At 48.0% G+C, this 288,358-nt stretch overlaps 4 protein-coding genes across 4 annotated transcripts in view; all 4 read right to left on the bottom strand.

The window, feature by feature from the left end:
* Positions 1-95,341: 95,341 nt before the first annotated feature.
* CD101 (CD101 molecule) lies at positions 95,342-112,713 on the bottom strand. Its single transcript, XM_086631122.1, has 9 exons — positions 112,656-112,713; positions 111,351-111,728; positions 110,091-110,507; positions 107,089-107,472; positions 105,926-106,309; positions 104,581-104,985; positions 99,364-99,771; positions 98,123-98,518; positions 95,342-95,538 (listed from the first exon to the last, which is right to left on the bottom strand). Exons 1-9 carry the CDS (start codon positions 112,711-112,713, stop codon positions 95,342-95,344), a joined length of 3,027 nt encoding a protein of 1,008 aa, XP_086487248.1.
* Positions 112,714-127,948: 15,235 nt separating this feature from the next.
* PTGFRN (prostaglandin F2 receptor inhibitor) lies at positions 127,949-236,664 on the bottom strand. The gene is made up of 10 exons (XM_086622607.1): positions 236,628-236,664; positions 169,889-169,912; positions 164,969-165,334; positions 163,695-164,114; positions 159,923-160,306; positions 155,083-155,508; positions 147,658-148,077; positions 136,430-136,537; positions 129,383-129,688; positions 127,949-128,115 (listed from the first exon to the last, which is right to left on the bottom strand). Exons 1-10 carry the CDS (start codon positions 236,662-236,664, stop codon positions 127,949-127,951), a joined length of 2,658 nt encoding a protein of 885 aa, XP_086478733.1.
* Positions 236,665-248,505: 11,841 nt separating this feature from the next.
* Positions 248,506-259,686, bottom strand: CD2 (CD2 molecule). Its single transcript, XM_009991345.2, has 5 exons — positions 259,626-259,686; positions 256,479-256,775; positions 253,811-254,053; positions 250,235-250,354; positions 248,506-248,744 (listed from the first exon to the last, which is right to left on the bottom strand). Exons 1-5 carry the CDS (start codon positions 259,684-259,686, stop codon positions 248,506-248,508), a joined length of 960 nt encoding a protein of 319 aa, XP_009989647.2.
* A 21,709-nt stretch (positions 259,687-281,395) lies between these two features.
* LOC104383226 (uncharacterized) overlaps positions 281,396-288,358 on the bottom strand; it is a 9,098-nt gene continuing 2,135 nt past the window's right edge. Inside the window, 4 exon segments of the mRNA XM_086631065.1 lie at positions 281,396-281,556; positions 282,827-282,946; positions 283,557-283,691; positions 287,065-287,313. Of these exon segments, the coding sequence (XP_086487191.1) occupies positions 281,396-281,556; positions 282,827-282,946; positions 283,557-283,691; positions 287,065-287,313 (665 nt within the window).

Raw genomic sequence — 288,358 nt, 5'->3', positions numbered from 1 at the left:
CAGCCCAAGCCCCTCTACATGTTGTCTGTCCAGGTCCCCCAAGCCTGCCAGGCAGAGGCACCTCTTTGGCTCCTTCCTTGACGTGTTTCACCATGAGAAACCCACAGGAAAACATCCACTTGCTTTTTGAGGGGTCTTTATCCACCATGTTAAAGCCCCAAGCATGTCAGATATGTTTCAGCAGCAGTATTGGGCAGGTTTAGCCACCAGGCGAGCCTCTGCCTGGAGGGGTGCTCTTGATGGGCTGTGGAGGACAAGGGCTGGTGGGTGCGTAGCCCTGTCCCTGGCCACAGTGAGGGACAGGGCAGGCAGTTGCCCTGGGCATGGCTGTCTAAAGAAATGGGTTGATTTGGCTACAGTGGTGGAAACGCTGGGACAGCACAGAGCCCAGAGCACGGTGGAGGCTGCGAGAACCAGGTTGTGCATCCAGCCAATAGGACAGATGGGCCACGTGGCCCAACACCTGCTACCACCCTGTATCTGCAGAAGCAGAGCGTGCAGGCAGGGATCCTCCACCTCAACACTTTGGGGATGGAGGCAGCTGGCTAGGCTCAGCACCCCTCTGCACTCGGAAAGGATGGGGTTGGGGGCAAGCAGCTCCACACTCTCCCGGAGCAGAGCAAAGCCTTTCCACCAACATCAGAAAACTTAGTAGCTGTGTGAGCCCTCCAGCCAGCCAGCCCAGAGCAATGGCTGCAGGAGCATGTTTAAGCTCTCTGATTGATTTATTTATTTGGTAAGGAGTCATTACCAGCACTAGCATCAGTGCGCATCAAAACATCCTGGGCTCCTTCTCTCGCAGCCTCCCTCACCGCCCAGCTCCGTGTGCTCCCCTTTGAGCCTCGCCAGGGTTTGTTAGAAAGAGTAAAGTCGCACCGTTGCTGCTCTCTCTGCCCGATTCATCCTCTTACCGCTTTCTGTTCCTCTAACAGGTGCTCTGTTAAGTGGCTCCTGCTGTGTTTAATGGCCTCCCCCACCCCCGCGTAACCTACTTACATATTTTCTGTGAGTCTGGTGATATTCCAGCTGTATGGTCTCTTGACAGCTGCTCCAGGAAGGATCCTGTAATTAAAATAGGGTGAAAAGGCAATTCCTCTACTTACCTGGAGGAAAAAAAAATAGGGATGAGGGGAAGGAGACCCTTAGCTCCTAACATGAGGGATAACGAGACAAGGCTGGAAGGTCTTTAATTTAATTGTTAACATGGAGTTGCACCAGAAGTCATCAGTCCCTGTGCTATCAACAGATCACTCAAGTAACATTAACGATTATGCTCATATACGGAAAAAGTATAGTCACATTTGATTTCTTCTGGCCTTCTTCCCTCTCCCTCGCTTCCCTGGAATAACTCACCGCAGTCTGGCACACCGAGCAGAGACTCCTACTTCAGTTACACCCCTCGTTGGCACCCCCAGTTCTGCAAACAGCAGAAGCAGCACACCTTAGAAACATCATCAAGCACCTTGTCCTGCCAATTTGTTACCCGTGATTTTTATAGCAGCAATATGCTGCTACTATCCTCTGCATTTGTTCTAGTGTACATCTGTGCCTGATCTTGCTGTATTTCAAATGGAAACTTCTCAAGGCAGAGAGATACCCTCCTGAGTAGCACATGTACACCGTGTCCCTGCTATTGGGAGAGTCAGGGAGGAATTTCACAAATGCACAGGTGTTTGGTTGCTGAAAAATCCAGGTCGGTGTTGTACCAACTTTGTCTCCATCCTGTGGACCAACACACATTGGTCTCCCATTGAAGGTGAACATTACATGGCCCTGTTTGACATCATGGTGGCATTGTACATTATTAGGGGCCACCTTTGTATCTGACTGTCCGTGGGATACAACACGGGGTGTGCGGGAGCTGTGGTGCAAGGCAGTGGTGGGTTTTTAATGCACACTGTAGAAGGCAGGGTATGTTCCTGCTGGGACAGGGGCATGGAGAAGGGCACAACAGCTAGGTTTCAGAAAATGCTGGGACGCTCTGCTAGAGAGGACTTGGGGCATGGCTGTGAGTTGTGAAAAGACTGGGAGAAAGATGAGACCCAATGGAAAAGGGAAAGATGGGATGATGCTGGAGAGAGCTTTCATGAAAGGGAGGCAGCCACAGAAAGGGATTGTGAGTTTAAAGCTCTCTCCAAGCTGATGCTGACAGCTGGTCCATCAACACAACATGAGGGAAACCCCTGTTCCTTATAACCTGACAACAGAGGGAGATGGTCCTAAGCCAGGGGCTGAATCAGTCACAGGCATCATTAGTACATCTGGTGCGGTCTCTGTGGGAGTGCAATAGGGTACCTCAGGTGGTGGGTGTCAGAAATTGTGCATTAATTACGGGGGGGAGGGGGCTGTAATGAGAAAAAAAGTACAGGATTTTTCTGCAGGTTATTACGAAATCACTTAAGAGAGCATGTTGCAAGTCATTCTGCTGAAGAACAGAGGATCCAAAAGAGAAACTGCTATAGGATGCAGAACTCATGCCCTGAGTAATTTGGAGAACGCTGCAACGCAAGTCTACAAGTACTCTTCAACTGACTGACTTAGAGAAGAGCTGAAAGCAGAAGCTGAAGAATCAGGAGTGCGGAGTCCCTCTTCTCAGCAAAGCCATTTGTTTTCAAAAAAGCTTGCAAGTATTCCCTTAGTAGTCTCACAAATCCTGGATGGCTGAAGCAATGCCACATTATAAAGAGAGAAGCTAAATTAGTATAAAATGAGGTTCTGGAGACCTGCACTGAAACAACATGAGGTCCCTATAAAATCCCCAGCAACACCCTTCAATGCTCTATTTTCACTCTACAACTCTCCTGAAAAAATAGGAACATAAATGATGGATTGTAAGGAAAGGAGGGGTGGCTTCTTGAAACCTCGCTCTGCCAAGAAGAGCGTTGCTAGAATAAACTTTGGTTTGGGCATCGAAGGAAAGAAATCTGGATCTGGCAGGCAGGATAGTGTTAAGGTTACAGGCAGATGTTGGTGGGGCCTTCTGCTGTTTTCTCTCTCCCTAACTTTGTTTCCAGAGATAGTAATCAGATGTTTAACTTCTATTTTGGTATAGTAAACTAACCTTGCTATTAAATCTGTCTGGTACTAAAATGTGGTCTCTCTGTAAAGCAGATTTGCAAGTCCCCTTTTTTTTTTTTTTTTTTTTTTTAAAGGCTTAGAGATGTTTTTTCAGGAAGAATCGAGTGTTTACCAAGTCTTTCCCAGCCAGAGCTAACTGTGGCATTCCCAAGAGCTGGGACACAAGTTTTACATCTTCCTGAAAGGGCTGGGCTCGGTAACGTTTGTTGCTACACGGGAGAAGGGAATTTCCTTCTGTGTATAGCTGGAGAGGCAGGAGCATGGCTTCTGATGCTGAAAATAACCTGCTTGTAAAAAGCAACTGTAAAGGATCCTCCAGGCTGGGGGAGCAGAAGGTACTGTATGTGCTGGACAGGCTGGCCCCTATATATTAGTCCAATGGGCCATGAGCCTCTCAGAAAGAAATTTGGTCATTATTTCTTCTGACAAGGATGGAGGTAGCATGAGGCCCTAGACACTGAGTTACTCATCCTGCTACAATAATTCTTCCCAAAATGCCATCATTCCTGAGGCCATTTAGCATTTCAGTGGTTGTTCTGATCTACTCTGGGCTAACACTTGCTCAATAAACTATAATAAACCTATTAGATAGGTTTGCTGAAGTGTACTGCCAGATTGGGCCGGGGAATCTTAGAGTCATTTTTCATTGCATTCGGCTACATCCAAAGTAACGGACCAACATGAATTAATGTTGATGTGATGGAGTGGTGCGGTCTGAAAATGACCTTTTCCTTTTACACTCACGCCATTTGTTTTCTGAAAGCTCTCCTTCTGTGGGGCAGAGCTGGTCTGCATGACACTGCAGAGGGGTCTTCTCCCCAGATGTGACATGCAGCTGCTGTTATCCAGGTCTAGGGAACCATGTTCTGGCAGTTTCTAAATTATAAGAGAAAGAGACTTTTTCTCCTCAGTATCTGAGGGCTTTTAGTATCTACAGTGTACCCTTTTCTTTATTAATTAATGTTATGTTTAAAACATAAGTAGGTTCTTATTTCTGCTCGCTACTTATTATAATGCCTCGTCAGCACTTCAGTGCCTTTCCCGTCAACTCCAGAGTTGGGTTCAATCCTTGATGTGTTAGCCCTGGTCAAAATTGCAGCTTGCAACACCAGCACTCATAACACAAGGGTTGGGGCAACTCATAACACAGCAAGGCAAGCCCTGGGTTTACCTGCACAAGCGCAGACAAGGAGTACCTGCCCCCATGGCTGCTGCAGGGCATCCCGTCTGAGGGCTGGGGGTACCCATCTGGCTTTCCTTGACAGGGTGCTCTGCAGCCTGTACCTCCCTGCCCACCTCGGGGTGGCCCAGGCCACGCTGTGCTCCCTGCTGAGGCTGGCATCTGCAGAAGGGGGATAAGGTGAGAGCATTTCTTTTTTTTTTTAGCGTGTTAACTAGCTGAAGTGATGCGCACAGGTAATCTTTTTCACCACCTCTGTTAGGACTAACGCAATTCGTGCACTTTTTGCTAGGAAAAAAAAAAGAGGTGGGGAAAAAAGCCCTGCCACAAGTGCTGATTCTCTGGGAAGCGGTGGGGCTCAGCGCATCCAGGCAAGCCGCTGGCCTCAGCTGGGCGGGATGTGGTCACCAGGCAGGGCTGAGGTTTGGGTCTCACCGCCACCCTTCTCCAGCGTGGCAGGGCACGTTGGGGACGTGGGATGGAGGAGGTGCCACGTGGGCACCGCCACGCCGATGCTGTCTGTGCGGCCCCTTTGGCCCTTGGTGAGGAGAGACCCCTCATCAGGGAGTGGGAGGCGCGGGCAGGTGGGAGCTCGCCTCCCTCCTTTACAGCACAGCTATATTTAGAGGCGAATTGCAAACAAAGCGGACGGTGAGCTGCTGCCGCCCATAAATTATCCAGCTGCGTGGGATGCGGAGGGGCACACGGACCTGGCCTGCAGCCTCCGTGCCGGTGCGGGCAGGAGAGGGACCCGGAGGGAGGACACGTTGCCTTCCCAATACTTGCGAGGTTCCCCCCTGCACCGCCCCCGGCCCCCATCTCACCCACGCTCCCCCTGCCCGCCCAGCCCCGACAGCGGGAGCGCATTCGGCAGATGGTTGCCATGGGTTACCTCTGCGCCGCAGATACTCCCTTCCGAAATAGCAACGCTAATTGAAAACAGGGGCTCCGTGGTGTCACGGCGAGGTTTGCTTCGGCAGGCTCGCGGTCCTCGCCACCAAGGCGCCACCGGAGCTCGCTCGCCGGTGACCTGCGACGGCACCGGCAGGGTCCGCGGGACCCAAAACCTCCTTGCAGCCCGGGTGGCCTCACGGAGTCCCTCGCGGATGATGTGCTGGGGACCGGGGTTGCTTGTCCACAGCATGACCTGGCCCAGCAGGGAGGACCGTCACAGCGCAAAGCCTGAGGGATACAGCCAGAAGGAGGAGAGGATGATGGAGAGACAGTGACCCTTGGCAGGCGACGGCCCCACTGCACAGGAGGCACAAGGCTGTGGGCAGCAGTGTCTAAATTACACAGGTTACCCAGGTGGTCAGCAGCCGAGCTGGTAGTAGATCTCTTCTGAGTGTGGTCCCATGCTCATGCTCCCTCTGCTGAAATGAGGAATTTAGTGGGGCTTTTCAAGACGCTTTCCCACACTGACAAAAAGCTGGCAGGGTGACCACAACACATGGCCTGGGGATGGCAATTAGAGAGCTGGAGTCCTGGAGGAGGTGTCTGGTGGGGCACTACTGGAATCAGTGGTAGGCCTCATCTTACTTCAACCTGTTCCTTTTTTAGGATGATTAATGTGCAATCAGTACGCTTGCAAAATTTAGATAGTGTAACCTGCTGCCACCAATTAGCAAGATATTTCCATTCTGCAGAGGACTCTAAATCCGTAGCATGGACTGTCATTACAGGTACAACGTTTGCAAGCAAGGAGAAAAGCTGGTCTCCTACTCGGTGGAGACCACTTCCCCCGTCTCCCCATCCCACTCGAGGACTTCCCAGCTCCTTTTCAGGCTCTGTTCCCGCCATGCTGTGAGAAGACTGTCCCTGCCGGGCCTGGGGCTGCTCTCAGGATGCACTCACCACTGCTTGGGAGACACAGGAACGGTGGGGGGGGGAGCACAGGAGGGTCTGCATTAAGCTATTACACTTCTGATCTGTTCAACTCCTACACTAGTAATGTTTTTACCTGAGGCTGCACCACTTACACCTGCAGATAAAACTTTGCCTCCAAGGTGGCAGATGGCCCATTTGGTGTATCACTTCTTGTGTGATCTCTTCTGAAAGTTCAGCTCTGCCTTCCTGGATGCCAACCAAACTCTTTCACCTCCCACTGCTTCAATCCTAAGCACCTCTGGGTTTGATCCGCAGTGCTGCAGGCATCTCCAAGATCTGCTCTAATGTCTTGTCAGGGTTTCTTGTCTTTTGTGTGAGCTCTGAGGGACGTTCACAAAACTCTGCTGCCAAAATCAGGGCCTAAAGGCTACCTTAGCGTCCCTTCTTGTCACATCCCTAAAAATTGAAAGTATAAGAGAGGTAACTTCAGTGTTTTCATTTTGCCAATCATTTTGGGGGAGCAAATGGCTTGCCAGGAGCTTTTGTGCCCTCCCAGCATTGCCTCTCTCATTTTGTTGCCCTGACTATGTTTTTACTCCACAGACTGCTCAGAAGATTTGCAAGAAGTTCTGCTTTAAAAACAAAAAAAAGAGCTACTCCAATTACTCCTACACAATCTTAACCAGCCCTCTTAGCTCCTGCAGGGTTTGCTTTGCCCTCTGCTTGCACAGACAAACACTGAAGGTCTACACTCTCCACAGTAGGGAAACCCATTGACAGATGGAAAGTTGTAACATGAAGGCGTTAGGTTATCAGATTCATTCTGCATAAGGCAATGACATCAGAAGTTTGACATCACCTGTGACATCTGGAAAGCATCAGAGTGTCTGCAGTGCAAAGCAAAGAAGTTTGGCAGCACTGCTGGGGGCATTACGCTGCTTGCAATGCATTAGCACAATGGGCGATGACATGCCAGACTGTGGAGGCGTTATATGATGCACTGGAAGATGACTGGTCTTTCTATATCCACATAGGCTGCTACACTGTCAGAAAAGTATTATACCGCTAGGAAAGCTCAGAGGAGGTTTGACTTAGTGAAAACTGAAAGAGTTTAAGATGTCTTTCCTGGCCAGATGTCAGCTAAGGATGCATAAGATCCTATTCTACAAGTATCCTAGGAGGTATAATGACCACAGTGGGAAAGTAATTGCATCGAGAAACTAGAAGGAGAATTGATAAATGGAGCAAGATGAACTTGAGTTAAAAAAAAAATGGATAAAGATTTTTCTAACAGCAAAATCTGTTGAGCCGTGAAAGAAGAAACTCCCCTGGTTGAGCTATGTAAGAGTAGACTAGAGGACACAGCTCACCTTGCTCTCTGGAGAAGAGCAGAGTACATACCAAGGAACAGAGCTTTTTCTTTAGTCTCAAGCCTGTATCATTGAGAAGGCAGCCTTTTATTTCCATTTCCACAGCCTCCAGAGAATCAACGCCGGATTTTCACATCTACCTAGCTCAAGTCTTGCAGGACGTGAACAAGTTTTAGGAAGAGTAGCCAAATTTTACAGCACAGCATTGCCAATTGGTCCCCAGAGCAGTCGTCTCTTGCTCTCAAAGGCATTTGCAGTGGTGCGGGGCTGAGAGCAGCAGGTCCACGGCCACCTTGGTGGCTGGCTGAGCGAGCCAGCGCATCTCATTAAGAGGGATTCATCAGCACAGTTGTTAATAATGCAGGAGCTGCTTGTCTCTGGGGAAGTTCCTCAGCAAAAACTGCGCTGCTTCTGTATTTCATACACAGCCTCTGCTGGCATGATGGGCTTCCACACCGACAAAGCATTTTGGTTATTTGTTACTCTCAAATGGCATCTCAGTGCTGAGCGGTGACAGAGCTGAGAGGTACATCCAGATCAGAGGAGAGCAAAGCCAGCTCTGTGCCAGTCTTGGACCTACTCGTGCCTCGTCACCAGCAGGGACCAGCGTGATTGCTGATGTGATGAGAGGACTCTGATCCTGAGATTGTCTTTGGGGAAGGCAAGAGCAGGAGTTTTGGCTCTCCTGGCATTACCCTCTGCTCCGGTCACTCCACTGTAGGGAGAGGGGATGAACACAGTGGCTCTGCTATCTCCATCCTCTTTTAGGATGATCTCCCTGGAGCCTTTGTGGTGGGCTTTACAGCTCATGAGAAACTGCAGCTGTGGCCAGGCTCTCATATAAAATTGCTTAGTCCTCCCACTATTGCAGCCTGTGTGAAGGATGGAGTAGATGTCACAATTCCCTATTTGAATCACTTGGAAACCTTATTTTGTCATTACCCACTTGTGTATGGTAGCACGTGGGATATGGGATAATTTCACGCAGTCATGCCCAGTGTAAGGCTAGCCTGCCCGTTGCCAGCCTGCGAGTTCTGCTGCTGGTGGGGATGGGCAGCCTCGTGATGGAAAAGGTGTCCTTTAACATTCGCCCAGAGAGGGAACCTAATAAGAAGAGACTTTAAAGTGAGCAACATAGCAAAGTAGCCTATAAAAAATAACCAAACAAAACAAAACCTGCCCTTTGGCCGCTGTAGGCTGTTCTCCAGCCAGGCGTCTTTGGGCATGCACAGAAGCAGCAATCTCATAAAGAAATAATTGCCAGGGCCTGTATGGTGGAGTTCCCCAGGAAGCGTGAACCTCCAGCCAGGGCAGCATGCCTGTTAAAAGCAAATGTTTTGATTGAGGTGAGATACCACCATCCCCTGGGAGGACCAAGCATGTCCTCTCTCATCCTGGCCTGGAAGGTGGAAACAGGTGTGCTTCCTGGCTCAGCTGTGAGGACATTACATGCTGGGGTGGGTCCAGGGGAGGACATCTCTCTTGTCTGAGGTGGGGAGATGCTCTATCCCAATTACTGTGGACACCCAGCCCAGCAGATGGCTTGCATGCAGGAGGTGTGCGTGGTCAGTTCAAGCTGCCTTGTTCAAGCTCTTGTACAAGAGTTCAAGCTCTATGCCTGCTTCAGTACCGGCACAGAGATCGCATCCCTCTGCCCTGAGCCATGACATGGAGCGATGACGGCAGATGGCTGCAGGGATCAGACTGCCATCTGGGACTTTGTCATAACTCCTGCCCTGTTCACCACAGACAGACCCCTGCTGATGGGACCGGTGTAAAAAAGGGAAAGCCATGAGCCAAAGCCAAGAAACATGTCCAGTTTCAGGGTCAGCTTAACCTTTTCATGCAGCACAAGAACATCGGGCCACTCCCCTTTCAAAGCACATTTCGTGGTTCATCCTTAGAGAGATGAGATCTTCCTTACGGACATGCAGTGCGCATGGATGGGCAGCCCAGGTGGCAAGTGATGTGATCCCCTGCCTTGGAAATGAATGCAGCACCCTCCTGGCCTTGCTTGAATGACCATCTCTCTCCCTTTTGCTGTTAGACCAGCAAAAGAAGGGGGAGCATTGCTCACAGCACTCTCTGGAAGCTCTGGGGAAAGTAACAAAATGTTTGTAAAGCCCTGCAAAAATTCAAAATGTTGTGATGATGTTAGCTGAACAAAAGCTCTTACCTCTGGGTCTGGTTAACCTCATCCTGCTGCTGAGAGGGGCAACGGCTGTGACGCACGTGGACATCTCGGTGGAGGCAGGAAGGATGTCAAAAGAACGGCTGTGGGGCCAAGCCAGCCCAGCTGCCTGGCAAGAGATTCGTATATTTCTGTAAGGAGCTAAGAGCAGTACAGATGGGAGCTATACACATGCCTTGTCTGAGGAGCTGGGAAGTTCACCCAGGACTCCAGAGCTGCTCCAGCCATGGCTGGGTGGGAGCAGTCTTGGGCTGCTCCAACATTGTTGGCCTAAGACCCCAAAGTCTCAGTGCCTGGGAGGAAGCTCACCTTAGATCCACATTTTCCTACATGGGATGGGTCTGTGCTAAAGTGTAGTCAAGACAACAGGTAGCTGCAGACAACTCCCGCTGGGAGATGATGCTTTCCAGAGGGTGGGCACTGCAGCTCATCACATCTGCCCTGCTCCAGCCACCCCTGTGCTATGGTCCCTGTCCCACCACTGCTTGTTTGGGCAGATCAGGCGAAAGAAGGTGCATCTCTGCTCTCTCATCCAGATCCCCATAACTCCTCTCTCTGGTGTCCATACACCTGTCCTGGTATCTCAGAACTTTTGTGGCTCCTCCTGCCATGCCCAGGTCACCCCTGGCAGACTGTCCTCTTTTATGGCATGGAAGAAAGGCTTCAGGAGCTTTTAACTGGGAGCTTTGAAAGAAAGGTCTGAGGGACTCCCAGGGTCCTCAGGGTCTGCTGCTTCTCTTTAGGAAGGAAGGGCTGCACTCCCCGAGGTCCATCCAAAGCCCTTTCCATCACTGCTTTCACCTCTCAGCAAGGCCCTGTGGCCATTCAGGGAGGAGGTCCCGAGATCCTCATTATACCACTGCTGTTCTATCCCAGCCCACGGTACTCTGGCTACACAATGCCAGTGCCTGCAAACTCTCTGACCTCCTCTCCACTCTACCCGTGCAGCTAAGTAAACCATATCTAAACACAGAAAACTGACTAGCTTGGTTTTGGGAAAGCACCCAAGAACTCAGATCGTTTCCATTCCCTCATCACACCCACAGAAAACTCATGAGCTCTCCAGCCCAGTACACCAGGCACTTTACATGCTGGGCTTTGAGAAATTACCGTGAATTCTCATTTTGGCTAGGTATTAGCACAACAGCACTAGCCTTTCCCCATCAGAAAAAGAGGAAATATAAGGAAACCACAAAAAAGAATGACATGAAAAAAAGCTGTCAGAATCTTCGTAAAAAAGTCCAAACATAGGGACCCGTCTGGGAAGATCTTATTTTCTAACCTCTCCCCACCAGTGCAGCAACTTGGACTCCTTGAACTTTGTATCTGTGCCTGGCAGCCCATAAGGGTAACGCCTTGTTCCCACAGGGACTTTCCATTTCAATGCTTGGAAGAGCATCCATCAAGACCCTCAATTTCTGCAGAGCCTTTGAATCTGCACACTCCCAGACACTGCCCGAGGCTTCCTGGGAAGGCTTGTGGGTCAGTGGCGGCAGAAGGACTCAGCCACTCCCATGCAGGCTCCCAAACCTCTGCTTTCCCAGGCCAGGGCGGCACAAGGAGACAATGAACAATTGTTCCTTCTCCATCGGGACTGAATAACAAAGCTGTGAAAGCCAGGACCGAATAATGTAACTGTGAAAGTGAGTTGCATCTTCCTGGGCACCTGTGGGACCACTTGTCAGGTGCCCACTGTTGCTTCAGGCTGTGGGAAGACCCATTTTCTCTACTGGTTTCTTGGAGCAGGCAGAGAAAGAGCCAGGTCCCTCCTGACATAGGTCAGAGTTGGGAGGAAGGAGGCAGAGAACAAGCCCTCATTACCAGCCCTGCTGCCAGGACTGTACGTGCCTGCTTTCAGAGGCCAGATGCTGCCAGGCAAACAAAGATCTCCTTACATTTGTTTTAAAGCTTGAAGAATCTCTTGAGATAAACATCCTAAATTAAAGATAAAAGTGCTGTGGGTTTGCTGGCAGCCTCTGTCCCCCTCCCTGGGGATAAGCTCTCGCCCGAGTCACACACACATCTTCCTGCCGCGTGCCCTGACCAAGGGTTGCACCCAAAGGTGCTCCTCTCTGGAGCACCTGGGAGGTAACAAAATCCCTCTGCCCCACTGCCTTGGCTCCCTCTGACAGCAGGTTCACCCAGAGAGGCACTCTGTCCCAGTTTCTGTTTTCAGGATCTCTTGGGAGGATGTTAAATCCCGGCTAGCCCTGGCTGTATTTAAAGTGATTGTAATTCACATGGATTGGGCTGTGGTTATAAGCTGAATTACATTCTGATTTAGCAGCAGGGATTAAGGCTCTGCATTTTAACTTATTAACCCAATCCAAGTTAAGGAGAATTTCTCTTGCCGCCCCGCTAAGCTCCTGCACAAGGAAAAGCAAGGCTACACGAGGGGAGAGCAACGGGGGTGAGGAGGGATGGGAGGGCTGTGCCCGGGCTGGGTCATAGCTGCACAGATCCTGTGGCAGGGGAAAGCAGGAGAAAGGACACACACAAAATGAGCTACAGCACTTTACTATTCCCTATGTCCAGGAAATTTCCTCTGCATTAAACCTGGCAGAAAAGGGTACAAGTGGTTAGTTTCCCAGCTAGTAACCAAGGAGGTGTCTACTGCTTGCAAGTGCTGCCCCAGCCTGGGGTGGTGATGCCCTGGCCCTAGGACCTCAGTCGTCTCCCTTCCCCTGATCTCTCACTGGAGATGCCTGCGAGAGTTAAACTCTTCTCTTTGGGCCATACTGGTGGTGGAACAGCTGGAGGAGAGGCTTGCTGCTCTGGGTGAAACCAGAGGAGCTGCGTGGGCAGCCCAGCATACGATGATGCCTGTGGTCATGCATGGCTCCCGGACGGGAAGCCCTGCACCTCCAGAGCCAGGGTTCACCCACTTGGCTTCTCTCTCTTGCCGTCAGACAGACAGTTGAAAACAGCCCAGGCGCACTCTGGAAAACTTCACTCCATTTAATATTTAATGAAAACCCAGTGTAACTGTCATGTCCTTTTCTGTTTTCTCTCACTAACATTGCTGGCTGCACAGGTATCTGATTGTAAACAGAGCTCATCTCCTTTCCACTTGGTTGCGTCTCTCCAGCTCGGGACACAGCTTGTCATATCCATATTAACCCTCAGAAGAACTCCTGGGGCAGCCCTGCCAAAGACAGCAACGACACCCTGTCCAGTGCCCTCACCACCCTGGGCACTTGAGGCCAGCCCAGCCCAGCCCAGCCCAGCCCAGCGAGACCAAGGGATGGTGCTCCTGCCATTCATCCCCCTCAACAGGACAGAGAGCAGCTGTGGGAAGGAGTCTCTGCCACGCACTGTATAACCCTCTCAGAAGAAGCAGACCTGAAAAGCATGCCTGATGGGGAAGAGCAGAAGTGAAAGCAGCACCTGAGAAGTGCTTTAAGGAACAGAGCTGCCCCCTGTGGCCTCCATCCTCTTGAACTCGGCAGCAGAACATGCCCATCACAAAGCATCTGTGCCAGAAAATGATGGCAAACCAAACCCTAAGGGGTAGGGGTGGCAACAGTCCAGGACAGGGACCCTTCCCCATGGAGGGAGCTGCCACCGACGGGAAGCCGAGGCATGGTCTCGGATCTGCCAGCTGGTAAACTTTCCCTGCTGTGGTCAAGCAGAGAAATGCTGTCTCCCAGGCCAGGCTGGCATGCCTCAAGAGCAGCAAATTTACTTAAAGAAGAAGAAAATGGCTTAACTAATCTTTGGTCACTCAACTTAACTTCTGCAGCTGACACAGCAGGAGGTACTTGCAAGCCCAATGGCTTTATTTATTTAAGTCTATTGATTTTAGCCTAGATTGGAAGAAAACAGGCGGATAAAGGGCAGGAAATTCCTCAGCTGTGAGAACCACACAGAGTACTAGAAATCAGATTTAAACTAGCAGATGAAAATACATTTGCCAGAACAAGGTAATGAATCATTCTGCCAGGAGAAGCACAGAGATCTGGCCAAAAGCCAAACCCTGCCCACTTAAAAGCAGCAATTTGGGGTATTAAGTGGTGACTGTGTTCCTATCACTGACCATCATTTAATACAGCAGCAATGCTCGATGGCTCCCAACCAGAACGCAAGGCCTGCCGCGCAGAAACAGAGCAAAACCCGTCAGACCTTCCCTTAAGACCTTATTTATAATCAATGGCCTCAGAGTCAATCAGATTCAATAAGGGAGGGCTGAGCAAGAAGAATGGAGGAGGACAAACCATACCAGAAGAAGTGTACCCACTTACACAGGCTGCTGTGCATAAGCAGCGCATGATGGCAGAGAACTGCAAAGAGCACCAAGACGTGCAGGAAGATGAGAAGGGGAGGGTTTTGGAGGGTAATATTTTGTTCATCTGTCAGCTCTGATTAACTTCTTTGTAATAGCCCAGAGGCTGGGACGCCACGAGAGGGGTCACCAGCTCTATTGCCTGTTGCCACAGGTCTTGCCTTAGCTACTGGTACAGCGAGGTGTTTTGTCCTGTGGAGATGGGCAAGGAAGGCAAGGCACCTGAAGGGAATCCTCAGATTAAATCCCAGGGGCTAGTAAGAAATTAATGCATTCAGTCTGTGAAACCAGTTCCTACCTTCTCTGCCAGTGGGGAGACCTTGAGCAGCTCAGGAGGAGAGACCAGGCTCCAGGTGCAAACCTCCCTCCTTCCATGAGAACCGCCGAGAGCCTCTGAAGATGTGGAGAAACACTGAAGGATCCATCCTGTGAACATAAAGTCACTGTTCAATGCAGAAGATGGAAGAGGCAGAGAGGTAGCAGAGGTGATGGGAGAGCAGCCCTGCCTTGAGAGAAGAATAGGAAGCATGCACTGGATTTTTCTTCTCCCAGCAAGTGCTATGCCCCTTCCAGTGCTGGAGAGGCCTGAGCACCCTTGCCAGTCACCTATGGTTTTTTCCACTCCTCCTGCAGAAAAAGCCCTTGGCATGCCAGTGAATATGGAGACAGGAGCTGGGCTGTCCCCAGTCTCTCAGACCCGCGGTGGAAAGCCTGTGCCCAGAGGCTGAGGGCCTCAAGCTCCCTGTTTGCAGGGATGGCAAGGGACTACTCGCTGCAGATGGGACGGCACCGCCGAAGCCAGGAGAGGAGCAGCATTTGTCTGAGAAGGGGAGCAGAAGGGGCAGCAATACAGGCACCAGGCAGGAATGTATTTGAAAGCAGGTAGCTCAGGTAGCAGTACAGCAGGATAGAGCACAACCTTTTTTCCCCAGCAGTACAGGGAAATGGACCTGGTTAAAGGTAAACTTTTGCACAGCGACCAGGCTATGGACTGCTGCGCATATGGTCATAGCGGTATGTGAGCAGCAAGCACGTCCGTCAGAGCTTGCACCTCCATACCCTCGGAGCAGGCAAGCAGGGAAGAGCCTCCCCACCCCGCACCATCTCCTCATGCCCTCTGCTGCGAAGGACCTTGAGGGCAGGTGACTCACAGCTGCAGAGATGGAGACTCACTGCTGTCTCGCAAGGGCAGAAGGGATTCTCCGCAGCAAGGTCGGGCAGGTTGTTATCAGCACTAACCGATATTCCCATAAACATTTGTTACTTGCTGCCTTGCGGGCGCTGTGAAGGGCAAAGTTTGTCCCTGTTGTTGAAAACAAAGATAGGAGCATCCGATCTGATTTTTGCAACCCAGAGTCCTAGTGACCCATCTAAGCCCGAGGCAAACACACAGCAGGAAGAAGCTTTGGGAAGATCAGATTGTGTCCGTGGAGCCAGAATCCAAACTGAGATATGTAAGCCCCGGATACCCGCCAAGCAGTGGACTCGGCCTCTTTTAGTTACACATTTGATAACCGGTGTGCTGAATTGTAAAGATATCTCCTTGAGCAAACTGTTGATTGGCCTCCCCTTCCACTGGAAAACCGCAGATGAAAGACACTCAGCGCAGCGCTTTGCGAGAGCCTCTGCTTAACCTGGACCCATGGGACCGAGCGTTTTCATGGAAGTACCATCTGCCCTCACACCTGAGCATCTCTGGGGGAGGAAAGTTCAGTTGTCGGAGCCAGGGGGAGCTGCCTTATCGCTTGGCAGGGGTTTGCACAAAGCCTCTTCTCAGTCTGCACAGGTTTTCAGTCTCTCGAGCTTTGTTCTGAATTCTGTATTCAGGACGAGTCCAAAACTTCAGAGCAACCACAATTGAAAGGGGCAGATTGATCTGCTCTTGCATCAGAGTTGCACTCAAGTGGTAGTTTCTTACAAGGAAAGGTGCGTTCATCCAGCACGGTGGGAACTTGGTTAAAATGCTAATCTGCAGACAGGGTTAAGATTGAACTGTATTTTAATCTGCTGTTTTTCAGATGTCACTAAATGTGATAAAAATCCCCCAAACTCTGGATCTAACCTGTCAAAACCACAGCTTCCCCACAAAGGAGTCGGTGGGAATCGTACGTGCTCAGCACTTTTGGAGAAAGACAGGCAGGCCATGTAAGTCCCTAAGCAAGCAGTAGGTCAGCCTACGTTGACACAGCCAGCTATTTTCCTTACGCAGAGGGACAGCCACATTGCAAACGGTGCCCCGGAAATGTATGGCTTCGTGGCGCAGGGAGGATCTCAGCCCTGCCAGCACCGCTTAGATCCAGGCACGGGTTGCACACCTTGACAAATCCTCAAATTAAACCGTGGGCAAATTTGGCTTTGTAACAAAACCTAATGCCGGCAGAGTTTGACTTCATTTCGAATGCTGCTGATTTCACTCTTCAAGCCCCTGACCAATTGGGAGAAATTGGCAAAGGGTTCCATTTAGCCTTGCATGCGTAACTGTGCTCAGCGAGGACATGATGAAACAACAACAAATGCAGAAAAGCGTTTTAATTAATTAAATACATCCTCTTGCATGGTTCTTCCACCTAAGAGTAGGTAAGGGTCCAGCTCTTACTTGCAGAAAGGTATTGTGGAAAGGGCCACCAGAGAAAATGAGCATCACGCCCAGTACTTGAAGCCTGGAGGAGAAAGTCTTTTCAGGCTGTTGCAGAGTGTTACACTGGGGTACCTGCTGTTCTGCATCTCGTAACCAGGTTTCTTAGAGATGCCAGATATCCAGAGCGCTCCAAAACCTCTCTGAGTCACAGGCAGAGTATCCCAAACTCCTTAGCCACTAAGAAGTCTTCCCAGATTTCTGCAAACCTGGCCTCTCTTGCTAAGTACATTAAATATTTCTGGGCATTTCTGGACTCTTGGTAGCCTCCTAAGTTCTGTTGAGAGAAAGCTCCTTCAGCTAGAGGCACAGCACACAACTGACAGCCTTCATGACGTCCAGAGGGGTAGGAGGCACCTCCGGTGTCCAACACTAACAAGCTGGCTCAAAACTGGGCAACGTCCAAGGGACACATGAAGATCCCAAGCAACACCATTCTCTTGCTAATTCACTTAACAGCTGTTGAGCTCACCAGGATCTGAGTTTGGGTAAGTTTGCCCAGCCAGCCCAGTAACGAGCACAAGAGCCTGACATACCTGATGGCACAGGAGCCTGGTGCCGCTGGCAGCAGCAGGTGGTGGGGAGACTTGAGCATTTCCAGAGAAAGAGGATAGGGAACAACTTCACCAGCCTGTGGGGAAACAGCTCGTGGGACTGAATTCAAAACTTGAGGAGGGTGGTCTGAACCTGCCTGTGCTTTAAGCATCCTGGAAGTTAGCAAAGAAGAAGGATGGGGTTTTGCTAATTGCTGAGGTGGCTGGCAGCAGAGAAGAATTCTGGCAGGGGAAAACTTATCCTCTAAGTTTGTTCTCCTGTCAAAAAAGGAAATGAGGTTAGTTGAGGCTCCTTTGTTTGTGACAAACTCCTATCTCTTACTATTTATCATCGTATGCAATTACCAGCTGACTTGAGCCAAATGAATTGTAGTTATGATGAGGCCAGTGGCAATGCAGAGAGGAGGGACAGGCCCCAGAGCAGTGCTTGTCTCCCGTCCACCTCTGCACCCCTGAAGTCCCGCAGCACAGGGTCTCTCCAGGCTCCACCATGGGACCACCATGGCATTGCTGGTCTGTTCAGAGGGAAAATGTTCACTTCAGTGCATCAATCCAAGGTTTAGTCTGGGGATGAGAGAATGTCTCCTGTAGGACTGAGTGCTCTTCAGTGTCCTTTCTGCTGCCTCAGAGCCTGGATTTGCACCTCGCGCACACCAGAGGAGCAGGAGGATTAGATGAATGACTACACATTCAACTGCCTTTGGAGACAGAGGGTACTGAGGACCATAGGCAGTACGTCCAACTTTCCGCAGGGACCGCCCAGACTTGAGTATCAGGTATGCTTCCTGACTGGTGGAGAAAAGCTGCAGAAAGGGAAAGCTTCATCCAGAGGGTGGCGAAGCTCTTTCTGAACTGAAGGACATGGAGGCATATGCTGAGGCAATAATAAGCCCGGCAAGACCAGAAAGAAGTTCCCAAGAGTTTCATGGTGGGTCTCAAATGATGGCAAATCAGAGGACAGGAATATATTTAACAACTGTCTCTGCTAGTTTTGCGGGCTGTCTCTGATGAAATAACACATTTACTTGACACACATCACACCTACCACTTGATTCCAAGGCTGACTCCAAGTCAACTTTAGGGACGACTGTTGTAAGGCATTTGACATGCAATTGTACAACATCCTGATTAAAAAATTAGCAGTATATAATGTCAATAAACCACATGTTAACTGGATTAAGCACTGGCTGACAGATCTCAAGAAGTAATTGTCAGTGGTGAATCATCTTCAGATGGGAGTGTTTCTAGCAGGGTTCTTTGGGGAGCTGCTTCAGGCCTGACACGTTCCAGCATTTTCATCACGGGGAAGCAAATGTAAATCTGAGTGCTGTTACAGTGCATAAATGACAAAGAGATTCAAAGTGATGAATAATGAGGAGCACAGGGCAACCTTGCAAAGCAATCTCTGCAGCTCAGTGAGCAAAGCCCACTTAAACAAGTGGCATTTTACTGCAGAAAGCTGTTCCTGGAATGAGGAGTGCCAGGCAGACTCCAAGGGTGCCATGTCTGGAAAGCAGAGGCTCTGGAAAGGGTTTTGGAGCTCATGACAGAGTCTGAACGAACAGCATAAAGCTGTGGCAAGAGGGTGATAAGGGACATACGCTCTGGGAATAATGATTAAGCAAGTCATGTACATCTTTGATGAATGTTAGCAAGACGAATCCCAGCTCACTGCCTCTAGTGTGGTGACAACACTCTGAAAAGATTGCTGGAAGAAGAGGCTATAGAAAGGAGCCAAGTGATCTCAGTGCTCCAGGGGGAAAAACCCCAAAGCTTTCCAGCAGACACATAAAGCACTCAAATTACTTTGTTTACGAAGAAGAAAATTGAGAGTTGACCTCAAAGGAAAAAAATAACCAGGTTGAGCCCTCAGTGTGGAGGATGATGGGGAACAAATGAGGAAAGGTGGTGCAAAAGTTGATAAGGATGAAAATTTGGATGTGGATGTTTCCAGTGAAAGGCTGATGTGCTTAGCTGGGCGAAGGGGACAGCCAGAGAAGGTCCAGACCAAAATTCAGAGGGAACGGTCAGAATAAAAGAAGCGGCTGGTAGCAGAGGTTTCTAAAGGATCTAGCAAGTAGGGGAGGAGGAAGACTTATGGTACTAGAAGACTGAAGAACAGCGCATGATGGGTATAAGACTTGTGCACACAGGCAGCACATAAGCGCTAAAGCTTTCTGTACCTCATGTGAAGGGAAGGCCTTGATGGAGGACAAAGTTAAATAAAAATCAGACACAAGGTAATTTTTACAACAGGTAAGTCATGCTCTGTACAGATGATACTGCTTGGGTGAAATATTTTCCTAGACAAAGGCAAGGCAGTAGATCTCATCTATCCAGACTTCACAGGAAACGTCTGCTAGTGGAAAATTAACAGTTAAACCAGCAAAGCTGAGGATTAGCGCGAGCACTGGAAGATGAGTAGCAACTCGTCTAGAAAGGAGCTGGTGGTGAGCAGCATTGAAAGGAGGGCAGGAGGAAACTCCTTTCTTGTTTCACGTTTTTTAAACAACCTTAGCACAGAAAAAACAGGGGTATGCTAATGCAATATTTTGGTGACAAAGGGGAGAGCATCACCCATAGGGTGGAATATTGAAATACACAGGAAGGAATAGATCACTGTGAGGAGCCTGGCAACTAAAAACAAATAAGAGACAACAGCCCAGAAGCTAAGGTCTGGCAGCCAGGAACAAATAGCTTGAATTCCTCTTACTTGCTAGAAGAATAGCAACAGAAACTGGAGAGGGAAAAAGAGACTTGGCTTCACTAGCATGCTTTTCCCCTACTAGTTTCCTACCTGGCTTACCGCTGGGCTGGATGGGACTCTGACAAGCACAGGTATAACATTGGTTTAACCTTGCTAGTCAAAGTGGGGCCATATTCCTTGCCTTCTGCATGCTGCCCAGTTCTTTCCCCAAAGACTCAATAATCTCTTTGTGGTCTATTCTCTTGAGATCATGCTTACAGCATCTGGGTTCACATCACATATTAACGTGTTGATTTTCACTGCAGCCCTGTAAAAGAGACCAGAGGGAGAGAAAGGTGAGACTAAGACACACTAAGACACACTAACACTAAATACCTACTAGTTTTGGTAGTACAAAATGCTGAGGTAACGAATTTTGTTACCTAACATTTGATATGCTCAGACTGCTCCATACTCCTCCGAAGGAGACTCCAGCATCTCGCAGTATCCAAAATGTGAGGAGCACGCAGCGGAGCTGGCCAGCTGGGCATCGCTTCACGACTGTGTGGGAAGTAGGTGTAGGGCTGACAGCAAGTCTCCACTGGGGCTAGAGATGCTTGCAGTTCTCTAGCATAGCGAGACTTTTTATGAACATATTTTTCTTTAGTCTCGCTCTGAGAAACAACTGAATCAATTTTGCTGAAGCTTCTGTTTAAAGGAAAAAGAAAAATCAGCCTGGGGCAGACATTTGGCATGGAAATATTCGGCTGCAACACTCGAGGTCTGGCAATACTACGAGTGACGGAGAGGAAGACCTCGGTCAGCAGTGTCTGTCTCCCGTGTTAATGGGGGCACCCCCAGACGAGTGGCACGGTGCCACCAGGGCTGTTTGGCCGCCATGAGCCCAGAGGCTCACTTGCCCTTTCATGCCCCTTGGCTGAGACCAGAGCTGTCAGAGCGTTGGTGTGGCCTTCTGCCCGAATAATGGCATTTCCAGCAACATGGCTGCGAAGGGGCAGAGGTCAGGCATTGATCAGGAGGTAAGAGCTACTCATTGGATTAAGGCCGTTTCTTGGAGGAATTCGCTCTGGCAATCCTGGTCCATATGAGCTATGATTATGACCCATATGATGGGTCCATAATGAACCCATCCTACAGCGAGGGGTCTCCCACCAGGAACCTCTGGGCTCCAGACACAGGCATTAGGATCTGAATTTCCAGAGTGTTCAGCATTGTTCTGGCCAGTCTTCACTTTTGTAACTCAGACTTTACAGCAGCACAAAGTGGCGCGGGAGGGCACGTGGCCCCAGCACACAAGGGTGAGGATGCTGGGCAGAGCTGGGGCAGCCCGGGGTACCGTGCTTCCATCCCCTGCCTCCTGGGCACACAGCCAGTGGAGCGGTGAGGGAGAGCAGGGAGGTTACTTGTGCGTGCCCGGGGGCAGCCATTTGCTCAGCAGGCTGTGCTGCTGGGGGCAGGAATGGCAGAGCCCTTTTGGAGTGGTTTCTGAGGCAGGATGCTGCTTTTGTTTTGTTTGTTTTTTCATGAGACCCATGTGGCTGTGATTCACAGCCATGCCTGGTCTCCCTTTTGGGAGGAACGTGGTCAAAGCTCGGAGATCGAGAGCTTCACTCAGTCACTGCCGTGTGTGTGTGAGCCCTTCTTCTGCCCAGCAGAGGTGGGAAAGCCAGGATGGCAGTACATGCGCAGAAACCCACTTGGATTTCTACCTCCTGAGCCAAAGCCTCCAACCATGTGGCTGCAACCTAACTGGTTTCTTTACGCTCACTGCATCCAGCCAGGGCAGGATGTCAAGAGGGTCAAGTGCGAGAATAGAAGGAGCCAGCCCTGATGCTTCTTTTCTGCCCATATTGGAAGTGGGGCCAAGACCTTTCCCTCTAAATCTAGCCTGCAGAAGTGTGATGAATTTCCCTCTTTCACCTCAATTTTTAAAAAAATCCCTTCAAACCAACAAACAACCCCAAACCAACTGCAATGTTTTGTTTTGGAAGGAATCAAAATAATTTGCCAGCTAAAGCTGCATTTTTCTGTGAAGAAATACATTCCTCTTCCCTCCATCCCACCAGAGACCTGCTAAGATCTGCCCAGGACTTCTGCTGTGGGGTGATTTGCAGACGTGCTTCCCTGAGGAAAAGGAAACGAAATTCATGGGCTCCAACCACAGAGCTTTTTGCTCTTATGAGCAGTGCATGCCTCAGGTCTCCAGGTTTTGAAAAGCTTAAGGCAAAATCTCAAAAATCCTATAAGAACGAGGCTGTCTAGAGTAGGTGAGTAGAAGAGGGAGGTTGGAGCCCTTAGGGAGCGAGAGAGGAAGAGGGAGAGAGTGTCCAGCTCTCCTCCCAGACAGAGGCAAGTAGAGCAAAAAAATAAAAGCTGTGGGGAGGTGGTCAGGACCTGACATCAGCCCATGTCCTCTCCTTTAACTTCAGTTTTACAAGAAGTAAGGCACACCAGCAAAGCAAGGCTGCCCTGCTCCTTCCTACCGCAGCATCAGCAGCAGGACTTGCCAGCTGTACCCAGGTCCTTGGCTTTCTCCTTGGAGGAACACAGGAGGGGACAAGGCCAGCACGAGAGCTGAGCACGGGCAGGAGCAGCTGTTTAACAAACTGCGCTGTGATATTGTGACATGCAGGAGCTGTCTGCCTCCGAGCCCCGGGCTCGCTGTTGGATGCCCTAGGGAGGAAGGGTGGCAGCTCTTGGCCAGTTGCCCTGAGGCATAGGACAGGTTGCACAGTTGCCAAGTCATGACAGGGCGACAATTAAAAATAGTAATAAAGTTGGCAGCAGTATCATGCACTCCTCAGAGCGGACAGCATCACTCAGCTTATGGGGCAGCTGCCCCAATCCGCCCGGGATGCATCCATCTGAGCAGAGAGACTGGTAATGTCCCCTTCTTCGACCACTGCAAAGGGCTGCATCAAATACCCATGCAAGTCTCACGGCCAGCAGAGCTGCCAATTCCAGGACCTTTCCTACAAGCCAAAATCCACCTGTGTGCCTGACCCAGAAAACTGTTGTTCCCTCTCTTCCTTTGCACTGCTGTGCAGCTGCAGGCGGGTTTCTGTGCCAGACCTGCCTCCTGCTCCTTCTGAACCTTGCGTGGTGGAGCAAGAGATCAGGGCCGGAAAACCTTTGCTCGAACCAACCATTTGTGCTGTACCTCTGTTTCTCCATGCAGGGGTAATATTTACATCCCTGTGTGAAACATCCGGACCCTGTAGAAGAAGTAGTGCTGCTCAGGACTGAGATGTTAGAAACAAAATAAATAGGTAAGGAGAACAGTAAACTAGCCTAGAGAACTGTTGACATTCCCAAGTGCTCATTCAGACAAAGAAACACCTCCCTGCCAACTGTTAGCACAGACCTTCTTGCAGGTGAGGGACGTGCCAACCGGTTGGGTGGCTGCCCACCGAAACTGAGGCGGACGCTCCAGCTGAGGGCCTTGAGGGACCACCGGCACGTGCCCACTGCAAAGTCTGGCTGTCTGTTTTGGGGAGATACACACACCTTCCCTTGCAGGGGGGTGACCCCTGCTGCAGGCAAGTCTGCGTGCTCAGACATGCACTGCCTGCTCCTCAGCTGTGGAGGATCGCCCTTGGCTCCTCGTTGCCTCCATGGGCTGGCTTCTCCCAGCATGGATGCTGTCGCTATCTGTTTCCCTGCTGAGACCTACAGAAGCCGTGTGGCTCTGGCATGACAACTCTTCGACCTGCTTCCCCACAGAGCTGAGCTGGCAATGAGGTGTAGGGAGCACCATGACGCCAGGGGCCAAGGCTGGTGAGATGGCTTGCTGCTGTGGGAACAGTGGCTTTATTAACGAGGGAGCTGAGCTGCCCCACTCAAGCCTGCCTACGTCGCAAGGACGCCCCTCACACTCCTTCTGGCAGGGACAGCCAACAAGTGCATCCCCCTGCCGCCTCCTCCTCCTCCTCTCTGAGCTATCATCCGTCTGACAGCTGGGGCCAGCACCCCCCCAATCCATTACTCATTTTCGCAGCAAACCCAACAGGACCAGCATGGTGACTAGAGAGCCTGAGTTTTCCAGTCCACACCGGGTTTCTATTCATTCAGCCATGCTCCTTCACGTGGGGATGGAGGTCTCACGTCCAGCCCTTTTTGAACGACTCATCTCTCATCAGGTGCTTGGTGGTGTGAGGACACAGGTCATACTTTCCCCGAGTGAGACCTGTGCTGGCAGCCAGCCAGCAGCTACCAGTTGCCCCCCCAGCAGGGGGGCAGCTCCCCATGGATTTCACCAGGCAAGAGCTGCTGCATAAAGTGGAAACATGGGGACTCACTCTCTCTGGAGTGAGTCAGCCATGCTGGCGCTTTGGCGTGCAGGGCTGCGCTTCCCTGCTCAGTGCTGGGCCATCCCTGTGCCCTCCGGATCAGGGAGCAGCAGGTTCCCACGGCTCTTACCCCTGCACGACTCCAACTCCCCGCTTCAGTGCTAGGACCCTCCACGCTCCGCCCTGACAAGGGAAACGCAGCTCTTGGCAGGCCCTCGTTATTCCAGCTAAGGCTCATCAACCATCCTTCTGTCACTAAATGCCTTATTATGTGCAATTAATGGACTGACTGAGAGCAGCTACAAAGTCGTTCTCCCCGTGAACCGAGGGAGGCAGCTGGGTTACTTCTAGTGACTTGCTAATGCTGCCAGCTTCATTACTAAATGCAGCTGTGTGAGGGGAGAAAGGGAGGGAAGGCAGGCAGGGAAGATGAAGCCAATGAGTTCACTCAAACCCAGCGGTCATGCCTTTCAAACACCCTCAGGCAGCAGCGCAGTGTCCTGCTGTCCCCAGGGCCAGCACATCCCTTTGAGGGACGCTCGCACACTGGTCACCATCCACAGTTACAAGCCATCGGTGGCTCGAACCCTGCCCCATGCAGATAGGTCTTTACTGCCGTCTTTAACTTTTTTTTTATTATTAATAATACAACAAGAGGAAAGAGAGATAAGAGCAAACTGACAGCGTAGGCTGAAACAGCTAATTTGACTGTAGCCAAACTGCACTCAGATGTGCAAAGCAAGAGAATAATTTCCTGTCTCTGATCTCTCAAAGATCATCCTCTTAGAAGTCACGATTACATTTGGAAACAGTCTGACGGTACTGGAAGTTGGTGGCCCTTGACAATTAACCTATATGTGCGCACCGTTCCTGACTTCTTGCTGCAGTACAGGTGTGCGTTTTGAACCACTGATGGATTCCCCACACACACGACTGAAAACAAAAACTAGGTAGCGGAGAGTTCCCAAGTCAGTCCCAAACAAAAGGACACTGGTCTCACTGGAGTATGGCACCGAATTAATCTGCCTTTAGTAACGGCCTGTTACCAAAAATAAGAGAGTTACAGCTGGCATTTATGCAATCAATTCTTCTGCTGTGCTAAGGCAGTTCCTAAGAATTTAGTGACAGGGAATTTGTTGTAGGTTATTTAAAAAAAAATTTTTAAAAAAATGAAGCGTTTCATGTATTTTAGGTCTCTCTGCTTTACTTTCTCTATGTAGAAAGCCAGGTGCCCTTCTACCAAAGGATATCTGATTTTTTTTTTTTTTTTTTTTGAGAATAGGAAGTACAAAAAACCCTCAGACTTGTAGATACACAAATTTTGGGCCAAATTCATCTCTCAGTGAAATGGACCTAAGGCCTTTGAAGTAAAGGGTGAGGCAGTTGCTTAGATTAATACTAATGACCCAAGCCAGAACTCATGGACAAACCCTTGCAGGGTTTCCAGCTCTTGAGCAAATGTAGCCTCAGCAGCTACATTTTGGAATATATCTGCCTGTGAGGTAGTTTTACAATCCCAGCCCTCTTCTCCCTCCTGCTTACCTCCCACCACCCCTACACTTCACCTTTCCTCAGCAGAGAGGACTTTTCACGGCACCACCTAAAAGAGCCGCAAAGGGGCTTTCTGCACGTGTAACCCAAAGGAAAACATGAGGCGCTATTTTCCACTTCAGCCAAGACATCTTTTTAATACCATGCAAGCTGGGAGCATCTTCAAGGCTTTGTTGTTTCTTAAGCAGAGAGGGAAGCACTAAAGGTTGAATTTGAAATCCAACCACATTTCTTTGAACTGGTAAGATTTACCAGTATGCACATGGCTCCCAATACAGAAGCACACTTAGGGAGGGGAAAAAAAAAAAGAAAAAAAAGGAAATGGAAAACACATCTATTCCCCCTCGGTTTCTGTCACCATTTGATTCCACTGCACTGCCGTCTTACCAGGGAAATTACTGGGGGAAAGGGAGTTAGACAGCATTTCCCTGACAGCAGCTTGTCAACCTCTTCTTTGAGCGTCAGGAAAAAGAGCTGCATCTCGCGTCTTTAAAGTGCCATTCTGCCATGCCAGAAGGGAAAGACACACACCCGGCTTGGCTTCTCTGGGGCCACGTGCCCATCCCTTCTTCTCCCTCACCAGAGCTGCATGGCAAACCCCCAGCCCGTGTCCCCCCAGCCGCTCAGGTGCCCGGCGCCAGGGCTGTCTGGATTCTCCTCGCTCCAGCCCCAACCAGAAGCTTACCACTAGCTGTGCCCAGGCGTTCTGCACCTCTCCCAGGGCTGGAGAAGCAGCATGTTGGGTGCTGTTATCACTTACAATGCAGCATATGTGCTTTTGCCTTCCCTACTGGCTTGATCCTGGCTGGCACAGAGAGAAAACCAGAGTGAGATCCTCTGACCTCCCACCTCTGTCTGATGACACATCACACAACATGTAAGGGGAGAATAACAAATGTTTCTGATGAGAAAAATAGCACGAGGTTTTCTGGCTGCAAGAAGAGGCACGTGATCCCTGACAGCCCCCTGGGACAACACAGTGCCCCCCTTTTTATGGTGGGTCTTAAAGAGGAGGCCCCATCTATCTCATCCGGAGTGCACAGCACTGACTCAAGCTTGAGATGCTCTGAGCTGATGGCTCCAGAGAGCCTGAGTATTTCAAATCCAGAGCTGACAATGTACAAAACCCCCATTGACTCCATCCCACGTTATCTGAATAGGGTCGCAGTCGCTCCAGCAGCCACTGATATTATCAGAGCACAACAAAATCCTCTGCTGCTGAGCTGCTGCCTCACTCGTGCATTGAACCCAAAGAGCAAGACCTCCCAGATAGTTTCATTTCAGAAGGAAATATCTTCTGGACTGTAAATAACCTTATTTTTCAAGCCCCTGCTTTCTAAAGATGAAACACCCCGAGCCAAGAGCGGGCATTTCTGGAAGCGCGGGTTTAGCAATCGGGAGAGGAACGGATGCAGTTCACAGCTGCGATCAGGTTATCTCCTGCAATGTTTCCCTGGCAACCAAAAAGCTCAAGGTCTGGGTGACAGTTGCAAAGTGTAATAGTTTTTGAAAGCCAAAATATACATATTTTGTCAGTTAGTGCTATGCTTCCCTTGAGATAGGCCGAAGGATCAAAAAAGAAACTCCACCGAGAGCTGATTAGGCTCCACGTAAATAGGGCAGACAAGTAACTTATCAACATACTCCAGCACCTGGGGGTTAGCGCTACGTTTCCATGCTGCTTGCGTGTCCAGACAGCCACCATTTATTGAGGACCTCGAGATATCATTTAAAAAGTGTAATTAAGGGAAATTACATACACCTGGGACACCTTCAGGAACTACCATATAAACATCAGGCTAGAAAGCCAGAAAGAGTGCAGGATGCGATGAGGGAAAAGACTTGCCTGCAGTGATGGAGCGAGTGAGCAGCAGTTCCTTGATGAGGGCTGAAGGTCTTTTCATCTCCACCCATCCTATAGCCAGCCCAACCAGCTCCTGCCATACTTCAACCAGAAAAGTTCAATCTCCACCCTAAGTGCTCCTGTAGGACTATACCAGAAGCAAATTCACTCTAGGCACCCGGGCATATATACATACCCTTTACATTGCCCTTTGCCTTATCTTGTGACTAGCTACAGCTGTCGTGGGAGGGCACCCAAAGAGGGTACAGGGCCAATCAACTCGCATTCCCATCTCTTTCCAATTCTTGCTGTAAGGGGTATGCTAAGTTGCAGGCATGAAATAGCATTTTTTTTCTTCCTACTCCTAGCCTTTCTACTGGGAACATTTGTCAGGTAGCAGCTCCGAGTGGTTTCTAGATCCTTTTGCCCTTGGAGCAATCATGCATTGAGCCCTCAGCATCAAGGCTTGGTCAGCCTTTTTTCACAGGATTGTTTCTCTTTGTTTTTATGCTCCATATTCCACTGGAGCCACTGTCCTTTGAAAATTATTTTGCAGTATGAAGTTTCCCATCTATTTCTGAACAGTGGCAGGTGTGTGAAGAATCACCCTCCAGGTGATGCTACCCACAGCTTAATAACAGGGTTACGTGTTTCTTCTCGGATGAGGTACTGAGGTGTGAGTTGTAGCTTTCAAGACAAGAAGGGTTTGTGAAAACAAACTTCTAGTGGTGGTTACATCAAGGGCGAGAAACTCAAAGCTCTCCTGTGGCGTGGGCAGAAGTTGGCTGCTGCAACCTAAACATCTGAGCATGTGTTTCTTTCTCTTCCCTCCCCGTCCTTCTTGCTCAGTACCTTTTTGTTCAGGAGGATCTGTGAAGAGGAGCTCCCAAATGCCTAACGACCTGATCAGGTGCTATGCTGCTCCGCAAACATTTGCCTCTGGGAGGATAAACAAACATACGCCTGGCTCCATACGAGCCATATCTTCAAGCTGCTGTCTGCGGTCAGGCCACGCGAAGGCTCGGGTTGGGTGATGCCGAGGATGCGCCGCTAAAGGACACGGCCTTCACCCCGCTCCTCGGGGACTGCCCTTGTCCCCACCAACGCGTTGAGGTCAATCTGCAGAATTACAGGCATAATGCCAGGGCTGCGTCACTCTCGGTGCCTGTGATAGACAAAAGAAAAGCCGGAGGGTGCTGGCTTCTCCCTTGGGCACCTGGCTCAGGTGCCAGCTGTGCAGTCCGGATAGGGCAAGAGGTGCCTGCAGAGAAGCGCCCTGCCCAGGGGCACGTGAGCTGCTACACGGTCCCTTTAAGACAGTTTTGCTGCTGTGGAAATATTTATAGGAGCCTCATCACCATGGTATCTGAGCACTACTGACTAATGGGGCGTATGAAACGCGCCTGGTTGTATTTGTTATTAATTTCTTTAAGGGTGGATTTTTTGACGTTTTGTTTTTGTTCTCTGCCTCAATTTGAATGTAGTGCTTGTGTGCACAGCACCTCTCAGAGCGGTGTCCCTTGAAGGCACCGTGGAAGAGGCAAGCGTTGGGAGCGAGGATAATTAAAGGAATCCTGTCAGCGAGTTCCATCCCTGAGGTTTAGAGGTGTTTTAAAAAAGGAAAGAGGAGGGGAGGCAGGGATGTTATTAAAGCCATCAGGAATTAAAATGCTTTCATCATTTAAAAATACGAATTCAGTGAAATGGGTAAGTCACAATTTCTCTGCGCTCCTGGGATGAAAGGAGGAAAGCGACACTGAAGGCGGTGACTGCTTGGACCGAAAAGAGCGAAGGAAGGGGAATCGGCAGTGCTACCAGCCGGGATGACGGATGCTTTCAAAGTGTATGACTTGCACACGCTAAGATTTTTTTTCATTTTAGCTAAAGAAAAAATAAAAATTATATTGGCAGTGGTCCTAGAATAACAAACCCTGATGAAAAAACAGAGCCAAAACTATGACTTTTCTTTGAATAGACAATTTTGCTGGTGCAACTGCGTAAAGCCGAATACTTCCGTTAGCCCCTTGGCCAGATCTGGCCAGCTGGCAGCTCCCTTTTGCCAAGGAAGCCTTTTGTGAAGATAAAAACAGCACATTGCAAAAGGGAAGTGGTGTAGAGCAAATCCTTGCTGCAAGATCACAGTCACAGGGAGGTATTTTATGGTTTTAGCCTTTCCACAAAGGGATTGTTGGAAGAGGCTCTCGATAGGCATCCGTGCTCTGTGCTGTTTTGTGTGACGGCCCTCAAGGGCTGTTCTGCTAAGCAGCTGGGCCAAAGCATCCCAGCTATGTCCACAATTCTGGCCTTTCCAGCTCTTCCCAAACACATCCACATTGCCCCTTCCAGCATTTACCATGTCCTCGACTCACCTACACTGCATGCATTTCTGCATGTAGCATGACTGTCACTAGAGAAAAAAACGTTCCTATCAAGAAGCAACGGAGTCAAAATTCCAGGGGATTTCCCCATGATTTTGACATATTCTGTCTGCACTAGTATGTAGTAGGCAACAGAGGGACAAACGTCTGCTACCCTAAGCTTGCTTGAAAGCTCTGACTTTGGAGGCTCCAGACCTTGAGCACAAACCCCACACTGTTCCTGGTGCACGTTGCAGGGATGAGGCACCCTCTTCTTGGGGCACCTGCCCTTTTCCTGGCCCAGACTCAGCAGATTTCACAAGTCTCTGCGGTCAGCAGGAGAGGTCCACCAGCACAACCCACGTTTTGCATCCAAGCAAGCCTCACTCTCTTTTGGGCTTGTCTCTCCAGGTGAGAAAACAAGGGGGCCAAGCACCCTGTGGTTTGGATGGGGAATAGCGTCTGTGAGCATGCTAGTCCGCAGCAGCGGGCAGCTCGTTCCTTCTTCTCTATCCTTGAGCGACCTAAAACTCAGCCCTGGTTGTTTATTCCTTTGCCTGTGCGCATAAGCTTGGCTCTGACTTCCCTTTACTTTCCAGGTGTTATCAGAGTCACAAATCTGTCAGATCCTGGGGGAATGGGAAGTTGTTCCACCTTACTGCAGCTGTGGGTCAGATGGTCAGACTGACAGGTTAGACCTGCAGATTCGCTTCTGCTTAGAGCCATCTTCCAAGCTTTCCATAATGGAGTCTTTAACGCTGTGCCTGGAAGGTGCAGAAAGGTCAGTCCAGATCCTTAGAGAGCCTGACAGGTTTCCCTTGCTGGGCCCTGTGAATGTCCATGTAGCCCCTTAGCTTTTAACAGCAGAAATCGGATCCTGAAATAGACCGGATAAACGCGGTCAGTCACTTTGCAGCCTTTTTAAGCCACAGGACTCCTCGCACAAATCCTTTCGGTGAGATCAAGTTGCCAACAGAGTCAAAAACTGCTTTGCAAAAGGTGAAGATAGGGTCCAGCTCAAGGACTGAAAATGAGCTGGCCATGCTGCAGTGGTGCGCGTTCAGCACTGGCACTTTGGGAAGAAGCCAGCACCAACACGGAGGTGGCTTCGCCCTGTGACAATCATGTCCGGGGCTCCTCTTTCTGTAATCACCTCCTGCTTACAAACGCAGACCTGAGGCGTGCCCTCAGCAATTCATTGCCCACTTGGAGGTCCTGCTAGCCAGCATGACCCCATGGCTAGTCCCAGGGCAGCTGAGTGGCCGGGACACGACAGACCGCTCACTGAAGCAGCGACGGCTGAGGACTGGCGAGAGCGTTTGAGGCGCGATGCCGGTAGGTGAACCTGGATTACTCCGTCTTCTCCTGGCCCTTTGGCGCGCCCATCGCAGTGAGCTGCTGCCTGCTGTCAGGGCAGCCGGAGATCCACCACTGGCCCTGCGCCCAGCCCGGTCAGGGCAGCCACCGAACACCTTCTTCCAGTCCAGCATTGTCTCAACAGCCAACAGGCATAGCTCCAGGGTGGAAAGGAGCCTAGTGACACTCTTGGTCCGAGCAAAGGCGCTGGGCGATTTCCGTGCTCCTCAACCCAGGGATTATCTCCTGCTTTTTCACCCCAGGAGGAGTTGTCGTTATCACTCCATGTTCTGATCCTCCACCAGCTCCTTCTTGCACATTTCCCTCGCTCTTATCTTTATAATCCTCGGCTGCTGGTCTTCAACAGCTACAGTTTGAGACTGGGAGTCTTGCAAGCTCCACATTGTTTTAACTCTTCCTTCCCAACAGAAGGCCCACGTTCAGCAGGTACCCAAACTCCATTGGACAGCAGGCACCCTAGCCGATCCTCTGTTAGCCTCCCCCAGCACCTCAGGATGGCTACAAGAAAGCATCATCTTTTCCACTCCGCCTCTTCTTTCCATCTACTTTCACGTTCAGACCAATGGACTCCCTTTCCCTCACCTTCCCCGCTGTCCCACCTCCTCGACCACCATAGCCCCCTGCCCTGCTCCAGCCCAGCTTGTGCCCCCCTCCTCACAGCCATTCCCTCCATGGGGAGAAGGGCCAATGCCAAGGCACGTCTGGAGCAGCATGGGGGTCCCGCCAGACGCACCATTCCCAAAGAGAGGGGCTTCCGCGCTTTCTCCCAGGTCCCCACCGAGCCCTGGTGTCCCCATCCCCCCAGGCCCGGGCGCCAGGGAGGCAGGCAGAGGTGGCGGCACAGGGGTCTGAGGTCTCTCTCTTGATCTAATCAAATCTATGTTTTGTTTTCTGTAACGGAATCCTTTAAGGAGCTCATAACCCAGAACAGGCTACAGTCCTTCAGCAGATAGGTTATTCCACTTGTGGGAGAGGGGGAAAAAAAATAAAATGCCATTTTGCAGTAACTATTCTAATTCATCAGGACACTGGTAAAACATTTTCTGATTTGTTTAGTTGTTTCCCAAGCATCTTGAAGTGGTGGTGTTCCAAGATCACTTTCTGTTCTGAAAGAGAGAGACATCCAAAGAATGCAAACAAAATGTTATTTTAAACCTCAGATATCCACATTTCTTCAGTCCAAATTTTTAATTTAGTCACCAAACCAGGAAAAAAAAAAAAAAAAACAGCAGATTTTCACACAGCCTTATTGTGTGAAAGGTAAGGTACTAACAGGAGCAAGACAATTCTGTGCAACTCACATCCTCACCTTACTGCAATTCTTTCTAAAAGTACCCAGGACAGATTAAACATACAAACGCTCGCAGCAACTCAGACTGGGAATGTGATTAGTAACTGATTTATGTCTTCTGGTAGCAGGGCAAAGGCAACTTAAGAAGCAAATAAAAGCAGATTCTGTTTGCTAGCTTTGTTATCTGCTCTAATGCAAACACACTAGCAAGATGTAAGAGCAGGGAATTTTAACAATCTGGTATGCATTAAAATAATAATTTTCTTACCATTTATTACACATAATTTCACAGTCTTCTTAGTCCTGCCCTATGAAGAGAGTACACTGCAGACCCCACTGCTCCTTCATATTGGGGATGACGTTTTGTTTGGCTCTGCTTCCCATCCTCCTCTCTTGTTTGGAGAGAGAGAAGTCCTGCCATGGAAGCTTGTGTCTCCAAATCACTTTCATTGCCCAGGTGGGAACTTCTTCGCCTACTCCTCCCGAGGTCTGAGGTAACATTTAGCCTACGGTGCCCATGAGAAAAAGGAGAACGTACCACAGTGAGTACATGCTAACTCAACAACATTTTGTATTGTTGAACATATGAAAACATTTTCAGCATCCTTTTTTAACCTCTTCCTAAAGCACCTAGTATACTGCATAGATTTCGCCTGCACAATGTACCCACCCGAGTAGGAGAGAATCAGTTACAGCGGGACAATGCTGTAACTGATGTGATGCTGCATGGATGTGATTTGAATTCTTTTGCTGCCAGTCATCACAGGAAAAACAACGGGAATAGCATTTGCGTATCAACACCAGGGATTTTGCAGCATAATGCATAATTCAGTCGGTTAGGTGTGTGATACTTCTCTCCTGACACTGCTAATTCTCGCCAGCAAGACTCGCCCTATGATTTGCTTTTAGCTGCTGCTTCCATCAAACAGTCCATGAGGATGCAAAGGACATATTAAAGAGCTTACAGTTAAATCAGATCCCACAGAAACAGGCATGCCATGCAATTCTCTCCCACTCTCAAAGACATATTTCATAACAGGGAATGGTATTTGTTAGGAATTTTACATTTACCTCTCCTCGTTAGGTTCCTTTGAACCTGCTCAGCTTTTTTTGGGGAGTGGGGTTTCAAATTCCAGCACCCTGGCAGAAGTACGTGCTAGGCCAATTCAGTGGTCCACCTTTCAAAAGCATTTGGTTTCTTAACAGGGAAGTGTGTTTGTTCAGATGCCCTGAGAGCCCACCCTTGTGTGAACCCACCTGGAAGGAGAGTTTATCTGTCTCCTCCGTTGCGTTTGCCTAGCTTCAGAGATAAGCTGTCAAAAGCGGTTTCTTTGCTGGGGCAGGAGGGAGAGGAGGAAAGGAAGGGGTGGAGGGAAATGGTATCGTTTGTCAAAATGTTAGGCCAACTGATGCATTTTGAAGCACTTGGAAATGCAGGCAGGCTATGGAAAGGCATCATTTGACAGAACTCTATGATTTCAAATTGAACAAGGCACAACCATGAAACAAGGAACTTCCACAAAAAATCAAAAAAATACCCCAAACCAAAAAAAACCACCCACTTGTGATTCGGCAAGTGCATGATCCTTCTCAACAGGGTGATGTTCCTTCTCATCATTGCACCAGCAACGTCACTGGTGCCCAGAACACCCAAGAAACCCAAGAGATTTTTGCCTGGCAAGCCTCAGGGACTGAGCTCCGTCAAAAACCCCAAATACAAAGATGACATGTAAAGGATCCCCTATTACTTTTGTAATGGAGTGCCACCAGGAAAACGTGCCTCTGCTCCCCAGCAGCCAAGGCTCAGGGACATTAGGGTACATTACCCTTGTATCATGCCAGCAACCTCTGCTTGCAGGTGATGTGGGGAGTCTATGCAACATGCTCAAGGCCACACAGGGCACCTGAGGGCAGCTGCCCACGGCCACAGTCCTTCAGTTATCACTAGCTTCTCATGCTTTGCCTTCACCCTGGGTGGACCAGGGCTGCTACAGCATGCTTCATGGAAGGCCAAGTGCCTGTCCCCAGGACCTGTGAAGGACAAGTTGTCCTCTCCCCACTGCCCCTGGTCCTGCCTACAGCACCAGCCCCTTGCTTGCCCCATGCAGCTCAGCTCTGCCCCTCTGATTTAGGGGAGCTGGCACGTGCTCTGGTGGCTTCAGTGGCCACGTAACATACCGTGGCTGACACGAGCAATAAGGGACCGGCCTGAAAGCTAGTGCATTATAAATGATTTATTGGTCTAATAAAGAGCCTCAAATTATCTGCTGCCTCCTTCCTTTCCCTCCTTGCCCCAAGGACCAATACAGCTACTGTACAAACATTTTCTACCTCACATTATGTAATGTCATAGAGAAGAAAAACAAGTATACAGCCCCCCAGAGAGCCACTCGGCCGGCAGCCCCCCCCATCCCCACCAGCGGGCTGGTAGGCAGCAGCCTCCGATGCCGCAGCACCGGCACCACTGCCACGCAGCTGGGGCACAAACAGATCGCGCCATGCTTGGTCACGGGAATGGTTTTGCTGCTCTTCTCTTCCCATCCGTAGCACCTCCTGCCTCCAGCATCCCAGAGAAAATATGAGTGACCTGCCCTCTCCCTGCAGCCTCGCAATTCCCTTCAGGCTGCCAGCAGCCACGGGTACTCTCTCCCGCCCAGCCATGCAGCCCCTGACTCTCACCCCATGCAGGGGTGAGGTCAAGGGTTTGTAGCCCCAGAATCAACAAGAGCCGGCTGTGCTGGAGGGGAAGCCAGGCTGCTAACTGGAAGACCTCATTTATTTGAGGAATGGAGGAATTTGCCCCTGACATAGGACGCCTGGTAGCTCACCCAGCCTCCTACTCACCATCCTCATCTCTAATCCGTACACTATCATTATCCTTTTTGCGGCGGTTGATAAAAATCATTGGTTGATAAAAGTCTTGGAGCTCATTATCTACTATTCCAGAGGTAGCTTTTGGTTCAGCTCCTTCAGGGACCTTTCCTTCTCTCCATTTAACCTAACCTCCTGCCCTTCATTCCAGGCAGAACCCTTTCTATAGGCTATACAAGCCATGCTACACATGAGAGAGCGCAGGGTCTCTTGGTTGCCCCGGGGAGGAAGCCTGCCCAGTGGTTCAAGCCCACAAGTCCTGCCTCTCTTTCCAGCTCACCTGAACAAGTTGCAACTTCTCACCATATGCAGAGCGGGAGCAATGAATTAACCTACTTTAGATGGCTTGCAGGCCTTAACAAGTAACCGTTGCCAAAGGGCTCGTGGAGCCTCGGAAAGCAGCACTGTAAAACAGCAGCATATTATCACCCTCATCATCATCTGTTATTATCCTGAAGATCCTGAGGTCAGATGAGGTGAACTGAAGACAACAAAACAGTCTTAAATATTCAACATAAAATTATTTGAAGTGTGGCAAAGGGAAAGAAAGGGGAAAAAAAAACGATGAAGAAAATCTACAGCTGAGTTGTCCTTCCAGGCATTTTAGCTTCAGCATGTGATAGGAGCCCCACAACTGCCAGGCTGCTCCCTCCTCTCTGCATTCAGCAGGCAGCTCAGGAGCTCTCTAGAGCAAGGTGAGCATCCCAGGGACCCCAACAACTCCTAGGACCTTCACCAGGGCTGATGGCTTCCCAGGCACAAGCCTGTACTGGAGCCCATGAGGTCTTCTCAAGACGAACTGGGCCAGCAGGACCCAAAAATGCTGTTCACCAAAGAGGAAAAAAAAGGATTGGGATGCAATACAGAGATCTGGGAACTGAGGGACACCTCTCTGGAGCCTGAGTTTCTTGGCCAAGGTAAATAAGAGAACAAAAATTCTGGGAACGATGTTATAAAAGGTGTATTTTGAGTACTTACATTCCTCGCAAGGCTGACCTATTTATAAGTGAAGAGACTTTAGCCCCTGGGGAAAATTAAATAGTACTGTTAGGAAACAGGGACCATAGGGAAAGAAGCAACCCAAGGTCTATGCTGCACGTACTCCGTGGGTACCCAGACAGTCTATGGGCAACCACACGCAACCATCCCGACAGGCAGCCACATTCAACCATCCCGACGGCCGATAGTCTTCTCCTACCTTTATCCTAAAGGCACACAGCTACGCCTCAGCCTGTGCTAGAGCCGAGCACCGTAAGTGGGGCTGCCCTTAGGGAGGAAACACAGTCAAAAGGGAGACTTAAAAGCCTTTGCCCTGTTGCCTCTAATAGACTCACCCCTTCCTGTCTGGTTACCACACTTGATGCAGGGGTGTGCGCGGCAGGGACCTTGTTTACAGACGTCTGGGTCACAGATCTCTATAAATGGTTTGTTTGTGCCCTCATATGTTCTCTCCCTTTGAAGGGGAAGATGGCCGAGATACATCTTATCAATCAAACTATGGTATTGTTTTCTGATGGTACAGACAGGCAAGGTCCCATGACTGAAATCCCCAGCCCCAGAGCAAGAGAGGACCACAAAAGAGGTCACGCCCAAGCAGCTGGGGGTGAGTCAGAGCAGCAACCCCCCCCCCTCCCCTTCCCGAGCACGCCCTTCTCACCAGTAATGGCTGTCAGATGAGTCTGAGCAGGAGCATCCCAGCCCACACCTCTCCCTGCTTTCCGGCCACCCAGCCTTGACCTGCCACCACGCCACCCCAGCGCCTTGGCCCTGCCACCGGTCACTCAAGCCCACATGCACTATACCTCCATTGCCAGTGATCTAAATGAGCTGAAACCTCATTCTGATTTCAGACTCAAAGGGTCCCGTTCAATTGTGCACAGTGAAATACCACAGAAGCCCGCTTCCCCTTGCTGGAAGGCCTTGATATGATGGCTTTAGGTGGTGGTGGAAGGAGATGCAGTTTGATTTTCTAGTTCTCTCCTACCCACTCCCCAAAGCACTTGATTTCTTTCCAGAGTGGAAAGACACATCCACACAGTTTCCAAAACCCTCTCCCTTGGGTATCTGCGATAAGAGGGAGTCCACACCTCCTCTGCTCCTACGTCTCATCTCTTTCACCAGAGAGATGCCAAATCCTACCTCCATCAGCTCATGTCATATTTTCAGACACGCTCACTGTGTTTCTGCCTTGTTGTCCCTCACACTGGAGAGGGCTTCCCATAAACATCTGAAAAACTGTCTCCTCCTTCTCCTCTAAATCCCTACTATAGCACACCTGAGGATTGCAAAATACTTCACAAGCCCCAGGCTGCTGCTGCGTCAAGGCTACCACACATCATGCTGACCAGTACAGTTCCCTTGCCTTCCTATGCTGCTTCCTCCTCTGCCTGGAGTCCTCTCTTACCTCTCATTTACCATGTAGGCACTCTGTGGCAGGAAACATCGTCTCAGATTCTGATTTTATAGTACCTTGCAGAAATACTCCAGTTTCATGTTCTGAAATACAAACGGGCTCAAAGGCACTAGACAAACTCACAGAGGCTGGACCTATATGTAGCTATCCAAGTAGAGAGTCTAGACACGTCCATCTGCTCAGGAACCCTTTGAACTGGTTATTGCCCAAAGAAGAGAAGGTTTACCTGAGGCCGCATCAGCCTGCTTTCACCCTCTGCACATGCTCCTTCCCTAAGTGTTTCCTATTAGTCCCTGACAGCGCACCACAGCTAGCACAGGACAGTGGTTCTGTGGGTCCCAGTATGCCCATTTGCATGTTCTTTTAAGTAGGCCAGTAACAAACTGCAAGCAAGAAGGAGAAGCCTGAGTATTAATAATTGCCTACACCTGTCTGCTCCCTTCTGCAGCCTTCTGCTGCTCTACACTGAATAGGTGGAAGAAGGCTGAACTTGCCCAAAGCTGTAACAGTAGATTTCAGCAGCCAAAGGGCAAAGTTTTAGGATGCTAATTTCTCTCAATCTATCCCTTTCTCTCAAGGAGAGATGCTCCTATGGGAGGCACTCAGACTCCAGAGAATAATTTATTACTTTATACTTGACAGCCAAGTCAGAGCAACTGCTAAAAGCAACAGAGATAAGTAGAATATAAAAATGCTACCAAATAAAAACGCTTACCTTCATATACTCATCAGCTCAGCATAAAGGACTGGATCTGAAGCACACAAGATCAGGATCTGGGACTCCAGGGAAGAAAAGGCAGCACGGCAGGATGTTTCCATTGGGAGTCATGAACTACTGGAAAATGCCTAGGAGGTGTCTCTCCACATGGGATGCTAGCATCGCCTCCAGCCTCAACCAGATGCTGCACTAAGCTTCCTTCTGCAAATGCAACCAGCCCATAAGAGAGCCCACCATGTGATAGCCATACTTGACCAAGGCCCAGGGACAGCCCGGGTGGGTGCTGTGGGTCACAGCACCCACGGGTCCCATGTCAGTCTGCCTGCTAATTCAGACCTTCACATCAGCATCAGGGAAGCCCCCTCTGCTCTCCCACACGCCCCCAGCCACCGCTGCCAGCCCTCGCTGCGTAGCAGCAGCCCTCTTCACACCCCTCGCAAAGAGCTGGCTGTTGAAAAAAGGGGAGTAGAAGATCTTAATCTGAAGTCGATCTAGATGACATCAGCATGCGCTGCCTCTCTTTGAACAGGCACTTCGTCGCAGGCGCCTTAATTACACCATGTGCCTACGTGCAGGTACCAGGAGGCATGTTGTTCCCCATGCTCCCCCCAGACTCCCCTCTGCCATGGTGGCACGGGGGCATCCATCCATGCCTGGTACCCCGCACTGGCCTGAGTTACGATGCCGTAGCCACAGAGGAGCCCTGGGAGGGAGGCAGCGCAGCAAGCCCTGCACCCAGAGACACGCCAGCCTTGGCGGCCACCTGTCCACTGCCACATCTTCTGTCCCCCCGGAGGCAGCTGCACGGGCTATCGGTCGCCTTCCTGACAGCCTCAGTGTGAATGCTCACGGTCCTTTGCATAACCCGGGTGATAGGAAACTTGCTACGGCTGGTTTGGGATTGCTAAGGAGCCAGCATGAGTGCTGGTGGTGTTTTATTATTACTGTTATTTATCACTATTTGCATTACAACAGTGCCCTGGGGCCTCTGGTAGGATTAGGATGCAGTTGTCCTGGGTGCGGGAGATATTTAGCCCGAGACTCACAGCTAGGAACAAAGTATGTGCTTAAACTCCCTAGGAAAAGCACTGCTGGGAATGCAAAAGTCTGGAGCCCAGTGGGTTTTAGTCTTTCCTGCCACCTTAACGTTCCCACTTCTGAACATGGCACCTTCTGAGATCCACCAGCCTCAGGGAAGGCTTAGAGGCCAAGCAGGAGTGTTTTTATTTCTGATGGACAGAGAATCCTGGCCATTCCCTCACCATCCCCAGGATTAAAAGGCAGTCCAGAAACCAAGGAGACACATCATAAACTTTGCCAGGACCTAAACTCAAAGAAGAGCTGCGCTCGTGTTTGGGTTGGCAGCACCTCTCTGCCCTGACACTGCAGCAGGAAGGTGGTGGGCACGACTGGTGGGGAACAGCTTTTCTCTTGCAGGTCAGCCCATGGGCTCCTGGCCAAACTGCTCAGCTCTCAGCATGGCTGCGGGGAAGGAGAACAGCGTGGAGAGAATGTGATCTGCCTCGGCTGCTGCTCATCCCGAGCCTCCGCGTACATCATACGGACAGAACCAAAGACAGAAGAGCTCAGCAGTTGTTCTCATTTCCACAAAACAAACACCCCAAAGACCCAGGAGCTCCTAAGGCATAATGTGGCAGATACCTAATGGCACACAGCAGTGCCAGGCAACAGCTTAAGAAACGCAGTAATGATTGCCCTGTTACATTATGACCGCTTTTTGCTATTTATTCAGCCCCATTAGCATTTGTCAGAGCAAATGGAAACCAGTCACTGTCCCAAGGAATTCAGTGTCTTTCAGTTGTCAGGCCATAAAAATTCAAGGTGTGGGGATAAGAGCTGAAATCACAGCTGAGGGGGTGAGGAGATGTGGTGTAACATGAATGTCGTTACACACATTAAATCTGACTAGAACATCAGGCTGAACACTGTGCTTCAGACATTGACAAGAGCATCTCTGGTGACCACGTCTCATTTGGGTCATCGTTTCTCCGGCTGTACAACATCACAGCCTTCGTTTAGTCAGCAGCACCGCCACTCCTCACAGTGGACAGGATCTCAGCTGGGTACAGAGCAGAAGCCCCTGTGGGAGAGGGCAGCAACAAGCAATTCAATGTCTGCCTCCCACCCAAACACTGACCATGGCCAACCCTTGTGAGCTATTAAAAAATCCGCTGAAATTAAACCTATGGGAGAGAAAGGCCTAAACCTGGCAAAGACTTTGCAGACTGGTTCCAGGTCTCTGTCAGACCAACACTTGCAATGTGAACGTCCTACAGCTGCCCCCGAGCACAGAGGGAAACGATCAGGGTCTAGCTAGCGGGGTTGGGTGCCTTGCTTCCCTCTGCGCCAAAGCTGCCCTATGCACTCTGTCCCCTGGCTCTCAGGGCAGGTAACTTCTTCCATGATCAGCCGCCATGGGAAGTGCTCAGACTCTTTGCTTTTTGCTCTTCCACCTGTAGGTCTCCTCCCTGCCTTTAGGACCAGCAAGTGAACACAGCCCTCCCTGCACAACAGACACTCCACTCAGATACCCCATGCTGCACTCCCAGTCGCATGGTACCAAGTCTGACGTGACTGTATGTCCCTGGATGACAGATCATTTAAAATGCTCAGTGCTGAAGGGTAGTCAAGTAGAAAGCTTACCCACTAGGCTCACTCCGCAGCAAATTTATTAGCAATGGGACCTCCTAGATAACACAGGTGGAAGAGGGCAGCTTGCTGGTATATGGGGAGAGACAGGCTTCCACTGCTCGATCAGCTGGCAAACCTCAGCGGGGACCATGCCTCCAGCATTCAACAAGCCTGGCTCAGCATGGAGTAAGTGAATCTCGCTGTATTTAAAGAGGTGGTCTCAAGGGTTCACTTTTAATCTCATCTCTGTTTGCAATTCCCCCTTCTGAGCCTATGAGCAACATTTCCTTCCCCTTCAAGTGCTACTCTGCTCTCTTCAATTTTCTCTTCATCCCTCCCTGCCCTCTCCTTCCCTCCACTATCCCCATCCCCATGTTTCTTTAATGGAGCTTGAAATTATAACACGATGATTCAGCTTCCTTTCATGTCTGCCAAGAGTCAGTGGCATAAGCCTGGAAATAGGGCTTGCTGGTTTTCTCAGCCTGGTCTGCAGCAACCTCTTTGCTCATGCTTTGAGGCTGGAGACCTGTTTCCTATCACAGGTGGCAAGGAGAGGAACTTCCCCAGGAGCCCCTGAGGCTGGCCATGGACCACCACACAGTCATGGGACACAACGCACCAGGTCCAGAGCGTGTTATTCGTCTCTGGGCATACATGTATGGATTTGCTGGGGGTGTTTGAGCTGAAGGGCCTGGGAGGTGCCAGGGGATGTGCCAGCTGGAGTTCCAGTGCGCGCTCCCCTTCCCAAAGCCCCATGCACTGGCTGTGTCAGGGTTGGGACTCACTCAAAGCTGATGCCTAGACCCATCTCCTCAAAAGCTCTCAGGGTTCCCCCTCTCACGGATTGACTTGTAGCTCAAAGATTTACCTCCTGAAAGCATAGCCTCTGTAGGTTACATACAGGTTACAGCCTACATTTTCTTCTTCGTAGTACCACAGCAGAGCTGCAAAGTCATAAGGAAATTTCCTTCTTGTACCCCTGATGCCTGTGGCTGCCCCCTGACGCCTCTTACTCTTTGCCCTGCCCTGGTCCTCATTCTTTTGGCTGTCACACCAACAGACACGCATCCCCGTGTTTCATCTTCTCGCTTCTACTCCCTGCTGCACGAACCTCACGCTCTTACATCCAGCTTGTCTCAATCCACAGTTAATCCCTTTCCCACTCTCACTAGCACGGCATGCTCTGTGTAAGAAATATCTGCCAAACATGCTCTCTGTCACCAGCCCAGTCTTGCTCTACTCTTTCTTTCTTTCCTTCCAAGCAATGTTCCTTCTCCTGAATGGAGAATTTCTTATGCCACCAACTCTTTGCTCCCTTTCATTCACCAGCCTCCAGGTGTTCTAGCTTTGGAGTCACAATGTTGACACTCTCCTGGAAAAAAGAGTGTGCGGTCCAGCTCCTACCAGTAATTCCTGCTTGTCCTCATCCTTTCTAGGTGAACATGTCGTCTTGGCTTCATTTTGTCACCTTCTTTCCCACCTGCTTCTCTGCTCAGCCCTTTCTCTTGCCTTTCCACTCCGTGCCTGTACTTTCTTACTGCACATTTGTTCATAACCCATGCTCTAAAAATTCCAGAATCCCAGAATGGTCCACAACATCTCCTTCCTTTGAGGTCACCTCACTTACCAGACCATTTTCTTTATTGCATCTTCTTCATCCGCAGCCTGTTGGCTTTTCTCAGCCCCTTCCACTGCAGCATCCGCATTCTCTCTCCCCCTGCTGCAGGCCATACAGGGGTCTCGGGAAACAAACACGCTGCGTCCTGCCCTACTTCTTCCCGAAGCGTGGTGGCATTGCACTGGCCTCTGCCTGTGCTCTCCTTCTGGACGCTCTTGTGGCTCGCTGAGTGGCAGCACTACATTCAAGTGTGCTCCCCTGTGGTCCAACACCTCCGTCTCGCCCGGGGATGAATGTCAATGATTAGCAATAATGACTTCTGCCAAATTCCCCTTTACTTTCGATGGCAGTGATGTCTGCCAGCAGGCAGTTAGCCTTTTCCTCCATGCAGTGAGCAGGAACAAAGAGGCATTATACAGATATGTGCGTGCATGAGGTGACTATTACCTTGAGGACTTCCAGAGTCAAACAGCATGAATTTTTATGGCTCGAGCCTGAAAGCAGGGCTGCCTGCTAGAGAACGGGCACACGTCCCCTGTGGGTCAGCTGCAGGCAGGGAACCGGCACCTGCTGAGCTGTGAGTTATGAGCGCACGTGCAGCAATAGGGACGTATGGAGTGAATGTATACGTGCTAAGCAGGAAATGTCATTCAGCAGGCCGTCAGCATGGCTGGGAGCAAGTGAGGAGTAACGAGCGTGTCTGTGGGTACCGTACCGCTACCCACAGCAGAGACCACCGTGGCGTGCGAATGTGAGCGTGTGCATGTGCTTAGAGCAGCCTGGACGTGTCTTCTGGCCTTTCAGGTTAATTGATTTAGGAAGTAGTTAGACTTTTCCTCCATTACTGAGGCAACCATTCCTCCTGAGAGCTTACCCAGGGACACTTTCCAGTAACTGTTCAGATAACAATAAATGATGCATGAGCTAAAGATACTACGTCAATAAGGAGAGGTTGTATAATAAACAGGAATTACATGAAGGGAAAATAAAATCCCTAATTCAATTCATAAAAGAGAAATCCTCTGAATAAAAGCTGGACCCTTTTGAAGAACTGGCCATTTTTAAGAAGCATCAGTAATCCATCTCATCTATCATTTCTTAAAAATCCTATATAACAGTAGCTCAGCCAAGGCAAGACTTTGCTACTGGCAACGTATAGGAATGTGAGCAGTACCCTCCGAATAGACTCAGAGCCCCGTAGCATCCTGTAACACCTCCTGCGTGCCAGAAGCCATTGAAGCCCTCTCAGACAGGTGGACCTGCCAGCAAAGGCAGAGAGCAAGGGCTAGTTGTGCCGCCATGGAGGGAGAAGCCATAACCATGGGACAACCAGCATATCCCAAGCTGGGCTCTCTGATCACCAGACTACTCTTGGTCCCCTGTATGTGCCCTGAAGAGGTGAGTTTGCTATGTGCACCCAGGATTTTCAGGCCTATAGCAGCTGTATCAGAAGACCAGGTTGTAGCTGAAAACAGCCCCAAACAGACACACAATTACAGAACACGCTCCCAGGAGATACCAAAGCCATGGCATGGAAATTCCAGCAGAAATGTCTTTAGACATGGCCCACGTGCCTCTCTGGTCTCCCTATACTACACAATACAGAGAGCAAGGACCACGGCAGTACCCAGAAATCCAAAGATGGGCTTGATGGTTATGCTATGCTAGAAACAGAAGAGTTGAACTATCAAAAACCATCTTTTGTTCCTCCCTTCAGTCTCATGCAAAACCCTTCTTTTATAGGGGGACACAAAAGAAGGCAAGAGGGGAAAAACATATGCATTTACTAGTTCCTCCGGAGCTGTAACCTGAAGGCCCATCCATTATAAACCTCATTTCAGATTATTTTATTGCAGGTAGAGTTAATGGAAGTGTCAAATGGCTACTGGACACTAAGGTCCTGTTTGCATGAGTTAGGTGCTCTGCTTTGGCATAATTTCTTTGCTGCAATGCACAAGTTGCTCCACATAAAAGTGTCAACACTTCCATAGAAGTGTTCAAGGCCAGGTTGGATGAGGCTTTGAGCAACCTGATCTAGGGGAAGGTGTCCCTGCCCATGGCAGGTGGCGTTGGAACTAGATGATCTTTAACGTCCCTTCCAACCCAAACCATTGTATGATTCTGTGATTCAGCAGTCTTGGTGTAATCCAGATGTGGAGTTACAGTGAGGGAAAGGGAGTCCCCATCCCTCAGAAAGCCTGCAGAGCCAGAGATTGAAGAGTGTCTTCTGCCTCCAGGAGATGCTTCTTTCTCATGCAAGTTCAGCCACTATCACTTCTTATTCCGCTTCCTTGCAGCTGCTAAGAAGACTGTCCTGCTCAGGCAGACCAGAGGACATCTGCCAGAGCAATGTCAAGAAGGAACTAATTATGGTGACAACAAATCTCAACACCATATGGTGGTCAGAATTGCTCAGGAAGGCAAAACACCTCTGTTTTATCACCTTCCTTTCACCCCAAGAGATGCTTCATTGCTGGATAGTTCACGACAGGGTGACAATAAGTTTAGAGCCTGTCCTTGCACACAGCCCTTCCTCTTCACCCCTTAACATGAGGCTGCTGCTTTCTGGCCCACTGGGTGCTAATATTTCTCAACACCCTGCTCAAGAGGAGAGACAGATCATAGGTAGGCCAGTGGCTCATTCCGTCTTTCGGTCCCTGCCCAGGAGCAGTTTGCCTTGTCATGGCATTTGTTGCCTTCCTTTTCCTCTCCTCTGCTGTTGTGTCAACACTCTTTCCTGCTGTCCTCTCCCAGAAGGAGGTGGGGGAGTCTGGATGGCCTGAACCTCATCTCCTCCTCAGCAAGCCTGTAAGAAATCTCTGCTGTGGCCAGGGACACTCTCTCAGGTCCATGGTAACTGAATAGCCACTGATAATACGGCTGCTCTTTACCCAAGCAATCTGTCTGAGAGAGTGGGAAGGAAATTTCTAGCTGCGCTAGCTGTGTGGTGCCATTGCCTCCTTAAAATCATGCTAAAATGTGGAAAAGCAGGAAGGTTATCCTCCTACTATGTCACCTTCTGCTACGTGTTAAAAGGCACATATTTGTTTCACTAACCTGCTTTTCTGTGCTCTATCTAGCCCAAGATCCCCCTTCTAATGTGTTCCTCCCTGGTTTCACATAACCTGTGGCTCAGGGGCTTTCTGAGCAATAAGGCATGTTTTTCCTGTGTTTAATAGCCCTAGGAAGTTTTTTCCATGAGTTTGTCCAAATGCTTTTTTAACCATGTAAACATAAATCCACAACATACTGTGGCAGGGAGTTCCCCAGATAACGGCACTTTGTATTAGGAATTGCTCCCTGTTATTTTGAACATTCAGCACAGAACCATAGAATAATTTGGGCTGGAAGGGATCTTCAAGATTATCTAGTTCCAAACCCCCTGTCATGGGCAGGAACACCTTCCACTACATCAGGTTGCTCAGAGCCTCATCCAGCCTGGCCTTGAACACCTCCAGAGATGGGGTAGCCACAACTTCTCTGGGCAACCTGTTCCAGTGTTTCACCACCTGCATTGTAAAAGATTTCTTCCTTAGATCTAATCTAAATCTACCCTTTTCCAGTTTAAATCCATTGTCCCTTGTCCTATCACTACACACCATTGTGAAAAGTCCCTCTCCAGCTTTCCTGTAGGCCCCCTTTAGGTACTGGAAGGCTGCTGTAAGGTCTCTCCCGAGCCTTCTCTTCTCCAGGCTGAATAACCCCAACTCTCTCAGCCTGTCTTCAGAGGAGGGATGCTCCAGCCCTCAGATCATCTTCGTGGCCCTCCTCTGGACTCACTCCAACAGCTTTTTGTCCTTATATTGGGAGTCCCAGAGCTGAACACAGTATCCCAGGTGGGGTCTCACGAGAGCAGAGCAGAGGGGCAGAATCACCTCTCTCAACCTGCTGGCCACACTTCTTTTGATGCAGCCCAGGATACAGTTGGCTTTCTGGGCTGCAAGTGCGCATTTCCGGCTCATGTTGAGCTTCTCATCAACCAACGCCCCTAAATCCTTCTCCTCAGGGCTGCTCTCAATCTATTCTCCGCCGAGCTTGTACTTGTGCTTGGGATTGCAGCAAGTGCAGTGTCAAATGCTTCACACAAGTCCAGGTAGATTATGTAGGTTTCTCTTCCCTTGTCCACCAACACTGTAACCCCATTGTAGGAGACTAACAAATTTGTAAGGCACGATTTGCTCTTAGTGAAGCCATCTTGGCTGTCACCAATCACCTCCTTTTTCCCCATGCTCCTTAGCATAGTTGCCAGGAGGATCTGCTCCATGATCTTGCCAGACACAGAGGTGAGACTGCCTGGCGTGTAGTTCCCTGGGTCTTCCTTTTTTCCCTTTTTAAAGATGAGGGCTATTTTTCCCCTTTTCCAGTCATTGGGAACTTCACTAGACTGCCATGACTTCTCAAATATCATGGATAATAGTTTAACAACTTCATCCATCAGTTCCCTCAGGAGTCACGAATGCATCTCATCAGATCCTATGGACTTGTGCACCTTCGAGTTCCTTAGATGGTCTCAAACCTGATCTTCTGCTAAAGTGGGAGTCTCTTCATTCTCCCAGTCTTTGCCTTTGCCATCTGTGACTCGGGCAGTGCGGCTAGAGCACTTGACAGTGAAGACTGAGGCAAAAAAGTCATTGAGTATCTTAGCCTTCTCCATATCCCAGGTAAGCAGGTCTTCTGTTTCCTTCCAGAGATGGCCCACATTTTCCCTAGTCCTCCTTTTATCACTGATATACCTCTAGAAGCTTTTCTTGTTGCTCTTGATGTCCCTGGCCAAATTTAATTCTATCAGGGTTTTAGCTTTCCTAACCTGATTTCTGGTTGCTTGGGCAATTTCTCTGTATTCCTCCCAGGCTACCTGTGCTTGCTTCCATCCTCTGTAGCCTTCCATTTTGTGTTGGAGTTGGTCCAGGAGCTCCTTGCTCATCCATGCAGGCCTCCTGGTGTTTTTGCTTGCCTTCCTCTTTGTTGGGATGCACCACTCTTGAGCTTGGAGGAGGTGATCCTTGAATATTAACCAGCTTTCTTGAGTCCCTCTTTCCTCCAGAGCTTTCTCTCATGGTACTCTACCAAGCAGATGCCTGAAGAGACTGAAGTCTGCTCTCCTGAAGGCCAGGGTAGTGAGCTTGCTGTGCACTCTCCTCACTGCCCTAAGGGTCTTGAACTCAACCATTTCATGGTCACTACAGCCAAGGCTGCCCTTGAGTTTCACATTGTCTACCAGCCCCTCCTTGTTGAAGAGAACAAGGTCCAGCATAGCACCTCTTCTTGTTGGTTGCTCTATCACTTGGAGAAGGAAGTTATTATCAATGCATTCCAAGAACCTCCTGGATTGCTTATGCCCTGCTGTGTTGTCCCTCCAACAGATATCGGGGTGGCTGAAGTCCATCATGAGGACCAGGGCTCGTGAACATGAGGCTGCTCCTATCTACCTACAGAGGGCCTCATCCGTTCAGTCTTCCTGAAGTATGCTAGTCTCAGCTATTACCTCTTTATTCTTGTAGGACAACAGCAAGGGAATGGATGTTCCCTGCTTGCCCTCTCTGCTGCTTCTGATTTTATAGACCGCTTTCAAAAACTGTTCAGCAAATTCTCAGCTGAAGTATTCAGCCCTTTTCAGACAGGCTGCATTGATTTATGCCAGCTGGGGTCCTGGCCCTCTATCCTTACCGAAAACGCAGGATGACCTCTAAAGACTAGGTAAGCTTTGTGAAAACACCTCGCGTAGTGAAGGTCAGTGTGTGTCTCAGGCATTTTCTGTTCCTGCAACACATACACAGCAACAGTTTCCAGCTCAAAAATTTCTTCTCAAGACAAAAAATGGCAAGTCAAAGTAGGCATGAATCCACTGACCAACAACTTGTCACAAAGAAATTTGTTCCATGGCGTTCAAGGGATGTTTCGAATGAGACAATCAGAGTAGCTCAGGCTTAATACAGCTTTACATCATTAACAGTTAATGTTGAGCCAGAACAGTGGAGTAAGCCGTACTTATTGCTGGTCAGATAGTCTGCAATGGCCAAGGAAAAAATAATCATTAAAGGCAAGAGGAGATTAAAGTGAGGTGACAAATGTCTGAGTGCTTGTTTTTCTAAAAATTGTAGATTTACTTGGCAGTGCTCACAGCCCGTTTATTCACTAATACTCACAAGAGGAAGGATAATCCTGTTCCTTCACCAACTTGTTTGTAGCAAATCATCTCCTTTCCTTAACCTCTGCTCAGGTGACTGTGGGCACATGAAGCATTGAGCACACGTCAGGAAGGGACTGGCCTTCTGCTTCACAGGTGGCACCAGGAGTCCAGGACATGGAGGTTCATTTGCCACCAGGGGCATGACTCCCCGGCCTTCTGCAAACCAAAGGAAAGACAGAAGGAACCACAGCAAAAACATAAGAAAACCAAGGAGGAAGCAGTGCTGTCTCTCCCTCCCAGGGCCCCAAGCTTGTTGGACACGCTGTCACAAGCCCTTTGCCACGGAGACCCTCACCAGGACACCGCAGAGGACGGTGTCCCCATGAGTTTCTCCTTAAGTGTTGCTCCTAACACAAACCTACGTATAGATGATGTCATTTGGCCCCGAGGCATCATGATAGGAATACAAGATGCTGCCTTATCAATGCTGCAGCTTGCTTTTTTTCTCCAGGGTGAAACCACAAGGTTAGATTCTGCCTTTGTCGTGCCCCAACAGCTCAGCAGAGAAAATCAAGCTCCTGAGGTTACCAGCTTGTGTGAGATAAACCAAGGGCTGCTTTCCCTGCTACTGGCTTCTCTGCCATGCGGGTACCTATACTGCTGGAGAACATGTTACCCTGGGTACCAGGCTGGAGTTAATTTGCAGTGCCGGCAATAGATGGAGGGTCCTTAACCCATAGGTGAAACCTAACATGTGTTTTGATTAAAGCAGTCTCTGAGCATGGCAGGTTTTTGTGCTAACGATGACAGCCACATACTTGAACAACAGCCACCCCCTCTTCTTCCAACAGTCCTTATTTAGAAAAAAAAAAGGAAACCCAATGAGCTCAAAGCCTGCTGATAGTTAGCGCCTGTGCTCCTCACCCACCTCCACAAACCACCACCGTGTCTGCCCTCCATGGTGACCGGCTATACTGTGCCTGGCCACCTGTGGTCATACAGCACTTTTTTGTGCCAAAAGAAAGACTCGGAAGGGGAAACAGCCCTTCTGCTGCATTCGCCAGCACAGCTTAGCTAGCGAGCTGCACAAACCTGGGTCTGAGAAACAGCGACGGCACCCTGCCGCGTGGCCAGCAGCAGGGCGTGCAGCCAGAGCAGCCAGAGAGCAGCGGGGTTTTACCCCTCCCAGCTGATGAACCCAGGGGGGTACTGAAACCAGTCAAGCTGCTTACATCAGAGAGCAGAAACAAAAATCCTACCTGTGAGCGTGGCTGGGAAGGGAAATGAGACATGGGCTGCCTCCGCCTGCCTCTGTTTGCCAAGAGGGATCTGTGTTCCCAAGTCCCCTGCGCAGGGCTGAGATCCTTGCTTACAAAGTATGGCGGCTCACAACAACGTTTCCTGATGCTGCCCAGTGTTTCCAAAGGTGGTCTCTGGTTTAAGGCAATTCATCTACAAGGGATGTATTTATTTTTCAAGAGCTACCAAGCAGTTCTCTGTCCTGTCCTGGGAACTAAAAAAACTCCAATCTTTACTGCACTTCAAAGTGGCCTTACAAAGACAGAGCCCGCTTTTGGAAATGTGGGTTGCAATGCCAGAAAAGACTGAGGGTCTTGACAGGGACGCAAGGAGACACACACTCTCCTGGGCAGGTGGATATTCAGGCTGGATTGGCACCATCCGATGGGCTCTAGAAATAGAAAGTTTTGCTTAGTCCCTGCAGTCAAAACATCTGCTTCACAGCTCTTGGCCCTGGGACCTTGACCCTGAATTCAAGTGCAGCTCTCAAAGGCAACATAGACCTAAGTTCCTCTAAAAGTAGGAGACAGAAGTAGCATTTCTGCATGTACAGGGCATACACTACAATAATTTTTATTTCAAAAGCACAAACCTTTCAAAATATCCTACAAGATGGCCAATGGCATTGTATGTGTCCATGCTTCGGCGACAGTTTTTTGCTCTCCTGCTTTACCCATTAGGCGATCCCAAGATGCAACGCACCATTGGGCTACAAAGTTCACACACAGGTGATCTCTTTTATGTGAAAGGAGTCATACTGAGGCCCCTTTACCTCCTTCACCAACATAAGTGGTGAAACCAAAGCACTGCTGTTACCTCTTCAGCTTTTATCCCTCACTAAGAAGCTAAATAGACACTAGTTCTGGTGTTAGAGTGCCCTTTTTTGGTTTAGCTTATGCAGCTTGTGAAGGGATTTTTGCTAAACTGAAGAAACCCAAACTCTCAGTTGCTGGCACCCTGGGATGTAAGAGCTGAGGGTGGGAGGTGGGTTGCAGCAAGGTAAAACCCCATCAGCGTAGCTACACCTTGGTATCTGGTAAAACTACCGCGTATAGACAAGGCCTCGGTTTCAGCATGGGCTTATCCTCTCCTGTTGCATGGTCTCCCATGCCACACTTAGCCTCTAGTCTGACATTAACAGAACTGTCCCCAGACTTACCTCTTCTAACCTATCCGCCCCTCTCTGTTCCCCTATGCCTCGCGCACAGACAGGGTCCTCTGATCTGGTCTTTGTTGCTGTGGCAGACTTCTTCATGTCCACTGCCGCTCATCATTTTCACGTCCACTGTTTCACTGAGTGTCCAGCCCTCCTCAAACTCCAACCACCCAAAAACACTTTTCTCACATGAGTCTATTCTTCCTTTCCTTCCCTTTCCAGGGACTTGAACCTACCGGGGACACAGGTGGAGTGAGTGATGTCATACACACTGAAATACTGGGAAGCCCACAGTGCCCTTGAAGGGCTGGAGGACCAGGAACTCCCAGGCTCCAGCCCCCACTCATCTCTGTCTTTTTGTACCTTTGGGTTGAATGCTTGGATCCCCCATCAGATGCCAAAGCAGTGATTGAAAGCTGCTCGGTGTTATTGCTGTTATTGTTTCACATTGCCTTCCTTGATGGCGCATTAGATCTCGTGCGGGACAAATGCCTCAGTGCCTGCCGGAGCTCGCTTTCCCTCCCCTCAGCCCCCTGCCAGCACTGGCTTTCAGGGTGCCAGCTGTCACTCGCTCCGTGTCCTTCCCGCCGAGACGCAGGCGTATCAGCGCAGCAACAAAGGCGCACGGGCAGGAAGACAAAGGCATTTGGAGAGCTGGAGCGGCACCAAGGGAGCAAGGAATAGCAAGCAAGGAGAGCTCTTCAAAGAGGAACATCAAAGCATCAGAGATGGAGAGAGAGCTGGGAATGACAGATCTGGTATAAAGAGCCATCTATCTCCCAGCTCTTACTATGTAAATTACTCCTGCTCACTGGCTGCCGCGTTAATTGCTAATATTTTTTTGAAGCATCTCCTCTGTGCCAAGGAACCAGGCCTTCTGTCCCCCTCCTGCAATGGCATCGATGGCAGGGATGTCTCCTACTGTGTGGGAGCTGTGCTGGCCACAGCGTGCCAGGGCAGTGAGCGATTCCTCGGGATGGGGCAGCTGCACCAATAAGAGTGAGGGACCAGCAACCTGCTCTTTGGTTGGCCTTTTCTCCATCTGCCCTCCCTGGCTTCCAAGTTTCTCCACAGGCTTCTCACTGTGCTGTTACCCTCAGTCCTCCCATCCCGTCTGCCCACATTATTACACTCTCTCCTTCCTGTCCTCCATCCCACTCCTCCTTTCACTTGCCCTTCCTCATCCTTCTCTTCTGGGCGCTCCCTCACACCCTGGCCCCTTTCCACATGCCTGGCTGAGTACAAGCCTGCCAGGAAGGTGCCTTCTTCTACAGCCTGAACAGCACAGTGAGGGGAAAGAGATGCTGGCCAAGGCTGGAGTCAGCAACGCTAAAAGGGAGAGGCTGAGGAAACCCTCGGTGCTTTCTCTTGTCAGGTTTACAGCACTTGAATCTCCCAGTTGAAAAGGAGGTAGAATATAGCACCCAGCCCAGGACCAAGGAGGCGGGCACTATCTTTTGTAGTGTCTCCATCAGCCCGTTTGCCAAAGCCAGAGCTTCTTTCTTTCAGGAGAGAGCTAAGAATTTCACCAATGTCACTGCTTTGAAGTGCACCAAGCCAAAGCTGTTCACCAGAGACTTCCCCTTCCCCTCTTGAGAAGACTTGACTCCAAGGCCAACCACACACACCCTCAGTGAGTCCCTCCTTTCCCTCCACCCACCAACTTCCCTTCTTTCAGCTCTGGTGCCTTTACTGAAAACTGGATACCTTCCCCCTTCCTCAAAAGGGCATGTCCCTATGGGTCCTTTGCCCCTTCCACATCTCAAGCCTCCCAGGCTCAGCATGAGCTCTTCTCCCCATCCCTTCTCCTCCAGTTGTCCGTCACTGACTATTTCCCAACCTGGGGAGTGCTAAGCACAACTACAAGTTAGAAGAGAAAAGCAAATGAATATCTGGGGAGGGTGGGAGGCACAGGGTTACTGCAGGAGGACACAAGGCTACTTGTATCCGGGAGTCTTCCCCACCCTTGATAAAAAAAATCAGGGCTAATGGCTCACCCTAATCCCCACAAAAAGTAGTGAGTTTGGATGCACTGACCTCCCAAGGGTTAAGACGTAATACATTTTCTTCCCTAGTTTTGTCTTGCTTGGTGGAGGGAACAAGGTCCCAAAATTCACCTTACGGGCTGAATACGAGCATGAGAAATTGCAGCCCAAAGGGTCAATTTTCCAGAAATATCTAAGTACTCATGAACGGGGGCTCAAAATGAAAGTGTCTCTCGAGCCATCTCTTTCCTTCACCGCTGTGGTGTGATAATAAGGTGCTTTTTATGTAAGTGACCTATTTTCCAGGGAAGCCAGTTCTCCGAGTGGGGAATTGGAAAATGACTAGTGCAGCAGTTTCGTTCTTTAATATGTTTTCGTTCTCCGCGAGCAACAAGCAGCTACGGTACCCAGAGGACGGAGGAACTGTCTGCTCTCATCAGGGATGCTCCCTGGTGCCCAGCCCCGACAGGAGGTGGGAGGTGAGCCACAGGCGGAGCTCACAAGCAGAGCTTTCCCCTCGTACCTGCTGACAGAAAAGCCCTTTCCTCCCTTCCCAGCCCATCCCAGCTGTTTTTCTGTAAAAATCACTAACGCGAGGTTGGAGGAAGAAACTGAGGAGCCAGAAAGTTGCATGGAAGGGGAACAGTGAGCCAGCTGTGGGCTTCGGGATGAGTTGGGAAATAGGGGTCACGGCTGGTGGTGAGCCCTGGCTGCCCACCGTCAGTGGCGAAACGTGGAGGGAGGGTGGCCAGGCACGCTGAACATAAAATAGAGGGGACAAGGGGGCTGTAAAAGGGAGGGAGGTACGAACACCTCTGAAGAAAGCTGAGCACCAAAAAGACACTGCCTGCTGGCAGTGCTTCAAATTTAGTATAAGCCCAGAGCATGGCTTTAGGGCACCAGAGGGTTTGCTTTCCCAGCTCGAGGAGAGCAATTCCTCAAGAATTAAACCCAACTTGCTGCCTTCATCTCCCAGCAGTCTTTTGTGATGTGAGGGCCACCGAACACCAGAAATCAGCCCTCTAGTGTCCCATCTCCTGACTAAAAGCTGCAATAGTCAGAACACTGCCTGTGAACCAGCTGGGTGGCACAACCAGGTGATGCTCACAGTGAAGAAGAAGCCAAACTTTCGAAACATGAGAAGCCTTTTTAAGGCTTGGGTCCATCCCATAAATGCTGGAAAGAAGGGAAGTGTAAAGGGGAGGGATCAGCACAAAGCTTCTGTGCTGAACACCTGCAGTTTGCTCCCGCAGCAATCCTGACTGTGACATGGCTCCGACTGTGTTCCTACTCTTCCCCACGTGGTGCCTCTGCCCTCGATGCTTTGGCAAGCACAGTGGACCCTCTCCGCTTAGGGGAGGCCTCACATGAGTGAAGAGGTAGTGACAGTCCCCAGCATCGCCCACCACCCCAGCATCACTCCCTATGGCCGTCAGAGAGGTGTGAAGCCCCCCCCGGAGATGAGGCTTGACCTGCCTTTGCCGGCTGCCTTGTGCAAGCCCTGCGGGTCTCTGCCTGCTTCTGGCAGGTGGACATGGGAGCAGCAGGAGACACGGCACCCTGCTCCTCCCTGCTGCATCAGCCAGGCAGGAAACGGCAATCAGATTTTGTCCAGCAGTGAAATAGTGCCAGCATTGTAATTCCATGCACCCCAAGGAGAAGGGGGAGAAGTACATGTCTCTCTCCCAGAGGAGCTCCCTTCACACTCAGGCACGCGGCATCGCAGCAGTTACACCCCGCTCACATGCTGAGGGTTCTCCCTTTGCTAAAAAACTCACATTTTTAAAAATTAAAAGCCGTGATTCTGGCATGAGAGATGCATTCACCAGGGACACGTTTCAGCTCACCAAGCTGCTGTGAATCAGTAGACCCCTTCGCCCCAAGGCATCAAGAGAGATTAGAAACCATTAGTACACTCGAAAGACAACAGCGGTTTAATCAAAACATCTTGGGAGCAGCTTATGAATACTGTTAGCAGGCAATATTTTCCAGTGTATTTGTCTCTCATTAAGAAGAGACTAACTTAAGCAGCTTCCTTTTGAGTTTTTGCTTTCTCAGTCTTGAATTTGGTTTAATTGCTAGTGCACAGGCCTGGCTGGCCACCCGTCGCCTTCTGTTCCTCCTGTATCCATCGCTGCGGTTCAACATTCCTGATTTTTAGCCAGGATGCTGATTGTGGCCTCTTTTGTTTACTGGTTTCCTTCCCCTGGTATTTGCAATTCTAAATAAGTTGAATATTTATTACCGGCTTGTCATCTTATACCGAGGACTGAGCTCTCCCCAACACGCACACCCAGACAGGCTCCTTGGGGTGAGGGACGCCTTCCTCTGCTCTGCTGTGGCCCCACTGGCAGCCCCTGGGGATTCACAGGGAGGAAAAGGCATTTCTCAAAAAGAGATGGCCAAGACTGCACTCACTGCGCATGCTGTGCCACCACAGGCTCCATGGGGCTGGCCCCTTCCCACCTGGTCCTGACCAGCTGCCACCCCAAACAGAAATCTTGCTTGCTGCCACTGATGTAGGGTGCAAGCAGGCATGGCAGGACAAGGCCTGGTCCCTGCAGCCCACTGCTGGGCTTGCTGGAGCCAGCTGTTGCGGCAGCGTGTCCCGAAATTTAAGGGCTTGCTGCCATCACACTGGAGAGGAGAGTCGGGAACAAGCTGTGGGCTGAAGGAGGCTATCATCAGAGGGAAAGACTCTGCATTTCCAGTGCTAGGGCAAGCGCCGCCTTTGCTCACTGGCCAGACGCTTGCTGCTGACCTCTCCTCCCAGCTGAGCCGATACTGGCTGGCGACACCACGCACAGGCTGGGAAAAGCCATGCTGGGACTATCTGAGAAACAGGGGCAGGTAGGAAGGGTAAGGCTGATGGGATCAGGAACGGGGAACAAGGCAGGGAAATCCTACCCGATGGGCTGATGCTTCCCTTGTCCACTGCGCACTGATGCAGAAAACAGCCCTGCTGCTGCTCTACGGCTTTCCAGTAGCCATGTATGGAGGAAAGTGAGCAGCCCAAAAGGAGGCCACTGCAGAGCAACATCCAGCAAGGTGGTACCCACTCTCTTACCAGCAAATCAGGGTATCTGATTTGTGCCCTTCTCCCTCACCCCTTCCCCGCATCTGACAACCACGGAGCGGCATCCTTCTGTACAACTAGCACAGAGCGTGTCTATACCTGTGTTGTGGGAGGTCATCCTTACAGGGTGCAGGTGACCTTCCTCCAATCCCTCTTGTGTCCATGAGAAAGTGCACAAGCTAAAACTTCAGAATGAAAATATTTCTTTTTCTATAGGATTAACAACTAAACAAACCTAACAAACCTCCCCTTCCTCAACAAAAAAGTAACAATCCAAACCTCCTCCTAACTCTCCAAAGGAAAGTAAGCAGCATTCAGAGTAAAATTGCTGAAAATGGAACAGCATGCCCCTCTGTCATCCTTTTCCTGACAAAATTACCACGATTTTCACACCACTAGGCTAATATACACCATCCAGCATTTGTCCAATCCTTTTCTTAAATAACCTAATCGTGGAAAAGCTTTCGTCAGTTCCCCAAGATGCTGTTTTACAGCCCTGATCTCACCACTAAGAAATTGTCCCATTCTTCAGTCTACATGTTGTTACACTTTATTTCATTGCCCCAGTTAGTCCACCTGCCAGACATCCAGCACACCATCAGAAGGCTGCTCAGTTATAGCGCCTTGACATGCCACCGCGTGACTTCTGTGAAATACAGGGCTGAGATTTAATCTACGTGCCTGTAGCCCAAAGCTATTAAGATCAGGTTGCAGATTTATAGCAACACGCTTTTTCTCCTTGTCACTGGCCCAAGGACTCGGCAGCCGCACCCACACTGCTGTGACCCATGGGACCCAGGTTGTTGCTGCCTGTTCACTTGGCTGGGACATGAGAGGAGAAGCAATGGTGGAGGACCCCTTGTAGGTGCCACCTATGCCCTGGCAGGCCTGTCCCATCTCCCCATGCAGCGGTATCAGAGCATCATGACAGCCCAGGGTCTCTCTCTGGCAGGCAGTGGGCACAGAGGAATTAGGGGTCAGGCTGCCCCAAATGAGGACAGCCAGGGGTCATGTCTTGAGTCACAGCAGGACCAAGTAGGTCAATATATTTGTGCAGATGGTTGCGTGCTTTGGGTGACTAACAGCATGAAGGGTTCACACTGACCTTACTTCCCTGCTGAGAGACTCACCAAGCCGAACATTTATCTCTCCAGACAGATCCTAGATGCGTGTCTCCATACTCCTTAAAGTCGTAAGACCATGAGAGGTTTGAGAGTCTCTGCGGTAGCCATGTGCATGCTTTGGACACCCCAGGAAATGGCGAATGCAGAGGGAAACCACTCCTCTGACTCTGCTTGTCAAAGAAACTCCAGGTATTCAAGATTCTCAGAGGATGAGCTGGGCAACCTGCTCCCATTGCCTGAGCAACAAATGCCCTTTTCCTGCACCTTCCAGCCCGGCATGCTGTGGGAAAGGCTGATCACCGCACAGAAATCCTGAGTTATCATATTCAGCAAGTTATAACACACCTTCCAGCTCCTTCATTGGGTCCCATTTTAGGAAGTCCTCAAAATCCAGATCAGGGTAAGTCTCTGGGTAATAGTAATGCTCCTGAAGCCTTTGTACTTTCAGCCAGCAGAGGATGGGACAAACTCTTCTCTCAAGGAAGCTGCCTTTGTACCAGGTTACGTTTTCCTCTCTCCTGAGGAACCATGCAACAGGCAGGAACTTACTCATCTGGCACTCGATCATCTTGGGGCTGTGGGTCACACAGCTTCTCCCTGTTATTTTTTTCCACCCCTGGAAGTTATTGTATAGTAGAAAAGAGAGGATGTTGCATGTGTCCAAAACACATTTATTAATGCCGATACAGAAGATCAGGATGCAGGAGTGGTGGATCCCAGATTGCAGGGTGGTATGCCCCAGCACTCACAAAACCCACTTGGAGTGGCTTGTAGGGCGCAGCACGCCATGGCCCTGCCACACGTCCCAGACCCACTGCGCAAGGTAGCCCTGGCTTTGTGGATGAGCCTAAACTCCTCACAAACCTCTAGTGGCTTTAGAGGCCAGGATTAGCCACCCCTGCCTCACAATACAAGTCATTTTGTCTGTAACAATTAGGGGCAGGATGGGGAATTTCCAAACACACCCGAGAGCCCAGCTCCTTGGAGGCACCATCTAATCTGCGTGCTGGCCGCAGCTCTGGTGCTGGTGGGGCGACTCCACCCTGCCGACCTCTTCTCCTAATGAGCAAAGCCTTCTGCACATTTCACAGATCTGCCACATATAAACAAGTAGGTCATTCCTGTAATCTCTTCAGCTGGGTATTAAAAAGCTTGTCCAAATTTAAGCTTGGGGTGTGTCAGCCTCATTACTCCCAAGGACTTCTGTTGTGTCTGGCAGAGGCAACACCAAGGTTTGCTGAAGTTAATGAGAGCATTTCCAATGGCTGATGAGTGCCCTGCATCAGGCTTTCCGTGACTCTGTCCAAAATGCACCTGCAACAGAGCCCAACTGCCCCAGTCCCAAACTGGGGACTGAGGAGCTGGGAATTGGACAAACAGGCTGCTTTTTTTCCCGAGCACAGAGCACTCTAAGTCCACAACGAGGGACTCCCAGGCTGCTGCCAGAAAGACAGAGAATTTTCTGAAAGAAATACTACCTGGCATTTAGCTGCAAAGACCCTCATTTTATCAGAGAATATAGATGTGTGTGAACGTGCAGTGAGTGACGGCACGTGAGAGCGAGAGGGCACTTTGTTAGCAGCCCAGCCTCTGGAAACCGGAGCCCGTAAGGGAACTGACTCCAGTTCGATATTGTACAGCAAATTGAGGTTGCTTGTTGCACACAATGCAATAATTGTATCTGGGTCTAAATGAACTCAGCGATCACTCCAGGATATAGTTATTATTATGGTTAACGGGAAGCAAACACCAGTTACTGCTCTGAAATGTACTCTTTCCTTGTCTCCTGATTGGATATCATCACTCTCTTGCTCCTAACAGTGATTGCTTTCTGCAGTCTCCATCCATTTTCCTTGCAACAAATACAGCTGCCTTGGATTTTGACTCCTTCCTCATTGCACTGATCTAGCTCACATTTCTCTTCCTCCATCCCACAGGCACCCATAGCCTCCAAAACATGAAGCCGAGGCCAAAAGTCGAAGCAGTAAATTTTCACCAAGCAAATGTACATCTAGGTGCTGTCACTCAAACACAGGGGACATCACATCGCTGTGGGTGTATGCCACTGGTCAAAACCTGTTTACAAACCAGTAAGTGCTTATATCCAAAGAAAGAGCTCAGAACAGTTTTTACAATGTAAATTCCTTTCTCTGGCATTTGAAATGGTACTGCCGCAAGAATAACTACTGTAGCTTACTAACAGAGTCCAGAGATTTACCTGCTCTACCATTCTTCCCCAGCATCTGGGTCAGTATTAATGTCATCCCTTACCAAAGAGGAGAGCAGAGCCCCAGAGCTCAGTGGCTTTCTGGGGGATGCAGAACAAGTTGGTGTTGCAAACCCTGGCGCTTATTTTCCTGAAACATGAAGCCTCACTTGCTGCTTCTGAACGTTCACTTTTAAATACAACATCCCTCTGAAGGAAAAGATAGTTACTAAGATTTCAGAAATCAACATGAAATGCTTTTCATGCTCTGGCTGAGATTCTCCTCTGAGATACATGCTGACCTGCCTTTGCCTTAAACAATATATACATTTCCATAAACATTGCTGTTCATCTAAGCGGCGCAGATAGCTGCTTTAAAGAGCAAGTTGGCTGGTTTTGTTCCCTTAGGGAGCAACACCAGCATGGCTGACGCGAGCCTAGGAGGTGGATGGGCACTTTGGCTGGTGACAGCCCTTTCCCTCCCTGTTGAAAGTGCAGGTGGAGCTGGTGGGAGGGTCACCTCCGCAGAAAGGGAGCTAAGCTTGGGCACTCACTCCCACGGCTCACGGCCAGAGGGCAGTTTAGGACATAGACATCCGCTGTCTCTGAGGCTGGAGGAGAGAAAGGCAAGGAGAACCCTGCCCTGCCATCATCGACCTACCTACTGGCTCTGCTGCCCCTGCACCGTGCTCCTGCCGCCGCCTCAGCTGCAAGGGGCTTGCTGAGCCCTTCGCAAAAGCACCGACTCTCTCTGCCTCCACGGAGCCGAAACGAGAGGCCAAACGAGGGCACGTGCCCTGGAGCAGCTCCGGGCGCAGCGGCCCGCAGCCCCCGCGCTGACGGCCGCCGGGCCGGGGCTGCCCGGCAGCACCTCGGGCCCGTCCCCAGCCGGCCTCGCCACTGGCAGAGCCTCGACGCCCTCTCTTGGCAGCTGCGTTCGCATCTCCGCGGCTCCAGCCGCTCCGCCTGTAGGAACCACCGGCTCCGGCCTTAAGAGGCGGGCAGGGATGCTTGCCGGGACCAGCAGCCAGCACCCCAGAGAAGCAGGGACACAAATGCACAAGCAGCCAGCCAGGGGGGTGGGAAGATGCAAGGGGCCTGTTCGGACAGCTGATGGCAAAGAGAAGAGGATAGGATCTGCCTTTTCCCCTGCTCTGTGTGTGGGACAGGACATTCACGGTGTCAGGCACCCATCAGTGCCAGGACAAGGAGATGTGTGACCAGCGCTTGGTAGCAAAGGATTCGATCCTGGCAGCTGGCTGGGGAGCCTTGAGGGAAATGTCAAGAAAGAGGAGGACTTTTGTTCATTCTGAAATCAGGGAAAGGTTTCATAAGCTGCTTCCCCTGTAAAGCAGAGGTAGCGCACCATGGTACCTACCGGCTGACACTTACCCTGCTGGAACAGTCTGCCTGCTACAGCTAAAACCCCAGGCTGTCCAAGCAAAGCCCTGACACCAGTCAGGCTGGGACATGCCGGCTACTGGATGGAGAGCTGCACGGCAGCTTGCCGGTGGCTGGGTTTCATCAGGGGTTTTTCCTGGACAGTTCTGCACAGGAGCTACCCCAGGCTTGCAAGAGATACAACAAAGTGAAGTAACTTGGGTCATCAGCTCCCTCTGCCTGCTGGTGAGACAACCCCGTAGTGCCAGCCGACCGAGTTAACCAAGCGATGCTTAGGGAACCAAATAATTTGCACCAGCATGTGACTGCCTGGGATAGGTACACCATCAGCCGGTTTGCCCACAGAGGCAGGAAGGAACCAGACAGCGATGGCAGGAAAAGCCCAAGCACAGAGTGAGACCGAGAGAGAAAAAGAATGGAGAAAAGACTGTGCATTGACAGACGAGGATTTTGGCAGTGGGCAAAGCAATCGCTGTGTGTGCTACATGTCCCTCACAGTGTTGTTGCAAGGCTTAATTAATGAATAAGGACCCTGGGAAGTTCAGGTGCTATGGGAGAGCAAGGAAACGGCACCGATCCTGCAACCGCTGCCACCTACAATGTGAGCTACTCTGGGGAGAAAGGGGAGAAAAAGATCTGTCTTATTTAGACCAGAGCGAGACCAATGGGCTTGACCGACGCAGGAAGAGGAATTGCACCTCTACACCTCCACTTCAGGAATCTACTTTATCTATCCGGTTTTGGGTACAAATAAGAGTAGAGAGATCATTTTGATGACAGCGATGAGATTGCTCAGAAAAGGGACCTGTGAAAATTGATTTCTGAACTTGCTGTTAGAGGTGGAAAAAAAAGAATAATTTCAGGTTGTCCAGAAATGCAAATTTTCCAGTTTGCTTGCTGACACCTACCATGGAAAAAATAAACACCATGGGTTGGCTAAATCCTTGCTTTTGACACAAAAAATCAGTGTCATTTACTTCATTTTCAGAGCTTGTGTTTTGCTTTATGCTTTTTGAAAAAAAAACGTATTTCACAATAGGACATTACTTCAAAATGAAAAAGTGAAATGTTTTGTTCAGAAACTGTGGGAATAAAACATTTAGATTGAAAAAAAGCCACCCTCCGTTATTTAAGCCCAAACTATTTGTCGAACTTGACATGCATTTGCAAATGGATTCAGTTACCCTGAAAATTGAGGGGTTTTTTTCCTCCCTGATAGCTGCTTTGAGGGGTGGAAGGAAAATAGCCTATTTCTGCCTTGGAGTTCATTTGTTCTTGAAGCTCTTTAACTCAGTTGGAGTCAGAAACGTTCATCTTCACTGTGGGAATGACCAGGCTGCAAAATCAGCCTGGAGGCGAGGGGTGACAAAGTTTCATCGCCCCCATGCAGCTCCTTGCACTACCCTAAAGGGATGGCTGCAGCCCCTGCTTTTGCTCTGGTGTCCTAACATCCCAGGGCACTACAAAATTGGGGACGGCACATGGAGACCTGCCGGGAGAGCCTCTGGGAGCCAGAGCTCCCTGGAAATGCTGGTTTGCCACAAGGGATGCAAAAGCATATTGTTTCTAAATAGAATATTTCATCAGGGCTCCCCTCGGCACAGGCGCCCTGTTCTACGCCATTGCACTCAGCTGGGTGGCTTTCATTGGGAGAAGCAGCAGCAAGGTGTGAAACCCGGTTGCAGGACACGGAGATGCAATCCCCCTGTCCTCATACCCCTTCCTACCTGGACGCCAGTGGGGCAGCATCTCTCTTCATGGAAATGGTCTTCAGCGCTTATCCAACATTTCTGCTGTTTATCCTACTTTTGCACTTCTAATTAAGCTCCTTATTAAAGCAATTAATTCTCCAAACAGAAAACTGCAATGAGTGAAAATTATTACCATCCAAAGGCTGTTTGGTGGAGTGTGGTAAATGAGTCGTGGAGCACTGTAGCTTAATCCTGGTCCCTGTGGATAAGGACTGTTGCAAGAAAGCCTTCCCCTGCTGCTGGAGGGGGTTTTTGCTGGGGCTCAGCAGAGGACAAGGGCGAAGAGAAGCACAGAGACCCTCCTCCCCTGGGAGCAGCACTACGGGAGCCTCCAAACCCCATCCCTGACAACACAGTGTGGGCGTCCTCATATTTTGTGAAGCGCTGTGTACATTAGGGTTTAATAACAAACTCAAGATTTGGGGCTCCAAGGCCTGAGGGCTGTGCTTCTACACTAGCATAATAGCCATGCAAAAGTAAAATAAGAGGCCATTCCTTCCTCCAGAAGCCATCTCTTCCTCTCCACACATTTCTCACCCCAGGCTGTCAGCTCTCCTAGACCTCACCCGGTAGACAGCTGGGAAGAAATAAAGCTTCTTTTGCTATGTAGATGTGACTACATTTTACAGCACAAGGAATCTTCTCCCTACAAATCTACTGTTCCCAAAGGCAGGCTGTGGTAAGCCCTATCCTTAATACAGGTCTCCTCTGAAACAAAAGAGGTGGGGAAGAAACAGCAACACAAGAAGGATGAGAAGTAGCTGGGGCTGATGAACAACCCACCTAGCACAAGGAGGAAATTCCCCTGTACTCTGACTGCCCTGCTTAGAGCATCCCATGATTTACTGGAGCAGCAGGGCAGTAAGAAACATTTATAACATGGTGAGTGACAAACATAAGAAAATTTCTTTTTCCATTCTCACCCTATTGATACCCAGTGTGCGGTATTCAAAGAGTACCTGCTCTTTTTTTTTTAGGGCAGACCCACTTGACCAGCTAAAGCTTCCCTTTCTTTCCCTTAAGCATCTTCCTCCCCGCTCCAGACCTGCTAGAGTGGGCAAGGCACCTTTCCAGACACTCACAGCAAGCATTTGGCAACCACAGTGCCAGTCAATGAAACCAAGAGAGGATGAGCCCCAGCAACAGTGAGCCAAAAGCAGTGCCACCAGCTCTGCTGTCCTTCATCCATCCCTTCCCCAAACCATTCGTTCTCTGGCTCCACCCCAGAGTAACCTCCAGTTGGCAAATACCCCTTTCCCACCACATGGCCTCATTTCCCAGGGGGATGCTCCCTGCTGTGGTTTGGCAGACAAGGCAGCCCCTGAATTGGGAGCTGCCTCAGGGCCAGTCTGTCACTAATCTGGGGCAGGGTTGCCTATTCCTGTCTCCAGGTCTCCTCCCCAGCTCTACTTTCTCCAGCATCTGGACACAAACAGCCTATAAAGAGACCATCGCCCACACGATTTATGTGGTCACAGCCATGCTTCTGCACCAGCTGAGGCGTTGTCCAGAGAGGGGAGGATGCTGTGTGAGATGGCCAGTAAGCAAGCCCTTGAAGCAGCTTGGGGGTACTATTTTAATTACAGGGCACACAGGGAGCCCTCCCAGACCATTACAGGAGAGGTGTGCCTTCTGCCAGGAGGGAGCCACTGCTCTTTCTGTGCTAGAATAGAATAGAATAGAATAGAATAGAATAGAATAGAATAGAATAGAATAGAATAGAATAGAATAGAATAGAATAATTTCAGCTGTAAGTGACCTACAACAATCATCTTGTTAACTGCCTAACTGCTTCAGGGCTGAACAAAAGTTAAAGTATGTTATCAAGGACATTGTCCAAATGCCTCTTAAACACTGATAGGTTTGGGGCATCGACCACCTCTCTAGGAAGCCTGTTCCAGTGTTTGACCATCCTCTCAGTAAAGAAATGTCCAGTCTGAACCTTTCCTGGGGCAGCTTTGCACCATTAGCAGGCACTAATCACTTTGCCCCTAATCAGGTTACAAGCCCAAATATCCTTTAGATTGATTAGAGGCTGCTGGAGAGGTCAGATGTTTTGAAAAGAGGGCCTGGGGTACTGCCACACCCAGCACCCACAGGCGAGGTGGGGATTCATTTGTCTGACCTACCTAACCTTCAGCCATCAGAATTTCACAGGAGCTGGGGTTTTCCCCCTCTCCTGCTTTTACCCCGGCGGCAAACCCAAAGCACTGCCCTTACCCCATATCACAGTGCTGCACAGCATCACATCACAGCTCGGCCATGCTCTCACCGTGCCACCAGGACATAGCAAAAAGCGACACACCTCCCAAGATTAACAGGCTCCCTGGCCAGTCAGGAGCAGGTACGATCCCTAAAACCTGTGCAAAAAGCCCTGGAAAGACCCTGTCAGTGGGTGAAATTCTCTGGATTTCTGCTGTCTGACCACTGTTCTTTGGAGGAAACTGGGCTGACATATGGCTAGCACAGCACGGGGAGACAGCAACGTGTGACAGACTGTGCCATGTGCTCCCTAGAAATGACCCTGCCTCTCACCCCAAGCTCAGAAACAACACGTCTTTCTCTGTTTTTATGGCCACTTCTGGGTGCCAGCTGTGGAGCAGCAGTGCAAAGGAAAAGCTGTGGAGGAGCAGACTGCAGCAGGGCCAAGCAGGTGTCCAACCTCCAGCATCTCCCACCAGGTGCTCATCTCATGCTGGAGGGTTGAGAGGGGGAGCCAAGATGCAGAGAGGCTGCCTGCTATGAACAGTGTTATTGCTTTTCATTTGCATTTGAGAGCAAAAAGCTGGTCTGCTGATGCTTCTAAATCACATGCCTTGGGCTCCTTGGGCATGGCAAGATGGGCAAGTCTCCATGGATCTGTAGAAGGGAAGCCTATCAGGCAGCTGTGGCTAGAGCATGGTGAAGGGGAGGATTTGCGAGGCACTAAAAACGTGTTGAAACCTGTCCAATCTGTGGCTATTTGGATCAGCTTGTCACATGCTGACATCACTCTCCAGCCCTTGCAAGCACCAGCGGGAGGGAGCCCTGGCAGCCCCATCAGCCCTCCGTGTTGGGATGCTGAGGTGGCACAAGCCAGCTCATGGGCAGAGTCATCAGTTAAGTTTCCTACTGGCATCCCAGTAGGGGGTTCAGCCAAGACCCCTGCCGTGCACCACTGAGGGATGCAGGCACACTTCACAGGGCCAGCGCAGAGGAGCACGGCCCCTGCCAGAGCTGTACGTGCAGAGAAAGGGCTTTGCTGTCCTTCCGTGCCTGCAGATACTGCAGTCACTAAACTTGCGGATAGAATAGGACAAAACCTGCCTAAAATGCCCCCAGGCCACACAGACGTTCTCTCCTGTCTCTTGGGTTTAACTGTAGCAGCCGCGGCTCCAGCTTTCCATACATGGCTCTAGCCAAAGCCAGACCTCTTACGCATCCTCCAGACTTTTTCCTTGCATGGCAACAAGCAGAGGAACTTCTCAGAAATGCTTTATGAGTGTTTAGTTCCCCCACCATTGACTCTGGTGTATTGGGGACCCCTTTTCCACTAAGGTTGGAATGACCTCCCAGTGACTTGCTTTCTCACAGCAGGCAGAGCCAGAGCATAGTGCAGGGAACCTGCCTCTCCTGGGTGCCCCAGAAGTTCTGGGTCCCACCTGCCCCTGGCTGCCAGGGGCTCCTCACAGGAGATCTCCTGCCTGTCTGGAAGAGACAGAGCATCAAGTCCTCTGCACCACCACAACAGGTCCTCAGCACACACTGCATGTGTCCTTGAGCAGAAAGGTTGCAGCTCCCTACTTGGCACCAGGCCAGAGGCCTTTCTGATTTTGGTGGAATTCGGGAGATTGATGCCAGCCAAGAGACTTCGCTGTTGGATACATCAGTGATAGGGAAGGCGGTGCCTTTCTTTCACTGCCAAACGGATGACCCCTTTCTATGGCTGCCACCAGAGAGACCAGTGCTGAGAAAAACCTCCTTCAGCCAAATAATCCCACTCATCCGCCTGTCAGGAGGGGAAAGAAAGCAGCAAAACACTTCGAGATGCCAGCCAGGCGCTGTCGTACAGCAAACAGCTGGCTGGCTTTCTCCCAGGGACAAAAACACAGCAGCCTTGGCACAGGGAGCGGGAAGATGTGGTGTAAGCTGAGCACCGAGGGTTGCTTGGTCCTTCATGTTCAAGGGGAGGAGGACTGTGCTCTTCCAGATACTGCTGCACCCCAGAGCAGGAGGCAGACTGAAGCCATGCCCAGCTGTATCCCCGAGAGTGAAGTCACATTAGCAGTGAGGCAACTCCATCTCTTCCTCTGCCACGGCACTGACGAACCTCACAGGGAAGCAGGCAGCCCTTGTGAGAACAGCCAGCAGAGACACAGGCAGCACTGCTGGGGTCAAGCCATTTAAGGAGAAAGTGAGCCTCTGAAATGAGCCTGAGCATTAGCTCCTGTGCAAAAAAACAGTGGAAATACCAGTGCAGAGCCAGTGCTTCCTGCACCAATACGTCCTGCATGGCTGTGGGCCTCCAGTTGCATCTGCAGAGGCTAAGAAACCTAGGCAAGGGGCAAGCACTCAGGGGGCAAGCAAGCCCTGGCAGCTGACAGGATCATGCCCTCTAGGACATGCTGCTGCAGAGGGAATGGGGTGAAGGAACGGTGGCCAGCCAAACCAGCTGCCATCCTTTCTTTTTCCTTCAGGAGATTTAGCCATCTGGCTGCCTGGGAAGGAGGCAGGAGCAGACAAGAGCTCTTCAGGTGATTCCAAAGTAGGTGCTTTACTACAACCCAGAAATCAAAGAATCGCTACTTTGAGAGGCAAGACAATAGCAAGGCACTCATTTTTCATCAGCCTCTGATCTCCCATAGCTCTAATTGACCTCAGCAGAACACACAGATGTGCTGCACTTCCAGGAAAAAGAAAAAAATCATCCCTCAGTGTTATCTCAGATATTCCCAGGAGAGTTAATAGCCAGAGAAATTTGGTTGTTCCTGTCTATCCACAGGAGATTTGTGTCCGCAAAGACGTTTCTATTGAGTTTCTGGCTGATACCACATGCATCCTCTTTGATGTACGTTTTTGGGTCAATGCACACCAACGTCCTCCAGGTCCCCTTTTATCCTGCGTGAGCCGAAGAACCATTTCTGACGGGAGAACTCAATTAAAAGTGACTCCAGAAAGCTGATCTCTGTCTGTACTCTACCCCCCGGGGAAACGGGCCCCAGCAGACGTCCCAGGAGGTTTGCTGCTGCCCCGCGAGCCTGGCGCTGTAGACGCCTCTTGCACGTAGGATCTGCGCTGGGTCTTCATGGGCTGCCACTTGCACAGATACTATAGCAGTACCTCCTGGCTCTTACTCCTCACTCGGTGTTTCTTACCGTTGCCTAAGACTTTTCTTCCCTGTTCCGAAGGAGGTTTGCGAGTCTCTCAGCTTTCAGCAATGCCAGCTGAATATTGAGCCTGATTTTCTTTACGGAGATGCTGTTTTTCTCTCTCTATTAGCGGTCTCTGGAAGCTCCCAGGCCAATTGTTTGAGAGCATACTTTATAGCTGCATGTGACAGTAAGGAGAGAAAATATGCTAATATGCTCCCTACATGGGAAGAGAAACGCCAGGTCAGACTGCAGAAAAGGCAGCAGCTTCCCAAAGGCAGCAGCCCTGCAAGGAGAAGCAGCTCTGCGCAGGCAAGGAGAGCAGGCCACCAGTTGTGCCAGTGGCACACCGGGCTAGGAAGGGGCCAGGCTTGCTGAGCTTTTCAAAAGAAGCATGGCTTTCCCTCATGCAAAGAATGGATTTACCAAGGAACGAGGCAGTGAGGAGAAACAGGGGAACCACAGACCCTCCTGGTGGACTTGCTTGGTCTCCATCAGTTGCCCCTCCAGCTGTAGACACCAGAGCAAGGCACAACCAGCAGCAGGACAGTATGAACACCTTGCCTTTACAGCTGGGTAAAGGATGTTGGGTACATTCTTTCAGACTGAAAGGAGAGAAATGTTTTTTCCCTGCACCTCAGAAAGGCAGGAGTAGGGTGGAGTTTAGCTGCTGGAGGAGGATGAAATCAGAGGCAATGGGTTTCTTGACAGCTTTGAAGGTCAGATTACTGTTGGGAGAAAGAAGATCATAGGCTGAACTTTCCCCATGCCTACCAGCTGTACGTAACTCAGACAAGCCTGAATCTCTGTGCCCTTCCCAAACAGATAACCCACAGGTTACATGCATGGAGGCACACCAATTTCTCCAGTTTCAAGGAATTCAAAAGGTGAAATTGATTCTGCACGTTAGGGAGTACTGAGAAGAGGATGTCATATTTTCAATCACTGCTTACGTCTTGTTTACCGTTCCAGCCCTGGGAAACACTCAGCCTCCTCATTGAAAAAGCTTTTCTTCCTTCACATCTTCATTCATTAAGCAAGCTGTCGACAGGAGCCTGTAAGCACAAAACCCAACCACAGCAGTGGGCTTGGGAGACTGCTTTATTTTTAGAAAGAAAAACCTCAAAACCGCCATATTTCTCTGGAGAACTAACTCTAGAACCATTACTAGCAAAGACTACCTTGAAATAAAACCATTTTTAACAATGGCATTTAGTGGCAGTTTCAAGAGCTCAGCGCTCTTGAAATTTTATCAGAGGAGGGGAATGCTTTTTGGGGAAGGAACTCAGGGCCAGTGAAGGACTATGAGGCAAGCAACATAACTGGCCTTAGCTTGTCTGTCACAGCTCTGAGAAATCTGTGATGCCTTTGCTCACAGGACCCAGTATCTCCCCTCTGGCTTTGCGTAATGCACCGAGTTCTCAGATTCCTAAGTGGTTTGCAGTGCAGTCCTTTTTTCTCAGTAACTCTCTCATTATAGGCCAATTTCAACTTATAAATTAATTTATAAGCCAGTCCATTTGTGCAGACTGTCTTGCTGGAGGCAGACTTCTGCCTTTCTCCATCTCCCTCCCTCCTCCGCTGGAGCCCCTAATAAGGGCAAGCACTTGTGAATCGGGGACATCTCTTGCCTATTCCTTGCGTGAAGCAAGGACCAGCAGCACACACAGCTTCATCCAGGAGCTGTGGACAAAATCAGAAAGGGGCAGTGTAGCTGCAGCAGGGAGCCACTCTTGCTGCCCAGCTACCTCAGGGTAAAGGCAGTAGAGATGGCAGCAGCTTCTGCAAACACAGCCATGCCCAGATCCACGCTGCCAGATGACGCGGGCAGGGATGGGTTCCTACCGCCTGCAAGTGGCAGGCAGGGGGCTGCTCCCAGGAGCTGCCTAGCAAGGGGCCCTGAAGCGTGCTCACCTTGCTTCTGCTCCTTCTCAGCCCTTTCTGAAGGAGCAACGCAAGGCCCAGAACACCCCAGCAGGGACTCATCTGGAAGAGGAAGCACTTGCCTCAGTGCACCGCCATCTGTCCCAGGACCCTCCTCCCAGTGGCCCCGGGCTGTTTTCCCATCACTAGCACAGCCTCAGAGCACAGATGGAGATCGCTTGGGCAGCAAACCAGGTACTGGGACAGGAATGACCACTACCCTTTGGGCAAGGGAAAAGGAAACAATACAAGGGAAACTCGATAGCAAGAAAGTTGACTTTGCCAGGCCCCCCAAAAAAAAGGCAGGCATCCTTCTCCAAAGCAAAGCAGCTGCATGTGGCAGAGGCCCAGCCCCTTGGGTAACTGGTAATGGGTCACCAGGTTGGCCTAAGGTGGAAGCTGGCCCTGGCTCTGTAAAGACAGGCCATCAGTCACCTTTCCCACCCTGCTACCAAGGACACACTGACTGCAAAGCAGTGATCAGGAGGAGGGGGAGAGGGTGGTCTCTGCCTCCCCAGCAGAGCCAGCATGGAGTCAAGCCCCTGGGAACCACTGCCACCCCACTGCCCCCAGCCCTCAGACTGCTGTCCTGGGGCACAGCCGCCTCCCCAAAACCTGCTTTATTTCCCGGGAAACCCCAGCAGATGGTGCCAGACCGTCAGAAACCCTCCGGGAGCCCGGCCCCGACTCAAGCTCCGCTGGGGGCCCCGGGAGCTGCCGCCTGCCTTCCCGCTCCGGGCTGGCAGCGGGGGGCAGGCAGGGCTGCGAGATTTTGGGAGGCCCTACATTAACCACTAGTGAAACCCCAGAGGCTGGGAGAAGGTCACCACACACCCCTTTTAATTCAGCCAACGTTCCTTGGCCAGCATCACATTGTTTCCAACATTTTATTTTCCAGCACAATGTTCGGTCCTCTGAGTGACCGGAGCAGCAGAGTTTCCTCCCTTCCTTCTCTTGGCTGACTTCGCTCTGGGCAATTTATCTCGATCCTCGGTGTAAAATTTTCCTTTGCACCATTTCATCCTATTATTCCAGAATAAATCAGAAGCATTTCCATGTCGAATGCCAGCAGAGGAGCACCAGAGCAGAGGCGGGAGGGGGAAGTTTCAGTGCTGACGCCAGTTCAGCCAGCTGGAAGATTTTCCCCTGCACTCAGGCACGGGGACAACAGGCCCTTCCTGCTGACCACAGGGCTCCCTGGGCTCTCCATGGATGCCTGGGGCCTCCACAGCAGCTATCCTGTACCAAACCTCTCTCTAAGCAGGACTGTGCCACAGGCTGGTGAAGATGCAGGATACTGTGTCATCTCAGGGACCCGCTGCCTGGGAAGCCACACTGGGGTGTCTCAGCAACAGACTGGGAGGGTAACTCAATAGCCAGCACTGCTGAGGGCGCCTGGAAAAGCAGCATCCCAGATGCAGAGGCAGACAGGCAGGCAGAGCAGCAGGCAGCTCAGCCATCCTCCTCATCCTCCTAGCAGGGCTCAAAGGGCAGCGATGCCCTGGGGCAAAGCAGCGCACCAGGCAAAGAGAAGAGAGTCTGCTTGACCTGGGTGGGCTTTCTCAGTAAAAATACATCAATGCGTGACGCAGGGTGACATGGGGTCCATCCTGCACTGAGGGTAGGGTCTGTGCCACACATCAAGCACTAGGCATTTCCCCACTAATCCAGAGGTTTTCAACCGCTTGTGAAGCCCAGTGCTTTCCAGTGGAGGACACATGCCCTTGTGCCCTCACCTACCTCAGACCCCAGAGAGCAGGACAGGTGTTCCCAGGGAGTCGCACAGTAAGGACAGAAAACTGCTGACCTAGAAACAGCCACGTGGCCTTTGGTGCTCCCAGCTGGTGGTGATAGTCACAGCTAAACAAAAGTCAGCTTTTAAATTACAGAGCAGAGAGCCCACCCATCTCTCTCTCATCTACGCCCAACAGCTGAGCTCACCCACATGTTATTTAAAACCACGACATCACTGTTCCAGGCGCACTGCTGCAACCCGGAGCCTGGGAGAGCCGAGTGAGCAGAGCCCTTCCAGAATGCAGGGCTGGGACCAACAGCCCAAGCACCCCAGGACAGGACTTACTGCTTGAGCCTGAATGTGGGAGCTGTCCGGCAGAGAGCTGCCTGCTCAGCTTTGCTTTCCCCCGGCAAGTGCCCTCACCTTCCCTCCAAGTCCAGGTGTTCATACAGGGGACTGCATCACCAAACCCTGCTCTCCAAGCTAAGGGCTTTTCCCAAGTCTGTCAGCTGGATGAGGTGGCTTTGCATGCTGGAGACCTTCCCCAGACTGATAGCCAAGATAGTGCTGCTGCCTAAATGGCCAGGGAGCACATAGACCCAGCCCTCCCATACACATATGAGCCATGCCCCTCTCTCCTTCCTATATGCATTCCCTGAGCAGCACTGTCCCAACCTCCTCCTCCACCAGACAGCCTGACTGTGTCCCCAGCCACATCCTCAGGATGTGGCCACCTTACCTCTCCCCTGCACCCACCTTGCAAGCTACAGGCACGAGCATGCATAACCCTTTCCTGCCTATTTGGGGGATGTAGGTGCTCCAGCCTTGCTTTTTAAACATCTGTGTCTCTCTGCAGCCTGCATATGCGTCTGTGTGTGAGTGCGATGACTAGCCTGTCTGGCATGGAGCTGGCAGCAGGCAGGCAGTGCCACCCCCACAGCGCTTCGAGGTGTTAGCAGCCACTTTGCAGCTGCCAGCCTCAAAAACACCCCTGGATGAAGCCTCGTTCCAGCCAAGGTTTATTTCCAGATCTGTTTCTGCAATAAAGAGGCCTAAGAGAGCGTTTTGCCCATCCCTATGGGTGCGTACTCACTGCCCTCCCTTCAAATTGCAACGAAATTTGATTGAGAGGGTAACAGTCGCAGCTATATTAAGGTCTCCTTGACTTATATCCTATATTTCCACAAACGCAGGTGAGCGGATAGAGGATTGAGACCCTGTCGGCATGCTGGCCTTTGCTCAGCTGCCACCTGGCAGTTACAGCTCTCTGGGGCACAGTTAGGTACGTCCTCCCCACGGGGGCATTTTTAATCAGAGGCTTCAGCTTGTTCGGTTCGCGCTGGGTCGCTGCCACCAGCGGGGCCCTCAGCCACAAACCACGACCTCCGTGTTGCGGCAAGAAAAGCTGAGACATCACCCAGCAGGACACACTAGAGCCTAAACATTGCCATGGCGGAGAAATCAGGAGCAGGAGAATCGAGGACACTGGTGTGATTTCATGTATTTAACCTCCTGATAATTCCCTCTGTTGCTATTACCTCTCAGCTTCCAAATCCTCAGTTTTGCTCAGAGAGAGGGAAATTTCTCTCGAGGCTTTAATTCTTGGCATTAGACACCTAGGAAATGCCTACCCAGGACACACCGATAGGCTGCATAGCCCGGTCTCATGTTATGGCCATGGGAGAGAGCACAGAGGGTCGACAACTCCTGGGGTCTGCCCCCACCATCCTCCCACAGCGCCCATCATCGCAGAGCCAGGTGTGTGAGAGGGCACTTCCCATCCCTTCAAGTACCCAACTGCTGAGCCTGCTGTCCTCAAATGCCTCTCACTCTGCCCGAGCTTGCCGCTGCTGCTTGACTCCCCATGAGGGCCAGGCATCCAAGACCTGCTGCATGAAGACGTGCTTCCACTTGTAACTTTTTCCAGAGAGGTGCAGGAGTTTCAGTGAGTGTCACACGGTGGCTGTGCTGCAGGGCTGGGTGAACAACAAATCCCTGTCCACTGCCTCTGTGGTTTAGCAAACCTCATTTGTATTCCCTACCAGCCATCTCCTCTCCAAAAACTGAAGTCTTTTCACATCTCTCAGACATCAAAGGACACAGTTAGGGCTACGGGAGCCTAACCTGCATCCTTGAAAGAGCCGATATAACCACATCTAATTCCATCCTTGCCTTGCTGTTCAGGTAATTGCCCTGGGCTGAAGCCAAGGACATGTTCAAGGGGACCAGTGAGACACATCTGGGGAGCTGGTGGGTGACTTGGCCTGAAGACCAGTGTATAAACTGGTGTAGATCTGGCAAGCACCCATCAGCTTTAACCAGGTGACAGCTATAGGTCTAGCCCATGAGTCTTTGACTGTGAGGACATGGAAGGTTTTAAGAGAAGGGAGAGAAAGCCATTCTGAAAACTGCTGCAGGACTGCAAGTATCACATGAACAGCCTGGGCTGGTGCAGTGTGGTTTCAGCTGCTCGCAGTTTGTGTAGAGGTTTCATATCACACAACAGGACTCTCATCATGTGTGACCTGACATTTCCAGAGCAGGCAAAGGCAGCAATGAACATCAGTGCATACATAACTAGTGCTCTAGACACTATCTGGATCTCCAGACAGGTCGCATGGGGCAGTTACGAGACTCCAAGCTGACTAGACTTCTACAACAATGACAAGCAAGAAAAAAAGGTAGCTCCTTGGCTTTTCCACATACCTCAGGCCTTTGAAGGGACAGACGTCCTGTCCTGGGTGCTCTTCAGAAGTTTTTATTCCTCAGTGACGAGTTCAGCCCCACTGCAATGATGTGCTTGATAAGGAGGCCAACTCCATCACTAGCAAACCTCTCTTTCCAGGCTGATATTCAAACAAACATCTTTCAAGCTTACGCAGAGTGTGGAAGGGAGGAGGAAAAGGAGAGGAATTTACACAGGGCTGGTGTGAGAGCTTTACCCTGGCAGAAAAGATATGAGAGATATACACTAGAAGTGAAATTAAACGTGCGTGACACAGCTGAAGGCGAGCGTGTGCGTTAACAGACAAAACAACCCCACAAACACAAAATGAGTTGAAAAGGGAACAAAAGAAAGCAGCCACCAAGGAATTCACACCACTCAGACACAATGTCATCCCATTGCAATCGCTCCACCAACTGCACATCTATGGCCATGCCTTGGGCTGCTGTGCACCACCCTTCCTGGGACAGAGTTTACAGAGCGGGATAACATGCTGTGGGGTGCAGGTGGAACAAGGGACAGAACACGGACCAAGCAGTACAGCAGCGTTAACTTATTTACAGGTAGCCAGGGTGAGACACGAACACACAGCATGACTGCATCAGCCTCACGGCCACATGTGACAAGTCCTCCCACCAGTCACCCCCGATCACCACATTTACCCTTCAAAGCTAAAACATCACATGTCCGGCGGTAGGGAACCTCAGCGAGAGCTGCTGAGTAGGATGAGACATTGCTTGACAGGCCAGACAGGAGGGAGAGAAACAAAATGTGGTGGCAGCTGCCAACCCCCATCCAAATTATGGATGGGCCAGCAAGCCATCCAGTGGGTTTACTGTGGTGGCTTGCAAAAGGGCTTATGATAAATCCAAGATTACTGACTCGAATTTTTTTCCCAGCTATTTCTTCACTTCCCAGCCTGAGAAACAGAGAAAGTGTCAGTAGGTTGCAGACCAACACTGCTGCATCAGTTTAGGCTCAATCTGTGTTTGAGGTACAGGTAGAAATTTTCACTGTAATGGGAAAGGCAAGCCGAGGCAGCACCCTAGAGTATCTAGGTGCCTGTGCTGGGTCTCCTTGCCCACAGCAGGGAAAGATCATACCTCATTACCCCTAACACGAGATACCCTTTGAAAAGTCAGAAGCTCTAGAGCCGTGCCTCCTCTCCTCGTGCTGCTGTTCCCAGGGTGGTCTCGCACTTGACCACCTTGACACCCTCGTCAGCTGTCCTGACAACATTTGCCACTTCCTCTCATGACAGTTAAAACACCAGATCTGGACACGAGCATTGCTAAGAACAGTACAACCTTCTCAGGGTAGGGAGCAAGGCTGGGAACCATGTTCCCACTTCCCCAGTCCATGGCCACCCTGCCTGGACTCTCACGGCACTGTTATCCCATGAGGCAGCACGTCCCTTCCTCTTCCTCCCCACATGACATGAAGCAACTCTGGTTACTCCTCTGGGGGGCTCTGCTCCTCGACACGTCTGCGAGCCATTGTAGTCCTTTCTGAAAGACAGGCAGCCCTCACAGCAGTAAACACCAGGGTAGAAGACAACAGAAATCTTACTCTTCATCCCAAGAAACATCCAGAAAGTTGCCACAGTGTCCCTGTCACAGCGGGGAGCACTCTCTGCCCCCCTGCTTCTTGTAGTGCTCTTACCTGCACGAACCATGAAGATGCTGCGGTAGCTGGGACTCAATGTTGGGTCCCAGGAGTTGTGACCAGCAGGACCCCCTCCTACACCTGCTAGCACCAGCCCAGCAGCTTCAGCCAGCCTCCCTGGGAACCCATGAGGGCCTGGCCCTGAGGATCTCCGTTGCTCCAACAGTGAAAGGTTTTAAAAACGCTGCTGGGGTAGCATCAATACTTGCAACCAGAACTGTGGCCAGGACACTGCCCTTGAGAAAGTTTGGGAAAAAACCTGTCCAAGAGAGATGCCAAAATTCTGTTTAAAAAAATCCCCTAACTCCATAATATATGAAGCTCTAAGTTAGCCATCTCCTAGGGCTCCCGCTCAAGCATGTGAAGTCCTCTCCCCATCCTTGGCAGGGGAGCAGCCCAGAGAGAAGCAGATCAAGAAATCCTTAGCAGCACTAAGGAAGCCTCAGCAGGCTGCCAGCAGCAGGGACCCAGCTTCAAGGGCACAAAATTTCACTGTCTGGGCTAAAGCACCGGGTCTCTCAGCTCAGGGACAGTGATCTCCTCCGATGCCTAGCTGCTAGAGCAGAAGAGGGACACACGTATGTGTACAGAAGCTGTTAGCATGCGTCATGCTTGCAAAGACCGACTACCAATAACCTGCTTGGGAGGAGGAGACCAGGCTCCTCTAAGGTTTCAAACAAAAGGCACCACTGAGCTACTGAGCTGCAGAGCACCGCAGCACTTTTGGCTCTCTTAAACAAAGAGAGATTGTCAGTGTAGATTCCCAACTCATACCCATAAAGACATGCACCCCTTCCCTTGAAATAGGTCTGAATCCTGAAGCCACAGAGATTTGCAAAGCAAAACAACCGGGGCACTGCTGCCTGCCTCCTGCACGAGCCATGCAGCTGATGGCCAGCAGTGTGTCAGGTTGGCAGAGAAAGGAAAACTGTCATCACCTGGTGTTCAAACAGCTCACGATTTAACCTCCTTGTGCTCACCAGAATTTAGGTGGCCTCAAACACTAAGCCCACCACCCTCAGCCAAAACTGAGAAACTTGAAGCAACTTGAGAAATTCAGGAGCAGCAGAAAATCCAGGGCTAGAGCAGAAACATTAAATACAGTTAACCTTGCCCACGTGCAGAATGAGCTGTAACCCAAGTGTCCCCGCTAAAGCCCAGGGGTCCCGATGAGCAGCTCGAGGGAAAGAGAACCACTCATTCACGTGAAGATGCAATGCCAGGAGAGACAGCAACACCACAGAGGTGGTGGCGGCTATCAGGTGGAAAAAACATTTTCAGGGCCTTGACAGTGACCCAGAGCACTCCCACTGCAAGAGGAATTTCTTTAAAAAGCACTTTCACTGGGGATTTATGGGCGAGCATGACTATGTTTTACAGTACATTCTTATGGCCTCATCGGTCAATAATCTGCGTTTAACTCAGTCCCTTCAGAGCGTGATGGGCCATAACGCTTGCAAAGCAGCTGCTACACGCTGAAATAATAATCAAGGAAGCAGAGAGCAGAGCTGATAATTGACTCTGCTAATGTGCAAGTCGGGACTTTGAGTTATTGATCAGATGTGCTTTGGTGGCTCAGCAAGAGCCCAGTCCTCCGTGCCTGGAGGTTATTGGCTCAGATGTTACCAAGAAGGGGGTCCTCTCTTCTCCCTGTGTACTCCCTTTTCGGATCATCACCTATTCTGGATTTCTTTCAACATTTCCGTTGGGACTGGTCTAACGTAGACCCCTGAAATTGCCCAGCAAAGCAGCTTTGTCCCTGCTGCCAGCCTGCTGGTGTCCTACACACACAGATCTTCAGTATCAGGGACATAAACATGCAATGCTGAGGAGACGATGACTTTCGCCCCTCAGTATCTCTTTCTGGCACCATTCTTAACATAGGTACCCCCTTCCTGTCAACCCCTTTTCCTCTACCCTCCAAGTGAATCCATCACTTCCCCCTTCAGGTCTTCTACCCACCTCTCCTCCTCCTTCTTGAGTGACTCAAGCTTCCCTGCAGCTTTGGATGTTTCTCCCTGTCCCCATAGGTTACTGTGCCATGGCTGACCAAGGTGCTGCACTGGCATCTCATCCCCCACACCACCAACCACCCGCTAGCCCACCTCCTACCCAGTGTCGGAGCCGCAGCAATAAGCTGCTTTCAGCACTGTTAGCTGGATGTCTGCAGTCACGTCTTGAATGTGGCCTTGCAAAAAGCCTGATGAAAAAAAAAAAAATTATGTCAGACAGTTCTTCTTTCTCAGTTAATTCACTGGCTTGTTCAAAGACTTGCAAGAGTTCAGGAAACGCGGTTTCCTTTTGCAGAATCTCTGCAGGTTGCACCTCCGAGCAGTCTTACCCATGTAAGCTTCACGGCCAATTCTCCTAATTTGCTAGGTATTGCATTCATTTGCATGCATGTCGAACAGGTCTGTAATTCTCCAGATCATCCTAAGAGCCATTAAAAATGTGAGTACAACATTCTCCACCCTTATCAAACACTCCTTTTTATTCTGGTTTTTGGTTGGGGTTGTTTTTTGTGTGTGTTATTTTTTTCTTCAATGAGAGAAGAAATAGTTCTTTTCAAGATGCAGCCCTTTCATCCTCATTTTCCCCAAGACCTCTTGGCTGCATGCCATAAAGACCTGGCAGCTTACTGATACTTAAACAGTCTGGTTGTTCCAGCTCCCCCTCTCACAGTCTCTGATGCTATCTTTTCTTGGTCCAGAAAAGAGCAAGGTCTGTGTAAGCACCTCGAGTCACCTTTGTAGTGGAAACCTGATGTGAAGGAATTATTCAGCCCTTCGAGAACATCTTTAGTTTCCTTAATTGCTCTCTTAAGTACAGGTGACTCAATCCTCAAATATTTAAGCAGACCTCCCAGTGTGGGTTACTTGGGAAATCGATGCTTTTATACCTCTAAGCTTCTGTATGCTTAAACCCATTTTGATCTTCTAAGACTGGGAAAAACGCTGTCCAGTCACGAGCATGAAGAGCTTAGTCTGGGTTGTCCAAAACCACTTATGAGATCCTTTAAGCAAGCACCTTTGCAAGAGTCTTTAATAATTCAGTGGAGAAAGGTAAAAAAGAAGAGTCGGCGGCTGAAAGTTAGAGCCAGACAAGCCCTATCAGGAAAAAAACCCACGTGCTCTTAGCTGGGAAGATAATTATTCACTGTAAGTGACTCCAGGCGGAGGGCTGGAGTATCTACATCTTGACATCTTCATCACAGCAACATTATTCAAACCCAACACGACACACTTGGGTGAAAAGCTCTGTCCTGACCGAGGTCAGTCAAAATACTCTGGTGACCTTCCTGACCCCGAGTCCCACACGCAGCCCCCATGATGCCACTGCTGCGCTTGGCCCCCTCTCCCTTCAGGATGGAAGCCAGACCAGCCGCCGGGAGCAGCCGTGCGATGCAACTAATGGCCACACAGCAACTAGCCGGGGCCTCTCACTCTCCTACATCAGCCTGAAAGGAGCTGAAGAGTGTGCCCCCTCCTGAACTAATGTCACCTTCGCTGAGCTCAAAGCTGAGCAGATGCTCTCCCAGGTGCAGGCAGAGCCCCTCGCAAGGCCAGCAAATACTTCTCTCTCTAGCGATTGCTTATGAGGCTGCAGATAATACTGACTTTTCAGATCCGAGTCTCTTCAGCCCACAAAGGTGTAGTGGGATCCTGCTGGTAGTAGTGTTGTTTTTGACCACCAAATCAAAAGGCCATGGTGATTTCTTCCAGATTTGCCACAGTTTGGTGATTCTCAACATTTTGAAGAAACAAATCATGGCTTTAATTTTACTTTCTTGTAGATCTCCCTGAAGCCTTCTTGTTGATCTCGTAACCAGAAGGCCCACAAAGGCCCTCACTCCCTTGAATCACTCCTTACTGCTGTGTGGGCCACGGCTCTGGGACCAGTGTCACAGCTCTGCAAGCCATCCTTCTTCAATTCCTCCTGAACACTATTCAAAAACAGAGACTTGTCCTGATCCAGCATTCGATTTCAAAGGAAAAGTCAGGATCCAAGAGCCAATGGAGCTGATAACAGCTAATAGGCTTCAGGTAAAACTCTGGCACTCCTCCCTGCCCACCATCATACCTCATTGTGGGGAGGATGGGACGGGTTGAACTCCCCAAAATCTGGTCCATAGGTTGCTTCCACCAGATGATAGATGTCTGATGGGCTCTGCTCCCACTCTGTCCGCAGAAGAGAAGGATAGCTTCCCATCCAACTCCAACCTGTCAGATGCTGTGGGATGCACTCATGTTTCCACAGCTCTGTATGTCCCTTCTCATTTTCCAGGCTGTCCTGTCAATTGGATTCATATACTGCCAGATGTTGCTCATGCAGCTGCTAGTTTTCACAGAGGTTCCAAGTTTTTACGAAGAGTAGCAAAAAGTTGACAAGATGCTTGCAGTTTTGCTGTGGCTGACAGAGTGCTGAGTTGCAGCAAGGGAAAGGGAAACAGGAAGGCTCTTGTTCAGCTCGCTCCCGTGATGCACGGAAAGCTAAGAAATAGCCAGGTAGGCAGGGGAGCAATGGCTCCATACGGATGCTTGGGATGCTGAGGGTCGACTCTGCAACTCAGAGACATGGAAGATGGGAATTCTGAAAAGAAAAATGGCATTTTACAGAAATAGACGTAAGCAATTTCCAGACAAGCATCAGGAAAATACTTTCCAAATGACCGTGCCAGCTGGACAGAGACTCGCCTGGAAGATGTGTACGCACAGAGCCCACGGTGGTGGGCAGCAGATCTGCAAGCAGGAGTCACAGCACTCCCTCCCTCAGCCCCAGGCCTCGGCGCTTCCCACGAGAAAGGAGAAGCTGCTGCTCAGCAGGGGCGGGGAGACCATGTGTCTCGGCAGCTTGGGGTTCCTGTTGCAGCAAAGACTTCCTGACCAACATTGCAACTACGTTGTCCACCCTCAGCATGCAAACAGCCCCTGCCACCCACCCCGCCTGGTGGCTGGCTCCCCTTTCCCTGAGGGAAAGGCAAGGCACTGCAGCATGGCAGCCAGACAACTTGAGTAGTCACAGAAACACAAACCCTGCAGACAAACCATCCACCCCCTAAGGGCTCTCCTGACTTCGGTTGTATGGAGGGACTCAAGGACCACGGAGTCCTGGTGGACAACAAGCTGAACATGACTTGGCAGTGCACCGCTGCAGTAACAAAGGCAAATTGGGTCCTGGGCTACATCAGCAGGGATATTACTAGCAGAGACGGAGATGTGATCATCCCACTCTACCCAGTGCTTTGCAGGTCACATCTAGCATACTGTGTCCAGTTCTGGTCCTCACAATTCAAAAAAGATGCAGACAGACTGGAGAGGGTCTGAAGGAGGGCCACAAAGACCATCAAAGGGTTGGAGAACCTGCCTTATGAGGAAAGATTGAAGGAGTTAGGTCTTTTCTCCCTAGAAAGAAGTCTCCGAAGAAGGCTCGGTGAGGACCTCCTCACAGTATTCCAGTACCTAAAGGGTGGGTACAAATTAGGCAGAGGCTCTCTTTTCACAAGGATGCACATGGAAAGGACAAGGGGCAATAGGTACAAGTTGTATCAGGAGAGATTTTGTCTTGATATAAGAAATAAATTTTTTATAGTGAGAACAATCAATCACTGGAACAACCTCCTCAGGGATGCAGTGGAGTCCCCATCACTGGAGGTTTTCAAGATACAACTGGACAGAGTGCCAGATAATCTCATCTAGACTCCCTTTCCCAAGAAAGGTTGGACCAGATGATCTTTTGCGGTTCCTTCCAACCTGGGCTGTTCTACACTTCTATGAGACTCGTCTCATCTCCAGACCCAAGTCTCCCTCCAGGTCTTTGCACCTCCTGGACCCTGTGCAGCTCCCCTCCCGGGCATTTCCCCTGCTCCCAGGGACATTGCCTCCAGGCATCCCTCCCAGGGTCCCCTCCCCTGCTCCCTACAAGAGGGATTCATGACTGAACTGTGCCCTTGACAGGAGAAGTGGTGTCTCTCTGCGTGCAGACCCCTCACTACTGCTTTTCTGCTGCAGGAGGATTTGTTCCCTTGCTCATCCCTCCATCTCCTCCTGAAAAAGCAGAGAATAAAAAGGGAGACAAGCCTGCCGCTTTGTTGCCCCTAATCAGAAGGATTCAGGGAGTGGAAAAGGCTGTATTAGGAACCCACCTGAAGGATTTTGGATATCCCACCCATTCAGCTAGTAGATCTAGACTCCTCTGTGTCATTTATCCTAATCTGCCCCCTTGCACTGCACAGCAACTACCCTTCACCATGAGATCACACAACACCTACACCCCAAAAGCACACACATCACCAGTCACAACCCCATCCCAAATAAATCACAGCTGATCTACCTATTGTAGAGGAACAGGCAACACATCACTCACTGACCAAACAGAGCCAGGGAAGAGCTTTTGAAAGAGTACTGCAAAACACAGCCAACATGGAAACATGGACTCTGGCTACAGGGCAGCTCCCACTGCTGGAGAGATGATGCTGGTAGTTACCCACAGGTTTCACCATAGATGTGTGTACACACCTCTGTTGCCCATACTGCCCTGCCTGAATTCTGAAATAGCTCCCCTCCAGCTCAGCAAGGAACACTTCTACATTGGATTTTTCTAAACTCCATCATATCAACAGGGACCAGATCTGTCAGTGCTGCCCTGGATCCTTCATCCTGCTCCACAGTATCTGCAAATGAGATGGAGGTGGAAACATCTGATCCGAACCTGAACCAGCTGTCTCAAAGGTTCAGAATGAGTTTTGGGTCCTAATCCATTACTAAATGCTGAAAAGTTCGGAGTGCCTTACAAGCCTGCTAATGAAGCAAGTGCAATAGGGAGAGAAATAAGAAACCCATTCCCGTGCCAAAAGAGAGTTTAATTTTGTAGAGAAACTGTGTCGTCAATGCTGGGCGTCCTGTGATCACTCGGTTCCAGTCTGCCCTTTTCCTTCCCTAACAGGATTTTCCCAGCACTACTTACCTCATCAGCATTTCATTGCTACTAAGCCAGGATTCCCAGACAATCTGTCCCACTGCCTCAAAACAACTTTGTCTATCACTAACAGGTCTGCAGCACCCATATGTCCTGCAGCCTCCACTGCTAACAACAGTCTTAATCTTCTTCCTTAACACCAGTTATCAAAGTAACACTCCAAGGCAGGAATAGATGCTAAATTTCAGATCATTAGCAGAAAAAAGAACCAATTATGAAAAAATAGCCAAGAGTAAGAGATCTCACACTGGATTAAAAATAGATAGGTTTTTTTTCATTCATTCTCATGACTTCAATTTGGCATGCAAACAGCAGAGACTTTGCAAGCTCAGATGGGAAACATGCCTGTCTAGGAGGCCAGCAGAGATGGCCCACGTGGGGATGTACCCCCCCAGGCTCATGCCTGCAGTGTGGAGGAAGGTGTTCCCAACACCACAGCTTGTTTCGTGGGCCTGGGACCCCTCCGAGATGAGATCTAGACAAGACCAGCTGGGGAGCGGGAAGGGTTACCTGGGGCACTGGGTAGTGGCTGCTGCCAGGCACGTGGGATCAGAGGCCCCATTTGGACCAAAAGGTGACAAAAGCTGCTCTTCCCATGCAAATCTGTTCAACATTTTGTATGCTGACAGAGGGCACAGGCCTCCTCAGGGATCTGAAAGTGTCCAAAGAGAAAGACTGTCCGTCAGGCCCCTGCAGCTCCCCTCATTGGTCTTGGTAGAGGGATGTAATTTCCTTTGAGAGCATCCTTTCCATACACCTTGAAGAGCTTAGAGTTGAAAACCACCACCAAATGAGAGACATAACTGCTGCCATCACTAGCGTGCGCTTCTGATGGTAACAGCATGGCAGGCATCGACAAAACAAAAAATCTGTCCCAAAGCGGGTAGGAGGGGGGAGGGATGAGTGTGGCTCTCAGCAAGCACTAAGAAGCAACTGAATCTCTGGGAGATGAGGCATGTCTTTCATCTCCCTGCCAGAGAAAACTTTGAGAAAGACTAATTTCCAGCGGTAAGGGAAAAATCAAAGCCCAGCAGTGCTAAGAGGCAGTTTCAAATGCTGCTGCCCCTCTGCTAATGACCCGGGCTCCAACACCAGCTTCACCATCACCACCCTGATGTGTGTGAGAGCCCAGAGCAGCAACAGCGCTGGTGGACCGATGGGAGATTGTTCATATGGATTCAACAGCTTCCATGTCCAACATCATTTTAAGATGGATTGTTTAAATGCCTTGAGAGTTTATTTTGGCTGGGACAGGCACAGGGGCTCAGGGGAGGGAACAACAAAACTAGATGCAATTTCCATGAGGATTATTTGTTCTTGAGCATCTGAAGAGAGTCCCAAAGCGCTATCATCAGTATGCTTCAGTTCATCATGTGGGGCTCTATAGTGCTGCTGGGAAACACTTGGTGGGGGTGTCTATAAATAGACACCTCCCCAAATAAAAAGTTGAAAGCCATTGTGAAATAAAGAGGGAATAAGAAGATGAAAAGTTTGTGTGAAGAAGAGTAGCCGCAGCTTGGCTACACAAAAGCTCCGTCAATTCCAAGTATAGCAAATGGGAGTAAAACTCTAAGTCAGATCTTATTTGTCCTATTAATTTGGCTGAGCATAAAGTCACAACAGAGGAGAAAAAAAGACGCACAAAACAGACTTAAATAGCTTCAACTAAACCCAATCATTTACCAGCACACAGTCACAATAAAAGCAATTAGCATGCAAGATATTAAGAACCTATCCCGTCTTTAAAATATCTGTGGGCCATAAATAGAGGTACACAAAAGATAGATTAGGAACAAATCTCAACCTCTTATGCCATCAATTCTCAAGTTAATTATCTGATAATCACCATGGCGTTCATTTACAGAATAAATATCCCATGTAAACTTAAGTCTGTATGTAAATAGAAAAAGAGTTAATTAACAAAACGATAAAGTACCCAGCAAAGTAAACACTCTGCTGACTCCGCTCCCCATTAGTGGGAAGAGTCTGCTGAAACTTTGTGCTGAACTCCCAGACTGAAGCACTGAGGTCTGTACGTTTAGCAGCAAAGCAACACGTGCTGTCATAAAAAAAAAAAAAAAAAAATGTTTTGCGAGTTTGTCAGCAGCAAGGAAACACAAGAAAGCCCGGATCCCAGTTCACCACAGCTTGTCCTTATTTCTACCTCCATCAAATAAAACACATAAGCCTCCATGGAAATCACATGCTTCCATCCTGAGCTGAATAGGGATAAGCAAAGAACATGCTTAAATATTTTGCAGAATTAGAATCCACAATCTTCATTTCATACTGCAGTAATTCATTTTCAGAAAAGAGCTGTTTCTATGGAAACTTATTTTGGGTCCAGCGGAGAGATTTTTCCCTTTGATTCTCACTTTTGGAGTCAGTCTTTCCTCCTGTCTCCTTCTCTAGAGATGTTCTAAAAAAGTAGATTTCCGATTTCTTTGCCTGTTTCACAGCAAACTACTGTGTCTAAGTTCCCTCATTTGTTAGGCAGAGAAAATTCTCAACTGTGCTATTGTGAGGGTGTGAAGTCCTTGAAGGGAAGATGCTGTAGAAAAAGAAAGGATAATCTAAAAACTTAATCTTGCCTAGTGGCCTACCGATTAACAAGATTTACTCTACTGAAAGAGGATTCTAATGCTTTTAGAAGCATTTTCGGACAAAAAATAGCCCTGATGGGCAGTATAAAAGGAAAAGAAAATGTGAGGAGGTACGTGCCTTTTTTTTTTTTTTTTTGCATCTTATACAGTTACAGCTACAGCTACAAATTAAATGTAGAATAAGAACATAGAAAAAGTCTAGCTGGTCAGACTACCTACCTCCTCACTTTGAGCAACAGCCAAAAACACAGACCCAAAGCAAAAAGTAAAGGCAAAGGCAAAGCAGTCATATGTGGTATTTCCTCAAACCCCTAACAATCCACAGCTCAGGACTTACCAGGATGGCAACTTCATGGTTAGCAATGCTCAGCAGATTCCCTTCTTGTTCATTTTCTCCTGGAAAACACAAAATTACATCACAACATCCCACGACAAGGAGCTTTCCAACTTCATGCTGTGTGAGAACCCTGCTCCTTTTCATTCCTTTCATTTTGGGGCTGCTGCCAGCTAGCTACTTCAGTGTCCTATTGCTCTCGTGCAGGGAGAGAAGGAAGGACCAACTGCTGTCAATCCTTTCCTTGTCATTTGAGATCTCTCTCACATCCTGGGATCATCTCCCTGAGGCTGACAGGCTTGGGCAGTTCAGCTGTGCCCCACCTGGAAGCCATGCCATGGCCTCCATCAGTCACTGCCAGCCCTCCCTTGCCACTCCTCTCTGGGGGTTGAGGAACAGCCCTGTGCAGAAAGTGTGGGTGCACCACAGGTGTACATAGCAGCAAAATGATCCTCTACGTTTTGGCCGGTATTTCTTTCCTGATAGGAAAAAAAAAAAAAGTTGTGAGTTATCTTGGCTGCTCTAAACATCAGGCTGCTTTCATCAGAAGTGACACTAACCGTGTGTGTTACATCGAGATTTTGCCTCTGCATGATAATGGTCAGCTCAGAGCCCATCATTTTATATGCAAAGCTGAGACTGATTTTTTCACTCCTGTGTCTCACTTTACAGTCGCCTACACAAAACATCATCTGCTGTTTCATTGCTCAGTCAGTCTCTCAACGTCTCCGGGCATTTTGTCAGAGCCAGCCCTTGTTCCTAACGCCTTGACCAACCACACCAGTTTACTTCGCTTAGTAGTCATCCTCTTTTCCAGACCATTTATGTGTTCATGAAGCAGCATAGGTCTCATCACTGGTGACCTCCCTTTTCTGTCAGAACTATTTACCTTCTTTTCTGACTTGTATTTTTAATAAATAGTTTATCCATGCAACGACCTGTTAGTCTTATCCCGTTGTTAATCTCTGTAAGATCCTTTGATGATGGACAGCGTGGACATGATAGAGACACTTTGGGCTCTGCACAGACCACATCCACGAGATTTTTCTGATCCAGATGCTCACTGCCTCTTTCAAAGAACCTATAAGTTCAGGAGCCGCACCTGCCTTTTTCAATAGCCAGGTCATTTCTTCCTTGCTTGGTGAAGAGGTCAAGCTTTCCAGCTGCCTTCAGGTCCCCTAGCCTTGCCATGTTTGACTGGTCTAGCATAGCAGTTTGCAGAGACATCTAAGCTTCTGAGTACCCACGCAAGATATACAGCAAACCCTGGCCTGATCCTATGGCCCAAGTGCCTTTTGTTGGTGAAAACTGTAATAAGTATCCCTTTAGACATTCATTCTTCAAAACAGGTCAGATCTTTGCATGTAACAGAGACTCGAGAAGACACAGTTGTCCGGTGTGAGCTACAAGACTCCCAGATGACTGCTTCTGGCTTGATTCTCAGGAGTCTCTGGGTCTGCCCCAGAATGGCCTCATCAGTCAAGTCACAGCAAGTTTTGTCTTGCTCAAGTTCAATTAAATGCCCAAGTGATAGCACAAAATGAGCTACTTAGCCTCTCATACCTTTGCCTCACCTGGAGAAGGCACCAAATTGATGTTCACACTCTGAGACCAAAGAGCAGGACGACCTTGTGTTGCCTTTACAGTATGCGTGCCTTAAAACATAGACACTTAACAGCAGGATGGCGTGTTCATGGCTTTCTCTCTAGGCACAGAGGGGTTAGGAGCTTACCCATGGGCAGAGCTTCCCAAGGACAGAAAGCAGGGGACTTTGTGCCACGCTGATGGTGGTGAGAGTTACCCCGCAACATCCCCGTCCTTCCTCCCTGTCTCTTTAGACCTTCAGTAATTCCTCTCTGAATTGCCTGCCTCTCCCAACATTATCAGGCAGAAGCGTACGTCCCACTTCATTAAGCCTGTAAGCCACTGGCTGGTGGTATCTGACTCGCATCCGATCACAATTTAAAACGGGCATTTGCTTCAGATCAAAGCGGCGGCAGCAGCAGGAATAGAAATTAGCATCTCACGGCCTCTCTCTCCCTGTTTCATTGCCACAGTGTGTCTCCCTCATTACCAGGGAAATGAAACGTCTTTACAGCTCAGGCCGCCTCTGCCTTTTATCCCACGGCCACCGCGGGCGGCGTTACTGCCACGTTTACCAGCCGTTGGTCATGGCTCTTCTCTTTCAAACGGGACAGTGGGCTTCTCCTCCCTATTAGCATCCCGTGAGGGGGCTTGCGAGGAGTCACAGCCCCTTCGTGGTTTGCCATACTGCTCCCAGCATTCACCCGTTCATTCTCTCACACTTCAAATAATGATAAAACCAGTACTTCCCCCATCCCCTCCCTCTGGTGCATTTTCACACTTGGTCAACAGTCCCAGAAATGAATGCTCTCCCCACCTCTACAAGGAGCAGGTACAGCAGGCACAAGGCCAGAGACCAGGTCACTCCTTGCTTCTCAGCCATCCCCACCATGCTTTGCTTTCGTTATGGCCCCCAAGGAGGGGACTGAGGACAGCACCCATCACGAGGGCAGGCTCCAGGGGTGCCAGGGAGCAGCTCCCTTCCTGTCCCCTTGCTTTGCCCAGCAGCCCAAGTACACAGTCTGCTTCGGGTGCCTGCAGGGGGGAATGAGCACAGTGTCAATTAAAAGACAAAACACCCTCTTGTTGTGGTTTAACCCAGCAGGCAACTAAACTCCACACAGCTTACTCACCCTCCCCCATCCCCAGGGGATGGGGAAGAGAATTAAAGGAGAAAAGGGAAGGAGATCATGGGTTGAAATAAGAACAATTTAATAATAATAAATTTAAAAGTAATAGTTGTAAAAAAATGTGGTATTATATAAAAATGTTAATAATATATACAAACAAGTGATGCACAGTATAATTGTTTACCACCCACTGAGCAACACCTGTCCTGTCCTGGCAAGTGATCCCAAAACACACAAGTCCCAAAACCACCATCCTGGAAGAGCAAGAGCCCTGAAGAGACACTGGAAGAGAAGAGAGCACCAAACTTCCCGGCCAGCCCTCATCTAAATACTAGGCATGACATTGCATGATATGGAATATTCCACTGGCCAATTTGGCTCTCAATCCTAAATCTAAACTCAAATTCTAAATTAGAAGTTGTGAGCCCTTTGTCCTGGCCATGTTCCCCCGCAGCCTGTTGCACTCCTGCACACTGATAAACCATGGGAAGCTGAAAAGTCCTTGATGTCTTAGCAACAACTACAAACATCAGCGTGCTACCAACATTCTTCTCATAGCAAATTCCAGTCTAAATCCAAAACACAGAGCTCTTGTAGCTACTGAAAAGAAAACTAACTCTGTCTCAGCTGAAACCAGGACACCCCTGCTCAGATTACTCTTTTTAAATAAAGCTGCTGATGGAGGTGAGCGGTTTGCAATGGCAGCAGCGAGCTTGTGCCCACGCGTCCCTGGCGCTGGCCATAGAGGAGGGCTCAGCTCCCTGCCACTGTCACTTATAAGCATGTAACTCTCCTTAGAAACATACAGGGGAGAAAATGTAATGAATGAATGAAAGCAAGAAAGCCCAGATGAACACATCCTCAAATGTGTTGCTTGCGGTATTCTGTTTCCTGTCCGGACTGCAGAAGCCTCACTTTCCTGTTCGCATTTCTAAATAGGGGCTGCTGGGGAAACACGCTTGTGTCTGGTTTAAACTATGTCCATGAAAGGATTTTTTAATTTATTTTTTTAAATGCCCAAGCAGGTAGGGGACCATTAATCTTGTCAGTCCCACATCACCACAACCAGCCTCTTTGCTGGTGAGTGCAGTTGGCTGCAAGGACGCTGAGCCAGTCCCTCCTGCGGGCTGCCATAGCAAAGCGAGCCAGATGCTGCGTTACCTCTTGCACATCCTTCCCATGCCGAGCTCCACAGTTTGTTCTGCTTCTGCCTTGGAAAGCATTGCTCTAGGTCTGGGGCTGCCTTTTCCTGCCCTGTACAACAGAACTGTAATCCCTTATTATCTGCTGGGAGAAAAGAGGGAGGAGGCAGAGGAGTGGAGGAGAAGGACAAAATCCAGCAGTAGGCAGATATGATGCAGCAGTTTCTTAGTGGTTAAGGAAGGTTTAAAGCAGTTCTGTTTTGTCTGAGGCGAAAAAGATGACGGCCGAAGGACACATGAAGCAAGCAGGGGCTGCAGGAAACAGGTGCAATGCAAAATGGCATAAAGTGAGACCAAAACACATCACAAAATTTCATCTTTTATTTCCAGTTTTTAAATATTTTATCACAGGAAGTGAACTGAATGTCAAATTTCAAAACAAACTCACTTGTTAATAGGAAGGAACAAAGAGATGCTGCTTGAGAGGGAACATCCCAGGAGAATTGCACATCACTTGTTTGGAAGCATTTCTTGAAAGTTTGGCAACCTTCCTCAACAACCTTGCCCTGGCAGCACCAGGACAGCATGCTGCTGCTGTGTCCTCCGCTCCCAGGCAGCAGGGCAGGCCAGGAAACCTTGAGCCACTGGCTGTGAGAGGATGCAAACTTACCTCTGCCACTTCCCACTGCTCCTGTAAAGCAGCTCACTCGTCATCCACCCTCTCCCCTCACAGGCTAGAGGAGCCTGGCAGCAAAAGGTCCTCAGTGCACCCATCTTCAGGTGAGGCATTGGTGAGATCCTTTGTCATGCTGCATGTTGGGCGAGCCACCCCTGCAGTCATTCAGCGCTGGCTTTGCTCCTGCCCAAAGGCAGGTGCCATCAATGCGTTCCACGAGGGTAACACAGAGCAGGGTTATATTCCCACCTGTCCCACCCTCACATCATCTGTCATCTGAACAGCGAGGGTCTGCCAAGCTGCAGGGTTGTGCTCGCTCGCTTGGGAGGCAACTCTGCTCTCCCCTTGCCTTATGGTTTCCATACCTCCCCACAGAAACACATAGAATCATATAATTGTTTGGGTTGGAAGGGACCTTAAAGATCATCTAGTTCCAAACCCCCTGCCATGGGCAGGGACATCTTCCACTACACCATGTTGCTCAAAGCCTCATCCAACCTGGCCTTGAACACTTCCAGGGATGGGGCATCCACAGCTTCTCTGGGAAACACAGTGTTTCATCACCCTCATTGCAAAAAAATTTCTTCCTTAGATCTAATTGGAATCTCCCCTCTTTCAGTTTAAAGCCATTACTCCTGTCCTATCACTACACACTCTTGTAAAAAGTCCCTCTCCAGCTTTCTTGTAGGCCCCTTTCAAGTACTGGAAGGCTGCTAGAAGGTGTCCCCAAAGGCTTCTCTTCTCCAGGCCGAACAACTCCAATTCTCTCAGCCTGTCTTCACAGGAGAGGTGCACCAGCCCTCGGATCATCTTCGTGGCCCTCCTCTGGACTCAGTCCAACAGCTTCATGTCCTTCTTATGTCATCATCAGCACAATACAGCTCTTGTGTTTCTATAGCGCTTCCACTCAGATTAATTCCGCTTGGACTCAGCTCTGCATTGCCCTGCAGCCCCTTTGAGCTGCTTTAAAACATATGAAAGGGCCCTGGACCTTCCCACGGCACACTGCCCTCACACAGGACATTCCCTGGGCAAGGGCATACCTGGGGACGGGGTGCGACAGGGACACTGCTGGGCTGCAAGGTCTGCACTGTTGCACTGTTTTCTCCCACGAGGCTATTACAGCTAAATATATATTTTATCAGCTGTTTTAATTTACATCAGCAGACCTGGGAAAAAAAAAAAAGTGGTGATGGGGGCGGGTAAAGGTGGCCAAGAGCCCTGGCAGCAAAATCAACACCATCCCCTGACCCACCACACACACAGACACGTGTCTCTCCTTCTCGTACATTTACCTCAGCCGAGTGAAATGTTCTCTTCAAAAATAGGACTGTTTTGCAGCTTTTGCTGTGATAAGTTACAACTCTTTCTAAGTTCACTCATGGAAAAAAATACATCTTTAAAAAAATAGCCAAAAGGTTTGGCAGTGACCCAGCAAAGCCAGAAAAAAAAAAGAAAAAAAGGAGGGAAAAAGCCCCACCACTGCAAAACCACACATTCTTCTTGCAGACCCTTTCATCAAGGCCCTAGGCACACTTTACAAACTCGATTTAAAGCCTCTAAACCTGTGTGAATAGAAAGCTGCTACTTACATAGGCCTCTGGTTAACTGAGCAAAAAAGGGACCAAAGAAGAAAGTGCCCCATTGATGGAGAAACCCTCATCTCTCTGCCCACCTTCTTCTCCCAGTCCACCAGACAGAAAAATCTCGTATTGCAGTAGAGTCTGCAGCTTCTTATGTGAAGATCAGATAGCAGCAAAGATTCCTCCAAAGACCTGTGACAGAGCGCCAAGGTGGCTGAGACAGGGGCCGGCATAGGCTTGGGGGCTACACCAAACCCAGCCAGGCCACTCCTAAGGCTCACACAGCTTATGGAGACTGACCTACACATGTGATCACTGCAGCAGGGTAGAGGCTGTCCCATGCCACCATCCCAGCACTCTGGTAATGAGTAGCAACCTAAATAAGTTAGATTTTTGAGCAGAAGGTTGGTCTTGATGAGGTTCATCCTACAACACGTAAAGAATGGGCTGTCAAGTCATCTGTTAGTGGTTTGCTGTGATAACACCTGAGGAGGTGTGAGACACCAACTGACATGAAAAGGGCAAAATTATTTTCAAAAAGAAGGCGAAACTGAACACCTGCATCTTCTTAACTGCAATCCTCAGGGAGATACAGGGACAAAGTACTTACAAGCACCTAGAAGAATGCAAGAAAAAAATAAAGGAAGCTTCTTGGTTTGTTTTAAACAAGAACAGAGCATATCAACCTATCTAATCTCCCTTGCAAGAAAGCTGCAAGCCTTGTGTGAAGGGGTAAGTGGCAGGCATCATATATTCTTGACTTTACCACGGCTTCTGAAGTATGCTCCCAAGGTACTCTTATGGGCAAGCTAAGGAAACAATCCAAACGAAAAAAGAGGGACAGCACAAAACTGGTAGATAAACTACGTGCACAGATTAATGGTTGATAGCTCATGGTCAAAAACAGTTCCTTCTTTCTTTTCCCACACCCTAACACACCTACATCTCCTTTCCGTATCCTCTCGTTACGAGCTGGGCACCAGGCAGCCAGCGTACGGCTGGCTCAGGGCTGGCTGTCAGGCAACTCAGGCTGCAGCCTTCCCTCGCTGGAACAACTCGCCCGCCTCCTCTCCTTCATCCAGCTACCACTTTTCATGAATCTTGTAGGAGTTTAATGTCCTGGGAGCATCTGCTTCTCTGTCAAAACAGACTGAAACTGGTCCATGAGTTAAAGCATTATCGAGACAGGACGAAGACAAACAGACAGCAAGATTCTTCGCAAACTGGTGCGGAAAGCTGTTACACAGACTCGTGTAAATGGTGCTTCAATTAGATAGGAAAAGTCAACAGCCTGAACATACAGCGGAGAAACAACCTGCTAGACAGCAAATCTGCAGGAGAGGAGCCTGCCAATTACGAGCCAAGTGCAAACAGTGCTGCGCTGTCACACTCACAGAGAAAAATCAAACATCCTAGCGGAATGTATAAACAGGCCATAACCCACAAGGCAGGGGGGAAACCTCTGCAGGGAGTCCCACGTGCGGCTCCGAGCACTCACGCCGCGGGAGAGACAGCTGGGGTCAGGGCTGCAAAGGGAAAAGCTGCACAAGGTCCAGAAAACACAACCCGCAGGGAAAGGCTGAGCAAGCTGGAGCCCAGCCAGTACAGACAGAGGTGGCTGAACAGAGAAACAAGAGCTGTTGTCTTCAAACTTAGGTAAAAAAAGTACTTTTTCGAGGAGAAAGGGACTGAAGCACGTCCCAGTTCCTTGGGATACAGGGTAGGCAGCTTTTCTAATTGTAAGGAAAGTGAAGAACTTGAACAGATCAGCTAGAGGGGCTGTGGTGTCTCCAACCCTCTCTCTGGTCAAAGGAAGCAGGTTCATAAACATCTGCCACGATTTCCATACGGCTGCTTTTGTCTGAGGACAGTGCTATGAGTGTCACCCTGGTACCTGAGCTTACAACTCGCTGGGGTCACTTTGCACAATTAGGGGCTGAGTATCCCTTGACTTATAGAGAGACTGGACTGAAATCTCCTTTCCTCTAATGCATCAGCCAGCCAGCCTTCAGGTAGCTGAGCTCCTCAGCCTTGAAAAGGTGAGCCTGAGCTGGATCCCAGAGCACAGAGGATCTGCCCTGTAAGCACACACGGCTGGTTTATTACATGGTACAACCTGGAGGCGTCTAATATAAGGTCTCAGCCACGCAGCATCCTGACCCACAGACAGCCCAGGCATGAGGGGCTGGATGCTGTCTCCTACAGCAGTCCTAGCAAAGGAAGAAGCTGGAAAGTCTTTGTACAGTTATCTCCAAAACAACTTGATGTCCACTTCTTCCTTCTGGGATCCAAGACTCCATGTGAGCCTCTTATTGGGTCAACAGGATTCTTTTTTGTGGATAGCTGTGGTACCCCGGCTATGGACTTTCTTCAGCACCAGCCAGCCTTTCTCCGTCCTCATGTTCCTGTGACAGGTTTTGTGACGAAGACTCATTTCCTTTTGGAGAAAATGCTCTTTGGGCACAGGCACTCTCAGAACGAGGTGACAGCAAGGTTTGAGAACTTCCCCAGCAAAGGGTGGGTAAAGGCAAGTGCAGTGCCTTAAATGGGACACTAATACTCTGTTTTCAGCTCTGCCACTGGTTTTTAGCCTGCACATCACATAGATTTTATCAAGTTACCTAAAAAGAGTAGCAATTCCACTGTGTTGCAGTGGAAAAAGACCTGGTTTTTCCCTTATACCTGTAAGAGGAATAACACCACTTGCACCCACAGTGGGAGAAAGACACTGCAAGGACCTCAAATATACCACATTGAGCAGAGCGTGAAATGGGTGAATACCTAACCTAAGAGACAGGAACACCTGTTATGAAAACCTTATTCACTTAGTAATTTGAAGCCACTTTGTTCCACTGAAAGTAAACACACAATTTCAAGGATTCATTGCAAAAGCTACTGCAAACAATAAAAGCCCCAGTGCAAGTACTCAGTCCTCCTCAGCTGTCCAGCTCCGCTCCTTCAAGTTACATCCGCCATGACAGATCACCTAAGTTTTCTTGACCGCTCCAGCCCCTTGCAGTTCCATCAGCTGGTCTCCTGTGATGTCGCCCTTCTTGCTTTTTCTGAATTTGAAATACCAGCAGAAGACAGCAAGGGTCAGGAGAAGGATCAGAACCAGTGGTAACCATAGGATGAAGTTCAGCAGTGGTGGGGATGAGCAGATCCTAGACAAAACAGTTGACTCTGCCGGAAAAAAGAAAGGAAAAAAAAAAAAAGTAAGTGAGCCCCGAAGCTAGTTTGAGTTTGTCCTACTGTTTCTATAAGTTATCTTCTTATCACTCTTCTCAGTCTTCAACAGCTACCAATTTTTAAGAATTCATACAGGCTACCTGAGGAGAAAGGGGAGAGAAATCAGGTAATTTGCCTCAATTTCTTGTTTTGGGAGGTCAGATGGAGCGCCAGGTCGTTCAGCTGAAACACCCCAACTGAAACAGCACAGCTCTTCAGCTAACCCATTTCAGACTGGGTTCAGTAAGGAAAAGCCACATATCCTTCACCGCCTAGGTCCCTGCCTGGCACCAGTAACAGCAGGGTGAGGTAGAGGTCTGTCAGAGGCTGCACCACTGAACAAGGAGGGACAAGAGAAAGGAAAGGAAACCATATCAAGGAAGTCCCTGTCTCCCTCAGACACCTGCCCCACCTTGCTTCTGCTGTTCTGTGACCCTATTTCAGCCACACTGAGCTGTAGGCAGCTGTGAGCCCCATCCCCGACAGCTCCTGCAGAACAGCTTCCCACTTGTGGTGGAGACTGCCTGTACTGCTGGTGGACTCTCTGGATACTTCAGAAAAAAACATGTTTGATCTACCTCATGTTAGTTGAAAAGCTCTCATTTGCAGCCTCTCCATTTTCGTCCAGGGCTCCTTACAAACACCCATTAATCCTGGCCATCAAAATCTCACTTTGCATGTAGCTCCAATGCCACAGACCTTAGATGCACCTGGCCTACCACGAAGGGTCATGCCAACTCCTTTGAGTCAGTTTTATCCATCTCAAAGCGTTGTTCCTCAATTCTCCTCTTAACCCAAGACCCATGTACAGATGTTTAACACTTGCTCTGCAGAATCGTGCTGAACATGGGGGTTTGCTGATTTGAAGCTGCCCACGTCCACCCACACAGCCTGGTGGGCTAAGCGTGACCCTAGGGATGAACCAATTTGGGGGCTACTCCTAGCTGTGAAACTGGCTTTTACCTCTCCACCTCTGAAGCTCTGTGCCTCATATCCACGCAGATGGAAGCAGCATTTACTCTCCCGTAGGGAAATAGGGAGAAGTCTCCACTACGTAAACGCCTCTACAGTACTAGGGAGGTATCCTAAAGGGCAGCATCAATTAAAAATCAAATTAGAGCTGAAGTTACTCCTGGTTATGGGTATATTTGCACATGGTTGTGTCATTACACCTTAGAAAACTCCAAAATACTGAAATCTGTGCACCAGAGGGGCATTTTGAGATACCTGCATCACTGGAGAAACATACACACACACTTAAAAAAAAAAAGAGAGAGAAAGAAAAACACTCAGCTAATCTCTTACATTTTGTGAAAGTCATGAAAACCACTTGGCAAAAACACTTATACAAAAATTGGAGGAGAATTTTCCAGCAGTTACTGAGCAATTTTAGCAATGGTTACTCCATCAGTAACGAGTAACAAGAGACAGAGAGAGCTGACGAAGGAAAAATTGTAGTGCTAGAGGGAGCCGTGATGGACAACAGCAGGAACATAACAGCACGGGGATGAAGTGCTGTCAGTCCCTCCCCGTGCAATTAAATCCAGATTAGCATTGCTGTAGGTGCAGAGCCATGTGAGCAGGCTCTGTGTGTGTCGGTGCCAGTAGCAGGCACAAGTGAGGGCTCTACATGGTCCCCCTCAGCTCCTCCACGTTGGTCAGCATCGGTAATTGCTGCAGGAGCTATAACTGCGTGTGGGCACCCAGGCTGGCTCTGGGCACGGCAACTCCAGGGCAAAAGGCATGAGAAGAACTGCACGATCCTCTTGGCTACATGACTGATTCCACAGTTAATATTTTTTCTTCCACCTGGGTCATCAGAGCCTCCTATGTCCCCAAAGAGGCAACAAGAGAGTACTTTTTTCCTGCCTGTTAGCTCCCTAAAAACCACTATGTGTCCCTGACTGAAACCTTTGCTTTTAGTATTTAAAATTCTGTGTGCAGAATCCAGGTCTATTTTTGCACCCCAAATCACCCCAAGGAGACAGAGGCTGTTTTTAGAGCCCTCCCTGGAGAGGGACTTGCCAGAAAAATCACACCAAGAATTTTTCCCCCAAAATAGTCAGCGTTCTGGCCCCAATGGCACGAGTGAGAGCAGGGGTTGTTTCCATGGCCCTGCAGAGAGCCCACTAGCCACAAAGCGCTGCGGACACAAGTGCACTCAGTGGTATCCTCTGGGCCACATGCCTCACAGTCAGAGCTCTTGGTACCTCATCTGACCACAACCTCCAACACTTAAAAAGCCAAGCACCTGGGTTTCAGCCCTGGCAGATCAATGGGACTGGGAATGGGATCTCACCACCTCCTCCACCAGGCCCATAGCACCTGTCCCTCAAAGGGCTCCCAACACAACTCTGGCCACCTCCCCAGCACTGACCCCCTCTGCAATCCCTTAGCAAGTCCTCCCAGCCCCACTGCGTCCTTGCCATTGCAGCCGGCATTGCCAGCAACGCGCTGCCATTATCATCCCCCCCCATCCCGGCACAGCTAAAGGGGAACCGGTGTGGGGTGAGCAGCCTCCCATGCCCAGCAGCATTACCTGGTGGGATGGTGGCCAGCTGGATGTACTCTGAGCGCGCCAAGGCTTGCGGAGCCCAATCCTTCTCGTCGCTCTGCTGCTGCCACTCTTGCACCTGGCACTGATACACCCCAGCATCGCCCTCCTCCACGCCGTACAGCGTCAGGCTGAAGTCGCCGGCGGTGGGGCGGCGAAGGTGCAGCCTCCTCGCCAGGCTCTCTGGGGGGTATTCGATGGCACCGTCGTGGTGGAGGGTGAGTAGGGGCCTGATGTGGCTGCTCTCCTTCCCGCGAAACCAAGTGGCCGAGAGGCGGGTGGCGGGCAGGCGGGCACCCTGCAGCAGGCAGCGCAGTGTCACCTCCTTGCCCTCCCTTGCCGAGATGCTGCGGTTGGTGTTCTCCAGCTGCAGTTTGCGCTCTGGGATGGGATGCAAGCAGAAAGAGATGTTGTGGTGTTGCACCACCATAGAAACACTCCTGCCTGCCCCTGCAGGCTGATAGAAGTCTTCTGGAGCGAAGTGTGGGGGATTGGGATGGCCTCTTGCAAGAGGCTCTGCAGGGCACCCACTGGTCCCTTGCTCCTGTGGCTCGTTCTCCCTGGGGTGGTTCCTCCCTGCCTCCCAGGTTCACAACCCTCTGCTGTGTTTCCCACCCCCTCTAAATATGCGAGGAAGCATCCTGCGGCCCAAAAGCTATTTAGGAAGCTGGAATTCTCTGATGCACTTTACTTAGGGCTGCCACCCACAATCCAAGAGAGGCTGAGAGAGGGAAGAACTGAGGCAGGGAAACCCACTATGGACCCAGCGGTGCAGTGCCCAAGGTGGGAGCAGCTGAGCTTTCAGCCTTGTTCTCAGCAGCAGTGTGCTGCAGGGTAAGGGAAACTGAGCGTCTTTCTCCAGGATGCTCAGGAACACCAGGAAAAGGCTTCTTCTCTATTCACAGCACTGTACAACCATCAAGCACACCATGTGTTGGAGGGAAGAGAAAATGCTATGATTCACTTTGTTATGAGGCATTAGACATCATCTGCCAGTGGAAAAAATACCAGCTTGGTTGGTTTGGGAGGATGTGGTAAATCCTCCTAATCCCTGTTTCCCTTCGAGAGGCACTGATGCCTCCTGCATCCTTAAGTCTCAGATCCAACACAGGAGCCGCTGCTTCCCCTAAGCCCTGCCAGCTTAGGAGAGGTTTGGTGAAGGCCCCATCATAAATTGATCCAACCTTCTCCAGTGGCACCTATACCAGAGATAACCGCCTGCTCACCTGGGAGCTTGAACTTCAGCGTGGTCCTTCCTGATGCTCCCTCTCCGAGTTTGTACCAGCCATCCACCAGCCAGAGCCATTCCTCTACCACACAGTAGTACCTGCCCAAGTCTCTGGGGTTCACAGAGAGTATCTGCAGCCCGAAAACGTTACTGGACATCCTCTGGCTTAGGAACCGGGACTTTTGCGCAGGAGAGCTGAACTCAGCTCCGTATTCCAGTATGCCGCTGTAGTCGGCTCTTACGATTTGCAGGGGAGTTGCGTCCACCGGAGGAGGAGGTAGGAGGTACCAGGTAACGGCGAACTGAGAATTGTTCTGGGCGAACACGATCCTGCACTCAATGGCTGTGTCAGCACCGCCAGCAATCTCCACAGAGCTCTCTCTTGTAGCTACTTGAAGCTTGCTTTCTAAACAGAAACAAAATAATCACGCCGGCTGCAGCTGCCAATACAGGGATGCTGGCAAGGAGAGGAATAAGACTGGTCTGAGAGGAGGGAGGGAGAAAGAGGGTGCTCAGAGAACAGAGAACAAAGACCAGTTAGAAGATGCTGGAGCAGCCAGGGTGGGGGAAGGAGGGAAAGAGCGAAACCACACACCCTGATTTGAATTGTGGCAGAGGATCACTGGGTGCTGCTGGGCAGGGGAGTAGCAGAGGAGATGCCTGGGGGACCACGGGGCAGGAACAGGTCAGGATGGAGAAAGTCACCATGTTGCAGCTTGGAGGCAAAGTCTCTGTCTGAAGCAAATGTGTCTGTCTACCACTGCTGCTCACAGCAGCTCACACTTCAGTGACGAAACCAGCCTATGGCTTTGGAAATTATGAACAAGCGTCTTATCTCAGAGAGATTACAGAGCCTGTGTGGGTTTTGCCAACAGCCATCATCTCGGACGTTTGCTGTGGTTATTAACCGGAAACCACACGACACGGTCCTGAACATTCGCTGTGATTATACCCAGCAATTGCTCAGTTCAGTGCCAAGCGGGTCAGGAGAGGAGAGCCGTGGTCCTGGTTTGAGGCACCCCCTTCCCACCGCACATCACCTGCTGCTGGTGCCTTTCCTTCTCCTCCAGCAGTGGAAAGGCTGCAAACCGCTCTCTTTGAAGGGCGTCTGACCACCCGCACTTCCCCTCGGCTCTCCCCTCCATGCTGAGACACCACCTCTGCAAGACGGGGCCAGCAGTCAGGTGAAGGAGTACACACAGGTACCTCCCCGTGGGCAGACAGAAGTTACCCAGCACGAGACCCCATCAGGGTTTTGAGGGACTGTAGGCTGAGTTTCCATTCTTAACATTTTCCTTGCGTACAAGCCAAGCAGCAGGATGCCCTGTGCCACGGAGGCTGGGGGCAGCCGAGCTCCCTTAGGCTCAGCCCCTGGGTGCCGTTTCAGGGACAGGCTGCAGAGGACGCGCCAAGCTGCCACCGTGAAGCATCTGAGCCCCAGGCTCAGCAGGGCGCTCTGCTCCACGGCACCTCCTCAAGGGATGCGATGGCTGCAGGTTAGGGAGAGGGCCTCTGGACCTGCAGGGAGCTGTGGCTTCTCCCCCAGAGGCTAGTGGGGAAGAAGGACACTGCACAAGAAGGCCCATGCATTCCCCTTTCCTTCGAGCATTTCTTCTCAAAACTCAGGCAATCCTCTTGAGAGGCCACCACTGTCTCTCTTGAGATGGGTCAATGCAAAATATCCCAGCTGATGGCTCTTGACACCCTGCCTCTGCCTCCATCTCAAATTTGCCAACAAAATCTCCCTGCTCACGTCTGCTTATGCTGCCTTTTCTCTTTGCACCCTCTTGCTCTTCCTCCCTCTTCTCTCCACACCGCAGACAGACACATCTTCACCAAAAGGGTGACAGTTTCCTCCACCGTGGGGCTTACACAAGCCCCAGTATCTGCTTACCGCCTCACCTCAGTGCTGAGGGTTTCAGCAGCAACGTTCATGGTGAGGTCTGGGAGGTGGCTGCTCCCAAAGGATCGGCAGAGTGCTGTCCTGCATTTCACAGTGCACACTTGTTACTCTGAAGAAACAGGTAAGGGCAAGAAGCAGAAGAGATGGGAAAGCAATCTCCCTAATTCGGAAGCTCTGAAAATTCATCAGATCCACACGTGCAGAGATCAAGCAGACTTGAGCGTGCTTAGGAAGCAGATGTAAGTGGATGTCTTCCAACTTCAGTACCCAAAAGCACACCTAGCCCAGAGCCAGCTCTAAGGAAGCACAAATCTTCAGAGAGGGACACTGGAGATATTTAAAAGCCATCTGGAGATGGTCCTGGGCAACCTGCTCAAGCAGAGGGTTAGACCAGATGACCTCCACACGTCCCTGTCAACTTCAGCCATCCCGGGTTTCTGTGACAGGGGAGCTGGTCACACTGGAAAAAAAAATAATACACTTGGTTCTTAACTCCAGTACAGAGGAATTTCACTCAGCCAGTCTGCTGAAGTCCAGGAGCCTTATTCAGGGACTCAGACAAGAAATCTTCCGAAAGGGAAGAAAAAAGTACTCCTAGGTATTTCAACTGAAGACTTTGTTCCCGTTTCAAAGGCCACAGGAGAGGAGCAGGCAGGACCAGGGGAGGCGGTGGACATCAGGGACAGCCTTCCCTTGTCAGACACACGGACGTGCCTTCCCAAGTCGCAGCTGCCGGGGAGAGCACGTCGGCAGAGCAGCCCCACCACTCATCACAAGCAGCTCTGCCACCTCTCCCAGCAAAAAGGAGTTTCAGGGAAGTCAGCTGCGGGGCCATGCTGGACCAAAACGTGCATCACCCTCCAAGTGAGCTCCTCTCAGCAATGCTGCTGTGGTCAGGGGCTAGCGGGTAAAACCCAGGACCTTTCCCCAACCCCAGCGAGGCTGCCAGCACAGGAGACAGCAAACTGCCCAGTGAGGTCTCTTGCCTGAGTATGGCCCAGCCTGACACCCGCCCAGGCAGAAAATGCTCCAGGGAAGCCAAAGCTACTAGAGCTCAGAGAGGAGCCACGGGAACCGCTGCTGTGAGTGCTGGATTTTGATGAGAAAAATTGCTGTTATGCTCTCGGAGAAAATTACCTTGAGAGGAAGCAGAGCACTTGGTGCAAAGCCCCTTTGTTTCAGCTCCAGGTCTCCTCTCGCTCCCGCTAAAGATCAATTACCGAAAAGGGCAGAGCGGCTGCCTGCCTTTTCCTTTGGCGCAGAAACACATGGTGCTCTTTTCCCTTTCATTGCCTATTTAATTACCCAAGACGAGCCTCTTGCTGCTGCTGATGCCCGACCCTGGAGCAGCGGAGCACGGAGAAGGGCCCAGCCGCTGCAGTGACCCATGCGAGCTGGCCAGCTGGAGGGGTGGCTGTGCAAAGCCCCCGCAGCTTGCTGCAGAGCCAGGGGAAGCCACCATGGGCAGCTGTGCTGAGAAGCTGATGGGAGCATTCCCGCTAGGGCTGGGCAGCATCTGCCAGCCCAGGGCACTAATTATGGGACCCCACCAAGAGTCAGATGCTGAACTACCCAAGAAGTCGGAAATGGAAAAGACCTGTCCCCTCCTTCCCCTGTTAGGACATTTCACACGTCCCTCCCGTCTGAAGCTATAGGCCAGATCCACAGTGGCATTTAAACTCCTAAAGCACCGACTGACACAGAGTGATAAACACAGTGCTGAAGCAAAAGTCAAGAACTCCAGTATCTCTGCAGGCTTCAACCATAAGATTTTATACGTGAAGAAACAGGCTGGTGATTTTCACAATCTTCAGCTTCATTTTCTGCATCTTTGCCACATCCCATTGCCGCTAGAGCCAGCTTCCTTCCCAGATTTACTTCTCTACCTTCCCAAATATCCTTCCCTGGCTCATGCTGCCTTTCTAAGAGAGACAGTATCAGAGCCAGCAGCCGCCTCCCACTGCATATCACCCCCTCCCAGTTGCCACCATCTTTGCAGCGTCACAGCATCCAGTAACAGCTGCAATATGTTTGGAGCCAAACATTGTAACATCTTGCCGCCCCGCTGCTACCATCTACTTCCATGTAGACGCTCTACAATTACACCTGCTCATCTTAACGCCATTTACACTACTAACGCACGCCCACAGGTGCTGTCTGTTGTCACCCCTAGCCTCAGTACCACCCTGCAGACCCCCTGCCCTGGCTGGCTGTAGCTCAGGGGTAACACGGAGCACCCCAGCACCCAGCTCCACAAGGACAAGGAAAGAGCAGCAGCGGAGCAGGAGAGAGAGCACCATGGAAACGAGCCTGAACAGGGAAGGGAATATATCAGCTTACGCTACAGGAAACCTATCAGTTAAAAACCACAAAAACCACATAATTTCAGTTCACTGGATTGTGATCCCGAAAATCCAAGGATTAGAGGAAGAAGCACTTAATGCATGAAAAAAGAGCAAGAGCTCTCCTTCATTGGCAGAACAGACACAAGAGGGGAAAAAACACCCACAAACAAGCAACCCTGTATTCTCACACCTGCCTCCACAAGCTCAGAGGTTTTGGCCATGACAACTCCTTCAGTTCCTCCAGCAGCCCCAGCCACAAGCAGGACAAGCCGACACCGCGCTGCTGCTGGGGTGGTGGGGAGCAGGCAGCCCGCGGGCTGGCTGGGGGGGCTGCGGTGTATTTGCAACATCTCTCTTCCATAAGAGGACGAGGCTCCCTGCGTGACACCGGCAGGACCCTGCCTGCGAAGGCAGCCATAAAGGAAACCCCGGCAGGGCTCCTGGCTGTGCACCCAGAGCCCCTAGCACCTTGCAGCTCCAGCTTGGCACTGGCTCCCAGCCCAGCAGAGAGCCCCGGCGCTTTCTCAGCACACCCCGAACACATCGGAGGAAGCTCAGGAGGACACAGACATATCCCAGCATCAGCTTCAAGGGCCAGTCTCTCTCCACTGCCCTCCAGAAGCCCACACCATAGGAGGCACCTCGCACCCCCAATATTCAACTGGGCTCCCTGGGGAAGACTACTTCTTCCTAGAAACAAGGCCTAAAATCCTAGAAGCAAAGCTGACCCCCTATACACTTGGCATAATCTGCAAACACCAAATTTGCCTCCAAGAATGTTGTCAGGAGCTGTGGATGATGAGGAAAAAAACAGGACAGGGAGTACCGTCTTGTGCAGCCCTGGGAGGCGACCCCACTGGGGACATCCCAGCCATCAGTGGTCCTAGTTGCTCCTGGTCATGTTTGATAGATTTAAAGATGCGGAAAGAGAGACCTCTGCTGAAGAAGCATCCATGGCACTGCTTACCTGGCAGCACCACCTTGATCCCCACGGCATTGGACCTGGCAGTGGCCGCTGGCTGCTCCAGTGGCAGGGTGTTCCTCCTCCAGACCTCCACCTCACACTGGTACGTCCCCTCATCGGCAGCCGCAGCACTGTGGATACGCAGCCTGAAGGAGGTGGCAACCTTTGTCAGCTGGGCTTTCCCCTGGAAGTGTGGCTGCGTTGTCCCCCAGGCCACAGTGCCATTGGGAAGGAGCCGGATGAGCTCGCGGTAGTGGCCGGCGGGTGGGCTGGGCTGGAAAAGCCACCCCACAGACACCGGCACCTGCTCGAGGGTGTAGCTGGCGCTCACTTGGCAGACGAGTTCAAAACTCTGCCCGTATCTGATGGTGGCAATTCGGCTTCTCAGCACGGCGTGCAGACCAACACCTGCTCAAGAGGAGAGAGCTCTGAGCTGGGACAGAAGTCCTGCCCCGTGCCACCTCACCACCACCGTTCCTGTGCAGTGCCGACCCTGCTGCCCCAGCCACCACACCCCGCACCAGCCAGCGGTCCTGCCGCTCCTCTGCCGCTCTCCCCAGAGTTTCACTCTGCTCTTCCAGCTCCATACAGTCCCTGGTCTCTCCAACCCCACCTCCCTGCCCTCCCACCCCAGCCCCTAGGCAGCCCCGAGTACCCTCTCTTCCAGGCTTCCCTGTCCCACCCCATGGCAGCGAGCTGGAGATCCTCTGCTGATGCTTCGCTGCTTCTTTCCACCCTCCACAAAAGCCTAACAACTCCTGTGGCCCAACCGGTGCTCTCAGGCACCTGGTCCAGCAACAAGAAAGGAAACCCACCCTAAATTGCAGCTAAAAGTTGCCTCTCCCATAAAGGCACCCATGCCAGCAATCAAAAGAAGCCGCATGGGTGTTGCACGCTGGTGAGATTAGCAGCCCCCGCTCAGACAGGAGAGCAGGAGAAGTGATTGGATGCCAGCACCAAGGGTGTATGTCTGACAAAGGCCACCATACAACTCGGCAAGTGCCTTTGTTGAGTTTAATTACTGTAGTAATTGCGCTGCTAGAACAGATATTTTGTATTTCAAGCTCAGGAGACAGTCCTGCTGAGTAAGCCATTGCCTTTCAGAAAGTCTCCAGGCATTTTAGCAGTTGTGTCCCAGTTGTCTCTCCCAAAACATCTTGTGGAGGACTCAAGCACCCTACTAGAAATGGGGAAACTGAGGCAGTTCAGGGTTAAGCGATCAGCCCCACTTCACTCTGCAGCAGCAGCAGACCTCAAGGCGCAGCAGACCTCTGTCCTTCCCACATGTCCATCTGCTTCTCCAGCGTGTCCAGCTTGAAAGCCCAGAAACAGGGGTTGCCCAACTCACCCATAGAGCTGACTGTCACTGCCGTCTCCCCCTCCTCTGTCCAGCTCTGGCCTCGGGACCACTCAGTCGCTTTGCACCCGTACCGCCCACCGTCGCCCTCGTCCAGCGTGCTGGGGATCACCAGGGTGAAAGTGCCAGAGCTCGCTTTCTCCAGCTGGAGGCTCCCCCGAGTCCCGCCATCCTGGTAGGCACTGCCCAGGCTCAGGGTGCCATCCCGCTCCATGGTGGCCACCAGCACCCGGGGACCCGGCTGCTGCGGTGGCAGGTGCCACCACTGCACAGACACAGGGCTGGTCGCTCCTTCCACCTTGCAAAGGAGGATCAAGGCATCTCCTGCCATGACTCGCGGTGTGCGGGTGGACACAGACAGGCGCATGTGGCTCTCTGCAAACAACAGTTACTGTGTGGGAGGAGACGTTGTTGTGGTCCTCAGAGAAAGACAGAGATACTGTGGCATTAAACAGAGAGACTAAGTAAATCTTGACATTGGAAAAGGAAAGGAATTGCCTGAAACGTTCAGTCAGCCTTTTCTTATAACTTTGGAGAGAGCTTTGTAAGGTTTTTTTTTTTTTTTAATATCTTTCCTGGGACATGGATACACAAAGAAATACTTAAGAAATAGAGTCCCAACAGGCAGCTCCTGCTACATCAGAATAGTCATCATCTAGCTACAACAAGGAAACCAAGAGTCTCCCACACATCTGCCTTAGAGTGGTTTTTCACAAGTCATTCCTCCAAAGCAGAGAGTGCACCCTGATGGAAATGGCAATGAGCCCCTCCCACCTCATCCAGAAGTACCTGATCTGCTGGGTCATCCTGTGATCCTCAGGAGTAGCAACTGGCATTGCTTACAGTTTTCTGTACCAAAGACACAGGAAGACCCAACCTCCCCAGAACTCTACCTATTTGCCCCAAAACTTATTGCAAAGATATTGAGCTAAAGGTTTACACTTCATCGACAGCTGCTGCATCTGTCATCCTAATGTTTGCCAGAGCAAGTGCTTTCTCCATTATTATCTACCAAAATCTATGGCACATTTGCGCTCTTGCTGCAAACAGCAGGTATGTTGCCCCCACCAAGATGAGGCCAGACTTGGAAGCGTTCCTCAGTCAGCGATCACTGCAGGTTTTACCCAGAAGAGCAGCCATTAGTATTTACTAACCTATTGGCTTCACTTTGACTTGGATGCCTGATGATAGATTGGTTTGGATGCTGTGAAAGTCTCCAGGAGTCTTCACCTCTGAAACAGCACAGTGGTATGTACCATTGTCCTTCAGCCCCACCTCGTAAATGGTGAGGACATAAACCACGTTGCTTTGCTTGAATGCTCGGAGCTGCCCCAGCTTGGCTCTCTCCTCATATTCTTCCTCCCAAACCAATACCCCGTGGGGGTCAAGCCTGGCCACTTCCATGCCGTTCAGGAGCCAAAGCACTTGAAAGTGCCTGCTGCTGCTCTTCTGGGCTTCCACCATGCAATTTAGCTGCAAGGTGTCACCTTCAGAAAGGGAGCTTTCAGCAGCAGCGATGTCCACGGAGAAGTCTCTGCCTGTGGGCAATCAAAAGCAAAGAGGGTGCTGGGTGGCCCTGCCCATGCTTCCCTCCCACCTGGCAGCACTAATGGCTGAGGGAAATGGGAGGGAATTCTCTGTTAAAACATTTTCTTTCCTTAGAAAAGTGATCAGGATGGAAAATTTGCCCATGGGAGATAGTTGCCAGCCCCAGGCACTAACCAGGTCACAGGTGGAGGAAGCACCCGAGCCCCGAGGAGCTGAGCTCTCCCCTTCAGAGCAGCTAACCCCCTCAAAGCAGAGCACTACCAGGACAGCCTCGGGCCACAGCCACCCCCTGCCCAGCTCAGGCATCCCAGCTGAGGGCTGCCCTAACCCAGGGGCATCAGCTTTTGCAAAGGGCTTGGAGTTTTTGGAGGACCCCATCTTGCCTCCTGGAGCTGTTCTGCTTCACATTAACAAATATCCCTTAAACCACGAAGGGCTTTTGCCACTCAGTGGTGTTTTTAATTCTGCTGTCTGCGGTGGAAGAGGCGTGTGGAGGGCTGGCATTCGAGTTGCTTGTCTGAATGTGACGCTGCTCATCTTGCATGCTTCAGCCCTCACTGGCTGACGCAGGATGTGGGCAAGAGACGCTCTCCAAGTTGGAGAGGTTTTGGGTTAGTTCCTACAGAAAGCAGAAGTGTCAGGACTTGTCACAGCATAGGGAGGTTGGAGAGAAGTAAGAGGAGGTGGAGGTCATCTCCTAGCCCCTGTCCTGCCTCCCATACTGACCAGTAGCAGGTGCCAAGCAAAGAGGGAGAGCACAAAGTCTTCTCCTTGGCAGACCCTCTTGGGCAGTCAGTCACACCTGAGATAAGGACCCTGTCTCTGGGTCCTATGATACCATTCACCTTCCTCGTGAGGCATTCAAAGCCTCTGCTGCTAACGCCCCTGGTTCCCAGCTTCAGCCCAGCTGGAGAGCAGCTGCAGGCAGAGGCCTACAGGGTACCCCAAAACTCTGCTCCGTGACCCCAAACAGCAGCGGCATAGCCGAAAAAGAGGAGATAGGGCTAAGCCCTGACTCCCTGGGCAGGCAGCCTGGCTCGCGTTGCTCCATGTCCTTGGGTCACTGTGGTGGCCTCTGTGTCTAACAATGAGGGCAAGACCACGTGTTGTGGTTTGGAGGTAAAACAGAGCAGCTGTCAGACTGCCACTGGAAGGGCTCGAATAATTTATTGAAAGCAGAGTACTCTGAATTTAAACACTGGTTCATAAACAGTTTGCGAACAGGAATCGCAGCCGCTGCAGATATGTTTGGCATTCCCAAATATTTGCTGGAGAGTTTATAGAAACCGCTGGAGCAGTCGACCACAGTCAGAGTGGTCGCTGGCTCCCAGTGCGTTGGGGGGCTCAGCCCTGGAGCGTTGGCTCTCCCACGGGGTGCTGGAGGGAGATCTCAGCCCCACAGATGGGATCTGCCGGAGGGCTCGTACGCCTGCCACTGCTCCCCACTGGCAATACCAGCAGCTCTAATACAACCGCCATATTGTCCTCTTACCACCATCACCTCCCTTCTATCTTTAAGGGCTACCACAGTGCAAATATGAAACTCTCACAAGGCTTCTCTATTTCTAAACAAAAGAAACAGGGTGCTTGGTCCTTACCCATCTGTTTCTTTGTTTTCCTGCTCTGACTCACCATCCTCCCGTGAGACACCGGTTCCCTTCACCACCCAGGCTCTGCAGCCTCCTCCATCCGCCCCAAGGCATGGGGACATGGTACATCACCTCCCCAAGCATCTCTTCTGTGAGAGACTTGCTCCCATTTTCTTGCATACTACTGCCTATGCTAACGGGCGTCAACTAGACACAGCCTTGCCTTGCCTCCTTTGAGGTGAAGCTTACTGGTGGGAAAGAGATATTTTCCCTTTCTCTGGGCACAGCTACCCACAGGCAGCTAGAGGAAGAGCAGGGTGAGGGACCACAGTCAGGAATGGGCTTGCAGCAGGACGGATGGCAGGCAGGGTGCTCAGAGGAGTGGCAGCAAATGTGCAGTGTGATCCACAGTCCCATTACCACCACATATGAACTACTAGGAGGAGACACAGGGATGGCCTAAAACCCAGCAACACCAGTTGCTCTGGAGGCCAGCAGACTCGTGACAGCACAGACAGACAAGCCACCTCCAGCTGACACCAAAGCTGTGCAGCACATGCGGTGTATCCCCATGTCCCTCAGTGCCCGTGGTCGAGGCACCGTGATGGGCAGCTGACTTAGGTACTTCTGGTTTGGAGGCTGAGAGATCCTCAAGACAGTTTAACAATGCAGGTTGCTGCACAACGGAACTTAACGCTGCCAAGGAGCCAGGCTACTGCAGGCACACGCTGCTCTCTCTGCTAACACCACTTGGTCCCACCAGGTTGCACAATCGCTGCCAGCATCGAAGACGCAGCCATGTGAACCTCCAAAACAAGAAGCACCAACAGCTCCTGAACTGGAGGCTGCCATAGACCTAAACTCCATCCGCCCCCTCGGTGCCCAGCAGAGGCAGCCAGAGCCACCGGCAGGTCCCTGGGCTGCGGCAGAGGCAGGCAAAGGCCACCGAAAGCTGCTGTTATAGGGCCTTCAGCACGCAAAGGAGTTGAAGCCAATGCGTGAGTTTGCAAGGGCCTTACCCTGGCTCGTGACTGCCAGCAACGTCCTCCCTGTTTGCTTGCGGGAGATGTCCTTCCACGTCTCATCAGGATCCTCAATCCATTCGGCCGCCTCACAGTACAGCTGCCCCTGGTCGGACGGCTCCGCTCCCCTGATGGAGAGCTTGTATGTCGTGTTCCCAATCTTGTTCAGCTGCACATCCCCCGCCAGAAACCTCTGAGCATAAGAGGGCCCTGGCCTCAGGACAAAGTCCTTGGAGAGGGTGAGGACCTCCTCGGCACTGCTCTCTCCTGCTCCCTGAAGATGATACCAGCCAACAGAGAGATGTGTGTGCTGGGAAGTGGACTTCAACACCTCGCAGGTGAGCTCCACTGCGTCCCCTTCGGCGCGGGTGAGGACCTGGGGCACCATGGAAGCCGAGAGGGTGTCTGCGATCACTGAGCACAGAGGAGAAACAAAGAGCAGCTGGTCATGGGTAAAATCATCTCTTGGCCTCAACGGGCAACCTGATGGCCACTATGAAACCACGGCCAGGCCCTAAGGGATCTGACAGCATAGGAGAAACATCTTTTGTAGCTGATTGACTAGGCTTTCGTCACCCATACCAAGGTGTGAAGTGGTTAAAACCTCAGCAGGGAAGAACGCACAGCGAATCTCTGTGTTACCCTCTTCAGTCAAGCTACGGGCAGTATTAATTAGGCAGCCCCAAGGAGATTAACATCCAGCCCCTCACGATCCCAAGTGCAGGCTGGTATAACACCAGGATAAAGGAGGAAACGGGTGAATACCAAGTGGAAGTACCATACCACCATGTAGACTTGGTGGGCTCACAGGAGGGCCTTTCCCTTCCTTCTCCCAGTGCTCTGCAGGAGCTGCTGCCTCCCTCCGCCTGTGGGTATCCCACTTGAGTGAGGTCCCACACCCTGACCTGAGAGGACATCAACAGCTAACGCACAGAGCCTGAAAGCTCCTGCCCTCCTAAGCATTTAGCTGTGAAATGCTGTGGCTGTGTCAGGAGCTGAAGTTAAAGTCGAGCCATAGGACAGCAGAGGCTTCTTCTCCCTTCCTTTGCCCTGGCTGGGAGGCAACGGCCAGAGCAACCTGCAACGGGCCATCTGGGCATCCCTACTTTGGCCATCCAGGGCTAGGATAGCAATCACCCCTTTTCCCAGCTGCCCCTCTGTCAGAGACAGCACTTCTCCCCAGTACAAATGCAGGGGCAGTGGGAACTTGCCTGCATCCCTACCCAGCAAGGAGCAGGGCTGTACTTCAAGACTCACCTGAGAGGTTTGTCTTGGCGCTGTAACTCCCAAAGTACCTCTCGTCGGTGTTGGGCGTGTGGCACTCATACTCCCCGGCATCCTGGTCCTGCAGCTCAGTGATGTGCAGCAGGACGGCGTCCCCCTGCACCCGCTCCACGTAGATGCCCCGGCTGCGCACGCGCTGGGTGTAGATGGCGTAGGGGAAGGAGGGGTCGATGGTGCTGACGATCTGCACCTCTCGCTCAGGAGCCGAGGGCAGGTAGACGGACCACTGGAAGTTCTGCTCCGCCGGGCCCTGGTAGCCGCTCACCTTGCACCACAGCGTGACGTGGGAGCCCTCCGTGCGGTAGAGGGGTCCCTTCTGAACAGTCACCACCCGTTGGCCAGTACTCAAATCTGCCAGCAAACAGTTGGCACACTCGGTGTTTGCAGGGCTATGCGCTACCTGAAGGCTGCACAGCCAAACCAGCTGTGGGTCTGAGGGCACATAGAACTGCAACATAATACTGAAAAGAATTGCTGTGCAGTTTCATTCTTTGAGGCACCAAGTTCAAGGGACTTGCACTTGTAAGAACAAGTCCTGTAAGAACCGACCTCCAAACTTTCTTATCTTCTAGCTCACTGGGGGTCTCACAACACATAAGAGAGCATCATGGCCAGAGAGCTGTCAAGCCTGTTTATGGCTGGAGAGCATCTCTCAGCCAGCTGTTCAGAGGGAGCAGCAACCAGGCGGAGATCACTGGAGGAAGCTTGTGGTGTGTCAAAATTAAGAGGGCCAAGCACTCAGGTCCTGCACAAGCTGGGGGGGGGAGGGAACAGGTGCCAAAGCTGATCGCTGCCAGAGGAGGAGATGCAATGCAGAAGCCAAGGGACATGGGACAGCAGAGGCAATCGGCAGTCTGGGTGCTCCACAGACAGAAAATGGGGAGAGTGTGGGAGAGGGGACCAGCAAATGCTCCTCCAAAGGAAAGGGGCATCAGAAGGCATCAAGAGCTCCCTCTGCTTCTAGTTACAAAGGATTTGGAGAGATGATGGCCGCTCATGCACCTTCCCCTCCCACAGAGCTCCCTGTGGTGACACTTGCTCTGTCCTGGTGCCCAGCACACACACTGAGCAAAACGCTCACAGGACGTGGGCACCAAGTCAAAAATCAACCCAAATCAAATCAAAAAACCCTCAGAAACCTTCTCCCAAGGGAAGGCTGTGTCCTGTCCCCACAGCCCCAGCAAGGCACTCACTGGGCCACCTGTCCTCACCAAGGGGGTGCTTTACTTCCCCCTCACCTACCCCAGGGAAGTCCTCAGCACAGCGCAGGGCACTCACCTGGGAAGAGGTGGAGGAGGAGGAGGAAGGCAGCCACCAGGCACCGCACCAGCCCCATGGGAAACTGCTCTGCTTGGGTCCTCTCCCAGCAGGGATGCGGAAGGCTCCCGTGGGTGATGGTGACAGCCGCCTCGCTATTTTGAAAGCGGCTGGGAGGAAGCTGCCTAGCGGCAGTGGTTTCCTCTGCTCAGAAACGGCAGGGAGATGTTGGGGAGCAGGGTGCAGCAGCAAAACAACACACCCCTGGGAGGTGACAGCCAGCACCCTGGTCCCATGCCGCCTGGGCAAGGGCGATGCCCGAGGCCCCTCCTGCCGCAGTATGTGTGCCAGGTGCCCAGCGCCACCAGCTGCAGCTTTGCTGTCCCACGGCAGCGCACAGGCTAACCCTCTGCCTCGTGACACCCGCTTCGTTTCGTGAGAAGCTTCCTCCCTGCTAAGAGGGAGGGTGAGGAGCCAGACCCCAGGGAGGGATGGGGGCAGATTTCTAGGGCTGAAGTTCCCCCTAGCTATTTATTTTCCGTAGCTGCAGACAGCAGCATGATGCCTCAGGTACGGGTTGGGTTGGCTCAGTGCTCCCCAAGGACAGATGACCACAGTCTGCCTCAGGGTGCAGTGGGGCACCTCAAACGAGGTGTATCTCCAACAGCATCCCTACCAGCCCATCAGCTACATGGGCAGCAGACCCTCTGTTCTAACAGCCAGCCCAGAAGGCTCTTGGATCACTAAGCAGCCAGGAATCAGCCAGGAACACTCTCCTTTAAGTACACCCCATGGGCAGGCACCCAGATACGGGAGATCCCGGACCAGCACTGCTCACAGGGGCGGTGAGACCATGGGGAGTTGCACTGGGAGGGGCTGAGGCCAGGAGGCTGCTGGCCACAGCCCCAGAGGCAAGAGCTACAGCTGCATCGGCTGACACGTGGCATCACACCGTCAGCACCGTGTGGCCCGGGTTGCGCTGCTGCTGACGTGGTGGGCGGCTGACAGGGACACATCCCAGACAGGGGATACCCAGCCTCTGGGCATGCAGCCAAATGCTAGCGAGGGGCTCAAAACACAGACACTCTCTGAAAGGATTTGTTTGGGGGGAATTCATTTTGGTTGTGGTGGTTTCTTGTTGTTTTTTGGGTTTTGGGGTGGTTTTTTTTGTTTCCCCCCAGAAACGATGGTGGCACAAAGCATTTACTCCATGACATGCTGCTCCCACCGTGCTGCCCGGCTGGGGCATCGACTGAGTGACTAAATGAGCTCAGGGATTCAGAAGCAAAAACCAGCCGTAAAACAAGTCCTTTTGCTCGATCCCACAGGAGTCCTAGAGGGAACGAGATTCATGTAACAAAGCAAAACAAACACGAGGTCCCTTCTTTCCCCATTTAATAAACTGATTCGTATGACAGCCAGAGGGGCCAGGAGGCAGAGGCTCCCTGCTGCAAAGCTTGCTCCTCCATTAGCCGGCTCCTCATCAGCCTGCGCGTGCAGCTCCCACAGCACCACACAGCTCTCCAGAAAGCCAAATCCAGTCCAGGGGGGACAGGCTGTTGCAGCTGGCAGAGAGGTCCCTGCAGGATGTCACCTGTCCCCTGCCACCCACTCTCACTGCGATGAAACAGAGCAGAAGAGCAGCACCTGTTTTGGGGAAAGAGGGTGCAACACAGGGCTGAAACCTGTGTGCTGGCTCTTCAGAGCAGGTGAGCAGATAGAGCCGAGGCTGGCAAGTGGTGGAGTGCCCCAGCATGTCTGTTGGTGAGGCGGGCCCGTCTCCTACGGCAGTAGGACACAGCCACGTCCATAGCCATAACTCTGTGGTGGGCTTCTGTTCCCTGCTGTGGAATCAAACCCTCCCCATCTCAGAAGGAAAGGGATGAAGAGGTTTGCTTTCCAAGAGCAACCTGCTGCCAGCAGTCCCCTGGGGATAATCCTGCCGATAGTAAGCTGACCCGCTTACTATTCCGAAGGAGGGAAAAGCATCTCTGCTACAGCAAGAGAAAATAGAAAGGAAACTTGGAGTTCAAACTCAGTGAGCTTCCAACAGTCAGTGTGCAGATAAACACACACACGGGGACAGTTTAACTCCAAGCTTGCAACTCTAATGATGCATGAGCCGCTGTTTACATTTGCAATAGAGAAACTAGGGAGAATAGGATTGCCTGGCCCAGCCCTATCACTGGTGATGATGATGCTCTGTGGACAAAACCAACAGCTCCCTCTTCCTGGGACTGCGCAGCCTAGAACTCACTCTCCCTCCCTGGGAAATCGGCGCAGCCAGACATACAGCAGGGCTATTAACCACACAAGGCAGGGTAAAGGAAAAGGATCAGAGAACCCTTTACAAAGGCAGCACTGCCATTAGAAACCACATCGGGGAAGCCAAAACCATGGGGAGAAAGATCCTCTTGCCCTATTTTCCTGGAGAAGACACGGGATGGGAAGCGAGGGGGAAATACGCTTTTTGACTAGCACAGAGGGTCCCTGCCTGTACCCACAAGAAGCAGAGGATTCGCCTCCTCTGAGCCAGGCAGTGCCCATGCACCTCATCTGGTGAGCTGAAGTGCTGCACCAGGGCCATGGGGATTAAACTCTACTGACCCCCAGCCCTCGGCACAGCCTGGCCACCACCAGTGCCTGCAGGCGCTTGGGGTGTTCCAAGGTGAAGTAAGATTCTACCTAAAAGAACACAGGATGTGTTGTCCACAAGGACTTTGAAACCTCCCTTACAGACAACTGCTGAGCAGATGGTCCTCTTGCACACTGCAAGGAGCCCGGGGAGGGATGGGTGTAAGGCAGGATCACTCCCACAGCAGGATAGAAACACTACAGAGGAAGCTGTTGAGGATGAAGGAGGCAACCCCATACTCAGTGTTGGTTTTCAGATCTGGTTGGACTCAATGTTTTCAGATGTTGGTTGGACTCGATCTCTAAGGTCTTTTCCAACCTAGAAATCTAAATCTATGAATCAGGGAGAACAGACTGCTGAGACCCAAAAGTGATTAGGCAAGCTTAGGGAAGTGGCTGCAGCCCAGATCCCCTGACCCGTCATATAGTCCCCGTGAGCCCCCTCACTCCATTCGGATGCCTGGGGTGAGGGCAGCAAGGCTGCCCAGTGGCAGATGATGCCTGTCTCTTCCGCCCACACTTGCCACTCTCTTTGCTGGCTTCCACCCATTGCAGCAGAGGAGACAGTCTACCATCCTGTTGCCAAAGAAATCCAGACCTCAAACCATGTCTTGGGCAAATCTGGCTTTGCAGAGGAAGGGTTTTCAGCCACTGCTGAGGTTGCTTCCTCTGGGAGAAAAAAATCCCAGCTCTTGAAAGGGAGGGTTTCCCCAGGAGCTTTGGCATCACTGTGCAACATCTCAGGTGAATGCAAACTGCTGAGGGAGGAGCGGGAGCTCTGGGGCCTCCACTCAGCCCCACAGCTCTGCCATCTCCTCGCCCCGACCTGAGCCGGCCCTCAGCAGCGACCTGCCCTCTGCATCCCTACTCACATGGAGAAGAACCCTGGTGCTCCCCAAGCACTGAGGCACAGGTGGTGAGGGAGCTACAGTCTAATTTGAGGCAGCAAGGTCCCAGCAGAGATGCTGAAGGGGGCAAAGACAACATAGCCCTCTCCTCCTTGCAAGACCTGCCCTGGATCAGTGTGGATGGGAGCTCTGCTCCCCAAAGGCTTTTTGGGGGAAAAGGCACACAGTGCCTGCTTGGCTGTAAACACCCTGGTACCTTGCAAAGGGCAGCCGCAAAGAGGTCCCTGCACTTCAGACTGCTCTTGCCAATGAACGGGGAAAGGGGAATATAGCCCAGGGGTGAAGGCTATAGGCAAGTTCTTCAAAAACGTCTCCACTGCCTGTGCTTCACAGATCTCAGGAGACATGTCCCCCCACCCAAAAACACCATTGCCACATGCCCACAGTGACTGGGGAGGGGCAGGAGGGATGGAAGTTGCAGCCTCGAAAGCGAGGGGCTGGTGCCAGGCAGGGTGGGGGACACGGGGAAGAGCAAAGCATTAACCAGGATAATCTGGCAGTCTTGAGGGACCAGCCAGAAGCCTTACAGATAATCAGGGGAGCTTGCGCAACAGACTTTGAAGTCTGCTGTCAGGTTTTCTCATCCCGGCTCAGACATCAAAGGCAGCTGGTTACTTCCCCCAATTACAGAGCGGAGTGGGAGCCGGCCAGCTGCCTGGTTTCTCCAAGGCTGGCCGGCTCAGCCGCAATCCCTCAGGCACGCTCTCATGGGCAGAAACCTCCTGACAGAGCACAAATGCCCGAATTTTCCAGCTCCTGCCAGTGCCAGGACCACTTTGCTGAAAGCTCACCTCACAGCTATCACAGAGCAACATCGCGGTGGATAAATATCTCCCCACCAACGTGCTGCCGAACCAAACCACCAGCCAGTCTCACGGAAACCAGACAGCCACAAAAATAGGGAGAAGTCTAGCAAACGTGAAGAAAATAATTACCTCTTCTCATGGAGGTGAAGAGGACTGCTTCTGTTACTCGAATCCTGCATGTCCTGGGCCCTCGTGGGACATGGCTCCAACATGCAGCAAGGTCAGGGTCTTCATAAGCAAAACCAACAGCAGCACAGAAAGGCTGTTGTGATTATTTTGCACTGAAAAACACAGTATGATTGGTCCAGGGACTGAAATGGATTATTAAAAAAAACACAAAAGCAATTGAAACCTAAAAGCAGAACAGGCTGGGAAGCAGAGAAACACCCGTCCTGAGCAACTGCAGCTTTCTAGGACTGTGGCTGCTCAGGAGTGAGCAGCCAGGGCTGGCCTAGGAGAACACCCACAGCTCTTTTATGGTGAACTGGCATTTGCTCTCATTTGCACCATCATTTCTACTGTAAAAAGTCAAACAAGAACAAAATTGGGCAGGGCACTACAGAGACACCAAAGCCCTTCAGGAAAGTGGGATGGGTTATTCCTGCTTCGCTGCCGCAGCAGCAGGCAAACACACTTGTTCTGAATCTGCTCTCCCAGTGGGACATAAGTAGAGCCTGAACCATGTCTCATATCTTATCCTAATAAAAACATTCTTTAGGCATCCCCCAATCATATATATTTTTTAAATCTTCTATCCACACAAAAAGGATGAAAAGCCTCACTCTATAGCCATAGCTCCACCACTTTTTGTAGTTTGGGCCAACAGCACATTTCTGGCATAAGTCTCCTGGACATCTCACCTTTGCTGCAGGTGGCAGAAAGCTCAGGGAGGGGCACAACGTGCCACTGGGGACCAGGAGGGATTTTGCACCAAGGGAGCTAATTCATCTCCTCCCTGCCAGCTCCTTGCAGCAGCACCCCAGGAAGGAGCCAGCAGTGCAGCACCTTGGCAAAGAGGCACTGCTCAGCACCTGCCCTCCCAGGCGTCGCATCAGGTCACTCGCCTCTGGCTGCGGGGCTTGGCTCCGAGGTGGCACAGCCTGCCCTCCCTAAATCCCAGCGATCCCCTGCTGCAGCACAGCCAGTGTCCCATCGCATCCCCAAGCAGTCGGCAAACGCAGCCCCCCTGCCTGTGCGGCATGAGGAGCTGCCACACGCCGCCCCTCGACCTCTCCGCACTGGCAATCGAAGCGGCAGCAGCATCTTTTAAGCAAGCGGCATCATGAAAGACTGTTTGAAGCAGAGCAGCAGAGGGTTGTGCCTGGTCGTTTCGATTCCCGATGGACACAGGCAAGGGTAGAGGCCGAGGAAGACAGGAGGGAGGTTAAGAGTGGGAAAGAGGGAGAGCAATCGCAGCGGGCTGTTGTTCAGTAGGAACAGTTGGGGAATACAGAACAGCATTACGTGTTGGGAGAGAAGCTAGGTTTTAATATTAAGCTGCTTATTTAGGTCTCTAAGTTATGGAGATGCTGCACTTCAAAACTAATTAGATTGACAGAGCTTGGATTCGATTACAGGATTTTCAGAAGCAAGAGGGTTTAAAAAAAAAGTAAAAATTAAATAGCTGCCCTGGAAATGTTAGCAAGGGAATTAAACAGCCATTGCTGCAGCCAATTGTTAAATACATCTAAGCTGGGAAAAACGACAAGTCCAGATGCCAAAGCCCACTGTACCAGTGGATGCAATAGCGAGGTGCTTTCCTAACAGGCCTGAGTGGAAGACGCACAAATCATGTGTTTCCCAGTCCTAGAGGTAGGCAGAGGGTCTCCAAGGCCCTTCAGGAACCACACGCCTCCCTCCAATGGCAGCATGTGAATCTCAAAACACATGGATTTTTGCCTGCCCTGAACCCACTGCCCTGAGCAGAGCATCCAGGAGCTGTAGGCAGACAGCTGCGAGGCTGAGGTTGAAGAGAGAGCAGCTACAGGTCCCACAGAGTAGCACAAAGGCTACCTGGGGAAACCCCCCCACCTACACAGACAGAAAATCCCTTCCTTACCAGCCAGGATACTGGAGTATGGCCAGCCCAGCACTATAAACAACATGAGAGTGATACACAGCTATGCTCCTGAAGTGAAAAAGCAAGGTAGCAATGGCAAAACTACACTTACAGCTCACCTAGCATCAAAAGCCTTTGCTCATCTACCTGAAACAACTCCTCTTTCCCACTCCTCTGAGATTGTAGGAAAAGCAGCAGTTTCAGAAGGTCGAGTAGCAGAGCCAGAGCGACCCTTTCTAAAATCCCAGAACTGTCAGCTTCAGTTCATCTTGAAGCTCTTAAAGCATCATTCATCTGTGAATATGAGGCTTCTCTCCAAGTGTACACACAGAGGTGTCCAAAGAAACTCAGCTTGGGGCCTGAGGGGTTGCCAGGGGGACTCCTGACTCAAAATGTAGTATTAACTTGCTATTTAGTGGTCTGGATGTGTTTAACTACCAGACAGCTGTACCTGGCCATGCAGTAGATGCTCTGTTCCTATATGCCACCTTTTCACCCTCCTCAAGTTAGGGTAGAACACTCTGGACAACACCACCCCACCTTGCCCTCGTTGCCACAGAAGCATCTAGAGAGCAGAACAGCAGAGCACAGTGTAGGCGACACTGACGCTGTTGCTGCTGGTATCCTCCCTTTGCACTACAGGAGGATGTCTTGGCTATAGTCACAGAAAGGCTAAGTTATATTTACATTAAGCCAAACAAATTTCCTTCAAACAAAAGTCAGGAGCTGCAGTGAACTCCAGGCAAAGCCTGCGGGATATACAGCTTTGATTAAACAGAGATGTCAGAAGGAATTGCAAATGTACACACTAGATCTCACTTCCTTGTGCTCGGATTGTCATTCTTCATGTGAAAGCAACTCCTCCTTCAGCGTTGCCACCAAAGGGCTTGATAAAGTATGTGCCCAGTACTGCAACACAGCAACAGTCATCTTTTGCCTGACACCTTCCACCTAAGAGAGCCTGCAGCACCTCCCCTGCTACTCCCAGAGACTTGGAGAACATCTCTCATCACTGAAACATGGATCTCAGTGAAGTTGGGAAGACGTGATGCTCAGATGACACAGACACACCGCTGCCACCACTGACACAAGGTTTAAACATGGCAATGTCATGCCCAAGGGTCCTGACAGCCATCTTGTTAACACTGTATACACTCAGGTAGAGGAAGGGGAATTTAATGAATTGTGACTTACAAAAGACCTCTCCGGATGAATGCAGGGGACTGTGGGAGACAGAAGGAAGAGAGAAAGAAAAAGATAATGGCACCAGGCAAGAACACCTCAGCACACACTTGAAAGGCCACAGGAAAAGCCATCAGCTTCAAAAGGACCTTAACATCATTACGAATAAGAAAACATATACTTCTGTCTGGCTGGGCACTCAGAACTGAAGGAGCTCTCCCTGAAAAATCAGAAACGGATATTTCTGAGCTAGAGGAAGAGGCTATGCTTGTCAGCTCAGTGATGGCGTGGTGGGGGGTAGAGAGCGAGCAGTGACAGAAAACAGCTGCTAAGGTCTGTCCCTGTGGAAGAAGGCCAAACACTCGATAAAGTAAAAAGACATATCCCTTTCATTGCTGGAAGGACTCACCTTATGGCAATGATTTTGCTCTAAATACTACAAGAAGCCTGGTCACTCACTATTGGTACAGCTACTAGAAGAGACACCTTCAGAGGGACTGGACACTCTGGATAACACACCAGGAATCTCCATATGAGACTTGGTTGACTCCAGTAGTCACACGGCAGAAAAGCTGCATGGCTGAAGTCTAGGAGCCTGCACAAGGATAAAAACCACAATTAGAGTGGATTGGATCCATCCTGATAACTGTCATCCAAGGTCTACTCTTATGCAAAGGCAAAAGATGTTCTACAAGTAACAAAATCGAGATTAAAATTCATCCTGTAATTGTTTTCACAAAAACACAAGTTATGTGAGAATGATTGTTACAGAGATCTCGAGGACCCATCATCTGTCTCTTGGTTGAATAACGACTCCAGCCATCTGCTATGTCTTCCTCCCTCCTTCCCCAGCCCATCACTAGAGGGAGCTGCCATTACCTCAATTCTCTCAGCCCCTGCCTGCCTGGCCAATACTTTTACACATTTATCTTGCCTAATTCTCATGTCTTAGGTGAGCTGCGCTTTGCTTTACAGCTAATGATGAGAAACGGGTCCCTTCAGGTTCTCATTCTAAAATGCACGTCTCAAGTAGGTCAGATAAATCGCATTCTTTATGTATCTCTTTCGCAATTGCCTGGGTGTTAAAGATGAGTCCCATCATTGCTATCTTGAGAAACGATTTTGCTTCATACTAGGTACAACAATCAGCAAAGTGGTCGTTTGTCTGGAACTCAGACGCTGAGCAGCATTTGTGTTATGATAGCAAGCAGCTGCTCAGGAGAAAGAAGGCCAAAACCATCTTATTTAGAATGAAAATCTGTCCCTTCTGCTTTGGCAAAGGGAATCTGAATGTTTCTTTGGAGTCATTTTCCCATCAGAGGTGCTTAGTTTCCTTGCATATTCTCTGGAGTCCTCATGAGGAAAGAGACCACAACATATTTATGTGCATGTGTGTGTGCTGCCAGTCTTGCAGATGATCTGCAGCAGGCACAGGGCTGGAGTTCTGCAGCTTGAGCTCTCAGCAGGTGACTGAAGGATACACCACCAGAGCACACCCTCGCTCTCCCCCAGAGACTAGCACTAAAGAGTATGGTCCTAGAGATGAAGAGAGACAAAGGCAAGAAGAGACTCCTGAAGGAAAGAACAAGAAATGAAAGAGGGGAGGCAGAGGGAACAAGACACGGAGGAAATGAGCAATCAAGGTAGGGGACGGAAAGAAAGAGGATGTACCTGAACACCAAAGGGGAGGTTAGTACTACTGGACTCACGTTCAGAACCTGTGTTTGGCTGTAGTCACAGCATGGATATTTTCCTTGTTTACCATAGCCCCAGCATCCCAGCCGCTGCACACCATGCCCAGCACCTTGGTAGAGCTGAAGTTTGCACAGAGGCAACATGAGCCGCAACGGCAACACCAGTCCTGTTCTCTAAGACACCTCCATAGGTCCTTGGATGTCCAGTTACTGGTACATTCATACCGCTAGCTCTGCTGAAGGAGCTCTGGAAGCATCCTCCCTTCTCTCTAGCCTCACCCTCTAGGAAACTTCGGGAACTTAGTATCTTTGAGACTCCTTGCCATCTATTGAAAATGTCAAATCATCGGCAGGATCATAAAAACAAGGAATCAAAGGGCATGAGATAGGTTAAGTTGCCAACAAGAAACAGAACTTCACGTCCATCTGCAGCTTCATTATTCACGTCTGAAGCCAGCAGAGGTGCACTCAGACTAAGTCCATGATCTAGTCTAAGGCCCAGTACATGCTGGAGTTTATGAAATCCCACATGAACAAAGTATGATATAATATTAACTTGCTTTCATAAAGTCTGATTTGGAAAGTGTTGCCTTTCTACTCCCTTGGCAGAGGTGGAACCAGACATGCACTTACACTTCTGGCACTCTGTGGAATGCAACTCAGCTGCCAGGGAGAGGGGAACAGCTTGTCTCTGTGGCAGCTCTTCTGAGGGACCTGGAAACCGGTAGAACCTGGCTTCCTCAATAACCCAGGCATTCCCCTGGAGCTCTCAATATCAATCATCTGCTGACTACAGCCTAATGCTATTTTCCTCAGTAATGGAAGGAGATCCCTGGCAAAGGGCTGTCAGATAGAAGGATACGTGCTGTATTTCAGGTATATTTACCTCTCACAAGAATGAGCAGTGGCTTTTTCTTCAGTTAGTGCATCCCACAGCCTCGATCACTTCTTAAAGGCTCTTCCTTGAAACACCATCTGTCCTGATTCCAGCTGTGCAGACCTCAGCCCCTTGCAATCAAGAAACGTAGAAAGTCTCACTGAAAAGGCAAAAGCCATACATTTCCTTGGAAGATCTGCATGACTGGGCTTCACCTTCACACGACAAAGAGGCAGCAGGTCTTCTCGTACATTCTACTCGACACCAGCCAGCTTCAGCCCAGCAGAGGTTTTAGGACTGGCCCTGACCTGAGCAGGGCAGTCAGCCAGAGCCATCGCAGCACAACTACGCTGTGGTAGAACAAGCGCAGGCAAGCACATTGCCTGAGCCTGGCACTATGGAAGCACCTAAAGTCTCAGGCTCTGGCACAAAAGCACTTTTCAGACTGTCTCTGACAACAGGCAGCTAAGTACCTCTATAGGCAGGTAGCTGAGCTGAACCTATGGCAGATACAAGGTGATGCTGGAGATTCGGTAACTCCCATCATTCCCTGCAACACTCAGTTACTTGCAACTATCCCCCTTCATCTGCAGACTTTAAATTTTGGCTTTCTTTTTTATGATAAAATCCTAGCATGCTTACAAGAACAGTATTAAGATCCAGGCCATTCCAGGAGGTGAGAGAAGCAAGAGGATTTCATAAAGCTTATCCGAACTTACCAGTAAGTTGCAACCTGCACAGCTAGAGGCCAACAACTGCTGTCCCACAAGCATGCCTCTCATTACTCATGGACTTGTATGTGTTAAGACATCTGCAGCTGCCAAAGGCTCTGCTGAGGGATCAGAGACCATTTATGACATTTCTCTATCTCAGCTGATGGTCCCTGTCACCCCTTAAGAACTGACAGCTTGGTGCCACCTCCCAGCTTCCTGTAAGCACACTCTACAGAGGACATCTTTCCATGTCAGCTGTGACACCACCATCTGGAAAGAAGCCAAAGGCACACACTTTGCTGTCAACTGGCCTGCACTGCAGCCATCTCGGACAGAGCACACACCGGTCTGAACACAAACCCACCTTGCCAAAGCCTCTCAGCCTCCCAAAACCACTTCTGCCTCAAGCGACTTCTTGCTGGAAAACAAGTCACCTCCTTGCTCTACTATCATGGTGTCCTTACATGGTTGATGGGAGGAAAAAAATCCTAAATTCAGCCATTGGCAAGGTAAGCAGGTCGTTTACTTCCAACATTACTGATTCTCCTCCTGGTATTGTGAAAATGAGAATCCGCAGGAAGGGTCCAAGGAAGACTCAACATCTAAGGCACAGGTTTTACAGCAGATATTAAACGCATACTCTTAACTGTCACTCCTGGCCCTAAGTAATCAAAAGGAAATTCCTCCAGCAAAAAGGTCGACTTACAGTGAGGTAGAAGCAGAATAGACTCAGAAAACAAGTACATTTCCCAGCTCATCACACAAATGTAGGCAAAAATTTAAAGCCTGCTGTAAAATAGGGCTCATGATTGTTTTACAGGGTAAACAGTGCCAGAAACAGGACTGTAAGGTCTACATTGGATACCCTTGCCTCAACAATAGTGTCTGCATACATGCAGGGTACAAGGAAAGAACTGCCCATAACTCAAACATCCAAACCCGCAGCACAGATATAATCAAAAAGGCTCGCTCTTTATTTTAAACATAAAAAGAAACATTTTACACAGCATTGTTAGAACTATTCGGTACCTGCATTCCAGAATTGTGCCAAACACATTGTTTTATAACTTCAAAATTAAAACAAAAGAAAAAGTATCTTGCCTTTCTGCTGTATGATGTTCAAGCTTGTCCTGGATCCAAATTCCAAGTGCCTGGAGGAATTTACCATCTTAACCAGGAGATGTGACAACGCGAACAGACGAAGATCAACGTGAGCCCTTAGGATACTTTGACAATACCACGGGTTGCAGCAGGGAGGATATAGATGCTTGCACTGCATCTCAGGCAGCTTACTCTCCTGATACTTGGCAGGTTTAATACAGAACCGGATGCACACACACCTCCACTCACACAAACCCCGGTCACACAGGAAATAATAAAAAACACGAAAAGTGACCTAGAATTTTTTTTTCATTAGTCATAAGATTCCCACTGTATTTTTAAAAAAGGGGACAATACAAAATTGGCACAAGTATAAGGAAACCTTGGGGTAAGTCTAGCCCCTCAGCTTCTAGCCTTCCAACTACAGCAAATACAGGGTGGAAGGGGACGCAGCATTGCCTTCCAAGGGGCTGGCAGCAGTACAAGCTAGTGGCGAACTTGCTTCACTTGGAATGACAAAGATTATTTGTTACGGGCCATGAAGGAAGGTCCGCATTAGCTAAGGACATGGGGACCTTTCACTAGAGGAGCAGGGAGCCCTGACCAAAATAACCCTGAGTTTTTTCCAGCAGGGAGAAAGTGTGCTATGTTGTGTGCTTGCAAGGAGCTGGTGGTTCCCTGCTCGTTCCTTCCCTAATTATTGCATTACAGTCATGATCCTCTCTCCCTAAAACTTAACCAAGAGCACATAAACAAGAATTCAGTCTGCAAGGAGGACAGAAAGTGACTGATACTGTGCTTCGAACTTCACCACCACTACCAAACCCTCCCAAGATGCCCCAATGCCACAGGCCTTCCATGAAGAAAGCAGATGTTAATGCAGGAAAGAAGCTGCTAGATCAGCGTGGGAAGGACAGCCAGCATCCCAAGAATTGGAATGGTGTTTAATAACATCTAAGGAAAAAGCAAGACTTCGCTACAGCAGACAGACAGGAGAGGAAGAAAAATTCTTGCTGTCAGAGTAATATCTGAGTGAATCTTTTCCTCAACTCCCTTCCTTTGGAAAGCATTGCTACAGATTTCTGGGCTTTCACAGTGGAAGCTAGAGACTGCTTCTGCCCTGTTCCTCAGCAGAGGCAGCTATGCCTGCAACATAGCCCTTTTCAGAGCTCTTCCAGAAAGTAAAACATCAGGTCAGACAGAAAGGTTGCTATGAAGGTTCAGGCCAAAGACTTCCAGAGGTTTACAGGTTTTGGGTGTCCCAGTTTTGGAGCACTACATGAAATGTCTTAAAGAGTCAAATAACAAGTTGCAAGCCCCAACTATGCAAATCAAGTCCATTTTGAAGATGTCTCACGTTCAACTTCCAAAAAATCATTGGACATCTCTATGCATACATCTGTGACTGCATGCCTGTTCACATGCAGGAAGCAGAACAACCTTCTAGAAAAAAAAAACTCAAATTAGCCTCAGAACAAAGGTCACAATGCAAGACAGGAAAAAAAAACATGACCATCACACACAGAAAACTTACCAGAAAAAAAAATTCAAAACATTTTGGAATAGCTACAGCGTTGTGTGCAAGGTTCCACAAACACTAGTGTGAAATGAAGCCTTCATAGCACAGATACCAGACCTGCAGCTCCCTTGGAATGTGCAGTGTGATGAGCTATTAGTGAAGCAGATCGTCTAGTACATAACTAATGTCTAGATTGGCAACAACACACCACAGCCACTACCTTCCACGGATGCTCGCCTTTAGCATCTTTTATCTTAAAAAAAAAAACCTGGAAAGGATTGAGCCCTGGCCTCAACTCTACATTTCTCATCCTTCTTGATGTGAGTCAAACCTTGGCTGTGACGTCAGGTTGCGGTACAGTCCTACTTCCTTGTTTGTTTATACACAGTTATCTTTATTCTGACTTTTATTGCTTAAAACACCAGCTGTGCTGGGAAGACAGAACTGCCTGGAAAAGGAGCAGCTCCCACTCAGGAGCCAGGTCAGTGCATGTGGAAGACCAAAGCAGGATTTCTATACTATAGCACCTAGGAATAGGTTTCAAACCCATGGGGAAAACCCTGCTGCAGGCCCATGCATAAGACCAGGATTCATTGGAACCTGAAGGATTCTTGCTGCCTTCTTGGGCTTGCCCCTATTCCTACCCTGAGCTGCACTTCAGCCACTGCAGATCTCAGACTCTGCTCACAGGTTTGAGGGTTACCACTGAGTGACTGGCAGAAGCAGCAATGGAGTCTAGTCTGTTTACAAGCCTTCTCTAACATGATCATAGAATCATACATCAGTTGGCCAAACAAAGATTCATCTCGTTTTTTTTTTTTTTTCCAGTAAGTCACACCATCACTAGTGGGGAAAGGTCTCCCACCTCTCTGCCGAGGCCAGCAGAAGGCTGGGCCTTGTCCCTAGACACCATATGCCCCCCTGCCACAAGAAGAACAGGGTCTCAGGCACATTGTGAGCAGCTGTAGTGGGGAGAAAAGAAGGTGGAAGGGTGGGGGAGAAGGTGGCCATAAGCAGACATCCAACAAATACTTGTCTGAGGATTGACTCTTCAGGGTTGCCAAGTTAGCCCCTATTCACCATAGCTAAGCTTTGAGCACTGAAAATAAAATAAAAAAAAGTTTTTTAAAAGTGTCTCAAAGACCTCCAGGCAAGTCATGTTTTGGGGTTAACTGCAAACCCGTTGAAAGCCAGGGAAGAGAAGGCATGCTGACAACCGTAAACCAATTCTTTGCTGGAACAGCCTCACGAGGCACCAGCAGAGGAAGTTCCTTCAACCTTCAACCCAACACAGAGAAATCTGTGAGATATCAAGATGGACAGCGAAAGGGAACCAGATGGTGCGATGAGGCAGAGGGGAGAAGTAGATTGGTTAATACAATGAAAGTCTAACACCTCTACCAGCCCCTTTCCCACCCATCACCCTGCCCGTCATGCTTTCACAAAGGGACATCTTTCCAAAATGAAACAGGGGGTGGGGAGTGTGGGGAATGGAACAAAAAAAACCAACAAACCACCAAACAAACAAAAACCTTAGTGAATTTTGTCACAGGGCCCTGCTGAAAGAAGGCTCAACAGTTTGCACATTAAAAGGACATGATCCCTATGCAGAAAGTGCCACTGGAAAAGGAGAACTCTTGAGTCGCTAAATATGACCCGAATGCTCTCAGGACATGATGTGTAACAAGGAGAAGCTTGAGGTCCAGGCTGAAATCAGAGAGGAAACGCACTGTCTTGTCTGGGCCTGTGAGCGAGTGTCTCAGCACAGTTCAAGAGCCCTGTGAGTCTCTCCCAAAACGCATGTGTGTCTGGCTCCCACACTCAGTCCATCTCCATTGACATGAGCCGTCGACGCTCTCGTCTTGTTTCCTGCACTTCCTTCTTGCAGCACCAACGGGAGCTGCAGTAGCCAATGAGGCAGGATAAGAGTCCAATGACAGTGGCCAGACCGATGCCAATCAACAGGGGATACTTGAAAGCATTCAGAACTGAAAGAGGAAGGCAAAAGTATTAGATATCACTGAGAAATTAAGAGATTCCTTTTATTTGTTCTTGCCTAAAAAAGGAGAGAAATCCCACATTATTCAGTCATGGGCGGATTAATTATTTCAGAAGGAAATTACACTAGTTTTCCTTCTTGATTTCTGTCTTTCGAGGTTAGGAAAATTGGTTTCCAACTGGACTCCTTTACCTCCTCACCCTAATTCTTCCTCCACCATTTCAAAGCCCCAGGGAGGCTGGAAGCACCAGAGGAACCTTGAGTAAGATAGCAATGTACAGATAGTTCCAAGAGGTATCCCATTACCTGCTCCTGCAAACAAAAGCCTTGCAAAGTTTCCCCATCAGAGGCAGACTGGGGCTGCACTCTGTAATATGTTTTCAAAATGCAAGGAGTGGACTCCTGTATGCTTTGCCTGATTACAACTACTTGTACAGTATATTCACTGCCACTCAGAAATCCTGTCTAATCAAACTCTAAAGTTGGTCCCTAAACAAGAAATTTGATTTGCAGGCACCTACTGCTCAGTTAAAAGGCAGGGTCAAGAACTGTAAGGAGTTTGGAAAGTACAGTTATAATAGTTATCTGCACAGTAGGGAGAACAAAAACTTCTAATTCCTTTCAAGTTCATGAAACTTCCTAGTATGACCTTTCCTGGAAATACTGAGAAGAAAGTAACTAGTTCCAAACCCCTCCTGCGTTAATTTTCCTCCTTAGCTACATGCTGAATGCAATATCTAGTACACAGCTTGCTTCTCATGAAGTCTAGCAACACTTGCAACTCAGGTTGGAAAGCAGAGAAGCCATTAAGTGCAGGGAGCAACACGTCTTGTGGTTAGGAGAGGGAGGAAGGAGTCAGAGCTCTGACTTTCTGTTCTCGTCTTTGATATTAACCACAACACGACTCTGCTTCAGCACGTCCTATCTGCAACCCAAGGCTTCCTCCTGCAGGCACCAGAAGGGTTACCACTTGGATAGAATACCATGCCTTGATTGAAAAATGCCCCAGCTATGCAAAACATCACTAAGAAATGATCAGGAAAGAGAACACCCCTGCCTGATGAGAATGATCTGTTCAGGCCTACCTAGTCTACAGAATCTGGAACCAGAAGCTGCAAAACAACAGAAAAGGATAACAAAGTCTAATGAGATTATCACAGGCACCTTGGAAAATAGCCATGGGGAGTATTTGTCACAGAAAGACATAACAAGGTGTTAAAAAAAAAAGTTGCCTAACACACGTTGCAATCTCTTACCATCCATTTTCACAGATAGAAAGATGGGTTTGGCTTTGATGTCAGGTTCCCGCTGCCATACACCGGTGGCGGATCGCACCCACGGGGTCACTACGCAGTAGTGGTTCCCGAAGTCGTGGTCCTCACAGCCATGCACACGGAGCCGGAATTCCAGCGGGCTGATTCTCTCCAGGCTGAGATCACTGCTCCCATTTCTCCTGCTCTGCGTCACAATCCCTCTCCGGTCCAGCGAGGCCAGCAACACGGGCTCTCTGTCCAACGCAAAGGAGCGCACCGCAAACCAGGAGACATCAAAGGACATATCATCTGCATTTATGGACAAAGAAGAATTTGGACGTGTTGGTGAGCTCTAAAAAGTATTCATAGTGCCACTTGTCAGCAGAAAGGTTAATCTGTAAGCAGTATAGCCAACACTGGTCTGACAGCAGAAGAAAAAAGAAAAGAAAGAAAAAAAAAAGTGTGCCCTGAACATGTCCTTTCTAGGAAGATTCAACAGTGAACTGCAGTGAGATGCACTGCCAGGAAGAATGTAGCCGCACAGAAAGAGTGACTTACTACAGGGACGACAAAGAAGAGGTTTCTTGCTTTCCTGCAACTATGCTGAACCCACAGTGAAAAGGCATTGGAAGTGCAAGGCATTTGCTACCAGACGCTGATTTGCAATCACTATCCTCGTGCAGGGCCTCCACAACTACAAAGTCAGAAGGCTCTTTCCAGAAGGCCGTTCTTTATATTTAGTCTGCCTGAAAGAATACAGAGATTCTATACTGAGCACAAAAAATTACCTACAAAAATAAAAAGCATTCAGACCACGATCCTTTTACACATTTTTTCCAGAGTCATGGGTTACTGTCATGCATCATCAGCCATCACGCCTTGTACAAGTTACACCACTCAAGGAGACAGCCTATAAAATGCACTTGCAGCACCTTCCACATTTAACATAGCTGACAGGTAGTCAGAGTTCATCAGCACATCTGGCTCTTTTTGTGTTCATGCAAGATCCTATTGATCCCATTAGCAGATCTCAGTCTTAACCCTATTAGGCTGATGTCGTTGTGTTATCTACTTTAAAAATCACTGCTATTCTTTGCTAATGTGAGCCCAGCAACACCTGTCAGAGTCTGAAACCTGACATGACCTAGAGCATAGACAGGAGAGCGTGCTCACTTGTCTCATCAACAGGTTTTCCTTCCTGGCACATTAGCTAACTGATGAGCCCAAACTGGAAACAGAGGTGACTACTTCTATCCTGAGTTTTGGGTACTGCTAGCGTGTAGACACAGGGATTAACCTTTTCACACCTAAGACTAAGACAGTCCCTATGATTTTGGGGACATATCAAGCCTCCATTTGCTACTGAAAAATACAGTATTGGCAATCTGAAACTTAAAAACTGATCTTTTGTCTAAGTTTGCTGTTCTCTAAACTTCCACATTTGATCTCCAGGCTAATGGAAAAATTATAGCCCTTAACCTGCTGCTGTACTTAAATTCTTTGCAGAGAAAAGTGAAGACAATTTTAAAGCCTCTATCAGGCAAGCTAACACTTCAGGAAGGAAGGGAACCTTAAAATAATATTTTAAAGTAAAGTGAAGTAAAGGGACATCCACAGCTCTGCTACTTGAAGTATAGCATCAGCTGGCCAGGTGGGACATTCCCCCTTACTGCAGACAAAAACCACTCGCTCTTTTGGAGTATAACTCCACTGTAAGGTGCACTGGTTTTACACACATCTTCAAAAATGAAGAGAAAGCAGATGTTACTATCAGAGACGCTAGCTGATCAAACTGTTTTGAGACACCAGCCAGCTTCCTGCCCTGCCCACCATGGGCAGCTGCTGGAGGTGACGGCACAGAACCTCAAGAGAGCACCTTGCCCGTTTTGCAGCCCTACAGCAGAGGCAGGTTTCTCAGTCCTACGTGGAGGTCAGCATAGGTCATATGGACCAGCAGCCCCCACAACAATCACTCTTGCCTATCATACTACAAATTCTACAATTAGTTACTTGGTGTAGCGCTCGGACCACCTCCCTTGAAAGCAAGGTTAATAAAATTACCATAAACACACGTTCAGTTGACGGGACCAAACTTTGACCTCTGCTTTGTGTACTTACCCAACTGCCTGGGGGAAACAGCCTTTACTGGAGAGCACTCTGTTTCTATAAACTACTCTTCATCTCTGCTGCCTGTTTATGCCAAATACGGTAATAGCACCAGTCCACAGACAGTCGTGTTGGGAACACCAATTCCTTCCAAAGATCAAGACTGCCACTAGCTCTTGTGTTTCCAGGTACCGTAGGAGCATATGAACACCTGCACAGCATTGCACTTGCTAAAGAAGGTTTAAACAATAAATTTAAATATTAAAAAAAAATAATCTAGCCTTCAGATTCCCAGACAACTTGCTACCTTTGAAGAATTCCTTCTTTCCAGTCTCAGTTAATATGAGGTTTCTTTCCCTCCACAAACAAAGATGAGTGCAGGCACTTGCTGTCATTTTGAAATAGCTGAATATCTTCTGTAATTACAACATGGGACAGCAGTATTATGCCAACATATTTTATTAGTCAGTATACACAGTGTGCAATTAGTGACTCACTACAGACAGTCAGAGGGAGGATTTGGCTCTGAATACTCTTGTCAGTATCCTCTTTGATTTAGCTTCATAACAGCAAAGTCATCTGATTCATTTCTAGATATCTCTGGTTTTCATGCAATAAAAACGCAAGAAAATTTAGCAAAACCAGGACATAAATCAGATGCTCTCTAAAGATCAGTGATGAACATGCCTAGCAGCTCTGAAGTGCTAACCAACACATGGTTTTACTGACATAAAACAGGTCATATGTTAGGCTTCCCAAAAGGAATCTGTACCATTCCACATACACCTGGCATCAATGTCAACAAGTCACTCATAATTTTTGTCCTCAGTCTACAAAAACCAAACCCAACCACAAGAACCACACTCACACTTAACACTACAAAGGTTTCTTTCACCGGTTCCTTTCATGCTCCACAACCTTGTGAGTGGGACACCTGGACAAGGTCCCCTACATTAGAGGAAAGAGTAGCATCCCACTGCCAAGCTCACAGCGCCATCAAGGACCTCAGTGCCCCCAGGTCATGCAACTCAGCTGCTTCCATAAAGGAACACAAAGCACTGGGAGAGGGATGCTTCAGAGCTCTGTGAGCAGAGTAATAGTGATGCCGTGCTTCCTCCCCTCCTCAGTGAGGATCATCAACATGTAAAGCACATCTTTATGCACATTTCAATTTGACACACAGGACTAAGCTGCCTGGGTCTTAGCTGCTTCCCTGGCCAATCACTCTTCAAAAACAGGGAATCCGATTTCTAGACCAGCTCTTAGGAACCATACACTTCCACTGCTTAGAATGGAGCGCTCTCAGCATCTTGTTACAGTGCTGAATCACAAATTTGAGACCCTTTTTGTTTACTACATTTAAATGGGGTTGAATAGGGCTTCCTAGAGAGCTGAGCAAACCACTTCAAGCCATACAAGAGGTAAACAAGCTGGTTTTGTTAAATTCTCTAGAGTGCCCACTGGGTCTGTCTGGAGCAGATAAAAAACCATCTCCTTTCAGGCACAGTAAGTAACGCTTTTAAATCCCTAAGCACATAGCCCAAGAAGGGGTGATCTGGGAAATCTAGAGAGATCATTTGTGAAAGTGTGCATTCAACACAAATATCAGAAGCAGCTTTTGTATCTTCAGGGCACAGAACAACTACTATTCCCCCCTGACACACACATATCCCCTCATATCAATTCAAAACACCAACCACAGCTGCCAAGCCAAAGGAGCACTTCTTTAGATGGAGCAGTTGCTGCCATGTACTGAGCTTAGCAATACACACTCCATTTCAGCAGGGTCTCAAAGAAGCAGAGGAAATTAAAGCACGCAGCAGTCATGCCAAAACTTTTTCCACCCTTTTGAAAATTTCCCACAGAGTGGGTACACACAAACACACGCACACAGAGTACTGTGAACTGCCTCTACCAGACAAGAGTCCAACTCACAAGGAACACTTCTAGAAACAAATAGATCAATCTAACTGTAACGAAGACGTTTGGTCATTTAATTTTCCTCAGCTCCTTGGAAGTACTTGATTTTTCTGATTGTGCATACAAAGAGGGAAAAGAGGTGGCACCTGACACCTCAGTTTTTAAAGGAAGCATACACACTAATTCACATGCATGCTTGCAAAGTTAAGTACCTATGTGTACAAGTGTGCAACTGGCTGGCACAGCAATCATGTTCAAAGTGTTTTGGATGTGTATTTAACAAGACACCCTATGAAATTCCCTGATCCTTCTTTGCTCACAAGAGGGCTCAAAACACAGCTCTGACAACGGAAGAGTATATGGCCTTTAAAAGCCATCATGCCTCTCAGAAGAGAGTCAAATGCAATTGCACTGCTCTCCTTTCTCATCACATTCCCAAATGGAAAGACCATGTATGTACTGCTGTCATCTGTTTTCTTCTAGGAGATGCTGGCTGCTCTTGCTTTATTTATCTGATTACCTGGTGCAAGCTTTCCCTAACAATGTGCCTCATTTCCCCATTGAGATGAGATAGCACTGTTATTTTCACAATCTGTCTAATGTTTGTCACTCGTTTAAAAAGCAAGTTCTCCGTTCCAGTTGTGAATTAAATTGTGACACTGACTCAGCATAGAGACAGATCAGAGATGGGATAGAGGGGAATAAGCTTACCACTGAGGAACTACATCTGTTTGTTATGAGATCTTAAGACCCTTCTTCACCCAACTTGCTCCATTATCCCACTGCTCTAGTCTCCTCCTCCTCTCAAGGCCAAGAAGGCAGACTGACAAGGGAAGCCTGCACACCTACAGCTGTTGCATAGATTCCAGCTGTTCCCTGCAGCTCTTCTGCAGGTCTCATCCAGAGGACCTGCAAGGACTGGAGAGGGGCCAGCTTCTCAGGCCCTCATGAAAGGTGCAGATGGAGTTTCTTCACACAGCATGGCTGGTTAGGGCTCAAATTCTGCTCATTCAGCAAGTGGAGGCTCACAGCATGGACTGAAAGGTTCCTTCAAAACTTGTCACAATGTCAGACATTACTCCATTCTAGCCATATCTGTTGCCTGTTTCTCATCTATCCCATTACAGACTCTCACCCTGCATGTCCCACCCCCCCCCAAAAAAAAACCCAACCAAAAAACCAACAAAACAAACAAACCACCACACAATACAAACAAACAAACAAACAAAAAACACAGAGTAGAGATCTGCCATGTTCAAGAGGATATTAGCCAGCTATGGAACAGGTTACAGTGCTGACATTCAAAACTGTGCACTGGCTGCTTATGACCACTGGAAATGGCAAAATTTCCAAATCCAGGCATCACCTGTCAATTCAACAGACACCTGTGAACCCTTATGAAGTTGCTCAGTTAAAACTTAATTGTGCCAATGAGCAGCTCCTCAAAGAGGACACTTTTTTGACTTCGATCCTTTTGATTATCCTCATCTTGTCAGTGCTTCTCCCAGTCTCAAGCTACCAAACACAAAAAAACACCACGAACCAAACTGCAGCAGAGCACTGACAGGAGAACCCCACTGTTACTAAGTGGCCTCTTTTCAAGTTTGAAGTGAGTCAGGGATGCTGAGGCCTCTTTCAACGAGGCAACCCCAAGCTTATTTTAGCTGTCAAACACCAGCAGAAGCAGCAGCTGCTCCCTGCCAGCAATTATTGCTTTGCAAAGGAAGCCAGCTGCTTTGGGTACTGCCTCGCAACAATACCTGTAAGAGTTTGGGCACACCTCAACTTAGCAGAGGCTCCCTGCTGAGCCAAAACCACAGGACAGAGTGAGGTATAGGTCGCTGCTTACCGTGTCCAATATCCCAGGCTATGAATCTTTTGACAGCAATAAAGTTTACTCAGCTTTTCTTGCCTGCCAAGCATTTCAATAATACAATCTACAGACTTCTATCATTTTTTCACAGGCAGCACACAACTGTAATCTAGCAAATTGCTTCCCTGCTACACTCAGATTTAATGTAGAACAGACATCTTGGAATTTCAAAGCGATGGGCCTTTACTAAGCTCGGTACTTCATCTCATCAGCTACTACATTGTAAGTAATATTTTCTGCACAGCACCTCTTTTGCAGTGGCTTACACACAGATTTCGAAGTTTGCATGAATCATAGCATCTTTATATTTAGTCATATACATTTATTTATTTATATTTACATATATATTTATAGATTTATTTTAAACACATTTTTATATTCACATATATAAAAAATTACTTTTAAAAAACCTAAACTAACTCCAAACCCAAATTTTGGCTGTAATAACCAGAGCTATTCTCACAGCATTTTGATGAAAGGCAGCTCAGGCAATGCTTGGCAAGCAGCTAGGTTTTCAGCAGTTCCCTGAACTTTTCAGCTCACCATAAAAATTTTCCTTTAAAGTGTCTGCTATCCTTTTCACAGCAATTAGATACTGTGTTTCCTTCTTCCACACAAAAAAAAAGGAGGCTCACCTCTGAGGGCATCAGCAATAAACATTTATTTTTGGCATTTAGGCTGCAGTAGTCAATTATTGTGATTTTTAGATTTACATTAAGCCTTAAATTCACTCTCAAGTGCGAAGCTGACTGGTCAGGTGGCTAAGATTTGTTTACAGATGACTACTTTCTCCTAACAGGTTTTGCCAAAGAACCTCCTTTCCAATTAAAGGAAACAGGAATAGTTTTCACAGCCCATCTAGTGGTTGTAGGCTAAGACTGCCAGCAGTGGGGTCAGTTGGTAGAGACAGCATAGGGGGGTTTAGTAGTAAGAACATTTTTTCGACTCCCCTCAGAACGTAGAACAAAAAACCTTGTTTTAAATTGGGCTGTGTAAAGCGAACATGCTCACCCATATTTATGTAGTTCTATAGGACTTTCAATGCTGGTTCTCAATTCTCCAGCCTCAAAGGACATAGGGTTGTAACTGCTGGTTTTATTCTGCCTGGTGAAGGCAAATGAGTCACAAGTAAAATAATTTTGCCAAAATACCTGGCTCAAGTGCCATTCCTTCCGTTGTGACAATACACAGTAGATCTGCCAGTTCACCCTGGTAAATCGTCGGGCTGTCAGAATGCGCCGTGACGTTAAACACAGGACCTAGAAAAGAGTAACCACAGTTATCCATGACAGGCTTTCCTTCACTGGCCAAAACCATTCTTGCATGTTTTTGAAGTATTCTCTGCTAGTTTGTGGAGAGCGAGCTCTGAATTAGGGATATGCAATCATGTAAGTGTTCACAAAATAGTTATCCACTTTTAGCCATTAGTTGCCACACTAAGACAAAGTACCCAAACTGTCTCCCAACACAGAGGCTGCTGCCCAAGTCTGCCTTTTACTGTCCTGCACAAAAGGAGACAGTCTTCCACTGGTTATTCCTCTAAGAGCACGAGAGTTCAGGTCTTCAGGCTAACCCAGCATGGATCTTTTTGGCTGAGGCTGTCAACAGGAATTCGAGTTAGAGCAAATCAGCATTTTAACAATACAGATGGTTCTGCTATGGAACTGAGACACAGGCAATACAAGAAGTGCATCTGATAACACTTTTCTGTGGGTTTTCCTTCAGGTTCTGCCACAGATGCTGCTTCTGTGGATGTCTCAAAGCCCAAGGGTACAGTAACTCCTTCAGTTGCAAAGTGGTGATGCTATTGATGTAAACCATTAGGCTGTTATGAAATGCTCAGACACCATGACAAAATGGGGTGTTTGACTCATGAGGTACATAAGTTAAAAAACAAAACTTCCCCAAATTTTTGACAACTACTCCATCTCTGGTCCAAAATTAACAAAACCACAACTCCCCAGATATGCTAATATTGCTAGTGCTCTGTTTCACAGGGCAGAAAGTGAAAAATGTGTCAAAATACCCTTAGTGATTTCTCTACTAAACAAGGTGAAGGAGATGAGTAGGAGGAAAGCTGATGCTAATGGTGGCCTCCGGGATGGCTTTGGAGGAAGCAGACAGCAAATCAAAGAAGAATCTTGGGACTCAGGTTAAGAAGTAACCCTTTTTACCCTCCCTGGCCTCCATTAGCTGCTATCATTACCTGGCTCAGCTACCTCTGGGACAGCAGCAGCAACAACAAGCACAGAAAGGCAGTTTGGGAGGAAAGAAGAGCTGTTGGATTTGTCCTCCTCCACTCTTACATGCTACTGTTTTAGTACAGGAACAGTAAATTTCAAATCCACTGAAGATCAGTGGCAAACACTGCTTTTGAGGGAGAACATCTAAGGCAATCATCCAAGACAGCCCACTTGCCCCTTGCCCTCCCAACAAGTTTCCATGGAAAGCTATGCTGATAACTCACCACACTGCACACGCTTATCCCATCACTTCCAAACTAAGGCTCTGGAAAGAAACCTGGATGTGCTGTGAAGCTAGAGCTGTCATTTTTGGTGAAACTATTCTAGACTACAAGGGCCTTGCTTGTTTTGGTGAGAGATTACACAGCACCCTAAGAAACGAATTCCAACTACAGTGCAATAATTACTTCTGTGGCTTCCAAAATTCCCCCCACAATTTCCACTGGGCACAATGTGCTGCTTTTTGTTATACTATAAATTTCTTACAGCACTCTTAGTCACCCCAGAAGCAGTTGTAGTTTGTACACAAGGGCAGTATGTAGACATATAATCCCAGAGGTTTGTACCCATTTTGACACTAGAAGTCCTCTCTATTAAAAAGTAAGATTGCAAGTTACCCAACCAAGCAAGGATAAAAGGGTGGTAGAGGTGCAACAGAGGTTACACGTCGAGACATCAACATGCTGATGCTAGAACATATTTAAGGAAATAAGAGACCCAGAACGCTTTGAAGTTCAGCTGTTTAGGTAGTGACTTCATGAGCAGGCTGCAGCCCTAACTTAAGCTCAGCATGATGGGATCCTTTTCTGATTGCTTCCTCAGCCTCTGTCCAAACTTTCTATGTGAATTCGATTTGTTTCTTGGCACTCACGCACACACATCCCCCAATCGTATTCCCCTTGCAGCCTATTTGATTATTCATCTTCAGATAAAACAAGACATTTTCCATCATTGTCTTTGGAGTAGTGCAGACAGAAGTTCAAGGTCCTAGGGGACTAAAGGCAGCACGGACCAGGGCACTCCAGCCAACTGTAACCAGAAAAGTGTCAAGCTGTGTGTGAACTGTCACAGCAGCAGAAACAAAGGGACTTTCAAAATCTGCCAGGAACATCCCTGGATTTCCAGCACATACCCTCTGCTGCACTGATCAAAGGCAAAACAGCACCATAATAATCCTGGTACTGTCTATAGCTCGGCGTCTATCCTAAGTCCCAGCAGCGTGTGAGGTGACGTTACGTCAGGAACATGGGAGATGCTCGACTCCAGCAAAGAAGCTCTGTCCTGGCGAGGCGCTGGCAGGGACTGAGCAAGGGAGATGAACTGCACAATCCCAACTTTGTCAGGCTAAGGATGAGCTGCCTTACCCCTGCCCTAGCAGGGTAAACAAGGAAAGACAGAGGGTATACATAAACAGGGCTTTTCAGACCTTATTTCTAGATTGGAACTCCAGGCATCTACTGCATTCAACAGACACTGGCTTCAAACCCTGGCGTGCCAACAAATCGCTAATGCACAGTGGAGTTTGAGCACTCCTGGCCATTGAATATCAAGAGGGTAAAAGCTCTGCTTATTTGGTCACTCAGCCAGGAAAGACCATGTATCATGGTAATGCAGCACTCTCAGTTCTGGGTCACCAAGCCACTTCTACCCTGTCTCCCACATGAAGAGTCAAAAGCAGTAAGGCGGCTGCTAGGCAGCAGCTTCTCTGTTATTTCATGATCATACTTCCCCTTGGCAAACCACAAACAGTTATTTCCCTACTAGGATATATCTCCTGCAAATTACCATCTGTACCTTCAGGGAGAAGTCACTGTCCTGTGTTAGAAGAACTAGATTTCAACAGAACCGAGAGATGTATCAGGGGTTGTGCTCTTCCCTCTCCAACTGAAGACGGAGAAAAACTACTTTTTACTTTTTTAAACCTCAGCAAGCTTCATTACAGTGAAAGCTTCTCAGTTCAATCTTGAAAACTGTGTGGTTGTAACTTCCTAGGAGGAGAATCTTTCTTCTTCAAGGCCAGGCTGGATGAGGCTTTGAGCAACCTGATCTAGTGGAAGGTGTCCCTGTCCATGGCAGGGGGGTTGGAACTAGATGATCTAAGGCCGCTTTCAACCCAAACCATTCTATGATTCTATGATTCTTTGGAAGCATCTCAGCCTTCTGTCCACATGTCCTAGGCCTCAGGCTGCCCTCAGGCATGAAAGGAGAGAATCAAGCATCTTCATAGATTATTTCTGCCCACCCTCCACCTCCTACAAAACCTGAAAAGGCAGGAGGCTGTTTTCAACAGAGACCCATTAACCCTGAGCTGGACCACAAAGACCATTTAATGCCCTACCCTCTGCCATAAGGTACACTTGGTAAAAGCACCTGGGCAAAAACCAGCACCAGAGCAAACAGAGGATGCTTCCAGACACATTTTCAAGGCTCCTGAGGACCTCGCAAGAGGTCACAAATGTACTACAAAAATCTTCTGCAAGGTGTAGATCCTGTTGGGTTCTTTCTCCGTGTTACCATCACACCGCAGTATTCAAGAGGCCCTGAATCTAGACTCTACCAAGCAAGGCTTGGCACACAAAACCCAAGTGCTTTCTTAAGTTTCTACCCTCCAAGACAAAAAAAAACACCCTCAATCCCAAGCCTATGGATGCAGGTATGTGGTAACAGGCAACTCCCAGCAGACATCGGTGACACTGACTATCAGGGTCTCAGCACTGCAACTCTCAAGCACTTGCCGTGTCACAGGAAGGGCTGGGGAGGTGACATGAACTCTCCTTCGATGAGATCTGAGTTCATGCTACATTAACACTGAGAAAAATAGAACTCTCTAGAAAACAGACAATGTGGCTTTGCTCAACTTGCCACCTCTATTTAACAGTTTGAAATACTGTTATTGGCACCTACTGGTCACTTGGGAGAATAAACAAACCAGAATTTAGTTTCAATTGCAGGGTTGATAGATCAAGCATGACCTGTAAAGCTCATCAAGAACAAAGCAAAGTTAAATGTAGGAAAGCTGCTCAGGAGTTTAAAAGCTAAGAAATAATTTGATTTTAATAACTTCAGGTTTGCAGATATGTGTCATGCCCTTAGCTAATTTGGAAACTAAAGAGCACAGATTTACAAACAAACCATCACTCCCAATTCCAAGATCTAAGCATCAACTTTCCTCTAAATTGTCATGTTCTGCTGAGACCTTTGATTTAAACTATGCCAAAATCTCTGTTCCTTACTATAGTAGGGCCACATGTAAGCTTAGATACAACCCCTAAATAAGTTTTCTTCTTTATTAAAGTAATAACAATGTTATATTAAAAAAACATCTGCAGTCAAGATAGGAATAAAAAGTTTTTTCCCCAGAGCATTTCGTGACTTCCGGATGATTGAAAAACACTATATAATTTTAAATAGAAAGTGAAGAAACTGAGGTTAGAAGTTTACTCGTACAAATTCAGAAGTGCTGAAAGAGAAACCAGGTTCCAAGATCAGGATCCGTTTGACATAACTTCTTCTGAACATTCCGTTTTATGGCAGATCCCATTACTCAAATCGTTGATTTCATGCAACCCACGAAGGAAACACTAGGATCCAAATCCTATAGTGAAACAGTTTTCAGCTAAAAAGTGCACGGCAAATTCTTCCACATATGTAAATAAAAGGAAAAATAATTTATAACCTGCACCACAATTGGTTTATTGCTTTGTGCTCAATCAGATCACACTGAACAGGCTGCAGGGTGGAAAGAAGGAGTTCAAGTTTATTGAGTTAATTTACTCAGCTTAAGGATTTACATACTGGAGAAAAATTAAAAGTCCTGAGCCCTATTTACCTGACATCACCCCATTGTCCCTGCTTTCCTTCCCTGCTCAATAATCCAAACACCTTAAATCTGCATGAAAAAGAAGGGAAAAAGGAGGGAGAATAACCAAAAGCCAGTCACTATCTAGATTTACAACAGAAGAGATCCTAATTATCTAGGTCATAGGTGACATTTTTGCCTTTTCTGTATCATTTTAGCCAGTACTTCTCTGCAAAAATAAGGTGTAGTCTCCCCACAGACACGAGATACCTTTATTTTCCAGACAAGTAAAGCAGAGCAGAGAAAGGTCAAGTAACCTGACTGACATCAGAGATCCAGAGCAGGCTGTTCCACCCAAGAAGCCTGCGCCCAGCCCACTACCCAGCAGAGAGGCTGCAATCACTGCATGCAGCTTCCCTGCTTGCCATCAGCCAGCACCACAGACCACAACGGGGAAAAAACCTGATGCAACCCACAAGTTCTGTCTTCCAAAATATTACTCATATCTGCCTTGGCGCCAAATTGTTCACTCTTGAACCAAGAATTCCATGACCTGCCTTTCTCCAGATAATGAGCTCCTTCACCCACACCATTTCAGCCCCCTGCCCTCTCCCTGATTCTTCATGGAGCTGTTCTGTAACAAGTTTTACCCCGAGCCTCACAATAGCTGTTACTGGAAGAAGGCCCCAGTAGTTTAGTCTGCTGTTTCTACTTCCAGCTACAAATTAATGCACACAGGCACAAAGGCACACAATGACAAAGCATGTTCCTACCCATTAAAAGGGGCTGGAAAATACCAGCCTTTCTTGCCAAAGAGTTTCTGCTGTATTGCTCTTCATTCATTTCCATGATTAAGGTTTCTTTCATTTAAGAATCTATCTATTCTCCTTTCTTGAAACTGAGTATCTCTTGGGGTCATTGCAGGGCATCATTTCATTTTAATTGCAAGTTCAACATCAATACTCAGCTCATATTTCAGCAGCTCTCGTTTTATCTCAGCTTCATCCAAAGTGAATGATAATACATCGCTGTGCAATGAGCTCACATGCAGATGTAATCCAGAGTTGAAGATTTCATCGAGACGCTTCCCTTAAAGTTCTCTTTTATTTTGCCTCTCCAGAGCTTTTTGCCCTCTGTTGAATGGCACGGGGGGAAGCCAGCGCAGAGCACAGCCAAGCTCCAAACAGTGCTCTCTCATAACATACTTCTCGATATGAGGTTAAAACTTTCCTTCTCCCTGCTTCCCTCAAGGGAAAGGAAAATAAGTCACTTCTGTGGAAATCCCTGTGAGTGTATAGTGGGCAAAGACACTCTAAACACTAACCTGGGTTGGCAGGTTCAGGGTAAAAGGGATAGAAAATAAACGACAAATGCCAAAGAAAAATTTATGACACCAGGACAAACCAGGTGGATTTCACAGAGACCAAGTGCCTCAGCATTAACAATGCAGGCCAGCTGGAGCCATTTGAACCAGATACCAGTACACAGATCTGCATCAGATAAGCATTCTGACTTCAAGCAAATTCCCAGCTATATAACTTCCACCTCTGCTGGCCACTCAGCTAAGGCTGTGGGCAAAGGGGAGCATGAAAAAAAAAAGCCTCTCTCCAACCGCATCCTGGGATGTATCAAGAGAAGCATGGTCAGCAGGTCAAGAGAGGTGATTCTCCCCCTTTACTCTGCTCTTTTGAGACCCCACCTCGAATACTGCATCCAGTTCTGGTGTCCCCACCATAAGAGAGACATAGATTTGTTGGAGCGTGTTCAGAGGAGGGCCACAAAGATGATCCAGGGGCTGGAGCACCTCTGCTACGAGGACACGTTGCGGGAGCTGGGATTGTTCAGCTTTGAAAAGGGAAGACTTCGGGGGGACCTAATAGCTGCCTTCCAATACCTGAAGGGCACTTACAGGAAGGCTGGGGAGGGACTTTTTACAAGAGTGTCCACTGATAGGACAAGGGGAAATGGGTTTAAGTTGAAGGAGAACAGATTTAGATTAGATCTTAGGAAGAAATTCTTCAGTACGAGGGTGGTAAGACTTTGGAATAAATTGCCCAGAGAAGTTGTGGATGCCCCCTCCCTGGAGGTGTTCAAGGCCAGGTTGGACAAAGCCTTGAGTAGCCTGATCTAGTTGAGAGGCATCCCTGCCCATGACAGGGAGGTTGGATTAGATGATCTCTGAGGTCCCTTCCAGCCTATGCCATTCTATGATTCCATGATCTGCTGCTCAGCCCTTGCAGTGCAAAGACACTGCCACTGGAGCAACACCTCCAGGTTGCCAGAAGACAAGCGGGAGATTTCAGGTTGGGTGAGTAGGATCACAAGTCTTACAAGAAGTTGCCTTGATACACTGGCTTCAGAAGAACAGCAAGGAACAGAAGACAGGTGTGTTTCAGGCTGAAAAAAAAGACTATGTACACATACATCACCCAATAACTCAGGAGGAAAGATACATTTGAGTTTCAGCAGAAAAGACCCAATGAAATTAAGAGGAAATTTCAAGAGAAGCACTAGCAGCTGCTCCTGTCCCTCACATTGCTGGGCAACCTTTGAAAAAGAGATGGCAGAACTTTTGTGCTAGACTGGAAAAACAAAAAGAAGCAATGAAAAATATTAAAGTCTTCATATAGGACAGCTTCACCCTGCCCCCCAAATAAGCTTAGTTTGCTTACAGCTACCGGACATGCAACGGGCATTCGTTTTACGAAATTAGTCTAGTGATCCATGTTATTCATTAGGCCAGACCACAGGATTCACGAGATCCTCTCTGGTCTTAAAATATATCCAAGCAGAGAACAATCTGCCATTGATTGAACATTTGAAAACTAATGATCTACCAGGCTCCTCCTTACCACCACCCCCTCCCCGACTTCCAGTTTATATCATTCAGTGGACAAAATCCACATTTCATTTTTTTAGTGCAGGAAGTTTCAAACAAATGCCTTTACATTAACATTTCAGATCGTTAACCAAATGGAATAAATACGTCCCTCTGCAACAGCAAGTGGAGAAAGAAGAGAGGAGGTCTCTGCTTGCAGCCAACAAGTTCTGCCTTGAACGGAAAGAATCTGAGCAAGACATTTTCCACAGATGTTCATGGAAAAACATTTCAGAGCACTGCCACATTTCAAGCCTATTGTGGCAGGAAACACTGAAGTTTCATGCACACAGTCCCCAGCTCATATATAAAAAGCGCTTACAGGCCTCCTGCCATTCAGATAGCTCGCATTGCACAACGCGTATGCACACTAAAAACCCCTCCTTGAAACATCACTCAACTCAGAGATCAGGGAGGGAATCAAACTGGAAGAAAGGATTTCCAATCCTACCAAGCCTCCCCACCCCCTATCAAAAAGAAATCAATAAAAACAACTGAGAAAGAAATTCCTCCTGTGACTAAAAGCTTCATGTAAAACCCTTTAAGGGCTTCGTTCTGCTGAAAATTCTGCTTCCGTATTGATCACCTCCCCGCTTCATCCCTGCAGTGCAAGCTGAAAAACACTGTCAAAGTCCAAGCCTTCAAAGTAGGAAGGAAACTGGAATACCTTCTATTTTTCAAAGTTGTACTGCTTTATTACATACCTGCCCTGTGCAACAGTCACAGCTAAAATGGCTGTCATACTTTGAGAACCCCAAAAGTCAGGAAAACTGTTAATGAGTCAATTGCACTGTTAGGGACAAACTCACAAGATACTCATCACCCGTTTAGCTCGGGATTCAGCAGAGCAGCGCTGCCCGGCTTTTACAGTCACCTGAAGACTGTAAAGACAGCAGAGTCACCTCTGCTTTCTCTGACCCTTTCCTGCTAGTATCTTCCCTCCGGTTTTGGAGGGCCTCTCGTTCTTCCTAGAAACCACTAGCTACCTCAGCACTTCCACCTTTCACCGCTCCCATTAGAAAAAATCCGGCACCAGCTTCTTCTTCTGAAGAACAAGTTTGAGCTACGTGTACCACAGGATGTAAGACAAGGGCATGATATCTGAGCTGTGCTTTTATAGCTGCTCCACAACTTTGCCATTGTCCTCCAGCTGCCCGACTCAGTCACAGTTTGCAAAGACAGTACACCTCAGCAAACAAAACCAAAGTGACACACCCACCAAACATCTTCCGTCTTGTATACCTGATTCCAAACAAATTTCCAAATAATAAGTCCACAGTTAGTCCATTCTAACTGTGCTCATCACATGTCCTCCTCATGCCCAGAGTTGAATGTCCAGCAAGGATATCCGAGTAACAACTGAAGGACACAAAGTTCATCCACCAATTGAAGAAAGGAAGATACGGCCAGCCAGATTTTGCTACATGCCAAGATTATTTTGGGAAATAGCTCTCCAGTAAACTGTGCCTGGGATCTCATTTCTCTCTTCATTCTTTTGTAAAGAATGAAAGGCTGACAGGGCTTCAGGACCATCCCTGCCCCTGCTCCAGCCTTGCTACTGGAATTCACACATTCCCAGGGCAGTGCTACAGGCTGCCTCCCTTTCTTTGCTCTATACACCAGAAATCCTATCTGGGTGAAGAGGCTGGGAGTAGAGAGCAACAGCAAAAAAGTCAAGACTGCAACACGCACACTTTCCTCCCTTGCATAGCTCACAGGTTTCCCTCTGAACCATGGGTATTAATAGCACGCTGCCAAAATTTTTGGATAGGAGTTCAAAGTGACATAACGTGAGCAATGTTGGGAGAGTCACCAACCACCACTTTTGCACAGGAAAGCCTTCACGTAAGAGCTTGGAGGGGAGGGGTTTGGGACAGTTTTCATTCTTGCTGGTTTCTTGCATTGCCCCTTTGCAAATGCTGCTCTCCCACTGTGTCTGACCCAGATATCAAGAGTAATAAGGCTAAAACTATAGCCCATTAAACCATCCTGAGAAGACAACAGATCTACAGCAATATTCAGCTGTGACAATGCTGCTTTAAGAAGCATTTGGAACACAGGCAACTAACAGATTATTTTCAGAACAGTAACTTACCATAAAACTAAACGAAAAGCCAACCAGAAATTACCTAGAACTGAGAGAAGCATTGAGTCGAGTTAATGTCCCCTCTCTGGTCAGCTTAGGTCAGGCTGCATCTTCATTAGGGTTTGTATCAGGATGCTACATTTCAAAGCTTTTTACAAAGTGATGTTCCTATTGCAAGGCTGTCTCCCTATGCTCAGCCCTTGTCCTTTTCCCAGTGTGCATAGTATAAGGAATTCAGTTTTTAGAAATCATTTGTAGAGAACTATTACCTTACTTACGGATGCAACCAGAAGTCAGGCTGCTCTTGCCTAGTCACCGATACATCTTCTAAAAACCCTATTCTATGATAAGCAGAATAACTCACATGAAGAACAAAGGATGTGAAGAGAGACCTTCTCCCAAGCTGTGCTTGTGAATAGAAATGGAGGAGTGCAGAAGGTTTGAAGATAAAGCAGCTAACTAGAGAGTTCCAACATAGGATGCACCTTTGGGCTACACTGAGAGCTCTTCACAAATGCTCAAGAAGTCACCAGCTTGTTTATCAAACAATGAGATGAGCCCCTCACTCTTAAGTGCACCATCATTATAAAAACTACCCTGCAGAACTTCCCGCTCACACAGAAGTCAGTGTTAACATGCATCTCTGATGATCCACACCAACCCTGTCCCTCTCTCCCTCCCCCCAACAATATACCAGAACAGGCATGCTTCTCTAGAAAAACCTCAACAGGCAGGCTATGTTGCGGCTGAAGGCGAGCGTTTCAGCAAGGATGAGAGGAACGGGACACACTTCTGAAATTCATTCCAATTTGTGGAGCTTCATAATCCAGCCACAAGAGGCCTCTAAGGTCTTCCAGTGGCAGGATACACTTGCTGAGATGGCTGAAATGTTACCATTGCCTTGACCTGACCATTTTCTGCAATTACATCAACAGGAAGGTGTGCTCAGGCACTTTAATGCTATGCTAATCAAGTCTGTTTTGGAACAGAAACCTAGTTTATATTAATGTTCTTCCAGAGTAGCCGCTACCTAATAGCAACCTAGTGATAAAGCTGGGAAACGCGGCAGCAGTTATTCCATACTGAGAACCAGGTCTGAGCCTGCAGGACTGTAAAAGCTGCATTAGTAAAGAAAAACCCAGGAGTTATGATTACAGCTAATTAATTAAACATCTTTCTATAAGCAATCAATTGCACAAAGGACACAAGTACCACCAAAGTAGACAAGCAAAGCTCTCAACCATCATATCATTTGGAGAACCCTTCTGTTTTCCAAAGAGTAGGTATTTCCCAAAGACAGGGAAACCACTAGGAGAGCAACGAACTCTCCCCCTTCCTGACTTAGGCACACAGCTGCCAGTTTCTATACCAACCTGACATCTGGAAGTCTATCTGGATAGGGTTGGATAAGCCATTCACTGCTTCACGCCACATGCCACCACCACCTGGAGACCAGGCAGTCACCACACAGCGATACAGCCCAGCATCAGAAATCTGGGTCTGATACATCCTGTAGCGGAACTCATTCTCCTGGACCTTCTCCAGAACCACGCCGTCCACACGAGTCTGGTCCGTCCAGTCTTCCAGCCGCACTACTGAATCCTGGTTCAAGGAGATTATGCGAGTGGTTCCATTGGGATTTGACTGATCCGTTAGTGGCTTCTCAGCTGTAATGAGGACAGAATAGCGTGGCGTCTTGATGTTTTTTGAAGACACTTTGCATGTCATCTCGAAGGTGTGGCCTGCTACAAAGAATGGCTTCAACTTCACCGCCTCCACTGTAAGCGTGTAATCTGAAGATGGAAGGAAACAAGCAGCAAGAGAGGGGTTAATAAATAGGTGCAGATATTTCTGCAGCACCTTTCAATCTAGAAGACTGCAAATAAAGCCAAGTACTTTTTTTGAGAGAAATCCCAGCACATTTATCTAAACACGTATGGACATCCCAAAATGCTACTCAACAGCAGACACACATCAGTACACAGTTTGGGTCAAGATGCAAGGATTCAAACGAACATCAAATACTGAACAGATACTGCAATACTCAGGTCTTACTGTGACAAGACCTCCAGGACTTTTTTTATTCAGGAGTAAAGATATTAGTCAGACAAGACTCAGAGTTCCAATTTTACACTGGATCTGCGACAGGGTACAAGGACACTGCTGAAGTACTCTTGACTAGTGACGAAAGCTGCTGCTAACTGAATCAGCAGCACCTAGTGTAGCTTCTTTTATTTTCCTTCAAAAACCACCCCAACAGCAATCCAAACACATTCAGCTGAACTCCCAAGATCAGTTGAAACTGCATAACAAAAAAGTTGGTGGTAACATGAGAAGTCTCCATCCCCAGCACCCCATAGACACACTTCTGTGTTGAAGTGTTCCCTACACCTCTGCCTCCACGCGTGTTTTTTTCCCTTGCTTCTCATGAGTTCACCTGAGTACAAGCCTATCAGAAGCCTTGACACTTCCCAACAGCCCCTTTGGCATCGCGAATGTCAGCAATGCTTACTGCTCAGTTTCCTTTCCTTTCTTCAGCATTCTTCAAGTCTGCCAGCTCCTCAATCCCAAGAATCCCTTAATTACAGGGTTTGGGAAAATTACACATCTAGGAGCACAGCCCCAAGACAAAAAATACAAGCTTACAATGAGAAACTGAGAAAATGAGGAAATCAGAATCAGATAAAAGGGAAGTTGCTAGTTTCCTGGTACTGTGATGAGGAGACATCCAACACACTCAGGTTCTTCCTAAAGAAAGGGTGCTGGAGCAGAACACACAGTTTACAGCTACTTCCCAAAGTAGCAGTATTGCAGGAATTCAGCCAGTCCAACTTTCTGGACTTACTTTGCTGTGGCATATTCTCCCTTCCCTGCCTTATAAAAACCAGGTGTAGACAAGTTAAAAAAAACACACACAAACAACCCTACAAAGATCACCTTTATGCCAGGTGAAACTTCTCAGGAAAAGGGAAATAAGCAATAGTGAGATTGTTACACATTCCCCAAAACTGAACTAAATGGGGTAATATTTATGCCCTCCCCACAAGAGCAACAAGATACTTGTCAAGATTACATTTTGCAGTGTTTTGCCTTCAAGCAGCAGTTTTCACAATGAGTAAACACAGCCCACGAGATGAGAAACCCGGTATGACAACTTTAAATCAGTACTGTATAAAGCAGATCACAGTACAAAGCTATATAAAGAAACAGCAGGAGCGAGGAAGGCTGAGCTGCTTCTAGTGTTCTAGCTGAGTGCAGAATTACTTGATACTCCACACCAACCACCCCCCCTCCCCCCAGTTCCACCCGCTAAGGAAGTGGGAATACAAAAGTTGCACATTTAGGCACTCAGGGTACAATCACAATTGAAGTTGCACACACAAGAGTCATTCTCTGCTCCCTTGTGCAAGAACTCATCACACATCTGATTCTAGACTTCAAATCCATTTTTCCCTCATTCTGTGTCTGTGAGATTCTGATACCACCCTCTTCATAAGGTTGCAGCATTTAGGAGCCCAGCGCAGACCAGCTTGCCACATATTTTAGGAATCAGTAGACAATTATATTTTTGCCCCAAAAGCAGAAACACAAACAGCTAGCCGTACTTCTCTGCCATATTTTGATCCTTTCTGGGCCTTCTAAGGAGACTCCGGGCAAAAATCCCTCCTGATGCAAACATTCTTTGTGCTGTTGATTTTCATGTCAGAGAGCTGAGTCTTAGACACCAAAAAAGAAATCTTGCATTTGGTCTTTCATACGTGTACTTAAGACAAATACCTTCACGTGATCAGAGCAGTACAGATGCAGCTAAGAAGAGAGAACTCTCCCTACTCTCTGGGCTCCAAATGCCTCCCTCCCTTCAACTGCTCCCTGAGCCACAGGTCAGGCAGCAGTACACAGCAGAGTGTCTTGTCCCCAGTATGGAGAGAGCAAATTTTGTTCCTAGACATCCTTTCTTGACTTTCCATTTCAGGGCAACAGAAAATGCTGCTTTTACCAATTACTTTTGATAAAGAAAAGGAGAAAGGAGTGGCAGCAGCATGGGACAGCAGCAGAAATGCCATCTGTAGAGTTTGTGGCTTCTGAAGCCCAGAGATGCAGCTGGAAAACAGTGGTAGAGTTCAAAAGGGTTAGAAATTAGGATGCTGAATGGAAAACAGGGAGATATATTCTTATGAAAGTTCTTTCAAAGGATTTTTCTACCTTTTAAAAACCCCAAAATTCTTTAGGTTGGATGAATACAGAAGGCAGAGGCATCTCCTTTTATGTGAGGTGATAAAACATACAGACCAGAATAGAGAAGGGGACACAAAAACCAGCACATACAGGTGATGAATGCTTCTTGTTGCAAGAAAGTCAAAAAAGATCAAATGAACACTTCTGAATCTGCAATAATATTAGAGACCTGTGTATGTAGTAAAGTAAAAAAAAAAAAAAAAAAGCAGCCCCATATCCTATCAACTGCAAAAGCCTGGATCGCCATTCCTAACAGTACAGTTCTGAGCCAAAATTGTTCTCCTTCAGTAGTAGCAGACGAAATGTAATTAGCACTCCATCACCCCCACCTAGAAAAGCACGAGCTGGCCTCTGTGTGTAACAGCACACATTATAGGAAAGAGAAGAAACCAAAGATTTGGCACTTAGGTTAGTAATAACAGTGATTTGCAAGAAAAGTCAGCTGGGAAAGGAAAGTTTCCTCATGTTCCTATGTTAACAGAAACTACTCATCAGATCTTATAGCATAAGATGGGCCAGAAACGTCAAAAAACATTTTCTTCCAAGACTTCATTTCTAATCTCCTGAAAATTGCCAAGGGGGCAATGTCTGTGTCTTGATCACCACCCTGCACGTTTGCCCCTCCACACACACCTGCAATCCCACGCAGAGTCTCACCTCCTTCTTTTAAAGCTCCATGAATGAAAAGCGCAGTAAAATACACCATGGTCAGTCATATACAGGAGACTGCAATTGGCAGAGTTTATGTTGGAAAGTGGAAGGGGAAGAGAGCCTAAGTAAACCATACCCAAAGCTTATAACCAATTTGGGCACTACTCCAAGACAGAGGGCTAGCAGCAGAAGAAATCCTAGCCAAATGACTCAGATAAAATTTGAGTAATAAGCTGTACTTTGGAGCCTGGCAGTGCATGCCTCTGCCTTCCATCACTGGCCACTCCAAGTGGTTAACCCACACTATAATTCTCTTGCTCTCCACCACAAAGCGCACGCTCAGGCTCAAGAGTACTTCCTGGGTAGTGACCAAAAAGGGTTTCACCTAATCTAAGGCAAATTGCTAGAGAAGCCTAACAGCTACAAGGGCAAGGGAGACTTTAGGAAACAGCAAACACCTCCCCTGCACTCCACTGACTCTGGTCAGAAAAGCAGCAAAACGGCCACAGCTAAGAGTAACCTCTGAGACCAACGTCTCGAATCGTCAGCAGCCTCAAGTAATGCCATCTCAATATTCATAAAGGCTTTTTCACCCCCCAGTGCACTAGCTAGACTGCAAGTACAAGGAATGCAACAGACATTAAGGCAATGACAGCTTTGCCTTCGTAGGAGAAGGGGACTATACAACACCCTGAGCTATGATTGTAGCCCCAGCAGCTCTGATACCAAAAGCTCTGAATATACAGCAGGCACACTACGGCTGGCACCACAGCCTGATCCGTGTGTGTACAACGCAACAGCTCTCCCCACCGCTGCACACCCACAACTAGATCCCCCTCACTGGCCTGCTCTCCTCCCAAGCAAAGAGCATCAACACCTCACCCTCAAGCAGCCATGGGCACGAGGAGCCCAGCCACCCCTGACTGGGGCTTATACACCAAACCTCATGCACTTGTTCTTACACCCAAACTGGCACGTGCACCTGGCAGCTTGGTGCTGTGGGTATGGGAATTTATCTGCCCAGGAGAAACTGCATGTCTGTACTATGCAATGTCTAGTATACATCAGCTATGGTAAAGTCAAGTGGGTGGCAGAAATATCACCTGTTCTTTACTCACAGGACTTTCTGAAAGATTGAGATGCCCTTGCTCCCAATTAAACGTGATGAGAGGGTCTTAGCAAGCATTTAGGACAAGTAACATTAAGTTAAATACAGTTATTTTGGAAATTAAAGACAGAAGTATTAACAAAATCCCAAATAATGGTATCTTTGGAATTTGGAATTTCAATTAAAAAATAATGTTCTCTTTTGGAAAGACTTCCACGCAGATCCAAAGTTGACAACACTGGTTTAGGAAACAAGTACCAGTTCTGCGTGCCACTGCAAACAGCAACTGTGTTTTAAATACAGGCAGTACTCACTCAATAAAAAAAATAATCTTTTAAACTATCTATTTTTTTCTGATTTGAAAACCATCTATAGAGCCAGTCAAAAAAGGTTTCCTCCCTTTCTTTACCCCTTTTTACTGATTGGAATTTGTACTCTAAATAAGCAAAAAAACAACAATAAAATTGATGCTTTTCATTTCTGAGGGGAGATAAAGATGCTTTCTTTGTCACTTTGGTGGGGGAGTGGGTAGGAGAAAGAAGGGAAGAAACAAATCAGGCAGACCATGTCAAAAACAACGGTGATCTATGACAGCAACTGGCTGCATTTGCAAAGCTGAGTAAGCAGAAAGACATGTGAGCATTATTGGTCCCAACAGAATAAAATAGAAAAAGAAGATAAAAAGCTTCAAGTTAAAATGGACAAACATAAAACTTATTACACAACACAGACAAAAAGGACTTTGACATGATATTTACATTTCAAGCAAAGGCTTCCTTATCCTGAACACCCCTCTGTAGTGACTAACCCACAGACACAACACAAAATCATTTCTCCTTTCTCCAAAAACTCAAAATAACCTTTTCCAAAGTAGAATTTCTCAGAAGTCCTACCCTCCGAGCACTGCTCTGAAGTTAACAAAGACAATGCAAGTAATGAAATAGTTGGAAAAAAAGTCTCTATGTAGGCACAAGCTATCCGAGGAAGAGGCAAATTTGTGTTCTCTCCTTAGGCAAACACGTGGGAGCCTGGCTGCTCCCTTTTATAAGCACTGGGAGCAGTTAGGGACTCAAATCACCAGAGATACTTGTCAAAACAACAGTCAGAGAGCAGAGGCAGCAGCAGATTAACTCCTTCATAGTTGCCAGCTGCAGCACCGGGCTCACGGACGATTCTGGAGCTCACGCGAATAGGATACAGCAGGGGACAGGGCACACAGAGAAAGGCATCTGGGGCTAGACTGCTGAAAGAGCAAGGGGGTGCAGGGCAGTGGGGAACAAGGAGAAATCAAACCTATATATGGCCCCCTCCTTCTTGTATGCATATAACATGCTTTTTCAGAGGGAGAAGGTGTTTGTAAGAGAGCTCGCTTTCACATCATAAATCTCCCAACTTCGAGTTTTGCCAACAAAATGCACTTTTCAGCACAGGGACTATAACGTTTACATTTCTGTTGCAAAATTAGCAGAGTTTTTGGAATAAAACCAGAAACAAGGGAATGTTCACACCTGTCATGGTTTGTTTTCCCTCAAAAATGTCAACACAGGCTGAGACTTCTCAACTCCAGCTGGTCTCTCTAGCTGCTCCAAAGGCGATGATCCATTACGCGTGCATGCACATACACACATGCACTCCGTGTTGTGGCATAACAACTGAACCAATTGTGACCGGCACTCGGCATTAATGAGAGATCTCATTCCTGCTGGAGAAGCCAGATTCAGTGGGAAAAAAAAAAAAAAATGACCTTTTCGTAGACCACGCTTGGTCTGGGAATGAGGGAGTACTGAGCAAGCAGCCCACAATTTCTGTCTCTGCTGAAGCAGAATCACAGCAGAAGCTCTCCAATTTGCTGTTTAGGGATTATCCCTAAAGAACTTTAAACTGATTTCAAACTACTTGTCTCTGAAATATAGTTCTCTGCCTGTGGTTGCCCGAGCTAGACTGTTAAACAAATCTATCAGGATAAATGCAGCTTACCTAAGCAAAGATTTTTGAAGATGTTGCATCCTAGGTTATCCTATTCCTTCTGTCCCTATCCAACAGACCGTCCTGCACAACCTTACACCTAAGGCAAAACAGTATCACTCTACAGGACATCTAGGATACATATATCCATTTTAAAACAGCGTAAAGCGAATCAGGTAACACTATTTAGCTTCTAAGGAATGCTCCCAGAGTCAGCTTAAATGCTGACCAGACCTAGTTCACTTCTGCTGAAATAAGGCCCAGATCCAAGCAAATCACTGAATGACTTTGCTCTGCCACCCACTTATTTTTTGGTAGTCTGGTATTACTATACTCATGAACTTCCTCAGAAGCACCTTCTCAACATGGGCTTGTAGGAGAGGGAACCAAACCTCTCAAACTGTCAGAGAAGACTTAAAGTGAGTGACATTCCTGCTTTCACCAAAAGACAACCCTGTTGCTAGCATCAAGATGCATCCTAGAGAGACCAAAATACTCCGAGTCATCAAAGGGGGAAATGACCCCAGCATCACTGCTGGATGCCATCCCTGCCACAATGACAGCTCAGCTCCTGGAAATCTCAGCACAGTTTGACTGATGTATGTTTGACTTTGCACTTCCACTCCGAACTGTTGTATAAAACTGGTGAATGCTGTTAAGTAGTTACTTCCCTCCACAAATAAGAGGCATTTACACAAGGTAATAGTGGTTTTTCCTCTTCATAACACAGAACCCCATTTCCAAAGCCCATTAGCAGGCCTTCTGGCTGATGGAGCTACTCAAGAGAAAAGTGTCTCAGCTATCCAGGTCTTTCAGCGAATAGGTACAAGATCCCTACCTTGTGTAGCCCAGAAAATGCTGACAGATGCAGAAGTCACATCTTTGCTCTTTACCCAGCTGTTGTTGCGGTGCCGGCTCCACGCAGAGATGACGCAGAAATAATCCCCTCTGTCACTTTCTGAAGTCCACTGGATTCGTAAACTGAAGGTGTCAGCAGCCTTTTTAGAGAAGATTATTTCCCCATTCTGAGCCCGCTCTCTGCTCCTGTCCCCAAGCAGCAGAGTCCAGTCTGCATCCATCGTGGCCAGGAGTTCCTCTGCCACCACATCGTCACTGCGCAGGCGCTGCCTGTAGTACCAGGAAACCGTGAAGCGGATGTTTGCTTCGGTGTCCTGTACGTTTGTGATCCTGCAATTGAGCTCTGTGGGGTCATCTGAAAACTTGGGAGTTTTAGAGACATTCAGAAACACCTCATAGTCTGGTTCTGCAGGGGAAGAAACCCAGAAGAAAGATGTTAGAAGCTACAAGCAGAAGGGAGAAACTGCCAAAGCTTATTAAGAGATACTGCTAACTTCTAATGTCTAGCCTGTGAAAGCACCTGAGCTAGAAGCCAAGTGTCAGAATATGCATTTTTCATATAAGACCTAGGGACTGGGAGCTTGGACTCCAGCTCCCAGACTTGCACCAGTCTGACACAAGTAGCCCCCAGCCTGCATTTCCAAACAAGACTTTTCATTTCATATGTCTAGTCAGACCATTTCCAAAAAATCAGGACTAAGAGACGTTGTCAAGCAAAAGCATTCTCTTCTTTAGGCCTGGCCCCAAGAATACACCATCTGGGCTCAGTTTCAGTCCAGTCAATCACCTATGGCACGTGTTCACATGCCTGGGGCAGCCTGCAGCAACAGGAGACTGGTTATTCTCCAGTTTTGGACTGACCAGAGACATCCTATTTCCCCAATTCCTCTCTAGGATAAGAGGCCATTTCCTATCCTGAAACGCCTTCTTTTCCACACTTAACCATCCCATCATGTCTCTACAATATGGTTTAAGAATGTTACAAAACAACCCAAAACCCAAACACCTCACCCATCCAGGCACCAAAACCAGGGGGCATGGGTACCACCATTGGCACTGGCCACAGGCAGCACCAATAGCAGTGCAGAGTAAACTTCAGTGAGCAGTATAATAAATACTAAGTAGATTAAGAGTCAAAAGATGCGTAGATCAGAAGAGCTTCACAGTTTGAAGAGAGAAGTACGTGCTGTACAGCTATGAGGCTGGAATACTTCAAGCTTGAAAAGGAGCGCCTGAAGTTCACGGGTTAAGAATGGGGCTGTTGTATTTAAATCTGAAATAGCTGGCTGTCCAAAGCCTAAAAGCGATAAGGCAGCCGCATGACTATTTTCTCTCAGACTACAGAGATAGTAAAGGAAAAAGATTACAGCAAGAACCTCACACCACAAAGGAAATACATATTTATTTACTAGTGTTAGAATATTTTTCTGTCTTGCTGTCTACTATAATTCAGAAAAAAAGACTAGCTTTCCAGCTGTTCGGCCAATACTCATCACATGGCTTTTACACTGTAAGTGTATTCAGCGCTCTGTATTTATTTCTCGCTTTGTGTATTATTTGGCGTTTTGCCCTCCTAGAAACAATTAACCAAAGCTATAATTGGGACAGAGAAGGCAATACAAGGCTAAAACTTTGGCTTAGCTCACCAACGAGCCAAGATAATCAAGCATCTTAATAGACCTGCTGCCCAAACTGTGCGTGTACACGCATTTTTGGACTTCAGATGCAAAGGATAAAAAAAATTGTATCAAGCAAGCTGGGTACTGCTCTGTCAGCTCGCAGAGAAGATCTCTCACCATTAAACGTTATGCATGCAGTGCCCCTGCATCTAGTAAGAACAAGGGCGTTAATACACACCAGACACTAGAGTATCTGGTGATACTGATGGCTAGTTTCTGCAGTGTTAGGTAACACACAAGCATAGAAGTACTGTTTATGTAAATCCATAGTATCTACTACCAGTGAATGTAAGTGCAGATTTCTACGCGTTTTGAGTATAAGCCAAAATAAAAAGAATGCAAAGAATTCCTCTGCTGCAACCAAGGCATAGAATATTAATAGTGGCCAAAACCCACTTTTGGTGTAAGTCCCCACAGATCCTATAGCTACACTAGTGTTTCTGTCTCATTCACAAAAGACTAGTCTTCTCCAGGGCCTCATGATATATTGCTCATGCTCTGCAATTTTCTTATCATTCCCCCTCGCGTCGCCTTCCATCCCAAAAAAGGCAGCATTCAAGACCAATTAATATTTTCACAGCAACAAAGACTGTGAAAGCAGAAACTCTTCTCTAGACAGGAACACAAGAAGGAAAAAGCTGCCAGAAACTCGAGTTCTTAGCAAATCACTTCAGGTTTGTTTTATTTGCGGGCAGGGGAAGGACACTAAGAAGAGAGTTTTGGCTTTGACAGCACCCCTCTAGATAGGCGTTTCACCCTGACAGACACTCAGACAGAGGATTTAGAAAGAAGAAAAGGCTGGCTGGATAAACCTCATTCCTCCACTCTGTCAGCTGTCAAAGAACAGCCTCACTGACAGTTCAATGACTTAATACTCCAGCAGCTCTTAACTTCTATTAAGGAGGAGGAGTTGGTGAATTCTAGATGCAGCTGAAAACCTCAAATGCTGAAAATTTATTCTGCTTTCCCTTGCCCTAGCAACGAAACATCTGCTGAATAGAGCAGATTTTATTCTCCCCTGTTCCCAAATAATGCCAAATAGAAATGGAAAGAGCAAGAAATAGTCCTGCAGATACAGGCACTATGAGAGTGCACCCGAGCACGCATGAACATGTGTGCATGCACACACACACATACAAGTGGGGGAAGGAAGGAAGACTCACAAGTCGAATGTACAATTTGAATGGCTGAATGAGGACAGGAAATGAAGACATTCATCACTTGCGTACTTCTAGCACACACTACAAGTATACTTGGAAACGGCCACGGCTCAACTGCTCTGTACAATGCTAAAATGCAAAGTTTAAAGTCACTGTCGCTGGGATTTAACCTTGTGACACAGTTATTTATTTCTGAAAACCAGGCTTCAGAGCAGGCTCTCTATATGCTGGCCCCATTCAGTACTTTTATGTTGAAGGAGCTCTGTCTCTGTAACTGGACAGTATCACGCATTTCTGATGACAAGAGGCTCTGAACGGGTACATTGAGAGGGTTTAGGCCCAAACACTTACATCCAGTCAAAGCTGGGAACAAACACCAGGTATTACAGTTCTGCCAATTCTTCCCACCTCAAATACAGGTTCAATTCACACTTCCAACACAACCAACACTTTGTGAAATTTAACAGGTGCAGATACCTTACCTACAGCATCCTGCAACACCATCCTGAGTTTCATTGCTTCTAAACTGAAGCTATTCTCTCCCCAAGATTAAACCAGAAGACAGGATGGGTAGGCTGACATATTTAGACCTATCCCTAAAACAACAGGCTTTTTAGAAGTTTTGCTGGAGTTTCATTTTTATTATTTCTCCCAAGTTACTTTTCTTCTAAAGATATCTGCATAAAGAGAGATCCCCAAAGCTTAAGAGTTCAGCTGGGATAATGCAAAGCAAAAGCTTTACAATCTGCAGCATGCATATGAGACAGTGGATCTCCAAAACAGATTTGGTTTTGAGAAAGGGGTGTAGGGAAAGATACTGTCAGCCTGCTTTTGTAGGCCAGGTAGATTAGGTAAGCCTGTTGAATCTCTTACCTACATCCTCTGTTCCTCATTCAGTCAACAAGTGTTAAATGAACAACTGTTAAACACAGCTGCTTCTAACCCTCTTGCAAAAATACGTGGACATTGACAGTATTAGAGCTGTAAGAAGCAAAAACCACTGAGAACAACTGGAGGATAAAGGAAGGAGAGATCAAAGAGATGCAGTTTCTGTTTAAGTAGATTTTTTTTTCCCCACTGGTGAATTAAAAGAATTCGCTGCAGAAATGCTGAAGTAACATATGGAAGCCATAACTTCAAGTGCACAAATAATCGTTTGCTTGTCCAAAAGGCTAAAAATCCACTCTAGGACTGGATAATGAAAAATGCACCACACTGAGTGGGATGTTAAATACTGTAGAAAGATCTGTTTCAATGGCCACTGTGCTATTCAAGATTTCTAGCATTAAGTTAGCCACAAGTCAGGTGTCTCTCACTCAGTCACACTACTCAACTGCTATGTGACATGGTCTCATAAAATGGATTTGTGTGTTGAGGGAGGAGAATAAAGCAGTATAAAGTCATGTTCCATTCTAAATCCATCAGTAGGATGTGCTGTCTTCTCTAGTGATTAAAACAACAAAACAAAAACTCAACAACTTTGAAAGCTATTAGAGTTGATTATGAAATCTCCATTATAAATAATTTTTATGGTTTATGACTCGTAAAAATCAGGGGAAGCATCTGATATCACTGTGTTCAGAGCTCAGAGAGAATGCCTGTTGCTGGATCAGAGAGCCCTGCTAATGGTTCGAGGGAGGTGACAGCGAACAACATGACAACAGGGGCAGCTTCAGCCCCTGGAAAATAAGGTAGTCTTAAGTTCTATTTCCCAATGGCAGACTGTTCAATGACACCAGAAAGTGGAGTGCGTGGGTGGGACATGCAGTAAGAGATCCTAAAACCCTATAACTTACAAATTCAAAACCCCACAGGATAGATCAGTATTTTTATGTGTGAGAGATACTCTACATATAGATGATAGATGCAAATGAGAGAGAAACTTGCGCAGAAGAGATTCTGCAGGGTCCTGTCCCTTTTCTGATGGGACCAAGAAATGAGTGGTACGTTACCCATGAAGTTTGAAAGCAAAATCACTCACCTAATGCTGTCACCGCCACACTGACTGGTGCAGATGTTCTCTCCACCACCTTATGCCAGCTCCCATTGTGCAGTGGTATCCAGACAGCTGCTTGGCAGAAGTAGTAGCCAGAGTCTTCCACATCCACATCACGCACCAACAGGCGATAGGAATTCCTATCTACATGGCTCAGGCTGATGAGAGTTGAATCGCTGACAACAGAATCACGGTCCATGCTGAGCAAAACCTGAGCATCTGACAAGGTATCATCAGGTGACACAGAAAAATACCATGTCACCTCCGCTTGGAAAATACCGCTCCTGTCTGTTGTGATGTTGCATGTAAGATCCAGGGAGTCTCTTTCAGTCACAGACACATTGCTTGTTGAGATGACCACATCTAGAGCTTAGAAATGAAGAGACAAAAATTCAAACAAAAAAGAATTTTTTCTTTTTTTTTTTCCTTCCCTTCCCCCCTTTCCCCCCTCCCCTTTTTTTTTTAAGAGAGTCCACTGTAAGTTATCTAGGACTTCACATTCTATTACAGAAGCTTCTGAAGTAGCTCAGTAGCCTTACCTTCAAATATCTGTTGGATATTGAGCTGCATGATCACCATGTTCACAAGGGAAGTACACATTATGCATCCCTTGCTTGACTGGTAATGAGGGCAGGGGGGAGGAAGGGAGAGAGAACAGGGTTTTTTATAACTCAACAGCAACTGGTCTGTGAAGGCTTTGTCCCAATCACAGACTGCACATCACCTTCGCACAGCAGGAAAACATGTACATGATTTTCCATTCTCACAAAAGGGTCAAGGCTTTTTGGGACTATCTCTCAGAAGAGAAAGTGTCCACTGAAATCACTAGGAACTACATTAGAATTCCACTTGGTTTCTGCTGAAATGGTTTTGAGCTCCTCTATCAGAACAGATTTTGATGAGAATCAGCTACAGCCACATGTTGGAGTCCTGACTGACCTCAGGTGTGCTGCAGAAATGAAATGGAAGCAAACAGAAGGCAGCAATAACTCTTTATACTGCTGACTCCACTTACTGCTCTGATCATCACACACTGGGGACTTTAAAGCAATGCCAGTAGCCACTTAAAACACATTTAACAAACTCCTCCACTGACCAGTGATTATTTTTAATGTACATAGCACATATGGTCATAGCCAGCATTTGAACAGGACCTTCTGTATTCCGTACCTTACCAGGCTGGCCACAGCTTTGTTAAAAGCAAGCCGTGGGATGAAAATGTCAAGACCAGGAGTAGAAAAGCTGGCCTTAGTTACTGGTGAGAGATGAACCAGGGGTGCTGTGTGTGTTGTCTGCAAACCTCTGCAGATCATCCACCAAGTTACCTGGCCACCACATGTCTTCACTTGCTCATTCCCTCATTCTACATTGCCTAAAGATTAGATTTGGATCTCAAAGCAGCACTGTTCCCACAGCATGTAACGCAGCTGCTCTTAAAGTCTCAACTGAGGCCGGTAGACAGGGCTGCTACAGCAGCGGCTCTTCTCAGCAGTTCTACAACCAAGTCCACAAGCAAGAACATGGGATTCCTGTCTTAAACAGGCAGCTATGCCTCTGGTGCACATTAGTCGCTTCTGTGTAAAACTATGTTCTACTACGTAATAGGTACCCATCTGTAAAAGCTTTCTAGAATTATTATCAGAAGCAAAAGACAACGTATAAAGGCAAGAACCAAACCAAGCAGCCACAACGACTTCCAACAAAACCAATCAATACTCATCTCACTGCTCACCACCTGATAGCACAGAGCGGTCAACCTGAAGAGAGGTTAGCAAGACCCATCCAAATGGTAAAGCAAAGTCTACTGTCCGATGAGTATCTCATTGGGACTTCCCCCTCTGTCTTAACATGGGATAGTGACAGGCATTCAGAATCTGGCAGTATACGCATACAGAGGGTCTCTAAGAGTTTACCCGTATGTATATTCTCAATGCCCCTTTTTTGGCTACAGACATGTCTGAAGGCCTCACACAGGGTTACATATCTGTTGTGCAAGGCACTATTAAAAAAAGACATAAAAGAACAAAGTGAGACCCAAAGATGTCATGATTTTAGGAGATGGAAGTGATGGGCAAGTAGACAGAAGAGCAACAACAGAAAAAAAATGACAGATACACAAGTAACCTGTGCATGACTTATTTTCATTAGATATGTTAATTCTTTTTTTCTCTTCTTTTCTTTCAAATTTTGTTTCTACAAATTCAACCCCACAGTTTACAGCAGGTAAGAATGAGGGAAGTGCAACAACCAGTCATACCATTTACAACTCAAGTTCATTTTAATATTCAAGTGCAGAGGTTTCACGTGTCAGCACAAGATGCTCTTCAAGTCCTGCAACAGGATGTGTGTGTAAAAATTTCCACAACATTTTGCTGGAGAATAACCTATCCCGTTTAGCATACCTTTAAAAAAAGCCTTCATGCCCCTGACAAATTGCCAATGCTGCCAATGACTGAGCTAAAAATGAAGGCAAAAACCCTAAACAAAACAAACAAGAAAACCCCACAAACAAAACTGCACACCCAAACCACATTAAAAAACTGCACTACTACTGGCCTTGGCTATCCTCAGCCTCTTTTCAGCCACTCATTAAACCCCATCTACTTAAACCAAGCTCTCCAAAAGCATGACAAAATAGAGAATTACAGCTTTTAATTAAGCAAGCCCTGCCTCAGCAGAGAGTACCTGCAAGCTTTACTGTGTGACACCCTGAAAAAGAGAGGGCAGATTGATCCTGTCAAATTTCACAGGCTAAGTACCACCAGGATATTAAAACTGTATCCAAATGAGCTAGCCAAGAAACCCAGCAGTTTTGGATTTTCCCTACAGTGACTAAAGGATTATGAAAACGAAAAGATATCCTTACTGTCTGAACAATTCTATCACCGTAATCTCACATTTCTGGGAGGGATTTCAATGAGAGACCATCATTGCCTGTTTTTCCACATTATTCTGTACTCCACTGAGTAACAAGATGCGTCACCCCCGCCTTTCCATCCTCCAACTAGCAGTGGTAATGCTAATGCAGTTAGGTGCTTAGTGCATCTACTTCTGAAATCTATATGGGCAGGGATATCTGGATATCCTCAGCACAGCACTATACATATTTTTGTCTCCTTAGTCAAGCATGCCATGATGAGTTTAACAGAACCATTGCTGTCCTAACCCCTGCCAACATGGTGGAGCAATCAGACCAGTGATCAGTGTCAGTGATAAAAATCACTGAGTAATTTGTCCTGTTCAATTATCACTGCCTTCCTCCTTTCTCTTGATCTTTCTATGCTATTTTAATAAACAACATAAAGAAAACCTTCACATCTGCCACTGAATCACAAGCCACTTTTACAGGGAAAGTGCAGCTGTTTAGTGCTATGGGACAACCCTATGTTAATGAGAGAGCAGAGGGAAGGTTTGGGGTGCTCAGGGGTTAAATACAATGTTTCTTTAAGAACTATAAAAACCAGAAGCAATCTGGAGTGAACTAAGGATGATATAAAATCTAGGTCTAGGCATCTAAGAGGTTCCAGTCAATCCTTCCATACCATCATCTCCCATTTCCCCAAAATAAAAGCTAAGAAAATGCTTGGCCTAATTTTTCATCAACTCAGATGTAAACAGGCCAGCTATCCAAACAGCACTCCTGGAATGTGTCCTGGTTAGTTCAGCTTCCCCAAATTCTGCTCTAGAAATATCAGTCTGGACACAGCACTGCTGTTATAGCTACGAGCCGTGAGCCCAGCCCATCAGTAACACTCACCAGTCCGTTGGATTGCCACGCTTGCTATCTCCACGTTCTTCTCCTGAATCTTCTGCCATGAGCTATCTTCCCCTCTCACCCACTCGCTCACAAGACACCTGTAGGCACCCGCATCCACCGAGGAGGCCTGGGATACAGATAACCGATAGGTGTCATTCGCTCCTGTGTCCAAGCGGATATCTCCATTACGGTAACGCTCTTCATAGCCAGGACCTGGATGGAATTTGCCCTCATGAGTCAAAGATAGGATGTCTCGCCAAGTCGATCCACTTTTGATCTGCCAAGTCACATGCAGGTGAGTGTGCTCTGGTGAGGTGGTAATTGCTGAGCAGCGCAGCTTGAAGGAGTCACCCTCAGACAGCCTGAGAGATGCTGAAGAACGTGCTTTTGAACCACTGACCGATAAGCCATCGGAAATCACTATTGGAGGAGAAAAAAAAAAAATACCAAAGACACAAGCATCATAAAACGGAAGCAAGAAGAGAACACCCACACTGACCTGTTCAGATATGAGGCAGTAAAACTACCACAGAGCAACGCCTGGCCAATAATTCCTTCTTCCACACATAAATATATTCCAGGAACAAGGAAATTTAGCTGAAAATCCATTAAAGGAAGTGCTCCACTTTAAACAAGACACACATTCAAATTCACTTATCCTTCCCCTGCTTTAGTTTCTCATCCAAACATCATCATTGTGACTATTTCTATCCAGAACCATCTTGATTTTCATGCGAGTAAAAGATAAGACACTTGAAAAAAATAGTCTCCTGAGTTATTACAGAAGAAACCTAAATGAGAGAGAAAAGCTAGGGCATGACTGCAGTATCAACATCCTAAAGGGGAAAAGGAAGATTGCCTCCTTCATATAGAAAGATCCCTAAATGACACTATAAATAAGAGAAGACAGATTGTGTTTTTTACCTGAAGTTAGCCTCTCTACCCAGAGGCTTAGGGACATTAAATATTTGCAGACATCTTCAGAAAACCCACTGCTTAGTTTTCCTATTTTTATTTACGTATTTACTAGACAGAAAAAAGGAAGGTGGTGTTTATAGTAAACAGCCTCTCTTCGCTTCTCCACCTCACTTGCTTTTGCTATCATACTTCCGAGTTTTCGATTTTGGCTTTAGGAGAATTAAACAGAACAGGGAGAAGAAAAAAAGAAAAAAAATCACAATGCTCATAAGCAACAGAAATTCAACATTCTTAAGGGTACATCTATAATCAATATCTAAAACAAATTTAGAGCACACCTCACTCTTCAGAAATACCTTTCACTTGGACCTCTGCATCATAATTTCCCTGAACGGTGGCATCAGTGCTGGGCGTGGAGCATTTGTATCTCCCTTGGTCAGTTGGCTGGATGTTTCTAATCACAAGTTCCACAGCATCGTTGCTGCTCCTTCTCAGTTTGATATCCCCGTGGCCCACGCGTGTTTGGTACTCCTCAGAGGTGAATGTAGAATCCCAGGTACTCACTATCCGCAAGAAGTCAGTCTCCCGGGAGAACTCCCAGTCAAAGTTCTGTTCACTGGGTCCATCGTAGTCACTAACGCTGCAAGGGATCACCACCTCCGTGCCCACGACTCGAATAAGAGGACCTTTGGGCACCCTCACAACACGCCCTCTGCAGAAAGCTGGGCAGGAGAACAAAGAGATAGAGAACACACAGTTAATAAAGGAATTACTAGGAAAGACTTTGACCAAAAAACATGAAATAGAATAATGTTGAGCATCCCACTCTGCAGAAAGCTAGAACTAGCAAGAGCAGTATTTCCCATTAACATTTAATCTCACTGGAGCGGGAGCCTCTAAACATACCATTTTTAGCGTGGGCAATCTTAATTTCATTGCTTATTTAGTAATACATTAGATAGTGAAATACTGAGCGAGAGAAAACTGTAAGGGGGGAGGGGAAGGAAGGACAGAACTCACCATAGATCCAATGAGTAGCACTTTCTCTACTACAAGCTAAGTGCTATGTAAGACACTTAAACACCATTAATAAGTGGTTTTCATTACTACATGAGGGCATAATCTAATCAGGCATTTTTTTAAGTCTTCTGTTGACATCAGCAGAGTCTGAAGTAAGGAACTCACTCTCCTTTAGCTTGAGAGCCATTAAGAATGGGAAGTCAATACTCTCCAAAAATGAGCATAGTCACTTCTGCCCTGAAGGGTCATGGCTTCTGTAACACAGGTGAGCTTCCTTGCCTTCCTAACCGATTTAAAAGGAAGAACTGATTTCAACAGACACAGTTTGCTTGAACAGATTTCTGCAACCACACCTGTTTCCAGCACGCATTTCCTCTTTGGTCCAAGTCTCAGAACACAGGAGCATGAGCAGAGCAGGCTCCCTCCAGAGCAGAAGAACACAGAGTGTTCAGACCATGTTTTCTAACACTGTCTCAACAGAAGGATAGAACAACAACCGCAGTTCTCTGCAGAAGGCTGGCAAAGCAGTATGTTATGCTCCAGGCAAAAGTGTCAACCACTTAAACTAGCCAGAGGACCTGGCAAAGACACAGCAGGAGACTTTTCTGGTTGATTTGGCTCTGTAGCCCAAAGAATAACCCCAGCAGCTGCATGTGGATTTTAGCAGGTTCTTACTTCCCAAAAGAGCAAACTGCTTTCATTCATAGTTCCAACCAAAGAAAGCTTTTCAGAGGAGTACTATCTAAATTCCGTCTCCACAAATGAACAGCCTACTGCATACCATCAGCTTCATATCCATAGCAAAATATTTTAGCAGCCAGGTAGAACAGGAGAAGCCAGAACACTGAAGGACTGATCTTGCTAAAACCAAGTAGAAGGCTGTAACAACATCCAAAGCAGTGGGACTAAAAGGTCAGTCTGAGATACTAGAGAGGCAAAGCCAAATTTAAACAGACAACCCCCCAAACACACAAAGTCCAGCAACCCACAACTACTCTAATTCACTGGCTACTTTGGGAAAGCCACCAGCTAGTGACACGAACACCGATATATATGCTGAGCCTTCCTCTGCTTATCACTCTGTATGTCTTCTTGCTGTAAATCAAGACCCCACTCACTGGCTCAGAACAATCACACCAATAGGAATTCAGGGGTGGGCAAAGAAGTCAGTCTTGTGGAGAGGAACTACCACTGGGGAACCTGTCATAAAGCACAGCTTGTCCCCTCCAGAGCAGCGTGCAGAAGGATGCGTTAAAGAATCAAGATTTCTGTGGGCATTTAAAAACTGCACAAGCAGCTGTACACAGTGAGCATAGCTACAAGAGAAAAAGCATTTTCTTGTCCCCACTTACAGTTCAACAGTTGAACCAAGGACTGACACCATCTTTACCTCCCCGGTTCATAACTCCCAGCATGCTTTTTGCTTAGCAGGCTGTTCAGGCTCACAGGCTCAGTCATAATAGCCCAATTTCCTCATTGCCATGACCTTCTGTATTCAACATTAGTACTTCATTAAGCTTATTTGTAATGCAGACTGGGGTTAATCTCTTACCCCTTATATTCCTCCCAGAAGACGGTTATTATGTACCTGATCAAGTGATTGACTAGCCCTAATAAAGAAGCTGGACTACTTTGCACCATTCACATGTGAATCAGGGAGAAAAACTTCCACTTCCAATGTATTGTTGCAAAACCAGATGTCTTTAAGGACACTTCTCTAAACACAAGCACCATATAGTAAAATCACTGATAGAGAAAAATAACCAACAAAAAATAAAGCAAGCTGCAAGGCTCCGATACATTCTTCACTAGGTCTTAAGTTGCAGCCCCATTCAATCCTTCCACTTATCCTCTTACAGAAAGTGGTAACAGCAGCAGGTTAAGCCTTAAAGCACTGCCTGACAGCCAAACCAGCTTCCAGCAGACCACTGTGAGAAGTCAGCTCAGGATCCTGACTGAAGGCACTCCTCAAACGCTGACGTCTCTCCAGAAAATACTCTCCTGTGACACTAAAACAAGCAGACAACACTGCTCTGTATGTGTCTTCAGCGGCAGACCCACACACCGTGCACTGCACTAATCCAATCTAGAGGTGACAAAGGCATGACTAATGTGGCAAGGGCTGCACACTGGTGTTTGAGATTAGCACTGACAGCTCAGTTTCTCTTCTTCCAAGGTCACTAAAGACCCTTTGACACTAAATGAAGGTAGGGGGTGATTAGCACCTTCATAAGCAAAGGCAGGCCAAAGGGAAAGATAGGAGCACAGGGACTCCTCAGTGGATCTGTTCAGAGTCCATACCCTACTGCTGGAAAGCAACGACTATCCCCCTCCTCACAGCACAGTCCCACAAGCAATTCCAGTTTAACACAAAGTCGGAAGGAGGGCAGTGAACAGGCTGCAGGAGAGAAGAGGGACAAACTGGGACAGTTATAATTTTATACATTACAAACTATAACATTTGTTACTGCTAAGACAAATTAGGATTCTTGTAAGGCAGGAGCACACAGAGACAGCATCACAAGAGAACGAGAACTTACTGCAGAACATGTGCTGTGCCCTGCCACAGGTGAGGTGGAACATGCACTGGGCAGACACTCTGAGGGTGAGTTGCATTTCTAGGTGACCCAGGAGGCTCAGTATCTAGCAAGATGCAAGTTCAGGGTTCTGCCTTTTGTCCTGCATCAGTCAACAGCAAGAGTATCCCTAGCTACTGAACAAGGTGTTATGTTCTTTGCTGTGCATTAGGGATTAACATTTCATGTAGCAGAAGGCACAGAGCTACAGACGCTGATCTTGGCAAGAGGTGAGCTCTAGTTTACTCTGGCAGATAAATGAGCTTTTACAAATATTTTATTCTTGCAGTGCCCTGTGTTGCTTCCATACAGCCCCTCCATCTTCCCAGAGCAATCGAAGTTCAGCTTTCATGATATGGGAGCCTCAAACTCCATAAATTTGTTGGAAACATCTATTTTTCATGACACTTAATATATTTCGCTGTTAATATAAGGTGACATGTTCTTAATTAATTCACTTGAATCCCATTTAACTGTAGAATCAGATGGAGCAGGACAGAACAGCATATACACTAGTGACAGAAAACAACAGAACTTTGACAATTTGGTATTTTTCAGTATCGCTGAGACCACCAAAGATGAGTATTTAGTAGAAACTCATTAACCGGCTCTGTATCATGAACTGCAATGCTGGACATCAAACCTGCCTGAGCACAAGATTAATTGCCTAAATACGAAACTTTATTTTTACAGAGTTACCAGACCACCAGATGAAATTGCAAGGTACTATTTTCTAAAATAAAATGTAATGGAGCCCCTGTAAGGAGGCCAGTACACAAACATAAGAGATGGCACTTGTTCCCTGGGCTTACTAGACAGGTGTCAGGCAACACTGGTGCTTTTGCAAGGCTGGGCCAGAAACACCAAAAAAGAAGGGCAACCACAGAGCCTTCATAGTTACTTGTGAAGCACTTGATTAGAGGGTTCTCAGAAGGGAATGCATGAAATACTCCACCAGGAACACTGGCAAAGCATGACTCAAGGTAGGATAATAAACTGGGGCCTGCCATATTAAAAATAGAGGCAAGATAGCCCAGACAAAGCCTAGGCAGTTTTGAGCTAGTGTTTGCTCCCTAGCAATGGTCCATGAAGTACTTAAACTAATTTATCCCATCACCTAGATGCACCATCTCATTGCTGTCATTAAATGAAATCCTTTCAAAGAGGAGAACAAGGAAAGAAGATGACTGAATAGATAGGTTGTGAAGTCAGTCCAAGTACATTAAATAGTAACCTGTTATTTTTAGCATAACCAAGAAAACAAGGCAGCAAAATTGTGCAGGATCTACAGAACAGGTGGTCTCTTTAAATTCTCAACACGCTACACAGCTCTTCAAGGAAAGGGCTGGTGAGGATTTCCCCTTGCATTAGGGACATTGCCATAGATGAGGAAAGTCTGCTAGAAGCTTCGTCTTCACATAGGTTTTGCATCTACTTATCACTTACGAAAGAACAAGATGAGAAGTAATCTTTGGAGTCATCCACAAAGCTGAGAAGGTATTATCATTGCAAAAAACACACTTATGCATCAGCACTCTCTTACACAAGATGCTTCCTCCAGCCTGTGCTAGACAGCTCTATCTAATAAGAAAACATGTTCTCTTAGCAGCCCAGAGAAGGAGGTCGACTCTCTAAGTCCGCCAGGCAAAGGAAAATGCAATGTGACATGCAGTAGGAAGCCAATTAAAGCCAAAAAAGTAAGAGCTGAAGAATGAGTAAATTGGCTCAGACTAAGCACTCAAGCCTCTGCATCAGAGACTTAGAACACAGAGTCCAGCTCCTCAACCAAGGCAGTCACAGGAGACACAGCGACAACTTTGCTGATGCCTTTCATCTCAAAAGAGCTTTTTGAACAAAAGGTTGTTTCATTTGCCAGCTAAACATTACCACGTCTTGGAAGGAAACACAGCAGCCATCTCAAATTCACAACAGTTTATGACAGGAAAAAAAATACTGCAGCCAACTTTGCAAATGGTGGTAACGATTTTTCCTCCCTGAACATCTCCATTTACTTTCAATCTAAGCATCACTTTGCTGCAGCACTGTGTAAGTGACGGGGCTGAGCAGGGACAACCCTTCTTGCGCCACGCTGGAGAATAAGCAATGGATCCCTCACCATTACAGCTGTGCACTCTGCCTCCTATTTCTAGCAAAATCCCAATTCTCCCACTTCTGTACTGCGCTGCTTAACTACACTGTTTGTGATGCAGGAAGCCATTTTACAAAACGGAGGGGAAAAAAATATAATTATTTTTGCATCTTCTTAGTCCCAAAGAGACACATCCACACAAATCCTCTTCCTCCTTTTTGAAAGCAGACTGATCAGGCTCCGGCTGGGAGGCATTCAGTGACCTTCCCTAGCGAGCAGGCAGGTGAAGGGACAGACAGCATGCCACACAATCACAGGCTCTTCTCTGGGGAAGGAGAACCAAAGCCTATCAGCATGGGAGGTTATAATGCTTATCTCCAAGCTTCCCCTTTTCCCCTTGCCTCTCCTCCCAGCTCCAATTATCATCAGGCAGCTACACATCAAGAATGTCATCTGGGAGAGAAAGAACAAGTTATAACAAATATGCCTACAATGTTTGAAAACCTTTCAATACCATTAATGCAATTTTTTTTTTTTTAATATATAACATGATTTTCCTAGAAGCAGCACATTTACACAAACAGCATGTTGCTTTGGGATTTCCCTCCCGTTTTAAATGCAATCAATTAAGTTTTCTATCCTACACTGTATATGAATGAGAGGAAAAGTCAAAGAGATTAAGCAGAATAAAAGGAATTTCTTTAAGAACCAGAAATGCAGCTAACTATTGAAATTTCTTTACTTGTCTCAAAAAGAAAAGAAAAAAAAAAATCTAAATAAGTGAGATCTCTTACCATTCCTGCTTAACACACGACAGCATCACACTCTTCTTTCCAGTGTAGGCAAACACACAGCAGGGGTTGGGATTATGCCAAACTGGTAGCCTCTTGCTAATCTTTCCGAATTACAAAATTTAGATCACCCTAATCAGCAGAAGCAACCCGCACCTTACAACCAGACAGCCTGCACAGGGAGGGAACAAGGGGCTCCTTTAAAAAAGACCAAATTTGATTTCTTATGTCGAAGCTGTAATCATCATAGTAGCCCGGCATCATCTGAAGCGCGCAGGGCTCTCTCCATACCTTGCAAGTCAACAATACTATTACACCTTCCAGGCTGCAATAATCCCTACCTAAAAAAAGACTGATAGATTTTTATGGCTTGAAAGATCTGCAGCATATCATCTGAAGATATCAGAGAAGAGGGAGTGAAAGAGTCCATGAGAGAGAAATTTACATTGTTCTTTCCCAGGCGGCTAGGATTCTTTTTTTAGATAATGTAGAGCTCTTATCAAAAGGAATTAGCCTGGGTGTAATTGCTTAAAACCCATTATCTCTATCAGGATGAAGAAACGCATACTGCATCTTAAGTGAAGCCTCAGAAATGCTATCAAACTGCAAGGCTGCAGGATTGCTCTGATCTCCATGCCATCCGAGATTTCAGAAAAGCCACATCTCCAGCACAGGGTGAAAAAGCAAGTACCTTCCCAGCTGGACTCCATCTATACCATGTTGGATTAAGATTCACATAAAAGGATTAAAACAACATATTTTGCAGCACAGTAACAACCTGATGTCTTCCCATTCATCTCACTCACCCACCGTCCCCAACAAATGCACCCAAGCAAACCACAAGGCTTTCCACTAGGACACAGTTCTTAGTTATCATAGAAGCACAGAATGGTTTGGGCAGGAGAGGACCTTTAAAGATCATCTAGTTCCAAGCCCCTGCCGTGGGCAGGGACATCTTCGACTAGGATCAGGTTGCTCAAAGCTCCAGCCAGTCTGACCTTGAACATTTCCAATGACGGAGCATCCGCAACTTCTCTGGTCAACCTGTTCCAGTGCCTCACCATCCTCATCATAGACAGCTTCTGCCTTACGTCCAATCTAAATCTACCCTCTTTCAGTTGAAAACCATTGCCCCTTGTCCTATCGCTACAGGCCTTGGTAAGAAGTCTCTCTGTCTTCCTTACAAGCCCTCTTTAAGTATTGAAAAGCCACAATATGGTCTCCCTGGAGCCTTCTCTTCTCCAGGCTGAATAATTCCAATGCTCTCAGCCTTTCTCCATATGAGAGATGTTCCAGCCCTCCTCTGGACCCACCCTAACAGGTCCATGTCTTTCTTGTGCTGGGGGCTCCAGAGCTGGGTGCAGTACTCCAAGTGCAGTCTCAGCAGAGTAGAGAGGCACAATCACCTCCCTTGATCTGCTGGTCATGCTTCTTCTGATGCAGTCCAGGATATGATTGGCTTTCTGGGCTGCAAGTGCACATTGCTGGCTCATGTCTAATTTTTCATTCACCAGTATCCCGTCCTTCTCTGCAGGGCTGCTTTCAATCCATTCATTCCCCAGCCTGGACTGATATTGGAGATTGCCCCACTCCAGGTGCAGGACCTTGCACTCGGCCTTGTTGAACCTCATGAGGTTCATATGGACCCACTCATAAAGCCTGTCAGGGTCCCTCTGGATGTCATCCCTTCCCTCTAGTGAATCAACTGCACAACTCAGCTTGGTGCTGCCCACAAACTTGCTGAAGGTGCACTCAGTCCAACTGTCTATGTCATTAATGAAGATATTGACTAGTACCAGTCTTAATACAGACCCTTGAGGGACGTCACTTTTACTCATCTCCATTTGGACACCGAGTCATTGATGAGAGGCAATCATCCAACCAATTCCTTATCCATCAGAGTCCATCCATCAAACCCATATCTCTCCAATTTAGCAACAAGGATGTTGTGTGGCACTGTATCAAAGGCCATACAGAAGTCAAGGTAGATGACATCAGTTGCTCTTTCCTTATCCACCAATGTAGTCACTCCATCATAGAAGGCCACTAGATTAGTCATGCAGTTAAGTTATGCAATGGTGCATCTTCCCATTTACAGGAGTCCTTCTGCAAAGCTGTTAGATGTTTGCTGCCTTATATGGCTAATTATCTAAGCTCTATCTGTCATCAAGGGAGAGAAGGTCTCTGAAAAATTTCTCTCCCACTGCTCTTTATAGTTAGAGCCTAGGGAGACAACCACCTAAGCTCAGCAGAAAAACTAAATAGATTTTCCATGCTTCTCCCCTACCCCTTTAAAAAAAAAAAAAACAAACACACCACACACACAACACTTCCTCTCCTCCTAGAAAAAAGAAAAGAACCTACCACTCTTACTCTAAATGCACATAACACACCAGCACAATGGGCCAGATGAATGTCCAGTGAGTCAGACCTGATCTGTTCTGCCCAACGCAAGCATCTACATGATGTTACTTTGGATAAATACATAGTAATTGGCAAGTTCAAATCTGGAAACAGCAGTCAGAAGGCCTTGTTATCTAAAAAGACAGGGACAGTAAGAGAACAATACTTCATCATATAAAATACACTACATCACTGCAGACAGTCAACGGATCATCTGATCACTGCCCAAAAAGATCTATTTCAGAAAAGCTTTACTGAATTGTCTCACAAGAAGGAAAGCCTCCTTCCTCTGCCACGTCTCTCTGCTAAGGCAACTGCAACAGGCAGAACTGCCTCTCTTGCTGTCTCTCGGGCTATCAGGAATAAAGCACTGTTCACCTCTTCAGCTCCAGCCTTTTGAAGATCAGCTGACTGGCATCCCTTTCACCCAAGCACGCAACCCATTTCAATTCTCTGCCAAGATGTGCCACAGGAATTGCCGTAAGTGCTTCTGTGGGTATTCCTGCTACAATACAAGAAGAGACCAGTAAACTACAGTGGAATCTTGTAAGGCAGAAACCAGGTTGCGTATGCAGCACTAATTAGAGTTTAAAACACTATCGCTGGCTGCTGACAGCACAGATCCTGCTGCGCACCACTGCTTCCCAGTCACAGGGAGAGAGACGCTACTGGAAGGTTTATATGGTTCCTGTCTACCTTTCTCAGTTGTGCAAAGCAGAAGGCTAGATTGTCAAACAGAGTGGCCCTTGGCAGGCAGAGAACTGTGGCACCACTGGTCCAAACAACACAAACGTGTAACAGGCAGAGATAATACTAAAGATCATGTTTTAGATTCCTCTGGATGTGAAATGACTCCGTCACACATTATCTCTATTTCCTTTCCCTACCACTGACAGTTGAAGATAAAAAGCTGTATCTAAAGAACTACTTTTGATAAGTCTCCAAAATGCAGGTGGGAAAAAAAGGGAAGGAGAGAAAAAAAAAACCACACAACCACAAACCAGTAAATTGCAAGAATCAACATGCTGCTTCTTCCTGGGTCTCACCTGAAATACCTGTCCCTGCTAACAACCTTCATTTACTTTCCTCCAAAGAGTTTCACAAAACTCCATTTTTACCCTACTCTGCCAGAGCAGTCTGTTTAGGTTACCTGGTGACATCTGACTCAAAAAGTCCAGGGATTCTGGAAGTAGTATTTAGACTGCCACGCAAGATAGGTGATTTTCTGGTGTCCTGCCTCAGTAGCAATTTGTTTTGCCAGAGGAGAGGTTCAATATGTCACATTATAAGGAAAACAGTTGACAAAGCAGTAAGCCCACAACTCAAGGCTGAAGAGCTAGCACAGTTGGAAGCAAGGCTGCAAATATTTGCCAAAATGATGTATCTAAAGTATCTCCACTTTTTCTTTAGTGGGGAGGAAGAACACAGGTTAAAAACTGCAATACTAATTCCAACTCAAGAGGAGTGCATATATTTAACAATATTTTTAAAAAGTCCTCAAATTGGAATATACAGAATTAAAATCAGTGCTGTTCTGCAACATAATTAACTTGCACTTATCTGTTATCTTAAATCTTTCCCAAAGAAGTTGGAACTGAGCAGAGCAGTTCAAATCCATTCATTCTATACTGCAATTTCCTCTGGGCAGAGACCAACCGTTTTCTTCACTCTATGTGGAATGCAGCACACCACTAGGATTAAACTGAACTTTCTTTGGATTTAACTGGAAAAAACGATCAGATTAGAATAGATCATTTCTAAATCTGCATCTACATCAACTAAAATCATACACTGAGTGTGAAAAATTCAAAACAAGACAAAAAATCCCAGACAAGATCATGTTAAACTAAAAGCTAATACATATTTCAACCAGCATGATTTTAGATAGGACACAGCACCTAGCAGAGGTGAGAAAGCTGGAAAGCTAGGAAAAAGTATTTTTGTCAAAAGACTCTTTAAAAGATGCACATATAGCAATATCCATGTGTTTCACAAGTCTATAATTTCACGAATTGTACATTTTAAAAAGGAAATCCTGGAATGCTCCCTCTTCTTCTCTCCCCCAAATCATTTCCATTATTATTATCCCCTTTTCCTCCCAGAGCAGAAGGTATTGATTTTTATTAGTGTAAAATAATAATTTCTTTTCCAAGTTATCTTTAATGTTAGGTAATATCCAAAAACCATTCAAAATGCTTTCAAATATAAGAAGCCCTGAATCCAACATAAAGTATTTTACTTTCCATTGGAAATTATACTAAAAACAAACAAACACACACTCAAAAAAACCCTCACCAACGGCTCTCTGGGGGTTTTTGGTGTGGTGCTTTTTTTTGGGTGGTTGCTTTGCTTTGGTTTTTTGGTGGGTTTTTTTGGTCGGGGTTTTTTTTGATGTTTGATTTTGCAGGGGGCTTGGGGGGGGCTTGGCGGGGGGGGGGTTGTGGTTGTTGGGTTTTTTTTTAATTTTCACCTGCTTAAATTTGGTGGCTCTTGTCCATCACAATTAAACCCAACATCCCATCCATACCAGAAAAAGTCTTGTCTAAAGCCAAGTTAAGTCTAAAGGGGATCGCAAGATGAGATTTAAAAAGCCACATGCTTTCGTAATTCAGATATTATTAATCTTAACCTCCACTTCCCCAAAAATTGTTTTTGGGAATCATTTCAAATCTCAGTACACAGAGACTAGTTTCCCAGCAAGCATTCCACTGGATCAGTGAAGGCATCATGGAGGCTTCAGCAAAAACAGCAACAGAGCAAAGGCTGATTACAGAAACCAGCAGCCACGACGCTGAACAACCCAACACACACACTGGGCTCTCAGACTCTCTGGTTGGGATCCTGAAGGGCAGCTTCACTGTGTTTGCATCTGCTGTTGTGAGAGATTATGGAAGGAGATGGCTGGGCAGCAAGGCTGCTGGAACTGCTGAACAAGGCAGCATATGGCACTGGCCTACCTTGGCTCCACGCTTGACAATTGATTTGCAGCCACATGAGCCAGTGGAGGGATGGATCTCAGTGTTTATAGAGTAATCCTTTTCGTCTGTAATTTAATTATCTAATGGTCCCATCTTCACCATAAATAATCTCCAAGCAAGCGGCCACATGAAAAATGCCAACAACAGATGCACATAGGATGGGTGTTACAGCATGGGAATGAATGCCTGTGCCTCGTCAGCACACACGGGTAAAGTGCAGTAGCACAGCTATTGCCAACTCTCTTGCTGCAGAAGATTGGACAGATTAACCAACTAGACCAAACTCATGCAGTAGAGCAGTTTGGAATGGATTACAGGCATTCCTGGTTTCAGGCTTAGTGCTCATTTCCCTGTATCACACTGTTTCTCTACATAAAGATGAAAACAGAAAGATACGTATAGCTTCTCCTCTATCAACTGGTGCCCCCGTAGCTCAGGACCTCCGCGCCCCCCACCAAGGACTTCATGTGGGCACCTACACCACCACCAAATCCATACTGCTGTTTGCAACCTGGAAAACCAGAGACCAATGTTTTCCAACTCCTTTTCTCAAAGGCCATAGATCCAATTAGCACTCAAAAGCCAATTTCAGGTCATGCAGAGCAATACTGTTTAGTATGCTAATCTCTATGGAGCCTGCATGTTAGGAGCACCGATATTTTCCTCCTAGACAAGAAGGAATTGTACGCATGCGTGCACACACAGAGTACAATTTAAGAGACATCAGGGTTCTTCCTCCTTTAATACAAGATTTACATATCTAACTCTGTAATTTAGAACAGGACTGCAAGGTATTTACAGTACTTGTTGCTGCTGAGCTTTTATTATTTGCTATGGCACTGACAATGAGAAACTCTCTTGCCCCAGAAAAGGCAGCTAGTCTGGTCTCTGGCATAAAAAAAGTGAACACATGAAATTACTCCTGTTTCAGGAAGAGACGTTTTTCATCATGGTATTGTCACCCTCTTGCAAAGGAGAGGGTCACCAGTTCAGAGCAGGAAAGAGGAGGAAAAAGGTCCAGATGAGAAAAAGATGAGAGATCAGGGACATAAAAACATCTAGAAGGCACACAGGGATTCCGGGTCAAGGTCTTTAAGAGGGTCTGTGCAACCCCCACAAAGACCGTTAAATAAAATTACCCCCAGACGGGTCTGCAAAACAGCTGTCTTTAAAAACATGCATACCACAGCACTCTTCATTACTTGAAGGAGATAAATACCAACACAGACAGTTCTGGAGGCACAGGAAAAAGCTTCACCAACAACATTCAAATCAATCTGGTTGGTTGCATTAAGACTCTGGAAAATTGAGAATAAGGTATTAGATCGGTAGAGAGAACTCAAGATGGCTTGTTTATTACTTCACTAATATTTAAAAAGCAAAAAAAAACCTTATCTCCCATCACATAGAAATTTGAGACTAGGACAACTACCTACTTCAGCACCTGCCACAGTCCAAATGGAAAAAAGGCTGTAGAGGGCAGTTGGTGATTCTTGGGGCAGAGGGCTCAAGAATCTCACTATGCACACATTGGGAGTTTGCGTTGGACCAGGTTCAGTGCCACAGGCCAAAGACCCAAGGGTACCTGCAACAGCAGATATGCTCCTAGAGTGAAACTTCTGGTTGAGTTATATCCAAAGGAATCCTAACTGCATGCTCAGATTGTTTCCCAGTAAAAAGCAATGTGCAGAAAGCTGGACAGTGAGGAGATTCACCTCAGAAATTCAGTCCTCGCCCCAACTGAAATGGTAATGAAGATGCAGCCTGCGTGCTCCTAAAGGATGCTTAAAGGGCTGTTCACACTTAGCTTGAACTTCTGTGTGGAAACAGAAACTCTTCCCTAAATCGCAAATGTGAATTAAACCATGGGCAAATGTATGGTTAGGATATGAAGTCCACCCACACTTTGCAGTGTTGCTTATCGCTGCTGAACAAATTCAATGGCCAAAATTACCAAAAAGCATGCAAAAGTCAAAAATTTGCTGGCATTCACTCTCTCCAAGAGCTTGAAGGCAAATTAGCTGTGTAATTAGCTGTCTTTGCCCCTGAATTCTACCTCTAAAAAGCTGTTCTTACACGTGAAAGGAAATGATATTGTATGTAGCTGCTGTTTAGTGTACTAGAGGATTAACTTTACTGGACAAAAAGAAGAGACTTTCTGGAACAGGTGGGCACGTATGTGCATGTGGGCAACACATGAGGGATTGAGAAAACTGTAGAGAGCTGAACTACCTCAGGCAAGACACACACTTGGTACAAACTCTGCTCCCAATTACCCTGGTCCTGGAGAGAAACACACTCCTTTGTACTTGTGCCTTCTAGAGCGAGCAGAAAAGAAGAAACACTCTGCACTCATGACCAAAGTTAGCTAGTTCAAGAAATGAAGAGGTTTAATTTTCAAAAACCCCAGAGAATTAATCTTCTGAGGAACCAAGTCTCTTCATAAAGTTTCAGGAGCCTCAAGCCTTCCATCACCTGTGAAAACCTTGCCCTGTATTCAATGCAGGCATTTTGTTAGCTCCAGTAGCAGAATAGCAAGGTTCATCAATGTCTACGCTCAGTCTGTGCCTGGGGCTAAACAACAGCAATGACCCTGCCCCACTCAAGAAGGGGAATCAGGAAAAGGAAGACCCATGGGTTGAGATAAGAGCTACTTAATAAAATAAAATAAAAGATAACAATGATAACAATATAAATATATACAGACAAGTGATGTGTGGCACAGCTGCTCACCACCCCTTGACCAATGTCCAGCTTGTTCCCAGCTAGCGATCCCAGAGCAGGAAAGTCCCAAATCGGCAACCCTGGAAGAAAGCAAGCAGGCCTTGGGAGCAGAATGATGGGCGACTCTCCAGGGACAGCGACCATTGGGGAAGAGAGAGAACCCGTCCCCAACAAACTTCCCAATTTATAGTGACCATGATGTTACAGGGTATGGAATACCCATTTGCCAATTCAGGTGTCAGTCGCCCTGACCACACTCCCCCCAGGTTCTTGGACATCTGGGTCATTAGCAAAAACAAGTTGAAAGTCCTTGAGCACTACGGATACCTGCACACCATGGCTGGCTACAAACTAAAATCAAGTGTCTTATCAACTTTCTTCTCACCAAATCGTGTGCTGCAGTCATCTTTAAAAAAGCAGCTTACATTACAAATGTAGCTTCTCTGAACAGAAAATTGATTCTATTATTCTATCCCAGCGAAACCAGGATAATCAATTCAGTACCTGGCTGAAGATGTCCAGCAGTCTTCTCATGTTCCCCACCACAAATCAGAAGTTTTTTCTCTCTTTAGATTATATGCCAGCAAGTTTTCACTGTTACCTGTTTTGATTAACCCACAGCATTTGCCATAGTATCTACTCTTACCTCTACAACCAATACTGAACAGCCTCCCTCGTATACACAGTAACACATAGCACTACAGAATGTCACACACATTTAAGCTTTTGGGGAGAATTTTATGCCATTAGACATTTGAGGAAATCCACATGAGGCCGTGTAATGAAAGACTTCATCACAACATGTTACTGCTTGGAGCCTTAGTGAAGTTTGGCATCCAGCCATTAGCTCCTAATTTTCAGATAAGCATGCCTATATACACATCTTAAAAGTGGGAATAAGAGGAAACATTTTAAGAAACGTATCTCAAAAGTATTTACTTTGCTGCTGTCACTGGCATGCTGTGTACAGGAAGGTCAACACCACAGGTGATAAAAGAGAAAGGAAAAGCTAACACACAGTCAGAGATCAGCTAATACGCACCATCACCTAGAACATTTCAGAAAACGAAACTTCAGAGGTAGCCAAATGCAACACCCATGAGCCAGCAAACTCTTGGAGAAAATATTCAAGATTAAACATGAGGATATCACCTTTAACTTAGGAAGTCTCCAAGTTACAGATGACCATGAGACGATACACTAGGAGGTGTGCTCACACTTCCCCAGGCATTCACTCTTGGCCACTGTCAGAGAAAGACATGAGGCTGAATGGATATTTGGTGTCAGCCTTATCTCTCTCTCTCTACAGCTTTAGGTAGTAGGAGCTTGGAGGAAGTACCCTTTTACCCCTGCTACTCCTCAGTGACAACCAGGCTGGTGACTAGGCTGTGCCCAGCAGTGAGAAGAGAAACCAAAAAAGGAATGAAAGAAATAAAAGAAACAGAATTTTCAAGTAACTCTTAAAAAATCAGAAGAGAGGGAAGACTTTTGAGCGTGAAACAAGATAGAAAGCTGGGTAGAGAACCAACATGACATTAAAATAGCAGGAGGAGTAGGAGAAGACAGTTTTTGAAAGACACCCAGAGGGAAAATGCTTGTTTCTTTTCTGTTCCGGTCTCCTTGCAGAGCTGTTCTAGGTTACGCTATTTAATAAGACAACCTACATACAACATTAGTAGCTGTTAATATTTGGGTAAAACTTGGATATCTTGAAATGATTCAGTAACTAACACTTGTAATCAGCTTACACTAAAACAGACAGCAGATTGCCTTCACCCCAGGCATCCTCACATTTGCTACATTGGGAAGAACAGTTATGTCCCATAGTACATTTTCAACAGAACAAAAGACTCTACAGCAAAACTTCATCCCAACAGAGCACCACCAGGCATTTTCTGGATGATGAACTGGTACACATGTGTAGCATAAGAACTAAAGACAACATCACAAGTTCCAAATACCCACTGCAAAAGCAATAGTGCACTGCAGACTAAGCCTCAGAAGCCTCGACCAACCACTGTATCAACACAAAGGAACAATTTTAACATCAACTGAAAAGGAATGATGTCTGGTGCAAACACAGCAGCTGTCTAACAGCATACAACATACAGCAGCGTAAGAACAGAAGTGGAAAGTACTCCACCAATTTAGAAAACCAAGGGTGTTAAAATTGACCTGGAAAGCTGTAGATGGACTTGGCTGCAGACACTAGAATTAGCAGTCCACACTTTTAAACCATGAGAGAAGATTCTTACTAGTACCTTTTAAGCATCTTTGAGATTTCTAGCTAATTCTAGCTAACAAGTGTCTCCTCTTCACTCAAGGGCAAACGGCCCGCCGGTAACAAAGGAGATGTACTCATTGCACAGGGAGAGCCAATATTCCTCAGAGGTACTTCTGATTAGGCGCTGAAGGTCACAGCATGAAACACTGCTGTCCAATGTGCAGAGCAAGCCCTGACCCCTTTATCAGAACATATCCTGGAAGCCTGGCCAAGTCAAGGAGACCTGTTCACCCAGCCTTCGCACCAGAGACAATATCAACGGACATATCTTTCAGAACACAAACACAAAACATGGACCTATACATAAGAAAACAGGAAGAACACAGAAACGTGAAATACATTTGTACCACACCAACCTATACCAAAGAGGTGTTCATTTGTCACTCGAGCCTTGAACTCAGGCTGCAAAAAACTGAACTGAAAGTCTGCTCTCACAAACATTAGCAAAAAAAGGTTAAGGAAGAAAGGCACCGAATGCTGTGCAATATCAGGAAATTCCCCTTGCTCTCATGCCTCATGATAACATCTGAAAAAATAGAATTGCTTGAAAAAGTCAGTGTTGTATCTAAGCCCCAGTGGGCAAAAGGAAAGGAATTATGCCTTCATTAACACTCAGAAAGAGACACAGTATACATGTGGTCAGACTTCTCAATGGATGGTTCAAAAGTAAAAGATCTTCCTCCCAGTTCTGCATCTAGCCATGTCCAATGTCAGCAATACACAACAATTTAAGAACCATAACAAAAAGATTGACAAGCCCTTCATGCATATTTATGACAAAAATGTTTATTTCTCTTAAATTCTTAATTGTTTGTAAATTTGTACTTTAAAGCTTCAAAGTACCATTTATACTCCCTTCTCACTTGACTTTTTATTTTACTGCATCACAATATCAACTGGGTTTAGCTCTCTTGTTGGTATGGCAGTCATGAATCATCTTAACAGCACTATCCTGTAACAAAGTTTGCTTATTATTAGAGAGCAATCAGAATGATTACAGTCACAGGAAAGTAAAAAAGTACCTAGAAGGCACTCCTGCTGCTAGCAAAGACCTAACAGAAGAAGGTACAACATTTACGGAGCTCTAGTTAACTGCGCAACTTCCCCCTCACCTCACCCCCTGTGTCCCCACTTAATTTTTGAGAAATAAGAACAGGTTTTTAGAGATTAATGATCTGAAGAGCATTTCCCAGGAGCTTAAACCAGTTAAAATCCACAACATCAAATTAAGACATTTCAAAGAAGTCAAGCAGAAGAGCACCAGTCGTAATGCAATGCAAGAGCAGCCTACAAAAGTCTCCACTGTTTGTAGTTTTATAGCTAAAGCCTACCAAGAGTCAAAATGCAGCGTACAAAGCATGCAACTAGATCAGGTTTTGCCTTTCCCCAGACAAAACACAGATTATTTCAAGATCTTTGTCCCTTTCACTAGGAATAAATAAGCCTTGGACAAGGGATTGCTAGGAAGTCTTAAAGTACAGAAGTCCAGTCTGTCCCTAAATGGAAAAGAAGCACTCTTTGCCTTTATCATAAAAGGAGATCCTCTTTGCCAAAAAGAACTGGTGTTTAAAAAAAAAAAAAAGAAAATCAGTTTAACACTTGAGTAATTAGCTTCCCTGGGCAGTTTTTTTTAAGACATTTGTCATTTTGCTTGCCCCGTTCACACTACTGTACTTTCATCTATTAGCAGTTGAACGCAAGAAATCCACTACCTGTCCATCACATACAGTTGCTCAGTACAATCAGTGAGATCTCCCAGAATTCTCTGAGATCCTATTGAAAAAAAAAATCTCTGTACTGATGAAAAGAACCATCTTCATTAATGCTCCTGGTGGAGGTATTCTTCCCTTCTAATCATTATGGGAGTTTACAATTCTAATAAAGCTGTAATCACATCATGTTATTCAGATTACAAAATCTCTGAAAAAAGAAAGCTCTCAGGCATGGTGCTGTAAATCATCAAAACCACTTCTTATTCCTAGCTGATAAGCGCTTTAAAAAAGGGTATGTACACAGCTGAGTGCTAGGGAAGAGTCACAGGCATGGTCAGTCAACTGGTTATCACTGAAACGATCATCTGTTAAGCAGCAGAACTCAACTGAGATAATAATCAGAACCCTATTTTCTACAGGAAGGATACATATTTAAACACTGTTTAGCCCAAACTTTGAGTGAAACCCACCCAGACAGATGTATTGTAAGCCAAGGCTATAAGTTATCTGCATAGAGGCTGAAACAGCATCAGAGGTGAAAGTCACGTCCTTGAATGTCAACACTGGAAGCTAATAACAAATTTAGCATCATGACTGTGGACTGTTTCAGCATTTATATATTTTTCTGGAAATACACATCAGTTGAATGTTGAATCGCAGGCATCAAAGCCAGATGAAGACCATGAGACAGCACTGGAGTTACAAGAAACATCCTGGAAGCTGAGGCTCCTTAACTTCTGTCTGTAAAAGGGAAGAAAAAAAACTGACAGACTTCCTCAGCCTCACTTCACAAGCTCCTGCTAAGCTTGGATGTCACTCAGTTAAATGTTTGTCCCCATTTCCTCCTTAAATGCCAGAAATGTCAAAGGACAGAGAAAGAAAACACTAACTCATTCCCATTAGTTTCTATCTCATATTAAAAAAAAAATGTGCAACAGAGTAGAAGATGCTAAATGGGAGGGAGAAATCAAGAAACGGACACCAGAATTTCTACATGATCATCACCATAAATTCAAAGAACGTTCTGCCAACTATTTCCTTTTTTAGAGTTTACTTCGTTTTAAACTCCAGTTTTATTATTGCTTGAGACTTGTGACAGGGGCTTACATGCAATGCATAATTCAGCATGCATGTGGCAGAAATCATCATCAGATTTATAACTTCAAGTCACAGAATAACTGCATAATCCAGCAGTATTTACGTAACCACAGCGGTCTAAGGCAATATTCTTTAGAGAGCTTTCACTAGACCAGCTGATAGAGTTGGAAGAGATGGCATAGAGGTCCTTCTTCTCAAACAGATGCAGTGAGGAACCTCTGTAAAATGTCACGTGCACAGTTACACATTTGCTATTGTCCTGACTCAACAGCTCAAACTCGGCAAAGTCCCATGGCCTCTCATGGTTCTCCCCTATCAGACGCATACGCTCCAGTGCTTCTACCCATAGTGACTTTCCTGCAGGACAAAACACCCGAGACGATCTGACAAAAATCCTTGCTGGCATTCAAACTTCCGACACTGCGGAGAAGACAGTTTAGGCAGAAGTAGTGGATTCAAATGGAGAAAAGGCAGGCAAAACATGACTTCACATACAGAAAGAGAGATTCCACTCTCCTAAAAATGCCAACGATGTATACCACCAGGTACGCTTTGTCTCTACATGAGTGCTATTGAAGTTTTCAGCAGGCATTCACTGCCCTTTATCTATTTCAGTACAAAGCATGCATGCTATCTTTTTCAAGAAAAGGAGAACCACCCCAGTACAGGCAGGCTAGCCAGGAGAGTCTGTCTCCTGCAGCACTGGCTACTGCAGCACAGCCACAGATCCTCGCAAGCTCCCACCAACTGTCCAAACTACGCTCAATGTACGAGCCTGTTGCCTCCAAAGAACGCAACAGCGGAACACGAACACAGGTAGCCATATTTGCTCCATTTTGCACATCTTTAGAGAGCAAGTGTCCAAATCCGAAACAACCAAGTTGAACTCAACAGAATGCATTATACTACACACAGTTGAATTGGGTTCTACTCAGCATGACTTACCCACACTACTGCCTCTGAGGAAGAAGTAGAGATCTGTTTCAAACAGGGTAAATGTAACATTCAGGAGCAAATTTTGTATCAAATTACTTCAGAGTGGGTGAGTACATGCAATTGCTTGTGAGGAACTTAAGCCTCTTGCTAAACTGACAGGAACAATCATCAGGTTATTTCCTGTCATTATCTGGTGGCAAATATCCAGGACTCCACAAAGGTCTTAAAGGTAGGGCATTAATTACCGCAATTCGAAAACCTCCTCACCTGTAGGTATTGAAAGCAATCATCAATTCATGAGCCTTTCAAATTCATAATGCCTGCAAAAGCAACAAATGATGGGGAGGTGCAGAAGGAAGTGGTAATGTTAAATAGTACCGAGAAGCACTCAAATAACTTTGAAGGACAAAGTTCTTTGCTCACTGTTGCAAACAAAACAGTGGAGAACAGGGCAAATAGGGCTGTCCCCTCAGCCGCCTCCGTGTGTGTCAGCCCCAGCTGACATGCATCTGGCTGTTTTGAATCAGAAACTGGGTACTGAGCTCGCTCAGCCTTGTCCAGGGAGCAAACCTGTTGACTAGAACGCCACCCAGTACCTGCTGCTATTGTGCTCAGACCAGAAGACACATGTTCACTCACAACGAAAGGAAAACCAGTAACTCATCTTACACAAAGTAAGGTAAACAAGGCACACAAGGTACTCAGCAAAAGATAGACACAAGGCTGGACTCGTATCCACACACTCAAAAGCCAAAAGCTCTAGCTTCCTGTTATCAAACTCCCTGAGACCAACTGTCCTCCAGCACCAATTCACAACATGGGCCCTTGTATCAGGTATCTTTGTACTGACAATCAGCACAAGGCTTCAAGCCCAAAGCTGTCCATCACCTTAACCCTGTCAGCATAAGAGCTTGACACCCAGCAAGGAGGTGGAGGCAAGAATACCTAACCTACAATCTTCTCAACAGACCTTCAATATGTTTAACGCACACAAGTCCTAAAGAAAGTGTCCTAAGGAGATCCAACATGTGCCATTGCCAGATCTTCGATGAGCCTGTGGCACCTTCTCCTCACATCCAAGTAGCCCATGTGTCATTTTTTCTTTTTATCCCTCTTCCTGTGCACCCAAGGTCAGAAAAGACCTTACATCACCAGGCCAAGATGAAAAAAAATCATCAGCACAAAATACGTGCCCTTCATCACTATGCCATTCACAGAACGTGCACCTTGGGCCCTTGCCTCCTCCCTGATAAAACCTTCCAACACCTTCCCGCTCCCATGCCCTGCCTGCTCTTCTTCAAGGCTCACCTTGTAGCTCCATAACTGATCATCTCCACACCAAACAGCTTCTCGGAACACATTGTTTCAGCCCCAGTAGCAGTAATGGGATGTCTCAGGTTAGCAGCCTCCTCTGAGGTGGAAGCCTCAGTTGAAGGGCTTTAATTCCAAGAAACGTCCATGCACCTACAACAATCACTTGACTAAAGTCCCACTTTGGACTGCCAGCAAGATCCTATAGCAACAAGGCAACTCTGGCACTGGAGGATTACTGCTGACTCCAGACTGTTACTCATGTGAGAAGAGTATTCATGCTGGACTTTGGCCAAACCCACATAGGCAAAGCCAGTTCTCACCCCAATGCACCAATATCAGAAGCACGACAAAAGAAGAAAATACAGAACAAAATGAAGCCAGCAAGTTACTTTGATGGCACATGCATGTTCAAGGAAAGCACTGTAAGGGAACTAGTTTCTTATTCTGGGTAGGAATTGTTAAAGCAAGGAAGGGACCCACTTTACAAGTCTGAGTACAGAAGCGCCCTGCATCCACCTGCAGGTTACTAGCTTTTGCCTAGATGCACATGGAGGTAAGTGTCTTGCTACAGCTTCAGACAGGGAGAAAAATCTCTCTACAAACATACAAACAAAAACCTGACTGCTCACACCAAGAGGAGTGTCAGTGAGAAATACTTTAAATCACCTTTAACACTTCCTTTCTAAGTAGCTTTGGCCTATCTCCATTGATCCTTATAGGTTTATGAGACAAAGTCTGGAACAGGCAAATGCCCCGTGCTTTCTGGTCATGAGCAGGAACAAGGGTACCATCTGAAGTCTCATTTGTTCTTCAGCTATTTTGGAATGACATCGGTACCCAGTACCTCTACTCACAGTACCGCAGCCTCCCCCTCGCCCCTCTCTTTCCGACTCAAAAGGCAGACACCAGCATCAATTCAGATGCCACAGCATACCCTGCAGCCACATGCATCCTGCTTCAGCCCTTGTTTTAAACTCTGCGGGAGTCTACAATTAGATATTTCATCTACCTGCCAGCAGTGAGCAGAAAACTTTACTTAGAGAACTAGGGTATTTCTAGATTTGCTGGCAGAGCTTTGAGAAACTTGTGGATTTTATCAAGGCTGGATTTTGGTGATAACTGCCCCAACACCACCATCTCATGCAGGCACACCTTAAACTTGTTCTTCCATTTTAAACAAGCTATTCCTCCTCTTCCCTTTCTCTCTGGGAAGTGTCTCCTGCTCTAGTACTCTCTCTTCACCTTCCTTCCCTCACCTCTAATTTCTAACAGCCGCCACACACTTCTGTGCCCGTTGACTCCTGGCTAAATATGCTATTTTCTCCAACCTTTCTTCTGTTTTGTTTTTAAATAAACCCACAAAGCTAGGGAGGGATGTCAGCAGCTTTGCAACTATTGACAGGTGCCCATCAATACAGTTGCCAGCACCCAGGGCTTAGTCAATAGCTTTAGTGTCCATTCAACCTTGCTTTGTGACAGACATGAAAGAGCCAGGCTTACCTTGCTACCTCCCACCTCCAGACAATCACAGAGTGATTTTTGTCTCCGATAAGCTGTAATGCTCTTTTATTTTCTCACTGATGAAGCCTGCTCCAAGCACTTAAGCTCTCTAAGCCAAAAGGTATAGCATGCCTTGTCTAGAACCAAACCCTGAGATCAAAGGGAAACAAGGTTGATGCAACAGACTTATTACTCTGCATTAATTTAAATCTCTGTATGAACTGAATATGAACAAGCACACTCTACATACAACATAAAGGCTCTTTACATAGGCATAAATGCCATTCACTGACACCATCTCCCAATACACAGTATGTCACTGGGCTTCTAAAGAACATAACGCTCCTTTTGGGAGATGGTGGAGGTTGTAACATCTGGGTAAATATTACAGCTCTGAAAGCACAAAATAGTTTGTGGCAATGGCAAAAGACGAAGATGCATCACCTCTCCCATCCTCTAGCACTCAGAAGAGGATTAGAGCACAGACGGAAAGACTAACACCTCGCTGCTTATTCTAACAGTTTCCATTAACAAATAATTGCCTATTTTCAACTCGGTATTACTTGCTGTATTCAAGCACAAATGAATACTTGTACTGATTAGACACACGTTTCTAGAAAAAAGGGTATTGAAACTTAAATGATTATTCACAAACTATGAATTCTGAATTTTTCTCAAAACAATTATGTCTGTTACCCTGAAAATTTAGGAAGCATCCTGTATTAGTTCAACATCTGTTTCATATTTAGAGGCTATTCTTTGCAAACACCGGGGTCACGCTGCTTTTAAAGCAGCTCCTGCCAATTCCCTTTTGCAGGGCAGATTTAATAGCAAATTCCACTGCCACAGGATTCACTGTGTAATAATGAAGGGTAGTGTGTCAATAGATGAAACTGAACACATCAATAAGAAGCTGGCAGAGGTCCCCATGGATGCCTCTCTTGCAACAATCATTTTAATGTGTGTAGGAGAACAATGCTGTTACAGCCTGCTCAAAGATTCCCCACAGCCACATTGCATCAAAGACTGCCTGAAACACAACGCTACATCTCTGCAGTTGGAGCTAACAGTGGAACACACACGGAAACAAAGTCCTTTGCATTGGCAAGTATTCTTTTTAAGACTGACAAAACTAAGCAGAGCTAGCTTTTGTCAGAACTGGACTCTTGCTAGCCAACATGACCCCCAGTAAAGGTTCCACCAAACTCTTTTTAGCGGCTACTGATACGGCAAGAAAAGAGTGACTCAAAAAGCACGAAAGCATGCAAATTGCAGTCATGAAGCAAGCACTAAGCAGCATAGTTAAACCACATCTTTAAGAAAGTCAGCAGAAAGGCAAGTCCAGACTAATCAAGCCTGTTAAACAGAAAGAGGAGCACAAGTTTTTTACTTTTTTTCGAAAGCAAGTATAGCAGCACGAGTTGTTGTTTTACAGCCAGTACAAAGTAAAGGACAATGAGGGACACCTGGGAAAAATCCTGAGAGAAGAACTGAAGCCAGAGAACAAGAGCTAAAAACGACACATAAAGTTTACATTGATATTTAAAAAAAAAAAACACAACCACATATAATAAAGATGATCTATACTTTGTGTGCCATAAGCAGCAGACTTTCACAGCAGATATCATTAGTGATCCACACAGACCAGCACGTTGCTCCAGCAGTGGCCAATCTGGCAGAAAGGGGGGATAGAGAGGGAGCGGGGGGGAGGGAGGGGGGGCTGGTGGAGAAGGGGAGGGGGGCAGGGGTAAGACTTCACAATACATTTACAGAAGTCTGAAACTGGAATAAAAAGGAGGCTTCCACTTCCCCGCCCCCAATTCCAGCTGTAATCCTTTGACACCTTAAAAGCAGTGACAGAGTGCTTTCTCTAGGGACCAGAGACTAATTCCCTGCTGAGTGTTTACAAACTGATACTTCTCCAAGTCTTATAACATGGCCAAATTTGGACATTTTTCATCAGAACAGCAAAAGCCACATTCTTGATGCAAAGTCAACTCTCCAGCCAAACTTCCAGCTCTTGCTCTAAAGCATGGAGGTGCTAGAACTTCTTAACTTAGCAGGTGAGATTATTACTTGTTCGAGAGTGGGGAGGGAGAATTAGCCAGAACATGTGAGAATTTAAAAAAAAAAAAAAAGCTGCTTCTCCCTGCTCCCTCCCCAATTGCAATGGTTGGAAATATTGGAGCTTTTCTTGCAGGGTGTGGGGGGTGTATTTCCTAGGGGAAAAATGTCAACCTGTGGTAGACACTCAGCCCAGAAAATTTCAGCATGAATGCCTAAAGTCTTGCAGAATAATAAACAATTTAAGAGATGGCTCTCATAACAAAAAGTATCAAGCAGATATACTACAGGCATTGCTGGCAGCTCTACCTATCAGCAGTTGTGACAGCTTGCCTGGGAGCTCCTGTCTTTAATTAGTTCTCATTTCTGAAGTTCACAAGTCAATTAATTCCAAAAACCATCCTCACATCTTTTTTATGAGGAAATCCTGTCCAGGACTTGGTGTCTTAGTCACTTGCCTATTCTTCCCATAGCCCAGCTAACAGTTCAGATCCTTTAGAGCATCCATGCAAATTTCATCCGGCCACAGAGATTATCACTAGTGAAATACTTCGGCTTGCTTCAGCGATTCTTCATATTTCTGCAGCAGTATTTTGGTATGGCTGCATACAAAAAATACTGGTTTCCAGGCTGCTTCTTCAGACGCTGTCACCTAAGACTCTCCCTGCAACTTGCCTCATCTAGTGTAATGAAAAGAAGCACCAACTGCACCACTACCACAAGTTTCAAGCAGCCCCCATTGCAATTACACCAACTCAAATCTACCAGCATTACCATGCTGCTTTATAACCTTACAAGACTCAACAAAGGCATTTAGCAACGCTGGTTCTACCTTCTAGCTAGCTTGCTTAAGACTTAGTCAGAATGCCATAGTTAAGGTTGATAATGGTTTCCACTCGAAACCCAGCTTTGAAGGCTCTTCCAGCTCTAGAGACAAAAAAAGAACATCTTTTTTTCCTGTCTCAGAATTCAGTTAGAAGAAATCAGTCATGCTTTACAACTATGAAAGCTTACACATAAATGAATGAGCCAGTTTCTGATATGAAACTCCAAAAGCTAAGAAACTTTTTTAAGTTCCATAACTTCTATCTTGATTCTTATCTTACCTTTAGATATACTGATGATCTGGAAAGACATTATTCAAAACTTTTGGCATCTGAGCAGCTATTTTTCAGACATTCCAATCCCAAAAGCAGTTTGATCTGAAACTGATTTTATACCTTTGCCCCTTGCAAAACCTAACGCATAAGATGTATTAAAAGTTTCTCTCATCATTTTTAAAGCACTCCTCAGCGGTATTCAAGCCTTGAAAGAAAGCCACAATTTGAGGTTTTTCTAAAGAATAAACTGACAAAAAAATGGGCAATCGGAGAACTTAGTATCTCATTGATATAAGCTCATTCCTTCTACAGGGCAGGAGATATTAACACTTGGACACAAACTGATGTTAACAGTCTCTCCCTGCCTTGTTCAATCCAATTTCGGGGTACCTTCTTTAGGTTAGGAACAAGGGTCATGCAGGAAACTGCTTATTATTCTTGGACAGTAGTTGAAACATTGGTATTCCTAGACAATTTCACCATACAAGTCTCTAGAAAACAGACTTTTTATCACTTACTACTGCAGATCTTCTAAGAAAGCAGGACATCCAGGAGGGGGTTGGGAGGAAACTGCAACATCTCCAGTAAAAGTCAAAAATAAAGTATAAAAAAATATTTTTTTTCTTGCATTCTGATATAGATTCCTGCTTTATACACCATCTAATATCTTTCTTTCAAAAAATACTAGAGACTTTGATAGACACTGACATGACTTCTACTTAGATTCAGCTCATTATTGGCAATGCTTCCCTCAAGTTCCTTCCAACTTCAAGTGATTGATTCCTACACATAATCAGAAATAATTCACATTTTCAGATAGTGTGTCCATTTCCCTTCCTTCTAAAATACAGAACCTCACTCACAAAAACATATCCGGGAAAGGCATCTAAAAACAGACAACTGAAATACTCTCTTTCTAGAAGTATCTTATTGAGATATGTAACCATTTCCCTACTAAGAAAATATACAGGTCTGTTTTGCAGGTAAGCGTTCGACAAGGATTATGGACACTGAAAAAAAAACAAACCCAATAACAAAAAACAACCACACAAAACCAAATCAACCTATAAATTTATTAGATGTGAAAGGTGAAATCTCAAACGTCCCTGAATGTTTGTTTATACAGCTAGATGGGTGGATATACCTTACTTCTTAAGCACATTCCCCTCTAATCAAGCATGTGGCTGCATTTTTAAATGACCCCTACTGCTTACTTCAAATCTTGTTCAGGCAGGTTTATACCTCAGTGCAGGGATTAGAGCCAAACACAACAGAGGCTACCTAAAGAGAGCAAGCTGTTGCTACGCTGAAATGTAGCAATCGAGAAACCTGGAGAACAAGGTCGAAGAATTTCAGAAAAGGCACCCAGACTCCCTAAAAAAAGCAGCCCTGGACAGGAACCTACAAAGATGGGAGACAGCCAGAAAAGGTGACTAAGCTATCATTTGCCAACCAGAAAGAACACAGGATGTGAAGGAGAAAACAGTCACTACACTGCTTACCCTCTGATTCCCACATCTTCCCACAGCCTCCATGCTAAGAAAATACATCAGCACAGGCAAAACCACACGGAAGGTGCTTCCTCCTCAGCAACACCACCTGCTCTCCAGTGCCTCACCAACCCAGTTCCAGCACTCACTGTATGCTTCTACCACCACCTTAGCACTTTGCAGCTGCTGAGACCAGGACAGGCTCGTTGGTATCTCACCTCTGGGAACATTTTTAACCACCCCTAAAGCTACAAGAAAGATAGGCAAGCCTAGCTGTCAGCTTCTTCTCTGAGTACCAGTGAGGATCTGAGCTTACCTTCTTCCAACAGCAGGCAGGCAAAGGCCACCAGCACCAGCCCTGAGCTCACTGGCAAGCGAGCAAGCACCAGCAAGGGAACAGGAAACCAATTCCACTCTAAATCACCTTGAACAATCCATGGGCACTCATTCTTGCATCATCTCCCTGCCTTAAACCTTGAGGGTCTCCCATTTCCTAACGCTTTCACTTCAGCTGCAAATGCAGGGAAAGATTAAAGCATGCTTTTTCCTTGAAGTTCATGATCACAATAACTTATACTAATTACCAAAAAGCTTTCTATTGCAGAGCTTGAATCAAGCCTTGATTCAAATGACTAATTGTTGTAGCTTCTGAGGAAAAGAAAAAAACAAGCAATAAAGAATTTCAGATACAAGTTGTAGGAAACAACTGTATTCATGTATACACAAGGCTCCTGGGGATCTGGCATGCTGGAACTGACTTTCATCATAGCCGACAGTGAGTGTCACGCAGGTCTAAATGGCAGTAAGAAAAAGGCCATCTCCAGGAAACCCATCATCAATGGTTTTCCCCCAGGATCTACTGAGTGCCTGCTCTCCTCAACTCCCATACCACTTAAACAAAAACTAGCTTTTTTCAGATACACTGAAATTCTTACCTTGAATCTCAAGCAAGAGCCAGGGGAAAAAAAAAAAATCCATCCAGGAGCAGCAAGGCTTACTGTTTACACTAGTCTGAGCCCCGGGAACCATCAGATACCTGTTTTGGTTTTTGGATGCCTTGCCCTAGGAAGGATGTTTTGCTTTCCAGAGCATTTCACAGGTTAATCAGGCAGATTGACTGCAGAATGAAATCACACATATAAAACAGGCAAAGGCAGTGCAAAATGCCCTCATGCTGCCCTCTCTTCTCAGGATCTAACCACACCAGAGGAGGGAAGAAGGGAGACTGGATCATGTCTTCATCTCAGGATCCACAGTCTCTTTACCAACACTGGCAAGCAATTACAACTGTACTAGATTCAGGAGAAAGGATGAGAAAATGTTATTTGTTACAGACAAATACTTCCCATTTGCATCCTTCACTGGGTTATTTTGTAAAGATCTGAACAAAACAATCGAGTTTAAGTACACGCAAGGGATGAACTCTTCTACGCTTCAACTCCTTCCCTCCACCTCGCTTATACAAGAATTCCTCAACACTTGCAGCACATTGGTTAACCAAAAAGCCTCATCTATCTCTCTATAAAGGGCTGATAGAAAACGCATGTTCACAGAAGCACACTTTTCTCATCCAGAGTGAGAGGAAGAGCACCTTCACAACCTCTTAACATTTGGAATAGCTCATAGAAGCTACTAAGTAAAAGTATCAGAAGATAGCCACATGTAATACTGAAAAGTTCAGGAGTTTCCTTCCTGCACACAAAAACACTTTCAATTTGAATAGCAACATTCTAATTTCAAAGAAAAAAAACCCACACCAAACAGAAAAATCCCCAAAAGGCAACTCAGAGCATTCAGACAAACCATATCACAAACAGTGACCCGATATCTGTACAACACAAGTTCTTACAATTATTTAGTCTGGAATTAAGAAGGAAACAACTTCCCTGTTGCACATCATCCTTAACAGTTTTTACTTTTTCCTGCATGACCTTCAGTACTTTATCTGGGAGTCCCGATTTGCCGCTTGTCCTACTAAACCATTCTCTTGAAAAATTTTGTTTCTGTTTCTAAACAAAACCACTGAAGGTGTTCTCTCCAGTTCTTCACTGTTTTCCCAGCTGGAAGAATGCCTATATTGTGAAGATAAACAAGCTGACTAACCTTAGCTGGAAGTAAGAGAAAGCACAGTGGACACCTTTGCATGGCAGGATCTTGACTTGTAGACAGATGCCACTCTGTCTCGATTGCCTCACTGTCTGCAAGCCGCCTCAGCACAAGACTGGGACAAGCCCAGGAGGTTTAGGAAGCTGACTTTTCAACTGTAACTATCTGCTCTGCAGACCTGGCTATGAAAGATTCAACAGCCACACCATGAGGAAAGTGCTCTGGCAGACTTAAAAAAAAAGAATTAGTCATAGCAATGTCAAAAGTACAAGCACAAACTAAGCAAACAGAATTTCGTTTGAAGAAGAGCGTTGCAGCTTGGGGTTGGGGCACTGTTTAGTTACTCCTTCCACCCCAAATCTAGAAAACGCTCCCACTAACTACCTGCAATTAGTCAAGTGGTCTGAATCAAGAGCTGCATGTAGTAATTTGTGGGGCGTGCTTCTTCAACAGTACCTGAAACACTTCTGGCTGCACAGAGCTGACAGAACCACTTAAATACTACACGTAACTATCTCACCCCAACAATCTTCTTATTCTCTAGTTAAATTCACTACTACTTCATTAACGCTGTTGGCAACAATGCTACAAGTCCAATGTTGAAGAGGAGGGGGGAAAAAAAAAGGCAAAAAACCAAAACCCGCCACCCACCCTTTTGCGTAGCTCTTGCTACAGTCTTTATTTCCGCACGCTGCCTGCCTGGCATTGACACCAGTAAGGAACAATGCCACATGTTAAGCTAACGTCAGCTACGCTATTATGCGAACAAGGCACAAATCATCAGCTACGTTACCCGTTATCTCGCAGCAGAACTTCACGGCGGAGGCAGCGAACCCCAGGAGCCAAGAGGGGAGGGCGCAGGAGAAGTCCCGCTTCCCCCACGACACCTGTGCGCCCGGAAAGCCCGGGATTTCTGCTGCCGGCGTGCGGGGGGGGGGGGGAGGGGGAGCCCTCCGGCAGCGTCCCCCGTGGAACGGGCAGCAGAACGATCACCCCCTCGGCCCTGACACGAGTCACTTCGCGCTCCGCGAGGTGAGATTTCACCGCCCTTCGAGCGGCCGCAGCCCACGCACCGGGTCGTCTCAGAGCAACCGGGGGGCTACACCGTCACGTTACCGACCCGGCCGGCCCGCCGCGGGACCCCGGCCGCCCGGGGAAACCCTTCTCACCGGGGTACCAGGCCAAGCAGCACCCCCCGCGCCCCATCTCTACTCGCAGGAGGCTCCTTAAAGTTTAAGGGAGACACCGGGCAGCAACCTGTGCCCCGGCCCTTGGCGGCAGCAGCGGGGGCTGGGGGGGGGCGTCAGGGCTGCGCCGGCTGTACGCGCCCGCGGGCGAGCCGGGAGAGGGCGAAAGCGGCGACGGCCCGGCCAGCCCGGGGACGGCAGAGCCCGGCGGGCAGGCGGCGCCGCCCGGCCCCCGCCGCCCCTCGGAGGGCAGCGCCCCGGCTGGGCTCTGCCACGCCTCGGGCGGGCAAGGCGCGGCGGGCGGTTCCTCCGCGCCGAGGGGCCCGCACGCGCGGGCCCGACCCTCCCTCGCTACCTGCGGGCGAGGTGGCCGAGCCCAACCCGGCCCAGCCCCCCCCCCCCCCGGCCGCCCTCCTCGCTGCCCCCGGTCGCGCACTCCCCGGGCTTACCGAGCAGCAGGAGGAGGAGGAGAAGGAGAGGCAGGCAGCACGCCCTGCCCCCGCGGTGCCCCATGCTGGAAGGGCTGCGCGGTGCCTCTCCCTAGGCGAGGGGGGATCGCCGGCGCACACGCTCGCCTCACCCGGGGACCGGCGGCAGCGCACTCCTCGGCCGGCCGCTCGCCTCCCGCCGCCCTGCGAACGCGCGGAGCCGCCCGCCCGCCCCGACCGGCCGCGCCGCGCGGCGCAGCCAACCACAGAGACAAACTTTCCCCAGCGCCCGCCTCCGCGCGCCCCCGCCCGCAGGTAGCGGGGGCGGCGCGGGGGTCCGGCCCGGCCCGGCCCCCACCCCCTTAAAGGGGAGGAGAGCGGCCGCCGCCGGCCCGGCCGCCGCCAGCTGTGGGGCGGGGAGCCTGTCGCCGAGCGGGGCCGCGCGGAGGGGCGGTGCTGCCCCCGCCGCTCCCGGCCTCCCGGGGCCGTCTCGCACACGCGGCCCGGGAAAGCCCCGGTGCCCGAGGGCTTGCCGGGGAGGGGGGGTCCTCGGCGCGGGGCGCCCCGCTGCCGCCAGCGGCCGGCCCCTGGGGAACGGCCGTTGGGCCCCGTGGGTACGCGGGGCCGCCATGGCGCTGCTCCTGCCCCGGGCTGCGGGGCGCCGTGGGGTCCGCTCACGTCCCCCGTCCCTGTGCGCAGTCTGAAAAACCACAGCCAGGTGGGCCCGCTCGCGTCTCGGCCCCTCCATGGGCACACACGCCAGCGGCAGGTCTGCCTGTGCTCCCGCCCGCTCCCGGGAGCCGTCCCGCTGGCCTCGCTGCCTGGGTTAGGAACGGGAGAGCAAGGGCAGTGCCCGGCCCTGGGAGCTGGGATGCCCTTTGCCACGGGTTCTCCGTGGACAGGGCTGCGCCTTCCCGCTGGCACCAGGCAGCTGCCCCATGCGCGGCACCACCGCTGACTTTTGGGACTGGGTTTCTTTTCCCCTGCCCTCGTTCTAACTCAATGAGGTGCTGCGGCCCCATGGTGTTCAGGCCACTGCTCGCTGCCTTTCTTCCTGGCCCGCTCACAGAGATTTTTGTTTGCTTGGGGATTTAATTTCCTGTTTGTTTGTAAAAACAAAGAACTGAGGCACTGGCCTGCTCTCTAGTAACTTGGACAGTTACCTGCTCTTTCAGTCCCCCTTGCCACGTTAACTGCAAAATTAGTGCTCTCCTTGTGTGCCTTTTGCTGTTTGCTGCCCAAGCTCCCTTCAGGCTACCTGATTTTCTGCTGTTTGATGGAGCCAGATCCATGTTGCTCATTTCTGTATGTGGGGAATCTCTGGACTCTGTGCATGGTTTTTGGGCTGCTGCTCCCACACAAAACGGCTAGTTTAGGCCTTATTCTCGTGTCTCCAGCACACCTTGGTCTTAAGCATGCCTTGGCTTGGGCGAGGTTGTTTGCTCCCACTAGCAGGAAGTGCGTGCAGTGTTCGTGGCGGAGCATGATTGTCAGACTGGATTTTAGGTTGGACTTTGTTATTCGTTCCATAATGCTTTTCAGGAGAGAGTATTGCCCGATAGGAATGAAAGAAGACCCTCCTAAAATTGATGAGGAGAAACTTTCACCCTCCAACTACAATTACTTGAGCTCCTGCACACAGTAAGATCTCTTTGCAGAGCTGCAGCCGCGAGGCACCTGGGGAACACGTAGTCCTGTCCACACCGGAGTTCTCCAAGCTCCCAAACCACAAATGAGGCTGAATCCACAAGCATGACTGAGAAAGGGCTGCCCAAACAAAACAAGTCTGTCTTCATCTATGTTTACAATACCTTCATAAACCTGTTTGTTCTTGCTGCCTGTTTCCGATCATTCTGCTCTAACTCCTCCTTTGGCCAGCAAACACATTTTTTTCTTTACTGGAAAACACCACTCTCTAAACCCAGACATGTCCCTTATGTCAAATTCAGAAACAGAAGATCTCTCCCTTACCGGTCAGCTTCCATCATGCTGGTTAAACTGCTGATCCTTCATCAAACTCTAGTCCTGAAAATATGTCCTTTTGTGCCTCTTAAGCCTTGTAGCAGCGATCCTGATATGTACACGTGGATGTAGTCATGGATGCAAAGTTCACTGTATGCACAAGGCCACTGATTTTGCAGAAGTGCCAGTCTCCATTTGCTCTGTGCTTCCTATTTCCTGTGCTCGGTTGCCAGTTGAGGATCACTGATCCCAGTGCTGAAGAGTTACAGCAATGACTTGAGGATTTTCCTTATGTCCTTGCAAAGATTTTCCCTGTGACTGCCCAGTTTGGAACTCCCTGCTGCCCTTACCGTAACCACCAGATACCGGCATCTACTTCACTGCTGCTACGCACTGTTATTTTCACTGGTGAAAAGAGGAGGAAAACCTCTGCTATCCTGAGCTATGGTGTTCTCAACAAGCGTCCTCTCACTCTTTTACTTTGTATTTACTAAGAACCGCTTTCCCTCCCATACAGTCAGACTGCCAGACAGAAGGGGCTACTGTAACACATTAATCTCGCCCATATACACAAGCCATTGGGTTTTTTCCCAGCAGCTGGATCAAAGTGAGTCCGAAAGACAACACATCTTGTCTTAAAGACTCCAAGTAATGGCAAGTGCCTTACTCCACCTATTAATTTATTCCAATGTTTAATTATCCTTGCTGCTAGGAAATTGCTTCTTGCAAGGTTGAATTTGTTTAACTTCAACTTCGAGACATCAGAACTTGTTATGCCTTTGTCTACAAAACTGAACACCCATCCCATTTTCATGGATAAGTAACTATACATAATGCTCCTATCACTTCTCCTTGCTAAACTCTTTGAAGCCTCACATTGTAAGATTCAGTTTCATCCACTGCAGCATTTTTTGGACTCTCCGACATTCCTAAGTGCTTTTTGACTCACGAGCACCCACCCTGGATACAATGTCAGTGTGGTGTGTACTCACATGCTGTGCACAGAACAAAAATCATTTCTCAGTCGTTGTTTGGTTTTCCCCTTCTCACATATCTAAAAATGGAATTGGACCGTTAACTGCCTACACTGCACAAAAAGCTTGTGGAGTCCATTACCCACGTCGAATCCCCAAGACTCCTTCTGCATCTGTGTTTTTCAAGAGAGCATCTTTATCCTGCCATTCATCTCTGATGTTCTTCCTTCCCCACTACACGGACGGCCTTGCAGCAGGGTGTGTTAAAATACATTTTGTAACACCGTGACAATGTTAGCAGGTGTTAGAGATCCCTCATTCAGTTTGAGAACCATTTCACTGAGCTTCATAAATCGCCAGCATAGATGACAGAACAGGCCTGAAGCTGACCGCTGTGTTAGTCTACCTTCTCCTTCAAAGCCTGTTTTCTTCTCTTTTTTTTTATGTGTCCTACTTTCAATGGATTGTTACATATATGTGATTATGTCATTTTTTCCCCTTGCCAGTTCTATTTTGTATAGTTCAGCTATGAGAGCCAGACTGAGTCGAAAGCTCTCTTCGAGTACAAAGTCAAGACAAATATCTTCCTCTGTTTTCATGCTTTCTCCATGTTTATTTATGAGATGCAGAGTAAATATGTGGTCAGTTGTTTGTTTCTCAGGAAGGCATCCCATTTGACTTTCAGTGTTTAGCATGTTGTTGTTGTTGAGTAGATACTACACATAATTTCATTTATTGATGATGCTGCAGAAATGTTTGCCTATGTTTCTCCATACCTGCCTTTCTGCATAATGCATAGGCTGAAGGCATCTCATTTTGGGGTAACTAGATTAGCCAACAGAATCTCAGGGAATGATTGAGATTGGAGGGTTAAGTTAAACAGTATGCATGTATGTATGTGCAGTATGTGCATGAACATGAACACATGCTGATGCTAAAGAAACCCACGTGCAACCAACCCCTACTTGCACCACTCCTCCAACATATACTTGCTAGCTTTTGCAAAGCTTCTCTCGTGACAAACATGGATAAACAACTCTTATTCTCCTCGCTATGTTGCCTGAGCAGTGGAGGACAAATGCAAGTCAGCTGTGCAGCAGGCTCACATACAGCGTGGAGTGCAAGGGTAAACAGCATTCCGAAGTCCCATGCATCTCCAACCAACAGCAGAAAGACCTGCCCTGACAAGGACCCAGCACCCTGTTTAGTGGCAGGGGCTGCAGAAGTGCTGCTCACGTGCAGTGCAGATTGCTGCCTGCAAACCTTCAGCAGAGGAGGAATCTTCTGATCCCATCGCCTTGGCTACGTGAGGCCCCTTGCTGCTGGTGTGTGGCAGCCATAAGCTCTCCACAACGAAAGAGAGGGATAGGCAGACAAGCAGATAAGGCCATGCTCAACTGCTCCGTCAGCAATACCACAGCTGTTAAGGGCAGGAAGGAGATCATCAGTGGCTTCCAAACTGCTTGCATGAGAATCCCAGGGAAAGGGAACCACAGCATGAACGTTGTCCTGAAGACATCTACATGAGGATGTGCCGTCTCATGTCTTAGCTACTCAGTTAAGAGCCTTTTCTCAAGAGCTAGGGATGTTATTCCCAGCATGCTATCCAAATTCCACGTTTCTTGATTTCATTGTGCCTCTAGGTTCCTGTCGTGGTTTAACCTGGCCGGCAGCTAAGTGCCACACAGCCGCTCGCTCCCCCTTCCCCTCCCCCAGGGGACGGGAGAGAGAATTGAAGGGGAAAAAGTAAAGAGACCTGTGGGTTGAGATAAGAAAAATTTAATAAGATAAAAGTAATAATGATGATATATTAAAAAAAATACGTATAATGAAAATAATATGTACAAATAAGTGATGCATAGTGTAATTGCTTACCACCCAGTGACCAACACCTGTCTCGTCCCAGCAAACAATCCTGAAACAGATAAGTCCCGACACCACAATCCTGGACAAGTGAGAGGCCTGAAAAGAGAGCAAGAGAGAGATAGCTCTCCCAGTGTCCGAGAGCGAGAGTTCCCAGAAGAGCAAAGGCCCTTCTTTCTGGTCAACCCTCATCTATATACTGAGCACGACATTGCATGATATGGAATACTTCATTGGCCAGTTTGGCCCTCAATCCTAAGTCTAAGTTCAAATCATAAGGAGAGTTGTGGCCTCTTTGTCCTGGCCATGCTCTCCCCTCTCCTGTTGTGCTCTTGCACACTGGCAAGAACACGGGAAGCTGAAAAGTCCCTGAGGCCTCAGTGCCAGCTATGAACATCAGTGCGCTACCAACATTCTTCTCATAACAAATCCCAGACTAAAATCAAAACACAGAGCTCTTCTAGCTGCTAAAAACAAGAACTAACTCTGTCCCACCCAAAACCAGGACAGTTCCCTTTGTGTTTTGGACCGGGCACAAAACTCATCTTCCTTTCCTCTCCTTGGCTCCAGTTAAGTTTTGCCTTGCTCTATCAAACAGCTTGCATGTTCCAGCCAGAGGGCTGGCCCATCATGGATGTGGCCGACGTGAGCCCTACACCCTCGAAGCTGTATGGTGAGTTTTGTGAAACGCTTCCGAGAGCACCTGAATGGTAAATACATGCTCCTCTGTCATTCCTCTCTCAGTAGCTGAATCGAAATACGGGCAATAGCAGAGAGCTCATAAAGAACTCTGAAAAACTCAGCTTACCCATTATGTATTATGCATTAAAACCTGTCTCTATTGAGCTGTCCAAGATAAAGTCCTACCAGCATTTGATCAAAAGAGGAGGAAATTACCTTGATTTGTCCTGCCTAGAGCTGGCTGCCTCACGTAAAAAAGTATTTGTGAATAAATTATTTGCTGATTGATGGGAAAAAAAGTGAGCAATTTATTTGATGAATATTGTTCAGCTGGCTATTGAGCTAACCAAATCATGAGGAAAAAATATTGGTGAATGATTTATTTGAAAATCTAGTTGAAATTTGACATGAGAAAATGGTCAAACAAACTATTTGCCACTATTATTCAAATGCCAGTAGACCTGGGTAGTGTTCATGCATTAATTAGTAAAGCGCACCCTGATGCTTCAAGCCATGTCCCCAAAAAAGCTACAGAAATATGAATTCAGATCTTCAAATCTACACTCACCTTTTTAGAAGAAATTCTCCTCAACCACAGGCCAAAAGATGCCTATTAATGAGCACAGAACAGATTCTACATTTGCAGTTATTTATTCTTATTTATTATGAAGACACACTGGAAACTATCTCGCCTGATATAATAGCGATGAAAATTGACTACCTTTTACTCCTCTACTGCTTCCCTTCAGTGGATCTCGAAGCACATTCCAATGGGTTTAATGTTACAGCTGTTCTGTGAGGCAGGAAGGCATAATGAAACCCAGGAAAAGTAGGAAGCATGCACTGCATGCTACAGGTTTCTTTACATCATAAACTCTCAGGCTTCCTGAGCGTTTTTAGACTGGACTCCTTTCAATAGAGCACATCATGTAAAGACTGCCTACATTTTCCAAATCTGGCTGCCTGAAGTTTGGTTCCCAACCACTTAAACACTCGTCAACAGCTGCTTTGTATTACATGCTGAGCTCTGGTTGAATTTGATGGAATTTTTGAGCACTAACCACATGAGGAGAAAACCCCATGTATTGTGATATTTCGGTGCATATGTCCAGATTTCGCAGCTTAACTTTAGATGCTTGCCTGCGTGATGGTCTACAGGTTAGACTCATAGTAACTGGGACACAGGCAGGTTGCAGAGACCTGTCCATGGCTGTGGGCTGCACATCCATGTCACTGACGCCACATGAGCAAACCACACGCAAAATGTTATGCAATAGATGAGGCATCCTCCTACTTCATGCCTCTCCCTTGCATTTCCAGCAGCAGGGCAGCAGTCCCTCCCTTGCTTTTGGCTTCAAATTGTGAATGCCTAGTATCCAATACGAGGGGCTGCACTTCAAAGCTCTACGTAGGTATTAAAGATTCACTTTTAGATCTTACGGCAGCTCCCACTATGGCATGAACAGTAAGGATAAAATCAACACCCTATGCAAGCTATTGGACGTTTTCTTGTCAACTTCAGTGCAAAACGGATTTGATCTCTGGTACCAAACTGAGTATCAGCAACCAAAGAATGAGTGAACTGAAAATACATACTAAGGCAGTATATGACACAATTATCCCTCAACAACTTGCCGTCTGAACTCCTACAGATGTGAATAATTAAAGAACTGATCTAAAAGATATACATTTTTATGTAAGGAAGACTGAATATCGAACTAAAGATATGCTGTCAGCTTAAACACGAATAAACTATAAAACGAGAATTAATATTTGTATGATTGCTGTTGATCATTAGAGAGTGTTTAAAATCCGGATTTACTCAGCATGATTTTTCTTCTCTTTCCCACTGGCATGTCGCGTCTCTTGAACCAGGAAAAATCAAAAAGAGTCAATTTTGCTTTCAGGTTTTCTCTGTTTCTGCGTTGTGACTGCAAAAATCATAGGGGAGGATATTGCTCTGTTTTAAAGGAACCTTTTTCATTAGAAACACAGAAGGAAAACAATAGAAATATTTCTGTTGGCATTTGTTTGTTTTTATGTGGATTCTCCTAGGCAAAATTGAAGTCACGAGGGGAGAGTCTCTGCTTATAACATGAGCAGGTACAATTCTCACCCTGCTCCAAATTCACCCTCTTGATACAGTCCAGTTATATTCCTTTTTGGGAGCTCTACTTTTTTTCACCAAGGTCAATCTGAGTTTAGCTCTTCTTTGTGTTTTTTTTTTACCTGTGGGATTGCTGTCTTCCCACATCAGAAACAGGCTCAAATCCTTTTCTGACCTTGATTGCAATGAGTAGGACATCCATGCGATGAGGATAAATCAGATTAAATCAGAAGCAGTAACAGTGCATTCCTCTGGCAGGTCCCAGAACCTAACATATTGTTACCTTCTACTACACAAGGTGCATAACCCAACCTTGACTTTAGGCTATTCTAAGACATGGAAATTACAGAAACAAGAAGCCAGGTGGTCTCTGCCTGTGCAAGACTGAAATGCTACACATAACGTACACTGAGCTGTCACCTGTTATCCTGAGTTGATTAAAAATAATCTATAATCCAGGGAAGTGAGCACCATAGGACGTGGCAAATCCTTCTCACACAGCAAGACAGTGTTGTCACTATACTGAATCATGAAAGAAGAAACACGCTGCCTCTTCAAGAAAGGACTTCTAATTTCTTGAACACTGTGGCTAAAAGAATCTTTTTGAGTGCATTCACATTAACAGGAGTTAATTAAGAGATTAGGCTGAGGCTGGTGATCATGACCCCGTCTGACAATCTGGGCACACTCTTTATTAACGAGAGCCTAGAAACAGGAAAGAGGCATGATATAAGCTAGTGCAGTCTCTGCATCCCAAGGAGCAGAGCTCTCAGCCCAAAGGACAATCCAGGTCAGTCTTCTGGGGGGTCTTCCCCCTGTGATGGGACTGAAGGAGATGATACAAAGAGGGCTTTGTGTTCTCAGGGAAAAATCAGGGAAAGTCAGTGAAGTCTCGATGTGTGTTTTTCAGGTTCATTTCTAACCTGCAGTGCCAAGCAAAGAGATTAGAGATGCAAAATATATGCAAAATAAAACCAACATAAAAGTTCAATGACAACCGGCAAACTGAAACCTCTGCTTTTAACAGAGTTCCAGAAACAAACTCCAAGAGCTTGATGCACAAATAACAAAGGAGAGCAAAGCAACCTGTGTACTTATTTTATTTCCAGTCCTTTTGGCATCCTAATAGTCTAGCAACTCTTGCCTATTGCAATTTGCCGTCTTCTTCCCTCTGTTTTGTTTTCACATCAGATGACCAGCTAACTAGCTATTGAGCCAGCAGAGAGAAAAAAACAGGTCAAAAACTGCAGATGTCTCAGTGTTTGTGCCCAGGGGACATCAGATAACAAGCTGTTACAGTCTGTCTGCAAATCCACTGGTTGGCTTGTTATTCTTGAGTGTCTACATAGGGCCTCATTGATTCTAGTTTGGCATGTTGCTCTTGACCCCGCAGCATTTTGAGGGTATCTGCAGTGCAAAAGGCTTGTCAGCACATCCAGCACTTCTTCTGTAAGTCTTGGATAATATTTAGGGAAGCAACTCAGATGCTAACTTCTCAGAGAAGCTGTATCTCACCCTAGACCTTCAGATGAGCCATCAGTTGGGGGCTCCTGCTCTCTGCTGGGACACTGCTCCATACATCTATGCCTTTGCAAATATTGCATCCTGGAGGATGCTCACTTTTAGAAGGTGCTCCTGTATTGGCAACACAGGGAATGTGCCTGCTGATCATGTGGTTCACCAGAACAGCCAAAAAAACCCCACTTATCACAAGGTAAACTACAGCACAAAGTCTCCTTGCCTACTCTATGACTGCAGATACTGCAAGCAAGGAAACACATTCAGATTCAAATCACAATATAAAAGTCTCACTAATTTAGACCCAAGAGACTTCAGAAGAGGGCAGATTTTGGCTTTCCAAGAAAGCAGTGTCTGCCTATAAAGTCACTGGAAAATGTCCAATAAGGCTACATATACTGTGCCCCTCAAAATACACTCCTGTGACTGGGGAGCAGTTGCTATTATTCATGAGCTGCATGTCTTATAGCAGAATAGGAAGGTTTGGTAAAACCAGCATGAATAAATGCTATCAGCATTGTTTTAAAGAGACCTCTGAACCAGCTTTTGCACAGATGAGTGAGGAAAATGGAGCAGGGTAGGTCTGCACGGGGGGGGGGAATCAGCATTTCTCCGTTGGTGGAAGGGATGAGAACCTGGGCATTCCCCACCACTCAGACTTCCCATGGGCTTTCAGAGCAGCTCTGCACCCACCACCATGGCAGCAGTGCCACGGAGGATTGTTTCCTGTGAGCAAGACGACCCGAGAGCAAGGGGGATTGAAGGGTGAGGAAGGACTAGTGTGAAAAGACGTATCATGGCATTTCCAGAGCTTGTCATGGAGGATCAGGGCAGCCGGGTAGCCTTGGAGACAGAAATTGAAGGTGTGTTACGGGGATTTACATACTGGTTTTGGAAGCCCTGTTACAATTTAAAATGATTAGCTATTGCTCTGAAAGCCCTCAGGAAACTGACTCCTTTAGGTTTTTATAAAGGCATCAGACAAGGCATAGCCCCTTTCTTTTAGCTGAAATTCCCTAGCCAGTGGCTGGAGAAATGTGTTGCTTTTCTCCTTGCTGAGACTAGGCAGCTGCTGTGCTCGCTAGATTATAACCCAGGCTGCATGGGAAGATTTGATTTAAGGCAAGTCTAGCTGATGCCTCTCTGCATGTAAAACTTCCAAACAAGGAGGAGGGAGCAGCTGCAATTACAGTTTTCAATTGGGAAGTGAGAAAATAGAGATAATTTCCGTTTCTACAGCAATGCGAATAATTATCAGAAAGAAGATGGTTGATTGGCAGCTAGAAGCCTTGCTCCTACTACCTAGAGCAGTGGGCCAGTAACAGCAGCACAGATGAAATCCTGGGATGGAGAGATCCACTTCTAAATGTTAAATCTCCTATCCCCATTCTCATTTCCATGTTTGTTTGTTTGTTTTTCATTCTCACTTACTTGGAGAATGAAAATTTACATTTTTTTCCTCAGAAAACGCTGTGTTTTGCAAGATTTGCATGTGGAAATCTTCTATAAAAGCCTCTGTAGAACCCTGCATCCATTTCTAGATTGAAATTCTAGATTCTCAAGAACATTTGAAAACCAGCCATATTTAGCTGGCAATGGGCACTCTCCATGAAGTTGCTTTCACACAGAGCTAGTTTTCTGGTGGTGTCTCAGATAGGGACTCCTAGCAAGTTTCTTGTATCCGCAGACTGACAAATCCATGGCAATAGCTTTCCGATGCGTTACTAAAACACCAAGCCAGTTCTGCAATCATCTTCTGGCGTATAAATGTGGACTTACTTATCTGAATGTTGCCAACGCTTCTGCTGCCACCTAAAAGAAGGTCGTGTCCCATGTGATGAACACCAGCTCAGCTGAGCTACCTGAACACTGCAGAACAAGAAGTCCAGTGGTGCTCAGCTGGTCTAACTGAAAATCCACTGAAATCCACTTAGCTACCAACATTGAAAATCCACAGGATCTGAATTGGAATGACCAAGCAGTCAACTTTAAACATCAGTACAATCTGCTACTGAGCCCATGGGCTCTCAGAAATAATAAGTGTAAAAGAAAAAAAACACTCTTCACAAAGAAAGGTCTCACCAGTATCTTACATAGCAGGGCACGCCTTTCGCATTTCTTGTTGAGCTTCTGTAGCTGGTCTTCTCTGACTGCTCCCGTCAGCACATGTTGGAGCACATCTCATGCCTATTCAAACAAACAAAAGAGGATGTCTCCTCTTTCACTTTCTCCTTCCTTCATACTGCAGGGAATTGCTGCTTTTCTCTTCTCCATTCTGCTTCTCATGTGGAGAGAGTAATTTTTAATTTTTTATTGCAGTAAAAATAATACAAAGCTTCATGAATGAAGCTGGCAAAATACAGAATAGGGCTTTACTCTTCATGCACAAAGATAAAATGGTAACATAATATTTAATCAGGGAGTGAAAGAAAGAGAAGTGAGTTCATTAACTTTTCCCTTGAGTGAAAACTCCTGTTTTCATTCTTCTTTTATTTTTATTCAAATAATTTGCAAAGGAACACCATCCGTATGCAAATGCGTATGTGTTCTCAGAATACAGCTTTCTTTTATATAGACAATCATGAACTCACTCCAATAAAGGGAAAGAGTCAGGATTTTTCCATAGAAATAATTGGCCAGGCAGCCAGCAGTAAAAGCTTTATTAACCTCCAATTATCTCTTCCACATTCCTGAGAGCTTGTATACTTCAGTGGACAGTGTTTCGCAGCACTGGACATCACAGATTCAAATTGCTTTTGCTCAGGTTTAATTTTTTTTCTCCCCTGCTCTCTAATGACAACAGAAGAGGAAGAAGCTACTTTTGCATTTAATTCTCCGTGCAGCAAGATTCATGGACTTGAGAGCTTTGGAGTCTCCATATTGACTCTGTGAAGACCCGTGTCTCCACTTCTGGATGCCAACAGGAGCTTTGGATTTTGCCTGGAGTGCGCTCAAAGGCAGGGCTGCCTGTGACACAGAAAGACAGGGGAAGGTCAAACATGGTCTGATTTTGAATGATGGGCAAACATCATTCAAAAGATGACGTTTGAATTGTACCCTCATGCACCAGAAACCTGGAAACGGCAAGGTGATTCATTTTACAGCCACAGGCCAACGGCAGGGAAAGGGCTCAAGGTGACAGCTTCCAGCCATGGTGTGGGGGAACTCTGAGCCTTGGCACGATTGCTCACCTCTACCGTCCTTAGTTGTTTAACAACCACCGGTTACCGGCTTCCTGATTCGGATCAGGCATCAGCTCTGACTCTTGTTAGGCATCCTCATTACAGGGAGAAACGCTCTTGTCGAGCAGGCACCCCAGTTAAAAGAAGGCAAGCAAGAAAGAACCACCAAGTTTAGCAACAAGAGTGGCTAATCAGAGGGACTGATCTGGAGTGTCCCACTGAGCTCCACCCCGAGAGCTTCCCCGGTTGGACTCTGATGGCAGCACACTCCAGCCCCAAAGCACAGAGCACAAGGACAGCACTGAAATAACTCCAGAGTTAATATGTCCTGAAGGTACGCTGCTTTTAGAGGAGCCTGTGTTGTGCCTTTTCCAAATGATCCCTCTTACAGGCGTTGCCTCCAGATACAGCCACTTGGAAAGCAGATTGTTTGAGCAAAAGCTTTTTAAAAGATGCAAAACCGACCATTAAAATAACCTAAGGAATTCCCACACCCCCTCTGTGACATAAAAAACATACTTGTCTCCCATCACCTGGGCGTGTTATTTCTCGATTCTTCCTGCTGTTGTTTCCTTTTAGATAACCATGTTATCAGAAGCCACTAATTTATGAGAAGCAGATGAAAAAACAGGAGAGCCAGTTTCTTCCTTGAAGACGTTATTTCTGTCAGATTAGTACGTGAAAAACAACCAGGAACTTCTCAATGAATCTTTCTGGAATATTTCCTAAGCAGCTGCTGATTCTTTCTGAGTAATAACAGAAAAGAAATCTGAGAGGAGAAACTGCAGCTGCTGCCACAACAGAGAGAGCTTATTATGAGACATTGCGCGCTCTTGTTTTTTCACTTCATTTGTTTGGGTTTTGTTGGGGTTTTTATTTTTGCAGCAGTGATAAATTACTATGGAAAATCCACGCCACTAAATTGATATATACCCCTACCGACAGGCAGGTTCCCAAACAGCCGCAGATGATGTCAGCTATTTTGCTTAGTAATGATTTTGTTCCCTGTGGCATTTCCATTCCCTTGCTACTGGACTCAAATTTTGCTCTGGAGGCACTGAACTGGGATTTGAGCGATTTGCCACCAGCACCTGCCTCTTTCCAGCACACGCTGGCTCAAGTTACCTCCATTTACAGTGCCACAGTGCACCATAATCATAGATATCTTCTTATCTGCTTCCATGGTTAATGGGTTTCAATACTAAACCTCTCCAAGAAAGGATCATATGTGCATTGGATTTTTAGGCCCTGTTATAGTACAATAACTGATAACAGGGAACACTGTCTGCAGTAAAATACAATTCCCAAGGCTGCACTTAAGGCAACCTTTCAGTCCTTAATTACTAGAACACAGAATCAGAGAGGAAAGAGAAAAAACTCAGGAAAAACAGAGCTGCAGGCATCTACTCCCACAGTCCCCAAGAAGGAAACCCGAACCCCACCACCGCATAGCGCTCCTCCTGCTTGGAAAGTTTGGGGGTTTTACATACTCGGGGCCCGTAGGAACCAAGAGATTATAAAATGCAATATTCTGGTCGCAGACCTAGCCTAGTGCTACCAAAAAAGGAAATTCAGAAAAGCTCAGCTTTTTGAAAAGCATGACCGAAGCTTTTTGAGTTCCACAGAATGGTACTTTACATTCACATTACAAAGCAATGCGACACTGAGGCCAAGAACCAAAATGAGCGGGAATATCTCATATTGTAATACAGATGGACTTCAGGTGGCTATGGGCGTGCTACATGAAAGCGAAGAAACTTCTAGCCACCCACAACCTCTGCCGAAGCATCTGTGATGTCCTCCAACCTCCTCCCTCACTGCCAACCACCTCAATAAAAAAAATGTCACTGTTGAGCAAGTAGGTTATTTACCTTCTTGGATATTCCATGCCCTTCTCTGGAGGCTACACGCTCTTTTCTCCACCACAGTTCACTTGCTGTGCAAGTTCAGTTAGACATTTGTCAAGTCCTTTCCAAATTTGGAAACACTGATGTCACGGAAATATTTCTTTGTTCAGGGGTTACTGGGTGGATTAATCACAGTAGCTCCTCAAAGGACAACTTAATCTGCATTAGCAACTCACCTGCTTCTCAGTGCAGCTACCGTCTATGTGTTGGGAAGGATGGATGGGAAACAAGGAGGTTGAAATCATTTTTACTCCTCATGTCTCTTGACATGTCTTAAGCAACTCGCCTAAATGGCTGGCAAGCATTTGCCACAGTGCAGTTAAATGTATTATGAGAAGGAGTCAACAGAGAACCTCAAGCTGGTTTGGGGATTTTTTAAAACTTTCTCAGGCAATCAGCTAGACCATATCCTCCTAAGTAGCTGAGCCCCTGAGTTATTTGCCAATTTTAAAAAAAGCAGTTTTAACCAGCAACGTGACTTTGCAAACAGTCCATTGTATGTCTTGGAATCAAAACTGCTCTGTGACACAGACATGTTTCGTTATTGATTCAACAAGTTTCAATTCCATATGGCTTCAGTTACAGAAAAACTAACTGGAGCCTTTCCTTTCTTGCACAAAAGCATCGTCAGCTAAACTCCAATAACAGAAGCTTTATTTCAGGCATGTGCAAGGGGCGGAAAGAGCCTAATTGAATCTGATTTGACAGCTTTGCCAGTTTTAAAAATTAGCATGGATTGCCATTTCTTCTAGATGAAGGGAACAAAAAAAAAAAAAAAAAAAAAAAGAGGCTGGCTCCTGAGCTGGTGCCTGAGTTGATGACCTGGTCTCATTTTGCAGCTAGGAAAATAGCAGTCATAGAAGGGTGACTCCCTAGGAATGCGACAGGATGGAGTATGGGTCAGTGGTGAGAGTTATGGACCAGCATGCAACTCCTCTATGGATCAGAAGTGAATGGGAACATCACAGCATGTCTTTTTTGATAAATCCATGCTCCTGATTTTGGTAGCCATGGCCTCTCAGTTCTTCTGGCTCTGACACCAATGGCTGCTTCAGGAGGCAAAGCCATCCCTTAATAAGGTCCTATATGGGATCACAGCAATTCAGACTTCCTCCTGCAGCTTGTCGTCCTCAGCCAATGCCCATGCAAGTCAACAGGAATCTTTTTGTTGACTTCAAAGCACATTGACTAGGCCACTAGGCCCTAATTTCTCATTAGATCCTTTGAGTGTAATTAAAGCCATATTGTGTAGAAAAGGAGCGTGGACACTGTTCCTTGGATGATGCATTTTTCTGTCATTGCTTGGTTAGTAGGACTGAAGATGATGATAATAATACCAGCAGCAGAAATACCCGTTTTGCCTGTGCTTTGAGCTTGCCAGCAGCTTCCAGGTGTTGGGTGATTTGAGGAATCATGGCATTGCCTCAGTCACAGCTTTACAAAGATGCACAAGGAGAGAAGTCTAAACCTTCCCTGCCTTTGGCATCCCTTCACTTAATTGCACCGTCCCCTTCTTTTCAGTAGATTGTCTCACCCTTGCTTGAGCCCTGGCTATAAAGTAGGACATTTCAAAAACCTTGGTGCTAAAAGCCACTCTTTTGCTGAGATGTGACATCATTTGTCAGGGAGGCAGTGGAGTCCTGAGAAAGGGAACTGGGACTCCGATCACTCTGAAAGTCAAACAAAAATCTTTCTGTGGGGGAAAATGAGGTCTGAGGAGCTCCCTGCCTACAATCCCAGTGTCTGCAAGGTTTCACTCCAGCTCTTTCTCTGATGACTCTTACTGCTTTCGACACATCACTAGGCAATCGCAGATCAAAATCACAAGCATAGCCCCAGCTCTGGCTGGCAGTGTCTTAACTGAGACTGGCAGCTGCTGATTTTCAAACCAGTGAAAAGGTACAAGAGCCTCACCAACGTATTGCTGGGAGGGACGGGGCTGTGCCTGTGGCCCTGGCCAGCCACGAAGCATTGCAGCTGTATTGCATGCAGAGCCAAACATGGAGAGACTCATGGCCAAGTCCTGCTTTCAAGTCCTCCTCCAGTACAGAGCAAGCAACGTGGCAGCTCCTGTCTTCTAACCGAGAGGAAGTGTCATTGTCCTGCTTTTCTCCATCAGCCCGCGGGATGGGATGGCGGCAAATCTGTGCATCCTGCCTCTTTGCTGTCCCATGCCAGCGGCTGCAAGATGCTATTCCCATCCCTGGGGACTGAGCAGGGTGCCCATTCCCATGGAAGGACTGCTAACGGGTCCTGGGCTGCACTATGTGCGTTGCAGGGACTAAATGGTTAGTTCTCCCACAGTGTGTACACATTCAGAGACGAGCTAAAAATGAGCTGGATGTGTTTACTGCATCTTTTTTAGCTAGAACTGTCTGAGTACTGTAAAACGTGATAGGCTGTTCCAGTTGCCCAAACTTGTATCTGCGTTTAATCAGCCCAGGTGCCCAGCTGTCTGCTAAAGGAAATCCTTCTGGAAGCCACCGAGATGGGCTTTTCTTTATGAAATCTCATTACTGTGATAGGTGGTAGCAGCGTCTGTTATGCAGGTTGGCATTATATTCCATTTCTTCTAACACTGCCTGACTTTAACTGGCTGGGCTGACATCTTCTGTGAGAGGTCTTGCCTCCGGCTGATGGATTCCTCAGCCTTTTGTACTACATGCTATTCAAATCCGGTTACTCTGGCCCTGTTAATTTCCTCTTAGGTTCTTCTGTAACACCATTACAATGGTGAAGTGCTTACAGCAATTCCTGCATTTATTATCACCAGCTCACCACCTGATGGGAAGAGTCAGTCACTTCTGATACCCTCTTTGGGCCGCCTAGGGTCTGCCTACCCAGGGACCAGCACATTAGCACAGCATTCAGGGTTCAATGAACTCCATCACTGTAGAGATCAGCACTCCTAGGATTTCAAGATGGGCACTGGGAAATAAGAGCATGCAGAGGCAGTAGATACCTGCGAACGCCTGGTTGAAGTGATGTCCATGATATCCCACAGGCACATGGCAGCGCAGGCAGGGAGAGAGTCCAACTCTCTGGGACAGCACTCCGGTATCCTGCCAATGGGACAGTCTCTTCCTTCAGCCTCCACCTCAATGGCTACGCCTCTTCCAGCTTCTCCAATGAAAGAAGTATAGGTCAATCGGCAATAGCCTCCTCCGTCCTCATGTTTTGCTGTTCATCCTCTCTGCAGCTGCAGTCTGTGCACTGAGAGGCAGGGCTCCAGGGGCTAAAATAGCAGGCAAGTTAGACGCTCATAGAGCCCAAAATAAGATTGCACAAGGCAACCATTATTCTGGCTCTCCTCCGTTGCCTTCCTGCTTGTAGAGGGCTTGCTTTCGCAATCCTTAGCATTGTTCTTTTAGCATCGTTGTGCCAGGGTGCGTGTGCGAAAGACGTCTAAGAGAAGCTGGCCATCTTTTGGAACTCCGGGCCAGATGCCAGGGTAAAGCCCAGGAGATAGGTACCGACATCCTTGGGAGGCCTGTGTCTCCTTGGGAAACCAAGGTGATGGGAATCTCAGTTCTGCTTCCTGTGAACCTCCAGCTGGGCTCAGATTGCCAGACCCCAGGAGGTGCCCATATTTTAGAGCTGCTTAGAGAGTGCCTTGGATGTGTGTCGTGACTCTCCTCAGGGTCCTGGCCATGTGGATGAGCACCCACTCAGAGCAACCACAGCTCTCACCTGGAGCAGGCGTGTCCTCCTGCATGGAAATCAGGTGTAGGGAGGTGGGGACCATTAATCTCTTCTTAGTGAAAAGCTGAGACATGGCCAGAATGGGCACCTAAATTCAGGTGTCAAAAAGACCTTAGGCTGAGATAATACAGATATAGCTTCTGGTACCAGAGATCACGTGCCCGAGAGCACTACTATTTATCCATCCTGGCATCAGGTCCCAGTGGTTTTAATATTTAAAGCAATGTTTCAAGCCTAAATTCTTCTTGCAGCCATGAAATAACGTAAATGGAGGCTGCCGGCTGACATGCAATCTCTTCCTCCTCCTTCTGCTTGTGTCATGACTGGTCCTACTTTATCAAGCCTAGGACCTTCACCTTCCATTCAGAAATGCCAGCCGGGATTTTACACTTATAAAAAGGCATCAAAGCGTATCTCAGTCTATCGGAGCATGTGGTGCTCTTTATCCTATGAGCCCATCTTCACTGCTGCACTGAGCAAAATGGGCAATTCTCCTTCTGCAAGCCAGCTATTCAGATCTCAAACAGGTTTTTTGGGTTTTTTTCCTGAGCTGTGGTTATTACAAGCTCTGCCTTTTACAGGCGCGTTGCTGTGCTGGATCAGAAATAGCGATGCATGGCCACTGAAGGTTGAGCCCTGTGTTTTGCTACTACTTTGGAAGATGATGCCATCTGTGACATGATTCAGATCAGTGGTTTAGTGAAATTCTGTTGGCAGGGAGTTATTCACTAGATTAATGTTTTAGAAGTTCGCGTGCTTCCAAAACGATGCTTTGCCTTCCCCCTCCGTCTGCTATTTTCTTTCACATCTCTGTAGGTAGGCCCTGTCAGATGTCACGAGCGCCTTGTTAGCATGTCTGGATGAGGCAGGAAATACAGTCTTTGCTGGTAAAACCCCACAATGCACAGCTTGAAAGAGTGCACGGAGATCCTGCCCCTCTGCGGCTTTGAGCGAGCGAAGCAAGACATTGAGGTGCCACCAGCATCTGTATCATGGGTGCACAGTGAGCATCCTCCCCTCGGACACCCCATCCCCACGGCACTCCAAAACAGAGGGGGATCCTTAGAGCACATGAAGAACACAGCGTGGGCACAAGAACCAAATTTTGTCCATCTGAAGACCACCATGGAGAGTTGTCATGTGCCTCTGGAACGTGCCCCATTCTCACAAATGAGAACAAATTGAAACCACCTCTGATTTTAATACCATGTCAGTACTACAGCTCTCTACAGACATCAGCCTTTTCTGGTTTACAAGCAGCCAGAGTAACCTCGATACTCATTTAGAGAGATGGACTTTGCAGAGGTCCCCTCAGGGCATAAAGTCCCACTGCTTTAGGTGCTGCTCGAACACCTACAAAGCCAGTAAAGAGCTCACAGCCCTATGAAATACCTCACAAACGTATATCAGACAATTGAGACACAGGAAATAAAATTCTGCAGTACTGTTGTGTGCACCTCTCCCAGCTGTTTCCTGAAATACATTTTTCCATAAAATAGCTCTTGTGGTGGCAATTTTCTTCAGCACGCAAAGGTGTCTCCTTACAAAGCACCGGCAGTGTCAGACGCTCTTCAGAGCTGCTACAGCATCTTAAGGACAGGAGGGTCGTTTTGAGTTACAGCAGACCTTCTCTGGGTAAAATGATCTCCAGATAGCGTTATTTGTAATTGAGAAAGAGGTTAGAAATAAATGAATTCTCATCACCATCACAGATCTTCATAAGCTGCCCACTGCCACAGTAATTGGGCACAACAATTAAGCAATAAAGACATTTGTTTCTGAAGTACTTTGAACATCATAAAAATAGCTTTAATGGTTAAAACCCAAAGTGCTGGGAGCCATCACTGTGACAGCTCTGCAGAAGAGATCTGCGTCCTGGCAGAGAGGTGCAGTAAATTTACTCACAGCAACGGTGGATCACTTTGGGAAAAAAATGTTAGGTGAAACAGAACATTTTCATACCTGTACGTTTCTGGTTTGCTGTTGATTGGACAGTGTGTCTGATCATTTCGTGCAGCAGAGTGACAAATAACTTAAAAAATTACTTCCTCAAAACGGTTTGGAAATAAACCTGTTCTTGCCATATATTTCATCTGGGAGGCAATTTTCCCCTACCCTTCTCCACATCAGCTCGGAGTTTCTGTTAGAAAGATGTGGTAATAGAGAGAGACATCAGCATCATTCACTGAATGAAAATACTGAAACAGCAAACAGTTTCTAAAAATAAAAATATAGTGAATATGTCTTTAGGTCTCTAAGGCATTATACGGTGACTAATCAGAGCGGTTTTCCTACGAAAAAAAGGACAGAAGCAATAGAGATGGAATCAAATTTAATAGTACAAAATGCGAGGTCGTGCCCTGAGGGAGTAATAACGAGAATTTCTGCTACCAGCTGGGAGCTCATCAGTTGGAAGTGACAGAGGAGGAGAAAGACCTGAGCGCACTAGCCGATCAAATGACTGTGAGCTGGCAATAGCACGCAAATGTGAGAAAGACAAATGCGGACCTAAGACATGTCAGATGAGGGATTTCTAATAGAACTAGCAAGATTTTAATGCCATCGCAGAAGCACGGAATATTGTATGCCCATATCAAAGATGAATTAATTTAAAATTGTCTTTTCTGCGCCTTTCTCTCTTAGGATGACCAGGGAAGGAGAGAGCTTTCTTCTACAAGAAGAGACTAAATGAGCTTGGTTTCTCAAGCCTAGCAAAACGCAGGCTGGGGAGAGATATATTTGTTGCTTACAAATACCCTGGAGGGAAGGAGCAGGAAGAGAGAAGAGCTATTTGAGCGAAAGGGCAGTGCTGGCACAAGAGCAAGTGTCTATACATTTGCCAGGAATACATTTCAGCTGGAAATTAGAAGAAGGTCCTGACTGTCCAAGAAGTCCATTTCTGGGATTGCCTTCTAGGAGGTTTTATCGAGACAAAAATCCCAACTTGTTTTAAAGCAAATGTGAGGCGGTTCTTTACGGATACCATAGCTACCCCAAACTATGGGGGATTGGGCAATATGATCCAGAAGGTCCATTTCAGTCCTATTTTCCACCGTCCTTGCACGCCTGCCTCATCCAACAACCTACGATTTTGCACAGGTGGTATTCAGTCACCTTCGAGTTGTCAAAGCTATCTGGTTTCCTTTGTTTTGTTGACTAGAAGAACTCACAGTTGAGGCCTAATACTGTCCCCTGGCTACTTCCCAGCCTGTTTTGCTGTGGAAATTGGTGAGGACAATCCCAAGCCTGTTTCTAATGGACACATGCCACATGAGTCAGACTATCCACCACGTCTACAAGGGAACAGGCCAAAGGCTCCAAGCTGCCTGCTGCACTGAGATCAGCTCTGCTCCTGTCCAGGGTGGAGGGACATCATTTATTATCACACTGTTACTGCTGTTGCATGTAGAGACCTCACTCCTGCAGTGTGAAGTGCTACACAAGCACACCATAAATGACTCTCTGTGTTGAAGAGCTAGAGATGAAGCTTGGGACACAGAGAAGGGTGGAAAACTGTCATTTGCAAGCACCGGGTAGAGATGATCAGCAGCTCAGGGCAGCTTGCTTTCCAACTACTCAGCACTCCATGCAGGGCTTGCTCTTGTAAAGTCATCTAAAAGCCCCAAGAAGCCCAGCCCGGAAGCAAAAATTAAGGTGAACAGGTATGGCAGAGGATCAGGTGGTAGGGGCTGGGTGAAGTTAGGCACATGGCACTGGAGTTCTCACTTGAGACAATTTAAATCATACCATTGGAATGATTGAAAGCTGGGAACCTTAGCCTCGGCCCCATGGAGATTTGCTAGATGGCTCCCAAGATCAGCATGCTCTGGCCACCCCTGGGGTGCAAGGAAGTTTGTCTTTCCTCTGCCTATAACAGGAGGCTCTGGGAATTGAAGGATGATCTCAGAAAGTGTCTAGATGTAAAGCATGAGATAAGGAAACATTTAAGTATGTTTCTTTGCTTTCAGACCTTAATATATCAACACTGACCTTCGTTTTCTTTAATGTTCTTCTCCCTGGCATATCACAGCCATCAGGCTGCAATACCGTTAGGGTAGTTGTTCTTTTCATGTAGCACTGTAACTTTACGCAGCAATTTGTCACTGCAGATAAAACATCTTTGCCGTCCCAGGCGGCGTGCAAGCTAGAACAGGCATGGCATGCAAATTCAACTGAAAGTTAAGAGTTCAAGTGCGGAGGAGTCTGGAGGAGAGGAAGGAAGGGGAGAGAGCTTCAGGAGGAAGGTTTTGCAGAAGACTGCCAGGCAAGAGGAACATTGTATGCACAGGCGAGAGCAGGGAGGGCTGTCTAGGCACAAGAAACGCAGCGCAGAAGGGCGAGAGTGGGAGCGAGGGATGCAAGGAGGGATATGGAGAAAGCCCAGAGAAATGCAGGGGAAGGAGGTTGGAGGAGGAAGTTAGAGAGAGCTAACAACACTGCCTGTGCACTGCAGGGCTCTGAAAGGAGGAGAAGGTGCCCAAGGGCGCTGTAGATAAACACAGAATGGCTGCTGCATCCCACCTCAGATCCTCCCTTTCGTTGCTGGGCAAACGATCATATGTACACACAGACCGACAAAGCATTTGGAGACGCTTCAAGGTGAAAAGCGCCTGTAAAAACAACTTATTATTGTTGACATTAAGAAGCTGTGGAAGTCTTCACTTGGAAATGCACCTGGGTTTTGTCTCTTCACAGCACAGATGTTACTCAACTGCAAATCTGCATGAGAGTTTCTTAAGCGCGTATCTTTGTATTTAATTTGGCCAGCTGGTTTGGGTTCGCAGCAGCAGAGTCCTTCCTGTGTGTTTGGACAGTACACACATAAAGCCCTTACTCTTAGCACAGCAACTGAATGTATATGTTTAGTTCAGTTTTATATTCCAAGCACTGAGGCAAAACCTCAACAAACGCTGTCTTCAAAAATTGGCCGCACACCCGCGCCAGTCAAACTTTCCATGGAGTCAGAACCTCAGAAATCCCTCACCAAGAAGGAAACATTGGCCTGGTCTGAATTCATTTAAGGAGAAGAGGGAAGAAAGAAAACACATTTGTCAAGTTTTGTCTAGTCCAATGATAGTGGCCTGAAACTCAACCTTCTACTTTTGTTAGATTTTTTACCCTTGCTGACCAGCTACATCTTACTCCAAAGCTCTACATGGAAGCAAAGCTGGAAGTGAGACTAAATAAATGATACTCTTACTCCATCCTATGGGTACAAACGCATCCTCCTGCAGTGAGCTCCCTGTGGTCAGTGCCCCTGAGGAACTGGGATCTCCAGGGGACCTGGTTTGTGACACAAACAAGGATGTGGCAGCTCTTCTTCTCAGCAGGGCCTCGAGTAGTGCAAAGCAGCTATCTGCCTCCCTCTCCTCCCATGAGAAGGGAATTCATCAGAGAAATTGTGCCGGCAATGAAAAGAGTGAGGCAGGCAGAGCATGCTGAGCAAGGCATGTTCAGGACATGGATGCAGGAGCAAGGAGGGAGCCACGGGGCAGCAGTACAAGCAGGTAGCTGGCCGTGCATGGCTCCTTGCACCCAACCAGCCTCAAAAATCCCCTTAACTGGCTACCCAGGGACCACCTGATGAGCACAACGGGAGCTTGTGCTGCTCCATCTCTCTACTGCTCTTGTAACTCCAGGCCGATTGGGAGATAAAGTTACCTTTAGGCTGGGGATAGGAGGAGAGGACCGTGCCAATGCCTTGTTGCTGATGCTATCCACTGGGAAGCCCTCTGTGCCCTTGGAGAAGCCTCAGCTCTCCAGGGAAGGCAGTTTTTTGCTGTAAAGGGGCTGTGTCAGGGGACAGAGCTTCGTTTTCAGGCAGGCTACATTTGAACAATGCAGCGCAGAGCAGATGTCCAAGAGACAGCCAAGAGGTGGGACCGAGGCAAGGCGCAGAGAATGAGTCACCCACAACCGAAGCCAAGCAAGGGCTGAACGTTGAAACGACTCGTATAAGGCAAGAACAGGGCCAGAGGAGAGTGGGAAAGAGAAGAAGTCATCCTAGCAGGGAAACAACTGGACAGACAGACGAAGGAGGGTGAACAAAATCAGAAAACAGCAGGAGAGCAGGACGCAAGAATGACTCCACTTCACCGGACCAGTGGGCATCCAGCTTGGTACGCTGTCCACAGCAGTGGCCAGGAGCAGGCGTTTAAGGAAATAGCTCTGAAAAGCCAGGACAGGCGTAGCACGTGACTTTCCCCAGAGGACCCTCCCAGCCCCTGGCAGTCCACAGCGTAGCAACTTCTGGAGCCAGGGGCTGTGCCTGCAACTTTAATAGCCTTTAGAGACCTTTTCTCCTCTGAACCCAATGGTTTTGCAAATCCCCTCTGCTCCTTTGGCCTCTATCCTACCTGGCAGCAGCCAGCTCCACAGCCTGAGTGTACGCAGAGGGAAAGCACCACGGAGGGAGGGATAGAGGAAAGCTGCTGAGAAGTGAGGGAGGATGGAGGGGACCCTTCTGGGAAAGGATCTGTTGCATCAGCCAGTCCCGCCGTTTGCACAGCACTCCTAAAATGGCAAATTGAGGTCACGTCACCGTGGTGCACTCCCAAACTCTCATGCCAGTCCCTTGAAGGGTCCAAGACATTAGCAATGCATTCGAATGGACTGCCCCAAGCATATCGCTGTCAAATTAAAACTAATTTCTGAGGAAGAAAACGCCAAAACCAATGACTTTCAGTACCGAGAAGTTTCTTTCTCCTCCAGAGGCCTGGGAAGCCCTCAATCCCCACAAGGCCAGTTCCTCTCTGCAAGAAGAACTCCAGGCACTTGAGCAGCCTGCACTGGAGCTCCTTTCTGGTTGCCTCCATGCTAATCAGTGTTGGAGAAGCATAAAACCTGCCCTGGGAGCAGCGAGAGGAGAAGAGAAAGGCTTTTCTTCCTCAAATGGTAGAGCATTTCTTTTTTTTCCTGCAGGAAAGGGGCAGCAAACAAAGGTATTCTGCCCATTAAAAGAGCTAGGGAGAGAGGAGGGGGCAGGATTTGAGTTACAAAAGAAACCAGCACCTTACAGCAAGGGAGGCTGCAAGGTACAAGGCCATGGTGTAAAAGAAAAAAAAAAAAAAAGAAAAAGGCATTCAAAGCCTTTACAGCATCCATCAAAGCGATAACGTTATTGCATGGTACGTTTATAGCTCCCTTGCAGCCGCGGCAGCAGCTTTTCAGCGGGGCTGGGCTTAAAATGAGACCAGAGCCAGTTCTCTGCCACCCTGGCACCAGCAGACAGGCCTTTTTTTTTCCCCCCACGCATGGACATTTCCCGGCCCGTAGCAGTGACTCCAAAATTCATTTCACCCTTTAATTGGATTTCATGGAGGAGAGAGAGGCACAGAGCAGGGATGGCCGGGGCTGTAGGGGTCCCTGGCGCCCATCGGGGCGGCAGCAGATGAGGAGGGTTGGGACAGGGTCACTTGCGGCAGCGTGCCACCTCCTGCACCCATTGGCCCACCTGCACACCCGGGCTCAGGCTCGGTGGCTCCACGGGCTCCGCTGACTCCGCTGGCCGAGAGAGCAGCAAATGCCCTATTTCTGGTGTCAAATTTCAGCCAGCGCGAGTCGCTTCCATTTCATCGCGCTCGAAAACGGCCGGGCTTAACTAGGTCACATTTCCTAACCGTATCGGAGGCGAAGGCTTGTCTTGCTTGAGCGATTTAACCGCTCCAGAAGAATTTTACAGAGCGGTGCAGCGAGCATCCGTGCTGAGCGGTGACTCCCCTCGCCTTGCTCTGGAGGAGTGAAAGAGACCTGCACAAGGGACCAAATGCCGTTTACAGACCCACTGCTTTAAGACCCTGGATGATAGACGGCTCCTTTTCAGTGTTAGGAAAAATACATCTCCCAGATGAGCTATTTCAAACTCATGTTTTTCTCCTTTAGGTGCCAAGGCCCAACCTGTGCATGCTGCGTTTACCTCGCAGCCAGCTGCACCAGGCAGCAAAAGCTCCATGCAAAGAAATGCTGCCACCCTGCTCCACGGAGAAGACTGAACCCCAGCCCTGGGTGCTGATGGGTAGGTGGAGAGACAGGGATCAGCAGGCGTTTTGATGTAAACCTCAATCTTTTCTGCTTCTCTCCCCCAGCTACGTTGGTGGCACAGCCCACCACCTCAGTACTCTTTTGTGAAGAAGTCAGAGGTGGTGATGGTTCCCATGTGCTGGCTGGTGGCCCCATGCTGCTGCGGTGGCCACTCATCTGCCCTCCCAGCTCTAGCACTGCGGCCACTAGCACACCAGCTGTGGGGAGCCTCAAGGGCAACTCTGCACCTTGGTACCCGCCATGCCAACTCCTAACCCTGACACAAAGTGTGAATATGTTCATGATTCACCCACATGTCCCACCCGACCCTGAATCACGCAGACCTCTTGGTGTGCACAATGTATCTTGCGTCATCTCATTCCCTGGGCTGATGACCCGCAGATTAAAAGAATCCGTCCCTTTGCCCACATTAGCCATTTTGTCCATCAGTGTCAATGGATGTCTCTTTGACTGTGGCTTATTTAGGAGAATAAGCCAATTGGCCTTTATTTTTCAAACACCTCACCACAATCCTCCTCATACAGGTGGGAACAAGACAGTTGCTACTTTCAGTCTCTCTGCATCCATCATTTTCTTTGCCCATTTTTGCTCCCCGTTCTTCGCCTATGTTACTCATGCAACAAGAGGAAGACTCCAGCTCGTAATTCACCTGCTCTGCTTAGACAGCAGGAAGGTGGTATTTCCAGCATGAGTTTTCTTAATCTTGTTCTTTGTATAGCCAGCCATTTTTGTTCTCTTTTGAGACAGCTGCTGCAGACTGAGCAGATGTTCCCACTGAACTGTGTGCGGTGACACCCAGCCTCCTCCTGCCGTCACCCAGGCGGCTGCGGTCGATTGAGAACCCAGCGAGGCGGCGGCGCCGCGGGGACAGCCTTTGCCAACGGGTCTGTCAACAGCGAGATTCGCCTGCCCCTTCGCCTGCCTTGGCTAAGTCCCACTGGGTGCCTGCACAGTCTTCTCTAACCTAAATAATTTCATGCCATCTGCAAAACTTGCTGCTTCACTGCTTCCTCCACTTTTCCAAGTCATTAATAAATATTAAGCACTGGCAGTGAGCTCACAGCTCTCTGCCCAGCCTGCTCTCCCCAGCCACAGAGGGAGAGTGTGTCCCCACCTCCCTTACTCCCACCCCCCGGCCCACCACCAGCGAGAGCCCCAGCATCACTTCCCGTCAGCCCCCATGTCCCTGTCTCGCTGCGGGGGTCTCCAGCCTGCGCACCATGGCTTTGCTAGGGCAGAGGAGTGTTTTGGCGCCAAGTCAGCCAGCGTTTCTAAAAGCAGAGTGCAGGTTGCCCGACCTCAGCTGGCTCGCTCAGCTCCTCTACGTTGCAAAGCACTCAATAATTCATGACGCTAAATGGCCCCTTTGGTTCAGACCAGGCTTCCCATCCCACGAGATGCCTGACACAGCATCATCAGCTCCCGTCCCGTCCTCCAGCCAGATCAGGACTGCAGCATGCTACAGGGGCCTCCAAACTGAGCTCCCGAAGGTCTCGAGGGGCTACCCAGCCCTCTGAGAATGCTGCTCCCCTTCCCATGGGGAAGGAAGCAGTGGGCTACGGAGGGAAACAGTGGTCAAGTGGTCCACAGTGTTGAAGCAGCCAACCCTGGCTCTTTGGGGGACACCGGTGGGGGACCCACCTCCACTCCACACAATGGCACACCTCCGCGTACAGCCCAAGAGCAGAATGGGTTTATTTCTTGTCGCTTCCCCTCCAGCCTCACCCCCGTTTCTGCTTGTTCCCCCTTGTCACATCCAGAACCCCCCGTGTTGGGCTTGAGCCTCTTTCCTCCCCTTGCCTGGGGGGCTGACGACAGCCACATGCTCTACACTGCAGTCTATGGGGGGCCAGCAGCCGGCAGCTCGTGGGGCGCTCGGGGGCTAATGGATTTAATGCCTACGGAAGATGCTGACACACCGACACTTGCACAGGGAGAGACGGGGGCGGCTCAGGCGCCGCGTCCCTGTGGGGTGAGAGCAGGCAGCATCGGGGAGGACGGGCACCATGAGAGCAAGGGGCTTGGGTGCAGCCTCAGCCCAGCAGCACGCCGCGGCTCGGGCAAGTCGCTCGTACCCTACGGCTGCCTCCCCACCTGCCCCGGCTAGAAATCTTGCCTCCCAATGCAGAAAAGACAGCCATTCCCCTGGGTGTCCATTTCTACAGTTTTCCCCACTTCGTGAGGAAGGGAAGGCTTGTTTTATTTTTGCCTTTGAAGAAAAGCAAAAGGAAAACAGAAGTTTCATTCTGCTGGTCTCTGAAGCACTGCTGCCTACCAGAAATAGCTCTGTACATCATGTCTGTTTGCCCAAAGAGCAGAATATCCCACTTGCTTTACCATCTCCCAGTGCTTTGGCTTTTGTATCTCCTGTCTGCCTCATTTTCTCTGAAAGATCTAGAAGTCCTCCAGCACCACTAGCAGCTGCAGGGCTCCTAAAGGGAGCTCCGGGAAGGGCATCTTCCCCAGCCACCCTGCCAGCCATTTCAGCAGCATGCTCTGTGCCTCTAACAAGCACCAAGGAGCTGTGGTACAGGTTCTTCTGCCCCTCTCCAAGCTTCACAGGGGGTCGAACCGGGGCTCTGCGCACATTGTGCACAGCTCGCGATACATTTAGCTGGACTTGTCCCTGTGCAGGGAAATCAGCCACTCCTGCAGACTGCAAAGCCTTTTTCAGCTGCTCATTCCGAGAGCTTAGCCACACAAAAAACTACCATGCACACACAGTACATGACTTTAAAGCAATCGAAATGTGCTCAAAAGCAAGACAACTTTGCTGGCATAAGCTGAGACAGCTCCTCGTAACAGAGGTTGCTTCTCCACCTAATTTCAACCTTTCATTCTCCTGGGTTTGGTCAAAAGGCTGCTGAGACCATCCCTATATTCTTCCTAATAATCAGTCAAACCACATTTCTTCATGTGTTCCAGAGGAAGCAGCCTTTCTGCACAGACCTAGGCTGGAACAGTAACCGCTGCTTGAAAGACGAACATTTTGAGCAACAAGGGAGCAAGGGGTTAGAGAGAAAACACATGCCCCAGCTGCCCCCCATCACCCCGCCGCTGCCCTGCCCTTGCAGCCTGCCTGTCTTGCAGCAGGGCACGCAGCGAGCCGCTTCCAGGGGACATCTCCCTCTCCTTGGAAGAAGGACTGAGAACGCAAGCAACAGTAAAGCCTGTTTTCCTGAACACAGAAGGGAAACAAAGGAGAGATTTCCCATTCACTACTTCAGGCTCTTTTCCCCTAAAACTCGCTAAAGTGGTGCTGCAAGCCCTTCTTTGATGTTTGCTTACATCCTCCTTTATCTGCTTCTGTGACACTTTTGTGGCTTTTCTGCACAAAATGATACAGCTCCCTCCCTCGCTCCACACTGGCCTCCTGTGCTTGTACTCGGTTACTCTCTTCTCTGGTCACACCTCTCCTCCCATAACTCAAATAGCTGACCCACCTTTTGTACCGCTTGCAATTTAGATAGCAGCTCCTATCATTTCAGCTATATATTTCATAAAGGGAATGTGTTTAGGGTTTTTTATATGTATCTTGAAAGAGAGCAGCTATTAACAACAGCTCTTGCTGACCTCCCTGTTGCATCTAATTCATTCTCAAATAGCACGACTAGCAGGACTAAAATCTGTATTAAAATATTGCATGCTACCCATTCCTGAACATTTTTGACTAAGGTTTTTCTGTTGCTTTGAGGTTTTTTCTGAGGTAGGATCAGGAATGGAATAAGAGCTTCTGAGAGAGGGGCTACAGATATTGTATTATTTGCATTATAAATGCAAATCAAACAGGAGAGAGAGAGAGAATGAGTAGAAACTACTTTTTTTTTTTTCCCCCAAATCAATTCGTGGTGCAAAGGTATTCATTATTTCACAGTAATCTCCTTCTTACTATTAGACCTCACTATCAAACTTTTCCCAGACACATTCCTCCCCCATTGGTTAATGTTCATCAGGTTACTACTAATCTTATCACAGACTTCATGGCACTCCTTGGAGAAAGTCATGCCCTCATCCCATGGCCCTCCCTTTTCTACTGTTGATGGGCTGACACGGCACCCAAATACAACTTGTAATGCTTTTTCCAACCTGGATTCAGATCTAATGGCACCAAAACCTTCACAGGCTCATCACAGCCTGCATAGCTGTTCATGCAAAAAATCCCAAAACATAAAAAAAAAAAGAGTGATCAACAAATTCTTCAGGCAGCCAAAAGGTTTCATTTCACTATTGTCAAAATGAAATGCTGGGAACAAATTTTCACTCCTTTCTGAGACAAAGACTCAAATCCTCATAGATGGAATAAAAAAAATTAAATACACGGCTTTTCCTCTTTGCTTTGCCATGCTTTAAGTTAGTTCATGTTTTCTCAATTTATTGTCCTGTCAGGGGGTTGCCAGGAATTGCCAGCAGCATCAAACTCTGCCAAGTTTTCAGACTGGAGGAACAAGGTGCTCACAACTTCCCTACGTTCAGGCTCTGCTGCAGTCCACACTGCCCCATCCAGGCAGCCGCCCAGCTTTCTACAAGCGCTTCTGCCCAAAAAGCGCTATTCTCAATTTTCCACGAATGCTCTCTGCTTTACTGAGATCTGGCCAGCACGGGGAGAAACTCTTGAGCCTGCACTGTGCTGCACAAAAAACTGTGTCCTGGGCAGAGCTCCAAGCAACATGGGCTTCTCTCCTGCACTTTACCAACAGGTGATTTCCACCAGAATGCCCTCCTAGCCTAGCAGCTTTGCTGGCCTTTTCCTCCAGAAACTACTAGTAGGTTATCAGTACAGGGCCGGCCCTGGGACGCCTGAAGCATGCAGCATAGTGGATGCTGCCCGCAGATGTGTCGTCCCTCGCCCACTGCAGCAGGGTCCTCCTCTGCCCTCTCCAGAGCCCGTAATCACCCAGCGCTGCTGCCAGCACCTAAATTGCAAGTTTACAGCCTGGCTAAATTGCCATCCGCTCCCCACAGATCTCATTCAGCATTTCCTCTATCACCCTCTCACTGGATATCTGTTTCAGATTAATTGGCCCGAAGATGGGGCAGCCTGCGTTTGTCTGGAATATTTCCTGCCCAAGCTGCTAACCCCGACAGATATTATTTTTTTTTTCTGAAGGCAACATGTTGGCAGAGCATCAGAAAGGAAAACTCCCTGACAGTACAATTATAGTTTAATGCACGATAGCCGTCCGGGAAATGCTGGGAAAGCCCAGATGTTTCGGGCGTACGGAATGCAACTCGCGGCTACACAAGGAAAAAAAAGGAAAAACCCACTGATAGGACTTTGCAACAGTCAGAGGTGAATGGACCCTGTGTGAACTGATAGCTGATTTCCGTCTCCGCCTTTGATACTGTGGGCAGGGCAGGATCATGAAGAGGAAGGTGCACCAGCGCAGGGAAGGTTGGGATACCTGCGGGCAGGGAGAGCCGCTCCTCTCGGCGAGAAAAGAACACCAACTCGCCCTGAACTTTGGTTCAGTGACATTGATGGAGGGATTAATTCAAACTGATTGACCACAACTTTACACTTCACATTGCTGTCACATATGATTAGAGCTGATCAAATTGTTCACTGCGGATAAATCCTCCGACAAATGCAGCCCCGTTATCTGTCCCCAAATTATCAGCCGGCAGCCTGTCTACTTACAGATGGGATTGCTTTGCTGCGACAAGCGGTGTGCGTGGAGGCATTTCAACATATGGCTTAGTCGGGACCCTTTTGCTGAAAATATCCTACTCCTCACTCACCGTTTACGTTATGCCATTGGTCATGTAAGTTGTCTCGTATCACTTCTAGCTAGGTGCCATGTTTCACAGGCAGGAGAAACATCCTCTCCTCGTCACGAGTTGTTTGCAATCACGCCGAATTGTTCCACGAGCCTATTATGCAACTGGTAGGGCTCTTCAAAACGGCTTTGAGAATAACGCCAGCCTGAACATTCAATTATATTTATTCACATTACTCTAAAACATAGCTTGCTTTCGTGAACATCTTCGTGGGAAGAAAAATTTTTTTTTTTTCAACAGAGTGTTTGGGAATAAAATGGGTCACAATCACTAAGGAAGACAGGCTGCATGTTTTATTCACAAGCACATTTTGTGAACGTTTATTGCTACATACGCCCAGCTCTAGTGAAGATGGACATCTCTAGTTTTCCTTCTCATTTGCCCTCCCTTGGTTCTTTTTTTTGTCTCTGTACGTTAACTGCAACCTATTGACATTTTCAGCTATCAACTGGAATTAAAAAAAAGACTTTCTGGGAAACTATGCAAAAGAAAGAGTTTATTTCCCTCCTAAACCTTTTCCTTAAATTCAATTATATTGCTCTCATCCGCAACAGGCTAATGGCCATTTACAGAGTCCATATCAGATGCAGCCACACAGTTTCTGCTGAGCGAAAATTTCCCTGGAAAAATGCCACTTCATTTACTGGTGAGTTGGTTTGCTCAGTGCATCTCAGTTTTGACAGATTTTCACTAGCTGCTGTGCAGGATTGCCAGGATGAGTCCCTAGCCCGGCAACAGTGCCGGTCCCATCCCTGCCTCTCGGGAGGGCTGCCAGGGACCCTCTTTCACACTGTCAGCCCTGGGACCTCTCCCAGCCGTTTGGTTTCCCTGGCCAGGTAGCAGCAGCTGGTGTTTCAGGATCAATATCCTTGGGCTGTGTGCTCACATTTCCAGGTTTTCAGGACATACTGAAATGCTGGGAGACATGGTCTCGCTCTGATCAGACTGCTGGTCACAGTGCAGCTCAGCTACCCTCTTTCTCAGGTGGATTTGGGCACCAGGAGGACTCCTTACAACCCCTGCTACAGAAGACTGGAGAGGACCTCCTGTGTTACGGGAGCCCAGACTTTCCCTCTTAAAAGGTCTTGAGCCTCAAGCACAGCTCAGCAGGACAAAACAGACCAAGAAAATATCAACCAACCTGGAGTGAAGGGGGAGCGAGTGTGTGTATGCATGTGTGTCAGAGCCTGTCAATCAGAAAACAGAACGGAGCCGATGTCCTCCCCCTCTAGGAACCAATGCCAAGAGCAAGGGATGGAGGGACAGAGGACGCAGTGCCCTGGGTGAGGAGGAGGAAGAGAAGGGGTTTCTGCCTTACCCAGCTCTCTCTGTTCCTTTCATCTGTCTCCAAAAGGTCAGTATGGAAAAGGAAAATGATTTTTTTAAAAAAACAGCTCTGAGATAAAGATAAGTACTGCTTTCCTTGAAGGCAAAATAAAAAGCCTCACTTTAAAAAAAAAAAGGGAGATGGAGGAGAAAAAAAAAACCAAACAAACAACAGTCCCTTGACTTTTACTTTCTGTTACTATCAGGGGAAATATTCTTATCTATGGGAACTTTCTTCAGTGCTACCACGATTGGAGTCAGCGTTTGATGTAGAGCACATGTGTGCAAGGACAGCTGCATGGGAGGGTACCAGTTTTCCACAGAAGCAGTGAGAAACAGACCCAGACGGCTACGGAGACAACGGGGCCAGAGAAATCATCCAACATCCACCTGAGTGAGACTGATCTCGCCTCAGGTACTATCGCAGCAAGGGCTGTGGGGTGGCCATCTCGCAGATGAACACAGGTGGGTCACTCCACAGCTATGTCCCCATCTGGTAGAGCAGGACCCTCAGAGGTGCCCATGTGGCCACTGGGGGGTCCAGTGCACCGTGGCCTGCCATTCAGACAGGCCACCCAGAATCTCCTTTCCATCGGGTGCAAGGAAAGGAGACAGACCAGCAACGCTCCTGCAGTTAAAAACACAACACCCTTGTGCCACCCGTTCTGGATGAAGGTCAGTGAGCATTTTGCAAATCTTAATTTGTTAAGCAAGCCCTACAACTCTTCTTTGAGGTACTGAAAATTATTATTTCCGTTTTACAGGCAGGGAAACGAGGATGGAGCGAGTGAGGGTGTTTGCGTGAGATCCCATATGTTCTCCATTACGAACCATTGCGCTTCCTGGCTGCCACACGACCTGACTCAAGTGCTAAATAACATCCAACATTTGTTCCCTTTGTACGTCCAGACCAACCAGTAGCAGGAAGCACAATTGCAAACTCATGCAAACCTGGGAGGTCTGGGGAAGGGTTTGGGCCCCCCAGAGCACATGCTCAGAGACCCGGAGAGGAGAAACACTGCACACATTAACCTTCTATGTGATGAGATACATCTCCTATCAATAGTATGACAGAGCATGACTGCTTCTAGCTAGCAGGAACATTTGCTTTTTAAAGAGGCAGGTTTCTAAGTACCTTCCTTTCTTCCCCTGACTGCAAAAGATGGGAGGGGAGGTGTGCAGAACACCATCAGGAAAAGGGAGCAGAAGCAGCAGCAAGGCAAAACCATCACCCACGTGAAGCGGCGTGACATCAAAAGTGGCCTCTGCCCAGCTGCTCTGCTTCAGAGTCCACGTATGCCTGCCCCACACACCATGTTCCTACCATCATTTCACTGGGGAGTCAAAGCAGCATGTGATGCAGCCCTTGTGCTTTGTTCACTGCACTAACATACAGTCACCGCAGAGGGGGAAAGAGGCAATTATTTACCCAGCCAAACCAAGGAGAGCACAACCACAAGGACGGGCACAGAGCACACTGTCCCAGACAGATTCAGCAGGAAGAGCAGAGGCAGCAGCATTATCCATAATGAAGTGAGGGATGGTGCTTGGACCAGCACCATCACTCTTCTGGAAGGTGACATGGGCATTCCAGAGTCTGGATGCAATCCACAGCCAAGCCAGACCTCTGACTCCTCTTACATTACAGCAAAAGTCCTGCTGAATCCCAGTAAGCCAAGATTTGTTTCCAAAGTTTCTCTACTCAGTGACACGACGATGCCTCCCAGACTACCTCCTTCATTCAGGGATTCATGGGGGCTCGGACTGGATGGCGTCCAGGGAGGTCCCTTCCAGTCTAAACTAAGCTTTGACCCTACAGTTCCTCAATTTTGAGGAAAGAGGTCTGAGCCAAAGCACCACTCAAGTGACAATGCTGTTCCTTCCAGCCTAATCACTTTTATCCTCAGTGCATCTTTGAGGGAATTGTTCTTGGTTTCAGCTTGAAAAAACAACATCCCTGTGGAGACACAGCTGCAGCTGTGTTAACATGGCTGGTCACCCAGAAGCTTCTGAAGGAAAACTGGACTGTTTCAACTCACTTCACAAAGAGAATGCTCCCTCACCCTCTGCTTTGAGTCTCGAGGCCACGGTTGTGGTATAAGGGAGGGCTTTCAGTGTGTGAGCCCAGATTACCCCAACACACACATGCAGAGCCCAACTGGATTTCAGAAGGCGGCTAAAAATCTGCAGCCTCCCCATTAGCACTGACAAATCACCCTGCTGAACATATGCATTTCACAGTATCCATAGCCACATCCAGCCCAGACACAGATTATGTTTGAAATAACATTTTCAATCTGAATCGCCTGCTCAGGATTCAAGGGAGATTTTCTCTCCTTGGGTAGTCTGGGCGCTTATCTATCGCACAACGTCAGTCCAGAGGCAAACGGAGGAGCTGCGGATCAGACAGCACGTGCAACTGCCCACTTGCTAGGTTTGTGCCTTTCACCGAGAAGACAAGACTGCAGGCGACAGTAAGCTTATGCAAAGACCCAGCTAATGGTTACAAATAAAAATACACTGCACTATCAGCCTCCCAGAGCTGTGAGGTTTCCAACATCCTTTTCACAAGAGCTGACATCTACGGCTCTTTCAGTTTGCCTCGGAGGTCACTCCTCAATATGTGGCTGAGTGCCATTCACCCACATCCAGCCCAAGCCACTCATCTTCTCGGCCACAAGACAAATAACATGCTCCAGCTCTGGCTCGCCTTTCTCCTCCGCATCATCTGGGCTAACCTCTCGCCTTCCCACGCAGAACAGCTGGCTCCATCCAGGCTCACATGGTTCCTAAGGACCTTCTGGGGGCTGTACCAATTTTCCACTAGCGCTGCACTTTGTTTATGGCCAGAGGTCTCCAGGTCAGGGAGCTGCTGGGAGTGAGGAGCCAGAGTCATTGCTCTACATAAGATACATTTTGCTCCTGTCTTTGGTTTGGCTGGGAACCCTGCACAAAAGGCAAATGGAGTGGCGGAGCAGAACAAGCTGGTGATGCTCCCCTCCATGGCAGCGCCAGCTGCCATCCCCTGACTGAGCAGATGAGAAAGTTCACTGAAAAATAAAACAACTTAAACAAAACCTGGCTCTGTTAGACATAAATATAACTGTTGTGACTCACCACAAGGTTGCGATGATGGGATAAAAAGAGGGAGGCAAGCAGAAGTGCATTGGTGTCCCTGCTCTGAGGTGGTAGGCTGTCCTGAGAAGACCATGCAGGACAGGGCAGTACATCTGCTAGACATTGCTTCCTGCCTCATGTCTGTTCTGAACAAAAAAGAATAAATAAGAAAGGGCAAAAAACCACAAAGTGTGTGACCAATTCAGGACTCTAACCCTGGTGACAGACCCAGCAAACTGAGACCATAGGGGAGGAAAATGGGTTCAGCATCCCGGGGCCTGCTGGCACAGCACTTCTGGGACAAGGCAGTGGAGGCCAGCTTCTCAGTGAGATGTCTTTGAATGTATTTCATTGAAGAGTCTGCCACTAGCATCACTCTCAAGGCCTCAAAGATGTTCAGAGCGAGGTGCTACCACCCTCAAGGGCACCACAGAGCCTGACCATGCCTTCCCCAGTGGAATCAAAGAGGTATCCTCAAAAGCAGGGCTCCCTCCCACACCACATCACACCCCACCACATCCCTTTCAGCTGAGTTGGCATCCAGTCATCTTACTCCAGCAGAGCCTCCCACAATACATGGATGCATTTGGCATCAACATAGACAGAGAAGAGGGGCAGACGCTCCTTTTGCTGCACATCACCTTAGCACCAGGACAGGACATTGCTAGTGTTCATGTGCACAAGGCCCAAAACTGTTTTTGCACCAGGTGAACCCCACAGAGCCAACACATACCTCTCAGTATCACCCCTGCACTTCCTCACAGCCCCAGTCTCCCAGCTCAAGATAACACACCCTGAGCAGCAGGAAGCTGTTATTTAAATGCAGAACACAGCTGGGAAAGCACCTGAAATCTGTCTGGGGCTAAAGCCCTTGGGCAGGGGCAGCCCACTGCTTGCAAAATCCCCAGCAAGGCTGTGCCTTGAGAGCCTTGGGCAGACCAGACAGCAACAAGGTGCAAGAAACCTCCCCAGGAACAGCCAGAGAGCAGTGCTAGGCACTCAGCATGGGGGAGAGGGGAGACCCTCACCGCCTCCTGTCGCTCACCAGCCTGGGCTGCGGCACCAAGGACGCTGTTGCATCTTCCACAGCCAGGAGGAAATGGCCTGCCTCTTGTAGGCAGGATCGGTACCTTGAGTTGATTACTTAATTAGTTCATTATCTCAACTCAATCCAGCTGGGTAATAATGACTGGTTGCCATAATTCCCCCTTTTTGTTTTACAATTTTGTTTTCACAAAGGCTTTAAGGTGAGCAAAAGACCCAGTCCATTCATCCAACTCCAGCATGCTTCCCTCCTGCAAATACCACGTCAGGGTTTGCAGCTTTACCTTCTTCTCCGAAGGACTCTCGCTCTGGCTCCAGCTCTTTTGGCTCGGGCTCTCGGCTCCGGCGAGGGAGTCGGGACTTCCTAGGGTCTCGGATGTATCACGTCGGGGTCACCAGTTGTCGCTCACCAGCCTGGGCTGTGGCACCAAGGATGCTGTTGCATCTTCCACAGCCAGGAGGAAATGGCCTGCCTCTTGTAGGCAGGATCGTACCTTGAGTTGATTACTTAATTAGTTCATTATCTTCAACTCAATCCAGCTGGCTAATAATGACTGGTTGCCATAGCCTCCCCTTCCCTGATGCTGCCATGCAACACAGCCTGGCCACCAGCCCCTACTTCAGCAACAGGGACCCCCTACCATGAGCAGTGCTCTCTCAAAACCTGAAAGCCTCTGCTGATGCCAGCAAGCCACCTTGAAATCTCTCCTGGCTGCCCATGAGCCTGTATCACTCACCCCCATCACTAGTTGCACCCTGGCTTTCTGCTGCTCCCGCAGCTCCGGCATATGAGCAACCCACCCGTTGAACAAACGGGGCGGCAGCGCAGGGCCCAGGACCAAGGCGCACAGGCGAGCCTAGGCAGGCTGGATGTGCCCACCTGACCTGTCCTGACAAGAGGAGGGTGTTTGCAAGCATGGTTGCCAGGGTTTTGCTGTTGCAACAGTGATGGAAGAGATGCTGCACCTCCCTGAGAAGAAGCCCAGTCCCTCGCCCTTGCAGCACAGAGCATCCCACCAGTGGAAACTGTTTCATCGAAATTACACCTTTTGTACCCTTAAAATGGGGCAGGCAGGGATTCACTGAGAGAGGCACACATGAAGCCCATTTTAACAAGCCACACGTCACCCCAGGAGAAGGCCTTAGACAAACATGCTTTCGAGCGGCTCATCCACAGCACCTTGCAGCTTAGCTGACAGCCTGAACAAGCAGGAGAGACAGGCGGTTGGGAAAACAGAGTCGGAAACAAGGGGGGAAAGAAAGAACCAGAGGAGCAGAGACAGCCTAACAACAAAGGCTTGTCTCTCCTGGAGAAAGGAAACTAAGTCTGTGCAAAGAAAACAAGCATATTTGTACTTGAAGTTTTATGGACCATGTGGAAAAGGTACGCCTGTGTGTACACAGTCTGTAGGATGAATTTACTACAGAGTGGTCGACTGTGCTTAAAAGTGGAGCTGTACACGTAAGCGTGAGTTACACGTGGGTTATCTGGGCGCAGCTATAGAGCATGAAATGTTCATTGCGTGCATGCATTGACTAAGAGAGCAAGGCGCTCACCTGAGGAAGGGAGTTGCAGGGAAGTGATGCAATTAGGGCATGAGCGTGTGCAGCAACGCCACACAACAAAGCATGGAAAAAGCATTTGTTGGTAGGGATTTCATGCTTGAATCTGCAAGCACTCATGAGAAGGGAGAAGGAAACAGCAGATGTTTGGGGGTGAGAAGAGTGCATCTCTGCACGTGTGAGAGGGAAAGACCATGGGATGCTCACGCTCCTGGAAGGGAAGCGCGGCAGGGATGATGTGCTGTGACTGCATGCGCCAAAATTCACACCAAACAAACCCCAGGAGCTTTATCATCTGGCTGATGTTGGTGTTGTGCCGGGCCACCTCCAGGACAGCTGAGCTCTGCACATTTCTCAGGCCCAACACCTTTGATTTGAAGTCCAGCATGCAAGATCTCTGGCTCGATGTTTTCCGCCTTTGGAAAACCAGGTTTTTCAAGGAGTGACATTCAACCAGTACCAGGACAAAGAGGGCCAGCGTGTAGAGGCATCTCAAAAAAAAAAGACAGCCAAGCCTGGCACTGCTTTTGGCTTGACATTCTTGCTCGCTGAGATGGGGGGTTTTTTCCTCCCTCCAAGCCTCACTGTGGTTTGGACATGGGTGCTGTTTTAGTGAAATCCGCATGTTTCTGGGAACTTTTTTTGGGAAAAACACCCAACCAACAGATCTGGTTCCGATCTCCGAATTGCTGTGCGGTTACAATACCCTTGCCTGTGCCTGTCTGTTTGGCAGAGGAGGAGACGGCTGGGTGCGGGCAGGGGCATGTGTGGGGCAGAGCGGGGAGAGAATTTGGGGCAAGAGGGGAGGGGAGCGGCGGCTGGCTGCAGGCAGGAGAGGCGCTGCCCGCTGCTGCCCGCACACCGAGCGGGCTCCGTGCTGCCCTTTCCTGCCACAAAGCAGCAAATTCCCGGGAAGATGAAAACGGCTCTCGGGGCTTGTGCAAAGGAAAGGGGGGGAGGAGGAGGGAGAAGGAGAGGGAAGAGCCCAACCGCAGACACCACCCTGCGCAAAACAGTTGTTCTCAGATGCCATCTTCTGGCCTCGCCGGGGGTTCTTCTCGGATGAGGCCAGAGCCGCGCTCCGCGCCCGCGCCGCCCGCAGCCGGCGGCGCTTCCCCGGGGCGGCCCAGGGCAGCCCCGGGCATCGGGCACCTCCCTGGGGGCAAGGGAAGGGGGAGGCCGAAACGGGGTCCTGGGCCGCGGGCAGGGTGTGGAGGAGGCTGGGCAGGGGCAGGAAGGGCTGGTGGTGGCCCCAGGGCCCCGACATGTGGTTTCTGGGTGGGCCCTGGCTGCCTTCTTCGGTACGGCACAGTCATGTTTTGGCAGCTTCCACCAAAACCAGCCTTCTATGAGCAAATGGGTTTGGGGCTTTTATTTTTTTTCCTGACCCTCTCCCATATCATCCCCAGGTGTGGAAAGGGGGAATCCGGCCAGGACCTTCCTCCACTCACCGTCAGCCTTGCACCGCTGAGCTTCTGCAGCCGCCATAGTTGATGCCGTGAGCTGGAATAGTTAACCAGGGGCAAGGGTGCCTTACACAGCAGAAGAGAATAAGAGAAATTTAGCTAGGAGTCCTTGAGAAACGTAACATTTGCTGTACTTAAGCAGATGTAACCTGCAGGCTCATGTGCTCCCTGAAAAAGATGAGGAGAAGGGTAGGAAGGAAGAGTAGAGAAGGACAGCATGAATGGGGACCAACAGAAAAACATACCTTCATAACTGTCTTTCCTTTGGGACACCAGCCAAGATCACCCTCCATCACACACAAACAGCAGCAGTGTTTCAGAGATGGAAAGATGAAGGATTTCAACCTAAATCACAAGGAACCACATGGCGAGGACAAGGGGTAATAGATACAAATTGCACTGGGAGAGGTTTCATCTTGATATAAGAAGTAATTCTTTTACAGTGAGAACAGTCAATCACTGGCACAACCTCCCCAGGAATGTGGTGGAGTCCCCATCGCTGGAAGTTTTCAAGACGCAACTGGACAGGGTGCCAGACAATCTCATCTAGACTCCCTTTCCCATGAAAGGTTGGACCAGATGATCTCTGAGGTCCCTTCCAACCTGGGCTGTTCTACGGTTCTATTTAAAACACGGTTAAGAAATCCCTGTGTCTTTAAAAACAAAAACACACCATTGCTTCACATACGGGAGACTGCTTTCGGTTCCCCGTTGCTCCCTGCCCGGGCTGTGGTTTGCGTTCCAGTTCCTCTGCCAGAATTAGCAGCACCAGATTTTTCAGCGCTCCCTCTGCTGTGAGAGGAACAAGGAGGCACTTTTGGGATGAAGCCATTAGGGGCCAGGAAAGACATAAGATGAGCTGCAAGGCCCTACTCCCACCTCTGCCCTTCCGTTGCCACTCAGCCTGGAACACATCCCAAATGCTGAGTTTCTGACATTGTTTTTTGTCTTCCGGAAGACAAGTCATCTCAATGTGCCGTCTGGGAAAATTTGGGGAAGCTGACAGGGCAGTGAGAGGGGTGTGCCACGTGTTGTGTAAATGGCAGAACATGTCTGAGCAGCTGCAAGAGGAACCAAAACTTGAACCTGATCGTAACGGAGATCATAAACAGAAAGTAGCAACTGGTGTTGTGTTTTGAATACAAATCACAGAAATCAAGTATTTAAGAGGCATCTCTAGCCTAGATCTCCTTGTGTGCAAAACAAGATCTAAATTAGATGGGCAATTAACCATTACTCTATTTGTGCATTGGACTGATCTCTTTTACAGGCACAAAATACACTCTACTGGGAGGAGGTATGTGAGGGCCAGCTGAGTTCCTGAGTTTGAATGAGCTCCCCTTAAGCCCAGCCTGAGATCCACAAGCCTGATAAAAACATGTATGAAGCCTATAATAATAACAGCTTTTCCACTGCCTATTCTAGGGAAAAGCCTTACGGAGCCAAAATACTCCCAAGCCTATTAGTCAGGATGTAAATTAGCACAAGGGAGGAGTAAAAGGCACGGGAGGAAGGGCACAGAGCCATGGCCAGGCCATGCTCCTGTTGTCCCACTAGATGACAGCACCGACATGTTCTTCTGCACCCATGCTCACCCCAGGAACCGAGCAGGCTGCTGCCGGCAGGGCACCTGCTGCCTCCACTTCTTGTCCCTGGAGACAGCCGATAGCCAAGCTGAATGAAGTGCTTGGGCCAAATCCTGCAGTACAAGGCTTCGTGCAGGAGCTGCTAGGTAGAGCCATGCTGTAAACTAGCTTCCCTGCCTAGAGATGTGCATCAGAAGCTGGCTAACAGGTGCTGCACTTAAATAAAGCATCTCTGAACTGTTGTCATCACTGTATGGCCAGCCCACAAATTCCCCTTCTCCTCCTGTGAGACCAAGCAGCCATCAGTTCCCTGAGTGACAACAGGCTAGCTGCTTCTTAAGCATGTGTCTGGCTTTGTGTCCTCTCCTCCGGCCATGCTGTTCACCACCTAAGGTAGAGACATGAGCCCAGGACCACTGGAAAGGCCCAGCTCTGGGTGTAAAACAGGCATAGCACAAAATTCCCATGCTTCATGCACACAAATTCCCCCTAGGGAACGTCTCCAGTGGCATGTTTTAGGTAGGGCATCCATTCTGGCCCACTTTGGGTTCTAGCTGACTAAAGGCTGACCCTGAAGTGGCGGCAGCTGGGTGTCTGGCTTCCCAAGCTGCCAAGAGACCCATGGCAGAGATCCATGGGCTGGGATCCTGACTGGGAGCCGCACCATTTGCAGACAAGTTTCTGCCTCTGAGATGCAACTGCCCCATGAGACCATCCGCTTGCTCTTCACACACCTGCATGACACTTCAAGCTGAGAGAGGGCACAGAGCAGCCAGGTCCCATGTGAGAGATGAGGCAAGTGTGTCGGGTGCAGGCAGCTGTGCCCGTCCTCGCAGCCTCTGAGCTGAGCGGCCGCTGTGCTGGGCTAAGCCTCACCTGTCTCACAGAGAAATATCATCTGTATCATTTCTTTCATCCCACCTTCCTACAACAGGGTGGAGTTCTTTTTGAAAAAGATGCAACATCATCTTTTTATACCACAGAGAAGGAGAGCTTTTGCTTCCCTTCTGATCAATCTAGGCTTGTAAACCATTCTTCTATACTGTTTCTTATTGAGGCTTCAGAAGCACGTGTCCTTCAAAACTCCAGGAGAGGGAGAGGACTAACAGTTCTTGCTGCCTAACATATGTGTACATGTGTTGAGTCGGTTGAGACAGCTGCTTTGGTGCCTGCCAATAGCGGTGCAGTTTTTCATCTCTAGATAAGACATCAAGCCTGCATTTGCCTCAGGTGCTCTGTCACAGATGTTCTTCTCTAGCACAGATGCTTCGAGAGAAAGGAGATGGACAGCTACTTCTTCGTCTACAGTTGTCATCTTGAAATGCCTCTCCTCACTTGCCGACATCCCCTCTAACCCCTAACCCTAACCATCTGTGACTCTTCAGAGCTGCGATTTGGTGGTTTTCTTAAAGCTTACCCAGTTTTCCTGATGTGATGTTCCCAACATCAACAGAGAGGTCTACTGCAGGTAATGTTTCATAGTGAGACGTTAATATCCAGCATCTTTTCCCTAGAACACACCCCAGGCAAGTCATTCATGTGGTACAGGGATGCCAGGGAAGAGGGGTGGGATCGACAGGAATGAGCCTGATAAGAGAGTGTACGTTGGCAGCAATAGCCAGGGACATGTTTGCTGTTCTCTGCAGTGTGAGACTAGGCGGCCCATGTGCGGCTGAATTTCTAAGCAAGGTGAGACGTCTGATAAAGAGGGTGGGGACACCATTTATTTCCACCTCTTTTCCTTATTAAACAGACCTTCCTTTGGAAGACCTTGGATTCCCAGCAACTCCTCCAACACTCATCATTTCACTTCCACTACAGGACCGAAAGGCTCCTACAAGTCACTTGCTGTGCAGACACGTTTCCTTCCTGTCAGTGCTTTCAAAAAAAAAAAAAGTATGTTACTCAGTTCCTCTTCTGTAGTGGCTAGCTTTTGGCTAAGCTTTTAAATGGCTGAAAGAAAAATAGATTCTATAGAAACTGTAAGCTCAGCAAAAGGATGTTGGAGGTTTTTTTGCCGGTTGAGTTTTGGGTTTAAGATACAGACACTTCCCCTGCAATAGGAACAACATCCTCATTCTTCTATTCACTCACACTGACCCTGGCTACTGAAATCACACTGAAGCCAACTCAAATTGAAGTTTTGGCCACTACTGTGACTGGTGTGCCTGCAGCACACGGGCCTTGCCGTCAGCCTTGTGTTGTACAACCATTTGTACGAGCCGTTCATGCAGCCCAGCGATGTGCAGCCATTCTCGGAGACACAGCTCCCTCAGGTGGTGCATTTCACAGATGCAAAACCTCCAGGAAAGTAGAAATAGAATAAAACGGTGATGCCAGTGCAAACTGGTAGCTACAAGTACTACCTTCTCAGACAAGAGAAGAAATCAGGACCCCATCCCCAGCAGAAACATGAACAGGAGTGTGACAGTAGCTTCCCAAGCCTGCAGACTGCCCTTGCTCTCCCAGGTTTGCCATCAGCCTAGTGCTCAGGGCAGGGAGAGCCACCGAGGGACAGGACACACGGTCAGTGCGAGATGAGAGGTGAGGAGTAAGTGCAGAGCAGGGCAAGCCCCCGGCCCCTAGCCTCTGACACCGAGCTCCTTTCCAGCTTAGTGAGCTTCTGCCCAGCCGGACCCTCCAGTGAACCTGCCAGCAAACACAGCGGGCTCTGGGCACCCATCCAAATGGGGAAGAGAAGAGCCCATCATGGAAGCAAGTGAGGTGCACATTTTGTGGAAGAAAAGCTGGAGAGCTGGGCACTTTTACATAGGAGCTCATTGGCAAACAAGCACCCCTTTATCTCATTCCCATGCCTCACGGGAAAGCTCACCTTGCCTTCAACAGAGGAAGAGGAGTTTGTCTGACTCCAGCTGCTAACAGCAGCGGTCCCAGACTGTCCCGGCGGGCATCGTGCATTTTAGCGCGAGGCTTCTCAAGGGCTAGTCATCCTAAGGTCCCCACCATGCCGCCTGTCCCCGTTCTGCTGGTGCTCAGCCAGGGAACGGTCAGCGTACAAATGCAGTTTTGGGATGCCTGGGGGCAAGTCTGTTTCGGAGCTGTTCCCCTCCAGTTGCCAGCAGTGCCGGTGCCACGCATGTCTCCGCTCGCACCCCCCTGCCTTTGCACCATGCTCGCTCACCTGCCCCACACCAAACAGGAGGGCTGGAAATGAAGGTGGGTATTTGCGTGGGAAGCCAGGCAGCAACCCGAAATACTTGCACACTTGCCTGCTGTTGCTCTGCAGGCAGAGAAAGCGGGTGGGAAAAGCAACCCGCCAGCGCTGCTCTGCGGGTAGCGTCTCTGTTGTGGGGTTATCGCTTCCTGTTATCTTGAAAAACTCCATTTCGGAGGCACCTGAGGCAGAAACTGTCTAACAATATCACCCAAAACAAAGGTGCGCGAGGTGCCGGCGCTGTATTGAGGTGGGTGCTGCTGACAGCCGGGTGCGTGGAATCGAACAGCGTCTTTGCCGTTTCCCTGCCCTGGCCTTTGCCCTCTGCTTCCCTCTGCCTCCACGTCAGTCAAACCGGCAACTCGCAGAGGCGACGCGTGTGCCGAGGGAGGGGGAGCACGGGGCTCACCGTGTGCCCAGCGAGACTTGGAAAAGGGGGAGTCAGCATCAGCTATGCACGTCTCGTGGCAGAAGACAGCAAAGAGGTGTACCCCTCTTCAATCCAGGGATCATTCCTGATGGCACCAGGAAAGGCTGACAACAACAGAGGGACCTGGAGCAGGGCTTCCCGGAGCAGGCATGATGAAGGGGAACCATGCCCCGAAGCCATGGGGGCACCTTGGAAGTCCCCTCTGCTCCCTCTCAGCGGGCGTGCTGCCCTTAGGCTGACATGTGCACAGGAGGAGTGCTGAGGTGTCGCTCAAAGAGGAAACCCAGAGTGGGTGTTTTGTAGGAAAGGAAAGCTAGAACAGAAAGTGACGCTGCGGCAGTGCTGCCCGAGGAGGCATCATGGGAGGTGAGAACAAGGCAGCTGGTCCTGGGATTAACAAAGGACGGGTAAGCAGGAGGCCCAGCAAGGCATGCAACATGTGCCCCTGGCCTGAAGGGTAAATCCCAGGTCAGATGAGAGCTCTGCATGGAAAGAGAAGCTCCATCCCATGACTAGAAGTGTGAAAAACTTACATAATTCAAACCCTGCTTCCTGGTCATCCAGCTCATCTTCTCAAGCAGACAAGGTTTCTGTGCCCGCCCATCCCTCTCCACCTGCCCTGTGGTCCAGTGTGCTACAAGCACAGAGCCTGGCTTATTCCTTGGGCCAGCTCAGCTGGTCCCTGCCCTCCTCCTCTGTCCCAAATCCCAGCTAGGGAGCCCTGGGCAGTAGCTGGCAGATGCCCATACTGATCCTGACGTGAGGTAGCTCCTGCTCCTCTCTCCCCACAGCTCCCCTTTGCACCTTCCCAGTTCTAGTAGAAGGTCAAGAGGAGCAGCAGCCATGTTGTGCTTCTCTGCCATGGGCTTTGGAAAGGTTCCTTCGCCCAGGTCCCTGCTCTTCTTGGAGACAGCAGCTCCCCCTTGCCAGGAAGAAGGAACTCTGGTGAAGGGGCTGTGGGTCTGCATCCTCACCAGCTTGGGGTTGTTTGACTTTGCCCTGCCAAGAGAACCCACAAAGGGTGAGAAATTTTGCTCAGTTTCTTACTTTCACTGCCATCCTCCCCTTCAAAGAGGAGCTGGGAGGCAGTCAGGGTGTCAACTCCTTTCTGGTCTTTCAGGACAGACGTGTCAGGAATGACTCCCTTCTTGGCAGAAGGTGCTTGGAGCCCAGCTATAGCAAATCAGCCCCAGCTGTAGCGGGATGGCTTCACCCTCTGCCTGCGGAGCTGCAGCTCTCCCATTCTCCAGCAGCAGAGCAGAGGGGAATTTCATTTTGGGGTGAGCATCAGAGGCCCCTCGAGCAGCTGCTCTGGCAACCCTCTGCAAGGGTGAAGGCTAAAGCTGCAGGCCCATGGGAGGGAGGCTTTCCCATGGCCTCCGCTGATCCACAGCTCAAGGCAGCATCTCAGGTGCGAGGATGCGAAAAGGTGCTTTAGTAAACTCCCACCTGGAGGGAGGGAAGGAAGGAGCACTTTGTTGAGAGAGAGGGAGAGGAGAAGGCTGGATTTGGCATCCCTCCTGTGAGATGGGGGTGGGAGATGAGGCCAGGAGGCCACTTTATCGGCACAGGGCTGCTTACTGTGCCCTCCTTCAGTTAACTCGTATCTTTCTTCCAACAGCATGAGATAGGATTGCCCAGCAGGCTTATTTCACAAGCTTGAGAGCAACTAGAAACTGATCTTATCCAAAAGTCTGAGGCCAGACCCTTACATTATCACTTGCAGCACACAAACAAGGCCCTCGGTCTCTCCAGTCCCAGGGTGACCATCAGCCAGTTTGGGGATCAGAAGGTGACAGCCATGGCAGCCTGCTGCCTGCACGGCCAGCACCTGCAAAGAGCGTTGGTGGAGCACCTTGCCCACCTAGCTGAGCTCTGCTCCTGCCCGTTGCCCATAGCACACCCCACAGAGGACTACAGTTTGAAAGACAACCCTAGCAGTTCTTAAGCCTTTTGTGAGGCTTCAGCATGGTTGAGGAGATGATCCCCTGCCTGTCAGAATAGAGATGGGAGCTGATGGGCAACACAGTTCTAGCTGGGGTTTATCCCCACATCAGAAACTGAAGATTTGTTGCAGAATAAGGAAGAAATTGGTGTCTTTTCCCCATAGCATCGTTTCAGCAAGCATCCCAAGAAAGAAATTTGAACTAGCCATAGGATCATAGAACAGTTTGGGTTGGAAGGTATCTTAAAGATCATATAGTTCCACCCTGCTGCCAGGGGCAGGTGTTGCTCACCAGCCTGGGCTGCAGCTCCAAGGATGCCATTGCATCTTCCACAACCAGGAGGAAATGGCCCGCCTTTTGTAGGCAGGGTCTCAACCTTAGTTAATTAGTTAATTACATTCAGTTTCAGTTCAAGCCAGCTAGGTAATAATAATTGGATGCCACAACTCCCCCTTTTTGTTTTACCAGTTTTTGTTTTAGAGGAAAGTAAAGGCTTTACAGTGAGCAGACACCCAGTCCATTCGTTCTAACTCCAGCACACTTCCCTCCCATGAATATCACATCAGGGCTTGCAGCTTTACCTTCTTTACCAAAGGATTCTTGCTCCAGCCCTGGCTCCGGCAAGGGAGTCACAGTCCTCAGGGTCTCTCAGACATATCACATCAGGGTCACCAGATGTTGCTCACCAGCCTAGGCTACAGCTCCAAGGATGCCATTGCACCTTCCAGAGCCAAGAGGAAATGGCCCGCCTTTTGTAGGCAGGGTCTCAACCTTAGTTAATTAGTTAATTACATTCAGTTTCAGTTCAAGCCAGCTGGGTAATAATAATTGGATGCCACAGGCAGGGACACCTTCTGCTAGATGACGTTGCTCAAAGCCTCATCCAGCCTGCCCTTAAACACTTCCAAGGATGTGGAAACCATAGCCATGGTTTCCTACTTGACCTTTTACAGGCTCAGAGTTTTATTTTAGAAATTAAATTATCTAGCTGGCTCCAGCACTACCTGTGCCAGAAGCAAAAGCCTCCCTCTGGCCTGGCCAACACCCAGCTGAGATACAAGCAGGTCTTGTTCACTTTACTAGAAAGGCCAAGTTTGGGCAGCAAGTGCTGCCAATGCCACGCAGATTAAGACTGGCGTAGAAGATGTGTATCTTCTGTGCAACCAACTGCTGCTCTTTTGGGTGCCTACTCAGCTTGCACAATTGGTGAGCACTGCAGAACCACCGCACAACTATAGACCTGCTTTGATCACGAGCTGCACTTTCCTCCCACTCCTTCAGCACTGGCTCCACAACTCATCACCAAGCAAAACTGATCCCTGCTAGCACCCAGGCGGCATAAACTGGATCTCTCCAATGAGGGAGGACAAGGCAGCATCCTTACAGAGCATGGCTCAGCAAGTCAGTCCTCTCGTTTCATCCTCCTCAAGAAGAACAGGGAAAACCACTTCATCTTGTGTGCTTCACTGTTAGATGTGTCTATGAAAGAAGAACCAAGAAAGGCTGCAGCAAGTAGCAGAAGAGCTGAGCACTTCCTGTTATTTCTTAGGTCTCGCTGTCTGCTCATTTTCCAGAACTGAAACATCCTCTACAGCATGAAAACCTGAGATTTCAATGCTCCATGACACATGTTTAGAAAAATTGCTGACTTTTTTAGTAGGCACCAAGTAGAACTTAGCACCCTACAAGTATTGCACAATTGTTGTATTGTTGCAGTGCATCAGGAACAAACATGAGACATCACAAAAACAATGGTGACAATTCAAAAAAAAGGCATCAACCAAAAATAAGTATTGCCCTTATGAGACTCCCATTGTGCAGGGGAACTCTGTGCTCATAGTATCTTCTTGTCTGCCTGACAGAGGACTGCGTTTTGGTGCAAATATACCCAACAGGACTAAATTCAGCTCTTTTTACTTAGCTTTGAGCCTTTTAGCACGTAAGAGAGAAACGTTTAGCTGAAGAGAGTCCAGTAACACAGAGGAGACCTCGGTGAGTAGACTGAGACTGAGAGTGTTTCTCTCAGCCCATGGTTACAGCATCCAGGTGCACGGCAGTATGAAAGCACACACCTCCACACTTTGCTCATGCCCACTGCCATGGCCTCTGGCCTGCACCGTACTCAGGGTGCCTGCTGGCAGCCCTGCTACCCAGGAAGGGGATCCAAGGGCAGCTTTCAGACGTGCTCAGCCCTCAGATGCCCTCAGCTGAAGCAACAGAGGTTTCCATGGTTCACAGGGTGGTCTCAAGCCCAGTCTTTGGACCCAGTTTGTGGCCAACAGTAGAAAAGCTTCTTGCCTCCCGTTCCTATTCTGGGCATGACTTCACTTCGTGCTCCAGTTCCTTGCCAGAAGAGCAAGCACACTTCTGTACTGAGCCAAAGTCACCCTGGCACCACCTTGCACGTGCTCCAGTGCTCCCCTGCAAGGAGCTGTGGCAAGCATCACCCCACCAGCACCAACCCCAGGCAGAAAGCTCAGAGCAGCAGCTGGTGGGAAGGCCAGGAGGGTCTCTCAGAGTCATGACAGAAGCTCACCAAGCCTCAGCCATGGGGAAGGAGCATCTCCAAAGCGCTCTGCAGCAATTTGAAGCCCAGGGCACAGAGAGCTCTAATCAGTGGCAAGAGGGTCCCAGGAGGAGCTCACTCTCTGCCTCAGGTCCCAGTAACCCTCCCTCTGTCCTAGGAAGGACCAGTGCTCCTATAATCACACAGGAGTTCCAGTTCAGCTGCTTGCTCTGGAGAGGGCACGGATAAAGCTCCGGCCATGCAGGACAGGCAGCAGGCGGGTGGGCACAGTGGCTGTGCTTGCCCACACCAACCCGAGCCCACCAGCTGCCAGCACTCAGGTGGCAGCCAGTACCTGGCGGGGATTTGTGTGAAACCTCCTGCGTCCGTGTTTCCGTGGCTCAGGGACCAAAACGTTTTTCTTATCTCCTTTGTACCAAAGCGAGATCCAGATACTGAAGCACCAGCACAGGTGTGAACTAAGATCCTGTCCACCCACTCTTATCTTTATTCATTCACTACAAGGACATAGCATACATTACAAAATAAACCATTAAGTGTTTACCAAATACGACTTTAAATAGTGAAAGCCCTAAAACAAGCTGCAGGAAGCTAAGGCAAGAGCAAGTGACACTCCCAGGGTTGTGTGCCATTGGAGTTCAAGCAAAGTGACTGAGCTCCAGAGGAGGCAAAGACCTCCTTCTCCCTGACAAGTTACTTCCCTGTCCTTGCACCAGAAGATAAAACCAGTCACATTTCTGAGGAGAAACAAAGGATGGCTAATTTACCGTCCCTGGCACGTGTAGGATAGTCAAGCCTGAAAGAGGTACTACATGTTCTTCTGCCTAACGCAGCAACATGCTAGCTGGATGCCTCGTGCTCTGTGGCTGCCTCTTACACCAGATGGGCCAGTGTTCCCATTCAGACATTGCTCTAAAAAGGCCTGTCCTCACTTGGCTCCTCAGCTGTCCCGTAGAGGCAGTTACGAACATCTCCAAGGACCAGAGGAGCAAGCAGTGTTTGCCCAGCACATGGCGAGTGATGCAGGTGCTGTTATTGTAGTCCAGCCCCTCCCTTTGGGAGGGAGATCTTTCAGCAGTTCTGAATCATCACCTGGTTATACACGAGGTGCCTACCAGCAAAATCAAGGGACACAGTCCCTCGCCATCCGCAGGAGGCCCTATGATGAAAAGCCATGACAATTCAGACAATGCCACTAGTAATCAGACTGCTTGGTAGTTTGTAACACTTGTTTCATGAGCCAATGGATACCAGACCTCTTCTATAACAAAAAAATTGTCTGGATAACCAAACAGACCTAGGCTGAGAATAAAGTTTCATTTTATTTGCCACCAAGGAGTCACAGAAAACTGAAATGAACCAGTCCTTGGAGTGGCTGTGTAGCACATCTCCCTGGCCCTCAGCAGGATGAGGATGCCTCACAGATGGTTGCCTCATCCGCCTTTTGAAACTCCCAGTGCTTGAAATCCTCTCCCAAAAATCTATTTCAGTGCTTCATTTGCAAAAAATAAATATCCTGACCTAACTCCCTTGCTGCGATTTAAGCCTGTGGTGTCTTGCTCTAAACACAGGAGAGAAAGTGGAAAGTTTGCTCCTTTCCCACTTGTGTTTTTCCTCCCCAGATTCTTCTAGGCTCTCACATCTCCTTTCAGTAGTTTCTTCTCGCATTAGATGACACCAATTCTTTCAACTTCAGGCAAGCACTTAATTACATACAAGTGTTTTTTGATCCAGGAGGTCATACATTTGGTGCTGAAGCCAGAGGGCTGTCCTAATGTGTGGCAGGAGAAAGGAAAGATGTGTGACCAACCCCTGTAAGATCCTTAGGCCCATGTTGTCTCACCAGAGCTTTAGCTTCTTCTTGATATAATCCATCCAAAAAGCAGGAAGATAATAAGGTGCGGTAAAAACAAGTGAACCAGAGAAAGACACAGGTTTCAAGGCTCAGTGCTCCATACCCTGACATGGAGCCACTTGAAGAAAAATGCTCGCAGGGATGAACGCCCGTCACCTTGAATCTCCTCCACCGAGTCTCTTCATCTCCATTTGATGGTCTCTCTAATTTTCTGCAATGAAAGCTGCCATTTCGTAGCTGAGCATTACGCAAGCCTGGGCGGGAGGGGTTCCTGACTATTGCAAAGGTTCTTTTCCCAGTGAACGGTGGAGCGAAGAGACCACTGCCCTTCCCCGGGCAGAAGTTCAAGGTCTTTGTCTCGGGTGGTTTGGAATCCGTTGCTGAGTGCGGGGCCTGGGCCGCGGGGGCAATGCTTGCTGCTGCATCTGGGGCTGCGGCAGTGGCCGCTGCTGCATCTGGGGCTGCGGCAGTGGCCGCTGCTGCATGCGGAGCTGCCGCGGGGTGGGATGGCACGGTGGCTGCGGGAGCTCCCGCACCACCATTTCGCTGCCCACCTGGCAAGCCTGCATTGTCTGCTCCTCGTCTGCAATGACAGAAGGACCCAGCAGTCAAGCACGTACTCAAGTCTAAGTGGAAGCTGAACAGCTGGGGAAAAGTCCTCATCCCAAGCAAGAAAAACCCAAACATTCGTCTTACCCGGGAGACCACTTGCACTCTCGAGTGTTCCTGCCACTCCAGCAGAACAATCAAAATCACCTCCGACTGCACACCCCAGGCAAACTTGAAAGCTTTTTGGCTGCCTGGCTGAGGTCAAGGTACTTGGGGATGTTTGGGGCAGCTTTGCCATCTCTGTGTTGGGGGAACCAACTTTGCTGGGGAGGCAAAAGCCCCGATGGACATTCCCCACCTGAGCTGCTCTGTCGTCTTTTGGAAACAGGCCACTGAAGGGAAAGTGAGATGTAACCCCAGGCAGCAACATCGAAGCACTCTGCCCTGCCACTATCCATGCTGGGATTTCCAGGCACCTGGAAGCCAGAGGTCCATTTTGCCAGCATTAATTTAATTTCCCCACACGTAGTAGTAAATGCATGCCAGTTGACTTTTGATCACTAACTCATCATTTCTGAAATGTCAGTCAGCTTAGTTTATGGATTGAAGGATTTACCTCTTGGGACACTAAAATGACCTCAAGCATGTACCAAGCTGTTTCAAAGAGGCTAGTCACCCTCTTCTATTAGTGTGAGGGCAGGACTCGGAAACAAGCCTTTGACACTGAGGTGCTGCCCTGGCTGCAGGGCGACTTCCCTCTGCTTTTGCCTCCCCTTCCAGGTGGGCCAGACAACCCTTCTTGAGTGGCAGCTCAGTATCCTCTGTCCACCCAAACTAGCAGCAATGCCTGGGTTGTAATTCAAGGCAACCTCTCCGTCAAGACCGAGAGCCCACTCTCAGCGAAGACTCTGGCAGAGTATTTCCTATTGTCTTAAAGAGGCATGAATTCTGGACAACAGATGAAATCTCTGCCCACTCTGAAAATATCATTTCTTTAAAATGCCCCAACCTGGACCTCTAGTTTTGACAGGCCTGCAAGAACATTGTGTTGTAGAGAGGACAAGTTCTGTGAGATGCCTGAGGAAACTCACAGGAAAGGAGAGTCCTTCTTGCCCCTTCTTACTATCTACAATGTTTCCAAATGGGACTAATGATTTCAAGGATCCTAATTTTATACCACATAGATTTAATTAAAAAAAAAAACCTGCTGATGAGCTACCTAATTGTATGTTCTACCCGCACAGATGTTCGTGACTAGTGGCCTTGGGTGAGCTTTACAGGAGCAATTCTTCCTCCATGAATAAACAAAAGGGCTTGAGAACAAGAAGTCTTTTGTTCAAAGCATGTATCAGAAACTGAGATTAGCAATCAAAGCTGATCTGCTGAGATTCACCATATGCCAAAACCAGGTTCTTGCTCATGCCCAGGCAGAGAGCATGCTCCTGCCCACAGGGGTGCTGTCAGCGGGAAACTCTTAAGATTTTAGGTGGCTGGATAGCAACATAAAGCCCCTTAAACACTTACCGTCATCTTCAAGCCTTTCTGCTTTCTTCTTCCTGATACAATAAATAAGCAAAATCACAAAGATGACAAAGAAGATTGCGCCTCCTGCTATGCTTAAGATGAGGTAAAGGTCCAGCTGGCCTAGTTAAGGGAATGAAAGAGGATATTAGAGGCAAAGAAATAACTTGCGCAACCTCTACCTAGAATTCTGTATTTTCTTCCATGGACCGTAAAGGCAGCCCCAGTGAGAAAGCCCACCCTTTGCCTTTTCTCTGTACACAGCAGAAAGTTGCTGGTCCTCATTGTGGAGAATTTTGATTGCTCCCTGGTGGATTCAAGCTCTGCAGAAAATTGAAACCAGAGCATTCATGTGTGCCAGCTCATCTTATTTAAATTACCACAAATACCCTGTTCCTGCTAGCAATGGACCCTTTTAAGGACAACGAGCATCCAGGCAGTGCTCAGCATCTAACACAAATAAACAAATTAAGTACTTCCTACTGAGCTGGAAACATTGGGACTGGCTTGCTGCATAGTATTTTAGTACTTCCTCTTCAATTTTGGGTTGTATGCAAATTAAAAAAAATAGTGAAAAGGAAAAGAACGTAACCAAATATCTTACAGCCTCAAAACGAAAGTTTGGTTTGCCAGGTGAGCAAAAACATGTATGAGTGTTCCTTGTTTTGGCCAGATAAGGTTTACTGGAAACTAGCCTTCCTTTACCACCTCCTGCTTGGGCTGGCCTCCTGGCATTCACTCTTGAGCACAAGCACCGTGGAGCTAAACCCAGTAGAAGTCCACCTTCCTGCGCTTCTCAGGGGACAAAGTTCCAAAGCGGACGACACCAATGGTACCACCCTTAACGTTCACTGGGCATGCACATGGAGGGCAAAGAGGATGACACCAAAACCGAGGTGTCTACAGTATCAACACCACCATCAGCCTGGGCTGCCCCAGCGGAAAAGAGACAAGTATCCTCAGTGATGTGGTTCTTCTCACCTGTTTTATCTGTCAGTGTTCCACCGAGGTGTATTTTGCCCTTTCCATGCCTGTTTCTCCCAGCTGAATATAAGCCCAGTCAGATTCACGCACAGTTATGCTTATATGGAAAGTTAGCTGAGCTGAAGCCCATCTGAAGCATGCCTTGCCTACTAAAGGTCAAAATTCAAGGTGACAGGCCTTGAATGTAGGACCAGATGGAGGGCAGCAGGGTCAGAAGGAGGTTTGACTGCAAGTTGAGGGATATTTAATCTACTATGGAGCTGACAGAGTCCTGCCACCACACAGAAAGGTTTGAGGGAGTTTTTAGTTTGAGTAGGAAGGGTAGTGATAGTGGTGATTTGGTGTCTGACAAATGCTGTATTTGTACCTTTAAAGATCAGCATGGCAAGCCTTTTATTTCTCTGTTAACAACTGGAGAAAATACAAACTCTCCCACTCAACTCACCCTGTGAAAGAAAATAATTTCTCGAGGGTAAGAAGAAGTGAAATTAGAGTATCTAGCTGATGGCTAATGTCTGCCTATACCAGCAATGTAGGCAGGCCCATGCTTGCCTGGCTTGTGCCCTGAGGATGGCCAGCTTCAGCCAGCATTTCCTCATTAAGACAACGTCTTTGGGCTCATTTGGGCTATTTTGCCCTGCCTTAAACGGATTTAATCCAGCAGCATGTTTTCACATCTGGCTCCAAAGTCCATGCCACATCCCGCTCCCTTGCACCCCAGCCCCTTTCCAATGCTAGCACCAACAGGACTGTGCGGCCCATCAGGTCAGGCACTCATGCAGCAAAGAACCCTATTTTGGCTATTTTAGGCATCAAGGGGATCCTTCAGGAGGCAAGGGTGGCACAGGAGAGCAGAGGCGACCCCATCCCTGAGCTCTTTGCCCTTCAGTCAGCCTCAGCAGACCTTAGATGGCTTCAGAAAGGCCTCTGTACCTTAAGCTTTGCTCCCTCCCTTCTCACACCATGGGATGGCCTTCGGACTTGGACTTTCACTAAATTCACTATGGCAGAAATTGCTGGAAATACTGAGCCTGCTCATGTGAGCCCCCCTCTATCCACCAGCTCTGGAGAAAGCGAGCAAGAGAGTGCATTAAGCAAAGTGCTCACAGTTTGGTGGGATGAACCCAAGCCCAGCAAATTCAAGGACTTTTCCCCAGTACTGCACTGGAAATCAGAACTTTGAACTGAACGCATCCAGTGTCATAGCGGTATGATCTGCCCCTTGTTTTTGCCTTAACTTTAGAAACTTTTACGGGAGGGACTGTTGACGTCTTTTTCCTGTCTAATCATCTTCAGCATGACTCTGCCTGTTTAAAATGCAGTTCCTTCCGCTCTTTTGCTGCATCTGTGATTTAGAAAGATGACGCTTCTAGTGAGTAAGAAAATCCATGGTACATTTGAGCCATGTTCATCTGAGCCATGCAACCTCAAAGCTCAGCTAAATTCGCTGTAACCTCCCTCCTGATTTCTAGGCCAAGCTGGGGCATCCAAGCAGCTTATTTTTCCCCTTGTGAGAGCACCCATCCACATCCACAGGTAGCAGGCAACAACCACACCTTCACAGGTATGATGAGGGAGAGGAAAAAAAATAACATGCAACTGATTTCCCAACCATGAGGATGTAAACCAAGACAAAATCCCCTGAAATCAATGCCATGCCTTCATATACATAGGAGAAGATCCCAAGCCATATTATTTTCCAAAAAATAAGCTGTTAATTTATGTCATGGTAGCTTGTGTAGTTTTATACTGTCTTACTGAATCAACTCTTTGGCTTTGGGCTGGTTGACTGAAGTCAACCTTTGGGAAGTATCATTAGTTTTAAAGAAATAAAGGAGGACAAAAATGAGAGGGAGCATGCTTTCTGCCTTTTGCAGAATGCTGTGTGTGATTAAAGCACTTTCAGGCCTACCTCCTCGCTTCATCCTTTACGTCATTGGTCTACTACTAGTGATGGTTGACACCACTTGAGTCTGTCAGGATGCTGACACCAAAAGCTTGTTAGGATACCTCTGGCAACTTTTAGAAGAGTCAGCAGTGGTGGAAGGGACAGAGAAAATGACAGGACGAGCAAGAATCTCTCTCATTCATTCACCCCTCAGTCATCTTGATCTCACTGGCAGGCTGCAGCTTCCCCCAGGAGACTTCACCTCCAGTGGAAGCAGCATTGTGGTGCACCCTGGGGGCCTCTCTGCCACCCGCAAGGCTCTTGGCTCCAGAAAAACCTCTCCTGCTCTACCAGCACCCCCCAGGCTTCACTGAGCATGGGGTAAAACACCACCAGCCGCAGGAGAAGAGGAGGAGCATGGCCCACCTCACATCTCACTGCCCTTGCCTTGGCCTCCCTGCTGTTAGAGCAGGGATGCCATAAGGGCAGCAGCAGGGTGGGGAGGGCGGAGATGTGACAAGGCTGGGGAACTCCAAGCAGAAAGCATGACTTGCATCCCGGCTACCACAGCGGCATCAGACTCACAGCAGCGGGTGCTGGGAACCATCGATGCTCCTGGCACCTGGACCAGCCCTATAGACACAGGCAACTACGTCAGGCTTTGTGGCTCCGCCCTAGCAGATTCTGGCAAAACCAGACTTTTTTACCTGAGCACTTAATTACTTTTTCAGCCGTTTTTTTGCTGACTTGGTTCTGAACAACACATCTGAACATCCCAGAATGTTGCGTGTTCAACTCCAACCTTGTTGCATTCTTTTGGATTTTTTTTCTTTTCTCTTGACTCAGTTCTATTAGAAAGGTTTCGTCTCTAGTCTTCTGCTTCACTTCACACTTGACAGCTACAGTTTTGTTCACGCATTCAGCACTGAGGATTGGCTGAGGGACGGGCTCTGAAAAAGAAGAGAAGGGACAGGCACGTCTGAGATGGTTTCTCCTTTTGAAAACCTCCATGATAAGCAGAACAGAGAATTAGTCCCCAATAAGCAGTAAGGGAGTAACACCAGCTATTGAGACCAGAGAAGGACAAAGAGCAAATTAGACTTCTAGTGCAGAAGTAACATGGCAGTAACAAAGAAAATGCAGTATATTAGCCTACATGCTTGGCCTGGCAAAGCGGAGCTGCACCAGCATCGTTGGACTACTTTCAAGCTCAGCCTGGCTCACAGCCAGGCGAGGGGAGGAAGCTGTGTTTTCAGGGGAGGTGGCGGATGGGAGGGACTCAGAACCACAGCTCGCTCCAACTCCCGCCTCAATGTTTTGGTACAAATGAAATCGGCTCTGATCTGCCTCTGGCCATCAGGAGAGGTTTCCTCTAAGACAGGGCAAACAGCTACTCACGTATGTACGACCACCGGCACTCGGCTAGCGCAACAGCCACAGCATGAAAACCCATCAAAACAATAGAAAACACAAAACAGACACGTCTTAGCGCTAAACACGGTTATGACAGAGAGAACTGGTTTCTTTCTCTTTTTATGTCCTGCAAACAGCTAGCGACATTTCGGTTCTAGATTCTCTGTCGCTGGTGGCACTGAAAGAGCCAGAAAAGCCCGTGGGGCTTTCCTCAGCTAGGGGCAACTGGCAGGGACATCAGATGGAAAAAAAATAATTTCTACCTTTTAGACCAGGTAAAAAAACCACATGCCAGGGCCACCTCTACTTATAGGCAGTGCAAGTTCTAGAGAGCATAAATTTTAAAGCCATTAAGGGTTGCTTGTAGGAAATGCAGTCTAGGTTCGTGCTGTGACATCCGCAGCCACCTGTTCCTTGTTAAGTCGACTTCTTCTGCAAGCTGTAACCATTCAGGGGAACATCCCAGTGTGAAACACTGGAGTCCAGCTCCTGGTGATGGAGTTGTGTGATGGTATCTTCTAAACTATTATTTTTTTTAAAAAACTGTTTGTCCAGCCCTATATATCTGGCTGACAAATGTCTCTAGACAGTCACTAAAGGACTTACTTCGAAAACCGCTGTCAGAGGTAAGGCAACCTCTCTGCTGCACAGTAGATGAAATGATGCAGGACATAGCTAGGTTGGAACCTTAACCTGAAACTGAACCCAGGACACTCCAATGACAGCTCAGTGGCTTAAAGCATGAGTAAGTAGCATCAGGCCCCGATGACTTCCTAAATCTGTAGACAGCTTGCAATAATAATTCCCAAAGTAGTGAGACACCCTCACTGCTCAGCAGTCTGTTAGCCACAGGGCCTCTCACTGCCCAGAAACCCTGCTAAAACCATTCCAGCTGTTGTTGCTGCCTTATCAAGGCATCATTTCTGCAATGCCAGCTGGTGCCTGCTGACTCAAGAGGTTTGAGTTCATGCTGGCTAAAGAAGGATAGAGCAAAATCACCCTCTCACTAGAAAAAAAAAACATGCTGCCCTACAGCTTAGAGATCTAGAGAGGTGGCAGCAGCCATAAAGGAGCAGAATAGCTATCCTCATCTTCCCTACTCATCCCAAAAGCTTTGTGCTGCTACTGCTCTAATCTCTCAGGACAAGATACAGCACAGGAATGGAGGCTGTCTTCATGCTTCGAGCCCAGGCAGCTGAAATCCCCAGGTGTGTTCTTAAGTGGGCTTTGAACAGCACAACCTTCGTATTTGTCGTGTTATACTATGTAAGAATAGGGTGCAGTAGTCCTTCTCCCCTGTGAATTCAACTCCTGCTGTGGTGTATCTCAGGGGAGATGTCTGCCAGCTAGTTTTCATGGTAGAGCAAAAATGGAATGGGATCGTGTTGCCTAAATACAGTCCTTTAAGTGCCACCTGGGCTCCTGAGCTCTCCTCAGGAGGCTGGCAGATACAACACAAGGTGTTCACCTTGCCGGGACAATAGCTAGAGACCAAAAGTCATAACTTAGTGCCTATCAAATAGCACCAGAAGTGCCTGCAGCACTCAGGGCATCAGCCACAGGCGTACCTCACATAGGTTGCTGCATCCCCATGAGGTGTTTCTGGAAGCAGGGTGCCACTGGGAGCACAGCCCCGCTCATGCAGTGCTGCCCCGACCCAGGGCTCACCCTGCTGCCAACACAGACATGCTCACGGCTGCTTGCTTGGGCACGTGTAGAAACCTGATGGCTGACAAAGAGGGGAGTCAGAAAGAAGCAGGGGGCTAGAGGGCATCAATGGGAGCAAGAGAATGGAGAAGAGCAGCAGACTGCTGTCAGCGGCAGAAGGAAAGAGATGTGTCTCACAGAAGTCCCCTCGAAACAGAGAGGGAGGCAATGAGTAGAAAATGTTGCAGGAGAGCACGGGAATACCAAGTCTTATTCAGCTATGCTGGCAATGGTATGGGAAGAGCAAAAACTCACCCTGAACAATGAGCATTGTGTCTTCTACTGCCTTCAATTTTCCATCCTGCTGATAAACCATCACTGTGTATTTTCCGCTGTCCTCTTTCATCACCTTCTCTATTTGCAGAGTCCCATTTATGAGTATCTTACACCTGCACTGGCCTTTGTTCACATAGTACTTAACTTTCTTATCTGTTATCTGAAGCAACCTTTGTCTGTCTCTCAGCCATGTTGCATCATACACAGTTCCAGCAGCAGCGATGTTGAGAAGAGCCGACTCATTCACAGCCATATAAATCCAGTTGCTGATGGAGCCTGTAAAGGGAAGCATGACCAGCCCATCAGCGTGTCTCCAGCAGCCCCTGCTGCCGCACTCAGCAGCCCCAGCCGTGACCCAAAAGGTTGTCACTTGCTACCCCCGCTCAGTCACCTAAGCCTCTCTGCTGTCTTCTTCCCCCGCTCCAAAGCGTCTCTTGATCATTCACTAGATAAATGTCAGTCCTCGAATTAATTCTGAGAGGCAAGGAAGCTGAGAGTCCTGCTTTCAAAAGCTGGCTTTATGCTCTGGCTGACTTATTTGGAGTGATTTTGGATGCAAAGATTCATGACTGCCCGTGAACTTGGAACTTCACCCTTCCTGAAAATAAGGTCACTTTGGTGTGTTTTGCACATGGCACAGGCTGGTGCCCAGAGCGACCGTCACTGCAAACATTACTGCGGACAGTAGGAACAGCAATTAGTAGTGGCCCTGGAGAGTAGGATCAGTTCAACAACAGTAACGGCAACAATAATAATAATAATAATGGCCCGTATCAAGCAGTGAGAGAAAGGCACTGAACTGGAGGCAGACCCAGTGCTGCCAGCTTGCAGTGCCCCCTCCTCACCCATCCTGGGCACCCTGCCCCGCTGGAATGTACCCACTTGATTTTTCTAGCACAGGGTCATGGTGGGGCAAGTAAGGTGGGAAGAAACAAACAGCTAACCCCATCCTGTGAACCCATTGGGTACCGGAGACATCAGGAGATAAGCAAAGGCCAAAAAATAAAAAATCTTTTCTCTTTGCAGGTCTCCTTTGATGACAGATCCCCTCTCCAGAACAGGTAAGAGTAGGTGCTTCTCAAAGGTGCCACCAGGACTGGGCAGCATTTGGCATGTGGCTGCTGAAGAGGATATTCAGGAGAGCCAAGGCTGCTAAACATCCATCTCTTCACTACCAGTGGAGACGATGGACTCTTTGGGCTGTGCTGGGGTGCCCTGCCCTGCGAGCAGCCTTTGCGAGGCCCGTCTCCAGCGAACCAGGACTTTCTGAGCGCAGTTTGCTGGGAGGTCTCTTCACGGTACAGTCTCCACCCCACAGGGGTGGGTGGAAAACCTCCATGAGGAGGTAGAAAAGTGCTCACAGATGTCAGGTGGGACAAGCTCACTGATCGCGCGGCTTATTCCATTTGTCATTTTCTTCATGTTCGTCCCTCTTCAGTTTACAGGATAAAGCTGATCAGCAGGAGGGGATTTCTCTTCACATCACCAGACAGAGCTGATTCTGCTCTAATTTAATATATTTGAAGCACTTTTTCCCCACAGAGAGAAAAACTATGTTTATGCGTATTTTTATTATAGTCCTTCATTCCTGGTATCTGGGACAACGATAAACTGTATCACAGAGGGGAAACTGAAATCCAGTTGCTATTTTGTGAAACTAACAATATTAGAGACAATCAAAGAATTGAAACAGTCTGCCTCTGCAAGAAGAAAATTAATACTGACGTGCCTCTGGCAATTCACCCCCAGTCTAAGGAAAGGCTGTTATTTATTGCATTTCTTACAAGGCATTTGACGTACCTAATGAAATATTCTGAAATCAAGCTATCAGTCAAACAGTCTTGGAAGCAGCTATCCTCCACATAGATGACACTACAGATTATATGCAAATATTTGAATTCTGATACTTGTTTCTTCTCAGTCACGCACAGGTATTTAGAGCTAGTAACAGGATTTCTTTGCATAGCAGATACTGTTGTTTATTTTTTCTCTCTGGAAGTGAAAAAAAAAAATCTAAGTTTTCAGGACTAATTCAATGGCATCTCTATGGACAGAAGACCTAGACACATCTCCAAATGTTTATCTGATCTCCATAGTCTTGCTAATGGAAAGCTGAGGATCTCACACATATCATGCTAAAAACCTGTTTAGCAAATGAAATGGCGTTTCCACTAATACCAACTGAAACGCTCTCGAAGGGGCAGAAAGATCTGATCTGGCAGCATAGAGCTCGCTTGCAGTCAAACAAAACAGTTAAAAGGAAAAGCCCCAAAATAAATTTAGAAAAGAAAGAAAGCTTTCAACACAAGTTTTCCATTCAAGGGAATAATCTTCATTTCTGCTAGGGAAGATGTTTTATGTATCACATTAAAAAAAACCCTCCACAAACAAACGTCCTTATTTATCTATTAATTTTGTTCTGGAAAGGAAGAAAAGAAAAGCATTAAACAGCCATACATACAATCTATCATGGAATGAACAGAGAAAAAAAAAAAAACTATGTATGATTGTATTGTCTCCATCTCTTATAACCTTCTCTAATCTATGAGTTAACACCTTAATTAAGTTTTTAGATTAATATTTTAAAAAATAATGAGAGCAATAATATGCAAAACCTAAAAGATGTATGTATTTACTTGCTGTTTTCACATCCTAGACTTCTTCAACTCCACTGAAGACACTGAGATATATCACTTTCTGTTAATATTTATGGAAGAATATAATTTGTACTTTCAAAAGATTTGCTCATCTTCGATAAGAAAAGGAAATTACATGCCATAATGCACCGTGAACTGGATCTCTAATGTAGTACAAGCTACCTCGAGGGCAGAAAGAAAACTGCATGCTGACATTTCTTATTATACATATGTCAAATTAAGGCTCATTAACTTAAAATCAAAACTGTTTACAGCTTATTATTATAACTGGAATAGGAAACTCAGATCCTGCCCTCCCCCGTCTGAAAATTAAATCAAATAATAACAGCTATAACCCAAAGGTCTTCATTCCCTGAGAAAATGGAACTAGTTTCTTATCAGGAACATTCCACCAACTGGTAAATGGTTTAAAATGCAGTTTTAACAACACTAGCCTGAAAAAGCAAAAAAACAGTAAGAAAAAACTCACTTTTTACACTGGGAAATAAAAGCAGCAAGCACTTCACTAGGAAAATCCTTCTAAAGTTCATTTTCAGGGTCAAAAGACCCAGTGTCGCCTTGTCCAATGATGGCTCCTAGCAGATGAAGAGATTTTCTGCTGTGAGCAAGTGATCGTGGACGTGTTAGTGCAGCCTTCGTGCCCTCCTCTGCTCCTCCCCGCTCTCACACTACCACTTCTTGTTTCTAGCACAGGCACAAAAACCACGGGCAAGAAATACCTCTGTGACGGAGTGTTTTATTAGGATGGGGACAATGTGCAGTGAAAAGGAAAAGGCACACTGAAATGCAGGAATGCCCCAAGGTCTGCCTACCCAGCTGGAGGGGCAGCTGGGGCCCTTGTCCTGTTCCATGTCCACCTGAAGAGTTCAATCCCAGCATCCACATGCCACCATCCTAGAGTGAGGGATGTGGTTTTTGAGGTGGGGGGCTGCTCTCCCATAACCTCAGCAGCAGCAAGGGGACAGCAAGCCCGAGACCCCCAGTGGGGAGCAAGGTGTTGGATGGCTGTTGGACAACGTGTGGAAAGGAGACACTTCCCTTGGAAACCATCATCAACGTCTGATCTACGAGGAGGCTGGCTGGTGCCACATGAAGGCGTCCTGCAGGTATGGCCCGCCGTTTGAGCGAGCTGCGAAAAGAAGAACGAGCGTGGAAGGGGGTGAAAACATCACCTTGAGTCTAGCCAGAAACCAGCCCTGAGGTGGTTGGTGTGGGTGAGACGGTGAGGAAAGAAGCTGGGATGAGGCATAGGAGTGAGGTCCAAAAACACATGAGAAGCTAATAAAACCTTTATTCCTGATTTCAATATGAAATAGATGGGGTGGTGAGGATTTTGAATTGTAGCATCGCCAGCACAATCCCTCTGCTAGGGTGGCCGTTGAAATCTTCCAGCTTTTTATTGCAGATGTAAACCAAGAAAAAAGACAGAACAAAAGCTGTGGCACAAGAGATGTACAATATTAGATAAATCTTTCTCATTCGTTCATGTCATTCTTGACTTCCTTGAAGTTATAGGAAGGTATTGTAAGACACCTCTCCTTCTCCAGCTTCGTCATCTTTTAACTGCTACTAACACTGATAAAATCTACCCCTTCTTGCACAAAAAGCAGAAAAAGTAATCTGAAGTAAAGCACACTGAGATCACAGTATCACTGCCTCTGCACATCACGGGAAAATCTAGCTTTTCTTCCTTCTTTTTGTTATTGTTTCCTCACAAAGAATGCACAAGGGAGGCACATGCAAAAGGAGAGAGGAAGCAACAGCAGCAGGATGACATTTCCGCAACTGATCTCTACCTCTGTGGAGAATAACAAGCCAAGGGCAGGGGCTGCCGTGCCCAGGGATGTCCCCAGCCACGCAGACTGTGCCAGCAGCGCCGGCGCTGGAGGGGCTGTGGGGACTTCTCTCCCCAGCCACTCTGCCAGGGACATGCAAGGTCTGCACGTTTGGACACATCTGCTTCCAGCCCAAGCACCTTCAGGGCTTTGGGCAGAGGCAGCAACCCCCATCTCTCTTCCTTTTTTTTATTTTTCTGGGTCCATAAAGCAGAGCGGAGGGAGGCCCCTGGTCATGCTGAAATCACTGCCCACACTCTGATCAACCCGGACTCGCTTCTTCCTCAAGGCCACGTCCCTCAAAGCCACAGCCTGCTTCCAGCGCTTTGTCTGTTTGTTGGCATGGTCAGATTGCGAACGCGCTGGGGCAGAGACCGTCCTTCTGCTCTGTGCACACCCAGAGCCTGCTCGGTGCCATCCTGCTCTCTGGATGATGCCTGCTGCAGAGCTGCCGGCAGCAACCGGGATGGGTACAAATGAAATACAAACGGAAAGATGCGTGTGTGTGTGCAAAGGAGAGAGAGAGGAGAGAGGTAAAGCTCCACAGCAGCAGAACAAGGCTTAAAAGGATGCCCTGGATTCATAACAAAGGCCGCTAGTTGCAGTTAATCAAGTTTGTCATGCCCAGATGCCCACGCTCTTGCAAAATTACAGTTGAAATGACTCAGAGTGGAAGCCCCTCTACTCCAGCAGAGCAGCTATAGCACATCAAACATGGCATCCTTTTTCCTGTTAGAGCAACAGGTAGACAGGAGCAAGAAACCACTCCTAAAGGATATAATAATGGGATGATAATTGACAATGGCATGGGCCATACGGCACCAGGCCTACTGGCTCCAGATAGGACGTGTCTTTCTCAGAGGGGAATGAGGGTCTTAGCGCAACAGCTAAGGCTCATTGACAGGGCTTTAAACTAGATTCGCAGGGGGAGGGGGGTAATATCAAGAATGATAAAGATATGCTGGAAGTACCTGAAGAACAGAAGAAGGCAATTCCAGCCGCTTCAGCCAGGAAGTCAGATTCATCTGGGGCCCAACTTAAATGCCTTTATGCCAATGCGCGCAGCATGGGGAATAAGCAAGAGGAGTTAGAAGTGTGTGCGCGCCTGTTGGGATATGATCTTATTGGCATCACGGAGACATGGTGGGATGAATCCTATGACTGGAGTGTCAGAATAGAAGGGTACAGGCTCTTTAGGAAGGATAGGCAGGGGAGAAGAGGAGGAGGGGTTGCCCTCTATGTCAAAGACCAGTTGGAGTGCATGGAGCTGCACCTGGGGACGAATGAGGTCCCAACTGAGAGCTTATGGGTTAGGATTAAAGGGAGAGCAGGGACAGAGGACGTAATAGTAGGAATCTGCTACAGACCACCTGACCAGGAGGACCAGGTGGATGAGGCCCTCTACAGACAGATAGGAGCTGCCTCACATTCACGAGCCCTGGTCCTCATGGGGGACTTCAACCACCCCAATATCTGTTGGAAGGACAACACAGCAGGGCATAGGCAAACCAGGAGGTTCCTGGAATGCATGGATGATAACTTCCTTCTCCAAGTGGTAGAGGAGCCAACGAGGAGAGGTGCTTTCCTGGACCTTGTTCTCACCAACAATGAAGGGCTGGTGGGGAACGTGATGCTCAAGGACAGCCTTGGCTGCAGTGATCATGAAATGGTGGAATTCAAGATACTTAGGGAAGCGAGGAGGGTGCACAGCAGGCTCACTACCCTGGATTTCCTGAAGACTTTGGCCTCTTCAGGGATCTCCTCTCTAGAGTACAATGGAATGAAGCCCTGGAGGGAAGAGGGGCACAAGAAAGCTGGTTAATATTCAAGGATCACCTCCTCCAAGCTCAGGAGCAGTGCATCCCAACAAACAGAAAGTCAAGTAGGAACACCAGGAGGCCTGCATGGATGAACAAGGAGCTCCTGGACCAACTCGGGCACAAAAAGGCGGCCTATAGAGGGTGGAAGCAAGGACAGGTAGCCTGGGAAGAATACAGAGCGACTGTCCGAGCAACCAGAGATCAGGCTAGGAAGGCTAAAGCCCTGATAGAGTTAAGTCTGGCCAGGGACATCAAGGGCAACAAGAAAAACTTCTATAGATATGTCAGTGATAAAAAGAGATCTAGGGAAGATGCAGGCCCTCTCCAGAAGGAAACGGGGGACCTGGCTACCTGGGATATGGAGAAGGCTGAGGTTCTCAATGACTTCTTTGCCTCAGTCTTCACTGGCAAGAGCTCTAGCGGCATGGCACAAGTCACGGAAGGCAAAGGCAGGGACTGGGAGAATGAAGAACCGCCCACTGTAGGAGAAGATTAGGTTCGAGACCCTCTAAAGAACCTGAAGGTGGACAAGTCCATGGGACCTGATGAGGTGCATCCACGGGTCCTGAGGGAACTGGCAGATGAAGTTGCTAAGCCACTATCCATCATATTTCAGAAGTCGTGGCAATCTGGTGAAGTTCCCAATGACTGGAAAAAGGGAAACATAGCCTCCATTTTTAAAAAGGGAAAAAAAGAAGATCCAGGGAACTACAGGCCAGTCAGTCTCACCTCTGTGCCCAGTAAGATCATGGAGCAGATCCTCCTGGCGACTATGCTAAGGCACATAGAAAATAAGGAGGTGATTGGTGACAGCCAACATGGCTTCACTAAGGGCAAATCCTGCCTGACTAATTTGGTGGCCTTCTATGATGAAGTTACAGCATTAATGGATAGGGGAAGAGCAACTGACATCGTCTACCTGGACTTATCCAAAGCATTTGATACTGTCCCACAGGGCATCCTTGTCTCTAAACTGGAAAGATGTGGTTTTGATGGATGGACCACTCGGTGGATAAGGAATTGGCTGGATGGTCGCTCTCAAAGAGTTGTGGTCAACGGTTCAACGTCCACGTGGAGGCCAGTGACGAGTGGTGTTCTGCCGCAATCAGAAGGTATCTTGTCGCAATGTATCATAATCAGAAGGTTTTATGATGCCACAAGAGAGCTTCAGACTGCTGCTCTAAGCAGGCTAACACTTCTCCAACATCCAGGAGGGAAATACCCCACCTCCAGGAAGAAGTGCTCCACTTTTAATCAACCACAAGTCACGTGGTTTGCCAGATGGGTCAAGGCCCTTGGCTGCTTGACCATCCACCTCCCAGGGTGATTTACAACACCTGTTTAACAAACCACAGGTATTTCTCATCTGGCCTGCATAGCAACCAGAAGACTTCTCCACACATAGCAACCACAGGACTTCTCCACAATTCCCCCTTTTTTGTTTTAAAAAACCCAATAGCCTTAAGGGTTCTACCATTCTGACTCCAGATTCAGTCGCCACTTGTCGAATACTTTTGAAACAGAACCATGGGGGTATCTTTCTTACTTCTGATTATACCATGTCGGCGGTGGATATATCCATTCCTGTGTCGGTGATGGATACATCCATCCTGGCTGTTCCGACTGCTTTTCCTGATGATTTGTTTGCGGATTGGTCTGTGGCTGCTGTATTGTTCCCACAAAAGGTTTGCCAGGATTGTAGGACGCGCGTTTCCTCGTTCTTCTTTTGCTATTTCCCGGATTTGGCCGGCCATTAGTATAAACCTTTGATCTACGGTGTTTAGCGAGATGACCTATTTTTCCACATCTATAACATCTCTGCTTCTTAACATGCGAGGCAGGTAGGGCAGTGGCCAGTGCGGTTATTTTATGTTCTATAGACCCGACTTTAGAACATGTAACAACCATTTCCTCTAAAGAGGGGTCTCCCAGTAGTGTCTCGATGACTCTGACAATCAATGTTGGCATTGTCTTTCGACAACTGCTTTGTCAACAGGGCTTGCAACGTGCTGTCTAGTACTTGTTTTTCTATAGCCCCCTGCATTTTTTTTTTTTGCAGGAAGGGATCCTTGGCTCCTTATTTAATTGTCGAATATCTTGCCCTGGGCTCCACCACTTCCACCATGCACGTCAGGGCTTACATCCCTATTTGCTTAATTTGTGTAAGAATTTGGGGATGCCACTGCCCTTGAACTGCCGGATTATTAAATACATGACCTGTTCCTATCAATATATCCGTGCCCACGGCGTGACATGGGTCGCCTTGGGGCAACTGCATATTCTGCAATGCCTGATGGTCAGCCAACTGCCTCCAGGTATTCATAAAGATCGAGTGTTGTACTGGCTGGAACATAATTTGTGCCAGATGTTGAAAATCATACAGCACTAATATCTCTAAGTTTAATAACTGCAACAACCGTGTTGCAGCTGGGGAATTTGGCCCATATTGAGCTACTGCATTCCATATATCTTGTATAACTTTCCATGACCAGCCCACATGTTGATTGGACTGGTCAGAACCCAGGAAGGCTAGCTCCACGGGGAATGCACTAGGCCCTTCCCCCATTTCTATTAGAGATGGATTTTTATTGATCGGTGCCGCCAGAGTTTCAGTCAATTCCCAGTTCCCGACCTCCATTGCTTTCATCCTAACCTCATCCCGAAAACGAACTGCGTCATGTGGTTGAACTGTCACTGTGGCAGGTGGCAACATCCATGATTGTGGCAAGGGAGGCCGGCACAGTAGACTCCCCTGTTTTTCCAACCCCTCTGCAGAAATAGCAGGTATCTCAGAATAATCTCTCACAGGATCCTCCTCTCCGTCACTCTCCAGTATAGGGGGATATGTCTGATCCTGTGTTTGTTTGTCCCGCTTTGAGGAGACACACAATTCTGAAAACAATTCTGTTACTTCTTTTGTGACCTCCTCATCCCTCGTTTTCAGCTGTTCTGCAGGGGCACGCTCAGACTTAAAGTCTTTCAGAGCCTCTAAAAGTGACCGCCAAGTTGTCATTAGGTCTGCAGCTTCTTTTTCGCCACCGGAAACAGCATCAAATATTTTCCTGCCTAGGGCTTGCCAAGCAGACACACTAAATGCCGCAGTAGAGTTCGCTTCCAGCCCTTGTTGCTGTGCCCATAACATTTTTCAGAGGTTATTATTGCACACTTTTAGTCCCTTTCTTCTTAATATCAACATCCACAAAGAGTGGACGGTTTCCTCTTCACTTGGTGATGCTTCCAGGGTCGTTGCTGGGCTGGTTGGTACGGCCAAGTCCAGGCCACCCCGGCGCAGGTCCAGCAGCAGTAATCTGCTGCAACATTTCCATCACAACTGCTAGTTGTTGGGATACTCCTTGCAGCATCATCATAACCTGGTGTATTGTTGGTGGCTGCGCCATTTGCACCTGTACTGGATAGCCGGACGCTGCGGGATACGAAGTTGCCAGAAATGGAGCTGTTTGCTCGAGTGGCGGAGCCGTAGGCAAGACAGATCCTGGTGCAGTGACTGAAGTTGGTTGTACAGGCGGCTGTAACATGGAGGAGGAAGGGGGGGCTGTTGGGGCAAAGGGTGGGGAACACTCTAACACTTTGCCTTCTGCAGAGGGGTATTCTGGTGTCACCAAATCACATGAGGGAAGATAATCTTGCAGGGAGGGGCAGAGTCCCTGTACAGTCCCCACAACTTTCTCAGTCTCTGAGGACAGTAAAGATATGACAGATACACTGTCCATGCTATCTGGGGTCAATCCTCCTTCAGACAGCTCATCATTTCCCTCAAAACCTTTATCCACAGATTCATCAGAGTCTGATAATTCATTTTCTTCTCCTTCTGCCACCCCTTTTTGTATTATATCATCCAGGGTCCCCCATATACATAGCAGGTCAGTCAGATCCTTGTGTTCAAATACAGCTTCAAGGAGTAACTTATCTCCCAGCAGTTTCCAGGTCTTAAGGCTAAAAGCTGTGCTAAGATCCATTAGGCCTTCATGTCCTGCTGCCCAATTTAGTAATTTATAAAGAGCCTCATCACTTATACCAGCTCCTGCAGCCATTATCACAGATTTGAGGGTGGAAAAGGTCATGTTTTCTTTTGCAGCATTTTGTCCCATTTTTTTAATCCAAATTCTGTCCCTGGAGCCCCACATGAGCACAAGAAAACACACACCTTCTGGTACTAGTTGAAGTCAGATCCCACCACTCTCAAGCCGCACTGGGCTCCATTTCCACCACACTTCACTCTGCGGTCCAAAAGTTCATGTCCTGACAAATCACAGCAGGATCACCAGATGTCACAATCAGAAGGTATCTTGTCACAATGTATCATAATCAGAAGGTTTTATGATGCCACAAGAGAGCTTCAGACTGCTGCTCTAAGCAGACTCACACTTCCCCAACATCCAGAAGGAAAATGCCCCACCTCCAGGAGGAAGTGCTCCACTTTTAATCAACCACAAGTCACGTGGTTTGCCGGATGGGTCAAGGTCATTGGCTGCTTGACCATCCACCTCCCAGAGTGATTTACAACACCTGTTTAACAAACCACAGGTGTTTCTCATCTGGCCTGCATAGCAGCCAGAAGACTTCTCCACAGTGTTCCTCAGGGGTCAGTACTGGGACCAGTGCTGTTTAACATTTTTGTTGGAGACATGGACAGTGGGATCAAGTGCACTCTCAGCAACTTTGCTGATGACACCAAGTTGTGTGGTGTTGTGGACATGCTGGAGGGAAGGGATGCCATCCAGAGGGACCTTGACAGGCTGGAGAGGTGGGCCTGTGAGAACCTCATGAAGTTCAACAAGGCCAAGTGCAAGGCCCTGCATGTGGGTCGGGGCAATCCCAAGCACAAGTACAGGCTGGGCGGAGAATGGATTGAGAACAGTCCAGAGGAAAAGGACTTGGGAGTGCTGGTCAATGAGAAGCTCAACATGAGCCGGCAATGTGCGCTGGCAGCCCAGAAAGCCAACCGTATCCTGGGGTGCATCCAAAGAAGCATGGCCAGCAGGTCGAGGGAGGTGATTCTGCCCCTCTGCTCTGCTCTCATGAGACCCCACCTAGAATAACTGTGTTCAGCTCTGGAGTCCCCAACACAAGAAGGACATGGAGCTACTGGAGTGGGTCCAGAGGAGGGCCACAAAGATGATCCGACGGCTGGAGCACCTCTGCTATGAAGACAGGCTGAGAGAGTTGGGGCTGTTCAGCCTGGAGAAGAGGAGGCTCCAGGGTGACCTTATAGCAGCCTTCCAGTACTTAAAGGGAGCCTATAGGAAAGCTGGAGAGGGACTTTTTACAAGGGCATGTAGTGATAGGACAAGGGGCAATGGATTCAAACTGAAAGAGGGAAGATTTACATTGGATATAAGGAAGAAATTTTTCACTCAGAGGGTGGTGAGGCACTGGAACAGGTTGCCCAGAGAAGTTGTAGATGCCCCATCCCTGGAGGTGTTCAAGGCCAGGTTGGATGAGGCTTTGGGCAATCTGGTGTAGTGGAGGGTGTCCCTGCCCATGGCAGGGGGGTTGGAACTAGGTGATCTTTGATGTCCCTTCCGACCTTAACCATTCTATGATTCTATAAAAGGTCTGTTCAAAAACAAGTTTGCTGTGAACAGTGAAGAGGCACTCAAGAGAGGTGGTAAGGGTCAATAGCTGATGTCCCATGTCCACTGTGCGTCACTGAAGCCTCGGTATTTCTGAGTACTTGGGTGCACGTGCACAAAATCAATTTGCTTAGAGGTTTTGTATAACAAAAGCTGAGCCAGCAATGGGGCACACCACCCAGCTGCAGCAAGAATTCCCCATGAGATCCTGGCACGTGCATGGTCCATCCCACTGAGCAGCCCCTTTTCTAACCCGCATCGGAATCCTCCTGCACCATCAGACCCAGCTGCACAAGGAGAAAGCACCCTGTGTCTCTAACCTCAACCTTCCTGCCAGATGAGAAGTGGGGAAATGGCAATATCCTTGCAGCTTTTCCTTCCCACTCTTGAGGGTCAAGACGTCATTCGGTGGTCCTGACTGGGCTTCAATCCCATTTTAGAAGAAGGAAGGTATTTTCTGGATATTACTGGGAGGGAAGCACTGGAAGTCCCTGCACTGATGTCTCCGTTTCCCCCAAGGGAATTAAGGAGAGGGTGTCTGAAGGCAAACAGCTATCTCCGGAAAGCTCAGCAGCTCCAGGCTACTGCCACAAAGGAGCTCTGGAGGCCAGCATGTACCTTCAGCAACGTGCTGCGGGACACAGGTCCTGAAAAAAGCTACAGCAGGGAGTGCTGGCAGAGTGGCCCTCGGCACCAACCGGCGATGCTCCCCAAGGAGCAGGACAGGCACGTTGAGAGCTACAGCCACAGCTGTGCGCTGCCACAGCCCAAGCACTGAGCCAGGTTGTGCTGGGCAGGATGAGACGAGGTGTGCCAGACCTGCAGATAACCGTGCCCTCACATTCTTCTGCTCGCTGCAGGCACCCTCTCTCCTACCCATTGCACAGGAAGTAACACTGCTGGGCTAAACACAAGCCAGCCAGAAAACCAGTGCACCAACGGAAAAGGAGATGTCTCTCTGTACGGTGGCGCTGGACCTGTCTTCAGTTAGGCCTGTCAGCCCACGGCTGAGGACGCTTGGCCTCTGGTCAGCCCACGGCATTGCTAGACATCTCCATCCTCTGACCCGCGGCGGAGCAGAGGAACGAACACAGCAGTGACAACGGGGTGTTTCTTTGCAGCCACCACTATCTCTGTGGTATTGCTGCCACTGCAAAAGCCACACAGTGCTGCCCTCATATACATTTGCTTTTATGGTTTGCTCTCTCTTTTACTCTTTTGTTCTTTGTCATGCACTAAGCAGTTTCCTCACAGGGAATGTAAGCATCATACTTACATTTCCACGTAAAAGGGACAGACCCCCACACATCTGAAGGCAGCATCTCAGGAGACAACATGCAGCTGTTCCCAGCTCTAAGTCTTCAACCTAGTGATAAGCCAGTAAACATTCATGCCTGAGGCTAATAAGAAAAGAGAATGTAATTAGATCTAGAAAAGGAAGAGTACAAATACACTCAGCGCGTTATTCTCAGGAAAGTCAGTATGCAATAAGCCAGCCTGGATTTGTAGCCCATCTGATAATTTGCACCATCTCCTCTGGTATGAAATTTAAGTTGTATTAAATGGCATTTGCACGGGACTCACTGCTCTCCCCTGAAAGTACAGTCGGACACCCTGCCTTCACCACCACCCGAGACCTCACCGTGAAAGATGATGAGAGTATTGCAAATTCACACCTCTGAATTTCTCACAAAGACGGGCCTTTAGCTAGGCACAGTTTGGGAGGAGAAGGGCAAGCGTGGTCTTGACTGAAATACCAGAGGGGTAACATCATGTGGAGGGGAAGCTTTGGGTATGGCTAACCTTATTCCTGGGAACAATCTTGAGTTTGCACGCTGGCCTGCAAGACTAACAGCTGAGCTCCCTCTGAGTCACCCTGGCTGGGAGCTGAGGGTTTCATGATGGCACACTCCCTTCTCCTTTAGCCTAACTTTGCAGTGAACTGTGGGCAGTGGCTGGAGTGGGGAAGGTGCAAAGTCAGCCCTGGCAGGAGGAGTTTCCCCTGCACTGTGAAATGCCAAGGATTCCACATATAGTTTTAGCCATTTGGCTGGTGAAGGCCACATATCCTCTCCTCTTCACTTCTGCCTTACACAGAGTCAAGGAAGGAAGAAGGGCAGCTTGAATGAAGCGGTGCAAATATGAAGATCATGAACTCAAAATCAAGCTTTGGCCAAAGGTTTTGGTGGGATGCTTGGAGTCTGTTACATGCAAACTGAAAGCACTGTTTTGCCTGCACAAAGTGGAAATATTCCAAAAATAGTGATATATCCTGTCAGCACTGAAACAGCTGTCTGCAGAAACTTTTCGTCCTTCTATAAACAGAGGTAGATGGAAGCTTTCAAACTGTGACTCATGCAGAATAGCCCTTGGGTGATTATTTTGAGATAAATGGTTCCCTTGTGATGTCCATAATGTCACATCATCAGCGCCAGGTGTTCCTTCTCTCAGACCCATTTTCTTCTTTTCTATCTGTGAACCTGTATCAACAGCCAAAGCTCACAAAAGCCGCCCAGTTTAACTCTGGTCTGAAGGAATGTAACATCCTTAGAGCAGTCTGACAATCTGTGGTTCATGACGACTGAGGCTAGAGCAGATGTCAGCATCCCATCGGACAGTTTTACTTGCAGACGGTGCATTTCAGTCTTGCTTGTCCAACACTGATTTCCATCATCTATAACGATCCTAGATTTAGGATCTAACTTCCAGCATCTTATTCTAGTAATTTCAGCGCCCTTACTACTACGCAAAATACGTTGCAGTCCAAGCAGAAGTTTGTTGGCATGATGCAGCCAATCTGCTTTACACAAGAAGCCAGAACAGAACAACCTCTTCCAGTCTTAGCAGTGATAAATATGTGAAGACTTGTATTAACCACAATATGCCCCTTCATCACCAGAGAGGGGATAGACTAGTTACACAAGGAAGATATTAGAAGAACAGCTGCTCTTAGAAGTATATCCATGAGGGACAACTTGTTACTACCATCTAAGTAATGTCTCAGTCAAGATCTGACACTCACCAGAAATCACAAGCTTAACAAATGCATTAATTACTCATGTCTTGTACAACGTTTTATTCTATCACACTATTATAACTCTAGAGAGGAGTGAGGGACAGTCCAAAATGGGTAGCTGGGAGGATGAGAAGTATCCAGGAGACCAAGTACAAACAACTGCATAATACTTTCAGTATTAAAGGCATTTCAGTACTAAAGGCATTTATACCCAGGAGGGGCCCTGAAAGGCACTTATACAAGCCCCACACACAAAAGCATACAAGCCCTTTTGCTGCTCAGCGTGAATCCCAACTTTGCAGCTCAGTTTCCTTGCTTCTTTCTCTGGTCCCATGAGTTTCCTGTGCCCCGTGAACCTCGTTTTGGCCCTCTCTGATGTCTGTCTGTTCCTACATACAGCCATTTCAGCTCATCAACCCATCCGGTCCTGCCAGCTGGCAAGCTGTGAGGACAGAAATCGGGCAGAAAAAGGAGCGGAGACCCTTGCTGTGGCACATTTTGGCAAGTCAGTGTGGCAGGACATCCTGCTCCCCCCGGCAGCCCTGAGCAAGCACAGGTGGCACCCTCGGACCAGACCCCGATCTGTCCAGACCAGGCAGCACCCTCCTCGCCTGGGTGACCTGGCCCCACATTGGGGCTGAAAAGCAACAGCAGACCCAGGTGGGTGGCTCCTCCAGGTGTGGGGGCCACAGGGCAGCAGGACAGGCTCACCCCCGTCCTGACCACGCTCTCGGCTCTGCTGCCAACACACCACGCTTGCGGAGGAAACGCTGGGCAGCTGCAGCAGAAAGTGACGTGAGCATTAGCAAAGAGACGGTCTTTTCCATAGCAGGGGAAAGTACATGCACAAAGCTCTCCATGTTTCTAAATGTTCATAGCCCACGGCTCCGCTCGGCAGCCAGGAAAGGTGATGGCTAAGGTGCTGTGTCATTGCATTTCTGAGAATTTCCGTTTTTTAACATCTCAATAAGGCAAGTAGGAGGTGTTCTGCATAATGCATCTGAGCACTGGGGGATCGGAGCAAGCTGTGGCTTTTCACAGTATTTCTACCAAGGCAACACATGAGGCCCAACTCCCACTGTCACGCTTACGAGAGTCAGAAGGAAATCAGCATCTCATAAGTTTGCAAGGTTAATGAAAGAGGTGCCATCCACTGTAACAGTTTTGGTAAACCTCCTTCCCCACATCCTGAGCAATCAGACATCCTGTGGCAGCCAGGCCACGGTGCTCGCTGCAGCCTGGACAGATGTCCATACGCAGCATCCCATGGGGTCTCCCAGCTCTTGGCCACACCAACACGCAGATGTGAGGTTCTGCTGTGAATCAGCAATGCTTAAACCTGTTCTGCAGAAGAGGTCTATGTGATCACCCCAATATTATAGATGGGGAAATGCACCCAGAGAAGGATTAAATTACTTGCTAAGGTCAGCCAGCCACTCCAAAGAAGGACAACAAATGGAACCAGATGCTCCCATGACTCAAACTACCTATCTACAAAGCACCATTTAAAAGCCACAAGCAAGGTCTCAGCGGTCAGGTTTGGGATGGTGTCACCATTCTTTTCAGCCACCCCTTTTTGTTTCCATCACAGAAGAACGAGCTTTTTTTGTTGACTACGTTTCTCTCATGTTTCCTACATACACCACTTCCAGCAACTCAGTAAAAAATTGCTGAATCTTAGTGGCCACTTTGCAGAGCTGCAAGTTTACAACGGAAAGTTACTGGGCATGCCTTGTGCCCACACAGGTAAGATGCACTGGGTTGGAACTACAGCTGCAGTGGCTATTTGTGCTATCTTGGAAGTTCCTTTAAGCTCTGTGGCATCAGTAATTCTGTATAAACACAGGCATCTACTTTCCTATCTCACTGAGCTGTTTAAGCATTGGAGTTTTTTAAGATAGATGGTATCAAATTCATGGCAGTGTTGGTTCCTACTGATCTTCCATCCAGCAAAGAAGGCTCTCTCCATCTACAGCTGATTCTCCAGAGAAAGCTACAAACAGGCATTTGTATTTGCCAAATAACAAAGCTTTAAACTCTCAACAAAAGGTAAGGAAACAAAAATCCTTATCAGAAACTAAATCACCAGAAGAAAAAGAACCTCAAACCCTCAGCAGCTGAGCAGGTACATCTGCAAACAGAAGCTAAAGTTGCATAGTTTTCAGTGTGACCTCCCATGGCAGCAAGAGAAATCCTGACCCACCTTGTTCACTGGAAGGAAAGGGAACATGCAAGTCCTTGCTGGTATTTGGGGTACCTAAAAAGCTGGCTGGGGTCTTGCCTTCCCACCATCCTTCTCCCATCTCATTTGGCAAAACCCATACCAGAAAGTGAGGTCAGAAGAAAAATCCTGGAAGGGCTGGCTAATACTAAAGAATGAGGGGCAGGGCAGGGGGCAGCGGAGAAAAAGAAGAAAAGGTATTTCCCTCTTGCTGCTATGGAAGATTTGTGTTTACTCCCCTTCTCGGGCTCATCAAAATTAGCGCAGCACATTCCCGTCAAATGGCTTCTGAGAAAGGCAGAGAGGAGTGAGGAATCCCTGGTGCCCCAGGTCAAGTGTTGCCAGAGGGGCTCAGGGGAGCTGTGATCTGCCGCCAGGAGAGAAGCGCATCCGTCTGGGGAACACAATCTGTGCCGAATGTCAGGGAGGGTAGGCGTGAGGAGGAAGCAGCAGCAACTACTGCTTCCTGGAGGACAACATTTTATATTGCCTAAAGAGTTTGTAGGATGATGGAGGACACACCTTGCTTGACACCCCTGCAGCCTCCCCACCCATTTGAGGGAATAAATAGCATCTATGGCTGCCATTACTCACCATCACTTCTGTACCCTCAGTCGTCAAGCCCATGCCTTTCCTTCCTCTTGGATCCTCTGCAGCGGTCACTCTGCTCTCTGCATCCTTCTCCTCCTCTCTCGGTCCTGCCATGTTTCATCCTGTGATGAGAGACACACCAGCAGCAGCAGAGGCTGTCCCACCCAGCAGGTAGCTCCTGCTCCAGGCTCTGTGTGCCACCTCAGAAAAGCCTCCACCGACCCCAGCTTCTGTAGTTGGCTGCAAGTGAACTGAGACTGACTGCCTGGCAGTTGACTACCCATCCACACACGTCACTGAATCCCATCCCTGCTGTCCTGAATCCCCTAACTACAGGTTTGTCTGTTGTATCAGAGGAGAAACCTCCGAGGCCTATTGCTCTGTGATGGAACGCCTTCACGGGAGTGCAACATAAACTCTTAGTGCTCTTTTCTTCGAGTCATGCATTCAAAGTCACTATTGCGATTCTTTTCACGTAGACAAAAACATCACCACATCATCTTTTTCTTTCATTTTTTGTTTGTTTGAAGATATCTTATTACATGACTTTTCAGTATCAAAAAAAAAACCTTTTAAAACTGCTTCACTCCTTAGTTTTGGGAAAATATGTTTTGCCCTCAAAAAGGAACTTGTAGAAACCAAAGCTGACAGAGCAATGCCGGCAAGAGGATAGCAACTAAACTGTATTTCTTGATTCCATTTGCATGTGATAGAGGAGCAGATAATAATTCTCTTTAATGTATTGTATTTGCAATTCCAAAAGATTCCCTGAAAATTGCCTCCAAGTAATTCTTGGTCTGTAATACATCTAGTTTCTATAGCGTTAGACAATACTAAAACTATCAGTAGTTGTCATCAGTTTAGGTGAGTTTTAAAAATTCTGCATGGAATTCAGGTTCCAAGTTTTGCTTTTCCTCCTCATTTCCAACACTAACTATAAAATACACACCTTACACTATAGCCTCATCCAATATTTTATCATAGATACTGGCTAAATGTGCCATAGAATATGCTAACCAGAAAAATAAGCCAATTAAAAATAAGCTGACATTAGCCATCTGTATTTGCTACCTCTACAGATGGGAACCTTTCCTTATCGTTAGTGTTTGGCACAGTGGCACAACAAGCAGATTACAGATGGCTCTCCATGGGCCAGGACCAGCCCCTGCTCCAAAACACCCATAAACCAAGCGGGCATAGGCCAAGTATTCCCATCTCCGAGGAGGCAGAGACTCACCCCATCCTCACAACACGAAGAGCAAAGGGAAAACTCACGAATCCTTCCACTCTTTGCCTGCAGACCCACAGCCAGCTCTGGCTGGGATATCGAGCATCTCTCGTCAGCAGGTCCAAACCCAGCAGGTCCAAACCCAGCTCTCCAAACAAAGGGGAGGCACGGTGCTGGCTGACGGCCCCTTCTCTGAGTAAAGCTTGAAGGCAATGGGAGGTGCGCAATGAAGATGGCTGCAACGATAGCTCCTGGGTCAGGAACCAAGCTGCCAAGCACACATCTGTAGGTGCATCGAGAGGTGAGGGGATAGTTAAGTACCTAAACTTGCAAGTGTAAGGAACGATTTGATGAAGTCAGGCCCCTCATGGTTGATGGGAGAGTGCTGCTCCCCAGGGACGAGGAGCTGTTTGGGGCTGAAATCCCACCTCCTGTCTGAGGTGGGAAGTATCTCCATGGAGATGTCAACAATGCCATGAGCACACATAGGCAGAACTGCTCTGGGCTCTTCACGTGCTACTTGAATGTAACTGCTATTCAGCTCTGGAGGGGTTCAGCCATATTTGACCACTTTAGTGGGGGTGTCTCCTCCCACTCTCATCTTCCTTATGGTTCAATATCCTTTGCCCTCCAAGCAGTCTGCTTTGGCACAGGCAGAGAACAGTTTCTTTAGTCCCTAGTGGACAGTCCTGTGATTCAGTCCACATTGCTTGCTGGTGACCAAGAGGGCTGGAGGTAGGAGTGTCTCAGTCCCAGAGCTGGCCAAGAGCTCTGCTTCAGCCTATCAGCCAGCCTGGAGCCACATGAGTGGTGCTTGAGGGAGGCCAGCCAGAAAGATGCCGCTCTTCCCAGTGGTACTGCACAGCCCAGAGATGTCTCTTAATTGATCTTACCCAAGTTAAATTAATCTTGATATAATCAACACAACATCTGCCACAATTCGCTTGCTGGAAAAGTACAAATATTTAGAAGGCTTTCATCTAAGAGCCTTCTAGGTTCTCAGTAAAGACTGCCCTGCCGTCTCCAGCCACATCCCCTGCCCAAGAGATGAGTCATGTAATCTTGCAGAAAGGAAACGCGGCACTCGTGAGCAAAACCAATGCAGGATGCAGCCACTGGTTATCAAAAGTCACAGGGTCCCCACTAGGTGATGATGCTGTTTCCCAGCTTGTTTTACACCAGAGAACAAGACGGGAGCATTGCAAGCGCTCAGGAGGGACCTCACCACCGCTAGCCTTGTACAGGCAGGGTTTGACTACATCCAGGCTCAGTAGCAGCCTGTCCAAAGGCACAAGCAATACCCAAACACTAATCCAAACCTCTGCAACAACATATCACCAAATTCTGCTTCCATCTCAGACAGAATCGGGTGATGCTGCTCTTCTTGCCCACTTCTACTACCAGTTCTGTGTGTTTACCTACGGAAGTCTGTGGGCTGTCTTGCTCCTCCTCACCTGGTGGGAGCAATACATACACTTCTGGATCTTATAGCACCACCAGAATTTGTTGGCTAATGTTAAGGAAATGGTTTTGAAGCTATCTGTCAGTGACACTGCATCCTACAGCTGAGTTACACATCAACTCTTCTTGTTCCCTATTTTGAAATGAATTGCAGTAATTCATAAGAAGTGACAGGAACTTACGAGGCACATGCCTAAAATCTAGAGGGTTTTTCCAACTATACTGAGATTTTCATCAGAAGTTAACACAGCCACTGCTCACACACCTCTACAGTATTTACAATGAACATTTCATTTGCTATTTGTAAACTGGTCTGTTACCAGTTTGGTCCCTCCTCTCTCAAATTCACCAACTTCTACTTGGTTGTTTTTGTAGAGCTGATGGTGGAAGGGAGGGCTGGTCCTCCAGCTCCCCACAAACTGCTGGATCTTGCCCTGGTCCCCCTGCCCCCGTGCTGGGCTCTGAGGGAGAACCCCAAGGGCAATGTATGCAGCCACTGGATCATCAGGCATGGCAGCCTGGAGTAGAGATTAGAAAGTAGAACACAAACCGCTTCATTACTGGGATAGGGAGGTTTACTGACCTGAGAATTTTGAGGGGACGAGTTCATCCTGAATGCTAAAAAAAATCTAAAGGGATCATGCCCCTTTCTCTGCTCACTGTTATACAATACGTTTCTTTTCTGCTTTTGCTTTCACCAGTATCCTAAGTCAAATACAATCATTCTCTGTTCTCCTTTTATATTCATAAATTGCATGAATTACATGATGAAAAGACTTCATGTTACACTTTATGTCATTTGTTGCTTAGTGTTTGCCACAAGCAGAGGGGAATTTTCCTCTTCCCACCATGAAACATTGACATGGATACAAATCTAAACATCCATTCTGTACAGTACTACAAACGACTGGTGGTTTGTCTCAGCTGGGAAGAAACCACATGCCAAAACATCTGCATCTCCCACAAAGCAGAGCTCCCCTTGTCCCATCAGCACTCAATGAGCAGAGGGATGGACCCTGCCCTTCTCCCAGCCTTCACCAGCCAGGACCAGTAGCCCAGAGGGGATGGCGAGACTGGCAGCTCTCCATGCGGTTCCTTTCCCCTTGAAAGCACCAGCTCCTTCCAGGAGGCCAGAAACACCTCGGTACCAAGGGCTGCCTCACCAATCTGAAGAGGTTAGGGTTGGCTTGGCAGAGCCTCACCAAGGCCACCAGAAGCCCCAAAGAGGCAGCACAGACATCTCTGTTTCTGGTCAAATTCCTGATAGCACCATGTATATCCATACCTGCTACTCTGCCAGAAAGCCCCAGGCCCAAAAGTGTCCTCACTATTGCCTGCATGATGCAGTGGCATAGTCAGGCTGGAAAACAACTGCAAATTCAGGTGGGTGGCTCCTTGGGCTGCTGGGTTCACAGGCTGCAGGACAGGATCACCCGTGTCCAGTCACACCACTGTTCCAGGGCTAACCCTGTAATGGTAAAGTCAAGGGATTTTATATGAACACAAACCATCAGGACATTGGTTTTACCCACCGTCCGGGCCCACTTGTCTAAGAGTGAGCACGAGAGTCGCCTCCTCCTTGCAAAAGGAGCTATGCAGTCAAGTGTCCTCTCTCACAGCTAGGGTGGCTTAGGTATGACAAAAAAATACAGATGGGTAAAACCAGGTAAAACTAGACCATCATCCTGCGCCCCTTCCCTGCACCTCACAGCTTGGGCAAGGCACCAGAGCAGGGTTTGGTGAGCTGCTGGTGCACATGGATGGGCAAGCACATTACCGTACACACTCCGGTGGGGATACTGTCCTACAGTCTCTCCTGGACTGACTTACAAATGAATGTCCTTGTGATCTCTGTTCCCTAGACAGCAGTAACTTGTTATCACCTTTCCTTTATTTGGCTGGGTGAAAATCTGGAAAGCAGCCTGTACTTTCAGTGAAAACTATAAAGAAGCAAGTATTAAATAACAGACCCTAAACATTTCCAAAACAAGTTAGAAAACAGATCTTTTTATTAGGAACAAAATCATCGCGTGGAAAAGAAAAAAAAAAACACACACCAATAAAAGAACAATAGCTGGGCATGAACACACACAGTTAAAAGAAGAGCACAGGCTGCATGACTTCTCTCCTGACCTCACAGTAACAGAAACCTTTGCCCCATTGCTGAACAGCATCTTCAGCAGGGAAGGACAGAAAACCAGTCATATCCTATCTATTTCATAAAGATGTCTTGAGTCTCAAATTCCCATTTCAATGGGAAAAATCCTTCCCAGCCTGGGATTACACCGATGGTGGTGCTAACAGCTGCCAGGGCACCCTGAGCCCTCCCAGGGCTGACAGCAGCAAGGCACCACTAGGATAAGCTGGAGCTGGGATGCAGCAGTCCAGCAGGACAAGGCTGGCCCAGCTCTGGCACCCTCAGCACCCGAAACGTTGACATCTTCTCCAGTGCAGCTCAGAGCACTGTTCAGCCTTCGAAGCATGTACTGGAGTCGACTGTCCCCTGCCTGCCCCAGACGGAAAGTGCAGAAGAGAAGCAAAGCTGACTACGTCCCTCCCATTTTGGCGATGCTGGCCCCTGTCCACCCAGCATCGATCGTCGATGCCACTGTGCTGCCTACACGCAGCTGCCACCCCAAGTGTTTGACATCACGTTTTTGTCATTCAACTCACAGCCTCTGAGGAATGTTTGTACTGAAAGGAGATAGCACAGCACCATGAGGAGAAGAATTATCATCTCCCTCTTACCGTGGAAAACCTGATTCCTACGGCAGCCTTAAAAAGCAGAGACAGACTGAATCACCACCAACACAGCACACAAGATCCAAAAATCTTCTAAACAGAATCACAGGACAAGGAAAACCACAAGAACAATCACCTATGGCTGGGCGTCACTGATGCAGAGCTTTGCCATGTACACAGACACAAAGGACTTCCCGGCAAGCATGCAGCCGTCCCGCCAGCTCCCCCGCCTGGGAGAGAAGCCTTCAGCTCGGTTTTGATTTCGCTGGGGTACTTGCAGACCTCGTTGGGTGGCGTTTACAAGGCACACCTTAAATCCTTTTCCAAGGGATTCATGGCACATCATCAGCACAATATAAAAAAGGGACAAAATGACAAGGGAAGAGAGGAACGCAATACACACCTCCTCATCCTGTTCGGTCCCTGATCTGTACCATCTCTGCTTTTACTCTACCATGCCTTCCTAGCCCATTGGGCTAGCTTAACACCAACATGCCTCTCTTCTGTCTACCAAAATGCACTTATGCAGTAAACACCTTGCTCTGGCAGTGCGTCCTGCAGCACTCCCTATGGCCTGACAGCCTGGCAGCTTTGCCAGGGACTCAGCTACCTGCTGCCTGGGACCGAGTCCTTGCCCTCTCCTCACCTCATCCTTCTTTCCTGCAGGTCTACCCCAGCTGCTCCTCTCGCAAACCTCCCCTGAGCAGAACAGGATGTGCGTAGCAGCAAGACTTGCCTAAGAGATTCTATAAATTGCTGCTGTCTGTGCAAATAGCACAGCGCTGAAAAAGCCTACATGCACAGGCAGATGGCCAGCTTAATTAGCTTGCAGCAGCTAAAACATTACACTACAGGCACTAACGCTTGCACTGACGAACGATCTCAGCTTTATAATCAACGTTTCTGCCAAAATTACACACCCAAGCCCCAGGCACCCTTCTTGCTGCAAGCAAGCAAGCTAGTGACAGAGCTGTTTTAACTCACTGGCAACCCTGTGGCGAAAGGTAGCCGGCAGCCCCCTGCCATTACAGGGCATCGAAAGGCGAGCAAGCCAGCGTCACCTCCCGGGGTCTGCACACCGCAGTCGCTACCACCGCTCCTGGCCGCACACAGCAAGCGGTGAGGGCCAAATCACAAAGGGTCTGGAGCTCAAAGGAGTGATTCAGATAAGCAGCCAGCACAGCAAATACCTAGCTGAAACCTCCATCGAGCTTTTTTTGCGGGGCCTGTGAACAATGCCTCGAAATCTCCTGAAAAGAGGCTTTCTCAGGAAATTTCTGGCAGGTCCTTGTTTCTGTCTGGGTCTGGCAGGTCACCTCAATCTGCCTGTCATGCCTGCCCCTTGCAGGAATTGCTGTCTGGCAAAGACACGGCAAGGCGTGGGGAGGGCAGGGAGCAGGAGGAACTGCCCGTCTTGTTTCAGGCTGTCCTCTAGGGCTCCACAGTTTAGCTGCAGGTCTATTCACAGGCAAAGCATCAAAGAGCTTCCTGGTTTTGTTTGTTAGGGAACCTGTCAGCCCATGGCAGCATGGCCTTGAAGCCACACATGTGCTTTTTTCTTATATTTTGTTTTTCTTGTTTTTTTCTTTAAATGAAATTAGCAGGGTTGACATCTCACGTCTTTCCTCTGCTAAAATTTTCTGGACCAATTCTTACACACAATGAGACTATGGGATGCAAAGGATGAGTGTCGTAGGCTTCAAGACACAGTGGAAGGGCAAGCATGCCAGATCAGTCATCAGTTGGGTCTGGAAAACAGTCTGAGGCATCTTCCTGGCTTTCCACATCAACTGCGACCTCTGGGTCTGGCATTTCCTCAGGCTCTATCTCCACTGGTAAGTTTTCTTCCATCAGAGGCTGGGGCTCAATGCCTTGACCAGCCCGGGCAGCCTCTGGAAAAGAAAGGAGAAATGGTTTATAAGTGCCTGCACTATGCTCACCCTCACGGAAATCCTCCCCCCAGTCCTTGATGCTGCAGGCTGTCTAACCCCCTCAGTCCCCTCTCCCCAGGTGTCTGCAAGAAAAATTTCAATTTTCTATCTAATCACTCATTATTGAGCTGTCCATTGTGGCTTTAGACGCTTTGGTGCTGAGACTCTCTAGGTTCAACTGCCCAAAATATACCAAAATACCAAAGCCAAATCTATTCAGTTACATCTGAGTAATTAAAGCTGGCTGACAGCACACATTTAATACGTTCTCACCTAAACACTTTCCATACGCATCTCTGCTTTTTACTTATTTGTAGAAAACTTCAATACGGGATACTTTGTTAGTCAAACTGACAATGTGTAAATTTTTTATTAAAAAAAAATCTACACTTTAAGTATATTAATATTAAACAATGACCTGAATTACTTACATCTCTTTTTTTTTTTCTTTCTTGCACTATATTCATTAGTAGCATTTCATATTTTGAAAGCAAGGCAAAGCAGCAGCCAAGGTTAGACATAAAGCATAGCTGAGCTGCTGTGAGGCTGTGCATGGTACAGCAAAGGAGACCAGAAGTGGAGACAGAAGTGCTGAGACCAGGCTATGACCTATGTAATGTTGCTCCAGTACATGATGTCTCTGCTAGACCTACTTCAGCTGAGGATGGTGCATTACTAGTGAAGGCGTTGCCAGCGTTCGTATTGTGAAACAAAAGTGAGGGAAACGTAATACGAAAAGTGGAGTATTAATATCAAGCGCTCACAGAACAGGAGATTTCTGAAAGGATTTTATCACTGCGCTCTCTCAACCATACTGTGCTAAAGCTTGGGGGGTTTATCCCAATTTCTTTGAAGGGTTTAAAATGTGATCGTATTCCTGCTTTAGCACACATTGAGATGTGTATTTTAGCACAGCAGATCTGGAACAGCCAGCCTGCAGTCTGCCAGCAGCACCCTCTGCGGGATGCTTATGAGATGGCTGCTGCTACATCTCATGGCTGGGTGAAGGGAAGAACTACTCCTGTGCAGAAGCTGAGCACGAGTAAGGTACTGATAAATGACCTGCTGTAACTTCTGTTGTCTGGACAAGATGCAGCACCTTCCCTGCACCAGTGAGTTCCTGGCCCCTCTCTATAGCCAGCTTCTCCTCCATCAGCCACACACATCTGTTTTGTCCTTTACCCTCCTACACAAGCTATCTGTCCAACTTAAAACAAGTCACTGAACTCACCAGGCTTTGGAGGGCAGTCGATTTGGGCAGCTTGAGCCTCGACATGGTCTCCATTGGGGGGGCTCTTCACGCCTTCGCTGGAGACCACGGACATGGTTAGTCCGTCATCCTTCTCCTCCTCTGTAAAACCAAAACGGGAGACTTGAAGGAAGGAGGTCCCCTACATCCCAGCAGCCTCAGCACGTTCATTGTGAGGCCAGACCACCACCATGTGCTTGCATCTCCTCCAAATGTGGCAGTGGCTCCGTTCCCAGAGCAGACAGATGCCAAGTACAGAGGGCCACTGCCAACTTGTCAGAGACCAGCTTGGCCATGCTGGCAGGATCACAGCTTGAGGTGGCCTCACCAGGCACAGGCAGATTGCACTCAGGAACTGGTGCTGACACAGGACTGCCATCAGAAGCCTTCAGGTCCTTTCAGGATCAGACCTGAATGAGGCTCAATTTTCTTGCCCATAGAAAAGGTGTCGCTGTGTTTCATTCTGGCCAGAAACACATGCTGGCAAGTGTGAGGTGAAAAAAGGAAGAGTAAGGTTTAATTCAAGACCCTTCTGGTCTTAACAGTTGCCTATCAGCAAGTAGCTTTCTGCTCCACCAGGTCAAGGGAGGGCTGGCTGGAAGACAAGTAGCCACCCAGCTGAGACCAGTTTATGCTGAGGCTATTTGAACCGCAGCCTGCACAAAGTCCTCTGTGGCACTCATCCCAGGCAGCAACAGCATTCTCCACTCACCTGAAGGCACTGGGATGAACTTGTGTTTCCTCTTCATGCAGCAACATATGACCGAGGACACAACCACCACCAGGATAACCGCACCTCCTGCACACCCTGCCAGGATGTAAATGAACCATGGGTACTGCAGCAGGTCTCCTGCAAGAAGGACACAGCATTGTTAGTTACCAGGGTGGACAAGCTTCTTTTTCCAAATGGGAGAAACCCTGCAGCGAGATTAGAGCATGTGGATGTTATTTTTGCTTTGGTTTGGTTTGGATCAGGGGAGGTGATACTATGAACTGTGGCACATCATGATTTATGTTACATCGTTTAATTACAGTATGCAATTTCTCGTTAGGAGAAGCAGCTTGTGTGACTATGCTGTGTGCATGTTTCTGCCTATGCTGACCAGTAACATTTAAGATAATTCATAAGTTTTAATCAAATTTAACAGGGAAGGTGGTGGTTTGAAAGTACATTTCCACAAGTTTTGTGAAAATAGGCAGCTGAGAAGAGGAGGAAGACCTAAGCTAGCATCTCCTGCTGTAAGAAAAGCTGCAGAGTCTACACTCAGAGCTCGTACTAGGCCCCAGAGAATACAAACAGGACACCTAACAACTATGCCAGCCTCAAAGTAAGTCTCATCAGAGCCTGCGCTTCCTCAGGCATCACATACTCCAGCCACTGGGGTCGGAGCTGTAGGAAACTGGCTTCACTGCTGCTCAGGGAAGGATTTCTCTTTATTCCCCTTCCCAAACAAGATGATGCAAAACTCCTAGCAGGAGGCAACAGCTACAGATGGCTGAGCAGAAGGCCACACACAAGTCAGTGGCAATTATTACCCAGTTCAGAGTCCCTTGCTCAGGGTTGCTTTGACAGGTCACACTTGCAGGCATGCTGCTGCTGAGCAGGGAAGCTGGTAGAGGGCATCACAGACTTGCAGAAAAGAGAGACTCGTCCAGACTCGCTCCTTCATTAAGACAATTTGCTCCAACCTAGGGCAGCCAGTAGGGAAATTCTTCTTCCCGATATGAAAAAAAAAAACTATACAGGTCAACTATCACTATAATACAAATTCCTTAGAACTCCTTAGGTAAATCTATGGCGTCCCTTTTTGAATCATTGGCTGCTTTTTGTCTGTGCACATGCCTGTGAAGCACTATGCTGCACTGGGAAAACCAACAGGCTCATTTGGAGCTTGTTTTCAAGACCCAGAATGCACCAATTGCTGCATATCCTCAGAGGCTGGGAAGTGTTTCAAACGTTCCAGGACATACTACATGCTGTCACAGTCCACATACTCACCAGAACAGTAAGAACAACTGTAGACAGGCATGTCTGTGTGTGAAACCACACATACTCAAAGTATTTTTGGAGTACTCACTCCAGTCTCTTTAGGAACAGTTACCACATTCAAAAAAATCTATACTTAAAAATGAGTAATCATTTCCTTAATAATTTCCTTTTTGATGAAAGCTTAGAGAATATTGTCAAAGGCATAAATATATGTTGGAAGTATTTTTTCCTGAATATTTTTTCCTAAAAACTTGCCATTTGTTAAAAAGGTCTTTTTTAAATAAAGTATTGTGTAAAAAATCCATAATAAGTAATATAACACGCATCAATAAAATCCTTTTTTATATGTTGACTAGTTAACTTCTGAATCCTCTGGTTTAGATCCTGTGTGATCAGAGCCCTTTGGTACTTGGGAAGTTTACAGTATTTTTGCCAAATTGTTTAATGGTAACGATTACTCAAAATTAATTTCATTAGCCAACAGGTTGCCCAAATAGGTGCTTTTACATAGATCATATACCTACAGTGGAAAAATAATATCCAGCCTTTTGCCTGGAGCAAATCACAACTCACAAAAATAATGAATTAGTCTTTAATTAATTTAATTGAACTCATTTCTCTCTTCAGTTCATTTTACTAGTATTCATAACTGCTTTAGTTCACTATTTACGAATGTCGTTGCTTTGGTGACTAAAAAGTAGAATCTCTGCTACTTTCTTGCTCTCAGACCCTTCCAAATACATGTTCATGCACATGTCCATCCCAACAGAGCTACCACCAAATTCCCCTGAGGGCTTTTCAAGAGGAAATGGGGAACTGATGTCACAACCAGGGGACTGGGCACCCACCCAGAATAAGCAATGGTAGCTGTTAGCACTCACATGATTTATCACGGGGCTTGATTCAGAGCTCATGGCTGTTTGCATCCTCATTCCCCAGTACTTCAGTTAACTTGGGTCTGACTACACTGAACAACCTTGGATCAATTTAACTGGACAAAATTAAGATCACTGCTCCACAATCACACATGCCAAACTTGTACAGACTGGCCTGTGGCACCAATGCAAACAGCCCACAGTATTTCTGTTGAATGCCAACACACACAATACAGGGTTTATGTCACTAATTTTGCTTTCACATCAACTGTATGCCAACCATAGAAGAAAAGACAGTATCTGCTGTAGAGTTGGAGCGTGTCAGACAATTTCTAAAATGCTAGGTGCTATTGCACAGTACAATTTCTCTAGTAGCAAAGGTGATTAAACTAATTACAGCTAAATAGGCAAAAAACTTACGGTTAAATTATGCCACCCTGACGTAGTTTTGATGACCATCTTCACTGCCAGAGAGGAAAAAAACTTTCACTGCTGAAGATGCAAGTGAAATCACACCCAAGGTTATCTAATCAATTTATTTTATTTTTTTTTAAATAAATGTGAGATTACAATACAAACCAGTGCTTTGCATCATGAGGTTCTGGCAGTTTCGATCAGTTCTAGAATCTGGATTTATAGTCTTATTAAGCTATTAAACTCATTCAAGCACAGTACTCAGCATTTATGGAAAGCTTGCAAATGGATAAAGTCATAGACTTCCTACAGAACTAAATACTCAAGAGCAGGGACACAGAGGGAATAAAAACCCCTACATTTTGTAAGCAAATGACTTTATCACCTCTGATGAAGTGGGGCTGATGGAGAGACATTGGTATAGTCTGCTAAATCTTTGTGCAGTTGGTCTAGATAAGGCGAAAAGAGACAAGGCAGAACATCTCAGCTGAGTCCAGCAGCAACAGGGCAGAACTATACAGAGGTGTTTTTTCAGGGATGCTGCAGAAACTGGAAGGCCATCCAGGTAGTGGATGAATGTCAGAGTAGGAAGCAGCTCGCGTTTCTAAACCGGCATAGAGGATTGGTACACAGGAGGGTGAGAGGTCTCTACCACTGGGAAGTAGGAGAACAGACGGATAGAGATCCAGCCTTGCCACAGAGTTGAGTAAAAGGTCCTCCTGAACAAACTTTCGTCCCTTCTGTGGTCGTAGGTTGTGTCAGTCCGAGACACAGGAGGGAGAAGGAAGTCAAAGGGACACTTTCTAAAGGGAGGATGTGGTAAGTCTGGAAGGCAGCTGCCAGAGGACAGAAGAGTATGGTATTATGCAGACAGCAACAACTCCTTAGATTTCCACTGCAAGAGACCAAAAGGGAGATTTTCTGGAGATGCCACTACTCACCATAGCTGCAAGACAGCACAATGGGCCTGGTCCTCGTGACACTGTTCCCGTGGTAAACCTCACATACAAATTCCCCGGGCACCGTTTTGTCCAGGCGAACTTTCTTCCCGCCTTCCTTAACACAAGCCTCGGGGGCGCTCAGCGCGGTGCCGTTCAGCAGCCACCGAAAGCTGGTGCTCTCGTTGCTGGTCGCGTCGCAGAACAACTCTCCGGTCCCATTAGGGAAGCATTGGATACCAATGGCTGGCTCTGGTCACACAGCACGGGGCAACAGGAACAGGGAGGAAAGAGAGAGGTGAGGAGTGGACTTAGCAGTGAACGTGAGCTGGGCAGGAGCTTCCCTTACCAGCAGTCTTACTACCACCGCATTTACTGGTAGCCAGGGAGCACAGAAGTAACTAACCAGACTCTTCAGTGCCTGCGCCCAGCCTTGAAATGCTTAGCCATGCCCACCCAACCCTGCTAGTGACTCTTGGTCCCTATTCTCCCCTATTCTGTGCTCCCTGCCACAAAAACCTGGCGTCTCTTCATTTTCCTTATTGAAATTGAAAAAGCGCAGAATAAAAGCCCCTGGTCTGAGAGGACGGTGCAAGCACTCAGAGCATCTGCCAGCCAGAGGCCTCCTCTATAATCAGCAGATAACTGTAGCTCCAGAGGAGACTCAGCCCTCTCCTCCACCAGAGGTTTGCACTTTTGCTGTCACTTTGCCTCTTCTTCCATTTTAGAAAGGAACTAGTACAAATGAAGCCCAACACAGGTACCAACATCAAACACCTGCAGTTAGATAGGATGACGTGGACTAGGACTATTTAGAAAGAAGTAATGAATCATCTATCTTACTACTTTTTCCTGAATTTCCCTTTTTCAGTCTACTATGAGGAGCAAACCTATTTCCTACGTTTGCCACTTCGCAAATACAGACTAGACAGAGAAGTGGCATGGTTTTATGACAGTAAGTCAGACTGAGAACATCTACGCAAATATCTACATCCACGTAAATATGCTCAGAAATCGTTTTCTTCAACTAGGACATCACCTTCAGCACAAATCCACTGTCTCCAGGAATATCTTTGCTGTGAAATTGTTTCCCTGATTTAGGTGTGGCAACAGAACACAAGGAGGAGATAAAAGTTCCCAAAGCAAATCCACTGAAATGGAGGCTAAACCCAGGACACTTCTGCAGTCTTCGCCTACTTCCAGTCTAAGCCTCTGATCTTCACACCAAAAGTCACATCTTTGACCTACTCTCCGCGGCAGTTCTGCCTGTTTGCACCCGAAAGGTGTAAGGATTCAT

Source organism: Tauraco erythrolophus, chromosome 1 (genome assembly GCF_009769465.1).
Source record: "Tauraco erythrolophus isolate bTauEry1 chromosome 1, bTauEry1.pri, whole genome shotgun sequence".
Lineage (NCBI taxonomy): Eukaryota > Metazoa > Chordata > Aves > Musophagiformes > Musophagidae > Tauraco > Tauraco erythrolophus.
This window is presented reverse-complemented; position numbering and strand designations above follow the sequence as displayed.

Bases quoted from the DNA above. Each gene is read 5' to 3' on its own strand.
- CD2 (XM_009991345.2), bottom strand. From the start codon at position 259,686: ATGAACTTTAGAAGGATTTTCCTAGTGAAGTGCTTGCTGCTTTTATTT. The intron at 256,776-259,625 runs GTGAGTTTTTTC...TTCCCTTTACAG, and splicing joins TTTATTTCCCAGTGTAAAAA to GCTCCATCAGCAACTGGATT. The intron at 254,054-256,478 runs GTGAGTTTTTGC...CTTCTTTTTCAG, and splicing joins CACAATGCTCATTGTTCAGG to AGCCCGTCCCTCAGCCAATC.
- PTGFRN (XM_086622607.1), bottom strand. From the start codon at position 236,664: ATGGCGGCTGCAGAAGCTCAGCGGTGCAAGGCTGACG. The intron at 148,078-155,082 runs GTAGGGATCTTG...TTCCATCTTCAG, and splicing joins CATTTTCTGGGCTACACAAG to ATTACACGCTTACAGTGGAG. The intron at 128,116-129,382 runs GTAAGAGATTGC...TTCCTCTTTCAG, and splicing joins TCTATCTGTGAAAATGGATG to TTCTGAATGCTTTCAAGTAT.
- CD101 (XM_086631122.1), bottom strand. From the start codon at position 112,713: ATGGGGCTGGTGCGGTGCCTGGTGGCTGCCTTCCTCCTCCTCCTCCAC. The intron at 111,729-112,655 runs GTGAGTGCCCTG...GTTTGCTGGCAG, and splicing joins CCTCCTCCACCTCTTCCCAG to ATTTGAGTACTGGCCAACGG. The intron at 95,539-98,122 runs GTAATGCTGCTG...TTTTTCCGGCAG, and splicing joins GCTGGCCACCATCCCACCAG to AGTCAACTGTTTTGTCTAGG.